The 222,187-nt window shown below is 46.8% G+C and overlaps 5 protein-coding genes, 3 long non-coding RNA genes and 1 pseudogene across 16 annotated transcripts; 5 read left to right on the plus strand and 4 right to left on the minus strand.

Moving 5' to 3' along the window:
- Positions 1-891: 891 nt before the first annotated feature.
- Positions 892-6,686, minus strand: LOC143834541 (uncharacterized). Its single transcript, XR_013229806.1, has 3 exons — positions 6,598-6,686; positions 5,493-5,834; positions 892-2,541 (listed from the first exon to the last, which is right to left on the minus strand). It is a non-coding gene; the product is annotated as an uncharacterized LOC143834541 (long non-coding RNA).
- A 29,757-nt stretch (positions 6,687-36,443) lies between these two features.
- LOC143831694 (serine/threonine-protein kinase pim-1-like) lies at positions 36,444-50,246 on the plus strand. Of its 2 annotated transcripts, none has more exons than XM_077324916.1 (6): positions 36,444-36,719; positions 41,684-41,784; positions 43,737-43,787; positions 43,878-44,244; positions 45,772-45,948; positions 47,984-50,246. In XM_077324916.1, exons 1-6 carry the CDS (start codon positions 36,635-36,637, stop codon positions 48,160-48,162), a joined length of 960 nt encoding a protein of 319 aa, XP_077181031.1. In that variant the 5' UTR covers positions 36,444-36,634; the 3' UTR covers positions 48,163-50,246. The 2 variants fall into 2 exon arrangements, with proteins under 2 accessions (XP_077181031.1, XP_077181033.1); XM_077324918.1 differs by lacking the exon at positions 36,444-36,719 and adding an exon at positions 41,190-41,521.
- A 106-nt stretch (positions 50,247-50,352) lies between these two features.
- Positions 50,353-61,903, plus strand: LOC143831693 (epidermal differentiation-specific protein pseudogene; annotated as a pseudogene). The gene is made up of 2 exons (XR_013228939.1): positions 50,353-51,361; positions 58,672-61,903. The product of XR_013228939.1 is annotated as an epidermal differentiation-specific protein pseudogene (transcript).
- Positions 61,904-78,378: 16,475 nt separating this feature from the next.
- On the plus strand, positions 78,379-106,800 carry QARS1 (glutaminyl-tRNA synthetase 1). The gene is made up of 24 exons (XM_077324919.1): positions 78,379-78,601; positions 81,286-81,433; positions 82,789-82,898; positions 84,302-84,377; positions 85,376-85,440; positions 86,404-86,457; positions 88,950-89,010; positions 91,005-91,076; positions 91,683-91,768; positions 92,483-92,569; positions 92,835-92,934; positions 93,568-93,646; positions 93,836-93,944; positions 94,701-94,831; positions 96,496-96,588; positions 96,951-97,088; positions 97,888-97,975; positions 98,615-98,761; positions 98,869-98,973; positions 100,940-101,032; positions 102,794-102,921; positions 104,488-104,554; positions 105,350-105,475; positions 106,587-106,800. Exons 1-24 carry the CDS (start codon positions 78,479-78,481, stop codon positions 106,635-106,637), a joined length of 2,337 nt encoding a protein of 778 aa, XP_077181034.1. The 5' UTR covers positions 78,379-78,478; the 3' UTR covers positions 106,638-106,800.
- LOC143831699 (uncharacterized) lies at positions 84,376-89,441 on the minus strand. Its single transcript, XR_013228941.1, has 3 exons — positions 89,067-89,441; positions 87,195-87,287; positions 84,376-85,392 (listed from the first exon to the last, which is right to left on the minus strand). It is a non-coding gene; the product is annotated as an uncharacterized LOC143831699 (long non-coding RNA).
- LOC143831697 (uncharacterized) lies at positions 106,642-112,642 on the minus strand. The gene is made up of 3 exons (XR_013228940.1): positions 112,177-112,642; positions 108,080-108,138; positions 106,642-106,776 (listed from the first exon to the last, which is right to left on the minus strand). It is a non-coding gene; the product is annotated as an uncharacterized LOC143831697 (long non-coding RNA).
- On the plus strand, positions 112,095-149,627 carry QRICH1 (glutamine rich 1). 6 transcript variants are annotated; one of them, XM_077324921.1, is made up of 10 exons: positions 112,095-112,259; positions 125,074-125,406; positions 130,862-131,890; positions 139,115-139,292; positions 139,995-140,149; positions 141,691-141,805; positions 142,999-143,107; positions 144,663-144,814; positions 146,491-146,581; positions 148,740-149,627. In XM_077324921.1, the coding sequence occupies exons 2-10, from the start codon at positions 125,095-125,097 to the stop codon at positions 148,930-148,932; spliced, it is 2,334 nt and encodes a 777-aa protein (XP_077181036.1). In that variant the 5' UTR covers positions 112,095-112,259; positions 125,074-125,094; the 3' UTR covers positions 148,933-149,627. The 6 variants fall into 6 exon arrangements, with proteins under 6 accessions (XP_077181036.1, XP_077181038.1, XP_077181035.1 ...); XM_077324923.1 differs by lacking the exon at positions 112,095-112,259 and adding an exon at positions 112,730-112,873; XM_077324920.1 differs by lacking the exon at positions 112,095-112,259 and adding an exon at positions 115,924-116,051.
- A 4,505-nt stretch (positions 149,628-154,132) lies between these two features.
- On the plus strand, positions 154,133-177,594 carry IMPDH2 (inosine monophosphate dehydrogenase 2). 2 transcript variants are annotated; one of them, XM_077324926.1, is made up of 15 exons: positions 154,133-154,493; positions 160,395-160,443; positions 160,913-161,014; positions 162,403-162,477; positions 163,050-163,256; positions 165,195-165,282; positions 166,030-166,229; positions 167,442-167,532; positions 168,604-168,699; positions 169,176-169,247; positions 171,983-172,126; positions 172,486-172,630; positions 173,164-173,307; positions 174,444-174,527; positions 177,258-177,594. In XM_077324926.1, the coding sequence occupies exons 1-15, from the start codon at positions 154,396-154,398 to the stop codon at positions 177,277-177,279; spliced, it is 1,617 nt and encodes a 538-aa protein (XP_077181041.1). In that variant the 5' UTR covers positions 154,133-154,395; the 3' UTR covers positions 177,280-177,594. The 2 variants fall into 2 exon arrangements, with proteins under 2 accessions (XP_077181041.1, XP_077181042.1); XM_077324927.1 differs by lacking the exon at positions 169,176-169,247 and having other exon boundaries at positions 154,138-154,493.
- A 3,317-nt stretch (positions 177,595-180,911) lies between these two features.
- On the minus strand, positions 180,912-188,973 carry NDUFAF3 (NADH:ubiquinone oxidoreductase complex assembly factor 3). The gene is made up of 5 exons (XM_077324928.1): positions 188,788-188,973; positions 185,266-185,458; positions 183,842-183,908; positions 181,859-181,959; positions 180,912-181,275 (listed from the first exon to the last, which is right to left on the minus strand). The coding sequence occupies exons 1-5, from the start codon at positions 188,865-188,867 to the stop codon at positions 181,180-181,182; spliced, it is 537 nt and encodes a 178-aa protein (XP_077181043.1). The 5' UTR covers positions 188,868-188,973; the 3' UTR covers positions 180,912-181,179.
- Positions 188,974-222,187: the final 33,214 nt, after the last annotated feature.

Below are 222,187 nucleotides of genomic sequence, written 5' to 3' on the forward strand. Positions count from 1 at the left end.
CCTGATTGGGCTGGATTTGAGTCCAGGCACTGTCTGGGGGCTGGACACGCTCCACCCCCCGGGCAGTTTCCCAAATATTAACAGGAACCATGGATAAGGATTGGATAGGATAACGGATAAAACTGAGCCTAGGGGAAGCCCACCAACAGTGTTGGGATCAGACATGGGCAGAGAGAGGCACATGCTGTGAAATAATAGTGTTTTTTTGAAGAAGAATTGGGTTTTATACCTTGCTTTTCACTTCCCAAAAGAGTCTAAAGGAGGTTTACAATTGCCTTCTGTTCCTCTCCCCCAAACAGATATCCTGTGAGGTAGGTGAGGCTGAGAGAGCCTTGACAGAGCCCTGACAGAAGTTCACACCACAGTAAAGCAGAGAATGGCAGTTTCATTACTTTCCATTGCTTTATTGTGATGGGTGCTAAGCTCTCACCAGAGCCAAAGGGACACTTTGATAATTCCATTCACACGCAGCCCGTTTCACTGTTAATAGCAAATCATTGACATCAAGGGGAATTTTTTGGAAGGAGAAGGCCTTGGGTTGGGCAGGCTGACAGGCTTGTTAGTGTCTTATATTTCTGGCCAATGCTAAGATAGCAGTGCTAAAGGAACGCAAGCCATTACTCTAGAGAAGAAACAATCTTGAGGTTTCTTTGTACTTGGTTTTCCTTATTAACTGGAATCTTGCATTGGTGTATGGTACAGACAATTTTGGCACAGCGAAAGAACTTTTTGTAACATCCCATCACAGTGGGAAAACGAAACAGGGGTTTTTAATTGTTTTATTGTATTTTAAACTGAATTTTAATATGTTATAAACTGCCCTGAGACAGAGATGGGCAGTCTGTAAATTTAATAAGTAAGAATTTATTCATTTTTAACAAATTTCTGGAGAAACAAAACGCTGCGGAATGGCCTTATACTATTTCCCAAAAAGTTTATGACATTCTGGAATACTATTGTTAGAATTGACGGTGGCAAAATGTTTGTTCTGCAGTTACCATAACTCATTGATTCATTAGAAATTCTTTCTCATGATACATGTCTTCATGATTATGGGTACAAGCAAGCAAAAATATATATTTACCCATCTTTGTACCCAATTAGGGCCCTCAAGGCAACAAATAGTTTTTAAAAGATAATTTAAAAAAACACATACATACGAAGCCAACAACTTAAAAGTTTTGGATTGTGATATTTGGTGGAGGATTAAATAAGCAGCATCAAAGATGATGATGATGAAGAATTGGTTCTTATATGCCACTTTTCTCTACCCGAAGGAGTCTCAAAGCGGCTTCCAATCGCCTTCCCTTTCCTCTCCCCACAACAGACACCTTGTGAGGGAGGTGAGGCTGAGAGAGCCCTGAGATTACTGAAGAAGAAGAAGAGTTGGTTCTTATATGCCGCTTTTCTCTAACCAAAGAAGGCTCAAAGCGGCTTACAGTCTCCTTCCCTTTCCTCTCCCCACAACAGACACCTTTTGAGGTGGGTGATGCTGAAAGAGCTCTGATATCACTGATAGGTCAGAACAGTTTTATCAGTGCTGTGGGCAGCCCAAGGTCACCCAGCTGGCTACATGAGGGGGAGCAGGGAATCGAACCCGGCATGCCAGATTAGAAGTCCGCACTCCTAAACACTACACTGAACTGGCTCACCAAACTGGATGTCACTCTTGGTTTAAAAATGAGAACCTTTACGCTTGGGAGCTGTTGTGCTATGCTGCTGCCTGGTTTTTCATTGCTTCCTAGTATGGAACAAGGCAAGCATTTAGCCTGCTCCCCCCTCACACACATACCCCATCCACCCCGGATGTGTGCTCCTGCATGGTTGCTGGGGTGGCAAGACTTCGCCACACTGCGGGACAGGATGGGCCTTTTGGGTTTCTGTAGTTTTAAGAATGTGGTGTTGTGTAACGACACAATACCGTGTTCTTATACAAAAATGCCCCAGGCAGCTCTGCCAGGCTGTGCAACATACCAAAGCTGCCTGCAGCGTTTCTCTTTTCCTTCTGGAATGCCATGCTCAGGGCGGGTGGAGAGGAGCCAGGACAGAACAGCCCAATTCTTCAGCAGATGCATGGCCCAGGCCCCAATGAGGCAAAGAAGGGGGTGCAGGTTTATCCGCCTTCTCTTGCACCAGGCCAACCAAGGGCTGAGTCATGCCCAGCCCAGGAAAACCCCAGACTGGTGCTGACAACATGCAGCAGTGAGAATTTGGCCCGATCCCTAACCGAGTGGGCCAAATCCCTCATGCAGTAGGGATGCATTTCTCAATATTAAAAGCAAGGTGTTTTCTTATATTAGCTACGGCTAGGTTCATAGTGAATGACTTAATTTCCGTGCAGGATGATTCCAAATGAAAATCTTCCGTATCCTGGGATTGCTTTTTGGAAGGATCTGGATTGGCCTCCTCGCTTTCCTTGATGAGAGTGGAGATACTTTTCTGGCTCTTCTAGAGCAATATTTGTAGTGTTTTTGCACAAACGACGCCAACTTTATTGAGTAGTGTTCCAAATAAGATCGCGGAAGGCATATTTTCTTCTCTCTGCTTTCATACAAAGTAATTACAATAATTAAGAAAGCAAAATTGTGTATGATCCCTTCACAGAGTAAGCAAATGGAGAAGGGAAAGCAAAAGAGAGTGGCTAAAGAAGAAAGGGGGAAGCCAAAGGGCAGGGCCAAACGGGAGAGGAAATATAAGCTGCCATTTTCTGCAAGGGAAGGGAACCGATCTTCGTAGCCTGGAGGTCAGATATGAGTCCGAGATATGTCCAGCCACACCCTGGAGATTGGCAGCCCCAGATGATGCCCAACTGCTTCAAGAGCGTTACAAAAAAATTCATGGAGGATTGTTCCGTCAATGGATTTTAGCCATGAACTTCCAGGTACCAAGGCAGTATACCTCTTTATTCCACATGGCTGGGACTGAATGACAGAACCACGTGGAGCTACCAACCTTCAGGTGGGGCCTGGAGGTCTCCCAGGATTACAACTTGTCTCCAGGCAACAGAGAGCAATTCCTTTTAAGAAGACGGCTGTTTTGGAGGAGGAGCTGTATGGCGTTATACCCCTGAGGCCCTTCCCCTCCTCAACCCCCCGTCCTTTGCAGGCTCCCCTCCCAAACCTCCAGGAACGTCCAGCTCCAAGTTGTCAACCCCGCAGCATCAAGGGCTTGCTTGTGAACACCCAGAGGGGGAAGGCTGGCAAACCAAACGCTGCATCTTTGCATGGATTTATCCAGCAAGGCCTTTCTTGCGTTCCGATCTCCTCCTCACACACACCGAAGGCCTGGCTGACCCTCGGCCCTCCCGAGCCCAGGCCCTCCCCATCTCAGTAGCAGGTGCCAGGGCCAGCTGTCCGTCCCGGGCCCATAGCAAGCTGGCCTGCGTGTGCTGCAGGGAGGAGTTCTTCCCCTATGCTCGGCCCAACCCGCAGCTGTCAGTTCCTATCTTTAGCCGGCCGGGTGTCCCCTTACAACCCCACACATATGTGCTTCTCCTGCATGCTGGCACCTGGCCTGCTGCTCCCTCCCCCTCGCTCTCCAGTTCCCCATCAGCACTGGAACAACCTGGCCTCGGAGCCACCGCGGTGCACCCACTTCCATCGGAAGCAGGACCCTTCTCCCGCACAAAGCTCACCGCCATCGGAGCCCTTTACGTGCCCTGCTGGGGAAGACTCCGAAACTGAGTGTCCTCTGGGGAAAGAGAGCTTCGCGGCCCTCTCGGATTGCTCAAAGCAACCCTTCTGGAACACCCTTGTGGCCCAGGCAGGGCATCTGCAACAGAGAGCTGCCAATCTCCAGGAAGTCAAGCAAACTACAAGGGAACACGGATCGTGCAGCGAGCCAACAAATATCCGCAAAAGTCCATGCGCGTTTGGCTTGCTAACTTAATAATAGAGACATAGTATATTTACCACAAGGCTCATAATAGATGTCACAGAGCATTTGCTGCCGTTTATGGTTTGCATTTATGCCTAATGGCTGTTTTTGACATTGTCCTTTTTGTTTCAGTTTATTCCTGAGAAACTGGTCATGTTTTCAGTATTTATGGTCAGCATTATGGTCAGGTATTTGTTTATATTTCTTTCGATACATACCGTTAAACCCGATTCAAGTCCCCACTTTCTCCAAACCCACCCTCCTCAGGCTCCACCCCCAAAACCTCCAGGTAGAGCCAACCCAGAGCTGGCAACCCTAATTGCAAGATGGCGAAGGAACAGTGGTGAGGATCACACCGTACCGATCCAGCTTCCATTTTAAGTACAGAATAGCCCTCCTGTTAGAGCTGCCAACATCCAGGTGGCACCTGAAGATCTCCTGCAATTATCTGCTTATTATCTGCTTATATTATCTGCTGATTTGTTGGCTGTTCCGGGCCCCCGGGATATCCACATGGCCTCAACCAGGGCCAGGGCCTTTTTGGCCCTGGCCCCAGCCGGGTGCAATGAGCTCCCGGAAGAGCTAAGGGCCCTGACGGCGCTATCTAGGTACCACAGGGCTTGCAAGATGAAGCTCTTCCGCCAAGCGTTTGGTTGAGGCTGGGGCAAGGATTGACCGGAATTCCGATCTACAGGACCCATCCTGTTCTGTGCATCCCATACTGAACGCGTAAGGGATCAGGACCAGTGCCCATTCTATTAAGATCTTGACTTGGTCCTCGGTTGGGACCAGCTGAGTTAGATTGGGAGAAACTGTTTTGTACCACCATCTTTATGACTGCTGATTTTACGATGAATGTATTATGTTTTAATGGGATTCTATGGGTTATACTAAGAGCCTCTTGTGGCGCAGAGTGGTAAGGCAGCAGACATGCAGTCTAAAGCTCTGACCATGAGGATGGGAGTTCAATCTCAGCAGCCGGCTCAAGGTTGACTCAGCCTTCCATCCTTCCGAGGTTGGTAAAATAAGCACCCAGCTTGCTGGGGGGTAAAACGGTAATGACTGGGGAAGGCACTGGCAAACCACCCCGTATTGAGTCTGCCATGAAAACGCTAGAGGGCATCACCCCAAAAGTCAGACATGACCCGGTGCTTGCACAGGGGATACCTTTACCTTTACCTTATGGGTTATACTGTTTTACTTTGTAAGCCGCCTCGAGGCAACTTTGTCAAGAGAGGCAGGATATAAATTCAAAAATAAATTGATCGGTAGACAATCAATCATGCGGAGAAAAGGGCTCCTTTGGAGGGTAGGCTGTATGCCATTATACCCCACTGAGGTCCCCCCCCAAATCCTGCTCTCTCTAGGATCCACCCCAAAATCTCCAGGTATTTCCCAGCCCAGAACTGGCAACCTTATCTCCCGTCTTTACGAGGCCAGCATCCATGGGGAGAAAAGCTGCCTGTGTATCTCCAGGCACAATGTTCCCGCATAACTAGTTCCTTGGTGCAAAAATAATGTGTAAGGTGTCCCTTCCTCAGGGCATGTGTCCGTGCCCCCAAGCAGCCTCCTATGATGTGTGCTTAGCTCTGAAACCCCAGAAGCACAAGATGTACCTGATGAAGCAAGTTCCCAAAGAGCTAGATGGCATCTTAGCCTAGGCAGGGCTGCAATCCACGGCTAAGCTCCGAGCTCTCCTCTTCTTCTCCATACAGCCTCTCTCCCGGATGCACTCCTGAAACTTCTGCCTGCCACTGCAGGTGCATTGGATGTCTCTACACCAGTTTGGTGCAGGGTTAAGAGCCTGGACTTCTAATCTGGCAAGCCGGTTTGATTCCCCACTCCTCCGCCACATGCAGCCAGCTGGGTGACCTTGGGCTCGCCACAACACTGATAAAGCTGTTCTGACCAAGCAGTAATATCAGGGCTCTCTAAGCCTCACCCACCTCACAGGGTGTCTGTTGTGGGGAAAGGAAAGGAAGACAACTGTAAACCGTTTTAGGTAGAGAAAAGCGGCATATAAGAACCAACTCTTCAGTAATCTCAGGCCTCTCTCAGCCTCACCTCCCTCACAGGGTGTCTGTTGTGGGGAGAGGAAAGGGAAGGTAAATGTAAGCTCCTTTGAGACTCCTTTGGGTAGAGAAAAGCGGCATATAAGAACCAACTCTTTTTCTTCAGTAATATCAGGGCTCTCTCAGCCTCTCCTACCTCACAGGGTGTCTGTTGTGGGGAGAGGAAAGGGAAGGTAAATGTAAGCTGCTTTGAGACTCCTTCAGGTACACAAAAGCGGCATATAAGAACAAACTTCTCCTCCTTTCCTTGCTTGCAGCTGTTTGATCCACCAAGAGGGCTGGGGGGCTGCCAGAACTGACTCTTAAGTACGGATGCCAGCCTCCAGGGGGTAGCTGCAGTCCCCCTGAAATTACACCTTATCTCCAGACTGCAGAGGTCAGTTCCCTTGGAGAAAATGCCTGTAATGGAGGGTGGACTCTAGGTCACTGTGCCCCATTGTGGTCCCCGTCCTCCCCAGGCTCCATCCCCAAATCTCCAGGAATGCCCAGTCTGGATCTGGCAACCCTATTCCCCCACGTCTGCTGGTCAGAGGGACCTGGCCACGCGCACAAACGCATTTGGGTGAGCAGGGCTGGGAGTGCAAGGGGCCCGTCTTCCCCCTCCCCGTCTCATGTTCTGTTTTTAGCCTCAGGGCACAGCCAGCCTCACCTCACCACCTTGTTCTCTCCATTTCCAGAGAGACTCCCAGCCCCCGGCCTGCCTCCTCCTGCGCCACATTCTTGAGATGCTCCTGACATCACAGAGCCTGGCTGGAATCCGGGGATTGTCCCATAGCGGGCCTCCCTCCCTCCGTCCCTCCCTCCCTCCGTCCCTCAGGGGCTCTTCTGGGGGAGGAGGATTGGTGGGCAAAGGTCCAGGGCTGCTGCAGCAGCCGCCGCAGCCCGCTTCTTAACTCTTTCCTGTGCTGAGACAGCCAGCGGCAGGCAGACAGAGGGGTCTTCTTAACCAAACAGGACCTCAACCCCATCAGATTTTTATTTTTTTGCTGTCAAATCATAGCTGACTTAGGGCAACACTGTGGGTAGGGAAGCCAGCTTCCAAGTGGTAGGTCTGGAGATCCCCCGGAATTGCAACTCACCTTCGAAATGCAGAGAACTGACACCTGGAGATGAGCTGTAACTCCAGGGAATCCCAAACATGGGTAGACTGGAGGAGATGGATACCTTAACAGGATATAACACAGGCTTGCAAGCTTGGACCCAAACCCAGAAAGATGGAGGCAGCCTGGAGGGAGGGCGTGGCCAGGGACCGATGCTGTGGAGAGGGGCTAGCTGGCTGTCACTGGCTATTGGCAGAGGTGGCATTCCCATGGGCCTCTGGGGGACCTGCAAGTGGCAGGTGGGTTTCATCTGGGCAGCTGTCCACATGTTGGAGAGGGTCTTAAAGCAGGTGGTCAAAAGGCGCCTAGGGTAGGCAGAGTGAGCGGATTGTTCCGAGCATTATTTTTAGACCGATTTTTTAAAAGGTCTGAGGAAATTTTTTCAGTCAGCGGCAATCTATAAGTTTTGTGAAGGAATCACAAGATCAAACCTTTTGTACTCAAATGGATTGTCATGTCATAGTCTTGTAGTGACAGATTGTTCTGAAAGACAATTGGGCCCGTCAAGAAAACATGGTTGATACCCATTGATTGTCCAGATCACATGTACAAATGTACGGCTAGAAGAGTGTAAACAAATCATATCCCTTCTTACCTCCCTCCCCTCCCCTCCCCCAATTCTGCCTTCTACAGGCTGCACTCCCAGATCTCCAAGAATTTCCCAAGCCCCAGCTGAGAACACTATGCAAGGAGTCACTTCTGGGATTGGCAGCTTGTTTTTCTTCTGCCTGCCCTTCCTCTAAGGAACTGTAGGGGGCATACATGGTTCTTGCCTCACCAGTTTACCCTCACAACAACCTTGTGAGGGAAGTAAATTAGGCTCACATAGATACTGACCAGGGTCACCAACAGTGCCTTATGAAGCAGAATAACATCCTTCTAAGTCCACTGGTGTCTACAGATGTATCTTGTTTAGGATTGTACTGCGAGTCAGAGATAATTCGAACCCTGGTCTCGCTTTCCAGGTATCAATTTAGTGCTAATTACACCAGACGGGTGCTCATCTTGACTATGCTCTCACAGTACAGTGGCCAGCCTCCAGACAAATTAGTTTAATGAGTTGTTTAGTGAGTTTATTTATTTATTATATTTATAGTTTATATTTATAGCATCCGGTGTACGCTGTTTTCAAAAGCGATTCTTCATCAGAACCTAATAATTTATCGTTGTCCGTGAGTTTATGAAGAATGAAAATTCTTCTATGGATGCTAAACTCATAAAACGAATTTGTATCTCTTGGGAAGTTAGGCCTATGAGAATCATTATTTCTGTTCACTCTCAAATGTCATATGTTTTTGGAAGATCAGTGACTGAGACTTTTTAAACTACGGAGCACTTGAAACTCTGCTGTTCATTTATTTGGAAATAAGATCATTAAATATTTGAAATAATAGCCAGCTATCTTTGCCTCTCATGGTTCGTAACAGTTTTCTACCAATACTGTGTGGCCCTTTCATTTCAAGCCTCCAGGCCAGTGGTTCTCAACCTGGGGGTCTGGACCCCTTATGACCATTTCCCAGGGCGAGGAGCTTGGCCGAGGGGTGCCATCCACACAACAGCCTTGCAAGGTAGATCAAGAGAGAGCATTCGTCTGTTTGGAGCAGTGGAAAAGAGCAAGATCGGCATGGTGGGACAAGAGGCAGAACTGAACTTAGAAACAATTTATATACAATCATGAATCTTCATACCATTGGTCAGTTTCGGTTTAATTTCTGTGAAAGGACACTTGCATAATTTTATGGCTGGGGGTCGCCACAACATGAGGAACTGTATTAAAGGGTCCCAGCATCAGGAAGGTTGAGAACCACTGTTCCAGACAATAGCTGGAGTTCTTCTGGGATTACAAATCATCTCCAGGCAATAGAGATTTGTTCACCTGGAGAAAGTGGCCACTTTGGAAGGCGGATTCTATGAGACTATACGTGATGGAAGTCCCTCCCTTCCCCAAACCCTAACCCCCTCAGCCTCCACCCCAAAAATCTCCAGATATTTCCCAACCAACCCAGAGCTGGCAACCCCATCTCACAACTCCTTGTGGATTGGACCCTGTGGGTTGGAACCGGGAAGGTGGGGAGGCCAATTAGAAATAATGCTGGTCAAAGTTCACATCCTGCTGATGTCAATGGCAAAATTCCTTATTGATTTTATTGGCTGCACCTACTCCTTGTTTGTTAGGTCAGAGAAGCCCTTCTCAGATAACCTTTTGATCTTGCCTAGGATCAGGCCCCAGTGCAAAACATCACCTCTCATTTCAGCCGTGCCGTAACTAAGCAAAGGGTGTTATTGTGTCCTGAACGGCAACCAGCCCTCTGCTGGGACGCAAAGCTCCTTCCCGTGTTACGGCAGAAGCGGGGACATGTAGTTGTTATTGTTTATAACCACTGTACCCCATCTGTTCCTCTTCCGAGCCCAGGAGAGCATACACAACGATGGGATGACCCCATTTCACACTCATAACTCGAGTGGCCCACTGCTTGGAGGGAAGAGATGTCCTGTCCTTTTAGCAGGGACTCTACGAGACCAGATTTGTCAGGTGATGCTGTTTGTCTCTGTGCCATATAAAGCTTCCAGTGCCCACACATTAATCCTGTATGAAAGGGACAGGACGTTTTCCTCCAGGCCGGTTGGCAACTCTGCAACAGCTGAGAGACCGTAACTGGCCCAAGGCCAGCCAATCTTACAAGAGGTGCGAATCCAGCTCTTCCTAGAACCCTACTCAGCTCCCCAAACTATAACACTAGGCATGCTTACTCCATAGTGGATCCTGAAGCTCAAAGGGACCGATTCCCTACGTGTCAGTGTGCGTGGGAGAGTAGCCCTCACTTTACAATCACATTTAGATTCACATTCAGACAAGTAGTGAACACCCACACACAGTGAGATGCGCATTGCCAGACGCTGTAATTATCACCCATTGAGTCCAACGGGCCACAGATTATGGCATGCCTGTATGCACATCTGTACATATACTGACCACTAGTTCCTACAGAAGCCTGCTACTGCATGCAGATCTCTTTGTTGGACTGAGCAGTAGAAATTCATCGGCTTCTAGCCCAGGGATCCCAACCATGGTGCATCCAACACAGTTGCTAATGGTTACCAAGTGTTTTTTACAAAGTGGGCGGGGCCAGGGGAGGTTTTTTTACCCAACACAGTTCTGATTGGCTACTGGTGATCAGGTGGGCTGTGATTATTTTTAAAAAACGGCTAAGCAAAAATATCACAAGATACTTTACAGCCAAGGAAAAAAACCTCATAAAGCCAACAGGTCTTGTTCTGAGGCAGGGCTCACCACAGCCTAGCCCAAGAATGTGTTTTGAATGCCAGACATTGGCCCTGAGATTTGTGAAGTATCTTGGATGGGTACGGAAAGCATTAACTTCACCTGTTGATGGCCATGATCTATCCACCCATAGAGGGAACTGAGGCAAGATTTTTCATTTACCTCCTTTCCCATCTTTTCTGGATTTCCTATGGGTCAATCACTGCCAATTGCATATTTTGGGGGGCCCTGGGCAGACATTTCCTGGGGCCCTCTCCCCTTCTCTGCCTCAACAAGCACTCATGTCCTTCTACCCACCTGCTTGTGTCACCTTGCTCTATTTCAGGGGTGGCCAAACTGTGAGTCTCCAGATATCCATGGACTACAATAATGAGCCCCTGCCCGCACATCCCCTGCAAGGGCTCATGGGAATTGCAGTCCATGGACATCTGGAGAACCACAATTATTTGCTCATGAGCTCTCCCGCCATCCATACTCACAGCTGCATCCAGATGATTCCCAAGTGGCTCCCGGAAGTGCCTGCAGCAGGGTGTGGAGGATTCACCACTAGCCAGTAAGCGGATAGGGGTGCCAATAGCAGTGGACCCTCCCAGAAACCCTGGGCCGTAGAAACTGCCTCACCTGAGGGTATGATGACGCTGGCCCTGGGGTCAAAGAAGAGAGAACAACTATTCTCTTCTCCTTCATAAGCAGAAAACCAAGACTGGTGTAGGCTGCCCACTTTTCTCTAGTAGGACCACCAACTATCTGCTGGCCGGGTTAGGACAGGCTTCAGGATGGTGCTTTGGAAATGAACCAAAGGCCTGAAGGGAGTCAGGTGAGGACTTGTCATCTCTGGCTCAAGAGACCTCTTACGTGCTGTACCTAGCCGCGACCTAGCCAGGGAAAGGCCGTCCCTGATTTAGAGGAGAAGGAATCTGCTTGTGAAACTCCTTCCCGGCATGAGCAGGCCGGCCCTTGCCAGTCCTCCCGGCTTCGGCAGCACGAGACCGTCGTTACTTGCCAGCTTTGTCCTCTGGTGCCTCAGAATTCAGGGGATTGTCTGTCGTGCTTGGAGAATTCCTGGCAGGGGAGGGGAAAAGGCCCTCTAGATTGGCTAAGGACTAGAAGGCAGCGCCTTCCTCTGCTTTGGATACAGGGGCCCTGCTGCATTCCCGGGCAAATGCCATTGTTTATCTCAGACCCAGATAAGGGCTGGGCAGCCTTGTGGAGTTGCATGTTGTTGTGCTATGCAAGTGACTCACGCAGCATTAAGTAAGCCCTGTGCCAGGCTGGAGCCCCCTCTCCATAAATAGTTGACCTTTCTGCCTCTCCGTCCCCAGCTTGGCCCAAACCCAGGAAGACACTGTGGAGTTGTACTCTTGTCAGTGCAGGACTTCATTTGTTGGGGACTTTGCTTCAAAATAGGTTTTCCATGTTGGTTCTGGAGTCTATAGACGCCCAGGGATCAGCTGTCCTGGGGGAAACAGCAACGTTGGAGGACAAACTCTAGGACAGGGGTGGCCAAATTGTGGCTCTCCAGTTATCAATGGACTACAATTATCATGAGCCAGTGCTGGCAGCGGCTCATGGTAATTGTAGTCCATGGACATCTGGAGAGCCAGCGTCTGACCACTCCTGCTCTATGACATTACATCCCACTCAGCTTCCATCCCCGTCATTATATCTTCAGGAATTTCCCAAGCCCATACTGGCAACCCACTTTATTAGTATGATAGCCAAACCTTTTGACCATTGTGCCCCCGTGTGAAGCAGCATTGCATTAGCATACTGAAGCAAATTCATACACCATGCCTTGGTGTAGCTTAGACTGTAAATTACTGAGAAAGAATGCAGGAAGAAGGGAAGAGCAGTTATCTGACAAGTGTGTGTGCACAGGAAAGCTTATCTATACCATAAATAAAGCCAGACAGGGATTGTGGGAGGAGTTGGGACTCATCACATACCTGATTGGGATCCTGGGGAGTCACTCTCCCCAGAGCACCAATAAGGTAGGAGATGCTCCACCGCTAACTGGCCCTCCACCCCCCTAACTGGCCCTCGGGAAAGGCACTCAACCTCAGAGGACCAATCAGGTAGGGGAGGCTGAGTCCTCGACTGCCTGCCCCTCCACTTTCCAACTGCACAAGAAGGTGGCAGTCAGGCAAGATGGCCCCCAGCCTGAGCAGCCCCACTGTGGCCTTGCCAGGCCTCTGCAGAGCTGCCCAGATAAGGGGGGGGAAGGCTAGAGCCCATTGTATTTTTTGTACCACAGGCTTTCCTGCTAGTACTTTGAATAAAACTTTATTGGTCTAAAAAGTGCTGCCAGACTCAAACTTCACTTGGCCTAGTACACAGAGAGTTGCCACCCAAATATGGGCTTTCTCAAATATGACCTCACCAAAGGCAATAAAAGACACCAAAGATTATTAGGAGGATGAATTTTTGCAGGGAACCTTATGCCAACCTTGGCAGTCCACTTGGGGAACCAGCTAAGCCTCACTGGGAAATCATGCATAGTAGCTACAGGATGAACATTTTCTAAAGGAGTTAGAAAACCTGAAGCAATGAATTGAAGGAGGGAAGGTGGCATGTTAGAGCCTGATCTTATCAGATCCGAGAAGCTAAGTCAGGCCAGCCCTGTTCAGTAATGGGATGGGAGACCACCAAGGAGCCCCCCTCTGCTTCTCACCTGCCTTGAAAGCTTCTGCTGGGGATGCCCTAACTCAGCTGATGACTTGAGGGCACTTGAAATATACAATGCGTCACCAAAGCTCCTGCCATAAAACATTTGACAAATCAAATGAAGGGGGAACCGGAGCAATGCTGTGGCCAAAAGACAATTCCAGGTTAAATTGGCAGTTTCCACCCATTTATGCCACCCGATACCGAGCCCCCTCATATCATTCCTTCAGGTCCCATGTCCCCAAGAATAGAGTTTCATGGAGACCATCGGACTGCCAGGGGAGAGGAAGGCAGGAAAGTTCCACTCCATCTGGAGTAAGCTTCTGATAAACTTCTAGAGCCTTTGTGTGCCAATAGAAGCACCTGACCACGAGCCCCTGGGATCTATTGCTAAGAAAGTTCTGGCAGATGTCCCAAGACCCTAAGCCACAGCAGACAAATTATGACCGGGCATTTCACAGTATCCAACATTAGGGTGATGGTAAAACACTGCAGGAATGTGTGGAAATCACAGCAAATGATCACAGCAAGTCATCAAACATACTGCCACAGAACTGGCCAGGTCGCGATGCTCTTGCCCCCATTCTCAGTCTAAACCAGACTTATCTAAAATTAATCATGATTGCTTAATAGCCATAGATTGCTCATGTGCCCGAAGAAATGCATACTGCAGAGAATACATGAAGGGTATCAGGACACTGGGAAATGTAAAAGGAAAGCCAGCCATGGTCTATATTTGCCTCAGATGAATTTGCATACTGGGAAGATTGTAAACAAAATGAGACATGCAAAAAATACCAGCCTATGAAATGAAAAGAGCCCGTGTGGATAAACTACAGCGACTCATTGTATAAAGTGGGTGTTGATATATTTATGCACCCAGGCAATGATGAGCGCTTAGATTGTTGTCCTCACCATCCTAGAATAGCCTTATTACAAATTTGGCTATGCAACATAATTACATACTTGAAGTCCATCTTTTCAAGGCATATCGAAACATTATTGTCTGATAATGGGCCTCAATTCACATTTTTTAAAAATCCCCTCAACTATTTGTTTATTTTTAAGCATATATTTAAGGTGGTTTAGCTTTTGTTTTTTAATAGATAACAGTGCTCTCTATCTATTGGTGGCACACCCTCGGGGAGAGCCAATCAGGAAGGGACTGAGCTGTCAACCTGAGTTTTATTATGTTTAGTAATAGTGATGATTTGTGAAGGGAACCATACCTGCACTCTGGGTTGGCTACCATTTTCCTTTTCTTCACCAAAGGGAGCCTGCAGTGGGATCCTGCAGAAAGAGGGCCAGAGCAGGCCTATGCCCCTCCATCGCTCCTACCCCAATGTCAGAAACAGGGCTGGAGTAGGCCTATGCCTCTCCGTCACCCCCAAAGCCAGTTCAGTGCCAGAAACAGGGCCAGAGCAGGCCTATGCTTCTCCATGCCTCCACGCTACTGAGCATTTTTGTGTGCAGCATATGCTTCCCTGCCTTCAGAAGCACTGCTGTCCTCTGGACCTCATCCAACAGCACAAATTGGTTCCTTACATTTTGGGGAAAATAAAGGGCATCGTGGCATCACCCTTAAGCTAAAACGTGGTCCCCTGACCCTGTCGACCGTCATGCAGAAACTGGAATGTCTCCGGCCAGATTCTTTCCCATTCGGACTACAGGGAAAGCAGCTGTCAGCACAGCCCAGCAGGGCCTGCTCTGGCTGTCGTGTAAACACTGGCCGACTCATCTTTTCCATCGAATGGCCTGCTACCTGCACACAACTGCACAGAGGCTATTTTTAGCCCGCTGTTCCAGGCAGTGAGATGCAAAGATCATCATCACTGCCATTCACCCCAGCTCACATCATCTTCGAGTGAATCTCAGGCTTGGCCTGCTTTTGGCCTCTTGGTCGTGTCATCCTTACATGGGTTGCTGCAACAGGAGGTGGCTTCGAAACCTAACCATGCCGGTTATCATTTCCACATGAACCGCAAGGCCTGGTGCTAGATCTGCCAAGCGATTCCCTTTGAGAGATAAGCGCTGGAATATGGAATATCAAAAGTGGGCATGATTCAGCAGCATAATAAGACTATCCTGTAGGGGGCATCAGAGGAGATATGTAGTTAGCATATTCAGATTAGAAACTTCCTGATATTTTCAAAGCATCTCCTTCCTGTGCTCTGATTGGATCGATTGGGTACTTCCTGCTCCTTTGAGTACATTGCTTGCTCCTTTGCGTGCTCTTTTTCCAGAAGGAGTGTTGGAATATGCTATATCTGTAGTGTGCATGACTGAATAGAGAATTAAGAATATCCTGCAGGGGGCATCAGAGGAGATGTGTATTCAGCATAATTAGATTAGGAACTTCCTGTTATTTTTGAATAATCTTCTCCTATATCCTATTTGGCTGAATTAGAGACTTCCTGCTCCTTTGAGCACACTTTCTCCCAGCGTGCCTCCACAACAGACTGATTGGATGAAGACAATGGATTAATGGATGAAGACAACAGTTAGTTAGAACTTGATCTCTCCTCTTTCCTTACAAAGTTTGTTTCTTTTTGGTTATCTCTTTGGTCATTCTTTGGTTTCTCTTTGGTTATCTCTTTGGTTATCATTTTTTGGTTATCCTTTTGTTTACAGTTTATTCTTTTTAAAAACATTTTATTATGCATATTCGTCTACAAATAACATCACAACAGAATAAAAAAGAACATGAACACACACAAAAATAACACAAACATCTCTTCACAACCTAAGATTTGACTTCTCACCTAGCTCACCCTTCTAGACAAATAAACCGTCTTCCTGTGCTAAAAAAAACTAATTAGAATTGTCTGCTGCCTCACTTTCTTTATGTTTTGTAAAATTCTGTTTATTCTTTTAATCTGCATATATATATAATATAATTTTCCACATAATAAAGTTACAGAAAGAAAAAGGAGATTACAAAAAATTAAGATAGTCATCCCAGTATTTTTGAAAGTCTCCAGATCGCATAAATCTTTCGCCTTTAAAGCCCCTTACGCTTTGCTCCTCTGTACATATTTAAACTCTGTCAACAAGAACTTTAGTCAGTTAAATTGTTAGGACTATTTCTCTCCTCTCTTACTCATCAAGTTCGTTTCTCTTCTCAATAAAACAATTTTCACCTTTTAAGCACCTTTGCATGTTTAAACTCTGCCAACAATAGGCACCAAATGTAAGACCCCAGTAACTTTGTTTATTATGGACACATCTGTTGGGAAATAGAAGGATCTGTTGTTCCATGTGCCTCCTTCTGCCCTTTTTCTAAGCACGGGTGACCCGGGATGTGGCTCTGAATCACAAGTACCACTCTCCTGTGAGGCCTCTCTGCCAGCAGCCACACCACAGCTGCCCTGTTGGGACCAAGCAAGGGGCAGCCCTCACCCCCTCATGAGGTGAATTAGAGCTGCCATCAGCAGAAGCCACTGGAAAGAAAATAACGAACCAGTAAAAATGGGGGAGGTGGGGAGGAACAAAGTACAAGCAGTTTATGTGATTTCTTAGATCCCTTCCAGGAAACCACCTGCCTGAGCCCCAGAACACGTGCATGAGGGGCTGCCATTATGGAGTTGGTTGGCCAAGCCCCAAACAGAGCAGGCAAAAGTGCCCACGGGAAATAGCTCTTCTGACCCCACCCCACTCTGCTAGGGGATAAAGAAATGGGTAGTTGGCTCCCTGTATGGGACCTGAGGCAACTGTCCCAATTGTACTAAAAACGCCACAGTTCCTCCTTCAAGGTAAAGTGTACTCTGGATTTTTCCCATCGACCAGATTACAGTCATACAATGCTACAAAGACATTTCCTGACCGTATTGTTGGCACTTGGTGGGATCGTTAAGATCGGCTTTGCAAGAGGTCAGCTGCTAGAACAGGCTTTCTCAACCAGGTTTTCGTGAATTTTGCGACAGCCTTGGAAGGGTTTCACCAACTGGGTGGGTGTTAATTAATGAAAGCTCTGGGCTAGTCCTGGGTGTTGGCCACATCAACATTTTCCCTGGAAGGGGAGTCCAGGTGTGGTGGACCCTTTGCTAATGGGATTTTGATCAAGGACAGGAAGAAGCTGCCAGAAGGATGACTTCACCAGGGAGAGACATTGAGGTGAGACAATACAGGGTCGTTGATAAGATCAGCCAGAGGTGCTATCAGATCCTTTGTTTTGCCAGGGCAGGGGGGGGGGGGGAGATCATACTGCTCAGCCCTTTTGTGCAGATGAATTGCAACACTCTTGTGACAGCCTGAAATCTCTTGGGTGAGATAGGCTTCACATAGAGCCAGTGTTGGGCTTCTTTCTGACCCGCAAAGCTTTCTGGGTAGGCTTCTCGTGGCCTGACCTGTCTTGTTTATAGTGAACCAGAAATAAAAGGGAGGATTGCCTCTGAGTTCCTCTTTGCACACCTGGGGTGTATCAATTGGGCCACTCATAGAATCATAGAATTGGAAGGGATCTCTTGGGTCATCAAGTCCAGCCCCCTGCACTATGCAGGACACTCTGAACCCTATCGCTCATGCACTGTAACCTGCCACCCCCTTGAATCTTCACAGAATTAGCATGCGAATACTCTCATTACTCTCAGATACTCTCAATTTAATATACCACGTAGGGCTGTTGCGAGTGTAATGGAGAACAGGCAAATGATGCAAGCCATTTTGGGTATAAATTATGACAAAACAGCTGGAATCCTGAATATGCTTACTAGGATAGGAGTCCCCAACATTTTCTAGCCTGTGAGCACTTTTGGAATTCTGGCACAGAGGGGTGGGCACAACCACAAAATGGCTGCCAGAGGAGGTGGAGCTAACCACAAAATGTAGGAGACTGCAGTTATGCATATAACTCTAATAATAACGCTTTGACATTTCAGGCTGATAGTCTGTTTAACAGGATGCCTTTTAAAATGAACATACTTTTTTCGAATACCTCCTTGTGTATACACCACTTATCAGAATCCCTGCTGGGCAAAAGCCCTATCCGTTTCTTTAATCATTCGCTGTGAGGAAAGTTGTTAGTGGGCAACCTGGAGCCCAGGGGCACGACCTGGAGAAGGTGATTTTCAAAACAGTGACAAGAATTGCTGCAATACCCATGAAGAGAAAGAGGGAGAGACCACAGCAGCGGCTGTCCCTTCCAGCCAAGCCCTGAAGCAAAATATTTCATTCTTTATTGTCTTGGCCCTTGCCCATGCACTCTACTTTTAATTTAGGGATATGTTGCAATCAGAATAAGTGGTGTCAATGTATTCACAAGACATAACTTGCATAATTTATTCTGGGTGTACAAGGAGAGCATACGAAGATCCCTGCTGGATCCGACCAGGTGCCCATCTAGTCCAGCATCCTGTCTCACCCAGTGGTAAACCACTGTGGAGGCCTACCAGTAGCACATAGAGGCCGAGGCCTTCCCTGAGGTTTGACTGTCTCTGACTGAGGTAGTTCCCTTTTAGTCACCAATGCCAAGGCTAATGGCCACAGACAGACCCATCCTCAATGAATCTATCCAATCCCTTTTTAAAGATGTCTGTGGCTGTAACTCATTTGAAATAGGGTGTTGGAGGAAAGATTTATGGCTACCGTGGACTGCCAAAAAGACACAGTGATCCATGCAACGGTCACTTCCAGGTTAGACTTCTGTAACTCGCTCTACATAGGGCCTACCCTTGGCTGCGATGATCCTCACTAGGACACCTTGAAGGGTCCGCATTCAGCCCATCGTGTGTCATCTCCATTGGTTACCAGTCTGCTTCCGGGTCAAGTTCAAGGTATTGGTTCTAACACTTAAGGATATGTGCAGCTTGGGCCCTACTTATCTGCAGGACAGCTTATCTGTTTATGCCCCGCACAGGGCACTCCACTCTGCGGATATGAATTTGCTGGTTGTCCCGGGCCCCTGGGATGTTCGCCTGGCGTCGACCAGGGACAGGGTGTTCTCAGCCCTGGCCCCAACCTGGTGGGAAAAGCTCCTGGAAGAGCTGTGGTAGTTGTCAGCTTTCCACAAGGCCTGCAAGACAGAGCTCTTCCGCCAGGCGTATGGTTGAGGCCAGAGTGGGTCCCAGAGTTACTATCAGGGGATCCCTTAGTGTTGGTTAGATTGCTCCAAGTGACCACAAGTTGGACAGGGAGTGGGAATTTAGAACTCTATTGTATCACCATCTTTTAACGTGTTACGGGGGGTTTTTTAGGGGTTATATTGTATGTTATCGTTTTATTGTAGACTGACACGAGACAAATTGAGAGCAGCAGACAAATAATAAAATAAAATAAAATAAAATAAAATAAAATAAAATAAAATAAAATAAAATAAAATAAAATAAAATAAAATAAAATAAAATAAAATAAAATAAAATAAAATAAAATAAAATAAAATAAAATAAAATAAAATAAAATAAAATAAAATAAAATAAAATAAATAGCTTGGTTCTGGATCAAACAGCTAAAATGACTGAACCGAGGCTTTTGTACTTTGGCCACTTTATGAGAGGCCACGACTCACTGGAAAATATAATGATGCTAGGAAAAATTGGAGGGAAAGATCCAAAGGAAGCCACGCCCCCCAGTCTGACTCTGTATTCTACAAAGGAAGCCACGCCCCCCAGTTTGACTCTTTATTCTGCAAAGGAAGCCATGGCCCTCAGCTTGCAAGATCTGAGCAAAGCTGTTTTGGAGGACATCAATTCATAAGGCCACCATCAGTTGGAACAACTTTATGATGCTACACACACACACACACACACACATGCCTGTGGTCATAACTATACCCTCTGGTAGTGAATTCTACATTTTAACCACTCTTACATTTACTTGCTATCCTGTTTTTAGAGGACGTGTCCTCTTTTTTTGGTATTAATCCTCTTTGAGACTTAAAAACAAATCTGATGAAAATGTCCACTTTGTGGGTTGGAAAATTAGGAATATTCCTAGTTAGTAGCAATGACCACCGTTCACGTAAATAGTAGGGTATTTAACATGAGGTTTCTCACAGTGATCACTGGTTTGAAGTAGACTGTTGGGAAATATACCCTCTTTTTTCACTTTTCAAAATATGCAAACCCAACCGCTCTCTGTGTAAAGAAGAATTCCCTTTTGTCCTTCGCTGCTTATCAGCTTGATGGAATGCCCTCCAGTTCTTTTGGGAGAGGGAGAAAGTGTCCTCTTTGTTTGCCAAGTCTATAAACCTCTATCCCGTTGCTCCTTGGTTGATGGATGTGCACCCTCAGAGTAGTCTCACTACTGACCAATTTTTTCAAAGTCTGCCAAATTCCAAAGAGGCCCCAATAACACAAGTGAGAGAGCAATGGAGGAGGCTCTGTTGTTCTCAACCATCCCATATTGGCACAATAAAACCAGAGTCCAGTGGCACCTTTAAGACCAACAAAGATTTATTCAAGGCATGAGCTTTCGAGTGCAAGCACTCTTCCTCAGACTAAGAACAGACCATCATAACAGTAGGAATATATAAGCCCATATGGGGGAGAGGGAGGTTAGTTCGAGTCAAAATGCATACATAAGGCAAGGGCATCTTTGTTTCTGCCGCAGGAAAAAGTGGAAAAACCTCTCACCTCCACCCCCACACGCCCCTGTCTTGTTAGAACATCCTAAACACCTCTCACACAATGTATTGTATCACCATTTCCACCCCTGCCCAGCGGTACGTTCATAAAGCAGTTTGCTGCTTCTTTCCACAAAACCAAATCTGACTACAGTGTTTGATCTGGGCTTGCAGAGTTTGATCTATTGCAAGATCAACCTTTGGACTTGCGCATCTCGCTGGGCATTTTAATGAGGCTTGGCCAAGTTCCAAGGCAGGGGGGGGAGGAAGCAAAGTCTGAAGGATGGCTCTGTGTGACTCAGCAAGAGCTCCCAACCATCCTAATTGTGGCAAGGTGTCCCCTACTGAGATGGAAGCCACAACCATTCCTTCTGTTTCTCCAGAAACATTCTTTCCAGCGCTGAATGCTTCTCAGCAGAAGTCTGCCTGGGACGAGGCTCTTTCTGAAAGGGCAGCCCTTGCAGGATTTGTGCTTCCGCAGGACAGCGGAACATCGGCCGGTCGAACTGGAAGAAATCTAACCCTCTGCATCGCACAGCTTCGGTAAAACCTCCAAAACCTCCTATCCACATACCTACAACTATGGATAATTGAAAAAGTAGAGTGGGGAAACAGTGCTGGGTGCGAGACAATGTGGGGGATGTGGGGGAGGAAGTGAGGAAATCATCCCTTCCTGTTCCCCCACTTTCCCCAACCCAACTTCAAGCATGTTCTTTTAGCAAGGAGAGCCAGCTTGGTGTAGTGGTTAGGAGTGCGGACTTCTAAACTGGCGAGCTGCGTTTGATTCCCTGCTCCTCCCCCAAATGCAGCCAGCTGGGTGACCTTGGGCTTGCCAGGGCACTGAGAAAGCTGTTCTGACCGAGCAGTAATCCCAGGGCTCCCTCAGCCTCACCCACCTCACAGGGTGTCTGTTGTGGGGAGAGGAAAGCAAAGGCAAATGTAAGCTGCTTTGAGACTATGTCAGGGAGAGAAAAGCGGCATATAAGAACCAACTCTTCTTCTTTAGTAATATCAGGGCTCTCTCAGCCTCACCTACCTCACAGGTGTCTGTTGTGGGGAGAGGAAAGGGAAGGAGACTGTAAGCCCAAATGAGTCTCAAAGCGGCTTACATTTGCCTTTCCTTTCCTCTCCCCACAACAGACACCCTGTGAGGGAGGTGAGGCTGAGAGAGCCCTGAGATTACTGAAGAAGAAGAGTTGGTTCTTATATGCCACTTTTCTCTACCCGAAGGAATCTAAAGTGGCTTACAATAGCCTTCCCTTTCCCAGCTGCTGCTTAAAGACTGCCAGTGAGGACAAGCTCACCACCTCCTTAGGCAGCCCATTCCACTGCTAAACAACTTGGACCATGAAAAAAAATTCTACATGTAGTTTAAAGTCATTACTGCAGGTCCTATCCTCTGCTGCCAACAGGAACTGTTCCCTGCCCTCCTCCATGTGACAACCTTTCAGGTATTTAAAGAGAACAATCATGTCCCCTCTTCACCTCCTCTTCTCTAGGCTGAACATTCCCAAGTCCCTCAGCCTCTCCTCACAGGGCTTGGTCCTCGGTCCCAGATCATTCTCTGAACCCTCTCAATTTTGTTCACATCCTTTTTGAAGTGAGGCCTCCAAAACCTCTCCAGATGCAGCCTGACCAATGAGGTATACAGCAGGACGATGACATCTTGCGATTTTGATGTGATGCCTCTGTTGATGCAGCCCATGTCTGCATTCACCTTCTTTACTGCTGCATCCCGCTGTCTGCTCATATTGTCATTTTACAGTAGTGCTTCAAATGTTAAGGTTGGCTGGTCCAAAAAGGAACATGGAAATTTGAGTAGAAGGAGGAAACATATTACTGTCTCCAGCGCCCGCTTGAGTTAGCCTGCGCTCTTTGTACGGTGATCTATCCAAGAAGTTATTGTTGGGAAAGGAAAATTTTAAATGCTGTGGCATTTTTATAGGCTGGTTCGTTATAGGGCAACCTTTCACGTGCAGAAGACTGTTGTCATTGGGAAACACAGTGGAAAGATTTAACAAGATAAGGACTGTGGCAACAACAAAATTGAAAAACTCCAAACACCAGCTGTGCAATCATAAGGACAGTTAAGGACAGTGACCCAGCTGCAATGAGAATGGTGTGGCTGTGCTTAGGAATGTCACAGAAAATGATCAAGGATAGAAGAAATCCATCTTGATGCTTCAGGCATTTCTTAAAAGATTCCTTTAGTGCTGTAGATTACCTCCTGCGACTCTGTTTGCTACGATCTATGCAAACAGCAGGTGAGGAGAATTCCGGGTGGGTGGCTGTGTTAGTCCGCAGCAGTAAAAGAAAACAGGAGCCCAGTGACACCTTAAAGCAGGGGTAGTCAAACTGCGGCCCTCCAGATGTCCATGGACTACAATTCCCAGGAGCCCCTGCCAGCAAATGCTGGCAGGGGCTCCTGGGAATTGTAGTCCATGGACATCTGGAGGGCCGCAGTTTGGCTACCCCTGCCTTAAAGACTAACAACATCGATTACAGAGTAAGCGTTTCACTGCAGCAGATGAAACGTGAGGCATTCAGCGGTTGGGCGGATGTGTGTGCACGTGCTGCAGACAACAGGAGGAGCTTGTTTTTGTTTAAAGGGCCCATTTCAAACAACAGTTAATCAAAAGTAAAAACAAGTCCACCCTAAGTGGATGAGGACCACCCCCGAAGCTTGACAGGCAAACTGACATAAAAGAGATCGAGAGCAAGGAAAGAAAAGAGATATGGCTGAATAATTAGTATCTGTGAGGAACGGGATATGCCAAGAAGCACCTATCGGGGATGAGAAATGCCAAGACCTGCCTAGTGTGGAACTTCTTGATGAAAGCTAATTCAGCAGTTACCCACTAGATTCTCCCTTTAGAGCTCTTTCATAGGTGAACAGATCAGCTACACACTCTGGAAGAGCTTTAATGTCAGATTTGTGTCAATTTATGAGATACAGCCAATTTATGAGTCAGTGTGGCGTGGTGGGTAGGATCGGGGAGACTCAGGTTCACATTCGTACTCTGCCACGGAAGCTAGCTGGATGACCCATGGCCTAACTTACCTCAGAGAGTGGTTGTGAGGATAAAATGGAGGAGACTAACGTAAGCCGCTTTGGGAAAGGCATGGTATAAATGGAGTAAATGGAGCTGCAAAGAAATGGGCCGTATAGAAATATAAATAAATATAATAATTATTATTATTAGTGATAGCAGCAATAATAATAATAATATCCTATGACTTCTTTTTTGTTTCCTTGACTTGTAAATACTTCAGTCGTCAGGGGTGTAGTATTTCTTACAAAGCAAGCAAAGCAAATTTGTACAGAGTGTGTTTTTGCTGCTTACATCTTCCTTTCACTGCATGTTATCAGCTTCCTCTGAAGGGCAGATGCGGCATCTTTGGTATAAGAAGGCTTATATTTGCCTTTAATTAAAGCCGCCATATACACAGCTGAGGTAATGCTATGTATTCCTTCAGTTTCATCGTTCAATTAACTCATTTCAAAAAGATCTCATTACATTTGCTGATTTAATCACCCTTCCCATTATTCTCTCTCCAATAAGGTCCTGAGGCAGCTTTCAATGCTACTTTTCCCATCCTCGGTTTTGTCCTCACAAAAGGTAGGTTAAACAGCAGAATGTATGACTAGACCAAGGTCACCGGCCAGCTTCCATGGAAGAATGGCAATTCAAACCTGGATCTCCCAAATACTCAGTTCTAACCACTGCATTGGCTGCCTGGGAACCAACCTGTTTGTCTAATATAAAGGGCATTTCCGCACATCAGTAAAAATAGCGTTATGCCAGCTGAATGGCAAAGTGCTAAACTTTTTCATGCTTCCCACCCTCTCCTCACTTTTTTTCTGTCTCGCCTTTGTCTGCTGCCTTTTTGTGTGTCTCACCCTCCACATCTGCTGCTAGAAATGGTAAAAGAGAGCAACATGCCTTATATGCGACTTGCTTCCGCCTATCAATCAATTCAGGCAACTATTCCCCTTTCTCCAACAGTTTAAAGGTCCTGCGATGCCCTTTTTTTTTTAATTCGTACTTCTCCGTTGAAACGTCTATGCATTGAATCATAGATGCATAGTGATTTTTGAATGCCAGCCATTATGGGATCACGAGTCCTTTAATACAGTGGTCCCCAACCTGCGGGCCGCGGCCCGGCGCCAGGCCGCAAAGGCCATGGCGCCGGGCCGCTGCTCCCTCTCCCTGCCCCCCCCCGCAGTAAAAAACTTCCCAGGCCGCAAGCTTGCGGCCCGGGAAGCTACTTACTGCCGGAGGGCGGGGAGAGGGAATCAGGGCCGGGCCGCGCCCGCGCGGCCCGATCCACTGGTGCGGCCCGATCCGCGGATGCGGCCGGGCGCGACCCGAAGCGTGGGCGTGGCCCGCGCAGGCGCGGGCCCTGCGGGCGCGGCCCAATGCCCTGCCGGTCCCCAGCCTAATAAAGGTTGGGGACCACTGCTTTAATACATCTAAAAATTAATCTCATTCCTGATATTTTTGGGGGGAGGAGAAAGCTTTCAAGAGGCATGCTTTGTGTTATAACTTTGAAAAAAATATTATTTTATTTTATTTCTGGCATCGCCTGCACATGTGTCTGCCTATTCATTGCTCCAGTAAGTTATCCGTTAAAAAAAAGAAATTCCCATCCCTGGGAACAAGGGAGAGGGAGATGGGTGCGAGGGATAAGGCAGGAGACTTTAGTGCTTTTGAGCCTCCATACCTTCCCTCTGCTGGTTGCCTGCTGGTTGTTCTCTGGTAGCTTGCACTAAATAGGTTGGATTATGCAATTCCCCAACTTGCGTTTTAAAATGGCAGATATAGCGAGCAGTTTGCTGTCTAGATGCTGGATGTTTGCAACATCATGCAGAGTGGCCAGAATATAACGCCTACATTAGGTAAGTATTTCACTATATTTATCACGTGCAGAAAAGCCCAAAGAGTAGAAGTGAATTGTTGATCGTTAAAGTTTATACTGGAATGAATTTTGCTAGTCTTTACATTGCTGGCGGACTCCAGTTTTATTTTGTAGGTGAAGAGGTAAACCTGTTTCTGGTGGAGGAATCACACGACTGATGGCTCCAAATAAAATTTCCCTTTGCAGAGAAACCAATATTCTAGTCTCGTTTTCTATCTGACATGCTAGTTTTCTATTATGCAAAGGAATTGTTATGCATGGAGAAGAATTCAGCTGGGTGAGCCCTCATAAAGTCGTGAGAACTGAGCCTAACACGGCTGTTTTTCTAAAGCAACATCTTTCAGGTGACCTTTTTTAGACCCACTCTAAAAGTCACCCATTTGAAAGGCAGGAGACATGAATTCTATTTCTGGCTTGCTACTGATAAGCTGCATGGCCTTGGAAAGGTCATTGTGAAAAACTATCAGAGGGCACATTAGGTTTGTGTGACTTTTTCTTACCCAAGTAGGTATTGTGTGATAAAGGCCTGGCATGGATTTAGGCTTTAGTGCTCAAGAACACGCATGCGTATGTTTTGTTTTACTTCATAAATCCCAGCCCAACCTAATTTGTTTTGATGCAGGAGTTTGACGCCAGCCAAGAAAGAAGCTCTGGAGGGAGATGAGGTGATCCATTCTTGGAGTCCATGATTCGTAATTTGTAATCTGGATTAATGTAATCTGAAACCTAGAGGAACTCTCACAGGGATTCCATACAATCACAAATGTGGATTAGAATCATTATCCCCTGTGGTTGCCACGAGGCCCGGGGAAAACATGTTTTCCCCTTAAGAGAAACCTCATGTGTGGAAATGAGATGCTGAAACATTTCCCGACATGGAGGTAGGTCCCATCAACTGGTAAATAACATCCCATGGAGTCTCTATTATAAGGACAGAACTTTTTTCTTTCTCCAGACATTTGGGAATCCTCCTATTTTATTACAGGCAGCCTGGGGACCTGGAAGTCTCTGCATTATAACCACCCTGTTTTCCTTTATTGCCTCAATCCATCTTGAGTTGGGTCACTTCTGACTTTGCCGAAAATAGGGTTAACTAATGGAGAAAATGTCCTGTCACTTAAGAGGCTTGCCAGCAGAAATAAACTGCTGAAGCTTTTCATGGCATGGAGGCATTAAAGGGATATGGCATTTTCCTTCCAGGACGTTTAATGGAAACCCCATAGGGTTGCCAGCTCTGGGTTGGGATATGTCCACAGACTTTGGAGGTAGACCCAGGCATGGGCAGGGTTTGGGGTGGGAAGGGACCTCTGTGGAGTATAATGCTTATGTAGTCCAACCTCTGAAGCAGCCATTTTTTTCAGGGGAACCTGGTGTGTTTCATTGGATCTCTGCGTCTTGTGGGACACATGGAATGGTAGCATGAAGCCAGCATACCCCTGAAGGGAGGAGGGAAACCCTTAAATCTCCCTGATCTCTTTGGCCTGGAGTTGAGCTATAATTCCAGGGGATCACCAGGTCCTCCTAGGGACTGGCATCCTTATAACCTCAGTAGGATTCTTTTCCCCCTCCCCCACATACACACACACACAGTCTCCAGTGACTCCTGTCACTAAACACTCTTCTTGAGCAATGATCCTCCACAGCCTCCCTTTCTGCAGGCCGCCATGCACAAATATACTCCTGTAGAGTCTGACACAATCACCAGATCTTCCCAGAAATATGAGGGAATTGTTGACTCTGCCGTGTCAGTGAACCCCTTTCACAAAGTTAATGTCACAGTCAACTGTCACATCCCTCTTTCGAAAAGGGCAGCGATAAATACACCGAATTGGAAGCTCACGAGCAGAGCGGCTTCAAGGCAGAATATATGACCTTCATCATTTTCGTGTCCTGCTCCATTCTTTCAGATACGAAGCATAACATCAAAGACCCACCGAACAGGGCACTCCCAAGCAGTTACACCCTTCTAAGTCCATGGAGCTCTGACCTGATACCTCAGGGCCAGTTATTCTCTCCCCAGTCTAACCTACCCCACAGTGTGGTTATTGTGAGGATGAAACAGAAGAAGGGCAATTTGGGCCCCCATTGGGAAGAAAAGTGGTTACAGCTACAAACACGTAAATAATAGGTTGGGTGCCCTGAACTAGAAAGCTCAAACTAGAAGAAGAAGAAGAGTTGGTTCTTATATGCCGCTTTTCTCTACCCCAAGGAGTCTCAAAGTGGCTTACAGTCGCCTTCTCTTTCCTCTCCCCACAACAGACACCCTGTGAGGTGGGTGAGGCTGAGAGAGCCCTGATATAAAGCAGAACAGCTTTATCAGTGCTGCGGTGAGCCTAAGGTCATCTAGCTGGCTACATGTGGGGAATCAAGATTAGAAGTCCACACTCCTAACCACTACACCAAACTAGCCCAAGCTCGTCAGATCTCAGAAACTAAGCAGGGTTGTTTCTGGTTAGAATTTGGATGGGAGGCCACCAAGGAAGTTCAGGGTTGCTACACAGAGGCAGGCAATGGCAAACCACCTCTGTCCACCTCTTGCCTTGAAAACCCTGTAAGGTTACCATCAGTTGGCTCCAACTTCAGGGCAATTTCTACCATCATCCCCAATCTGTACATCAGGCTACTGCTGGGGTAACCAAACTGTGGCTCTCCAGATGTCCATGGAGTTCAATTCCCATGAGCCCTTGCCAGCACATGCTGCTAGGGGCTTATGGGAATTGTAGTCCATGAACAGCTGCAGAGCCAGAGTTTGGCCACCCCTGTCGAGTGTTATCCCCATGTTGACTTGGAGAGGGAAGGGAGCTGAGAGATAGTGACTTACCTGAGGCTCCTTAGTGAGTTAATAGAACAGAGAGATTTAGGGATTTCTTCCAGATGACAGGTAATTTCCATGCCACTCTAAGAGTGAGTGTAGTGTAGAGGCTAGCATGTTGGACTAAGGTCAAGGAAGACCTGGGCTGAACCTGTACGGAGCTTTTATTCCAGTCCCAGGTCGATTCAGTCCCTGCCGTCTACACTGAATGCGATCTCCATTTTGATTTGGGGCGATTTACATTTTTCATCCACAACAAGCATGATTGATCCAGAGTGATCCTACCTTTCCACCATGATATCCTGGAGTGGATATAACCCTTGATATTTGAAAAATCAGCATGAGTAAAGGTGCAGCTCTCTGCTTTTCCTGAACTAACTTGCTGCCTCAAGCCTCCAAAGCTGTAGAAAAGCCCTGATTGGCCAGGGCGTCAGTTCACAGGCTTTCTCATTCCCATGTTTCAAGGCTTCCCTTAAAGGGGAAACCCTAACTTCTCTCAGCAGAAGCTCCAAAAGCCCTAATTTCTCTCGGCAGAGTTTTGCCTCTTGGATTTATTCCCCCTTCTCTGCTGTTTCCAGTCCCCCACCCCCTTCAAGAAAAGAAAGATGCTCCTGCTGTGCTTGGCTCCCTCCCCCTTCTGAGCTTCCCTAATCACGTGCAGAACACTTTTCTGTTTCAATGGGGGAGGGAATACAGGAAGACCCGAGTTCAAATCGATCTGAATTCAGCCTGATCCACAATGTTATAAACAAAGTAAGTGCAGAATCAGCCCTGGATTCCAATCTTCCTGCTCCCATTAAGATTATTAAGTGACGGTGCCATCTCTCTCACCCTATCTCACATGCTGTCAGCTCAAAAGGGGGGGCATCTTGGGAAAAATAAAATAAATTACCTTCACGATTCTGCCTACTGTAAGAATAATCAATCATATTAATATTAGAAGCCTCTAGCGCGCCTCCAGCTAAGGTTGGCGCCACGGACAAAACCTTGCGTAAACGTCACTGAAGAAAAAGCTGACCCTGATTTAAAAAAAACAAAAACAAGGCAGCGCACATAGCATCCGGAGCCAGTGGAAGGGCTGGCACAGGCTCAGAGTGGCTTATTAAAGTTAAAATGTGCTTCCACAAGCAAAGGGAATGGACAGGTTGCTCTGAGCCAAGAGCTTGTTCTTCCTGAAAGCCCTCTGCCGTTGCCATGTGATAAACAGTAGCTCGGGCCACTTCTGTGTCAAGGGGGCCTTTAGGTGCCGCACATATTACCTCAACGGGCTGATTCACCAGGCTAAAGATTAACTACGTGGCGTTATCTATTACGAAGACCAAATGTGGTGCTGGGGGAGAGCTTTATGGCTATTATGGATGGGCGCAAAGGCAAATCGGTGGGTTCTCGATCAAATCAAGTCTAAACTCTCCCTAGAAAACACGACTACTGTACTCCAGGTCAAATTACAAGGAGACAAGACTGACCGGAAAAAAAGAGAATAGTGCTAAGGAAAAACGGAGGGCAGAGAAGAGCCAACATGAGTCAATCAAGGAAGCCCTGGGCCTCAGTTTGCAAAACCTGAGCAAGGCTGTCAACGATAAGATGATTTTAAGACTGTTCATTCATAGGCTCACCAAGAGTTGGAAGCGACTTGATGGCACTTTACATACGAATTATGGAGAGAGGGATGTGGAATGGTATAATGGGGCCTGATCTCTTGTCCGATCTCAGGAGCTAAGCAGATGTATCCTTAATTGTGGGATGCTGAAAGTAATTACCTGGCAAGGCTTCTGTCATCAATCTCCTGTCTGCCCATCAATCTACAATTCTGACGTATTTATTTCCTTCACTATTTCCCCCCGTCCCCCAATTTAAACCCAAACAAATGGTAACCATATAAACTAAGCTCATTATTCCTGTTTGGTCCTCGAATCTGTTCAACATCTTCATTACGTTGCATGTGGATTTACTGCTTACCCTCTACCTATATGTAAAAGGTAAAGGTAAAGGTATCCCCTGTGCAAGCACCGAGTCATGTCTGACCCTTGGGGTGACGCCCTCTAGCGTTTTCATGGCAGACTCAATACGGGGTGGTTTGCCAGTGCCTTCCCCAGTCCTTACCAATTACCCCCCAGCAAGCTGGATACTCATTTTACCGACCTCGGAAGGAGGGAAGGCTGAGTCAACCTTGAGCCGGCTGCTGGGATTGAACTCCCAGCCTCATGGGCAAAGCTTTCAGACAACTGCCTTACCACTCTGCGCCACAAGAGGCTCTTCTACCTATATGTAGGGACTGGTAACTTCCATTTTGTTATATATGAAGAAGTACGCCTGCACACGAGAGCTCACGCCTTGAATAAAAACTCTGTTGTTCTCATTTATTCTCGTCATATGAACTGTGTTAAGATGAAGGGTGTGTTGAAGGTAACAAGGCAAATGGTTTGTCTGTCTTGTTACAAATGGTCTTAATGAAGGTTAGATGTAGATTAGCTGCCCCGAGCCGTCCTGCTGGGAGGGGCAGGGTACCAATCCCAATATAAATAGATAAATAAATGACAGAAGTTATGCAAAGGGTGTTTTCAGTCTATTTGCAATGTCAATGTGAAATGTGCCTTGAATAGAAGGCCTCACAAGAGATTCTGCTCCACTTCATTTTCTAATCATCTGGGATCTCGTGAAACCCTGAAGTTTCTTGACAAACCTGGAAGGGTTTCCGGAATGGGTGGGAGTTAATTTTTTAATATATTTTTAAATTTTGCTAAACATTTATTGGATGATATGACCATATATGGTCATGTCAACCCTCCCCCCTCCAATGGCCAATGGTGGGCCTGGAGGGGGTGGGACGGGGAGGGACCCCTGGTGGGCATGTACACAGCTCTGCTTCCCAACCATATTCTGTACAAGCATGCCACTTCTGGGGTTTCTTGAAGCCTGAAGAATGTTTCAGAGGGTTGTTAACAATGAGTGTTGGAGTAGCATAAGCTTTCATGTGCAACCTCAGATACCTAGAGAATTACACTAAATTGGCAGAGGTTTATATCCCAAAGTTGCAAAGGGCCAGGAGGTGAAAGTTAGAGGCCAGAAAGCCCAGTTTCCTTGGGTAAGGGATGGAACATTGCACTGCTGAGCTCAAACGAAAACAAGATCCTGCCAAGAGTGCAATCTACTCAGACTGGGCGTGGACCCCGGCCAACTATTGATGAATTCAAGATGGGATGATAAAGCTGAATTAGCTACATAAATCTGTAAGGAGGGCCAATTAGCTTTTGTAATGAGCTACATTCAGTCTAAATCTGATAGTACCAAATCTGCATACGACTCCCAGCTCAGCAACTTCTCCCTTTCAGACTTTTCCGCTGAAGCAGGGCAATCCTTAGCAGTGCAGCCCTAAAGGGAGATCCAGAGGGTTAGTCGTGCTGGTCTGAAGTGGCAGGACAAAGTTTGAGTCCAGGGGCACCAACCAACCATGTTTAAAACCAACAATGTTTTATTCAAGGTATGAGCTTTCATGTATCTGACAAAGTGTGCATGTATGCAAAAGATTATACCTTAAAGATAACTTTGTTGATCTTAAAGGTGCCCCTGGACTCAAACTTTCTTCGAACCCTAAAGGGAGTTGAAGGGTGTAACTCTGCTCAGGTCCTGATCTGGATAGCCTAGGCTTGCCCAGTCTTGGCAATTATTGGCAGGAAGTCTAGGGTTGCTATGCAGAGGCAGGCAAACCACCTCTGAAGATCTCTTGCCTTTAAAAGTATACAGTAGAGTAGAAGAAAAGCTGGGTTTTATATGCCCCCTTTTCTCAACCAGGAGACTCAAAGCGGCTTACAGTTGCCTCCCCTTCCTCTCCCCATAACAGATACCCTGTGAGGGAGGTGAGGCTGAGAGGGCCCTGATATTACTGAAGAAGACAAGTTGGTTCTTATATGCTGCTTTTCTCTCCCCAAAGGAGTTTCAAAGCGGCTTACGTTCGCCTTCCCTTTCCTCTCTCCACAACAGACACCCTGTGAGGGAGGTGAGGCTGAGAGAGCCCTGATATTCCTGCTCGGTCAGAACAGCTTTATCAGGACTGTGAGGAGCCCAAGGTCACCCACCTGGCTACATGTGGGGGAGCTGGGAATCAAACCCATCTCACCAGATTAGAAGCTGCAACTCTTAACCCTACACCAAGTATGATAAATAAATAAAGTATCATGCAAGTTGACTTACTACCTTTTCTTAAGCCAGCACTGTAGGCCTGTTACTGAACTTCTAGTGAGGTTGAAAGACTCCTGTAATGAGTTCATATTTAATGCCTGATCTTTAATATTCATAATAATCATTTTGAGAGTTTTGTGTTTAATATTTCATACAGGGTTGCCAAGAGCCGGGGATGGGGTGGGGGGATGTCCTGTCCCTTTGAGAGCAGTTTAATGCAAGAAATGCAACAAGCCTCTGTTGAAAAGACAGGACATATTTTCCCCCCAGGCTCTTGGCAAACCAGCTTGCATAGAGACTGTCCAATCTGGCCAACAGAAATTGCAGAAGGGTATTGCTGGCAGAGGAGAGCACAGATTATATTAACAGATGTGCCAGGGACTGAGTTAATGTTATTGGGTCCTGGGGTAGTTTCCCTTGGGTGAACGGCAGCACAGAGCTGATACCGTAGTTTGCGGCAAGATCTCGTCCCTGTCCTTGCATTTCCACAGGGTGGTCCATTGGGGCTAGCGAGCAGCTGTTTCTGTTTGGGGGACTCTCTGGAGAGTGAGGACTGGCTAACCATTCAAAGCTTGGGAGAAGAAAGGATCAGCTTCCAAAAGTGGCTGTAGATCCCTAATAATGGGCCCTTTTGCCTAGTGAATGAATCTTCTATGAATCTTGTAAGACAGTGGTCCCCAACCTTTTTATCACCGGGGACCGGTCAACACTTGACAATTTTACTGAGGCCCGGTGGGGTGGCTAGTCTTTTGCTGAGAGATGTCGCTGCCCCTGACTGAGCCTCTGCTCCACTTGCTTTCCCGCCGGTGCCCCTGACTTCCTGCCAGCAGCAGCTTCACAGTGCCACGCCGAGGGGGAGCCCCAGCCATGGTGGCCACTGGTTATCTGGTGGCAGAGTGGCAGGGCAGCCCCTGAGGCAGCAGCTGGGGAGGAGGATGAGGAGGATCCGTGGCCCGGTACCGACTGATCTACGGACCGGTACTGGTCCCTGGACTGGGGGTTGGGGACCGCTGTTGTAAGATATGCTAGCAAGATCATCTGCAATGGTGTTCAGGTTGTTATCCCTTCCAGCATAGCCCTTTCAGGAGCCAAGCTAGATGGCAGCTGTGCTAGCTAATAAAAGGCCAGAAAACAGAAATAGCCAGAAACCAGTGAGGCAGTTTTTCCGCCTTCCCAGACATTCACCTGGCCAGATTTCAGAGTTGCACGTCTTCTGCAGGGAAAGCTGGAAGGGAGTCAGACTCCAGGAGGAATTGCTGACTTGGAATTCATGCACAGATTTGATATTATCAGTCTTGGAGTGAAGAAGGATGACTAGCTCACTTCAAAAAGGCCCTCCTTGCTGCTTTGCGCATACTATTCAAATGCTCCCTGCTTTTGCAGATGCAGCAGCCGCTGGGAATGGTCCACACCCATGCCGAGTGGATCCTTGACTCATTTCAATGGGTCTTGGTTTCACCTGAGCTTGACAGTAGAAGAATTGGCTTTTGTACCCTGTGAGATTGGTAGGGCTGAGAGAGCTCTGACAGGACTGCTCTGTGAGAACAGCCCTAAAAAGTCCGTGACTAGCCCAAGGTCACCCACCTGGCTGCAGGCGGAGGAGCAGGGAATCAAGCCTGGCTTTCCAGATTGGAAGCTGCCACTCTTAACCACTACACCTTGTCCTGGGAAATCAGATGATACACATTCTGAGAAAGCAGGTTCCTGTGGCTGGCATCAACCTACATGACCTATTGATAGTCTGGGATGCCCAGAAGAGAACTGACCCTAAGTATTTCCCTGGCTTCACCTCTCCTGGCTCTTTGTAAATAACTCCCTTGCTGCCTTTCTGTTGCTTGTAGCTTTGGGCACAAACCTCTCTGCCAAAAGGTGCATGTTATGAAGTGAGCTCCAATTCACAAACCCTCATGCTGTAATAAACATTAGTGATTCAGGTCCTACCAGCTCCAGCTGTCAGTTCCAGCCCATGAAGACATCACGTTCCCATGACAACTGTAGACCAATCACAATCTGCTTGTAGGGTCGCAGATTGCAAATCCCTTAGAAGGAATTCTGCTTTAATTTTATTTGCTGCTGATGCATTTGGCTCACAGGGTATGTTGCCAAACGGCAATAACTTATGCCTGTGACATTTGGCAAGGGAGGAAGCATTGCACTGAGTTCATCACTCCCTAAAGGCCCTAAATCTGGAGAGGTTGTGAATGTTGTGAGTGCCCTGCATAGTGCAGGGGGTTGGACTAGATGACCCAGGAGATCCCTTCCACCTCTATGATTCTAGGTGTGGAAGTTCAAGTCTGTAGCTCTAAACCAGGGGTAGTCAAACTGCGGCCCTCCAGCATTCGCTGGCAGGGGCTCCTGGGAATTGTAGTCCATGGACATCTGGAGGGCGGCAGTTTGACTATCCCTGCTCTAAACTGTCCTGCTCCTTTGGATTGGACAACAAGCACTGATTACATTTGGAGCAGGCTGTGCTTAGGAAATTGCCACTAGAACACCTTTGGAAGACTCCCTGATACTGTAGACCAGGGGTAGTCAAACTACGGCCCTCCAGATGTCCATGGACTACAATTCCCAGAAGCCCCTGCCAGCGAATGCTGGGCTTCTGGGAATTGTAGTCCATGGACATCTGGAGGGCCGCAGTTTGACTACCCCTGCTGTAGACCCCTGCTGTGTGGCTCTAGGCAGGGGTGGCATCTCTTGGTGACGTCCTACTCAGTCACTCTTTTTGGAAAGGTACAGGGAAACTACTGTAATGAGCCTCTTGTGGCGCAGAGCGGTAAGGCAGCTGCCTGAAAGCTTTGCCCATGAGGTTGGGAGTTCAATCCCAGCAGCCGGCTCAAGGTTGACTCAGCCTTCCATCCTTCCGAGGTCGGTAAAATGAGTACCCAGCTTGCTGGGGGGTAAACGGTAATGACTGGGGAAGGCACTGGCAAACCACCCCGTATTGAGTCTGCCATGAAAACGCTAGAGGGCGTCACCCCAAGGGTCAGACATGACTCGGTGCTTGCACAGGGGATACCTTTACCTTTACCTTTACTTTACAGGGAAACTACATTGGTGGGGGTCCAAAGAGGGACTTGCAAATGCCATTCCTCCTCTCTTAACTAGCTCGCCTTTATTTCAGCACTCTTATAGAACAATCCTACATCAACGTACGCCATTGAAATTGGTTTAGGGTTTCAGCTTTCAGATAAGCAGGGGAAGGCAGGCCTCCGATTACAAGACAATGGTCGTTTCACTTTGGGGATCTCCTGGAATGACAAAAATCTCCAGATCAGAGTTGATTTCCTCTGGAGGGAATGGCTGCTCTCGAGGCTGGGACTGTCTGCATTATACTCCCTGGAGGCCCCTCCCCAGGTCCGGGAGATTCCTAGCTCACAGCTGGCAGCCTCTGGCACACATCTGCATCCTTCATTCACTAACCCTAACCCGGGAGCGCTAGTACTGCCTTCCCATTTTTGTAACCAAATGGTGTAGTGGTCAGGTGTGGCGGCCTCCAGTCTGGAGATCCGGGATTGATTCCCTGCTCCTCCACATGCAACCACGTGGGTGACCTTGGGCCACTCCCAGTCCTGTTAGAGCTGTTCTCACAGCAGTTCTTCCAGGGCTCTCTCAGCCCGACCTCTCTCACACGGTTGGGGGGGGGGGCGTGGAAGGAAGGAAATGGCGTTTGCAAGCCGCTTTCTGGTAGTGAAAAGCGGAGCATACAGAGCAACTCTTCTTCTGAAAGAGAGCCCTCACTTATGCCGTCCTGCGCCAGAGACCTAACTAATCCGGCGTTAAATGCTCTTTTCGCGCGCACCCTCGGGGGGCCCTTGGCTGCTCTTTTACGCTCATTTGGCCGCCACTTTCTCGAAGTAGCCACTCCTCCCTCTCCCCCACCCCCGGCCAGAGAGGTCGCGGAACCAGAGCAGCGAGCCGGGGCCGGTTTCGATTGCCAAAGGCCAGCCGGAGTCCGCGGGCCGGGCGCGAGGGCCGGGGCCGGCGAGGACGGGGCGGGCCTTGGCGGCGGGGGGCGTGGCCGTGCCAATCCCCCATCCCCCGCGAGGCTTTCTTTGGCTCCGGGTCGCCGCCTCGGGATCGCGAGTCCATTGCTTGGCCGCTTTTGATCCTCCGCCGCTTTCCCCCTCGCCGCCCGCCGCCCCGTCGGGGCCCTGAGCGGCCGCCGCGATGTCTTCGGTGCAGGTGCTTTACCCTCCCAAGATCCACCAAAGCGTGCTCGGCCCGAGCTTCCCCAAAGAGGAGCCGGCCCAGGGTAAGTGGCCGGGGGCTTCCGGGCAGTGCTTGCAAACCGGGAGGCTGGCCAGCGGGGCTGCGGGGAGGGGGCGCGCCGTCCTGGGCCGAGGGTGACCGCGGGAGGGGAAGAAATCCTTGCATGTAGCGCCAAAAGGGGATTTTCTCTTGGGACCCCCCCCCCCGGAGGACTCCCATAGGGGCGTTCTCTGGGGCTTTCCCCAGACCTGTTGCCCTCGGCCGGCCGCGTCCAGCGGCTCTCCTGCCCGGTCCCGCAGCTCGTGAGAACCCGCAAAAGGGCAGATCTCCACTTTGTGTCGGTTTAGCTGTCAGGGCTGTCTCCAGAGGCTCCTGGGACTTGTAGTTCTGCTGGCCGTTCTGGGGGTTCGGCGTGAAAGACAAAATCGCTTCCCCAGCCCTCTCGGTGAACTACAGCTCCCAAGGCTCCCCGGGGAGATGAAATAAAGACGTGGCGCGCTCAAATCTGACGCGGAGCTGCGATCCCGTTTCTGACGACCGTGCAGGAGAGGTCTAATGTTGCCACCGAAGGCCAAGGGAGACTGCGTGCTTGCTGCTTTTCAACGCCGGGGATCAGCAGAGCGAGCACCTGTTTGGGTTTCCATAACAGAGAATCTATTTTTGAAAGGAAGAAAAAAAAAATCACCAATTCCGCTAAAGACAAGGGTCAGCGCGCAAACTAAGGGCCTTTTGCCCCAAGTCTTGGAAAGGGTGTATTTTTACGTTTATAGAGTTGCCCAACAAACCGCCGCCTCTGCGATCCTTCCAACAAACTCCTTGTTGCGAAGTTTAAAGAGCTCCGGAGAGTCGCACCTCAGTGCTGACCTCTATGGGCAGCTATTGGCTCTGCAGGAGTTTCTGCCCACAAACCTCCCATTGGCAAGTTTCTCTCCCTCCTCGCCTGGGTTCGGTTCTGAACTGGGTTCAAGCAGGTGCAAAGCACTGAATAATTAACGACCCTCGGGACCCACTGAGCCGGATACAGATTTGGGGAGAGGGGGGGATAAGTCGCTTGTGTGCTCTCAGTACCTGGGCCTGAACCTGCTTTTTACTGGCAATAAGCAGCATTTGCCTGACAGCTGTAAAAATAAACCAGCCACTGGGATGGGCAGGCATTTTTCTCAATAACTGCCTGTGTCATACTTTGAGCCCCCACCCCTCTGGTCAGGGCTTGTCACTCAAGAAGAATGCTCTACATCAAAGTCTACTAACCATCTGTCACATGTTTTAGAATGTCCAAAGCCCCGTTCAAAAAGAAAACCCAGTGCAAGAATGACAACAATCCTGCAAGATGGGTATTATTTCTCCTCGCACTGTGGCTGACACCCCATTGAGGCCTGCCTGCACCCACCTATGCAATCCGTAGTAGGGATGAGCTTTGACTTGCTTGTTTGGTAGCTCATTCATTGAGGGTGCAGAGTCTGACCATAAGAGCACCTCTAGCCGCTTATTTTATAGGCTTGTAATTTTGTTATTTGACAGTCAAGTCACACCCTGGAGGGTTTCAAGGCAATCGATGTTCAGAGGTGGTTTACCATTGCCTACCTCGCAATCCTGGTGTTCCATGTGGTCCCCCATCAAAATACTGCCCAGGGATGACCCTGTTTAGCTTCCAAGACAATATCTGACAATATCAGCCTAGGCTGGGCCATCTAGGTAAAGGCATGCTGGTGATAGAGTGCCTAATTTACCTTATGTAAGTAATGCCCTTGATATTGACTTAGAAAGTTCACTGAGAATCCTGCCTATATTTTCTACTTAACTCCCCACAACTACAGCAACTCCTCCCCTTTTTACATAAACTGGCACCTTGAAGCATCGTAAAGCCTAACAATTTCATTCCAACCATCTTTTCAATTTTCAATATTTTATCTAAGAGACTTGGGGGGGAGAGAAATACCCAGCCTGGATGCAAAGCAGTACAGGGTGAAATCTAATAAGTAACCATTAAGAAAAGCACAAAGGCTGTTCATTTATTCTGGATTAAACCATGCTGCAAAGGCCTCCCCTATTGTAACCAAGTCTCAATCCAGGGGCACCTTTAAGACTAACAGAACTTTAATTCTGGGTAGACTTTGCTGGTCTTAAAGGTGGACTCAAACTCGGTTCTATTGCTTCAGACCTACCTGAGTCCCCCTCCCTCCCCCCCTTCCCCCTCAATGGTAGCTCCCGGCACAATAAACCTTCTCTCCCCCCCCCCCTTCATCTGAAGAAGTGAGCGCTGACTCAGGAAGCCAGTTCACAGCGTTTGTCCATCTCTCAAGCGCTCTCTTCCGCCCCTCAGCCCTTGACCCACTTCCGCGGTGACCCCTTTTGCTAAAATCCTCCCCGTGCTCAGAGGGCCCCCACCAACGCTTTGATCTTGCCCCTTTCCCGGCACCGCCGCGTCTCCCACCAAGAGCAAACCAACAAAGGGGGGAGGGAGGACAAGGGGGTGCGTCCGATGCGGGCTCCATTCCCCCCTCCCCGCCGCTCTGGCTGCACTTTAGCGGTGACGTGGGCGGCGAAGTGCCTCCGGAGGCATTTTATGGCCCGCGAGCATTGCTGGCATTCCAAGGGAGCTTTGCAAGAGCCGCCGTGTGCGGCAGGCGACTTATCGCTTTCGGGCTGCAGTGCGGGAAAGTGAAACCGGGCGGGCTTTTCGAGGGGGGGGGGAGGGCGGCGTGGCCATGCGGAGTCCCAGAGGGGGTCGCCTTCTGGGGCAGCATCGGTGGGTGTCGCGTTGCCTTTCGGCCTCCGCCGCCGCCGGGCTTCTGACGAGTCCTTGCCCTAACAACCACGCCGCGGCCCGGCTTGAAAGATTAGGGGGTTGTGGTTGCGGGTGGCTTGCCTCAAACCGGCCAGGCCGGTGCACGCCTGAAGTTGGCAAGAGCAGATTTGCCCAATGGCGCGCGCTCATCGAATGACAGCGTTGGAAGGTCCGGGACCTCCAGGGTCATCTAGTCCAGCCCACTACAGAATACAGGGGGTCATGTGAGTGGCGTTTCCAAACGCGCTCCTGCATGGCCGGGCTGAGCGGGACACTTATTTTATCTGCCCTTAAGCCACAGCCGTTTTATGGCAAGAGACCGTCGCCTGGGCTTCCTTGGTGGTCTCACACATCCCAATACTGACCAGAGCCTGGCTTTGCTTCCGAGGTCTGATGAGATCAGGCTTGACTGGAGCCAGGTCAGAGCGCAAAATGGATGCTAATGCAAGTATAGGCCTAGATTCAAATGGGTCGCCGTGTTGGTCTGAAGTAGCACAACAAAAGCAGAGTCCAGTGGCACCTTTAAGACCAACAAAGATTTATTCAAGGCGTGAGCTTCGAGTGCAAGTCTGACAAAGAGTGCCTGCACTCGAAAGCTCACGCCTTGAATAAATCTTTGTTAGTCTTAAAGGTGCCACTGGACTCTGCTTTTGTTGTACAAGTATAGGCAAGGATCCTAGAGAAGGGGCAGGCAGCTGAAGACGCAGGAGAGCTGCCACGCCCAGATGCATAGTTTGGCAATATTCGGAATTTGGAAGCGCTCCTCCTCCACTCTCCGTCGTTGGGTTCCAGGAGGCAGGAGTCTTCCCGCTCAGGTCGATTGCAACCCATTGATTCCAATGCGAAAACTACAGTATAAAAGCGTTATGTGAGTGGTTTTTCCATAACTACTCGCGCGTTACTTTATACAGCATAACTGAATGAATGAGCGGCCGCACTTAATAGCCTGGAGGAGGGGCCCAATCCCTCGCCGGAGCTTCTGAAGGGGCAGGTCCATCTTAAACGCAACCCTAGGTTGCAGGTCGGTCCATAGCAATATCCAGAGCCAAAAGCCGCCTAATACCTTTTAATTTATGACCTCTGGAAACGCAGATGCAGGTTGTCCTTGCACTGTAATGCGGGGAATTCATCGGGGGAAGCCAACTGAGTGCACAGCGGGATAACTGCTGCCGGGCTGCTCTTGACTGCTAATACGGGCCAGCTCGGGCAGGTGGTTATGCAATCCGGGGAGGGGCTGTGCCGCATCTCCTCCGTACACTCGTCTGCCTGAGTGTCAGGAACAAATGCATCGCCCATAAATCAATCCGCACCGAAGCTTGGCTCCGGCTTTCCAGCTGCCGGGGCCTGCAAGTCAGCATTCCCGCGGCAAAGGGCAGAGACCGAAGGCATTAATAGCTCAAGCAGCAGCAGCAGCAGCAGCAGCAAAAACCCACCCGAAGGAAAAGAAGCAGGCGACCCCAAAACGGCGCACAGACCAAGCAGGAGGAATTCACTCCTTCCGCCCATTTCTTTAATCTACCTTTAAAGGCTCCAGGTGATGCCGGGACGCACGTGGGTAAAGCGGGGCGGGGGAGTAAGGAGAAAGCTTCTCGCGCGCCTCCACTCGATTGGCTGCAGTTACCCGCCGCTCCACTCCTGATTCGTTAAGAACCGTCGCCTACCCGCCCTCTCCGGCCGCTCGTCCTTTCCTGCGAGCCTGGAGGACGGCTCGTTTGGTTTGGCCCCGCCCCGTCGCCGGGGGTGGGGTGGGGGTGGGAGCGAGCCCTTGCTTCTGCCTCTTATTGGCTGGGCCCTGCGCCTTCTTCCCGAGGCTCGCTCTCCGATTGGCCCGCGTCGGCGTGGAGTTGGAATTTTCGTAAAGCGGAGGAATTTCAAGACGCACGTGGTGGCGGCCGCCGCCGCCGCTGCTCAGTAGCCACAATTCCGAGCCCCGCGTTGCAAGTTCCCGCCCGGCTCCTGGGTCGCTCTCCCGAAAGCCATGCTTCTGGCTCAGGAGCCCGCTTGCCAGGGAGGCCCGCCGGCGCCCGGAGCGGCCGCGAAGGAGCCTTGCCACTTGGGTAGCTATGAAGTCGGCGCGGCTGCTTTCTGGGCGCCTTTGTGAAGGGAGCCCTGGGGATGGGGGAAGCCGCGGCTGGAGGGGCTGGGTTACGGCTCCGCACCTGGACGGCTTCCAGGGGAGTGACTCCGGCGCTGACCCTCCTCCGCTCTGTTTCTTGCAGGGAAGGCGACCTTGGAGTCCCGCTACCACCTGGGCGCTTTGATCGGGAGCGGCGGCTTCGGCACAGTGTACGCAGGGACCCGGCTCAGCGATTCCCTCTCGGTGAGCGTGGATACCGCCGAGGGTTTGTAACCCCACCGATAGTCCCCGCCCCGTACCGTTCACTGACTTTATTTTTCGTTGTTATTTATTGTTGTGTTACTTATTTGCCGCCTGCTCTGCAGAGACGCGGGAGAAAATTTCAATCCGAATTCTTACCCCTCCCTCCCCCTGCCCGCTGGCCGGTTGGATTTAAATCGGCTTTGGGCCATCGAATTCTCCTCTTCTGAGGAATGGGGTGTTTTCCTGCACTGTCCGCTTCCAGTGGGCCTAGTGGGATTTCCCGGTCACTTCCGTTTTTTTCCTTGCACGCTGAACAACAACCCGGTTAGATGTTTGATAAACATCTGCTGTATTAATGAGATCAGGCAGGTCGTGGAGCATGTCTCGTATTTTCCTGTTTGGGGGTATCGGTTTGTACAGCGACCTAGTTTGCTCCTTCTGAAAGAGCCTTTGCCGCTACTGGTTGCAAGGTGTTTAAAATATTCCTAAACAAATTCACCAGCAGACTTGTTCTCGTTTATATGGTTTTTTTTTTTTTTTTTTTTTTTTGCAACCGGTGCAAGTTGCATTTGTAAAAGAGCTGGTCATTTGCAGGTAGGGGCTCATTGTGCCCTCCAATGGAGAACTGCATCTGGTGGAATATAAAAATTGAGCTTTCAGAGATGGAAAGTTGGGTGCATTATGAAGCTCTTTTAGCAATATGATATGTAAATATTAAAACATTGTCATGAAGCAATATTACGCCAGTAAAACAACCAGGAAATACTCTTAAAGTTCCAAAGAATAGTCCAAATATGCAAATTGCAATGAGCAATTAAAAAAAATATGATCCAGGTATCCAAGGAGTAAAAATTGCATTTCACATAAATATGTGGTAACAATGTTAAAAGGTTGAGACCATTATTTTGCCATTTAACAAAACTATTATTGGCCACACAATTGGAAGTTGTACACAAGATAATGTATGTATATATTGCCTACATACCTGGCAGCAGCTCTCTTAGATCTCAGGCAGCAAGCTTTCTTGTAACCTGCTGCAGGCTTTAACTGGAGATGCCAAGGGTTGGGTTTGTGACCGGCTGCCCAGTAGGCAGATGCTCTTCTGTTATTGTCCCCATTATTGCAAGTACGTGGCCATTTTGGGGAATTGCATTCCTTATGCCTTGGATGTGTTAATTTTATTCTTCGAACATTTAATTGCAAATTGTATTCCATTAATCTCCTTTGAACTTATCACTGTTGTGGTATGTTTCAGCTCCTGAATGTTTTATTGACGCAATATTTGATAAGTTTATATTGCATCATTACAATATGTCTTAATATGGGCACCAAAATTATATGCCTGTTCCCCTCTTCACACAAAATGGCAACAATGTATATTGATAGTCTCACGCATGGCTGGAAAGCATGACCCCAAGGCTTGAAAAAGGGCTGGGTCAAGGTGAAAAAGGAAGGGAATCAGCTTTGTTTCGGCCCCCTAGTGGCCACTTTAGCCTTTAAGCCTGGTCAGCCTTCAAAGTTCTCCTATAAAGGAGACTTGAATTCCCACGTAAATTATGGTGAGCAGGAAATGTTCTTTTTTCCTTCTTATTATATAGCAGTATAACTTGAGCTTCTTGTGGCGCAGAGTGGCAAGGCAGCCATCTGAAAGCTTTGCCCATGAGGTTGGGAGTTCAATCCCAGCAGCCGGCTCAAGGTTGACTCAGCCTTCCATCCTTCCGAGATCAGTAAAATGAGTACCCAGCTTGCTTGATGGGGGGTAAAAGGGTAATGACTGGGGAAGGCACTGGCAAACCACCCCGTATTGAGTATGCCATGAAAACGCTAGAGGGCGTCACCCCAAGGGTCAGACATGACTCGGTGCTTGCACAGGGGATACCTTTACCTTATAAACTTGAACTTGGAGTCCAGTAGATCTAGCTTCTTAAATCCTTCTCTTCCCTCCCATTCAGGTAGCCATTAAGTACGTTGCCAAAGAACGAATCTTGCAGTTCCACCACATGGTAAGCATCCAAACCTTCTTTGCTGTTTCTGGCTCCTGGTTCCTTTTAATGCTGTAAGCAACGTGAATCTCACCTCTGATCCATTTCCAGAATGGCACGCTGGTCCCACTTGAAGTCCTGCTCCTGAAGAAGGTGTCTTCTACGGGTTGCCGAGGCATTATCCGCCTCTTGGACTGGTTCGAGGAACCCGACGCTTACTTCATCGTCATGGAGCGCCCCCTTGTGTATCAGGATCTCTTTGACGTCATCACGGACCGGGGCCCGCTTCCCGAAACCTTGGCTGCCAGTTATTTCAAGCAGGTGGTTGAAGCTGTGCAGCATTGCCACCTGTGCGGTGTGTTGCACCGGGACATCAAGGATGAGAACATCCTCGTGGACCTCCTGCATGGCGAACTGAAGCTCATAGACTTTGGCTCTGGCGCCTTGCTTCGGGACTCTCTGTATACAGACTTCGATGGTGAGTGAGCACCTTGCAAGCAGGCCAAGGTCCATAAATCTCTGCAAAAATGGCACCTCCCAAAGGTCAGCAGAGGTCTGGTGAATCATGACCCATCCCATGTCTTTTCAGCTCCTATCCTGTGTAAGCTTGGTCAGGAAAATAAAACCCTTTCTCTGTCCTAGACGGGGAATATCAAGTAATTCTCTTAATTTCTCAGTTGTGTTTATTGGCCTACAGAGTATTTTGATGTGGACTTCGTTTTCTGCAATATAAATCAAGATGGGGCAGCTGTGTTTGTCTGTCCGTAACAGGAGGGCGGAGTAAGAATCCAGATGCAGTTTAAAGAGTAACAACATTTGTGGCAGGGGTCAAGCTTTTGTGGTTCCCTGAACAAGCAGCTGGCTTTTGTGATACCTGTGAGAAGCTTTTAATTCTTTTCTGCAGTAGATCTGCTTCCCTGTCAAAGGTTGAAGCAGCTGTCCTCTGCTCTTCATCTCACCTAAGGCCCAGGACTGAGGAGACCTGTTATATCTGTGATGAAACTTAAATTGCTAGTTGATTAGGGAAGGTGTGTTTGGGCCTTGCTTGGGGGCACTTGCTTGATTGCTGTTAAAGTGGGTTAGCTATGCTTTAATGCGCTGTAGCCATCTATATTTACACACGTTCTTGGCCGCATGTTGAGGAGAAATTCCAGTTGGCACTAAGACCCGTTAACTGATCTGTTTGTACACAGAAGCAGGTGGTGGCACGAGTCACTTGACTAATGGGTAAAAAAGGGTGTGTTTTTTTTGTAGCTGTATCCTGAGAGACATGGGTCTAGTTGGCATCGCCACTGGTAATTCTGTGCCAGGCCTGTATCGTTCTAGATTGAAAGTGGGGGCTCAAATGACCAAATGCTCCCTTGCTTAAACAAAAAAATCCTGCAGATAGAAAGCTAGCAAGTCATGGAGAAAAGTGAAAGCCTTCTCCCTGGTAATGTTGGCTTTCTTTGTGCAAGGATAATTTTATGTTCCTTTCAAGGCATTCAACCATGGGGAGGGGGGGGTTGCACCCCGATTTTTACTACCTGAAGAAGCCTGAGAGAGCTCTGAGGGGGACTGTGACTGGATCAAGGTCACCCCACTGGCCATTTGTGGAGGAGTCCATGGGCACCCCACTGGCTGCTTCTCTAGCTTAGCGCCCGCTGCTCTGAACCACTTACACCAAGCTGGCTCCAGTCTGAAGTGGCGCGCAAGCACCAGGTTGTCACTAATGTAAGAATCAGGCCATAGATTTTGGTACAGAAGTGGAATACCTAAACTTTTGGGCGTTCTCTGTGCCCCAGTCCCACTGTTCTGCATTTATTTCTGCTGTCTGCAAAACTGATGAAATTGTTACATAACCAATCAGTGCAAGTAGCTATTGATTCTATTAAAAACTCTGGGTGATGAAAAGCAGGCAAAGGCTTTTGATGGACAGCCTGAAACTTCCGAGATTAACGTTGTTTTGGTTCTAAAGCAGGATAGAGTTAAACGTGGGCTCAGCTGCTGTTCTGTGTTCCAACAGGCACCCGCGTATACAGCCCTCCTGAGTGGATAAAATACCACCGGTACCATGGCCTGCCCGCCACTGTGTGGTCGCTGGGTGTGCTTCTCTACGATATGGTGTGTGGGGACATCCCTTTTGAACGAGATGAAGAGATCCTTCTTGGGAAACTCCACTACCATTGCAGGGTATCTGCAGGTAAGGGTGTGTACGCCCGAAGATCTGTGCCCAGTTCTCAGCCATTTTGAGTAGCATCAGGCACCTTAACATCTTAAGGTGCACTTGCCTCTTTCTAGGGTTTAAAAACAAAAGACAAAACTGGTATCCAGCGGCACAGGAGTTAGAGGTATAGAAGAACCATTGTCAGCCTCTGCTGCTGGCAGAATCATAAGCCTCAATGTTCTTGAAGGCATGAGCCACATAATCTGGCATCGACTCTTCGGTCTGAAGACCAGATTAAGACATGGGTAGACAATGGAGGAGGCAAGATGGTTTTAGTGAAATAAAATAATGTAAGCAACAGAGTCGTATCCTGGGTTGACTCGGTGGTGGGGCATCCTTGTGTCCATAATAGATATTTTGCATTCAGCGGGATTGATCCCTGGCTTCTCCAGTTTAAAAAGAATATAAGAGCATTTCTGGTAGACATTCCGGGAAATAATAAGACCTTGAGAGAGCCATTGTCAATCTGAGTAAATAAATAAGACAGTGGACATTGTTTTGCTGTAAGACAGGGGGATATGTAGGGGTGATGGGGGAAGTCTGGGGCTGTGCTGCCTCTGTGTTGCTTCGTATGTACCGTATTTGTCGGCGTATAAGACGACCCCCCAACATTTCCACTCAAAATATAGAGCTTGTTACATTACATTACAGTACTGTGGGCCACTATACGCCGGCAAATACTGTAACTCTACCCAGCTGGCTCTCCTCCTTGCTTTATGGCACTTTCTGCTGCTTCTGCTCTTACAATCACAGGCAGTTTAAAGCCCATCAATGAATATGGGATGGCTTTATTGTTGTCCTGAAATGATAATTTAATGATCATGTTGAACTTCTCATGAGTTGATCTCCCACCCCGCTTCTCATGTTGAACTTCTTCTGCCATTTCTGTTGCCCGGCATTCCACCCATTTTGGAAAAAGGTTTCCGAGCTCTTTGCACACGGCTGGTGTTTTCATTGCACATTATCCCCCAAATCCAGATTGTTCCATTTACTCTTAGTTCTTCCTTTCTATAGCCAGTTTCTGATCCATAGCAGGACTGGCTGTCTTTAGCCTCTTCTGCCTTTCTGTTTGTTTCCGTATAGATAATGAATCTGCCTTTAATCGTTGAGTTATTTATGCAAGGCTTTTGTTTTGTCCCCCCCTTATTTTGTCAGGCGCTCAGGGTGGTTTACGTGCCTCTCTTCCTCCGTTCTTTCCTCTCAGCAACCCTGTGAGGATGGGTGGGCAGGGAGGATGGCTTGTCCAAAGTCACCTGGTGACTTTTGTGGCTATGGGAGGATATGAACCTGGATCAACACTCAGTTGCTCCAATGGGCTTCTCCCAAATTACCTACAACAGCAGCTATGCCAGAGGTGGCCAAATGGTGGCTGTCCAGTTTCCGTGGACTACAATTACCATGAGCTCCTGCCCATTGGCCACATGGGCAGAGGCTCATGGTAACTGTAGTCCATGGACATGCTAACGAGTCTGGTGTTAGCTCAGTGCATGCTATTACTTGATGTATGCCCTCAGACCTTTTTAAAATATGATAATTTGTTAACGCCGGAGCATTATGATGGGGCCAAGGAAGCCTTAGCAGCCGCTTGCCTGCATGAAGTGTCTGCAACTAGACCAGGGGTAGTCAAACTGCGGCCCTCCAGATGTCCATGGACTACAATTCCCAGGAGCCCCCTGCCAGCGTTCGCTGGCAGGGGGCTCCTGGGAATTGTAGTCCATGGACATCTGGAGGGCTGCAGTTTGACTACCCCTGAACTAGACACGGGCCTCCACGTGGGTGGCCTACTTCACAAATGAATTCCGTAACCTGACCCGCTGCCAGGAACTCTTCTTGCATTACTGAGCTGAACCTCCGATCTAGCCTGGAAGAGCCTTACTTTGCTACAAACGCAGCCTGGGTCAGCTTGGTCAGCTAGGTGTAGCATAGGTTTACAGACTTGGTGAGGTGCTGCCTGTCACGTGCTCCGTTTGCTAGCAAAGTGTTTTACGAGTGGCCGTTTCATCCTTGACAGACTGCCGTCACTTGATCGAGTGGTGCCTCTCGCTCGTCCCTGAGAAGAGACCGTCCCTGGAGCAGATCCTGGCCCACCCCTGGCTCCACGCTGCCCTGGAGAACAGCGGGCGCAAAGTACAGCAGCAGCAGCCGCCTTCACCACCACCCACAGTCCCCAAAGCAGGCACTAGCCTGTGACTAGGGAGGCCTCCGGACAGCGTGGAGGGGGCCTGGCACAGACTGCGGACAAAAATTCCTCTCGGCCTCTCCTTCGCCAACCAGCGGACGGATTGTCGAACAGCTGCCTGGCTCCAAGGGAGGGAGCGGGGTGGGGGGTCGACTCATGAAAACCCAGGTCAATGGTGGCAATCCTGCACAGCCTCGCTTACTATGACAGTGGGGCTGTCTCATAGCCTTGCTGATAGTAATACAACAGACCAATGGTCACTGCTCTGTTTACACAAGGACTCTTGGCCTATCTCCTTCACTGGTGAGGCTCAGAAGGTTGGCACCAAACAAGCAGCGGCCAAAGGCGTTTCAGGACTGTCTGGTGTTTTTTGTTTGTGTGTGTTTTCCCCCCCCCTGCACTCTGGGAAGGATATCGGAGCGGAAGGAGCCTGAAACTTCTCCGAGAGAGCAGGACTGGATGAATGTTTCATTGTGTCATGGATATGGTGATATGTCCCCTGCAGGAATCAGCTTATATTTATTTAGCACAATGTTCCTTGGGGGGGAGCCCTGGCTGGTTCCTGCTGTGCTTATACTAGGCGTCATATGCCTGTCTCCTGAGACGTGGATGTTTGTGACCTCTGAGTCCCTTCCCATTGTTCCATTCCTGGCCAACCATTCCAAGCCTGAATCCAGCACCAAATCAAGAGGCTGGATTTCTCTCTCTCCCTGGTTTGTGTAGACTGAAGGAATTCTTTCTTTAAGGGGAATGGGGTTGCATTATATCAGAAACACAAATATTGGGGAGACTTAAAAATCCAGAGCCCTGTTTTACAGTAATGAGGACCTTGACTTGTATGGTGTGATCAGAGCGGAAGGTGTTCCTGTAAATCAGGGGTGGGCAAACTGGCCTCCAGATGCCCATGGACTACAATTCCCAGGAGCCCCTGCCAGCAAATGCTGGCAGGGGCTCATAGGAATTGTAGTCCATGGGCATCTGGAGGGCCACAGTTTGACTACCCATGCTTGTAAATCCTGGCTGAATTCTGCAGGTTTTTGAAGAGTGCTCCGCTCCAGTTTTGAGCTTTTGGCTCTTCTCTCAAGCTTCCTTCGTTGTTCCCGTCTCTTCATCCTGGAGAAGCTTGAAGCTTGTGCTCATCCAGGATGCGCTGAAACTCAAGAGGCTGCCCTTGGTCACCCAAGTGCTGGTTTGAAGATTTCAGTTTGAGCCTCACTACTGTAGTTTTCCCTCACTCTTCTCCTCCCCCCCTTAATAGATTGAGGGGGCTTCAGGAGCTGATGATCTAGACCAGGGATGGGCTAACTGTGGCCCACCAGATGTCCATTGACTACAAGTCCCGTGAGGCCCTGCCAGCACCTGCTGGCAGGGGCTCTCATGAGTCCATGGACATCTGGTGGGCCACAGATTGGCCACCCCTGATCTAGATGCTGAAGTTAGGGAACAAGTAGCCATAAGTTGATCAAAAATGGTTAGGGACTCTTTTAATGTTAATTTTGGGCCTTGAGGCATGGAGGGATAACATGCCTTGTAGACGCCATTTTTTGGCAGTGAAGACTGCAGATTTTCTTGTCGATGTTAGGATGACCACTGGGCCTCTTCTCGCTTGGATGGCGAGGGCAGCTCTTTGAAGAAGTCTCCATATCCCATCACTGTAGAATTCCTGTTTTGCTAATTCTGTGAGGGAAATGGAGCTTGACAGTTGGGATACTTAATTAGTTTGGGGGGTGGGGAAGAGAGCCTGGAGCCTAAATCCCATTTCACCACGGAGTTAACCTTCAAGTGCCTTAACGTGAGCTCTCTTTTAGGACATGTTTACACCAGCAGGGAACGGGGCAGGATGCTTGCCTGGAAAGGTTGCCGTCAGTCAGGATCCAGCCTTGTGAAGCCCCCGCAACAATATTCTGAGCCCGCCTTCTTTGGCGATGTCACTGAGTAGTGTATTTATATTGCAGTTCAGGATCTGATTTGTGGAATTTTTTTTTTTACTGTCGTGCACATTTGTGCATCCGTATAACCTCGCAATGCCGTGCCTCTTTAAGGCTCCAACAACAAACCCCTTTCTGGGATTAAAACATTTTTATAACAAAAAAAACCCGCCGCTGCCTCGTGTTTTTATGGTTCCTGTCTGCACTTGGGTGGGGCTGGGAGTAGCGTTGTGGGCTCCAAGTAAGGAAATATCTGATGGTATTGGCAGTGAAACCTGAGGGGGCTTTGAGAGGGGAGAAGGCTTCAATTGACTCCACCCTCCAAAGCAGCCATATTTGCCAGAGGAACTGATCTTGGGCACCTGGAGAATAATTATAATAGTGGGAGATTTCCAGCCGCCATCGGATGATTGGCAGCCCTAGGTGAGAGGTGTACATCATGGTATTCATAGAGCAACATGTTTGGCTTCTGCCTTCTCAGCATATACCACCAGCCTGGCTTGAGCAAAACAGAAGTGAGTTTGCATAAACATTGCAGGTGTTGAAGGTTTCCAACTCAAAGTCTAAAATGGCCTTGGGTTTGTTATGGATAATGTGACTTTCAGCTGAAATGATAAATAGTTTACAAGTGAACCCTTGCTGTATTCTAATCAATGCTAAGGTTGAAAAGATTTTCCCCAAGACAGGAGGGTTAAAAAAATCTGCGTCCTTCTAGGACATCAACAGCAATCCCACAGAGTCCAATGGGTTTGGGTGAGAAGGATGCTGTTCTGCTAAGGACAGCCGTGTGACTAGTTTATAAGGGCGTGAAGCTGAGTAAATTGGGAGTGTTGCAACAGTGTAGTACGGCTCTAGTGACTGGCTTCGTGCAACGTTTGGGACTGATCCAACCTGTTGAGTCTGTGGTTGCACAAAAGCTTGCATTCCAGGTGGGGTTCTCCTTAAAATATTGAAGCAACTTCTGGGAGAAGTGAGGAAGCAGTTCTGGCAGGTCAAGAATCTCGCCTACCCCTAGTGAGTGGCGGAAGTCGCAGCAGGACGTGGACCAGGGTGTGTGGGATGAATGTCATCCTTTCAGGTTGAGGGAGGTTCTGGCTCCTTAAAATGGGAGGGTGTGTACATGTGTATGAAATGTCATGTGGGGAGATGGAGTTTGTCATTCTCCATTCAGCTCCTGACAAGATCAAAGAAGGGGGTGTGTTTGTTAGCACTGGGAGTATAAACGCTGCTAATGCCAGAGTGCTCAGTGCAGAAACGAGAGGAGTTGATGCCAATCTTTTAGGTAAGCAGTGCTTGGGTGGGAAGAATGATAGTTTCTTCAAATCAAGAGGTCCTGTAGTTGTCTTGCGGTGGATTGTTATTCAGAATAGCAAACTGAACTTAAGTAGGTTGCTGCCCAAGTTTATTACTAGGATGCTTTTGAGTACATGATTATAGTCATTTTAATTCAGGCATTTTAGACGTTCAGTATTCTCCCCTTTTACAGATTGGGGGGTATGGATTTGAAAGGCTTTGGCTGGCATGCTTTCGATCCCTGTGCAGGTTTATAGTTCATATAGTTCAGATGCTTAATTTCTATACTCATTTTCCCTAAATGAAGAGTATGGTTCTTTTCCCAGGTGTGTTGCCAATAAAAGGGGGTGTGTATGTTACACCTGGTTACAAGTAGAAGAAGAAGAAGAAGAGTTGGTTCTTATATGCCGCTTTTCCCTACCCGAAGGAGGCTCAAAGCGGCTTACAGTCGCCTTCACATTCCTCTCCCCACAACAGACACCCTGTGGGGTAGGTGAGGCTGAGAGAGCCCTGATATCACTGCTCGGTCAGAACAATTTTATCAGTGCCGTGGCGAGCCCAAGGTCACCCAGCTGGATGCATGTGGGGGAGCGCAGAATCGAACCCGGCTCGCCAGATTAGAAGTCCGCACTCCTAACCACTACACCAAACTGGCTCTCAAGTAGGCGGTGGTGGGCTCTCCTTTGAAGGTTTTTAAGCAGAAGATAGATGGTTATCTGACTGCAATGCAGTTTCTGTGAATTTGGGCAGATCATGAGAGGGAGGGCGGGAAGGTATTAATCAGAGTCTTTCTTACATGCCCTTTCTTAATTCTAATTGCTGTTTTGAGATTAGGAGGGAATTTTCTTCCAAGCCAGATTGGCCAGGGATACTAGAGGTTTTTTTGTCTTCCTCTATGCAGTCACTATTTATTTTTTATTTATCATATGGCATATGTGTAGTATAGCCAGAAGATCCTAGGACTAACTTGCAGTAGGTGGTTTGCCGCTACATTTGTTGAATCACGTTAGGCAGGGTTGATCTTGTTTAGCTTCCTGATTTGATGAGATTGGGCCACCCAAGTCTGTCTTCTAAGTATTGCAGTATTGCAGTGCACAGATTTCTTTTTAGATGGGTTATGCTACTTTTTTTGGGGGTATAGCACAGGGGCATGGTATTCGCGGGGGGGGGGGAATGAGATGGCAAAAGAAAATGGTGTGAGTGGTACAGCCTAACAAAGTTTATTTCAGCTTTCTTGAGTGAGAGTTTACATCTTCAGATCTACATTTCCAGATCAGTCTTAAAAAACCACTTCTTCTAGCCAGGCAGGGTCATGAAACAGAAGTCTGTAGAGAGATGGATCTGTTGGGTCAGCAACACCCTTGAATCCATCCTGGGTCCTATTAACTGTAGGTGCCTTAAAGTCAGTGGAAATGGGAAAAGAGTTGGTCAGTTTACCTCCCCTTCAAATAATTTTGATGAAAGGCAGGATTACAGGGATTGGAAGGTTGGGAGGTTCAAAGGGAGCAGTGTGGGGGTGTAGACAAGCTCACTGCAAGTCTCTTGTCAAACGCAAATTCCCTATAGGGCACCTTGCCTCACACAAGTTGGCTTGGCTAACTTCACATGTAAACAAACTGCATGATTTGCTTGACTTGATGAACCTTGAGGGTAACCAGGGCCCATGAGAATGTTGTTCTCTGATATGTCCTTGCCCAGGTGGCAAACTGGGTTGGGAAAGTCCTGAAGATCTGAAGGTGGTGGCTGGGAGGGCGGGTTTGAGAAGAGAGGGGTCTATGTAGGGAAGTGATGTCATCGAGTCTGCCTCGGAAGTTTCCATTTCCTCTGGAGACCTGGCCTCTGTCACCTGGAGATAGTTGTCATTCCAGGAAATTGGCAGTTACTGCAGCAACACTGGCAAGGAAGAATGGAAGAGACTCGTTGTAGTCTTCCTTTCTGTTACTTTTTCCAGTAACCTGGCCTGATGTTCCTTCTGTCTCAAAAACTTAACAGTGCAGAGCTTGTACACGTGACCCTAAGTAACTGAATCGATCACTTGATGAGCTGTCTGAAATTCAGCATCCATCACCACATTAGCTTGCCATCTTGAGGCAAAAACCAACCCTGATGACCTTGCATGACTCAGGGTCAGTTCACAGCATGAAACTGCTATGTCTGTTGAGAACTCAGATACCGTGAATTATCTGCAGAGCGGGATGTGGTTCTGTGTCAGTGCTCTCAAATGTGCCCATTCTGCAATCCATCCCACAATCACTGAATCACTGGGAAAGTATTGGTGCACTGAACACCCGTTAAGGTGTGTGATCTGAGCAGGTGTGTTGACAGGAGCATGACCATTAATCACTTGCAGAGCATGAGGCTGCATGCTCATAGGTCATGTGAATTAGCCACAATTTGCATGATCTCTTAACAACAAAAGACTTTGTCTCACAAACCTAAACAATACATAAAGGCAGGACAAAATCAGGACAACCCTGCTGGCAAATCTATATATAACTTTCTATAAACAATGTCCAAATAAGCTAAAAAAAAGATAGCACTTCCTATCTCTATGCCATGTTGATAGAGTTCTACTTTAAAAGAAAACACCTTAATTTTAAGTTTTCCTCTTTTTTCTGTTTTTTTATTAAAATATTTTAAAGCTATTGCACAACAAAAGTTCTAATCCTCAAATACACCAAGTCTCTGCCATTTCAGGGTGGTGAGGAAAGGTCGTTTGAACAAATGTAGTGAGTCTTCTATGTTTCTGTGAGTTGGGAGAAGAGATGATTGTGTTAATGTTATGCTGTGTTCTTAAGACACAACAACCTGTCGTCAGCCACCTCCTGATCATACCCCACAGATCCACAGCCTGAATGTATGATTCAGCTTTGTGGTTTACTCAGAAAAGAGATTCAAGGCTCTTGAAAGAGACTTGAAGCCCTTGCCCCACTTTGGGTGGGTTTTAAGCTAAGGTTATTCAGGTGTATTTGACTCTTCGGGCCACCCTAGCTTAGCTGAGACTGCAAACCTGTGGTGCAACAGCAGAAATGTATATTTCAGCCTAAGTTAGTGTTGCCTCACAAGGGAAATGGCTTTGCGTCCCTCATGAGGATGAGATTCCCCGTTTTCCTCTACAGATACTAGGTTATGGGATTGCTATATGGGTACAGCTTAGCTTGTAGTAAAACCTATCAAAGGCTTGTCTAACTTGGTATTCTTTCAAATGGTGATAAGTTGAATATTCTAAGAAACACCAAAGCAAGGTAGAGAGAGTCTGCTCAGCTTCTGCTGAGGTTGGTGGGCTAACGTAATAGAAGAAGAGTTGGTTCTTATATGCCACTTTTCTCTACCTAGAGAAGTTTCAAAGCGGCTTACAGTCGCCTTCCCTTTCCTCTCCCCACAGCAGACACCCTGTGAGGGAGGTGAGGCTGAGAGAGCCCTGAGATTACTGAAGAAGAGTTGGTTCTTATATGCCACTTTTCTCTACTCAAAGGAGTCTCAAAGCGGCTTACAGTCACCTTTGCTTTCCTCTCCCCACAACAGACACCCTGTGAGGGATATGAGGCTGAGAGAGCCCTGATATTCCTGCTCAGTCAGAACACCTTTCTCAGTGCTGTGGCAAGCCCAAGGTCACCCAGCTGCATGTGTGGGAGCGCAGAATCAAATCCAGCTCACCAAATTAGAAGTCTGCACTCCTAATCACTACACCAAGCTGGCTTCTGTGCACTCTCATATTATGCCTGCACAAAGCCAAATGGGGACATTCTAATCTAAAGCTTACCCTATGGATTTAGCACTCTTACTCCCCTTGAGCGGAGATTTCCAATTACCTGAACATTACTAAAAAGACAGCACGATCACCTTCGTTGACAGTAGTTGCTCCATTGGCAGCAACTCAAGCCCATACCCTGAAGTCTTCTGTTATAGCTATATTACTCTCAAGAAATCACCTGTGTTCACTACAGAATTGTTTAGTCATTTAGCCTTGAAGGGTGGGGTAGGGGTGGCTGATTTATACCAATCTTCACGGATCATTGCCTCTTTAAACTTATATCCCATTTTTCCAGTCATCTTTTCCCAGCTGAAGTCTCTTTTTACACTTGATTATCATTGTTGCTGAATTCCTGGCCATGTAAAATTAAAGACTATAACTTGGCAGCCACTAGACATTCAGGAATCCTACTAAACTCCATTTGAAATTCAGGAATCCTACTTGTCCTGTGATGCTATGTGTTTAGAATTCAAGTCATTCCCTGTTAACTGACATCAGGTGAGATGCCTGCATTTAGGCTGGGAGTGGTGAATAGAATAAGATTAGAAGTAGGTTGCACTTCAAAATGACATAACCTGAGATCCGCTACTATGAAGACCAAGATCTGTGGCAAAGTCAGAGCATGAAACATTGTGGTTGAATTTATAGGCCAATCTCGGTCAAATCAAGAACCACATTCAGGAAATACCAGTGAATGTTCTGCTTCATTGTAGTGCTTGTATTTTCTTTCTTTTTTCCCCCACCTGCTCCTCTGATGTTTGTTATTGTCATTATTGTTAAGCTATTTTTACTTTGGGTCTAGATCAGTGGTTCTCAGCCTTCCTAAAGACGTTACCCTTTTATATAGTTCCTCATGTTGTGGTGACCCCCAACGATAAAATTATGCAAGTGTTCTTTCACAGAAATTAAACCGAAATTGACCAATGGCGTGAAGATCCATTGTTCATAGAATCAGAGAATAATAGAGTTGAAAAGGGACCTCATGGGTCATCTAGTCCAACCCCCTGCACTATGCAGGATACTCACAACCCTATTGCTCGTCCACTGTGAGCCAGTTTGGTGTAGTGGTTAGCAGTGTGGACTTCTAATCTGGCATCTGGGTGACCTTGGGCTCGCCACGGCACTGATAAAACTGTTCTGACTGAGCAGTGATCTCAGGGCTCTCTCAGCCTCACCTACCTCACAGGTTGTCTGGGGTGAGGAAAGGGAAGGTGACTGTAAGCCAATTTGAGCCTCCTTTGGGTAGAGAAAAGCACCATAAAAGAACCAACTCTTCTTCATTGTAACCTGCCACCCCCTTGAGCCTTCATGATTGTATATAAATTGGTTTTTTTCCCGGGGTTTCTCAGTTCAGCTCTGCTTCTTGTCCCACCACGCCAATCTCACTCTTCTCTGCTGCTCCAAACAGATGAACACTCTATCTCGATCTACCCCGCAAAGCTGCTATGTGGATGGCATCCTCCCCCTTGCTGGCCAAGCTGCTTGCCCTGCCATGACCCTTGTGAAAGGGTCATTTGACCCCCAAAGGGTTCCCAACCCCCATATTGAGACCCACTGGTCTAGATAGACCAAGCTAGCCTGGCCTTGTCAGATCTCAGAAGCTAATTAGGGTCAACCCTGTTTAGTACTTGGATGGGAGACTACAAAAGAAGTCCAGCTTGCTATGCACAGGGAAGGAGATGGCAAGCTACTTCTGTTTACCTCTTCTGTTGGAAACTCCAGGAGGGGGTCACCATACTCTGCTTTTTTCCCCCAGTAGGGACTCAAGCCACCTTACATTTCCCCCTCCTCCACTGTATTCTCATCATTTGTTGTTGTTATGTGTGAAGTCGTGTCCGACCCATCGCGACCCCATGGACAATGATCCTCCAGGCCTTCCTGTCCTCTACCATTCCCCGGAGTCCATTTAAGTTTGCACCGACTGCTTCATTGACTCCATCCATCCACCTCGTTCTCTGTCGCCCCCTTCTTCTTTTGCCCTCGATCACTCCCAGCATTAGGCTCTTCTCCAGGGAGTCCTTCCTTCTCATGAGGTGGCCAAAGTATTTGAGTTTCATCTTCAGGATCTGGCCTTCTAAAGAGCAGTCAGGGTTGATCTCCTCTAGGACCGACTGGTTTGTTCGCCTTGCAGTCCAAGGGACTCGCAAGAGTCTTCTCCAGCACCAGAGTTCAAAAGCCTCAATTCTTTGATGCTCTGCCTTCCTTATGGTCCAACTTTCGCAGCCATACATTGCAACTGGGAAGACCATAGCCTTGACTAAATGCACTTTTGTTGGCAGGGTGATGTCTCTGCTTTTTAGGATGCTGTCTAGATTTGCCATAGCTTTCCTCCCCAGGAGCAAGCGTCTTTGCTGCAGTCCCCATCTGCAGTGATCTTGGAGCCCAGGAAAATAAAATCTGTCACTATCTCCATTTCTTCCCCATTTCTCATCATAGCCCCGTGAAGAAAGTTAGGCTAAGCATGGGGGGGAGGTCTGGCCTAGTAGCCTCCAGCCAGCTTCTGCAGCAGAATGGAGATTCACACCTGTGTCTCCCACAGTCTAGCTTGGCACCCTAGCCATGGCACCAACCACGCTGCATCATCAGACCATCAAGTGCAAAGGGCGTTACAAAGTTAAATTTACCATAAAAGAAAATTACAGAGGCTGCCCTATGAAATGTGCTACTGCAACCTAAAACAAAGGGCAGGTGGGGAAGGTGATACATGAGGAACGTGGGCAAGTGTTGCTTCACATCCTCAGGTGTCATTTCAGTTGTGGGTGAGGTGCACAGACGGCTAAAGCAGCTGGCTTTGTAGAAAAGGTCAAATTTGAAGAGGTGCCTGAAAAGGTAAGAATAGTTAGAATAGAACTAATATAGTTGAGAGCCAGTAGAGTGTGGTGTTTAAATGTAAAAGGGTGCCATATAGAAGATGGAGCTGAGTTGTTTTCTCTTGCCCCAAAAGGATTGGACCAGATCCAATGGGATGAAATTAATTCAAAAGAAATCCCATCTAAACATCCAGAAGAAGGTCCTGACAGAGCAGTTTCTCCATGGAACAGGCTTTCTCGGGACGTGGTGGGTTCTCCATCTTTGGACATTTTTAAACAGGCTGGATAACCATCTGACGAAGAGGCTGATCCTGTTAAGGCTAAAGTGGATGGCTGGTTACAATGATAGGGCTGTGAGTGTCCTGCATAGTGCAGTGGGTTGGACTAGATGACCCAGGAGATCCCTTCCTACTCTGTTATTCTATGATTCCATGAAATGCAGCAGACTCTAATCTGGAGAACCAGCTTTGATTCCCCAGACCTTCACATGCACCTAGCTGGATGACCTGGGGCTAGTCACAGTTCTCTTAGAGCTGTTCTTTCAAAGCCATTTTCCTAGATCTCTCTCAGCCTCAACAACCTCACAGGGTGTCTGTTGTGGGGAGAGGAAGGGAAAGGTGTAGTGCAAAGCAGGATATTAAGAAGCAGCAAAAAACCAGGTTGACTCTGTCCTTCTTTCTAGTTACTTAGGTAATCAAAAATAAACTTTTGATCTCTTTTGTTTTGCCTTTCAAGCTCCAGTGGAGAAATGGTTTCCAAAGAGCCCAGCATGAATAAAATAGTTGTGTATGACCAGCCCAATTTCCAGGGGCTCAGCAAAGAGTTCTTGAGTGACGTCCCCGACCTGCATCAGCTGGATTTTGGTGACTGCATCTCTTCCCTCAAGGTCATTGGCCAGCCCTGGGTCGCTTACAAAGGCCCCAAGTTCGAGGGTGACGGTTTTGCATTTGAGGAAGGTGATTACGAAGAGGTCGACAAGGACAACCACTTCTCGTCCCTCCGACTGGTCCATTTTGATCTCTCGGATCCTCAGATCACTTTATACGAACTCCCCAACTATGAGGGCCAGAGCAAGGTCGTGACGGAAGAAACCAACCTTGCCTATGGCTACTTTAATGATTGTGTCTCCTCCCATGTTGTACAGAAGGGCGTCTGGCTCTTGTACAAGAACCCAAACCGAGGTGGGTGGTATCACGTCGCCTGGCCCGGAGAGCGCATTTATGACTATAAGACAGAACTGAATTTCGATGACAGCGTGTCCCACTTGCAACCCTTGAAGCCTGGCCGTCCCATCATCACCGCAAAACTGTTGTGGGACCAGAAAAAAGTGGAGGATGAGCGAGACGTCCTGATAGATGAGATTGTGGGAACCAACTGCACCAAATATGACCAAGCATTCACCACCAACACAAGTCGGGAATATACTGCCACGGTCCACCAGAGCTTCCACTTCAACAACACCACGAGTCTAAAACTTGGCTTCAGCTTCCAAGTCACTGTGGGGGCTTCCAATGTCTTGGTGGTGGAGAAAGGGAAACAGGAGTCCACCACTACCAACGAAAAGGTAGACGTCCTGCTGCCCGCCAAAATCCCTCCCTGCACTGAGCTTTCCATTCACGTGGTCAAGAAAGAGACAACGACCTCAGTCCCAGTGGAGCTCACAATCGTTCAGAACGGCAAAGAGAAGAAAGAGTCTGCAGAGTACAAATGTGTGTCAGGTCGCACCATCAGCACCCGATATGTCATGAAGCCCATCTCCACGGAAGAGGAGACTTCCCAAGCCAAGCCTTCACCTGTGACTGAGGGAAAGCAGTTTCATGCCAAGCGCTCCCACAAACCTATTGAAGTGCTTTTCCGTGCTAAGCCTGACCTGACGCCACCAGGAGACAGCTCACAAGCCACACCTGAATAACTTGGTTTTGGCATAGGAAGCCTCAGGAGGATGGCCACAGCGAGAAGGACAATGGGAAAGTATACCCAATTGTCCTTGACCATGGTGATGGTTTGTACATTGGGTGTGTGTGTAGAGATTAGAGTTAATGTTGACTAATATTAATTATTAGTTGATAATAGTGAAAATGGAGGTTTCCATGTGAAAAATGGATGGCTTTTATCACTGATATGCCATTCCCACTAGATCAACGGTAACTAGAATGGGGTTTCTGAAATCTTACCGTATTCTGCTTTTCTACCTTACGTTTACCTAGCAAGAGGTAGCCATTGAGTGATCCAACTTGGCGGAGGATTGTCAGCTGTCTTTTAAATACTGAGCTTTATTATAGCCTTAGCTTGTTTTAGAACTCCTGTTATGTTTTTTGTCATCTAACACAGGGGTAGTCAACCTGTGGTCCTCCAGATGTTCATGGACTACAATTCCCGTGAACCCCTGCCAGCAAAAGCGTTTGCTGGCAGTGGTTCATGGGAATTGTAGTTCATGAACATCTGGAGGACCACAGGTTGACTACCCCTGATCTAACAGTCTTAACTGCATCCTTGGCTGATGTTCTGGTTCTGATATGTTTAAAGGAATTGTTTTGGTTTTAATATTTTAAATATTAAATATATTAAATATTTATTTTAAAATGTAAAAAACTTAATTTAAATTTTAAAAAAATTAAAAATATGTTAAATAAAATAATTAATATTTTAAACAGACACACCTTCTACAGGAGCTTGGTAACTGCAAATTTAACTTTTAAACATCCTGAAGATATTTGATGTTCTCCTTTCAATTTGACGGTTCCTCTCATTTTCGGAAGGTCTTTCTGCTGAAATCATATGTGGCCATATTGTACTTAGAGCACTTGCAACTTTCCACAGACATAAATGTAGATCTTTAATGGTGCTCTGGTTAGTGTTCCTGGCTGGCTGAATATCGTATACATTTTATACCATGTCCTGAGCACCAATCAAGTAGTCTCCCTCTAGTTCCATGACTGAAAAATGTGATCCTGTGCATCATGTTTACCTCACTCTAAGCCAGTGATGTCCCAAGTGTAGTGGTTAAAAGCAGTGGCTTCTAATTTGGTGAGCTAGGTTTAATTCCCTGCTCCTCCACCTGCAGTCAGCTGGGTGACCTTGGGCTTGTCACAGCCCTGATAGTGTTGCTCTGACTGAACAGTCCTGTCAGAGCTCTCTCAGCCTCACCTACCTCTCAGGGTATCTCTTGTAGAGGAGAGTAAGAGAAGGTGATTGTAAGCTGGTTTGGGACTCCTTTGAGCAGTGAAAAGCAGGATATGAGAATCAATTCTTCAACTAGAGTTTTTTTTTTCTTTGTCATGACCAGAATATGCCTTTTTTGTGTCAGATGTTAGTTTATGTCACCCATTATTAAAATATTATTGTTTTTCTCATCAGCCTCAGAGTTTTGGACAGGTAAGCAATAATATATCCCCAGGTTAAGCTGCCTTTTGGGACTGGTGTCTCAAACCATAGCAACTGGGGGGCAGGGACTGGAATATAATCTTGTATTTCTAGCCTATTCCAGTAGTGCAGCCTGAATGAACATTATTTCTGCTAAAGAGACATGGTTCATCTGCCAAGTTGCTGTCCACCAGAAGTAGACAGTAGGAGTAATTCAATTGCCCCCTGCCAACCTTACCTCTCGCAAAATAAAATTCCAATGATGCGTGGATGAATGCCATTGTACACAAGACAGAAGATATAGACAGCCCGGTTGGATAGAGATAAATTTCAAAAAACAAAACAAAAAACCTTCTTTACAATTCAGGAACTTGTGAAACAGCTAACGGCTTAATACTGAGTCAGACCAATGGTACATCCAGGTTGGTATTGTTTACTCTGATTGGCAGCAGCTCTCCAGGGCCCATGACAGGGATGGTCGAACTGTGGCTCTCCCATGCCAGCAGTTTGGCCACCCAGGCCTTATGGGAAAAGATGCCAGGAGTCGTCTTTTGCTTGCTGGTTTCAGCTGTTGTTCTTCATTAAAGATGTTGCCTTGATCTTACTTGCGGGGTATTATTTTTTTTTAACTTGCATTCTGAACACACGAAAAAGACACAGTGCTATATTTGCAGAGGTGAAACAGCAGCAGTTCTGTACTGGATTCCTAGTTGCCAATACAGCACAAACATGCAACAAGCTCCCACTGAGATTTCTCCTGTAGTATTACTAACTCCCCCTCACTCCCAAGTACTCTGGAATTGATTGTGCAAATTTCCCATTCATCTGATCTTATTTATGCAGCTTAGTCAACTGGAAGGCTGCTACAAGAAGGAAATGGGCTTACAGCATAATAGGAAAGGATTGCTGAAATGGGGAATGTCTGTCATTTGTTGTCTGAAGAGTTGCTAGCCCTCATGATTGCACAAAGGAACTCAAGCCCATATTCCAATGAGTAATTAAATGTGTCAAGATGGAAAAGACAATTACTTCCTGTGAAAAGTTAGTCAATCTTTACGAAAAGCTATAGCAGCACAAGAGCTTTTCCGCATGCTCAACTTACTCCTGATTTTCTTGACAGTTGATCCACGAGCATTGGAATTTGTTTGGGCGCAGTTGTTCCACATGTCTGCCCTCTTTCATTCCTACAGTTGTGGAATCTGTTTATTTTCTTCTGAGTATGCCTTAACAGGGAGAGTGCTGACATGCTTGATGTCACAACACTCCCCTTTTTATTTTTGATGCACACTTTATCAATATAACAGCAGCATTGTCTTTACAAAGAACAAAAATATCAATTAACAATATACCGTTATAACATTATGTCAAGCAGGTTCTCTGAATTCTCAGCTTCTATTTACATAAAAGTAAATCTATTTTCCATTGTGAAGATATAAAGAACAATTCATATCTCTGCTAGAGATTTACTTTTTAAAAATTAAAGCTGGAAATTTAGAGAACCTGCTTGACCTAGTTATAACAGTGTATTGATATTTTAGGGCTTTAAAAAAAAATCAAAAGCAACCACCCACCTTCAGGGTGAGGAGAGAGAATGAGTTGGTCATGACAACAGCTCAACCATCAAGAAGTAGACTGGTGGTGGGTGTGACAAAGAAGACCCATAGAAACACTGCCCACAAGGAAAAAGGTGACACAAAATTTTTTCCCCCAGGAAATCAGTGGGATGAAATGGTCTAAAAGGCAAAGGTAAAGGTATCCCCTGTGCAAGCACCGAGTCATGTCTGACCCTTGGGGTGACGCCTTCTAGTGTTTTCATGGCAGACTCAATACAGGGTGGTTTGCCAATCCCTTCCCCAGTCATTACCGTTTTACCCCCCAGCAAGCTGGGTACTCATAAACCTGGGAGGAAAAGAGAAAGTTAAAACTTAGAAGGCTCAAAATGCCTGTGGAAATCATGGAATAAATCAAAGCAGTATGGGGCCAGAACCAAAGAGATTTTAAAAATATGGAAAAGTCCAGTGTCAGCAGTCATGCAAACAAATTTAAAATATACAATATAATATAATGGGTTCCAGTTCTGCCTATTTTTATGGTTCTTATCTTGGACAAATAATGGTTTCCCTTTTCTTATTTTTAGTAGTATGAAGAGGAATTACTGTGCCTTTTAAAAAACTTGAGTGTAAGTTGATGTATTTCAGCTTCCTCTGAAACTTTAGAAGTAACAACTGATGGGGCACAGGTAAAATGTACTTTGTCTCTAAAGGACAAAAGAATTCTTCATCAGTGAAATGACGTAAGGATTTTAAGAAACTGTGATTTTTAAAGAATTCTAGAACCGCTGCCTTGCTTGTTGCTACAGCTTGTTGCTACAGCAATAACCATAATCAATTACTCTGGGACAGAAATGAAGGACCCGATGTACTCTTTAGCAATTCCTTAAGCACAAGCTCTGGATGTATTCTCAAGAGACAAAACAGACAGGCTTAAGTCAGCGACTTCAGTTCCTTCTGCAGTCAACACCCAGCATTTCCAGACTTTCAATGTCAGCTGAATGTTTTTCTCGCCCCATGTTGAAATGGCTTCCTCACTTTTCTTCTCTGGGCTCTGCCCACATGAATGCAGTCCCTTTTCTTTCTCCTCTCAGCCCTGATTTCTACTGCCAGCCTTTTAAATTTTGTTTGAATTCAAGCCACTTCTTCTTCTCCTCTTAATATTCCTAAGACTATTGATGTGGCTGGGCGGAGGCAGAAATTCAATGAGTGTAATGCATTATGATAAAAGCTGTTTTGGTCGGATGCCTGTAATGGTTGCATTAAAGGAACTGTCAGGGTGGGAAAGATGGACACTGTGATATTCCCTTCTGCTTGCTGGTTCACATGGCAGAGACTGTTCTATTGTCACATATGCAATAGGTACATCTCATCCTCCTTCTTTACTTTTGGTGTTCACTCAGCACAATTCAAACATTACAAAGGTATTATTAGCACTTATTTCATTGTTAAAGTTCACCGTTCTTGCTAGCCAACAGCATAGTTTTTCAACTTAGCAGACAGCTTGACCACCTACTGTTATCTTGCATACCTTTATGTCAGGGGTAGTCAAACTGCGGCCCTCCAGATGTCCATGGGCTACAATTCTCATGAGCCCCTGCCAGCGAATGCTGGCAGGAGCTCATGGGAATTGTAGTCCATGGACATCTGGAGGGCCACAGTTTGACTACCTCTACTTTATGTGGTGTGCTAATGAATTAGGGAAGGACACCTAAAGCGGAACCAACCTTGTGTTCTTGATGGTCCACAACTTCATCGGAAATCTGTTCTGGGACTGCGTCATCAGGTATTGAAACAAGTTCTTCAGGGACAGGAGAACAATCTTTTTTCAGAGGCCTCCTATTCCTGCAATATATACTTCCACCTGGTGTTTCCACTGTGCAAGAACATGGTTCAGCTGTTGTCTCCATGACTAGTGCTGCTACTCATTCTCACAGCCTACTTTTCATAGTAGTTATTTTGTCAACGCTGGAGATTATATAACTTCTGACAATTATCGTTATGAACAATGACTCACAAAAGCTCATACCCTGTTGCAAATATTGTTAGTCTTTAAGATATTATCGGACTCTCATTATATTCTTCTGCTACCGATAAACATGGCTACCCATCCTGATCAATCAACTATAAGATAGTCATGGTCTAGGAGCTGAAAAATATCAGCTGCCAGCTTGCACCAAGGTAAATCTTGGGATCTTGTATGAGATCATTGACTCTGCAGTTTCCAGGTTGCATGGCAAGAGGTTGCTTTTGCTAAAAGAGGCATGTTCCTAAGTCATCTTTGGATGTGTCTGCCTGCTTTTTCTGCTGTTCTCTTGGAGCAAAGTGTCAGGATACAGGAGCTGAAGTTCACCAAGGCTTTCTGCTGCTCAGGTCCCCATTGCCAGAAAGCACCATTTCTTGAGAGGTTGTGCAGGGATGCAGTTAGGTTTGGTTCTATATTGTGCCAGGAACTGTATAGGCCCCAAGAGTCTCTGAAGGACTTTCTTGTCCTTGTCTGAGAGCATCTGCAGCCTTCATTTTGTCTTCATCAGGCCTGAGACCATACTTGGTAAAAACATGGCCTTATGTCCCTGACACTTTCCACCAAGAACTGGACCTTGTCCTTATTATACTTTACACTTGTAGCAGTTACAGGAGGAGACTGAGTAAGATGAAGTTCTGAGACAATTAGTCTCTAAGATGAAAGCATTATTATGTTCAGGTTTTATGTTGTATTGAAGCACCTCAGAGTTCCCAGTAATTGCCTGCCACATTTCTAAAACAGCCCCTCCCCTAGCCTACATTCGTCCTTGAATTTCCATCCATCCACATTCATGAGATTGGGTGGCACAACTTTAGGGAGAATAGTTGATAGCATGACTCTTGTGTTTCACTCTCAGGTCTTCAGCCACCTTTGTAATAATATTGGATGTACTTATAAGGTAAACTTAGTTCCTATTTTTCTATATGTTCAGCTGGACAGATCTAACATATGAAGGCAAAGCATGTTTTATTTAAAGAAAACAGGAACGTATTGAATAAACTTTACGTGTGTAATGTTTTTGCTTATAAGGGTACAGTGATTCTCCACTGTGACTAAGCAGTTATAATCTTTCTTCCATGAGACTGAATACTTTGCAACTGAGCCCACCTGCAGCAAATAAACCAAGGAGAGATTCTTGCTTGCTTAACTCCAGAAGTTTACCTTAGGTAAGGAGGTTTACTAGACCTGGTTTACAAAAACACAGGTTCCCTCAAAGAATCATATTTCCCCTTTTACCTCACAGTCCCTGACTCTCAGAAACTGCCCAGGTGGATTTCCCACCCCTGGATTTTTCCAGGGTGCTTTTTTCCCTCACTGAAAATAAGTCCCCCCCCCCCCAAACCTTCCCACCCAACCTTTTAAAAAAAGCCAAATAAAAAGCCTGGCTAATTTGACACCCTTAACCAAACTCTGGGGCAGGGGTAGTCAAACTGCGGCCCTCCCGATGTCCATGGACTACAATTCCCAAGAGCCCCCTGCCAGCGAATGCGTTCCATAGACTCTGATTGGCTGACAATTACTTGGATTTGCTTGAGCCTCTAATCACAAGGATTGGTTCACTGCCCTGGAGGAAAGGCAGGACTGTTGAGGATGATCACCCTTTGTCACGCTCCGTCATTTTGTAACATTATTGTGTCCTTCCTTGTTCACTGCTGCAATTATCATGTCATGATGCGGACACCTGTGATGTCCCCAAAAGCATTTGTGATTCTTTTGCTGAAATACTTCACTGGCTGACCAGATGCCAAGAGGAAGTCTATGGAAATGATATCTCCTCCTGGGGTGTTAAAGGTGCACACTTCTGCTGATTATCTATCCAGTTTTACATGCCAGCTTTTTTCACTGAGGATGGTAAACCACTTCTTCCCTGCCAAACTCCTCCTGACATCCTCAACAATGAGGATAGAGAAATGTTGTCTTTATCACATGGACCCAGGCAGATTCATAATGATACACTTTTGTGTGTGTACAATCATTGGATGATGTCCTTTTGGGATGATGCCCTGAGCTTCCATTTTCGAATTGTGGCCTTTAATTTTTCCAGTACTGAGTACTTCTTACACCCATGGACAACTGGGTGAATTGCTGCATTCAAGTAAGTAGGCTGCATGCCAGGGAATTGACTTGGTCCTTCCGACACACCTGTGTAATGTTTGACAACTGCATCTCTCTCTGTGCAGGTAATGTGTGAAGTACTGTATGGACTTGCTCAAGTAAACTGAGAGTAGTCCATGCATTGAAGATCATTGTTTTCAATTCTATGGAAGGTCAATTCAGCATCTTTAGAGTCTTTTATGCAATGTGCCCCAATTTTTTCTTTCTATTCAATGTGGGCATCTCCAAAAGCATTCAGCGTAACTTTCAAACTAGCAAATAGAACTAAGGAACCTGGACTCTACCTCATGAAAGTAGACCAAAATACACAGATATCTGAGGGAGAAAAGATAGTTTCCATGGTAATATACACAGTAAATACAACAGAGACACTTTATGGCAATTAAACCGTTTGGAATCAGGAGACAGGCCAGAATTAGGTTAATTTGTAGAACAATGCAAAACTGAAATGTAGGTTTGGATTTATTTTTAACCCAAATGGCTTCCCTGACAATCATAGTGACACATAAGCTGTATGTGAAGAACATCAGCACAGTGTGTTGAATATAGCTGGCTGACACAATTGCTCCTTAAACACTATCAGGTATGCTATTTGTATTGACCAATTACATTTAGTGCAGTGTTGAGACTTTATCACGTAGTAAAGCCTGTCACCAGAGAATGGAAACTGGTTATTCAGATGGTGTCAGGTTGATTCTGAGGAGAAACTAGGTCACAATGAGCAACAAACAGAACAACTTTCTAAGCACCAAGTTGAAAACACCTAACTAGCTGCACAGCTGTGAATGCTGCCCCATCTATTATTAGATGAGTAACTTTATATTACAAAACTAGTCATAAATGAGATGAGAAGGGCAGTAGAAGTACAACATATACAAATCTGGGGAATGAATGTCAAAGTTAGTGGCGTTGTTTTTCTGAATGACCTGAGTTGGCAGTCCTTCCTACAAAACCCACTAATAACTATTTTTACACCACTGAAATGGAGGATGGAGTGGCCATTTTCTCTAAACTTACACTGATGAGCATCACAGATTATAGTGACCAGAGGTCTAAAATTAGATCTCAGTAATGGTTACTTGGACACACTTGCTGCATAAATTAAACATGTAGGAACATTCCGTAAAGTCAGAAACTTTACACACAGCCTTATCTTTTAATCCGAGGCTGCCTATTTGTCTGCATCTTGTCTTGAACTAGAATTATTGAAAGCTAGGCTTCACCGTCTGATTCTTGTAAAACTACACTTTGCTCATAAGGTGTTTTTTTCTTTCTTATTTCAGTCTTTTTATTCAAATCCTTACAGTGACTTAGATGAAGGTGCAGGCAGCTCATTGACGAATTCAAAAACACAGTGGAAGATGGTTTCAAAATTCAAAAGAATCTGAAGGAATTAAAGCTGGACCCAAAAAAACTCTTAAAGTAATAAAAGGACGGATTTAAGGACCTACACGGAAACAGGATTAGGGACATGGGTGTAGGCAGTATTACTGTTGAGGAAGATTTAGATCAGTGGTTCTCAACCTGGGGGTCGGGACCCCTTTGGGGGTCAAACGACCCTTTCACAGGGATCGCGGCAGGGCCCTTCTCTCCAAGGGGGTCCCAAAGTGGCCAACATCACTTCTCTTCCATTTCATCTACACAACAGCCTTGTGGGGTAGATCGAGATAGAGCGTTCGTCTGTCTGGAGCAGCGGAAAAGAGCGAGATCGGCATGGTGGGACAAGAAGTAAAACTGAGCTGAGAAACCCCGGAACAAAACCAATGTATATACAATTATGAACAATGGAGCTTCATGCTGTTGGTCAGTTTCGGTTTAATTTCTAGGAAAGAACACTTGCCTAATTTTATGGTTGGGGGTCACCACAATAGGAAGAACTTGTATTAAATCTCCACCCACCACCTGAAGGTTGGCAACTGTAGTAGCACTAGGAAGGTTGAGAGCCACTGATTTAGGGGATGTATTGGACAACAAAGTGTACTTGAATAGAAACCCTTTACTGTGCCAAAAAGACCCATAACATTTTAAGTATTATGACTGTGTGCTGTTGCAGTTGAAAGTGTGCATGGATATGTTTAGAGATGATTAGCTCCTTTTAAAAATACTTCAGGGCAACCAGAGTCCTGACAGCCTATTGGCAAAGCCACTACGGAGTCTATTGGGTTGGAGGCAGAGACAGAACATAACCTAATAGGTTATGGATCCTTTGTTGTATTGTACAGCAAGACTTTATTGGCTTTTGAGGTCCTATAGTGGTCACTTGGCAGAGTGCAGATTAGAGCTTGTGAGGTTAAGTGCTCAGAGCTGTCTAGGATCTGGGAAACCTAGATTCACTCTTGTTACCCAATCACCCTCCCTGAGCCTAACCTATCTCAGAGGGTTGTTGTAATGACAACATGGGGAAGGGGCAGACACGTAGAATGTCCAGACCACTCGGGAGGAAAGGTGAAATGAAAGTATGCCAAATAGATCCTTTATAGCAGGGGTAGTCAAGCTGTGGTCCTCCAGATGTCCATGGATTACAATTCCCATGAGCCCCTGCCAGCGTTTGCTGGCAGGGGCTCATGGGAATTGTAGTCCATGGACATCTGGAGGACCACAGGTTGACTACCCCTGCTTTATAGTACAAAACAAGGAAGCCCAGGGTAGGCCGAACTCATCAGAGCTTGGAAGCTAAGTGGAATCAGCCCTGGTCAGTATTGAGATGGGAGATCAGCAAAGAATACCAGGGTCACTACGGCAGTTGCCAACCTTCAGGCGGTGGCTGGAGATCTCCCACTCTTATAACTGTCCTCCAGGGCAGGCAACAGAGATCGGCTCATCTGGAGAAAATGGCCACTTTGGAAGGTGGACTCTCTGGCATTGTACCCCATTGAAATCTCTCCCCTCTCCAAACCTCACGCTCTTCAGGCTTCTCCCCCAAAGCCTCCAGGTATTGCTCAACCCAGAACGGGCCACCCCATGCTTCATGGAAAGTTTCATGTGCTCAAAAATGATCACAGAGCCGTCAAACTGGGGGAAAGGGTCCCGTGTTCGCTCGTGCAAAAGAAGTGCCGATCAGCTCTTGATCTCCAGCGGGTTCATTCACTAAGCTGGGGGCAGGGAGGGGGAGGGGGAGGGGAGCGTTGCTTTTAGGGCTTGTTGATCTTGCTGATGGAATTCTGCCACTTTCTGCCCTTTGGAACGCATCAGGTCCCTGCTTCGTGATTCACGGTGTTGTCAGTCATTGATGCAAGAGACTAGAAATATTTGCAACCTTTTACCTAGTTCGGTGTTCCACTGATGAGGGGAAAGACAGCCCTGCCTGTCGGTGCTGTTAGGGACTCTCTGGCTGCTACAAACATTTGCCCTGACAAAGGGAATGTTTACAGGTGTGAGACCTCTGATAGCCTCTGTCTGATCCCTTGCTTGAAAGGACTTCTGAAATAATGTCAATGGAAAAACCGAATCTGGGTGTCCGAGGGAATAATTACATGAATCACGTGCTCCTCCTGTAACTCGTACGAATCAAGAAGACATTATGGGAAGGGGAGATGTGAGCATGTGGATTCTTGATACAGGGAATATTCTCTTGGGCTAGCCCCCTCTTCTGTGTATTGTTTCCGGTCATAGTATGTCTGTGGGGGAAACCAGCTAGTCATTGCCAAGTTACATTTACCTCCTCGTTGGAACATAAAGCAAGTCACCCTGCTTACAATGCAAGCTTTGTAGGTGAAAGGTCCGGGGTTCAGTTCCTGATGCTGGGAAAAGCCTCTGACTGAGATGCTGGAAAGCCTATTGCAAGTCTGGATAAATTACTGGATTAGATAGCAGGACGATATAAGGTAGCTCCTTAAAACCTCTGTCAATACTTGTGGGATCTTTTGACTGCCACCCTATTAAGCACTTAGTTTGGAGTAAGCCTCAGGGATTCTGAGTAAACACATAGAGGATTATGTGTCCCTAATTTCCTGCTCCTTAAATTCTTTCAGCTTGACATAGTCTTTAGGTGAACGGCCACAGCTCAATAGAACATGGTGCTGAGGAAGCAGCACTTGGAAAACCTGGACTAAGTCCAGAGGAATTCATTATATCTTACATTACATCTTATCTTACACCATAATAAGAGTGCCATCCAAGGAAGAGTTGCTCCAACATAAGCCCATTGGGATTTAGATTCTCTTTTGTACTGGACAGACAATGGGTCTGCTTTAGCATAAGACAGGTCTTAGAATTGTACGATGAGGTTTCCAACTGCCTGGAGAAACAAAATGCCTTGTCACTTGCATCAGGGACGTCAGGCTTCTCTATAGGGTGGGAGATCTCCTGGCATCCCAGCTATTTGCTGCTGGCACCTCAGGAGCTGGATGGAGGCAACAGAGAGGGTTGGAGCATGTGCTACAATCACTTCCCATAAAAAATGGAAGCAACACAGCAGAAAATCTACCAAGAACATTTTTGTCAATGCTAGATTGTCTAATGGGTTGGCATGAAACCAGCACTCCAAGTTCCACCCCCAATTTTTCACAGGTTTTGCCAGCTGCAGCTTGGCCACCCTGCAAGCTTCAAGGGGATATTATTGACCAGGTGGTTATTTTCTTCCATGCCTTGAAAATCATCCGTTTCTTATTTCCATACATGAAACCTTCCTTTACTAAGGGGGTGGGACATTTCTCCCCAAGTCAGCTAGCAACCCTATAGGAAGATATAAAGTCTGCAAATTGCTTGGTACCAAGACTGAGATAAGAAGGCTTCTCAAAGCATATGGGCAATAACAATAAGAATTTGTACCATTAATGTATGATTTGTTTTTAAACAAGGGGGCCTATACCACAAACTGGAACATACCCCTCCCCCTAAATGAGCATTCTGTTGCTAGGATGTGTGTGGAGAGATCAAGTCATATCACTTTATATAGAGTAAGGGCATATAATAGACTGCTGGCTGCATCTTTTAAGGCAGGGGTAGTCAACCTGTGGTCTTCCAGATGTTAATGGACTATAATTCCCATGAGCCCATGGGGCTTATGGGAATTGTAGTCCATGAACATCTGGAGGACCACAGGTTGACTACCCCTATTTTAAGGGTCTTGCGCCAAAAAGAAGGCTTCCCAACTCCTTCTACCTGAACTGGTTTAGCTCAAGATGCCAGGGACTGAACCACATGTTCTGCCACTGAACTGTACCTCTCATTATAGTGAGAGGTTATCTGTTCTGGGAGGACAGCAGAGACCGAATCTAGCCTCTCTTCCCTTCCTGAACAATTGATCACCACCATCACTGGATTTCTGCCCTATCTGTGCCTGGTCATGTTACTCGATCCATGAGAAGAACCTCTAATGTGCAGTTTGTACAGCTCTTATTTGCATGCTTATTTTCTTGCTCCATTACAGATAAGAAAATTCTTCTAGTATTTGTAATATCTCATTGTGTTAGATCCTTTGCTGAGTATTCCAACTGGATGTGGTTCTATAGCCTGTTTAATAGTGCTGTCCTAAATAATTACACCCTTCTCAACTCAATGAGCTTAGAAGGCTACAACTCAGATTAAGAAGGAGCTGTTAAGTACCTTAAATCTGAGTGATGATCCCATTTGAAGGATAGTTGTTATAGAGCCAAAAGGCATTTTTAATTTGGCATTAATGATCCTCCTTAAAATCTTGTTAGGTCGGCTAACTCCTTCTTGGAGACTCCCGTCACTTACTGACAGGAGACCCAGGAAATACCAGGAAATTTGGGAGTAGAGCCTGGGAAAGACCAGGTTTGGGGAATGTAGGATGTAAACCATAAAATGTACCTTCCAAAGCAGCCATTTTCTACGGGAGAACTGATTTTGGTCATTGAGAGCTCAATTGTAAAAGTGAGAGATCTCCAGGGCCTAGATGGATGGTGGCAAACCTACAGGTGACTTTATTTACTTGACTGCCTTGAAAAGCTTTTGCTCTATTTCCAAACATTAAGATTCCTTAAAGGGACAGGCTGTTTTTCATCATCCTACTGACAATTCTTTCCTAAACTGCCATACAACTGGAGTCAACAGGCATCAACTCTGCTTAGGAGTGCACTGAAAATTCTGCCTACTGTTTTGTGATCTTTAAAATGTAGTTGGTCCTAACAAAAAGTAGGAAGCCTCTTTAGTTTTCTCTTCTTCATGCTATTGTGCTGCTAAGTGAATCTTCCTTTGCATGATGTTTCATCAATGGGTTCTAATTGTTAGGGGAAATTTGCCTAATGGCTGGTCATCTCTTTTGAAGACTTTTAAAGGAACAGTGTTGCCATCAGTATGGAGAAAAGAATGTCCTGCCCTTTGAATACAGCCTTAATATGTGGAAATGGGCAGTTGAAGCTTTTAATGGCATGGAGGGAAATCACATTGTTGGTAAACAATAGCCTCTATTCCCACCTCTCTCCAGGTTGTTGGCAAACCATATAACTGTAATCCTAAACAGAGTGACACACTTTAAACCCATGGAAATCAATGGCTTTAGAAAGATATAATTCTGCTTAGAGTTGCGCCAGAACAGATGAAAGAATGTGAAGATGCCTCCTGTGTGAGACAAATGAAGGCCCCACCATTACCTTTGATACATCCGTTGGCAAGGAATTTTGTAAGGTAAAGGTATCCCCTGTGCAAGCACCAAGTCATGTCTGACCCCTGGGGTGATGCCCTCTAGCATTTTCTTGGCAGACAGGGTGGACTGCCTTCACCAGTCATTACTGTTTTACCCCTAGCAAGCTGGGTCCTCATTTTACCGACCTCGGAAGGATGGAAGGCTGAGTCAACCTTGAGCCGGCAGCTGGGATCAAACTCCCAGCCTCATGGGCAGAGCTTTAGACAGCATGTTGGCTGCCTTACCACCCTGCAACACAAGAAGCTCTCAGGGCACATGGTAGTAACTCGAGTCCAGAGAGGTAAATACTCTCATTTCAACTTAAATGCAGGGGAAGCATGATGGCGTGGCACAGGTCTGCTCCAACCCTGTTTTTAGCATTGGAAGGGGGAAGGTGATAGAGCGGCAAAGGCCCTGTTTCTGCAGGCTCCCTTTGGTGAAGAAGAACAAACTGGTCACAAGTCCAGAGTGCAGGTATGGTTCATAAATCTTCTGAAAATATTTCTGTGCTGTCACTTCCGGTGCTCTGAGAGTGGCCTGGTGATGTCACATCCGGTGGGTGATGTCACTTTTGGTGACATGTGACTTCCAGGGGTGTGGCAGTGAGATGTGGCCAGCTGACATCACTTCTGGGGTTTCTTGAAGCTTGAAGAATGTTTCAGGGGTACCTCAGTGGTAAAAAGGTGGGGCCAGTGGCCAAGTGTACCTGACAGAATTCTCTTAACCCTTACCCTCCCAGATCCTCTTCCATGCTGAATTACACTATCCTGTTTATCTACATGAAACTGTGTTATCAACAAAAATGGCCAATAAGACTCTAGCCACCTGCCCAGTCAAACTACCTCTGACTGGGGAGCCTGCATGGAGTGATGCTTGTGAGGCAGGCTGTGGTTGTAGGGAGCCATATTTGTCTAAATAAAAAAAACCGCAAAATTTAAAAAGTATTTTTTATAAAGACCAACTACGACACAAATCAGTACACAAGTTTTTCAGTTCTCTACAACTCTTCTTCAGCCTGGATTTTTTAAAAAAGGGGACTGGGACCATTATCTTAATACCTTGTATTGTAAGCATCACGTATAAATTGCTAAGCAAGTATGCAGATTTAAAAGCCAGCTTGGTGTAGGGGTTAGCAGGGCAGACTTCTAATATGGGAGGCCGGATTTGTTTCCCCACTCCCCCACATGAAACCAGCTGGGTGACCTTGGGCTCACCATAGCACTGTTGAAGCTGTTTTGACTGAGCAGTAATAGCACAGCTCTCACAGGGTGTCTGTTATGGGGAGAGGAAAGGGAAGGTGAATGTAAGCTGCTTTGAGACTCCTTCAGGTAGAGAAAAGTGGCATATAAGAACCAACTCTTCTTCAGTAATATCAGGGCTCTCTCAGCCTCACCCACCTCACGGGTATCTGTTGTTGGGCGAGGAAAGGGAAGGTGAATGTAAGCCGTAGGGAAAAGCAGCATATAAGAACCAACTCTTCTTCTAAAATGGTAAGCATCTGAGGTTGTATTCCTGGCCTCCTGAGAAGAAACAAAATAATGGAAGCATCCCATTAAAGATACAAAATCTAGCAGCTGATCACATGTCTAACACCAGATGGAACTCATGGACTCTGTCACAATTACATTAGTAATCTGACTCAAAAGTAAGTCTCAATATCACCTTTTAGGTTTTTTTTAAAATCAGGCTTTTAAATATATTTCATTAGTGTTTGCCTTATGAGATATAAAGGAGGCACTTTATAAACCTCTCTACAGCTAACAATAAATTATGTCAGGTCATGCACCCCAATGAGTATCAATTATCCCCTTCAAAAGCCAAACATCATCATCAGCCAAATGCACTCCAAAATTAGTTTTGACTTGGGATAGCCAAGTTATATATATATATATATATATATTCATAACAGGTGAAATGTCTCATCATCTTGTATGGCCTGACATCTTCACATAAATTATAGGCAGTATATATGAATAAAAAATACAAGGTTTTGCATCTTCAGTTCAGTGTTGGACCAGGTCAAATTAAACAACCTCCTCCCATGGCAGGAATGCCATCCCAGAAAATATATCAGACCATTGATGGAGTGGTTGGACCAGTCACACTCAGCCTTGTTGTTGTTAGGTGCGAAGTTGTGTCCAACCCAATGCGACCCCATGGACCAATGATCCTCCAGCCCTTCCTGTCCTCTACCATTACCCGGAGTCCATTTAAGCTCGCACCGATTGCTTCAGTGACTCCATCCAGCCACCTCATTCTCTGTCGTCTTCCGACCTGAGGGGCTCATCTTCCGGTGTCATATTGTTTTGCCTTTTGAAACTGTCCATAGAGTTTTCATGGCAGATATTGTGGTATCTTTGTGGCACAGTGGTTTGCCATTTCCTTCATGTCAGGCTGACTAGCAACAATACTTCTGGATTAATAGAAAGCCTTTATTGCATAGCAGTTCAGACACCCAGACTTCAAAAGTCGAATCTGATCAATACTTGAAATGCATCCCCTTTTACAGGTTCAATCTCCCGCCCAAAACCAGACAAATTCCCAGAGGCCGGGAGCCCCCTCCTGCAGGTGCCTTCCTGGGCCTCCCGCCAAAGTTGATAACAGGCCTGTCTTCAGCCTTGAGTGTTTCACAGCTACCATTTTCAGAGATAACACAGTCTGGCATAATTGTTACAGTTACTACTACACAGGCATTTCAGGGTTACACAGCAAGAAAAACATGAACACATAGATACAAGATGGAACTACTCAGGTCAAGCTTAATCATGGCAGTAATCATGTGATTCTGACACTCCAGTGGATCACCTTTTGTCAAAGCTCTCAGCTATGACCTGTCCGTCTTGGGTGGCCCTGCACGGCATAGCTTCACTGAGCTACGCAAGCCCCTTCGCCACGACAAGGCAGCGATCTTTGAAGGGGCACTCTCAGCCTAACCTGCCTCAAATGGAGGATAAAATGGAAGACAGAAGAACAAGGTAAATGCCACTTTGGGTCCCTCTTGAGGAGGAAGATAGGAGAAGTGAATTGGCAAAAGGTAAAGCACATTGGGGGAGTGCATTTTAGGCTCTCCCTCTGTCTCTCTGGGATTCTGACGTAAGGTAGCCTCTGGGACTCCACTTGATCTGTATTTGTATATTTTGTAAATAAAGGAAATATTACCATGACCTCATTAGCTCCCAGCCCTTTCTCCTCCAAAGGAAGTAAAACGCATTAAAGTTGATCCTGGAATACACAAGGGACATTTTCACGTGGGTTATGTTGCCTTTATTGAAAGCTGCAGGAAAGATTTTATTTTTGCCTCCTGCTTTCCCACAGCATTGGGGAAGCATTTATGCACCTCATGTTTACATGACTTTTCTGTGGTCTTTCCTAAATCTCGTTGGCAGACAATTTTGGGAAAGATCACAGCAAAGCCTAGGTGCCTGCTATGTGGGTGGGAAAGTTCAGATTTCTCCATTCCTCCTAGAGATGCCAGCCTCCAGGTGGGATCTGGGGATTCCCCAGAATGGCATTTCATCTCCAGACTACAGATTATTTCCCGCTGGAGAAAACGAATGCTTTGGACGGCGGTCTCTATGACATTGTACCCCACTGAGGTCCTTGTCCTCCCCTCTCTAAATCCCTACACTTGCAGGAGTTTCCCAACCTTGATCTGGCAACCCTACCTCCAGCCCATCAGTGGTTAGCAGTAGGCTTCAAACAGATAACAGGAAGTTCTTCACTCAAAGAGTAACGAATAGGGTTGGCACCTGTGGGTTGGGAAATACATGGAGACTTTGGGGATGGAGCCGGGAGTGGATGGGATTTGAGGTGGGATCTCAGTGGAATTTAACTCTATGGAGTCCATTCTGCAATACAGCCATTTTCTCCAGGGGAACTGTTCTCTGTTCCCTACAGATGAGCTATAATTCCAGGGGATCCCCAGGTCCTCACCTCGGGAGTGTCATCCTTAGCAAGGAACACCTGGAATTCACTGCCACAGGAAGTAGTGGTGGCTACAAGCATAGACAGCATCAAGAAGGGGATTGCATAAACATATGGTGCAGAGATCCATCAGTGGCTATGAGCCACAACATATGGATGGAAGGTTCTTTCGGGGCAGCGATCCTCTTTATTCTTGGTGCCTGGGGGACAACAATGGGAGGGCCTCTGGAGTTCTGACCCTGCTGATGGCATCTGGGTTTTGGCCACTGTCACAGTGGCACTGTGACATAGAGTGCTGGATTGGATGGGCCATCGGCCTGATTCAACATGGCTTCTCTTATGTTCTTATGCCACACTCAGACCCAGCGAGCATCCGCCTCCCACCCCCAACTACACTGCAGAGACACACACCTGCCGCATCACGCAGTTTCACAGGGACGCACCACTTTCCAGGCTACAAAGGTGTACAAAAAAATAATCCCTCCTCAAAAAAACCCAGATACGAAAGGCTGCCCTATAAAGATGAAAGAAACAACAACAACAACAACAACAAAACAAACACGTGCAAGGTCTAAATAATTTTTAAATACATACCGATAATTGGTTCTGGAAATAAATGGACATATATAAGAAGACAAGTGGCCAGTATTATATTTAAAAATCATATAGACCTTACACGGGATTTTTTTGCTTTCGCCTACTACTTAGGCTGCCAGCGAAGCTTCAAGGGAAGACGCAAAAATCCCACCCCTCCCTATAGAAACCAAATGAATAAAATAAATACATGTGCGTCGCGCCGCCTCAAAAAGGCGTGTCTTTGCACCGGTTTCTCACATTGGACATGTAAGGAACTAGGTGCCTCTTATTGGTCGCTATTCCTCAACGTGTCAGCACTCCGCATCCCGATTGGACGCGCGGGACAGTGGTGAGGCCAATCGCCCTACCGCGGGCGGAAGTAGAGGCCCTCGCAACAGCATGGCGGCGGACGGCGTGGACGCCTTAAGCCTCTTCGTCCGCATCGGTCTGAGTGAGAGCAAGGCGCGCGAGACCCTTCGGAACGAGGCGCTCACCGCGCTACTTCGCGAGGCTGTCGTGCAGGTCACCCCCCTCCTTTTCTTCTCTCCCCCGCTGCGTCTCCCGTGCCTTTGAGACGAGCCATATGACAGGCAGGAAGCCAACCGATGTAGCCTTCCCCCCTCGCTGCAGGAGTTGGGTTTCTGCAGGTCATTATTCCGTGAGGCTCTGCAAAAAAAAAAAAAAGGTCATTCTGGCACATAGCATCCTCTTGGATAGTTTTCTGTCAAATTTCACCCAGCAGTTCCGCTCTTCTTATTTTAAAAATTGAAATATTTCGTTTCCCCCGTGTAGTTAATTGCAGAGCACCGCAAGTTTATAGGAATGTATGGGTTTGCCCTGCTGTTTTGAAGAGGATAGATCACTTTAGTTCTTGTTAGCCATCTCCTGTGGTGATCTCCTAACTTTGAATGGATGATGGCGTTTAAACTGGGTGAAACCGAAAGGGAAAGAGATCTTGGGAGGGTTGTAGCAGATAGCTTGAATGAACATTTTGACCTGGTGTGTGGCAGTGATAAAAAGGCAAGCTGAAAATAAGATAGCCAATAATAGAATGTCCTCATATATCTATAGATTCAAGTGGGTAGCTGTGTTGGTCTGAAGTAGCACAACAAAATTAGAGTCCAGTGGTTCCTTTAAGACCAGCAAAGATCTTGAATAAATCCTTGAATAAATCTTTGTTGGTCTTAAAGGTGCCACTGGACTCTGATTTCATTGTCCTCATATATCTAAATAGCATTGCTGCATTTAGAAGGCTGCATCTTAAAAGTGAAACCAAGATGACGGTTTGGAGCAGGGGTAGTCAAACTGCGGCCATCGAGATGTCCATGGACTACAATTCCCAGGAGTTGTAGTCTGGGAAATGTAGTCCATGGACATCTGGAGGGCCGCAGTTTGACTACCCCTGGTTTGGAGCATCTTCCCTATGAGGAAAAGCTAAAGAGACAGGGATTTTTCAGTTTAGAACAGGGACATGATAGAACAAGGATGGCCAAACAGTGGCTTTCCAGATGTCCATAGACTACAATTACCATGAGACTCTGGAAGAGCCACTGTTTGGTCACTCCAGTGATAGAGGCTTATTAAATTATGCAGCGGTTAGAGAAACTGGAGAGAGAAAGCTTTTTCTCCCTCTCCATTAATGCTAAAATTCAGGGGCAGCTGATGACATTGATGGAATTAGGTTCAGGATAGTCAAAAGAAAATATTTTTTTAGTCAATGAGAAATAAATTATGGAACTCATTCCCAATGGATGTTCTGATGGCCACTGGCATTTTAATAGGTTCTGGGAGGAAAATTCTATTGATGGCCTCTTTAAGACCTACATTACTTAATTCCGGGTATAAGCTTTCATCTGCATATGGACTTTTTCAGATGCCCAGACCAGAATTAAAATTTCTTGGTCTTTAAGGTGCCGCTGGACCCAAACTTCTTTCTGTTGCTAGACCAACATGGCTACCCACCTGAATTTAACTCTGGTTATGAAAGGGATCCTCCACATCTAAACTCAGTCAATCTATGAATGCCAGCGGTAGGAAGTGATGGGGGTTTCTATGCATCCTGTTTTGGGGTCCGCTAGTGCAGTGGTCCCCAACCTTTTTATCACCGGGGACCACTCAACGCCGGGGACCACTCAATGCCTTTTACTGAGGCCCAATGGGGGGGGGTAGTTTACTCCTCTACTCTCAACCACTGCCCTATCGCTCTCTGATCACTATGGTAATGTTTAAACATCCCTTCAAAATAAGATACAGACACGCCACAACAATGAACATAAGGAACATTTTATTTTCATGGAAATTTTAACTCATGACAATGACAGATCAATGGGAACCCTGAGCTTGTTTCTGTGCAACGAGATAGTCCCATCTGGAAGTGACGGGAGACAATGACACCCGAAGTGTGTTGTAAAGGGGCGGAGGGGATGAAGTAAAGGGCCGGGAGGGGGGGAGAAGGTGTCCTTCGGGGCCCACCTCCAATTAGTCGCACCACATGTGGTCCGCGGCCCACAAGTTGGGGATCGCTACGCTAGTGGATGGCCACAGTGTGAAATAGATCGATGGACTAAGTGAGCCAATGGTCTAATCCAGTAGGATACCAGCTGAATTTTCACAACAAGGGACGAAGATAGACAAATCCAGTTCCACCTACTTGACAGTTCATTTGGGTTGTGAATGGGAGCTAAAACACAAGTGACCGTGCAAACCTTGTTTCATACTCAGTCAGGTCACTAGTCTGTCAAGTTCTCTAATGTCCACTCTGACTGGCAGCAGCTCTTGGTCTCAAGCAGAGGTCATTCATATGATCTGCTTCCTGATCCTTTAACCGGAGATTGAACCCAGAATCGTCTGAATGCAAAGCAAATCCTTCATGGCTGAGCCTGTGAAGGTTCAAGGGGGTGATTCTGTGAAGGGGGTGGCAGGTTACAGTGGATGAGTGTCCTGCATAGTGCAGGGGGTTGGACTAGATGGCTCAGGAGGTCCCTTCCAACCCTATGATTCTGTGATTCTATAAGCCACAGCACCACGCTATGAAATGATCTAAGAAATGTTCTCTCTGCCCTCTCCCATGTTAAGATCTGCAAAGGCATGTTCTTTCTCAAGCCGATGTGCAGAACACGTGCATCGTAGGAGAATCAGATAAAATTGGGTGTGACTTCAGATCAAGCTTTTAACATTCCCACTCCGTCCTCTCCCCAATTCTTTAGGCTCAAGGAATTCTCGGCCCGTCGCTTGACAAGACAGTTGGCACTCTGTTATATAATGTGGCTTCTCGGCTCAAGGACCCCAAACATCTCAGCTTCCTGGTGGGGTACATCGCTAACAAGAAGATTGTTACCGATCTGCAGCTCAACGGTATGGCGCGTGGTGGGGAGGAACGCTGGCTACAGCAAAAATGGTCTCCTCTTTATCATCTTTGCAATGGCAGGTCTGCCTTGGCCTACATCCTTAAGCCTCATGATGAATGCACAGTCAGTCACTGGTTTCCTTGAGGCCTGGAAACAACGTGATTCTCTGGATATGATCCACTGTCTGATGGGTATTTCCCTTCTGTTAAGGTTTCGTACCTGGCTGGCCCAGTTGTTGTGAGATCCCCATGCAGGCTTGCAAATGGGACACAACGCCTCTTCTAAGTTTGGGCCCTGCCACTTGGAGCTCCGAAGGATAGAGGGAGACCCCACTAACTAGGCAGAAGCAGCAGTGCAGTAGTAGAAAATCCCATCTAACATTATTATTTATTTTATGGTACATGTGCTATGTAGCCAGGAGATGATTGTCTGGCTGCCAGGCAGGAGATGTTCAGAGGTGGCTTGTCATGACCTGACTCCAGGTCACAACTCTGGTATTCCTGGGTGGCCTCCTATATAAGTACTGACCAGGGCTGACCCTTATTAGCTTCTGAGATTGAAGGAGATCAGGCTAGCTTGACTATCCAGGTCAGGATGAGTCTAGTTCAGTTCAGTTTTGGGCACCCCAGTTGAAGAGGGATGTAGACAAACGAGGGCGTGTCCAGAGGAGGGCAACAAAGATGGTGAGGGGTTTGGAGACCAAGACGTATGAAGAAAGGTTGGGGGGACGTGGTCTGTTTAGCCTAGAGAGGAGATGACTGAGAGGGGATCTGATAACCATCTTCAAGTATTTAAAAGGGTGCTATATAGAACAGGGGAACTCAACCTGTGGTCCTCCAGATGTCCATGAACAACAATTCCCATGTAGCGTTTGCTGGCAGGGACTCATTGGAGTTGTAGTCCATGGACATCTGGAGGACCACAGTTTGACTACCCCTGATATAGAGGATGGAGCAGAGTTGTTCTCGCTTGCCCCGGAGGGATGGACCAGAACCAATGGAATGAAATTAATGTAAAAGAAATTCCGTCTAAACGTCGGGAAGAAATTCCTGACAGAGCGGTTTCACAGTGGAACAGACTTCCTCGAGAGGTGGTGGGTTCTCCATCTTTGGACATTTTTAAACAGAGGGGCTGACAGAGAGGCTGATTCTGTGAAGGCTCAAGGTGGTGGCAGGTTACAGTGGATGAGTGACAGGGTTGTGAGTGTCCTGCATAGTACAGGTCCCTTCCAACTCTATGATTCTATGATCCTAGTTAGAGATGAGATAACTGAATGCTGAGCGTAAAGGAAACATTGGCCATGTGCTTTGCCACGCCCTGCTGTCCCTCTTCCCTTCTGATCAGTCTGTCTTGTTCCTGCAGCTGCTCTGGAGTATGTTAAAAGCCACCCAGGAGCTTCCATCGTTGCAGCAGACTTTGACAGAGAGTGTGGCATTGGTGTGACGGTGACCCCTGAGCAGATCGAAGAGGCTGTGAGTACGAATGCTGTGAAAAAGCTCCCCTCACGTTCTTGAAGCAGGACAGGAGGTCTCTGCTGAACCACTCGTGCCTGGAGACAGATCAAGGTGGGCAGGCGTGTTCGTCTGCCTGCAGGAAAAGAGCAAGCGTCCAGGAGCACCTTAAAGATTTGTGGTGGGGCAGGACCTTTTGTGAGTCACTGCTCACTCCTTCAGATATCTGAAAGCTCCATCCTTGCCACAGATTTTGATGGACTTTAAGGTTCCTGGATGCTTGCTCTTTTCTACTAGTTGTGCCTGCACACAACCCCTGCTGTGTGACTTCTTTGTGAAGGCAGAGACAACGCTTACCGTGAGGGGCATCAGTCTTTTGGCTTAAACTCAGAAAGGTATTGGGAGGATATCACAATTCGGGCCTTCTCGGTGAAAATATTTGCCCAGCCTTTTGACATGGATGCCTTTTGAAAGCAGTCGTCGATTGGGAGGCCCAGACTCCTGCAGGACAAAATCGAGCTCTTCACGGAAAGCCTTCCTTGTTGAATTCCTGCACACCGTTTGCATGCTGCTGTCATTGCTTGGTGTCTCGGCCAACGATTCCTCCGTGTTGGCACAGAATTGCCCCTCAAGGCATCAGGGGAGAGTGTGACCTTGTAGTATCACTCCCTACACAGTCCCCAGTGTTCCCCATCTATGCATGCTGCGTTATTTTAAAGCTGAATGAGTTTTTAAACTCTAGGTCAGGGGTAATTAAACTGCGGCCCTCCAGATGTCCATGGACTACAATTTCCATGAGCCCCTGCCAGCAAACCAACAAGACCTAGAGCAGGGGTAGTCAAACTGTGACCCTCCAGATGTCCATGGACTATAATTCTCATGAGCCCCTGCCAGCGAATGCTGGCAGGGGCTCATGGGAATGGTAGTCCATGGACATCTGGAGGGCCGCAGGTTGACTACCCCTGCTCTAGGTCTTGTTGGTTTGGCACAAAGAAACTGTACTGTTGATTTCCCAATGTTACAGATAAGCCAAAAACAAAATCAAAAGGCCAAAACAATGAGTCTCTTATCCACTGTTATTTTATATATAATAATCATTCAACATCTTGGCGATCAGAACGGGCTCCCCGGTACATTTCTCCCGTTTTCTGATTCTTCCCCAATGATTGCCACCCCAAAATCTACAAATAGTTTCATAATAATTAACAAGATATCATAATGTGTACAAAGGTAATACAAACCAAACCAGATCCATTTGCCAACATACCTACGTTCCATTTAAAAGTTATAAATCAAATAAGGTGTATCTCTTGGCTGTAAGCTCTGTTGTCTTGAGGCAATTTTACTCCTTGCCCGGCAGTTCCTTTGCATGTCCCTGCTGCTTTTTTTAAAACTCAGAATGTTTCCTGCTTCTCTCCTTCTAGGTGGAAATGGCCATCAACAAACACAAAGCTCAGCTGCTTTCGGAGCGCTACCGCTTTAGCACGGGGCTTTTGATGGGTGAGTCTCATACCCTGAGGAAGTCATAAGGGCAGGGAGCTAGGCAGGGTGGTTTCTAGTGGAATCTCTCTCTGTTGCTGCGTTCCAGTGGCAACTTCCCCTTGTGCCGCTTTCTCCTGCCATAGCAACCAAAGCAGCATTCTCCCTTCCTCCTTTTTATCCTCACAACAACACTGTGAGGTAGGTTAGGCTGAAAGGAGGAGGGAGTGACCGGCCCAAGAGGAGAAGAAGAGAAGAAGAAGAAGAGTTGGTTCTTATATGCTGCTTTTCCCTACCCAAAGGAGGCTCAAAGCGGCTTACAGTCGCCTTCCCATTCCTCTCCCCACAACAGACACCCTGTGGGGTGGGTGGGGCTGAGAGAGCCCTGATATCACTGCTCGGTCAGAACAGCTTTATCAGTGCTTTGGTGAGCCCAAGGTAACCCAGATGGCTGCATGTGGGGGAGCGCAGAATCGAACCCGGCATGCCAGATTAGAAGTCCGCACTCCTAACCACTACACCAAACAAGAGCAGGGAACTGAATCCACATCTTCCTGATCTCTGACACGGTGTCCTTCCAGGGCTTTCATCCTGCACAGCTCTTCCTTGCGGAGTCAAAATCCCCTCCAAGGGTATCTTCCATGCGCTTTCTGGACTTGCCACCTTATGGCAATGATCATGGATGCCTCCTGCAGGCTCATATGCAGCACAGCTGCTGTTGCTGCTGCATGAACCGGTGCCTAGCCAGTTCAGGAGCCAAATGCCTGGCTGAGGTCAAACTGGGCATTTTCAGTTCCCTTCTTCGGCCTCCCTCCACCTCCTCCAGTCTTTTCCCGTGTTGGTCATACTTCAGGATCATGTGCACCCCCCTACGGAAAGAAAGGACACCTGTGGCCTAGATAGGCAGATGGGGTGGCCTTGGGAGCTCAGTGCTTCATGCCTCCTCCATCCCTTTCCAAGGATTAGTCAGACACATCTGATGAAGGCGGTACAAGCAGCTCTGCTGTGCTTTCTTGCAGGGGAGGCCCGGAGCAGGCTGAAATGGGCAGATGGCAAAATCATTAAAAATGAAGTGGACCTGCAGGTATGCTGGAGGCTTGAAGATCTGGGCAGGGAGGCTGGCTGCCGTTTGGCTGGACTGAATGGACAAGGGTTGCGTTTCAAAGATGGGGATGCAGAATCATAAAGTTGGAGGGACCTCCAGGGTCATCTAGTCCAACCCCCTGTTCAGTACCCACAGGGCAGCATAAAATCTGCATTTCAGTATTTTCCCCCCATCCCAAGTAACCCCTTGACCCACATTTATTGTCTCCACTTTTTCCTCCCCAAAGGAGACTCAAGAGGACTTGTATTGTTCTCTTCTGCTTTAGCCTCATAGCAATGCTGCGATATAGGCCAAGCTCAGCAAGCTTCCTTGGTAGAGTGAAGATTCGAACCTGGGGCTCCCAGATTCTTGTCTTACACTCAAACCACTTCAGCACACTGGTGAAACTGATTAGCAGATACTTGTACGGCATATATTTTCCCTGCCTTTGCCATTAATGGGGAGGGACAAGGACACTGGAGATAGCAGTAAAACCTGCTAAGACCATGGGGCTCCTGCAGTCTCCATCAATAATGGGCCCGTGTCCTTTCAAGCCTGCTTTTGAAAGCCTTAAAGGCTAGAAAGTTTACACCGAGTGTTAAATACTTGCATAGTGCAGATCCTAAACACAGAAAGCCCTGCTTGTGTTAGACCTGTAGGAGGTATGGCATCCTCTGATGCAGGGCTCACTGAAGAATGACAGAAGATATATCAAGCTGCCTGATATGGAGCCAGCTCACTGGCCCATTAGCCGCCACGGTGGCCCTTAATGGGGGCAGAAAGGAGGGCTACACATTTTGTGACATAAACAAACTTCAAATTAGCAGCAGTTTTTAAAGAGCATCTGTCTTTCCTTGCTACTGCAGGCTGGGGGCAGGGGGCTGAGGCTAAGAGAGGGTGGCTTGACTGAGACCACTTGGGAAGTTTTGTTCACTTGTGTGAGCTCCTTAACATCTCCTGCAGGTGCTCCACTTATTGGGTCCGAAGACAGAAGCAGACCTGGAGAAGAAACCCAAGGTAAGCCTATGCTGCCACCTCTATAGCCTTTCTTGGATATTGTAACCCAGCATGCAAAACGATCCGGGAGGGAAAGGGCTCTCTCACTTGAGTACATGGCAGGTGGCCTCATCCTCTCATGGGTTAGATGCTGAGCCTGTTTGGCCATTGCTTGCCTTTCTGTTTCATCTTATAGAGGGCCTCTCCTCTTCTTTCCTGGTCTTGGCGTTGAAGCAAGTGAACCTTTTTCTGGCATGTTCATAATAAGTTTAAATGTATCTACATGAATATGCCATGTAAGATGTGCTTCTGTTTTTTTGTAAGTAAAATTTCTTTCTCTTGTTACCATTGGAATCAGGTCATCTTTGTCATTTATTTAAATAGCATTTCCCCCTTAACTGGGAAACATGGAGAATTGGGGATATTGTGTAAAGTTTCTGTGCTTTCAAGGCAAACCATTTTTTTAAAAAGTATTTAACACAATAGCCTTTTCTTCCCTAGAAGTGTGTTGGTACACAGCATGGCTCATGTTCCTTTTTGACTAGGGGTTAGCTAGGCACAGATTTTGTATGTGTGTACGGGGGTGGGGGGGAGGGAACTATTTCTACCCTGTCTTTCTCCCAGAGGGCTTCAAGGTGGATCACAAAGCCCATATATACAGTAATAATGTAAATGCACCGGCCATAAAGATGGCTGCAGACAACATAATGAAAACAGATCCTGTGGCAGATGTTTAGACACTCATAAAAAACACTTGCCCAAATAACTGCACATTCCAGACGATTCTGAAGGTCCACCATGTGGGAGCTCTCCTGTCCAGCAAGCAAGCTGTCCCACCGAGCAGGAGCCACCTGTAAAAAAATTCTGGAGTGCTTAAGAGCCATTTGCTGCCTGCCTGCCTGTGGGGCAGGATCTGTAGTAGATCTTGTTCAGCTGAGCAAGGTGGACATAACAGGAGCAGCCTCACTTGAAATTTGTCTGCAAATGGATTAGGATTCTCCATAGCCCTTGATGCTATCTCCTTTCCTACCACCAACCAGAGTAAAGCCACCTCCTTGGTTTGGGAGCTGAAAGAAACACATCCTCCACTCTGAGATGCTTAGCAACTCAGTGTCATGCAAGCCATTAGAGTGTTCGAAACTTGGGAAAGCAAGATTTATAATGTGACCTGAGGCCTTGGCTTTCTAGGGCAAAGGCTAACCTCTGCCTCAAATGGTTGTGGCCTAGTGATTCCCTCCACCTCACTCCCTCGTCTTATTCCTTCACTTTTCTTTGTTACTTATTAATGGGATTTCTTTTTTTAAAAAATGATTAGCAGAATTCTGATATGTTTACAGAAACAATTGCCCCCAAGGTAAGAAAGAATCACTTCGAAATACTAAAAACATCCAAGTTGATACCTTAAGCCATATGTTCCAGCAAAGAAAGAAGTTCAATTTTCACTATTATTCAGGATCTTGTTGCTCACTTCCTCCCGCAAATCTAATCCAATTAGTTTTTTTCCTCCCTTTCCTCTGATATGCAGCTTCGGAGCTTCATATTGGTTGTCCCCAGGCTGGCCAGTAGGGGTCAGTAAATAGAGCTTAGACTCAGGACAACATGGCGGCATTTCTGAAGCGATGGGGAGAATCCAGAGTCTTCGGCAGCACCCTGTTATTTGGACGGGAGGAGGGGAATTGAGTTGCCTGTGCTGGGGGAGGCCTGCATTGAAACCCAGTGATCATTAAGGCCAATGAGTTCTCCCACAGGGAAGTGCTATGGTGGCTACCTCCAGTCAGAACACAGTGTAGCACTGAAGAAGGGCCAAGGCCTAGCGAAAAAGTCACGAGGAAGGCTGTGAGATGTAGGTCTCCTATCCGGATGGCAACTAGGGTTGCCAGCTCTGGGTTGGGAAATTTCTGAAGGCGTTGGGTGTGGAGTGTGGGGACAGCAGGGTTGGGAGAGATCTCTGTGGGGTATAATGCCACTGAATCTACCTCCCAAAGCAGCCCTTTTCCTCTAAGGGAGCTGATTTCTACCCTGGAGACCTGTTGTAATTCTGGGAGATCTCCAGCCATCAACTGGAGCCTGGCAACCCCAATGGCAGCTGGCTGTGGAGTCAAGTTTTAAAATTGGTGGGTCATGCTCTCTCAACCAGAATGGCAACTGTCACCTTGTTTAGCCTGAATTTCTTTCTTTGTTTTGAACACTGGAGCTTTACTCATCCTGCTAACCCATCAGGTATCGTCTGCTCTGACTGGCAGCAGCTATCCGGGGTCCCAGGCCAGGCTCTTCCCTCTTACTTGCAACCTGATCTTTTTAAACGAAAGATGCCAGGGGTCGAACCTGAGATCTTCAACAAACCAGGAAGACGTTCTAAGAGTCAAGCCATGGCTCCTTTTCCCACCATGTATCTCTATGCAGTCAGTTTCTTTCTGTCAGGCTGTCGTGGAAGCCCACAGGGCCTGTTCGTCCTGGAAGTCCTGAGACCAGGCCAACTTAAAGGCAATCTCTGTTGCTTGTCATTTTGCCAGGCCCTGAAGCCCCGTGCTGCTGAGCCAGAGAAGAAAGGGAAGGCTGCTGTGGTGGAAAATGGTAAGGCCTGGCTGAACATGCTCTACATTATGCCCTGTAGCCATTCTGCAACCTACCTGGTCTCCTTCTGCTGCCTCCCGGCGCCCTGCCCCCTTTCCTCAGCCTCCTGTCCACTGTGACAGAGGACACCCAGGGCTGGCAGGGAGGGGGAGTAGGACTTTGGCAGCAATCTGTCATCCCCCGATCTTTCGGAGCAGGCACACGTGATGTGTCCGCTGCTCTGGAAAATTCCTCTCCCCTACCTGGTCTTTTTCCAGAGCTCAGTCCAACTGAGGACAGGGTGCCCCCTAGTGCTCTCAGGGGGAATAGATTACATTGTGCAATGAAGCTGCAGGTGGCTTTTAGCTTGGGTGCGCACTGCTGGGAATGTGGGCAGGGACTGTTTATTACTTTATAGGCCACCTTTTGCACTGGGACTCAAGGCGGATTGCACAGAGCAAGCCAACAGGATCAGCACACGGGACATTCATTTAACAGAGCAAATAGGCTTCAGGCTGCAGAACCGACAAGGAGTCTATAAACAGCGCAAGTAGTAACATGGCGCATTAAGTGATGCAGAATTCCATAGTGGGTTGCTGGTTCCAGCAAGCAATACACTGTAGGGTAGACCATGCTCCCTAGCCATTTTTCTAAGTAAAGTTGTGAATCATTTAGTGCAGTGCAACCTTATTCCCCGCCCAGAATAACCCTCCTGAATAATTCAGTTTTGATGAGTTTGTGGGAAGGCAGAAGAGTGGATGCTTTCCTTACCTCTTTGGGCAAACCAGTGGAGAAAGCACGTGTACCTGTTGCTCTTCCGTGTCTGCAGGCAGAAGGCTGTGCTCTAGTGAGGGAAGCTGTGGAAGTTGTCTTTATGAGAGCCAGCATGGTGTAATGATTAAAGAGCAGCAGACTCAGATCTGGAGAGCTGGGTTTGATTCTTCCACTCCTCCACAGGCAGCCAGCTGGATGACCTTGGTCCAGGCACAGTTCTCTCTGAGCTGCTCTCGCAGAGCAGTCCTGTCAGAGCTCTCTCAGCCCCACCCACCTCACAGAGTGTCTGTTGTGGGGAGAGGAAGGGAAGGCGAATGTAAGCTGCTTGGAGATTCCTTCGGGTTGTGAAACTTGGGATATAAAAATAATCAGTTCTTTGTTTTCTTTTTCTTTTTAAAGAAGTGTTCTCCACATTTATGAGCTCTCCTAATTATGGCCCCGCCATCATGCAGTTCCAGCATGGTTAATAATTACAGATTAACAAAGGCATCAAGATGTGTCCCTGCTCCCTGCTTCATACAATTTAGGTTTTGACAGTGGGAGGGGAAGGAAACAAGGGGAAGGCAGGAAAGGCAGAGGCAAAAGAGTCTGATCCTTTGGTCAGGAGCCAAAGTCATGCATGGGAGAGAAAGGAAGGGCTCACCCCTTCCCTTATAATACTAGAAGTTGGGATCACTCAGGAAAGTTGATGGGCAACAGATGTGAGATGGGAAGAAGAAGAGCTGGTACAGCAGGAGTTATTTCTTCACTCGAAGAGTGATTACTTGGTGCAAGTCACCAGTTTAGCTGGCTTTAAGAGGAGATCAGCACACTCATGGAAGAGGGGTCTGTCAGTTGGTACTAGCGATGAGGACTAAATGGAACCTCTCCATCCAGAGGCAGTCACTCTGAATACCAGTGCTGGCGTGGGGAAAGGACAGTGTGGGGAAAGACAGTGTGGGGTGTCGTGGTTAGAGTGTTGGACTAGTATCTAGGAGACCTACGTTTGAATCCCCGCTCTGCCATGGAAACTTGCCGGGTGATTTTGGGCCAGTCTCTTTGTCTGCCTAGCTTACTTTCCAGGGTTGTTGTGAAGATAAAATTGAGACAGGAAGAAAATTCAAACCACTTTGGGCCCATATGAGGGAGAAAACTGGGCTGTAAATGACGAAAATGCATAAACAAAGACGCTCTGGCAGATGTGACCCTTGAAACTCTTGACTGCAGCCCAGGTTGAGTCTTACCTTAACATTTCTCTGCAGATGAGGTTTACCAGGAGACAAAATCTCTCATGGAGCAGCTGCGGGGCGAAGCACTCAAATTCCATAAGCCAGGTAAGCTGTTCCTGCACTCAGCAGTGGCCGGGTGCCCAAGGGGACTTGGACTCCATTCCTCTATGGAGTTACTAGCATGTTCATTGAGTGTTCCAGGAGTCATGGAAACTTTAGGTACTGCCTGATGGAGATGAAGGGCACCCAAAGGAACTTGCTGCAGCTGTGCCTTGCAGCTGGTTGCATGAAATGTCATGATGAAAATGCATTGGAAGGTTTTGGAGACACTTGTTCCCCTTTTGGCTGATTCTTGCATTTGGCCCTAGGCGGCTGGCTGGCTGTCACCCGGCCGCTGAGCTTTGCGGGTGGTGGCTACTCCTGTGTATCTCATGGAGTTATGCATCTCATGGCTTTCTCCAGGGGGTGTGCATGGGGAGATGTCCAGAGCTAGTGCCTTGCTTGTGTATTCCTGACAACCCTTGCACTGAGAAATCAGACGACCCACTGTAAAAAACGGTCCATTTGGACACAGTTATCCCAGTTGACATTCGGGCTTTGTGCTTTACAAAGCGTATTTGGGGCAGCTTCCGAATAGATCCAGCTCAGCTTTTTAATGTGGAAATCTCACGGGTGCTAAACTGTGCACTGACGCCTTCCTTCCCTCATCAGGCGAGAACTACAAGACGGAAGGCTACGTTGTCACGGCCAACACCATGAACCTGCTGAAGCGGCATCTGGAGATCACAGGCGGACAGGTGGGAGCTCTGAGGGGGTAGGGGCGTCTTCCTTGATTTTGGTTTGTCGAGAACCAGCTTGGTGTAGTGGTTAAGAGTGGTGGCCTCTAATCTGGAGAAACAGGTTTCATTCCCTACTCTTCCTCATACAGCCAGCTGGGTGACCTTGGGCCAGTCACAGTTCTCTTTGGGCTGTTCTCACAGAGCAGTTCTCTCAGAGCTCTCTCAGCCCACCTGCCTTACAAGGGTGTCTGTTGTGCGGAGAGGAAGAAAGGGGGCCGTAAGCTGCTTTGAAGCATCTTCATCTTTTTAATGTTCATTCTTTAATGTTAATTTCCAACAGGTTTTAATGGGGTTATACTAGTTTTTATGGTTATATGGTGAACCACCCTGAGTCTAAAGGGAATGCAGCGCTATATAAATACAGAATTAAATAAATAAATATGAATAAATAAAAATCAGGATACAGAAAAGCAGCTCCTCTTTCTTTCCTCTTCACTGAGAGAGATTTGGCAACTTCCTCAGAAGAAGCAGTGGAACGGGCTGCCTAAGAAGGGTGGTGAGCTCCTCCTAACTGGCAACCTTCAAGCAGTGGCTGGACAGCTACTCAAAATGGATACTTTAGGCTGATCCTGCATTGAGCAAGCGGTTGGATTAGATGGCCTGTCTGGCCCCTTCCAACTCTATGGTTCTGTGACGCTCTGATTAACATGGCTGAACTGTGTTCCATGCTAGGTACGCACACGCTTCCCACCGGAACCCAATGGCATCCTGCACATCGGCCATGCAAAGGCCATCAACTTCAACTTCGGTTTCGCCAAGGTGAGACGTGGGGTCTGTTCCCATCCCCCTGCCCCTTCTGCTGTGCATTCACGTTCTTGCTGGATGTGCCGGTGATTTTCTTTCTTTCCATTGTATCTGAGGAAGTGAGCCCTGACTACTGAAATCCAGTGTCCTTGTATCCCCCTACCAATATGCAGGCCCTATGTGTTCAATCTTCTTCCTTCTCGTTGGGAAGATCGCCGGAAGTTTCTCACTGAGTTGGCAGGCGGGATAACTGTGCTGCTTAATCCCCTTTCCCCCAAAGGCCAACGGTGGGATCTGCTTCCTGCGTTACGATGACACGAACCCTGAAAAGGAAGAGGAGAAGTACTTCACAGCCATCCGGGACATAGTGGAGTGGCTAGGTACGCACACTGAGCGGTAGCTGGAGATGCGGGTGGGGAGAAAGGTCGTGTTGCCAGCTGGGCCTTTGTGTGGGAGAGGTGCGTTGTGTTTTCTGGCTGCTGCAGAGTGTGGAAGGTGAGGCCAAGATGAGACCCTGCCATACACAGTAATGGCACATGTATGCTATAAATGCCTCACTGGTAAAGTAAAGGTAAAAGTATCCCCTGTGCAAGCACAGAGTCATGTCTGACCCTTGGGGTGACGCCCTCCAGCGTTTTCAAGGCAGACTCAATACGGGGTGGTTTGCCAGTGCCTTCCCCGGTCATTACCGTTTACCCCCCAGCAAGCTGGGTACTCATTTTACCAACCACGGAAGGATGGAAGGCTGAGTCAATCTTGAGCTGGCTGTTGGGATTGAACTCCCAGCCTCATGGGCAGAGCTTCAGACTACATGTCTGCTGCCTTACCAGTCTGCACCACAAGAGGCTCATCCCCTCACTGGTGGCAGGAGCAAAAACTTATTCAAGGGAGTTCGAAGCAGGTTTGAAGGAGCTGCTGCCCTAGTTGTCGCCTTGGATACTGCCGATGGGCTGGACCAAAGTTGTAAGTGATGGAGGGTGCCTCCCCTCACGCTTTGGCATTGTTTCCCTCAGGATACACCCCCCACGCAGTGACACATGCCTCTGACTACTTCGACCAGTTGTACGCCTGGGCTGTGGAACTCATCCAGAGGTGAGGAGTTCGGCTGGAGAAGTGAGACTATTCCCTGTCCTTTTTCATTTTGTCTCCTAGGATGAACTTGGGTGGTGCTTGGGGGTGGGGTTAGAGACGCCTCTATTCCTAGCAAAGTGCGTGTGTCCCCCCAACGTTTAGCGGCATGCCCTTCTGATTTTGTGACTGGCAGCTCTTTTCTCTCCCCAGGGGCGAGGCTTACGTGTGCCATCAGAAGGTGGAAGAAATCAAAGGGCACAACCCACCCCCTTCTCCTTGGCGGGACAGGCCCGTGGAGGAGTCCCTTCTGCTCTTTGAGGTATGGCCCTCGGAAGGAGTGGGAACTAGGAGCTTATTGGGATTCAGATCCAAAGTTCCGGGGTTTGTTTGTTTATTATTCAGTTTATATCCTGCCTCTCCCAACAAGTGTCGACTTGAAGCGGCTAACAATAAAACAGCATTCAAATGCAATACGATAGTTAAAACGTTCCCAACCTGCAGTTAAAACAACTGGCACATCAAACCTCATCCAGATGGCAGTGTAGTCAAAAAAGAACCCCATAACTCCACTGTTTGCAACTATCCAGTTATGGTCTTCCATAACCCGACATATGTTAGGGTAGGTTGGTGCCTGGTAGTCAGCGCTGTGCATCTCCATGTGCCTATCAGTGTCTTTGGCCACTTAGCTTTTCTCCTATCAAAACATCACGTTTCAAGCTGCTGTGGGACCATTTACAGTAATAAATGGAGGGCCCAAAAACTGTGCAGGGGTTGGCTTCTGGCCATCTGATTATGACTACCTTGCATATTCCCCTCCCCCTTTTCCTTTCAGGGTGAGTATCTCCAAAGCACCCCATTCTTTGCAGAAACAAAACCTTTAAAAACAGGACTGAACGGTGCAGAATGAGCAAACCATAATTAATTCTGATTGCTGAACTTCCATCGGCTGCTGGGCAAAACATTCTGCAGCCAGTTCTGCAGGGGACGACACAGTTGCAAAAACGGCCAATGTCCCCCTCCGCCTGCCGTTCGTTTCCCCTTCAGCGAACTCCGCGTCTCTCTTCTGCCCCTGCAGGATATGCGCAAAGGGAAATTTGCAGAGGGTGAGGCCACGCTGCGCATGAAGCTGGTGATGGAGGACGGAAAGATGGACCCTGTCGCTTACCGCATCAAGTACACCCCCCACCACCGCAGTGGAGATAAGTGGTATGTGCCGAGCGGGGCTGTCTGGGGCCATTCCAAGCAGTCCGTCAGGACCTTTGATTGGCACAGACCATTCCAAGCATGTGGGAGGGGTCTGGGCTTGGCCAATGGGCAGCTGCCCTTCCCAAACAAAGAGCTGCCCCACTAGACCCAAAAGGCAGTCAAGGATTTCCAGCCCTGTCCTGTGCCTTGTGTTTGTTGGGTATATCTGATCTAGTGCTCAATTCCAATCTCTTGTGTATGTGCCACAAACTTACCCTGGCCGGGAGAGTGTGATTTCCCACCAACTGTTTTTTTTTAATGTATTTATTAGTTCAGTAGTTCAGCAGTGGAATAGGCTGCCTAAGGAGGTGGTGAGCTCCCCCTCACTGGCAGTCTTCAGCCAAAGGTTGGATACGCACTTTTCTTGGATGCTTTGAGCTGATCCTGTGTTGAGCAGGGGGTTGGACTAGATGGCCTGTATGGCCCCTTCCAACTCTATGATTCTATGATTATTACATTTTTATACCGCCCTCCCTTGCAGCTCAGGGTGGTTTACAACATAGGCCAATCTACAGTAAGGTACAACACACTCCAGAAGTTGGATGTTGTAGATTGCAACAACGTTTAAAAACATTTAACCATTAACCATTTGAACCTTTAACCTAAAATAACAGGTGTTCAGACTGGGGATCGCTCCGTGATGTTTCCAGTCGGAATGTCTGATAGGGGGTGGGGTGGGTTCTGGTGGGCCTAGTAGACGTTATCAGTTCATTGCCCCCGCCAAAAGTTTGTCGGAAGAGCTCCGTTTTGCAGGCCCTGCCGTTGCTTAATTTGTGGGGGAGAGTGCCTCTGGACAGCCAGTGTGGTTGGTGACGAGGACTAAAGAGGCCCAGGTCACCATCCTTCAGCTTAGTTTGCCACACAGGGCTGGGTGGAGGAAGGGCAAAGTTGTGTGGAAGATCAGGCTAAAGGGAGAAGTTGTGGCAGGGTGCTTGTGGCACCATAAGAAGCCTTTCCACTCCTAGAGTCAAAAGTCTTTGTGTCTAAGAAGGGGTACACTGGAGTAGAACTGCAAGTGTGTATGGAAGTTCAAGGCCCTGAACTGGATAGCCCGGGCTAACTGGATTTTGTCAAATCCCAGAAGCTAAGCAAGGTCAGCCCTGGTTAGTAGAAGAAGAGGAACTTTTTCTACCTGAAGGAGTCTCAAAGTGGCACACAATCGCCTTCCCTCCCCATCCCCCCAGTAGACACTCTGTGGGGTAGGTGAGGCTGAGAGAGCTCGGATAGAACTGTGACTGGCTCAAAGTCACCCAGCTGGTGGCGTGTGGAGGAGGAGCGGGGAATCAAACCTGGCTCTCAAAATTAGAGGCCGCCAGTCCTAACCACTACACCAAGCGGGTTCTTGGGTGGGAGAGCAACAGAAGTCGAGGGTCTTGCTGCACACAGGAGGGCTAATGGCAAACCACCTGCATTCCTTACTCTTACCTTGAAAACTCTAAGGGGTCCCCATAAATCAGCTGCAACTTAACAGCAAAACAAAACTTTAAAAGGTGGAGCCAGGGATTAGGATGGCTGAAAAAAGGACTGCAGGGAAATGGGGGCAGAAGTGACACTGATGCTAGTCCGGGGGATCTGAGTCCTCAACTGATTCTAGTCCAGAGGATCTGAGTTCTCTTGTTTTGCAGGTGCATCTACCCCACCTACGACTACACGCACTGCCTCTGTGACTCCCTGGAGAACATCACTCACTCGCTATGCACCAAAGAGTTCCAGGCCAGGTGAGGCGAAAGCTTCTGGCTTGCCTGGGGGGGACTTTAGGATGCTTTAGGATGCTTTGGGCTGATCCTGCGTTGAGCAGAGGGTTGGACTAGATGGCCTGTATGGCCCCTTCCAACTCTATGATTCTATGACTTGCCCCAGCCCCCTCCCTCCCATGCGGGGAAGGAGCTGGCTGTCTCTGTTCTTTATTAATTTCACTCTTTTCTCCCATCGGCCCAAATCCCAACCTTTGTTTTCTTTGAGAAGCTAAGGCCCATAAGCTAAATGGACTGTGCAAATTGCACATCAGGCGGGGACCAGAATCGCCAGCTCCTCCGCTGTTGTGTGCTGTGGCCAACAATGCTGTCGTCTCTCCCGACAGGCGCTCCTCATATTACTGGCTGTGCAATGCCCTGGATGTCTACTGCCCCGTGCAGTGGGAGTACGGGCGTCTGAATCTCCTGTACACGGTGGTCTCCAAAAGGAAGATCATTCGCCTGGTTGAAGCAGGCGCTGTCAGGTGAGGGAAGCTTCTAGGCTGTGACCGCAGGATCCCCAACGTCTTTTGAGAATATGTATTTTTTAAACTTTGGTTTGGATTGAGGCTATTAGACCATGAAGGCTGACAATTATTATGACATACTAGGAGCCAAGCCTGTTGCATTCAGGAATACAACAGGAGCTAGGTTGGGGGGGTGGGATGGAAGAATTCTGTGGATGGCCTCTCCCTCCCCCAGGACCTGGAAAGGTTGCAGGCAGCTGTTAGAGAACTCACCGGCAGGGGCAGCTCTCATGCAGCAGGGATCTGCAGCCTCTGAGCCTCAGAGGGAAGTGGAAGGAGGAGGGGTGGTCATGGGTGGGGGACGGAAGGCGATTGGATGGCTGCTGGACTGACAGGGAAGCCGGTTGGAGGAGGAGGCACTCAGGGGCAGGACAACCACCCTGAGTGGGTGTTAAGCACTGAGTGGCACTTAAGCCATGAGACACACTCCTCCTCCAAGGCCTTACCAGAATTATTAAACGGAACAGATAGAAAATACTTCATTTGATAAGAGGGTCACTGGGGAAGAACATAATGAAAACAAGGATAATGCCTAGGAACTCCTTTGGACAGAAATGAAGAATTTGGTGACTTGAATAAGGATGCTGCCATTGTCAGTTTCATTTCTGCCGCTGTCCTGTGAGGGGCAGGCTGGGCTCTGTGTGTGTGGGAGAGACAGAGAGACTATAGGGATTTCAAGTGGGGAGTGGGGAAGACCTGGAAACCAAGCATGGCTCCTCAGGGCACAGTGTGCTCATCACCAATGCTGCTTTTCCAGGGACTGGGATGATCCGCGGCTCTTTACGCTGACAGCTCTCCGCCGCCGAGGCTTCCCGGCAGAGGCCATCAACAACTTCTGTGCTAAGGTGAGGACCCCTCTTGGGGTTTGGGGTGGCTCAGTTGTATGCCTGAACCCAGTGCACTAGTCAGAGTCAGGCCTGGTTTCATACTTTTTGTGGATCATAGAGCTTCAGCACTGCTATTTCCAGGTTGGGAGGTGGTGGGCTAAGTCAGAAGCAAGGCAGATCATAAGCTGTGTTTGCTGGGTGTGGGAAGGGCATCCTTACCACCACTTTAGAACCACTGGACTTGGGGGAAGGGATGTGGCTTAGTGGTAGAGCCTCTGCTTTGTATACAGAAGGTTCCCGGTTCAATTCCCGGCATCCCCAGTTTAAAAGCGCATGCAATAGGCAACGTGAAAGGCCTCTGCAGAGCTGCTCCTCATCTCAGTGGGCCAAAAGCCTGAGTCAGCGTAAGGCAAACTTCAGCATGTCCCAAGAGACCAGGGAGAACCCTGTGGTTGCCTAGCAATGGCCCATTCCTTTTCCATTCCTGTAGAAAAACCTAGCATGTCCACAGACAGGGAAAGGCAGTGAATTGAGGCCTCTGAATAATCTGACTGAAGCCTGGGGTGCCAGCCTCAGTTTGCCCCCTGAGTACTGGCGCCCTCCTCCGAGTGAGAGGAAATGTGGCACTGCCCTGTGGCTTGGCGAACTCCCCAACAGGTAGGCGTGACGGTTGCCCAGTGCACCATGGAGCCCCACCTGCTGGAAGCCTGCGTGCGGGAGGTGCTGAACGAGCGTGCCCCTCGAGCCATGGCTGTCCTGGAGCCCCTCCGCCTGACCATCACCAATTTCCCTGCCCCACACCAAGTAAGTGCGATCCCTGGGGGAGAGGCAGAGGGGGTAGATCCCCACCCGGAGCCCTCCGGTGGAACCTGGGGGAAGTACATGGCTTGACGCTCTTGCCTTCCTTCCAGAACTTGGACGTCCTGGTCCCCAATTTCCCTGCAGATGAGGCCAAAGGTTTCCACAGGGTCCCTTTCCAGCCCACCGTCTACATCGAGCAAAGTGACTTCCGGGAGGTGAGCCCGTGCGGAAGAATCCGTGCTGCCCAAGGAGAGCTGATGGGGTTGGGGAAGAGCAGGGGGATCAGGGTTCTCCGTCAGCCATTGTTTGCTCTGTCTTGTTTGTTGTTATCGCTAGCCTGTTTAGTTCGAAGGTGTCATGGTTGAGGAGAACTGGTCTCCGATCCCCACTCAGCCATAAAGCTGATAGGATTCCTTTGGGCTGGCCTGTCTCTTCCCAACCCAGCTTACCCTGGTGTTGTGAGGATGCAGTGGAAAACAGGAGAACCTGAGGTGTCAGGGCAATGGATGGCTGAGCTCCTACGTGTCTTTCCCCCTGATCAGTGGAGGCTTCTAATGCAGGGGGATGAACCGGAAGGCTTAGGGCAGGGGTAGTCAAACTGCGGCCCTCCAGATGTCCATGGACTACAATTCCCAGAAGCCCCTGCCAGCAAATGCTGGCAGGGGCTTCTGGGAATTGTAGTCCATGGACATCTGGAGGGCCGCAGTTTGACTACCCCTGGCTTAGGGTTTCCTAACCATGGTACTATATGGTTCTGTGAGAGCCCCTTAATGGTACTGCAGCATGTTTGTTTTTTTTCCCAAAATGGTGCGTGGGGAGAGTCCTCCCGTCTTGTGCCTGCCGTTTCCAGTTCCAAGCAAAGAGGAAAGAAAACGTATATTTAAATTAGAAAAAAAAATGCTACCCTTATTTGGGCAGGTCAACCTGCCCCCTCACAAGGTGGCCAGTGATGGGCCTGGAGGGGACGGGAAGGGGAGAGGTCCTAGCCATTTGAACCTTTGCTGGCTGAGGCTCCCCTCACTTCCTGGGGGTGTGGCCGGGAGACGTAGCCAGCTGCCATCCCTTCCTGGTACCCCAAAGCCTGAAAAATATTGCAGCAGTACCTCCACTGTGAAAAGGTCGGAAAAGGCTGGCCTGGTTTACTAAAGAAGAGAGAGACCTTTTCCCAGTCAAACTGAGATCCGTCTGGGTGGGTGACCATTAATCAGGGAGCAACGCTGGCCAAAGACGCAGGATGGGACGTCTCATCACCTTTCCTCCCACCCCACTGTGGCCTCCCAATCTCTGTGTCTGCCGCTCCATGTGGCTCTTGCAATCAAGGGAATAAACTTGCCCAGAATCCATGAAGATTGCTGGGGGGGGGGAGGGAACAAGGGGGAAAAGTCATGATCCTTGCATCTATACCGAGAGCCCAGTAGCACAATAAAGATTAACAAAATTTGTGACACCGTAGGAGCATTCATGTGTCATTGCTGGATCCGGTCGGGTATCCTTCCCTTGTAGCCTCACTTAATTCCTTTTTTGGTAAAGTTTTGAATTGTGCACAGCCCTTATGTTGTCGGCCATGTCTGCACTGAAGGTTCTTCCCTCATGAGGAGTAGACTTGACTCATGTCACTCATCATATACTCGAATTTGCCATCGGGACATCCTGTAGCGTAGAAGCGGCTGTGCCTAAGATGCTGGACAATGAACAGCTCCCGATGGCGTGGCTCAACATTTTCTTGAAGAGATGGGTCTTTTAAACACCCCCACTTTGCCTGAAAGAGTCCCAAAGCGGCTTACAAGCCCCTCCTCTCCCCACAACAGACACCTTGTGAGGTAGGGCTGAGAGAGCTCTGAGAGAACTGCTCTGTGAGAAAACTCTGATTAGCCCAGGATCATTCACCTGGCTGCCTGTGGAGGAGGCGTGGGGACTCAAACCCCCACACCACGCTGTGAGAAGATTTCCCGAGCTGGGGATGCCTCATGAGGACTTTCCCCTGCCTCAGAAACCTGCATTTGGGGACATAACGCTGCAGAACTGGCAAAGGGGAAGCGAACAAGCCTGGCTCCCAAACGGCTGGCAACTGAATGAACAACCACTTTTATGTTTGCACGATGGCAAAGTTTTGCTCCCTTTTAAAGCCCATTGTTTCCCTCCTTTGGCCCTCCCTTCACATTAGTATCTCTCCCGTGTTAGGTGCCAGACAAAGGCTACAAGCGCCTGGCGCCCGGCCAGCCAGTGGGGCTCAGGCACACCGGCTATGTCATCGCTGTCCAAAACATCATTAAGGTGAGTGTCGTCGTGGCACGTCCTCCCGGCTTCTCTGCTGTCTTGTGATCCCCGCCAGACAGTCTGGCAGGCTTCCGAGTTGGGATGTACAGTCCCCCTCCCTCCCCCACCTTTTGGCATTTTTCAGTTTGGGTCTTTTGGACTAAAAAAAAAATCGATTCCTGGAGAAAGCTGGATCTCAGAATCAGTAGAGTATTCGAACCTGGGATTTTTCGGAAACCTTGAACTTTTCAGCTGGGCTCTTTCGGATCAACCCTGCAAAGAGAGCTCTTTCTCCGAATTCTGTACCCATAAAGTATATGTGTGCAGGGGGGAGCATTTTTATTGGGGGGAGGTTTCTCAAATTAACAAGGAATCCAGTCTTATTCCTTGACTGTCCTTGACAGATTTCAGAAACTGGGATTATCTTGCTTGCAAATGCCACCCCCTTGCCTCCAATAAGGGAGGCATGCTAGAGTTTAGGGAAGAGGAGGGGTATTAGTGGCTAAAATGCTGGATTCGGACCTCGGAGGCCCAGGTTCAAATCCCCACTCAGCGGTATCGTGACCGTGGTACCAGTCTCCCTCTCTCAGCCTTACCTCTCACAGAGTTGTAGTGAGGAAACTGCTGGGGAATAGGTTCACTGCCTTGAGCTCCTTGGGAAGGAAGGATAAGCTTGTGATCATATCTCAAGATTTCCAGACACCAAACTGGAACTGGGCATGGGAGAGTCCGTCACGGATCGGAGCCACCTGATAATCAAATACACCTGGAAGCATCTCTATGAAGCAGTGTTGACTGATCTCACCAGCAAGCAGCCTTCGACGAGTTCAGCCTCCAGCACAAATTCCGGTCTTTCGATACAGGCTGGTGCTCGCTGATCAATAAGAGTACATAATGACATAACCTCAAAAATCAGAATTGGCAGGAGGCCAGGCATCACATTTAATTCCCTGCAAAAGAGGCATATGGCAGGGACTGTTTTCTGGCCTGATTCGGTTTAATAGCTTCCCCCCGCCCCCAACCGTGGCATCCATCCTCCTTTCTTTCTGCAGTATGAGCTGTGTTTCGGAAGCCAAATACCCTAGCATAGAACAACATTGTGTGTATGAAAAAGTAGTGTCACGTAGACTGGCCTGAGATGCCTACGGTCTGAACGCTGAGAGTGTCTGAAACTATGTGTACAATTTGAAAAGGCCCAAGGAGCCATTTTGGGAGTCCCAGGCTGAATATTACTCTTGATGACAGGATAATCAGCCTCTTAGACAAGGACACAGTTATATTTACCGAGGAGGCAGTGGTGCCCAAAATGGCACCTGGAAAAATCAAATCCCAGCAACTCAACTAAAAGCTGCAAAATCTGGATAGGCCATCCTCTATATCAGGGGTTGTCAAGCGAAGGCTGGCAGGGGCTCATGGGAATTGTAGTCCATGAACATCTGGAGGACCACAGGTTGACTATCCCTGCTCTATATCATCCTCAGCCTTTCTTCATAGGGTTTGGCCCCCAGGTCATCCTCGTCACTCTCCCTTGCACCCTATTTTGAACTGAGGCCTCCAGAAATGCACCCAGCACTCCAGGTGTGCTCTGTCCTATGCAGACCCACCTTGAACAGGAAGTCCTCTTCCTCTCGTTAATAAATCAGAACCTGGCCTTACAGTGAGGAGTGTGCAGAGGGGGAGACCTCCTCCCTCCCACTCTAGATGCCCAAATCATGGTAGAAATGTGATGGCAGACAGAGAAGAAGGGTCCTTGGAGCTGACCGCCCCTTTTGTGCCTAGGACTCCAGCGGATGCGTACGGGAGCTAGAAGTGACCTGCACGAAGTCGGAGGCGGCGGAGAAGCCCAAAGCCTTCATCCATTGGGTGTCGGACCCTATGGTGTGCGAGGTTCGACAATATGAGCGGCTGTGAGTATTAGGGTGGGCGCGGCTGTTCTGAATGTACCAGTGGGATGGAGCAGGGGCTCGAGGACAGCATGGCAAGCTGGACCATATGCAGCCCTGTGGCTTGCTCAGTTCTTATCCTGTCTTCTGCTTGGCATGGAGGGTGCAACTGAATCCTTGCCTGTTCCTTCCAGACATTACCTTACTTTGGTATTGCAATGTGTGTGTGCTTGACAGTAGCTGGAGGAGATCTGTAGGAACAACACAGGAGCGCACAAAGACAATACGTGACAGGAAAGAATCGATAACCCGTTTGAGGCCACTGGTGCACTGTCGGCGGAAGAACCTCAGTTTGGCTGCCTTAGCAAGGAAGAATTAAAATGCAGCCAATTGAACTTAGTTCCATTTCAGAGCTGGAAATTCCTTATATTCTTTATATCGATTGGCCTTACTTTTGAAAAAAACCTCTGGTGAAAAGAGGGAGCGTTGGAGCCTTGTCCGGTATTGCTTGGTGGATAGACTTGTGCAGTCTTGCTTCTTGGAAGCGTTTTTCTCTGGATAATTTCTTCTGGATTTTCATTACATATCAAGGTTTAAACAGGAGATAAACAAGACCCATTACTTACACTTTGTTGCATAAACAGATATTGGCCATGCACGGATCCTCGGTTCTTTTCTGTTACATGGTAGCTGGAGTAGAACCGGTCTCCCATGCTGTCTTGAGCATATCGTGGTACACCATGGGAAGGCCACACCTGCGGCAATATCTGGTGGCCTGAGCAGAGTAGGTCAGAAAAGCTGCCCTATCACTGACTTTGATGCCGTGTTTACCTTTCGGCCTGAAGCCAGCTGTCCCCGTTCGGTCTTCCCCAAAAAAGGAAAGCACAGCAGTTTTCTCTCTTGCAAAAAATTGTTTTTATTTGCTTGACAAGAATACAGTGAGCGTGCTAAAGATCTGGTGGAATGGGAATGCCTGTGCTCCTCTTGTTCCAAACAGTAAATTGACTTGGGTGTCATTTAGCGACATCACAACACATCTTTATCCATTGTTCCTCTTAATATTTGTGAAACATCCCTGGCGGGTGGAGAGTAACCTGGCTGTCCGAGTTGGAATAGGGCCAAAGATGGCTGCACTCTGACTGGCCCTGCACCTACAGCTCCCACCCTCCCTCCCTGGATGCTAGCCACTTTGCTCTCAGACGCTGCAGGAGCCAGCATGTGTGAGAGAGAGACAGAGACACAGAGAGCCCTGCCAAACCGCAAACCAGCCCTGATTATCTGCTAAGGCTCCTGCTGCAAGGGGGAGAGAGAGAGCTGCCCAAAGGAGCCCTCATTCCCTGCTACAAACAGCCCTGATTACCTCCTATGGCTCCTGCTGTGATGGAGAGGGGGAGAGAGAGATCTGCGCTTGCCAGTGTCCCCTGGGTCCTAGTGCCCATTTCAGGCTCAGCTACTTCCATAGACGGTGGGGAAGATCCTGAGTCCAGCCATACTTGGGGCACGAACAGTCTACCTAGCAGAAATGTCTCATCATTTGTTTCCGCAGGCCCAACCAGATCCTAAACCTGAACACTACAATTTGATTTGCAGGTTCCTGCACAAGAATCCAGAAGACTCCACAGAGGTGCCAGGGGGCTTCCTGAGCGATGTCAATCCTGTGAGTGTTGGACCCGGATTAGTGTTCCCTGCGGAATAGAGAGTGGGGAGGGGGACTAGAGTGCATGGTATAGTGAGTCATTCATTCATTCGCATTAATATACTGCCCTCCCCGAAGGCTCAGGGCGGTTCACATAGAACTGAGAACCATACAAGAAACCATACATATAAATAACTACAATAATTAATATTACTAACTGATATTACTAACAGGGTAACAGTACAACATTAAACAATAATAATACAAACAAGTCCAGAAGCAGAATGCCTTGATGGATTTCCGGGGAGTGGGGGGGGGCAGGGGCCCTCCAGATGTGTCTCTTCCCAGAACAGGAGGCAGGGCTCTTTGTTGGATGCCTCATGGTTTACCAGTACTTGATTTGGATGCACTCTGAGGAGAGCATAATCAGAACGAGGATTCTAGTATATTGGGAGAGTGTAGCTTTACAGGAGCAGTCTGTGTAGAGGGTTACTTGGAATTATGGGTGTGCTGCAGGTGCAGGGGAGTCTGTGATGCAGAGTCAGGTGGGTCTGAAACAGCAGAGCTCAATTGGTGTCAAGCAGCATCTTTAAGACCAACAAAGCTTAATCCTAGGTCTAATCAGGAAGTGTGTGTTCCCACAAGCTTACGCCTTGAATAAAACATTGTTGGTCTTAAAGGTGCTGCTGGACTCAAAGTTCGTACTGCTGTTCTGTACGGGTGGAGAAGAGTTTTCAGTTGGATCTGGGACAAGGAAGGCTCTAGGGACATACCATGTTTTCTTTTTTTTTTTTTCCCTTTCCCTTTCCCTTCCAGAACTCCCTCTCCGTGATTGAAGAAGCCCTGGTGGACAAGTCTGTACGCGAGGCGAAGCCCTTTGAAAAATTCCAGTTTGAACGGCTTGGCTATTTCTCAGTGGATCCTGATAGCACCCATACAAAGGTCAGCCGTACAAAGATGCTAGAGCCTAGAAGAGATCCCCCCCCATGTTTTTGAGGGCAGATTAGGGCGAGAGTGGCCAAATGGCTATCCAAATGTCCATGGACTACAATTCCCATGAGCCCCAGAGGCTCGTGGGAATTGTAGTCTCCATGGACATCTGGAGAGCTACCGTTTGGCCACCCCTGGATTAGAGGGATGGATCATCGCACAAGTCCCCATCATAGTGCCCATGGGCACCATGATGCCCTCCAAGGTCTTTCTTGATGCTTGTGCCCCACAGGGCATCTGGTTGGCCACTGGAGTGACTGCTGGGTGTACAGATTTTTTAAAAGTTGCTTCAGTGACAGCTGACATTACAGCCCGACGATCTTCACTGCAATACTGTGTTTGTATATGCAGGAAATAATGTCAAACGATGCATTCATTTTAAAAGGTGCCCTGTTAAATAGAGTTTCTACCTGAAATGCAGGAGAACTATTATTAGTACTACTAGCAAGCCCATTGCAACCAGGAATGCAATGGGCACTAGGACCCGCACTAGGACCCAGGGGACACCAGCAGGTGCAGATCTCTCTTGCAGCAGGAGCCATAGGAGGTAATTAGGGGTCCTTCTAACAGGGAAGGAAGGGTCCTTTGCAGTTTGTCTCTCTCTCCCTCCCTAACAGCAGGAGCCATAGCAAGTAATCAGGGGTCATTTGTGGTTTGGCAGGGCTCTCTGTGTCTGTGTGTTTCTCTCAGGCATCTGAGAGCAAAGTGGTTAGCATCCAGGGAAGGAGGGCAAGAGCTGGAGAGGGAAGGCCAATCAAGGTGCGGTCAGCGATTGTCCCTATTCCATCTCGGACAGCCAGGACACTCTCCACCCCCAGGACTGTTTCACAAATATTAACAGGAACAATGGATAAGGATGCATAACTCCAAACCCTGATATGCTGCGGTGGGCTCTGCCTCCAGTGGCGGCCGTTTTGTGGTTGCCCCCACCGCTCTGTGTCAGAATGTCAAATGAGCCCACAGGTTCAAAAAATTACCTCTACATCACCACCTTAAATCAGGGTGAGAGACTGGCTAGCCAAAAGTGCCCCCCCCCCGCAACTACTTTCCTCTTTCCGCACAGCTTGTGTTCAACCGCACGGTGACCCTGAAGGAGGATCCTGGCAAGGTCTGATGAAGCATCCCTGATGGATCCAAGCATCACACGAGGCTGCTCCGGGAGTTGCGGGGAGGAAGGGGACATCTGCCATCGGCTCAGCACTCCGCTCCGGTGCCACAGTTGCCTTAATGCACACGAGGGATCTAGACCTTTCCTGTCAATAAAGAGGAACCCTTCATGTTTTGCGTGTTGTTGACAACGGGAGCTTTGGATATGATGCCCTTTCACTTACACTCTTGTGTGAGAGCAGAGTTGTTGCGGATTTGGTACCCCACTTTCTACTACCTGAGAGAGTCTCAAAGCAGCTGAACAACCACCTTCCCTTCCTCTCCCCAGACCCAGTGAGGGAGGTGGGCTGAAGAGAACTGGGACTGGCCCAAGATCACCCAGCTGGCTGCCTGGGGGAAGAGCGGGGAATCAAACTCAGTTCTCTAGTTTAGAGGCTGCTGTTCTTAATAGCTACACCAAGCCGTAGTTGGCTGACAAGGGCAGTGTCCATCATTTTTTGGGCAAATGCAAAAATGGTAAGCTAGAACAGGCGTAGTCAACCTGTGGTCCTCCAGATGTCAGTGGACTACAATTCCCATGAGCCCCTGCCAGCATTTGCTGGCAGGGGCTCATGGGAATTGTAGTCCATGGACATCTGGAGGACCACAGGTTGACTACCCCTGATCTAGAACCTTACTCAGAACCGTACCATGTAGTCACTCTTCAATTTGGAAATAGCAGCTTCAAGGCATCTGCTTCTCCACGTATCCCTTGCCTTTCATCATATGTAAAATGTATTGCACCTCACAGTGTACCGATTTCTATTGAAACTGCTCCGGAAAGGAAACAGTAGACAAGAAAGAAATTTTCAAGCTGGTGATGGCAAAACATTACTCAAACAATAGAACCAAGTTCCTAGGTATAAAACCTCGTTTTTGCATTTTACGTCATCTGTGAATTTATTTCTTAATTGGTTTTTTTCATTGTTTTCTTTTTCAAGAATACTAAAGTCTTCAACACACTACCTTATGTTTTATACCTTACGTTTTGAGCCATATAACTTGGGTCTATTAATATCAAAGGTCCATGAAGGTAACTATATTATAAATACAAGGTAGCTTCTTTCTACCAGTTGCCCCCTGCTTACACTCTTCTCCCTCTCATCTCTCCTCCTCTCTTGTGGGCCTGGGTTGACAAGCTTGCCTCAGTCTGCTGGAGAAAGAAAGAACAAGGGCTCAAAGGCCGGTTGGAGAACTAGGGCCCATATTCATCACAACCCACCAGATGGTCCTTTCCCTCCCCTGGCCACTCCCTGAAAGAGGAAAACATGATCCGTATGACTGCCATTCCCCAAGACATTCAATCCTGTTGGGTGGCTTACCATGCCACCCCTCCCTTCCTCACAAGGCCTCCTTGGCTAAGCAGCAGAATGGGGATCAGGAGGGAAGGAGTTGGGAAATTTTGCTCACCTCATTAACACATCACGATTCCCTTGAGGGCTAGCAGGTGCCCCTTCGCATACTCTCCCCTGCAAGGAAAGAAGACGGTAAGCAGGGACGGCTCCTGCCCTTCCCTCCACCGGCATCCTCCAAGCTCCTCCACTGCCTTTGGTTGGCCAACATCTACTGGCAGCTGGCAGCCCGCCTCCCCTGGCTTGAAGCCGTGCCTGCCACTAGGTCCCCTATATCCCTCAACCCAACACACGCCTGTGCTCCATGCTTGCCAACAATGGAGCACTCACAAACACACACACCAAACCCTTCTCCTACTGCTCATCCCCCAGGCACGGGTACCAACCAGGGAAATGTGGTTTGGCTGGTCATTGTCATTGACCTGCTAAACGAACCACAAACCAAACAGTCCGTGGGGAGGAGAAGTAAGGGCTTTCAAAGGAGTCCGAGTTGCATGGCAGCTCCAAAAATGACTTTCTGCAAAGAAGCAGCAGCACTGGTTGGGCTCACAGGTTGGATTACTGACCCTCAAGGAAGCAATACGAAAAGGGAGGGAATGGACACCCAAGGAGGGATTCCTAACTATGGATGGGCTTAAGAATCGCTGCTGAGAATCATCCCGAAACAAGATGGCAAACATACCCTATTGTTTAAGCGCAGAGATAGACTAAGTCCACCACTTTCACCCCTGACTTCCTGACTCAATGCTCAAAACATTTAAGTTCAAGAAAGAAAACACGTGATTGAACTTGTGAGAGGGAATAGGAAGGACTGGCAAATTTTTAAGTAAGAAGGAGAGAATATACCTTGGCTAATGTAATCAGCAGCCCCCAGATGGAAAGAAGATGCAGAAGCAGAGGACGATCCCACCATCCTATAGATCCCCCCACCATCCCCTTTGCCACTGTATCCCCCTTCCCTGCTGCTTCCTCTTTCTGGTTTGTGGGCCGCCCAAATCTCGTTTGCTTTATTATAAACATTTGGAGTCGCCTTTCCGCTTTGTGGAACTGAAGGTGGCTTACATGATTAGCAGAACTTGATCAAAACATAGTTGAAACAATAAGGATTAAACCGACAAAAGTCACAGATGAGAAGTCAGGGGCCTGTGGGGCCTCGCCCCTTCTCTTTTCCTTCTTCTCACTTGCTGCCAACAAGCCTTCCCTTGTCCCTCTGTCTTCAGCTCCCCCCCCTTTCCTACCCACCCGTCGTGGTCTCCCTCAACAGCCTGGCTCCGTTGTGGGATGGCCGCCATCTCCTTAGGGCAATCCTGGTCCTTGCTGGCTACTGCCCTTATCCCCCCCCCAGGCTTGAGGCTCCAGAGCCAGCCCGGCCCACTCTGGCTCAGAAGCTGCCCCTGGGCCTCTGATGGGCACGGCCTCCTTCCTCAGGGGATCGGCAACTGGGCAGGGGCCTTTCTGGGCTGTTGGGCCCCCCAGTCTCCTCCTGCTCCCTCCCAGTTTGGCTTCCCAGGCATCCAGGCTTGGACTGTTTGGCTGGACCAGTGTGGTTGCCGAGGGAGCCCAAACGCCATGGAATCCGGAGGGCCTCCTTCAAACAACAGATGTGGCTTCTGCTCTTGCAGGGAGTTTGGATCCCAGGACTTATGGCTTCCCTCGGCTTTTTACCCTGCCAACGTGGGTCTCCTCCGGGTTTGGACAGAGATCCCCCAGTCTGGCCCTGCCTCCATGTTGCTGCCCACTTAAGACACAGATCTAGGTCTGATCCCAGTAGGGATGCCAGTCTCCAGGTGGGGCCTGGGGATCTCCGGGAATCTCAGCTCATCTTTAGTCCAAACTGAGGCTTTGGACCAGGGGTGTAGACTTTTCCAGCTGCAGCTGGGCCAGAGGCCTAGTGGCATCATAGAGAGTAGTCCAGGGGGGATTTAGGGAGGGAGCATGGACAGAGTTCAGAGTACTAGCAGCTATCATCTCATTTGAGTCTCCCACCCTGTGAGTACAAGCACATTTTGAGGGAATTCAGAAAGTCAGGACTCCAAATGAAACCCATAGTTACACCACTTAGGATTTGATATACTTTGTATTCTGAACACACGGGTTTAAAAGTCTACCTTAAAAGCAGACATTCAGAACAAATTATTAAAACCACAAATCAGTTTATGGGAAATGACTGCATTCCTGTGCATAGTTAATTTCTGCTTTCAAGGTTCAGCTTGTAAAACACATTGGGCTTCAACAAATGATCTTCAGATAGTTGAAATATAACTTCGGCTTTAATTAACAATACAAATTATTTGTTTACATTTTCAAAATTACAATACAATCAAATATTCTCCTAATCCCATATTAGCCCTTCTCCGGCTCCCAGAAGCATCCTCTCCTGCCATGTCCCACCTACCCGTCCCAGTTTCCCTCCACAGATTGCCCTCTCTATGCACAGCCCACTTGTCCAGATGTGTACTGTCCTTAAATGACACTGCATGTGCTGGTTCTAATTGAAGTTCTTGGAACAAACTCATTAGCTATAACACTAAGATCAATTTCCTGAGAGATCTGCTTATGCCCATGAAGAAGAGCCGTGTGACTGAGCCTTGTTTGTGTCATGCTTGACCTTAGAAAGGTCTTTATTCCATGAAGGCATGAAAATAAAGACATGCATTTTACCTTGTGTAGTTAGTCCTAGAGCACTAGAAAGTGGTATGGACAGAACATGGGGTTGGCTGGAGTCAGTACCGTGTCAGAATGTCTCTGAGTGACAGATCATAGTGTAAGAGGATCTTAAATCCACTGGGCAAGAGAAAGAATAAGAATAATCAAAGTCACAATAAACTACTCAGCAGTGCCCTGTTGTAAACCGGTTCTGGGAAAAGCTGATGCCAGGAGTTGCACACCTGCATCTGGCTGGTGGGGTTGGTACTGGTGGTGCTGGGTCTGGTCTCCTTGTCTCTTCCTGTGCACTTAACAAATTAGACCCTTCTCTTTGCATTTAACAAATTACACAGCCGATAGCCCCACTTCAAAGAAGAAGATGCTGTAAAGATGTCTCCTCCATGCTTGAGATAAGATGGATGACAGGGTCTCTGTTAATTACTCTCAGCATCCTACAATTACGAATTCATCTGCTCATTAAGCTCCAATCTGGACATACTTATTTTCATCACTATGTCTCTAAACTTAGCTAAACTTATCAGAATAGGCCTTACCGTACCTGCTTCTTCCTGCACCTCAGAAGGTAATTTTCCTACTTCCCCTGTGAATTTGTTAAGGTAATAAAATTTGATGCAATTGATGGTAAACTAGATCCTTCAATGTGAATTTGTCCAGGGTCCAATTTGTTAATGGCAACAGGAAACAGTGGGTTCAGAGGAACCTCCAGAGATCTTTTGAATACATTGCCTGCCCCTTATGGGTTGTCAATCGTCAGGATGCTGAAAGCTTGTGAGAAGAGCAGACCTTGTTAAACATAGGAACGGGCCCAATATGAGCTTCTCCAAATTTGCCCAATACCCTTTTTGAAAGGAACAGCACGAGGAAATCACCTTTATTAACCTGTTACAGGCCAAAATGTTTCTGGAACACCCTAGAATGGGCATTAAACAAATAACAGTACCACACACACAAAAAAAAAACAGGTGAATGAGTTACAGACACCTGAGAACAATATTTTCGAAATGAAGAAATGTAACTCTCACACTTTTATTAACCCATTTTGGGCTAAAATGCCTCCAGAACACCCCAAAACGGGCATTAAACATTGTTTTTGAGTGTCTGTAATGCATCCCAGGTTTTTTTTTTGCGGTGCTCTGGTTTGTTTAATGCCCGTTTCGGCCCCTTCCAAGCCTTTCCAGCTTTTACCCTGCCCCTCCAATTTGCACCATTATTTTTGTTATCCCTGCTGCAGCATTTGGGGCGCCCCTCTGCCCTATCCGCCCGCCCTCTAGCACCCAGGCCAAGCCGCACCACTTGCGCTGCCTGGTTGCTAAGTGACTCCCACCACCCCCTTACCCCGGAACGGGCCGCGCGCGATGCCACTGGCTGGAGTAGCCAAACACGCGCCACCGCCGGTCACATGCCGCTCCCTCTGGCACGCGCGAACGGCTGCCTGCAATCGGCTGCTTGGCCCACCTAAAGGACGCCCGTGCACGCCCCGTCGCTCACCTTTGCCCTCGGCCGCGGCGTGGCTCCGTCGTGGCGCCTCCATCTTCGCCCTGCGGGCGTCGACCACCGCGCCCCACCTCCCAGTAAGGCGACAGTTTGGGGGCTTGGAGGGAGGGGGGGTCACTGCACCTTTAAAGTCCTGCACATTTTCCACTGTGTACAAACACCAAGGTCTGGAGGCAAAGTTAGTTACTCCAGGCTCTTGTTAAGGTGGGCTGGACAGGGTTGCGGGGAGAAGCAGGGCAGGTGTGCTGTGTGCCCTACGGGCCCGCCTCTCCCGGTGGCAAAGATCGCCAGCCCGAGGCCGGAGCACCCCGGGGCGCGGCCGATGACTCGCTTTCGGGGAGGAAACAAGCAGAGAGGTGGGCGCTGGAGTCGGCTTGAGCCCAAGTGCCACCGGCTGATGGCCCGTGCCACCTTAAGGAGCCGTTGTTGGTGCCGTGCAGGGGGAGGTTGTCAGCAAGCACATGGAGATATTAAAGCAGCCTGCGCTTTTCCGCCAGCGGTAGTTAGGCTGGCCTCTGGGGAGGGGAGAGGGGGTGTGTGTCTGTTTGGGGACCGCTTTCGAGGGAAGGGAGTAAGGAAAAGGCACCTGCCGGAAGATGCAGGGCTCTCCGGTATCCCTGAGGTCATACCCCAGCCAAGGGGCCTGTCTCCTAAGGGCTAAGGCCAAGAATGGTCTTTCCCAGCTCCACAGGTGAGAACGGTAGCCCAAATGCCAAGCTAGCTCTGATAAGAGCAGGAGGACCAAATAACAGGCCTGGGTCTATTCCTGTTTAGTGGGTAGTTGTTAGTAGTATTTGCTGCAAGGCTCCATTGCTTGGAGGTGCAGTTGCAGTCTGTAGGCCTTATGCCTGTATCTGTCAGACCAGCACAAAGGCCGGGAGCTCAGATCTGGAAGGTGGTCCTCCAGCTTACCAATTTGCCAAGAAGCATCTCCTGGCCTAGCTGCTTTAATGATCTTTTCCTACATTTAGTTGCTGCCAGGCATTGGGTGGCAAGGCCTAGTCAGATCCCTGGTTTTGGTTATCTGTACTGACTTAAGGTTTGTTTGGGTAGTCAATGAAACAAACCAGGTGGATCATGGCTTGTTTTATGAATTGTGTGATATTCTTCCAGGAAACCAAGTCCCTCCCCCCCAGTTGTATGTTTAGGGAGAAAGTGTTTCTAATAGTGACAGTGGCATACCTGTGGGCAGTTTTGGGGGGAACATACTTGGTATGTATTTCTGTGTAGTATAAAATGAATTAAAGCATTCAGTATCAAAAAGTATTGGTGCTTTTCCATAAGAGTATCTTCTTAGTCTGCTGAATCCCACACTCAATCCCATGTTTTTTTTAGATAAAACAAAGAGGATTAGCAGTCAATAGCAGGTATTTTACATCCAGAAAGGCTAACCCCCCTCCCCCCCAGCAGTTTCTGCTGCTCAGATTACCTCTGTGAGACCATTTGAGAGTTACTTTGGGGTAAGTTTATTATCTACAGTGCTTTGTTCTCCTGTTGTCAGAAATAACTGTTCTCTCTGCAAGACAAAAGGGAGAGAAATACTGTTAGAATAAAAGAATGCTTTTCAATTTCCCCTTTGTGCTGTGAAATTTAATTGTAGATAAATTTTTATGTACCAGTTTGCATACCTTTTTGCCTCTTCTAATCCATTTGCATTGAGTTTCTCTTATGTTCTTTAATATAAATAATATAAATTACTTTTAACAAATCTTTATGTCAGTCACTTGACCATAACGCAAATAAACAGATTACCTGAACACAATTAAGGAAACTGCTTGTACTGTTAAGAAATATTCCTTTTAAATTTCTTCATGGAATTTTACTTAAAGCCTAGGAAAGCTTGTTTCCCCTACAATGGGCAGTAAGATGGAGCTTTGTGTTTCATAACTGTTAACTTGCTTTGACACTTAAGTACTACTGAAGAGTCCTAATTCTGCAGTGGTGTTGGCAGCTGTTACCTTCAAACATTGTGTGAAGTATCTAGCAGCTTTGAAAGCCTTGTGTGATGCCTAGGAGAATCAGTATTCCTGTTCTAAGCTTCATCATATATGTGGCTGTCCCAAGAGAATATATGAGGGCATTACCCCACCAAGGCATATTTCTGCAGCTTCTGAATGCACCTTCTTCCATGACTATGGCTGCACAGCTTTTAATTCCTGTTAGCAGTGTTGTTCATCTTTGAACTTCTGCAGTGGCTCCCTCTTGTCTTTGTTTCCTTGAAATGTTTTCTATTACTGTTACCATAACTCTTCACGTATAAGGTTTCATATTGGGAAATTGCTCATTGTGAGCCACTAACCTCCAATTAGATCCTTCTCTGTTTAGGTGGAGGATGGGCTTCTAAAATTGCACTTTCCTACACTCTAAGCCTGAAATGCATCTGAACAGAAACTGGAGATTGCTTTGTGCAACACTTGCACTGCAAATCTTAATGGTGCATGCAGTCTGCTACTCATAGAGACGGTGTGTGGGTGTTAAGCTTCTCTTATGTTACAGTATTCTAGATCTGCGCTAAATGTGATGCATAACAGTGGTAGATCTATTCAGGAAAGGAGATGTAAAAATTGTGTATCACACCATGTGACATTGGGAAACCATCACTGTTGGTGGATCCCCTAATACATACGATTAGGTAGCTATTGTATTATCTCCGATCTAGGATTAAGAATCTGAGTTGTTCGTTACAGTACAATAATGTTTTGTGCTACCAAAGATTGATACTCTCCAAGAAATAAAGACCACCTTGGACAGACTGTATTATAATTCTGTTCTTTGCCCTGTAGAACTGGTCAGTGAAGAAGATGGGAGACCCTTTTTCTCCTATGAAACTCCATAATGTCCTTGGCTACACATAGTCGATTTCAGATTAACTTCTGTAAATATGATGCAATCCTACTAAAGAGAGACGATTATCATCTGCTTTAGGATGCTTTGGGCTGATCCTGCATTGAGCAGGGGGTTGGACTAGATGGCCTGTATGGCCCCTTCCAACTCTATGATTCTATGATCATAATATCAGATGATAATGTGCATTGGCAATAAAACACATTTATCAGTCAGCCTACCGTGTTCTGAGATGTTTTGAAGTGACCAATCTTGTTTGTTTTAATTAGAGCTGAGATATACAAAGCAATCCCAACCATTTTAGTGAGTTTAGTCTGGCGTAACTCTGCATGGGACTGCGACGGTTGACCTCGGATTAAACCCATTTTAAAAATCCTGTGGTAACTTTTCTGGTACCTAGAGAATCAGAGCGCACTTTGTCCTGTTTTGGAATGCCTGAATCACAGAGCTGTGTTTTCTGCCTCCCTCTGAGATTTTAGGTGGCTTCAAGAAGCTGCACAAAATTCATTTCATGAGAGATATTAATAGGATATTTGATGCCACTCTTCTTTCTGGCCCCCATAGTATCAGTATAAGTCGGAGGTTATAACTCCATACTCTAGGGAGGAGTGGTTCAGGTGCAGGAGAGTCCCCTATCTCGAATTTGGGAAGGAGACAATGCTTGAGCCCAGGAGGACGTGATGTCAAGTGTCGGGCAGTCGGTGACAGGCGTGCAGAGATAGCTGCCGCCTTCCCCCCTGAGGATGGAGAGTCCAACAGCTGGAGCCGCCTCTCCTTTCTCCCTCACAGCCGCTCCTTCGCCGCCGGTCCCCCCTCCCCTCTTCGGGCGCGGGTCCGCTTTAAGGCGCGGGGCGTGGCCGGCGGCGCGGCTCTCGCGCGGCTTAGAGGAGGTGCTGTCGCGAGCCCGGGCTCGGGCACTGATTGGTCGCGACGGGTTGAATGTAAGATGGCGCCCAGGGAGCTGTGAGGGGAAAAAAGACGCGGGGCCTGAGGTGGCGACGGCGCGAGGCGGCAGACGGGCCGGGGTGAGGCGGCGCCGAGCTAATCCGCGGACGCTTAAAGCGGCGTTTGTAGACAACCGGGGGGGGGGCTGCGACACCCCAGAGGGAGGAGCGGTTTCAGACGGGGGTGGGGGAAGAGAGAGGAGAAGCAGCGGAGGGGGAGGGGTAGCGGGGCGGAGGCGCGCTCCCGCCAGCCCGGCCGCTGCTCTTGTCGGGAGGGGGTGCGCGCGTGCGCGCGATGGGCAATTGCTGAAACGAGACTCCCGCCGCCCCCCTCCTCCTAATTCGGCGTGCACGCCTGCGGCCTGCGCCGTTCGCTGTGCTCGGCCCCGCCTTGCCCACCCCGAGGATTCTAGGCGGGGCGCGTTCCCGCCGCCTTTGCCGCGCGAGGAGACCTAGAAGCGGTGCGAGCCCGCGCCTCGTTCTAACATCGTCGCCAGCGCGCGTGCGCGTTCGCTGGAAGGCGCCGACTCGAGAGCAGCCTCAGCAGCAGCAGCAGCCGGCGAGGTTCCAGGATGAGGCCAGCGGGCCCTGATGCTGCAGAGTCCCCAGGGAGGCGGGGTGAGCTGCGCCGGCTGCGGCCACTCTCCGCGCTCCTCGGCCGTTCAGGGTAGCTCTGGGCGAGAAGGATGTTCGTCCCCACCTTGGCCAGGAGGCTGTAATACCGAAGACTAGGCGGGGCCTTCGCTTTGCGGGCTTTCCTTGTTCTAGGAGCCAATAGTGTTCATTATTTGTCAAGTGGCTTTAATTAGCCAGACGTTCTGCGTTGAATTAGCTGTATTGTGCTGAAATAGGCCAGGTAGGCTGTGTGGATTATTTCTCACGAATAAATAACTTTTTTTTTTTGTTATTCGCCTGTAATCCAGTTTGCATTTTGCCCATCCTCCCCTTTTTAGGGAAGACGTTATGTTAGTTACCTTCTAACAGCTGTATGAGGGGTTTTCATCATGTCATAGAACTGGATGTCATGACATGCTAAAGCCTTTGCCAGAGGTTCAGGTCTGTGGGCCGATCTGCTGAGCGCCTCCTTTGAGCTTTTCTGTATGTTTTCTATGGGCCCCTTCTAAGCCATTAGTCCCTTGGGAGAAGTGGGCATATTTGTAAGGGGTTATACACTACTGCCGGGAAACATTGTGCCTGTTTCATCAGGCTTGTGGGGCAGGAAGACCCTTTTTTAGATAGAAATGTTGTCTGCCTTGGACGGGTCACTAGCACAATTGTATTAGTAGATGACAGCAGAGCCCATGCTCTGTCAGTTTTAGATTGCTACCTTGTTCTAAGTTCCACAGGCACTAGCACTTGTGAACTCTTTTTAAAAAACTGAAATGTAGCTCATAAAAAGTTCAATTTCAGCACAGTTATATAGGGGAAGTTTTTTTGTAGTGAATATTTCATAGAACTTTCAAAGGGATGTGGCTGCATTAAACATGTGTATATAAACGTGTGTGTGTATAAAATAGTTGGTGGGAAGCTTTCTTCTGTTTTCTTCAGACTATAAATCTGAGAATTCAAGACATAATGAGAAATATGAGTACAATTCTGAATGGAGATTCTAGATTGTCCACAGGCTACAAAATTTTAATGTTTAACTTCTCTGAAATGTTTGCTAATCAGTTTATTCTGGTTTTTTTCTAATTTATTTGCAGATAAGGGGAAGAAATTACTTTAGCAAGGAAAATGTTCACAATTTTATTGGATGTAAAGTCTTGGAAAGCATATGATGCTATGGTATAAGTGTATGCATGTTAATATAGCTGCTTGCATTGATATATTGAATGATTATGGGCATCAGTAACAAAAGAAATATTCACACTTAACTTTTGTTGGATATTGTCTGTAGCAGTAAACAATTAATGGATGTTATCCTTGCTATGACACTAGACTTTAGAATACCCCCTCCACTGGTGGTGGTCAAAAATAAAATAGGAAGAGATTGCTCCTATTATAGGAGATACAGAAGTAGTAAAATAACCTTTTCATGGGTTGTTTTGGGACTATATAAACCTCTGAAGAACTGCCACTGTTTTAAGATTCTGAACTTAAGAAATGTGCATATGGTTACATCAGTCGTTTCTCCCTTAACCAGTATAAGTATTTGGTGAACAGGTAAATGTGTTGTCTGATTTTCCCTTTTCTGGTGAAGCAATGATAGCAGCAAAGGCACATTGTGGGATGAAAGAGCCAGCTCCTTTTTCAGTAACAGATCATTTAGCATTGCATAGAGAGGGGTGAGGAAGTTAAAGTGAACATCAGCACTCAAGCAGTAATTTAAAAAGGGAACATCAGAGCGGTTTGCAAGTCGCATAATATAATATTGTCAGTTGAGACAAGCAGAATGGCAGTGACAAACAAGGGAAGCAATTTAGAAATCGCCCCCTCAATTCTAGTACTTTTCAGAGATTATAGTCCTCATCACTTCTCCCCACTTAATTGATGCTCAACAGGTCTCAGTAGTCTGAGCCCCCCTCCCCTAGTATTTTATGTTCTCATCAGTCCATTTATGTTCTTTTTGGTTTGCAAAGTCATATTTTTCTGTACCTCTGGGAATTCCCTATGTAAGGATTCCTTGTCTGAATGGTCCGGTTTTTCTGCTTCTTTGACTGACACAAAGAACAGCTACTTTGTTATTCGAATTAGTAACAGCATCACAGATATAGGGGCATGATGTAGCACCCTGCAGTGAAAAGTTCTAAACTATTGCTTGAAGGGTATTCCTATAGACGAGTGTCAAGATTCCAGTGGAAGGAGATGGCAACTCTTTAGGTAATTTCTGTCAGTCAAGACTAAAGTATTGGTCTGTCTGATATGTGATCCTTCAGAATCAATACAAGTAGTTGCTAGCTGATTTATATTGATTTGGAGGTGCAGATAGCAGGTGTGTGGACTAGATTCAGTCTTACTTCCCTAAAGCATCTGTCTGGATGCTCATCCATCACCCCCAGTTTTTTTTTTGTGTCAACCCTGCCCTGTAAAAACATGAGACCAACCAGCAAAGCAGTCCATATTTATTTATCACATTGAAAGTAGGTGGACTAATTCTTTTATAGAACTAGAATAGTGGCTGGCAATTGAGATATTGCTGTGGGCATGCCTGTATTTTTATTAATGATCCTAAAGTGTGATCAAACAGTGTGCGTTTTGTTTGTATATAAATCTGTATATTTCAATTTTGCCATATCAGTTCTACTTGCCTGCAGATTACAATTTATGCTTGTTTGTTAATTTAGCATAGTTGCTAAAAAGCACTGGATGAAAGGCCAAGAATCCCTACCTCTAAATAGCACTTCTTACTACTTCTAATTCAACAATTATTTTAAGTCCACTAGTTTGGTGTAAATTTTTGATCTTCTATTGGACCATAAGGAGAGTTGAGAGAAATGTTTTAATATATAACTATTTTCATACAAGGTACCTACCATGATGAGATAATCCACATTTCTCCAGCCATCTTTGATACTCACAGAGATTAAAAATATCTGGAACCATACTCGTAATGGTCTCAGTGATCATTGAACTTCCCATATTTAGTAATACTCTATCAGATTGAGTTAAATTTTTTAGCAGCCTCTGTTGATTTTTGAGCTTTCCATTTCTTATCATAGCACCATATTTTATGGAATGACTAAGCAAATTGTAATTCAAATATTGGTTTGTAGAAGTTGTTTCTTTGACAATGATTGGTTGCTTTTGTTTTGTTTGTTTTTTTAAGCGAGTGCCAAATGCATCTCTTTAGCTTTTGGTGTGTCAAAGATGTTAGATTTAATCTCCACTGCTCTTGGGAAATTGTGTTTACTGGGTCAGTAGCAAAGGGATATAGCATCATTTTTTCTGCTGTGCACAGTGAGCTAGCCAGAACATTTCTGCCAACTGGAAACTTCATTGGAAAAGTAATAATCCTTTTTTTGTGTTGAACATTTCAGTTTGAAAACTCAAACTAATGAAAGAAGAGAGCTTTAACTTTATTTTTTTTTCTTAAATATATCAAGTTTTACTTTTTAACTATTAATATTCATTTTCTCACTTAGACCCACTTTCCATATTTCTTTGTCTCATACACCGGTCTTTGAGTAAGCAACTGTAAATGATTGTATACAATGACATTTTGTGTTTTGAAGATATAGCCTGGCATAATTCCCTCGTCCTTGGGGTCCATATGCATCTGGCAGCATACAGGCATTGCCTGTCTGCAACAATTCCCATAGCCTTTGGGCTTCATATGCATGAAATGTAATTGCATAATTCTGCTGGAGTGTTTTGTGTTGTGGGGGGGGGGAGCTGTGACTCAGTGATACACCATCTGCTTTTCATGCAGAACATTCCAAGGTCAGTCCTTGGCATCTCTACATTGAAAGGACCATGCAGGTATTAGGTAATGTGAAAGACCTCTGCCTGAGACTCTTGTGAACTGTTACCAGTCTGAATAGATAGTACTGACCTTGATGGACCAATGGTTTGATTCGCTGTAAGCCAGCTTTATATGCTCATTTGTGCATTATATAGAGCAGTGCCATTTTTATTTAGGGGGGGAAATGTTCATCTACTGCCTTTCCCCTATCTTGAGTGAAAGGTGGTTAATGATAACTTTAAAATAATAGCCAATACATATGTATTAAAGCAAACAAAACACCGTATCCATTGATACCAGATCTCAGCTCAGACCAGTCTTATATTGTATCATAAACACCTGCAAAGTGGAATCGTCCTAATCTTCTTGGTGGCAGATGCCACAAGGTGAGTGGAAAAGATGAGGGCTGTGGTGTGGAAATGGGGAATGTATCTTCCTGGGTGGAAAGATGGTAAAGAGAAACAGATCTGAGGCGTATTAACTGGCATATAGGTTTGAATGAAGAGAGCCAGTCCTTCAACTGCTGCTATCTCCTGCCTGATTCCGTACCACCCTTGGTAACTTCTGACTTTTCTGCTTGTCTGCTTTGAATAGATCTCATAGTTACATGCCATGCTGGCATTTACTGCTGCATATAACTATAGGATCCATTGTAATAATGGGGGCACAGTGACCATGAATCCAAAGTATCAAAAGGGACTAATACAAGTTGGATAAAACAAAAAGTCATGAGCAGAACAAGCAGCTGCCAGTAGCCTGACACTACCTGGTTCCTCCAAACAACCTTTCTGAATAGAAAGACAAGACCAACCAACCAATTGAGTACTTTTGCAACAGGAAAACTTTCATATTAAATTGCTCTCCTGGGATACTGCAGGATGATTTTAAAAAATTAACAACATCTCCTTCACTGAACATATTGCTACGTTTGAAATTATCTCAGTCCAGGACATTTTATCCCAGGAGGAACTGGTAATTAAGAGTTTTGCTTGATATTGATTTAAAGTGACTCCTAGCGCCAAAGGTGGCTGATCCAAAAGTTGACTGTGTATTTTTGTGTTTACTAAGTTATGAGTCCCTCACCAATTTTTATTTTCCTTTGCCGGTACGCTGGTTCTTAAATTCAAGTCAGGGTGGTTTTTGATTATTCATCTTTATCTCTCCTCCAGGATGTAAGCAATTACAGATTAAAGAATAATGGTTCAAAGTTGAAGTGTACCTAAGTAATGTAATTCTTTTGTACCCAGAAGCCTCTGTTATCATAACCATGGAGGTGGAAATTGCAGAAATTTCTGGGAGTAGTCCAGCAGTAATCACAAGGTGGCAGCAAACCCATTGTTCCAGGTGATTTACAAATGGGACCCAAAAACCCTGCTTGACGTAGTAAAGAAAAAAGAAATGACATTGGGCCTAAGATATTGTTAATTGATTTCCATAGTTCCTGGAATTTCTAACCTTTCACAGCATTCGAACATTGTGGCCAATTGCAATTAAGTTCTGAGTGGACGCAAACACAGTTTCTTTGGTGGGTTCATTAAATCATGGACTGTATTTGGTTGTGACACAGTCTACTGATGTAACAGAATTGATTCTTGCTATATATTCCCTGTCATGTAAGTAATTCATAGTCTGATGAAGAGTGCTTGCACTTGAAAGCTCACACCCTGAATAAATCTTTGTTGGTCTTAAAGGTGCTACTGGACTCTGATTTTATTGAGTTTCTTTGGTGCAAAGATTCTTCGTCTGGTCAAGCTCTGGTTCACTATAATGGCTGAAATCGGATGGCTTGATCAGATGGGAAAGAATCCATGTACAAAGAGTGAGGCGTATGCACAAACAGCAACTGGATGTGTTCATGTCCAGTAGGAATTCAGTTGCAGCTTTGTTGAAATGTCTGAATTCAGCCTCAATAGCAAAACATAGGCACTGTGGGGTATTCAGATGCCATAACCTGCAGTTGGAGAATGTTCCTCCTAAGTCTTGCCTTCCACTTGCATTCTCTGGAGTTCAAGTCTAACATCAACTTTATGTGACATTCAAAGGAGAGGCAATTCAACATATTGCAGTTTATTTCTTTCCCATTTATTTTATTTTTAATTCAGTTATACCCAGCCCTGGTCCCAAGTGAGGACCAAAAGCAGTTTACATCATTCTCCTCAATTTTATCCTGATAAGAACAGCCCTATGAGTTACGTTATACTGAGAAAATAAGATTGGCTGGGGAGCTTCCATGTCTTGAGTGGAAGTTTGAACCCGGGTCTCCCAAATACTAATTGAGGACTCTTAACAACACACCGCATCACCACAGGCTTCTCAATTCAGATTAAATTGTTGTAGTTAGATTGAGGACTTCCTGGTCTAGCTTTGATGCTGCACGCGAGGAAAGAGAACATGTAGGCGCAAGGATCTCCAGCTCATTGTTATAATGAACAAAATGTGACTGCTTCGAGATGACTGTGTGCAGCCTTGTTTTGTAGAATAAATGCATTGTGAACAAATAAATGTCAGGCTCCGGTGCTGTGCATTTTCACAGCATATATTACTGTACAGGAGTTAACTTTTGTCGTATCTCAATATATTTCTTCTTGTATGGGTGGTAGTATTTTTGTTTCTGTAATGCCGTATATGTGTGCTTAATTTTTTGCGCATGAATTCTTTAGTAATTAGGTTGCCAGGATTTCGTGTCTTGGAAAATTATGCTTGCTCTTTTTACTTGCAAGCTTGTGTTCACTAAACACAGAAAAGCTAAAGTTTGCATAAATGATGTGAATTAATTAGTGGGAGCAAATTACCTGATATACTTAAGGTTATGAATAATTTTGAATACTTATCCATCTGCTATCTAAAACAAAATAAAGTCCTGAGAAGTCTCTTAATCTGGGATGTATTCAGTGTTTTACTCCTCATTTTTAAATACAGGAACATTCTGTGTTCAGATTAAACAGTTTTAGCCTATGTAATTTCATATTTACCGTATTTGCCGGTGTATAAGACTACCCCCCAACATTTCCACTCAAAATATAGAGTTTGTTACATTATATTACAGTACTGTGGGCCACTATGGGCAGCTATGTCTATCCCAACTGAAGTGCACCCGGCGTATAGGACGACCCCCCCACTTGGAGGCATGTTTTTCAGGGGGGGAAAGTAGTCTTATACGCCAGCAAATACTGTATGTGTGTGGTTTCATTCAGAACCAGTAGGTGGCAAGGGATTATGAAAGTATTAAACTCCACTGCCTTTGGTGTATGAACATATATTGTGCATTGTCCGTTCTGTATTGTGATGTCTCTTTTGGGGGGGAGGGGGCTAATATTGCAATCTCCATTTCATGTCATGAATTTTAAGCACTGAGAATGAGGCAGCCATTGAAAATTCCATGAGCTCAGCAGTCAACACAATTTTGCAAGCTTGCCTGTCTGCTCAGTACTGTATGCCATAAGGGGGTAAAAGGATTGGGGCTGGCAAGGTACCTGCAAAAGAGAATGTATTCTTCCTTGGTGAAAATGGAAGTAGTGATCTTCAGGGCACTGAACTCGTGCTCTGTGTCCTCAGCCTATTTACTTTCTAATTTCTGTTGTTGTCCTCAGTGAGGCAATTATCCAGAAGGTCCTCAAAACAGTCCCTCTATTGAAGCAGTAATTTCTTCCTAACTGCTAGGTTGGCTTCTTTGAATCAGAAGTACTGTTTTAGAAAGCTCAATATTGGTTTTTAGAATTGAGAATTACTGTAGTGTGGCAAGTCTTGGTCTGAAAGGATCATGGCTTCCTCCCCCCCTCCTCTTTGTAGAACTAGTCCTCAGGCTCGTGTATCCCCTTCCATTTAGGCAGCCCCAAAATTGCGAGCCAGGAAACCTTCAGTAAATCTCAGTTTGTTACAACATTTCCATCAGAATTAATAAAGTGCAGCTTCTTAAAGTATTTGGTTGGGTACTGGTGCAGATCACTGTATGCTAGGAAAAGAGAGCATGTGAACCCAAGGACTTCAATTCTTGTTGCAAATTGCGATATGCAGCCACAGTCTCTTCAAATATACTATATAGTAGACATTTTGGGGTGTTCTTTTATACATAGGAGAGATGAATGTCATTCCATTTGACTGCAGAATTACTTTAGAATGATTTGTTGGGAAAGATTGTATAATATCTCATCTTGAGACTTTCTGGGCTGATGCTGCTTCTCTGTAGGATTCCATATATCAGATGATAAAGTTGCATATTTGATCACTTGATTTGACTTGTAAGTGGAGCTTGAGTTGTGGTTCAGTCTGGAAGATGATGCAAATGACAATGCTGTGTAGTTTAGGGAAGTTTACTAGATAGCAGGTTAACTTGGGAGTATAGAGCAGTGGCATAAGACAAGCTGAAGAACTGTACAGCTAGATTTTTAAAGGTGTATGCTGTGTTAAAATCCCTCTGTAAGCAAGTCAACAAAATTTGAGTCCAATGGCTTCTTTAAGACCAATTATTTAAGGTGTGAGCTTTCATGTGCATGCACACTTCCTCACACAAATCGGCATGCAGACGAAAGCTCCTGACTTGAATAAATCTTTGTTGGTCATAAAGGTGCCACTGGACTCAAATTTTGTTCTGCTACTTCAGACCAACATGACTATTGACTTGAATCTATCTGTAAGCAAGTGGCTATCTTTGTAGTGATATCTACCAGAGGGGCTAATAAAATAATGTTTTTCTCCTCTAAGGAATCCTGAGGACCTTGCAATATGAATAATTCCTTGGAGAACACCATCTCCTTTGAAGAATACATCCGTGTGAAAGCACGATCAATCCCCCAGCATAGGATGAAGGAGTTCCTGGATTCCCTTGCTTCGAAGGGTCCTGAAGCCCTACAGGAGTTTCAGCAGACAGCTGCTACCACCACGATGGTCTACCAGCAGGGTGGCAACTGTATATATACAGATAGCACAGAGGTGGCTGGATCTTTGCTTGAACTTGCTTGTCCTGTTACAACAAGTGTCCAGCAGCAAACCCAACAAGAACAGCAAATACAGGTGCAGCAACCTCAGCAGGTTCAGGTAATAATGCTTTATGATGATTTTTTAAAATATCCATATGCATTAATGGACAGAAATTTGAACTCTGGGTGGTTTTCAGTCAGAACTTGAAACATCCATTGCATAGTCATCCACCAAAATTGTATGATGTTAATGTTTATGGATTACCTGCTAGACAATTGAAAAACAGGTGACGTTGATCTTCCTGGAGCTAGGCCTTATGAGTTTGCTCAGTGCCTGGTTGAGTCCACCTGGGAGTCCTTTGTACATTGGTATGGATTCTGTGGCAGAAGAAAGGTGCTTTTTACTAGTAAAAAGAGTTTAATTAATTTACAAATATCATGATCACATAAGCAAAGCTCTCTATCTTTCTATTTCATTCAGTACAAATAAGAAATTGTTCAGAGCAGTTATTTCAGTCTCCCCACTACTGAGATCGCTCCTACAGTGTATAAGCATTTGTATTAACTAAAACAGTGGTCCTCAACCTCCGGTCCAGGGATCAGTCGGTACCGGGCCGCAGGTCTTCCTCATCCTCCGGCCACTGCCAAGGGGGCTGCCCTGCCACTCTGCCGCCGGCTCACCTTTGGTGCTCTCTAGCGACTGCCATGGCTGGGGCTCCCCCTCTGTGTGGCACTGCACAGCTACTGCTGGCAGCACCCCCCAGCAGGCGGCGGGAAGTTAGCGGTACCAGTGGGAAAGCAAGTGGAGCAGGGGCTTAATCGGCGGTGACGTCCCTCGGCAGAAGACTACCCCCCTCCCCCGGGCCTCAGTAAAATTGTCAACCGTTGACCGGTCCCCGGTGATAAAAAGGTTGGGGACCACTGAATGAAAAGATTTCTGACTGTCTATAACAAATGGGATAGACTGCATCTCTTTCTCATACCTCACAGAGCCCTATTTAACAAATCATTCCATATACAAAAGTGTGCAAGTGGATCCCAGCGAAGAGCAGCATACAGTGCCCCTCACTGAAAGGAGTATCAGAAGAATGACAATGCAATCTGAAAACCACCTTCCCCAAATATTCAGTATTTAAACCAGGCATATTTTCCTTTTGTGGAATTCGGAGTTTATTCATACTTCTTCTCTAACCATCTTTTAAAAAATGCTATCATTGTCTTTATGACAATAATGCCTGTTTTCTTAGTTATAAATATAATTTAGTGTAGATTCTCAAATTTGTGTCTAAGTGTTCATCATGTTTTATGTTCCAGTCCTAAAGAATATTGTCATGCACTTAATTGTGTCACAGGACGACCTAGGCATTTGTTTCATTGCCAATGTGTGCCAGCCATAAAAAAGGCAGGTTTCTTCTCATGGCTTGAAGACTTTCCAAAACATAACTGTATGAGTTACAGACATATAATAGTATAATATATACTATATAAAATATATTAAAACTGTATACTGTGTCCTACCTTGCCAAGCTCACCTTTCACTTTCATGGTGTGCAAGCAGATTGCCCTGCAAGCCAATTTATCACAATACTAAAACAGCTATACAGGCCCCAGCCATATGTGTATGTGGAGTAGCTACAAAGGTACCAGGAACATTGCTAGAGTTGGCACTTGAACTCCTGTTACCATCTGGCAGCTTTCCATAGGCCAGATTTTATTAGCTAGACCAGTTATTAATAAGGACCTTCAGTGGGTGTCCTTAGTGACTGGTTTATTGCAAAGGAAGTCAGGAACAGATTAGAAAGGGAAATTGCTGAGTTTCAAATTATTATAACACTCAAAACAATTGAATCCCTAGGACTTAACAGGGATATTGGTTTCTTATCTCACTACATACCTTATCTCACTACATACCTCATTTAGTCCTTATGGATTGAGGGCAAACTGGTTGTGACATCTGTCATCTCATTAATTGCCAGGGTTGATGCAGCAGATCTGGCTGGCTAGGTCCCTCACTGCCCCACGTGCATCCCTTCCAAAGCTGCACACTTGGTGGAAGAGGATGACCATCCCAGATAAGAATCTACCATTCTTTGGTCATTCATTCATTATACCTGTATGCTCACCAGTCCCTTCGAAGGGCCATGCAACCTCTTTGTTTTATTTTATTTGGAATAATAGATAGATAATGGTAGATTATGATGTAATTAATAGTAGACTGTAATGTTACTTGGAATGATAGATTGGAATATATTTCTCTGGTATGGGGCAGGGGAGATAACTACTCCAGCCAGTTGCCCCAGTTCAAAGATGGTGATGCTGTAAGGTTGTCTCCTTGCTTGAGAGGAGAAAGATGTAGTGTAATAGCAGGGTCTCAGTTAATTAGTCTCAACATTTTACAACCAGCCTAATGTAAATTCTATTGTATCTGCAATATGTTGCTTTTAGTAACTGGAGAGAGAGAGACTCCTGTCCCAGCAGAAGGAATTAGGCATAATAAAAATTGTAATGCTGAATTCTAAATACTTAATTTTCTCAAGCCCTGTGGACTTTAAACTAGCCTTTATTTACCAAGTGAGCTTCTCCTAGGGAAGAATTATTTAATTTATTTAATTTTATTACTTTGAAGCAAATGCACATTTTGTGGCTATATTGTTTCGAAGCAAGCAGGATAAAGGTGACCTGTTTCATAGCCCAAGGAAACTTGTATGTATATTTGAAAATACATAGCCTGCCTTTCTATTGTAAATAATACTTGGATAGATTATATATCAAACAAAATTGTAAACCCCCATTTTAAAAGCAAACTCAGGCTTATGTAAGAGCATGCAGCAGCCTAAAGCAGCGACATCCAGCCAGTAAAAAAATTAATCTGATATAAAGCTGAAAGCCAAGAAAAGAAGTCAAGAAGAATTACAGTGACAAAAATAATCAATAAAACCATTCATAACGATTTAAACATCCAGAATAAATGTTAAAAGTGTTCCAGAATTAAAACAGATCTGAAGTTCAGAGTGAAGGAGTGACAAGCATCTTTGAGTCATAGATCCATAGTCTGGAAGCCACTCCTGAGAAAGTCCTGTTCTGTGTTCCATAAACCTCCCTTTTTAGCAAATGGATCAGGTTACTGGGCTGTTGCAGAGATGCCATTTCCACATCTCAAACTTGTACATGCACTTTGAATAAGCCAGCCATAAATCAGTTTTTTAAAAATAAAATTGAATTTGATTAAAATGCTTGGTTGTTTCCAAGCTGTGCCGAGAGAATGTTTTCATTTAACCTGCTTCAAAGAGCTTTATTTGCTTTAGAAAAATACTGTTCAGCAGACTTGGGTGCCCTTGACATTTTATTTAAGTGCGACAGTGCCTAAGCATAAATGTTTATTTGCAAGTCCGCACTGAAGAGTTTTTCTGAAATTGTGCCTTCCCTAGAGGTTGCTGTAACTTTTGAGCAAACATTTGTAATAGTGAACTTAGTATATGAGATATGCAGTATTATTAGAGAATGTCAGTTTATCTGCTGCATTGTCATTAAAAATACTGTTAACCCCTTGTATAGGTGCAAAATGATGAGAACTTGGAAGAAACCAAGTTCTGAAGGAGCAGACCAGCTCTTTGTATCAACTCTTTCATCATTGTTCAACTTGAAGGTATCTCAAAGGTCACTGGTCAGTCTCTTTCCCTGGAGACACAGGATTTTCACACGCAAATGTAATCCATATTTCTCTTCTGATTCAGGGAGAAAAGCTGTGGGGGTTGTGATTTTTTGAAAAATCGAGATGTTATCCACATACTTTGTATTTCATCTTGCTTAGTCTTCACATGTCTTTGAAGATTTTCAGGATTTGAAAAGTACTAATGGTTTTTGGGACACTTTCTTGTGAGGAATGCTTTCTTGTGAGGAATGCATGTTGACAGCCATGTTGGACTAAGAAATACAAATCAAAAGATTATAGTAAGGTAGAAACATCTTTTTGATTTAAACATGATATGAGGAACTTGTGATGAATAAGAAGGGTACTTCATTTGTTTGGTATGGAGGTATAGTGGACTCTAAACAAGTCATGATTTTTAAAAATTCCTTGTTAGTACAGTGAGCGTTACCAGGTGCAAAGAAAAAGAATCTACTCTTGATTTCCCTTTGGCAGTGCAGGAATAGAACAGCAGTTAAAGTTTCTCAGTTAGTGCAGTAGGGATAAAAGTTAACCCAAACATTGCCAATCTTATATTGCTGTGTGAGAAAACTGTAAGTATAGTGAGGAATACATGGAGTGAAGTGTAAAAAATTTGGAACCAAATCTAATCAGTATTTCTTAATTCTCCAGATCAGTTGGATTCCCACTATCTTCTTTCTCTCACCACTGAGGGCTTTCCGTTAATCCCTAGAGTAATGAGAAGGATATTTCCCTTCTTTTTCAATAGATAATTACCAAAGCAGAGAACTTAAAAAAAAACCCTATATAATATTTGCTGGTAGTCCTGTGTTGGCAGTTGGCACTTGAATTAGAATAAACCAGTTTCACCACCTCTGCCTCCTCACTTTTACTTGTATGTAAATTTGCACAGGAAGTTCGCTGGTCAAAAGCACCAAGGCAATTGAACAATACAGAGCTTTGTCCAGAGCACAGGAAGCAGGCTTTCTTAATGCAAAGTACAATAAATCATTGGCACCTAAGAAAACACAGCACTGAGAAATTGTTTGCATTGGAAAACTCACCTATGCAGTTTCTGTAGACGACCTACTAGCATCTATTTCGTTCACATGCATACCTTTTGTTTCTTATGTAGTCACTTAACGTCGTCGACTTGTAACTGAATATGTGGACTCTCTTGAAAAGCCGTTGTGTTTATGGTGTTGATGACGATCCATTAGGGTTTTGTTTTGTTTTTTGCTCATTCATACCTGCAAGTGTCCTTGATGTTTTGGTAACAAAATTTATGTGAGCCAGCCCTAAATCATCGCTCCCCGTACTTAATAATAGCAAAGGGGGTTGATCTGTCAACTTTTCTGTTTCGTCCTGCATTCCATTTATGGCTACAAAGTACAACTTGTTCAGGCATCTGCATTATTGATGTTTGTATAGATTATTGCTGTGTTAATTTCATTGGTTTCCATATCAGCTATACTTGATAGCTTTGTTACCATTTCTAAGCATTTTAAAAACATAGGCACCACATAGGAAATCATTCAGGAATAAGTCAGAAGCTACTGCATTTCGTTAACTTTATAACTGACATCTATGTGGTGCTTTCTCTAAAACCTTTTGTCCTGTCATATGTTTACATGAGGTGGTACAGAGTCTCTTCACTTTAACCCAATTAAGATATTGGCTATAATTTGTCAGTTTCTTGGGACAGATGCGGTAAGTGTTGCCCTCTCCCCATACACGAATCTTTGGTAAAGAAGTCTGTAGCAAATCAGTATTGCTTCTGTGTCCCTACAGTTGATTGCTTGGCCCAGAGCACATGTTTCTCTGGGAGGTTCTCACATATATTAATTCCTTGGCCTAATCAGTGGCATTGGTGCAGAAGTGTTTACATTCAGGGAGACTAATTCTTGAGCCCTTTTTCTTGCAGGTGCAAGTTCAGGTGCAGCAGTCCCCTCAGCAAGTCTCCACCCAACAGCTTTCTCCCCAGCTCACTGTTCACCAAGCTTCGGAGCAGCCCATACAGGTCCAGGTGCAGATCCAAGGCCAGGCGCAGCAGCAGGCTCCCCAGACAATACAGGGTCAAGCGCTTCAGAGCCCCAGCCCTTCTCAACTGCAGGCGGCTCAGATCCAGGTGCAGCACGTGCAGACTGCCCAGCAAATCCAGGGTGCAGAAATACAAGAGGAACACATACAGCACCAGCAGATCCAGGCACAGCTTGTAGCAGGGCAGGCGATTGCTGGAGGCCAGCAGATCCAGATCCAGACAGTCGGGGCGCTTTCCCCTCCGCCGTCTCAGCAGGGCTCACCACGGGAAGGCGAGCGAAGGATCAGCACCGCCAGCGTCCTCCAGCCAGTGAAGAAGCGCAAAGTGGATATGCCTATTACTGTCTCGTACGCTATTTCAGGGCAGCCAGTCGCCACAGTCCTGGCTATCCCCCAGGGCCAGCAACAGAGTTACGTATCCTTAAGGCCGGACTTGTTAACGGTGGATAGCGCCCACCTGTACAGTGCCACTGGGACCATAACAAGCCCTACCGGAGAGACTTGGACCATCCCTGTTTACTCTGCACAACCCCGTGGCGACCTACAGCAACAGAACATAACCCATATTGCCATCCCCCAAGAGGCCTACAACGCCGTCCATGTCAGTGGCTCCCCAACGGCTCTGGCCACCGTGAAGCTGGAAGACGACAAGGATAAGATGGTGGGAGGCACATCAGTAGTGAAAAACTCTCATGAGGAAGTGGTGCAAACCCTTGCTAATTCCCTTTTCCCAGCACAGTTTATGAACGGCAACATCCATATCCCGGTGGCAGTGCAAGCTGTAGCAGGGACATACCAGAACACAGCTCAGACGGTGCATATATGGGACCCGCAACAGCAGCCACAGCAGCAACCCACATCACAAGAGCAGGGACAGCAGCAACAGCAACAACAGCTGCAAGTCGCGTGCGCTGTAAGTAAAGCTCTCTTAATGAACAGAGTTTCTGTGCTGTGGAGAATTTGGGGTGGGGGGGATGACCATAACTATCTGTGTGCAGAAGGTACTATTATAACTCTTGGCCAAAGTGCTCTTGCACAAAATTACTCAATTTGTCTATTCAGATTGCAGATAGATATATATATATGTGTATATATATTTGTATTTTGAATGGACAGGGGACAGCATAGCCTTCTGTAGAAACTGACCTGCATATTAAATGTAGCATAAGTTGTGAGAACTAGAATGCCTTTTGTGTTTCAGAAAATTTTAAACTGAGGGAAATTCCCTGAGAATCCTAATTTAAATGGATTAAGAAGAAGAAGAAGAGTTGGTTCTTATATGCCGCTTTTCCCTACCCGAAGGAGGCTCAAAGCGGCTTACAGTCGCCTTCCCATTCCTCTCCCCACCACAGACACCCTGTGGGGTGGGTGAGGCTGAGAGAGCCCTGATATCACTGCCTGGTCAGAACAGTTTTATCAGTGCTGTGGCGAGCCCAAGATCACCCAGCTGGTTGCATGTGGGGGAGCACAGAATCGAACCTGGCATGCCAGATTAGAAGTCCGCACTCCTAACCATTACACCAAACTGACTCTCTTTAAACTTTGTACACAGTTACAGAAGATAAATAGTCCTTTCTGGGATGTTACTGTCAGAAAAACAAGAATTGGTATAAATTTCTTGTTCCAGTCTTCAATTTCCAAGTCATGAATAAATAAAAATTGGGAAATTGACTACTGTCTGAGATCGCACATGGGAACATATTTCTGCTGGTTTCACTCTTCCCGATACAGCATCTTTGTCTAATTCCAAGGATGTTTTGGTTGTCAGGTGCAGTTTTTCAGGAGGGCTGCAAAAGAGGTCTGGTTTATAAATGTATTTTGTTCATAATAATTGGATTCAGCTCATAAGTGTTTTTTCCAGTGATTTTAAGCACAGCATTTAATATATGAAACGTAGTTGGGTCTCTTTGGCAAATCAGTTGTATTGTGGCAAACCTTTGAAAGCTGGAAAGCAAAAATTAATCCATATATGATTTTCTGATAGAGAATGTATAGCTTTGTCTTGGGCAAGTACATCGTTAGACCTCCTTCTTCTCCCCTCTAGTAGTGGGGGTTGGGAGTGGGTTTTCTGCCATGTTGGGTCTTTTTTGATGTCTTTTAATGGGTGTTTTAATGGGGGTTTTATAAGACACTGTAACCCACGACGAGCCATCCAGGGAGTGGCGGGGAAAAAATCTAACAGTAATAACAATAATAGTAATCTCTTAAAGCAGGGGTAGTCAAACTGCGGCCCTCCAGATGTCCATGGACTACAATTCCCATGAGCCCATGCTGGCAGGGCTCATGGACTACAATTCCCATGACTACAATTCCCAGGTGTCTATGGACTACAATTCCCATGAGCAAATGCTGGCAGGGGTTCATGGGAATTGTAGTCCATGGACATCTGGAGGGCCGCAGTTTGACTACCCCTGTCTTAAACGGTCCGTTCCCAGAGCCTTTGAGTTTTATCAACCAGGGGGATTGGAGGAGGATGCCAAAGCTTAAATATTTTCTTGTTTTAAGGTTACTGGAGCCCATATTTTTCACCTTTGCTTTTAGCAAAACTACTTCCTGCATGCCATCTGCCCTTCCAAGAGCATTTGTATTAGAAAACTGATGTTATACACCAAAATGTATATGCAATTATATAGAGAGTCTGCTCTTCCTGGGAGTATGCCAGGAACAGTTGTGGATAGGATTCTCAGTAGACCTGCTTAGGATTGTTCTCTAAAACAGAGCAGCTATTTCTAGAGGCTGACGGGAATAAATATGAAAAGGAAAATAAAGTAGGAAAATATGCCAAACTAGCAGTTCCCACTGTAATGTCTCTTCTCAAATGATGCAATACCAAATCTGTACGAAAAGAGTACAGCCATGCAAGCCTTTCGGAATTTAATATATTTGCACGTATTCTAATCTCTCTTACGGCAGCATATTCTGTTGGAACTAACTCCGTTGTGGAATTCTGAGGGATTGTATGCCTTGAGAATCATAGTGAGGTAATTGGAGGATGCTAGCCAGCAGACACTGTTCTGCCAAATGAAATAGTAGTGGATATCCTCAAGGAACACGGCCTGTCTATAGAGGTGCCACGGTTCCTTGCCTATAGTTCTTGGTTAAGTTCTTAAGTCAATAGTTTGGCAACTATGAGCCAGCCCCATCTAGCCTTACATTACATGCAAAGCCCTGACAATTTGAATTCCTGTGGAATGAAGGCATCAGCACATTCCAGCCTTTTTTGTGTTGTTTTTAATGCTGCTATTGTTTTATTTTTATGTTGCCACATGTGGAAACATTTCTTTCCCCCCGCCCCAGACTTTTGATATTTGGGGTTGCAGAACTGAATCTCCATTGAACTTTAATTACTCTTTCCTGCTTTCTCTGTGGTCTTTCCAGATAAAAGGGGGTTGAAGATACTTTCTTCAGTCCTTGGGTTCTGCTCCTTAAACTTCTGCAAAATTTAATGGATCACTTTTCAGAGCCAAACCTCTATATTAACATGAAATGAATCCTGTTTAAGCCTGTTTTTTCCTTTTTTAAACTCTACAACCGCGGTCCACAACCCCCGGTCTGTGGCCTGGTGCCGGGCCGCTAGAGCCTTGGCAGTGGGTCGCGGCTCCCTCTCCCCACCCCCCCAAAGCGGCCAATTAGCTTGCAGCCCGGCGAGCTTCTTGCTGCATGAGGGGGGGGAGAGGGAAGTGTGGCCGCTGGCACGCCGGCGGCCCAAATGCACATGCACGGCAGTTTCGCGCATGTGTGCATGCACAGAGCCTGCTTGTGCCCCCCCGTCAAGAGTGCAAGTGCGCATGCGCGGGCCCCAGGTCACTCTCTCCCCCCACCCCTTGGCAGCAGTCTGCAACCGGAAAAAGGTTGCAGACCACTGCTCTATAAGGTACGCAATTTTGAGATGCTGCTGCTGTCAGATTCAATGCATACAGAAGATACTGTAAATCACTGAAAGAAGCTCTATAAGGAAAAATGTTCATTCTGATGGCCAAGCAGTCTCAGACCCAACACCAAAGGTTTTCAGTTGCCTGATGTTTTAGTAGAGCATTTTCAGGGGTTTCTTGGAGCATACAGATTTCATTAAACTTCTTGGTTTAGGTAAATTTTTCCTACCCTGGCTGGATAACACTACAGAATGGAGGCATTCTGGTAAGTATTCGTAAAAGGACAAAACACTGACTCTGCACATTTATACAAGACTGTATAAGGGCCATTATTTCCTTCTGCAGTTACAAACTTGTGTCAGCTGAATTACCACTTTGAATTACTTTTTGCTGCAAGTCTCACAGTGTTCCACTTCAGACCTGGCATTACCTCTGCAGGCTGAACCATACATTTAATTAGCTTTCTCCAAGTGCAACCATACTCACGGGAAATAAATATCTATCAGCATATTGCTGTCCCCCTTTAATTTACTATTTAGAATGCCCCTGAATACTCTGAACTCTCTCTCAGAGAGAGTGCCAATGCAGTACAGTAGTTAAGAGTGGTAGATTTTATTCTGGAGAACTGGATTTAATTCCCTACTCCTCCACATGAAGCCAGCTGGGTGACCTCAGCCAGTCTGTTTCACTCAGGACTCTCTCAGCCCCACCTGCCTCACAAGGTGCCTCTTGTAGAGAGAGGAAGGGTAGGAGATTGCAAGCTGCTTAACTCCTTCAAGTAGTGAAAAGCAGGGAATAAAAACCAGCTCTTCTTCTTACTTTGTCCCTATTCCCGAAATTACAGCTGGTCCAAAACGCAGTGTCCTCAGTAGAACACCCTGTGCTCTGGCAGCTGTATTGGCTTTCAGTGGAGTACTGGAATTAGGTTCAAGGTGTTTTGCAGTTTGGTCCTGGCATATCTGAAGGGCCACCGTTCTGAATACTCCTCCCAAAGAGCATTATGCTCCACTGGTTCTAACAAGTTAGTGATCCCTGGCCTCATCTGCTCAAGTTAGCTCATCTGGCCTCGAAAAGGCCCTGGCCCCACTTGGTCTAATGAGTTTCCAGAGGAGACACTGGACCACTTGGAGGTCACTGAATTCTGCCAGGCATTTGTTTGAGCCTAGGTTATGAAGACCACCAGAAGCCTTCCCTCCCTTGGAACATCCCGGAATACCCAGATGGATTGAACCTGGGAATGGAAGGATGTTGACTGCTGTCTTGTGAAACGTTTCAAGTAATTTGAATTAAGTTTATTGTTTGTTGGTTTAAAATTGTTTTGCAGCACCCTGAGACGGTTGTGCCACGCAGGGCGGTTCTGTAAATGCAATATATCAAATCAATCGGATGCAGTAAACCAAAATCAGATTATGTAAACCACGAGGCAATTGGGACCTAGCAGCATTGCAGGGTCCAATTTTATAGAGGCCAGGTGAACCTGAGGGAAAACCTCCTCTGTGCAGTCGGCTGGTCCAGGTCCTGCCCCTTGCTGAGCCTGATTGGCCACCAGGGAAGGCAGCCGGGCTTGGGGCGGTGCATACAGGCACTGAAGCCTCCACACCCATTCGAGTATTAAATGACTGGCAACTTCATCACCACTTCCTCACATTAAATCCCCCCCCCACACACACACGACTGCAAACAGGGCCTAGTTGCTCATGGGGCCACTAGCACTGAGACAGACCATTGTCTCATTTTGCTCAGTATAGTCTTCTGTGACTGGCAGTTGGTCTTCAGCAACTCAAGGAGAGCAGTTTATTTACCCAATACCAGCTATCTGAGGCCTTTTAACTGGGGATGTCATGGATTGAAGCTGAGATATCCTGTATACAGAACACATTTTCCCACCAATCCAGAGCTGCTTATTTTCTACAGTTTCCTCATCAGGGTGACCTGCCTGAGTTAACAAAAAGGGCACCTTGTGATCAGGTGCTTTCTTAACTGTAGGGTGCCTTGTTTTACAGCTCACCTCCCTTCCCCTGCTACTGCCTCCTTCTGCTGAAAAGGCAAACTTAGTGTATGACATGAAAGTAGCACATCTCAATCATAGGAGGGTGCTTCATCGCCCCCAAAAGTGGAGGGGTAGGAATGAGCAGCTATACCAGTATGCCAGAGGCTCTTACTTAGAGTAGCTTCATTATCATGCTAGATGTTAAAACTCAAAGCACTTTCTGAGCTTGGTGAGTTTTTCGTATACTACTTTCATCCATAGTCATCCTTGAAGATATCCAAGTTCTCATATTTTCTGAAATGTATACATTTCCATACTAGGAGCCTCTTGTGGCGCAGAGTGGTAAGGCAGCAGAAATGCTGTCTGAAGCGATGTCCATGAGGTTGGGAGTTCGATCCCAGCAGCCGGCTCAAGGTTGACTCAGCCTTCCACCCTTCTGAGGTCGGTAAAATGAGTACCCAGCTTGCTGGGGGGTAAAACGGTAATGACTAGGGAAGGGAATGGCAAACCACCCTGTATTGAGTCTGCCATGAAAACGCTGGAGGGCGTCACCCCAAGTGTCAGACATGACTTGGTGCTTTACCTTACAAAATTCCTTGCCAAGGGAATACCTTTACCTTTACACATTTCCATATTGGTACATTGGTTCTTCGAGCATGGGATATCAGCTGAATGAGGCAATCTATATTTAAAACTGTTAAGCTAGCTTTATTCACTGGTTTGATGTGTTTGGTAAGGCTTATCTGCCGGTATATGGGATAGAAAGATAAATTGGTTATTTTAGCGTCCTTCCTTTGGATATTATGTGTGATAACTTGATTTACTACCTGGTTTGGTATTGAAAGTCAGATTGTTATGATTGTCATGGCCCCTTCACAGCATGCTACACATAGGCACAAAGATTTATTGTACGGGTGCTGTTTGTTGGAAAGTTGCCCTGGAGATGCTGGCTAACTGAAGGCACAATGACCTTAAGAACATGCATTTTCTAAGCAATTGTTATCTAAAGCTGTAGTCCGGTTTCTCCCAGCTGAGGGCAATCTTTTCATCCATGCTATTTCAAAATATTTCGCAGGGATACAGATTGTAGTCTTTGGTGTTTTTGTTGTTGCAGCAGCAGACTAAGCCAGCCTTTCTCAAGCCTTTTACCGTTGAGAAATCCCTGTAACATTCTTCAGGCTTCGAGAAACCCTGAAAGAGATGTCAGCAGGCCATACCTTACCTTCTTGCCACACCCCTGGAAGTCACATGTCACCAGAAGTGACATCACCCAGACATTCCCACTGGAGGTGACACCACCAGGCTGCTCCCAGGCACAGGAAGTGTCAGCACAGAAATAGTTTCAAACGATTTGTGAACAGAACCATACCTGTACTCTGGGCTAGCTACCAGTTTGCTTTCCTTCACCAAAGGGAGCCTGCAGAAACAGGACCGGGGCAGGCCTATGCCACTACCCCTCGCCCACAGTACTTAAACCTCTGGACTCCTGTTGCTACCATGTGCATCAAGCCTCAGCCAGCAAGGATTTGTATGGCCAGGGCCCATCCCTCCCCTCCAGGCCCATCATTGGCCATTGGGGGTGGGGTTTGACATGACCCATGTATGGTCATATCACTGTTAAAATTTTTAATTAAAAATTGACTCCCACCCAATCGGCAAAACCCTTCTGGGGCTGTCATGAAATCCCGGTGTTTCACAATACGCTGGTTGAGGAAGCATGGAGTAATCTTTTGGCCAGAGTAGATTTATGTTATAACTTTGGTTTTGAATCTGAGTATATCCTCTGTCATCTTGCAAAAATGTGGTTACTTTCTCACATCTAGTTAGTCATGTGGGGGTGTGGAAGATCCACTTGTGGAAAGGGAGAAATCACATTTAATTTCTGTGTTTCATTTACGTAGCTTTAGCAAATACCTTTTGTGTTTTGAGAAATTGCATTGTGTGCCTCTTTAGCGCACACATTGTTGGTGCATAAGTGATTTTCATATCTAGGCTGATACCTTTTCATTTCAGCTTCAGCAGACTTGTTCACCATGAATGCGAGAGATGCTGCACAAGCTAGTAGTAATTTCCATTCACAATGTGGCAAATCCACATTGGCAGCTAATGAGCCTTAGAACTGGTGTGCAGACAGAGCAAGCCTTTATCAACTGTTCAACAATGTCGAATGGTACCCTTCTTCTTGGAGGATGGTATTATTAAGACGACAAATGACACAAGGTATTTAAACACTTCTGCTAGCTCTTATATAATTAGAAGTGGTTTTCTTCAACAGGCTCAAACTGTTCAGGTTGCTGAAGTTGAGCAGCAACCCCAGCCTCAGCCTTCACCCGAACTCCTGCTTCCACAATCTCTCAAGCCAGAGGAGGGACTGGAAGTGTGGAAGAGCTGGGCACAGACTAAAAATGCAGAACTGGAGAAAGAGTCGCAGAACAGGCTTGCACCCATTGGCAGTAAGTATTCCACACAGCAGCACCCTTCTCTGTGTTTTGAACCAAAGGACCTTTGTTTTGCGGCTTTGGGATTTCTTGGACTACTGAATCCTGAGGACTCGGAATAGCTTTTGGGCTTTCTTTAGTGTGGAAAATGCCTATAAGATGGTAAAATTGTGTTGCCTTATGTTTACTTGGAGCCTCTTGTGGCGCAGAGTGGTAAGGCAGCAGAAATGCTGTCTGAAGCTGTTTGTCCATGAGGCTGGGAGTTCAATCCCAGCAGCCGGCTCAAGGTTGACTCAGCCTTCCATCCTCCTGAGGTTGGTAAAATGAGTACCCAGCTTGCTGGGGGGTAAACGGTAATGACTGGGGAAGGCACTGGCAAACCACCCCATATTGAATCTGCCATGAAAACGCTAGAGGGCGTCATCCCAAGGGTCAGATATGACATGCTTGCACAGGGGATACCTTTACCTTTTTATGTTTACATGCAAAACCTGCATTAGTGCCCAGTTTTCTGCTCTTGGGTTGTTGTTTTTTAATCCTTTGCAGAGTGGGATAGTTTTAAGAGTGAATTATTTCTGGAAAGAATCCCGTTTGAGAGTGGCCAGGCAGGCTCAATGGGACGGGTGGCAGAAGAGGAAAAGAATGACTCATTAAGGCCGAGAAAAACAGACCTGCTGAAAAATGTCAACTAGTGTTCTTTTGTGCTGTGGTTTGCAGGGCGCCAGCTGTTGAGATTTCAAGAGGATCTTATATCTTCAGCTGTAGCTGAACTGAATTACGGGCTGTGCTTAATGACCCGCGAAGCTCGCAACAGCGAAGGCGAGCCGTATGATCCGGACGTTCTTTACTATATCTTCCTGTGCATTCAAAAGGTATGGAAGCTTTTACTGCAGACTATCGAGCGGGCTAGAAGGTAGCAACAGACATTGTCACCTGAAAGATTCTTACACGTCTGGCACCAGAGGTTCTTTGGTGTGAAGCTGTGGTGGTTTGTTTTTTCAAGACAGTATAGCAACATAGAAAACAGAGCTAGAAGGAGTACCTTCAAGTGTAAACTAGTCCCGACCTGTTGTGCAGTGCAGGTGATTCACAGCTACCCCACACACCCTCTCAGTGACCCCTGCTCTATGCTTAGAGTAGGACAGAAACCCTTCAGGATCCCCGGCCTGGGGGACAATTCTTTCTTGACACCAAAGTGGCAATCGGTGTTACCGTGGCCATATAACCAAGGGCCACAAGAGCCAAGCACTGGCTCATCCCTACCTGCTCTTACTCTCACGGTCTACTAAATTCATAATGCTTCATCAAATCAGCAGTGCTGTCATATGGGTGTCGGGCCCCTGATTAAAAACCTCCAAAGGAGAGCCCAGCACCTTCCAAGGACCCCTGTTTCATAGAAGAAGTGCTTTAATTGTCAGGAAATTCTTCTTAATGTTTGCTGGGGGGAAAAGGTGGTTCTGGTATTATTTCCCCTAACCTGGATACTCCAACCTAGCTTAGCCTGACCTTGTCAGAACTGGGAAGCTAAGCAGTGTCTGCCCTGGTTAGTATATGGAAAGGAGGCTGCCAAAGAGTACCATGCTCATGACATAGAGGCAGGCAAGGACAAACCTCCTCTGAATGTCTCTTGCCTTGGAAATCCCATGGGTCTCTGTAAGTCAGCCATGACTTATGGATTCTCTGGCAGAGAATTGTAATCTGAGCCTCCTGTGTGAATTGCCTTTGTTTTTCAATTTGGAGTACAAATGATACCAGAGTGAGAAAGTGCCTTGAGAAGAGTTTCTCTCATCTTACTGTGTTTCTGTTTCCATTATTAGAGTCCCTATAGGGTTAAGCCTCTTGTGGCGCAGAGCGGTAAGGCAGCAGATGTGCAGTCTGAAGCTCTGCCCATGAGGATGGGAGTTCAATCCCAGCAGCCGGCTCAAGGTTGACTCAGCCTTCCATCCTTCTGAAGTCGGTAAATTGAGTACCCAGCTTGCTTGCTGGGGGGTAAAACGGCAATGACTGGGGAAGGCACTGGCAAACCACCCCGTATTGAGTCTGCCATGAAAATGCTAGAGGGCGTCACCCCAAGGTTCAGACATGACTCGGTGCTTGCACAGGGGATACCTTTACTTTTACCTTTACCTTTAGGGTTAACCCTATAACAGGGGTGCTGACATCTCAGTGGTTTTTTTTTGAGGGACCTGCACTCCTGATCAAACCAGATTTTAGAATGGCCATATGCGTCCTTGCTTGATGCTGATCTTATGCCTCTTAGAGTCTGTTGGAATCTCTCTACAAGGGTATCAAAGGCATATACAGACATAGAGTTTTCATTGCTTAATAGGAACTCCTCCATCCTGTTAATGAAGGACTGAGAGCCGAAAAGATTGCCGATAAATTTATCGGTCTGTGTTTCTCTTTCTTGCAGTATCTATTTGAAAATGGGCGAGTGGATGACATTTTCTCTGATCTGTATTACATACGCTTCACTGAGTGGTTACATGAAGTTCTCAAGGATGTGCAGCCCCGACTTACTCCTCTTGGTAAGAGTCTTAACAGACAGGCTTTGGTGCTCGCAGCTTAAACCTGGTTGTAGTTAGAAAGTCCCCCAGAAAGCGTTTACTGAAAAATGCTCTTTAATTGGGCAAGTATACTTTAAAAGCAGATACGGAGTTCTGAATCAAATTATGGATGCTCTAGGTTGATCCTGCATTGAGCAGGAGGTTGGACTAGATGGCCTATATGGCCCCTTCCAACGCTTATGATTCTAAATCTGCAAACTCTTGATTGCTCCTCCTTTTCTGCAAAGGGTACAAATCTCAAAAGCTACAGCTGAGCTATTCATATTGCCCCTTTTTAGTTACACTGATTTATAACGTGACGTATAGGCTTGTGTTATTTGGTGTGGATAGAGTTGGCTATAGGTACGTACAAATTGTGCACCCCATTCAGTCAAACCAATCTTGAGTGACAGCTGTCCACATAGCAGAGCTGTATTCTTCCTCTCACTGGTGATAACTCATATTCTTAACCATGAGAATAATGCTAGCAGTATTGTTATAAGGGATAATGGAAAGCGGGGGTCATCAACCCCCGGTCCGCAGCCTGGTGCCAGGCCGCTGGCAGCCGCACCTGCCTCCCCCTCCCACACACAGCGAGAAGGAAGGGAAGAGGCAGGCGTGGCCCCTAGCAAGCCGGCGCTGCAAATGTGCATGCGCCCCCTGGTGGCGAAAACATGCATGCGTGGCAACTGCGTGTGTGTGTTTGCATGCAGCTGCCGGGCCGTTGGCTCTCCCCTCACCCCCGGAGGCAGTCCCTGACCTCAGAAAGGTTGGGGACCGCTAATGTAAAGCATTTGAAAGCAATTACGTACTAAAATTTTGGGAGAAATATCAATGGCTGGCTTGATTTGATGCCGTTGGGCAAAATTTGAGATTTAAGTGTTCTAGCGTCTTGAATTATGGATTATCATTGAGCAGACTGCTGTGCAACTGGAAGATGATTCAGTATAGGGGTGAGTGCTTTGGCCACCTTGGTGATCACCAGCTGGCACCACCGCCGCTGCGCCGCTGGCCTGCTATGCACTGCTTTGGTGATTGCCGAGATGGCTGAACCACACCAAAGCGCTCTACCCTAATTTAGTCTGCTTTCCTGTCTTCTACAGAATCTTGGGTTGTTGGTTGGAAATGTTTCTTGGCTTTCATATTTTGTTAGCACTGTCTTCTGGTCTTCACAGGCTACGTTCTTCCCAGTCATGTGACAGAAGAGATGTTGTGGGAGTGCAAGCAGCTGGGAGCTCATTCCCCTGCAACCTTGCTGACTACTCTGATGTTCTTTAACACAAAGTATGTACTACTGGGGAAATTTCCTTGCTGGAACTTCTGCAATTACTTGAAATGAAGCGGCTAGTGAACTCTTGTGTGTCTGCACGCACGTCAACTGAAATGTCCTTGCTGAACTAGGCTAAAGCACAAGTAGTGTTGTGTTGCGTAGTTGCTGTGGAAGCTATGACCCTGAAATCTCCCAGATTTGGTCATTTTGCTTACTCTCAGCATTAATCCTCAAACTGCAGTTTGGGCATAATACTGATACCGTAGTTGCAGGTACTTCTAAGGTAATCTGTGTGAAGCTGTTTGAACTCTTTTAAAGTACCATAGAAGTATTAATCATTACTGACTTAATTTTTTTACATTTATACTCCAGCTTTCTCCCTAATGGGGCCCAAAGCAGCATACATTGTTTTCCTCTCCTCCATTTTATCTTCATAACCTAAAGCAGGGGTTGTCAAACTGCGGCCCTCCAGATGTCCATGGACTACAATTCCCAGAAGCCCCTGCCAGCATTTGCTGGCAGGGGCTCCTGGGAGTTGTAGTCCATGGACATCTGGAGGGCCGCAGTTTGACTACCCCTGACCTAAAGGATAAATTAGATTGAGTGTGACTGGTCTCAGTGGCATGGTGGGGATTTGACCCTTCATCTTCCAGATCCTAGTCCAACACTATTAACACTGTTAGTTAGTCCAGCATTCTGTTCCTAGAACTGATTTCTCTCAATGGCTCTGGAAGCTCATGTGTAGTGTGTGATGGTGACCCTCCCTCGCTCAGAATGTCTGGTGCTTGGGTACACTTCCTCAGAACATGGAGGTCCCATTTAACTATTGAGGCAACTAGCAGATGTATCTGTCCATTAATTGGTCTGATTACCTTTCCATTCACATTGTACCCATCTAAGCAGAACTGTTGCTTATGAAACCTTTGGCTGAATAAACTACGTCATCAGTAAAGTGCCGTGGCCATCTTTAAACAGCCCGTGGCGCCACGGGCGCCACGGACTGTATAATTCGTTAAGCCCCCTAGAGGTGGGCTTTGTCCGTGATGAGGAAGGGTCCGGGTTGGACCCTTCCTCACAACAGACAATCGGAGGGACCAATCGGCAGGCGCGAAGCACCTGCCGATTGGTCCCTCCGATTCCCAGGCTGAGCAACTGCGAGCCGCGCGCAGCGCGGCTCGCAGTTGCTCCCGGTCTGACGCTGCGGGAGGCGCGAAGCGCCTCGCGCAGCGTCAGACCGCTGCCCGAGGGAACCCCCAGCAGTCGCGCGAAGCGCGGCTGCTGGGGATTCCCTCCTTGCCGGTCTGACACTGCGGGAGGCGCGAAGCGCCTCGCGCAGCGTCAGACCGCCGCACAAGGCAACCCCCCTTTCAAAACCCCTTTTTATAAAGGGGCTTTGAAACTAGTCTATTGAATAAATAGCTTGCTAAAATAAGCACTATCAAAACTTGGATGGTGATGAGTTTAACTCGGGTTATTTCCCTGCATTGGAAAAAGTCCATAAAGTTTAATATGCCTCTTTAACTGTCAGGTGTGTATGTGTGTGTCTTTTTTTCTCCGCTTGCTGCTCAGATACTTCTTGTTGAAAACAGTAGACCAGCATATGAAGCTGGCCTTCTCAAAGGTCTTGAGGCAGACTAAGAAGAATCCTTCCAACCCCAAGGATAAGAGTACAAGTATCCGGTATCTGAAGGCTCTTGGCATACACCAGGCAGGACAGAAAGGTAGAAACTAAAATGAAAAGAGTCATCTTGCATGAAATGGCAACTCATGTTGGTTTGTTTTTGTTGGCTTTTAAAACACTGCTCAGGGTTAAAAAATGGCTTTCGTTATAAAACACAGAGCCAGATAGGCCTCGGTGAGCATGGGAAGGGCTTATACTTTGAACCCAGTTGCAAAGAGCTTTTGGCAAAACAGATGGGCATGGAGCTAGTAACATGTGGAGCTGCTGGCACAATTTCAGGAGTTTCTGATGATCCCAACTGAAAGCCCTTTTTGGTTTTGAATTGCTTTCTTGGAGTACCATCTTTCTTATGAACATGGTCAGTTTTCAAGTACCTGTTTTATTAATAGTGCTGCCCCCTCCCCTCCATTTTCTGATGACATAAATACTTTGACACAGACTTCATTGTGTTCGTTTCAGGTATTTGTTTAGATATCATTAGGAGTATTTGGTCATTTTAATTAAAATGTTGACATATTTATGAAATGAGGAAATTGCATGTAAATTAAATGTATTTGACAACATCCAGTCTTGTGCTTCTGATCCTGATAACTAAATTTCTGTAAGTCACAGGACTTATGTGGACTAGCAGTCATGTGGGTTGAGGGGCTGCACTGGCTTTCTTACTGCCTTTTCCACAGCAGACAAAAGATATAGACAGGATGATGCTTCCCTTCCCCACTCCAGCCTCCATCAGCCCTGTGTGTGGCTTTATGATCCCTGGTTCTGGGAGTTGGAGTAGAACTCCACAAATGCTGACATTGTTTCACAGTCCTTAAATTCAAGTCCTGCGAGGGGCACAGCTGCTGAATTACTTTCCTGTCTATTTAGAAGCATTTTTGGCCTCTCCATACTTATGGATTCAGGCAAAGATAGTAAAACCTTATCCTCCTGGATTTGTTTTAGAGCCTCTTGTGGCGCAGAGTGGTAAGGCAGCCGTCTGAAAGCTTTGCCCATGGGGCTGGGAGTTCAATCCCAGCAGCCGGCTCAAGGTCGACTCAGCCTTCCATCCTTCCGAGGTCGGTAAAATGAGTACCCAGCTTGCTGGGGGGTAAACGGTAATGACTGGGGAAGGCACTGGCAAACCACCCCGTATTGAGTCTGCCATGAAAACGCTGGAGAGCGTCACCCCAAGGGTCAGACATGACTCGGTGCTTGCACAGGGGATACCTTTACCTTTATACTTATCGATTCAGGCAAAGATAGTAAAACGTTATCCTCCTGGATTTGTTTGGATTTTTACTAGCTAGGCTGAGAACTGAGTGGAAGACTGAGAAGGTTTGCTTTGGCTGTAAATGAACCAAACCAAAGAGCACTGGTTGCAAAGGAAGTTTTCTCCTTTAAGTTAATGCAGCAGATGTTCATGTGCAGCAAGAAACCCATGGATGTCTGTATTGATTTACTTCATTTAGTCTCCCTTTCTTGCTGAGACTCTAGGCTGATTAGAATTAGAAGAGAATGAAAAAAGAGCATTATAACAAAGCAGACAGTGGATTACAAAGCTTGAGAATAGTGAATTTTTTAAAAAGTATAGTACATCAGTAAATGCAATAATAGATAACTGCATTTTCCACATATTTGTTCACTACTTTCTCTTTTTGCGGTTTCTGCTTATGTCCTGCTGTAATGGTTATACCGTAACCAACTCTTATGTTCGCTGTTGGGATTGATTTACAGTTACAGATGACATGTATGCAGAGCAGACTGAGAACCCAGAGAATCCTTTAAGGTGTCCTATAAAACTATATGATTTCTACCTCTTCAAATGGTAAGTACTCCTGTCACTGCTGGCCAAAACCACAGAAATCTAGCTGGCTGTGTGTTCTAGTTTATGCACACTTGTGTGATTTAGCTAACCAAGTATCTTACGTTCAGCTATCCATCTATTGTCCCTTGGGCCCCTACGTTTGTGTGGAGAGAACAAATGCTGCAGTCCTAAGGATGCTTTCTTGAGAATGAGCTCCATGAATAACCTGAGGCTTGCTTATGTTTAGGATTGTTCACCTAATAGGAAATAGTCATGACACACTTTCTGCTCCGCTCACGCAAGCCACAGTATCAGCAATTACTCTGCTTTCATCAAAATAACTACGTAGCAATGTTCTTTCCCTTCAGATTTAACAATTCATTTTGAGGCCACTTTCATCTTGCAAGTGTACTGTGACACGTCTGATAAAGACATGACAGTGATGCACTTCATCTATTTGTACAAGAACCCTCTTTCTTTCTGTTTTTTTTTTTTCCCTGACACTCTCTAGAAGTGCCACTTCATATCTTACATCTTTACAAAGTGTCACAGTGTGGGAAACGAGGTCAAATACAGGAGCTTGGGTAATCTGGGAAGTAAAATGATGTGATGGCTGCAAAAAGCGTGGGTGCAGTGATAAAAATGGTTGCTTGCTGGCACGCTTTATAGTAGCCACTTGAGAGGCTAGTACCTAGTCACTGTTTGGATTGTGTATGTAGACAGAAAGTGAACATACAGAATGAAATGGCTGTTGGAGACAGGGGTGGCCAAACATCTCAACTCACATGCTGTTTGCTGGCAGCAGTCAGTTTGTCTGTTGGTCGCTGTTGGTCACCTGTTCAAGACCAGGCTACTTACAGCCATCTTGATCTTTGAAGCTGTGAGTTAGCTTCTAATCCCCTCCCCCCCCCCAAAAAAAATCCACAACGTTCATAGTTTAAAAGCAAATGAAACCTACAGGAGGGAAAAGCAAATTCCCCATCTTTGTATTAATGTTAAAACACTTTCCGAGTTTCATATTCTCTAGTTCTTTGTGGTTGGGTGTATATAATTTGAATCCTTTAGGTTCAAAGAGGCTTTTGCATAAGCATTAACGTTTGAGGCGCTTTGAAAATGTGTAGGCAACATCTGCAGGGAGCTTCTTTGTTCAGATGCTTGAGCTTCTGTGCACTGCATGGCTTCTTCCTCTAATCTGGAACATCCCACTGCAACTTTGTTCCATTACAGTGTCAGAAATTTGAACATGCGTGTGGCGCATTTGAATACTTATAATGTTTGCGATAGACATTATGTAAAGAGTAATTTCAATATAGAGCTAGTTTTCTAGGAGGAACTTGTATGAAAGTTTTGGTGCAGGTGACATACAAGTCTGGTATTACTACCTCATGACTTGGCTGGAACGCTTCCTTTTTCCCATCAGAGGACTGTGAAGCAGACACATGGTAAAAGTCCACCTGTTTGTATGCACATATAGAAGAGTGATTTAAAAAAAAAATAAAACTAATTTTCTGGTTTCTCTTTGGTTCTCAAAGTCCTGTGAAATCTGAGTTGCTGGCAATGTATTACATGCTAAACCTGGGGTTTTGCATTTCCTCTGCATCCACACTTTACCATTTCAGATGTATTAACTATATATCACTTAGGCTGAGATAAAAGAGGAGGAAGAAAAAGTACAGGATAGAGGAAAATTGTAGGAAGACAGAGTAGTGTAAGCACTGGAGCTTGTGTCCTGAAAAGCTCTGTCTGATCTCTTAATCTAAAAAAAATGCTGCTTTAAAAGTGATAGTTATTAAATTTTTAAGGTGGCAGTTATTACCTTTTAAAGTCATTCATGACTGTCTTACCTGTATGACCACCTCTCCTAATATCATCCCTCATGGCATCTTTATCCTTTCATGTAGGTAGGTAAGTGACCATTTACTGCCCTGGCTGGTGCAATTTCTATAGCTGCCTGTGTTGTGAAATGGCCTGTTAGGAGACAGTATGAGGGGCTTCTGTGTTATTTAAAAGAAAACGTAATGCAGAATTTTTCTTAAGAACTTGGGCAGCCAATGGCTAATTTAATTGGTGGTTCTGTTGTATTTATTGGAATTTTTAATGTTTTGGGGGAAGATAAAGGAATAGAAAAAGAGCAGTTATCAGCATAACTACTTACTTCTTTTTTGCTTCCCCCCTGCAGCCCCCAGAGTGTGAAAGGCCGAAATGACACATTCTATTTGACTCCTGAACCAGTGGTGGCTCCCAACAGCCCTATCTGGTATTCCATCCAGCCAATCAGCAGAGAGCAAATGGAGCAGATGCTCACCCGGATTCTGGTGATACGAGAGATCCAGGAAGCTATTGCTGTGGCAAATGTCAGCACCATGCACTAAGCATCCTTGCCAGCTCGGAAGGAGGGTGGGAGTGGGTGGGTGGGGCGATGAGGCCAGGATAAACTGTTCAGCCTTTTACACTAAAGGAGATGCCTAAGTTTTTTTTTTTTAATTGGTGTAGTTATGAAGCCCTTTTAGGCTTCTTCTGTTTAAACAGAGAACCCTCCCCATCGTGTATCTGACCCAACTGCATCAGCCTTCTGGATGAACTGAGGCTGCATTCTTTCTCTGGGAGACGTGAGGTGCTGTAGGTTGACTTTGGGAATCTTTTGAAGTGGGGAGGGGGGATTTAATTGAGAGACTTGGCCTGACTGGGCTGTAATATCGCGGAGCTCATGCACCTTGGAAGGAGCAGGAAACAGTGGATATCTGCCTGACTGACAGAGGGGCAGGTTTCTTGTGCTCAAGACATTGACGCGTCCTGGAGGGGAGAGGAGAGTGAACTGCAATTATGATTTATAAGAAGAAGAAGAATCAGTTTCTATTAAGACCTTAAGTGACATTTTTAGATGTTAAGTACAAACTACCATACTTTTTTGGCCTGATGTTGAGGCCTTAAAACTTTGAGGCTTCTGTGCCTGATGGAATTCTTGTAACATACACTTGTGTATCATATAAAGATACCACCCTGTTTCTCTTATGTATTCTTACGCTAGTTGTTTATTAAGAATGACGAGCACGTCTTTTCAACATACTATTGGATGTGTCTTTATTGGGGGGGTGGGACTGAGTGAGATGGAAGAACTGTTCATGAAATATTAACATTATTATAGAGGTGTTGCAGTGATTACTGAAGCTCATTGGCCACATTCCACTAATAATTCTCTGAAGCAAGACCTTTGAATGAGCGACCCATGGACAAAAACATGCTCTTTTTATTTCCATGGGGCTCATACAGAAAATTGTTGGAATGTGTCCATTTATCTGTTTGGGACGCTCATTGTAACGGGATACACTTTCCATTATTATTTTGGAATAAATTAGGAAAGAATGGGGCTAACAAGTACTGCAGAAAGGGAAAACTTAATTTTCCTTAGGTACCTAGCCTCTTGAAAACTCTGGTGCCATGCTACTCGGTAGCAGCAGAACAAAATTCAAAACCCAATAAGGAGACCCACAAAACTTTTCCAGGATAGCAGCTTTTGCAAGTCAATGTGCACTTCATTTTATTTGTTCCAGTGGCGATGTAAAAGCTAGCTGGCCCATTCCTGCCCTCACCAGCCAAGGTCTGGAACGATACATGACTTTGATAATCTGATTTTAATCTCAGATTGTCAGAAAGAGTTGGAGAGGTGCACATCACATCAAGTTCACTTACAGACCGCTTATTTGGGCCACCCAATGACCTAACGTTCTCCATCTGTATAGAGCTAGTAGGGATGGAGCCTGTTCCTTTCACTGATATACAAACAGAGCCGTGGATCCTATCTTCATTTGTCACTTATTGCCTCCTGTCCTAAGCACCTAACTTTTGATAACAGTCCAGAAATAGTTTCAGAATCATGTGTCTCAAACTGAATCATCATGCTTTTGGAACTGGTATAGTCATCTCAGTATAAATCGTCCTAAATTAAATAGTTTTTTTTCTGTAGTATGTATATGAAGGCTGCATTTAAAGTTAGGTTGCAGTAGAGGTCAGCCGCGTATCTTAGACCAGCGGTGGTCAAACTGCAGCTCTCCAAATGCCCATGTACTACAATTACCATGATCCCCAGCCAGCACCATGCTGGCAAGGGCTCATGGCAATTGTAGTCTGGACATCTGGAGAGCCACAGTTTGGCCACCCCTGTTTTAGGCATTTCTAACCAGCCAACTACCTGCTGTACTTGGGAAGTGGAGCTTCACATGAGCAAAGAATACCAATAAATAAAAACTCTCTTCCTAACTTGCCAAATATGTCAAACAGTGGAACAGACTTCTGAGACAGTAAAAGAATACTGATGGCATTTGGTTTCCTGCCTCAGATAAGATGAGAATATATTTTCTTCTTGGAACTATATTGCCTTGTGGGGGGGGGAGGATAGTTGAATAGCTGATAATTACCCTTATGCTGCTGCGATGTACTTTTTACCCATTTGAACAGTGGCACCTTTGAAGGGCTTTGGACGAGGCTTCTGGTGGGCCACAGTGGGAGAGGCAGTCCAGCAGGAATGTGGGTCCAAGGTTTGTAATAACCAGTATTCAGTTGAGTGGTTGAAATATTGGTGTGTATCATACATGCTCCACCTTGTTCCTGATAGTAATTGGGTTGCACCTTTAGCATCAGACACCTGTAGAGTATATTACAGTAGTGCAGCCTTTCTCAACTTTTTTTTTACAGTTGACAAGCCCCTGAAACATTCTTTCAGCTTTGAAAAACCCCAGAAGTGGTGTGATAATGCAAATAGGGTTGGGGAGCAGAGCTGTGTATATGACCACCTGAGACCCCTCCCCTTCCCACCCACTCCCAGGCCCATCATTGGCCATTTTGGGAAGGGGGGGGGCAGGTCAACATGACCATATATGGTTAGTTGATAAATATTTTAACAAATTTTTAAAAATGTATCAAAAATTAATTAACTCCTACCCACTCAGGAAACACTCCAGGACCATCAAGATACCCCAGGGTTTCATGAAAGCATGGTTGAGAAAGCCTGCAGTAGTGTATCCTTGTGGTTAATGTGGTGTGGATTCTGGCAATGAGATTGTCTAAGTAAGAGTAAGGGAGCCACCTTCTGGGCTAAATGAGGATGGAAAAGCTTTCTCCCCCCCCCCCCAGCTGTGCTAATTTGTTTCTCTAGTAATAATGCTGAGCCCTAGTCCCCAGACTTTTAGAGCCTGCAGGCAGCTTTGGAGTTCTGTGACAAGAGTGGTTGGCGCTGCCACAAAATGGCTGCTGCAGGAGGTGGAGTCAGCTACAAAATGGCTGTTGCATCTTTCAGTCACCCAGTAAATTGATCCTTGCGCTGTGGTGGCTGTTGAGGGCATCCAGTGAAGCTGATGAGCTGTAGATTCAGCAAAAGGAAATACTTCTTTACAGTGGTTATACTGTGGAATTCACTGACAGAGAATATTTTGTTGTTGTTATGTGCGAAGTCGTGTCCGACCCATCGCGACCCCATGGACAATTATCCTCCAGGCCTTCCTGTCCTCTACCATTCCCCGGAGTCCATTTAAGTTTGCAGACAGAGAATATATTGATGACTAATAAACTGCTTTAAAGAGGATTAGATGGACCTAACCTCCATAAATCTTACCAGTGGCTTCTAGCCATGGCGACTAAAGGGAACCTCTAGGTTCAGAGACAGTCTCTGAATCTTCATGTCAGGAGGCAACATCAAGGGAAGGCCTTGGCCTCTGTCCTGTTGACCTGCCAGAGGAACTGGTTAGGCACTCTTGTGAGTCAGGGTGCTGGATTAGATGGACCATTGCTAGGATCCAGTTGGCTGTAATTCTATGCTGCCTCCAAATCAATATTTTAAAAAATCTGCACAGCCAATCACATCACCAGTGGCCAATCCAGCATCACTGGACAAAAGACCTATGTGGTCCTGCCTACTTTCTAAAAACACTTGATGGACTCCATATCAGGGACTCTTAGTCTAGTATGAACAGCAGGTTTGCCAGTGTGGCTATATAATATTGATTAATAGCAACCAATGAAAGTAGATTCAAGTGGGTAGCCGTGTTGGTCTGAAGTAGCACAATAAAATCAGAGTCCAGTAGCACCTTTAAGACCAACAAAGATTTATTCAAGGCGTGAGCTTTCGAGTGCAAGCACTCTTCCTCAGACTATGAACTTCCTTCATGACAGTGGGAATATGTACCAAAAATTAATTCTGTTAAATTTGTGAACTCTGTCACACATCCAAATACAGGCATATGATAATTCTTTGCCAAAATAGTCAATCAGTCCCCTGGAATTCAGTTGTAGTTCACAAAAACAGGAGAAATAAAACTATATGTCAGTGATCAATGGCCTGCTGGTCCCATCTGTCTCCGTACAAGTGTGAAACATTTCTGTAAGGAAATTGCTGGCCGTCATCACAGGAAATATTTAGCATGGAATCTTTTCTTACTGCCTTTATAGGTATGTCTTCTACCACAACTGAATACTGCTGAATTTTATACTTGAGTGTTACCCAGTCCTTTCCCCACAAATGATACCATCTTTCACAGGGTCTTCCTACCTTAACAATGCCCCAGAAACGTCTTTGTATAAAGTTGTCACTGCACAGAATGGACATGGGTCTTTTATTTATTTATTTATATACCGCCCTTCCCAAAGAGGGCGGTTTACATAAAACGTCTAAACAATACGTGAAACTTTCTCCTGCAAGTATTCAAAACAAGAGATGCAAACGGGTCATTATTTTTTTGTCCTCGGTGATAACACACCATCAAAATTCCGGGGGTGGGGGAGAATATCCATGTGCTACTGAAGACTCATCATTAAATCAACATATCTAGTTGTTTCTGAATTCTGTGGCATGAGGTTAGGTGCGTTCCTGGCCCCAAGCCAGGTTTTTCAGCTGCATGCTGAAGAGATTAGTTCCTCCCAACATCTGTGTCAAGCCATCTCCAGTCTTTCTCGAAATCTAACTTTTCAGTCAAGCCCTTTTGTAAAGCCCCTTCTGTTCCTATCAGCCGGGCTTTCGTTATATTGGAACTGCCTTTCACAACCTTTTAACAAGAAACCCCTGAAATATTCAGGCCTGAAGATACCCCAGAAATTGTGCGATGGTGCAGAATGTGGTTGGGAAGCACAGCTTTGTACACGCCCACCCAGGACCCCTCCCCTCCAAGCCCATTATTGGCCATTTGGAGAGGGGGGGGAAATGAGTCAACATGACCATATATGGTCATATCACTCCATAAATGTTTAACAAATCTTAAAAAATAATACTAAAAGTAATGAACTCCCACCCATTCTGGAAACCCAACGCCCTCAAGAATCCCGGGTTGAGAGCCCGAATTGGGAGGGGGAGGGGGAGGCTAGACTGGGACACGTGCGCACGCTCCTACGTTCCACGCCAAGAATCCAGACTATAGAGATGGCAAAGATGGTAGAGCGGCTCGATTCTGCAGCCCCAGGGAATCATGGCGAATGGCGGACTTCCCGTTTTCACACCGGAAGTCCATCCTATGCGCTGCAGAGGACTTCCCCCCCCGCCCCCACTTTTCCTAAAGGCTGACGGTCGACAGGAGGGGGGAGGGCGCTCTCTGCATAAAGCCAGGAGGCGGGGCTTGGTCTGCCTCTTGCTCTTGCCGCGCTGCCGCCGGACTCCTCTGAAGGTGCCCGCCCGGCGCGCTTCCTTTCCCCTCTCGCGCTCTTTCTCCCGCGCGGGCCGCCCGGATAAGATCGGCCAGTGCGCTCTGCGCGCGCGCGAAAGAGAGCGGGAGGGAGCTCGGGAGCCTCGCGCGCACTCCTCCTCCTCCTTCTCCTCCGGGGGGTTGGACGGTTCTCGGGCGCTTCGCCCCGCCATGGCCGATTACCTGATCAGCGGCGGCACTGGGTACGTGCCAGACGACGGGCTGACGGCGCAGCAGATGCTCAACTGCGGAGACGGACTCACGTACAAGTAAGGAGACGGGCCAGGGGAGCTCTGGCGGCGCCGGCGTGGCTCCGCCTCCCCCTCCACGCGGTGCCGGCTCTGGAGGGCAGCGTGGTGCAGTTCTTACCCCCGGAGGCTTCTAGTCCGGAGAGCCGGGGTTGACCCTCCTCCGCACGCAGCCGGCTGGGTGACCTTGGGCCGGACATAGTTCTGTTAGAGCTGTTCCCACAGAGCAGTTCTATCAGAGCTCTCTCAGCCTCACTTCCCTCCCAGGGTGTCTGTTGTGGGGAGAGGAAAGGGAAGGCAGTTGTAAGCCGTTTGGAGACTCCTTGGGGCAGTAAAATGCGGGTTATAAAACTAACTCCCCTTCTTTTTGTTGTATATGCGGCTTAAGTAGAAAAACCTACCGTAAGAGTGGCTTTTATTCTCGAGGAGTACCCGTGTGATAGCAGAGCGTTTTGTTTTATTGCCCTCAGCCTGAGGCGTCAAGTTTAGGGTTGATTCCTAACACCTGCAGTAGTAGGAAAATTAAGGTGAAATGGGTTGAACCAACACAGGCTGAATTTGAGAGTTTCTGCTACCTCCTTTTGGCAAGTGTAAATCCAGCTAATGCCTTTACCACAGTTAAGGAAAATGCCCTCTATTTTGTGCAGTATCCTCACCCTAAATCTTCAGAGGTTGATGGCCTTGTAAAACAGACATAACTTAAGGTGTAGGAAGGGCTTACCTTTGCAAATGCACACCTGTTCCACTATGGATGGTGTAGTTTGCGCCGCCCCCCGTCCCCCTCAACACTTTTGCAAAACTCTGTAGAGTAGCTCTTTTCCCAGACTGGAGTACGGATTTCTCTAGTTTCCTGAACTGAAACGATCAAGTCCCAGAAGATCAAAAGAAAAATAAATGTAGGCTCTTGGACTATTGTATCTTGGTACTGCATAGGTTAGATATCCTCCTCATAAAATCATAGAATTGGAATGCACCTCCAGTGTCATCTAGTCCAGGGGTAGTCAACCTGTGGCCTGGCAGGGGCTCATGGGAATTGTAGTCCATGGACATCTGGAGGGCCACAGGTTGACTACCCCTGAACCCCCTGCAGAATGCAGGAAACTCATCCAGATTATTCACTCGATCAGAATCCTTTCTGCTATTCAGACCTTTGACTTTTCTCATTGTATAGTCACCCGTCCTGTCTTGGGTATCTGCAGTAATGCGGGCTCCCAAGAATCCACAACTTACCTGGCAGGGCATTTTAGAGTCTTAGTTTTAAATGTTGATGTGGCGAAACCACCTTATTTCATTTAAATCCCTTTCATGTTGGCCAGATTATCTCTGTCAGTGTTGATGAATTGTAGACCAAGGGCTCGTTTTGACATAATCTTTCTGACCACACTGATCTGTGTGTGAAGGCCAGACCCGGTGACTCCAAAGCCACTTGCCACTCCATGTGGCCAGTCAGAGCATGTTCAAACATAGTTCTTCTTGCAAAAGGGCATGTAGTCTTACGCAAGAACCTGTGATCAGTAGAGCATAATCTCCTCTGTGCTCTGAACAGCTGTGGTTCTTGCGATTCTTATTAGAATCATATGTCTTGTTTTTGGATAGAAGTAGTTGGCTACCTCTGCCTTATTTCTGTCACCCTGCCACTGTGTCTGCAGATGGAGATTCATGTGATCCCAAATGATCTCAAGAGAAGGGAGGAGCGTTGTGCAATGCATTTGTATATACTTCATAAGCTCCTCCCCCCGGCAGGCATGTTCTCAATGTGCAGTGTGAGCCGTTCTCTGGAAATAGTTCTGACAGCAGACTTATTCTTTACCAACACCCACCCCCTCCTGAGAGGAAAGCTGCTTATAAATAAACCATTTCTGTTGGGAAAACTTTGCCACTGAGAAACACATAGCTTAAGAGAGGCCGTTGTCTTCAAATAACCTATAAACAGATAGAAAAGTGGCATGGGGTATTGTTTACAATGGTAACTACTCCTGACAGCATTGTACCACCTCTTGAATTGTGCCCACAGGGATAATTTTGGAGGCTGAGTTCAAACATCTAGTCAAGAGGCTTGAGATGTGCAGGAGCCCTGCTATTTGCCATGATTCGCACCGTCATTTCTTTTCATGCACAGAGTGATGAAAAAATCCTAATTTATAAGTAATTCTGGGCAGCTGCGATATAGAACACAGACACAGATAAGACCATCATTGGCTACTAGCCATGGTGACCAAAGGAAGACTCCGTATTTAGCAGCAGTAAAACCCAGAATATCCATGCTGGGACACAACACCAAGAAAGAGCATTGTGCTCTGGGCCCTGTTGACCTCGCAGGGAAATGGTTGGCTGCATTATGAAACAGGATCCTGAACTAGGTGAACCACTGGTCTGTTCCAGTAGGGCTCATCTTACTTCTTACAGTAGTTTTTTTTTTTGGGGGGGGGGTGTTTTGTGCTTAGCAGTTTCCAATGTCATCTAACTGGCCAAGGCTGGAAAAAGAATGGAGTCTTCCTCTGTTCAAACAAGTGCTTTAATATATACTCTTAAGTTTGTGAGAGGAATGCATTGGACTGAATCACAAGAAGTTGCTTAATTTTTAACCGGTGCTGCTGGGATAACTCCAAGAGCCCCCTTGTTCAGCATTCTGTTTTCAACACGATTCAACTTTGCTTGAAGCCCCGCTCCATCCCAGGGTCTGATTTTCATGGCTCCTCTCTCTGTTCAGCTAACATGGATAATATCTGCAGAGTGAGGAATAATTGACTGAGAAGGGAAGGTTGTGTCTGGTTATCCTGGCCAGTATCCAAGCTAAGGACAGGGTTTTGGTTAAACATCAACAAATACTTCCTGAGGAACAATTTCACTACTGCCCTTCTTTGGACGCGTTCCAAAAACATAAAAGCTGGATGGTTGTATGGAAGAGATGGTTTAAAGATTGGGAGGCATTCAGTGTTCAAGCTATAAAAACCAGAGGTACCGCTTGCTAAAATACACATGCGCTTGTACATGAAGTTGCCTTTTACGGAGTCACGCCATGGGTCTGTGATTTGTGTCCATTTAGTTGAACCAAACAAGAGTCACAGGGTTTTCGCCCATATGTTATTTTATTGTGCCGTTTATGACCGTCAATGTAAATTTTCCATGGAGGGTTTTTTCGCGGAGAACACTAATATCCTTGATTTAATTAATCTCCATAGTCTTCTCATTGATATGGTGTCTGGGAGACTTAAGAATACAGCTAGTTGCCTACAGAGTATTCAGTTTATCCATCAGAGGTGCTGTTAAAGTTACAATTGGAATTTTATCTGTTTTATGTACTACTTCCAATTGGTTTTCTTTTGTTTAAAGGTCTTATGTGCAGGGATTTAGTTCTTAGCATACTTCTACAAAGCCTGCCTATAAGTACTGTGACTTTCCGGACCAGAGATTCCCTCAGCCTTGTTCCCCAAGAGGCTGTGCTATTAACAGGCCTGCTTCCTCTTTCACTTAGTGGCCACCTCGCTTTAGCATTCAGGGAACATTCAGGGAATGTTCAGCCTGGAGAAAAGGAGGTTGAGAGGGGACATGATAGCCCTCTTTAAGTATTTGAAAGGGTGTCACTTGGAGGAGGGCAGGATGCTGTTTCCGTTGGCTGCAGAGGAAAGGACACGCAGTAATGGGTTTAAACTACAAGTACAACGATATAGGCTAGATATCAGGAAAAAAATGTTCACAGTCAGAGTAGTTCAGCAGTGGAATAGGCTGCCTAAGGAGGTGGTGAGCTCCCCCTCACTGGCAGTCTTCAAGCAAAGGTTGGATACACACTTTTCTTGGATGCTTTAGGATGCTTAGGGCTGATCCAGCGTAGAGCAGGGGGTTGGACTAGATGGCCTGTATGGCCCCTTCCAACTCTATGATTCCAGAAGGTCTACAAGCCTACTTGCTGCTGCTGTTCTTCAGCACAGGAATTCAGAGGGTTGCAGCCTCTGAACATGGGAATGCTGCTCAGTTGCTACACCTAAAAGTCATTGATGGTCATCTCCTCTGTGAATTTGTCTGATGCTTTTTTAAATAAACCAAACTTGGGCCTAAACCAGGGGCATTCGCTGGCAGGGGCTCCTGGGAATTGTAGTCCACGGACATCTGGAGGGCCGCAGTTTGACTTCCCCTGGCCTAAACTAATCTTCCATGTCATAGAAGTGCCAGGGATTGAGCCCCAGGAACATTTTGTGACAAGTAGGTGCTCTAACACTAGGCTCTGAACTCTGTCCTAAAAGGAACTCAAAAAGTCCAGGCATTGGCAAGGTGAGCAAGCAGAAAGCAAATAGTGCAAGCACCCAACCCCCTACAGCCACAGTCATTCTACAGTCATCCCAGGTGTGTTTTCTCGTGGCATTTATTCAGTGGTGAGGAATGGTTCTCTGCAGAAGCTCTCTGGATTCAGTGGATGGTGCGTTCTGAAGTTAGGTACTTCGTGGGCACGCAAGAACCCGGTTTGGGTCTCTGCCATGGACTGACAGAGTTTAATCCTCCCCTCGCTGTGCTGTTTTTCCAGGCTAAAAAGGCTCCCGCGGGGTTCTATTTAGTCCGTTGGGGTGATCCATGTACTGGTGAGCTACAGGTTGTGTTGCCACAATGAGTGACTCATGTCCCTTGGGCTATTTCAGGTTGAGAAGATATTGTAGGGGCAGGGGACTGTAAGCTCCCTTTCTGTACATGCCATGGTCCTGATCCAATTTGGGCCTGCGCACCCAGAAAAAGTATGGAAATTCAGAGCATATGCCTCCACCAAACCCCAGAGCAAACTTCAAGGGAAGTGTAATCTCTTGCTGGGGTTTGGATCAGGTGCACTGTAAAGTTTTATAATGTTTGGATTCTGGGGTGTGCTTGTGGAGCCTTAATATTTAGTGTACTTTCACTCTTCTGTTGCTTTTTTATTTATTTTCTTTGGCAGTACTGTCTTGGTATAGCAAGTCCTATGTATTTTGTAGGCGAAACGGATAAGTTATGGCTATGTTCGTAGTGCTAAGGGCTAAATGGAGGCCATTTGGAAGAGAGCAAAGCAGATACAAGTCAGTAATTAGCTTAACCCAGACGATTTGACTTGGAATTATCTCTGCCCTTCCATAGAGACAGTAGCCCTGGGGTAGCTTAGGCAGAGAACAAGTGGCAAGCTCCCATGGCAGAGTCGGGTTTGGAACCCGAGTGTCCTGATTGCACAGCTGGCAGACAGAGATAGTCAAAATATCATTCCAAAGTCCAGCTATCCGTTAAAGCACACAGCTTCAAGTCCAAAGGGAAATCCAAAAACAGAGTTCTAGAGCACAGGTCAGGGTTAGCGACAAGAGAATCAATCAGGCATGCAAGCCACAAGGTCAGTAAACATCAGACACATTGCTTCCTCACAGCCACCCCCTTGTTGGCTGCATCAAGCTCAACACCTGCTTGCTGCCTCAGCCCTGCTCCTGCAAACACTCATCCTCACTGCTGATGTGGCGCCTGTGCTGTGCTGCCAAACTGGTATTGCACCTTCTGTCTCACAGTTCCCTCCGATTCTTCCTTCTACACTGCTCCTGCAGCTCTGGGGACAGGGGAGGTGAACTGGCCAGTTGATGACTCCCTGTTGCCAACTCAGGACCATCGTATTGGTTTTGGGTCCATGTTTGGCTCTTCAGAGTCTGCCTCCTCCTGCAGTGTCCCTGTTACTGGCTGTGGTTTGGGGTCAGGTCTGCTGGCTGCCTCTCCTTCAGATGAGTCATCTGCATCACTTGCTGGAGCTGGCAGATCCATGATGCTGGGTCTCTTAGTCTAACCCCATAATACTGTGCTGAATGTCAGGCTCACCAGGGAATATTATAGATTATCTTGCAAGGTTGCTGTAAGGATGCAATACTTTTAGTTCGCAAAACTTGATATTTAAATATGCAGTGACATATTCTGTCTTTCTCCTTTGTTCAGTGACTTCCTTATACTTCCTGGCTACATAGACTTCACTGCAGACCAAGTGGTGAGTAGGAGGCTAATTTTTATTATATGTAAAAAAAAAAAAAAAAAAAGACACATTTCCTTCTCTGCAAAACATCAGATTGTGATGTTTTATGTCTGGGGTTTTATTTAGACTGATGATGTAACCCGCCATGAGCCACTGGGAATGGCAGGCAATAAATCTAATAATAATAATAATAATAATAATAATAATAATAATAATAATAATAATAATAAACAACGTTCCTTTCTGTTTACTCATCTTCAGAGGAGTCCCTGAACAGCTTTGATTGCTTTTTATATTTCCAGCTCCCTTCTGTGCAGCCTGAGTAGTCTGTGTCCTGGAATCCTAAGAATCTCTGCTTTCGTATTGAACAACAAAAAATCTAAATCCCGTGGCTGTTAAGATCATGGGAATGTGATGGGGGCAAATACTTGGAAATAAACGCAGTGAAATGCTTCTGTAGCCCGACCTCTGTGTTTGTTTTCAGGACCTGACTTCTGCCCTGACCAAGAAGATAACTTTGAAGACTCCGTTGGTATCCTCTCCCATGGACACCGTGACAGAGGCCGGCATGGCCATCGCGATGGCGGTAAGTAACCAAGCACAGAAGTGAGGGCGTATATTGGGGACGGGTTTTTTTTAATGGGAATAGATTTGTAATCGTTTTACATTTTAACAGTCATATAGCAAAACTCTTATGCTGTTCTTCTGTATGCATAAGGCTGGACACAGATGGCTGTCTCATTATCCTTTTCTCTGCTAATACAGATCTTCTTTCCTGCTGGCCTCACAGGCGATCTGTATTAATGTAATTATGGTTTGTTGAAACCTAGGGAAGATTCTGTGCTAGTGGGTAGGACTGGATGGCTTGTCTTTCAGGGTTCTTGCTTGAAGGAATAAGCCTATTCCTATTCCTATTTACAGCTCTTTGGATCTCCTCACAATGCACCCTCCCTTGTCACACTTCCCACTCAGTGTGTGCTGGTGTCCCTTCTGTCAGCCCTCCTTTTGCTCCCTGTTCTTGTCACTTATCCTTCTGCACAGCTCCCTAGGCCTCCTATGGACATCCCCAGACTGCCTCACTCTGTTCATTTATCCTGCCTTTCCTCTGAAGGCCTCAGGTCCTAATGAGTGGTTTTATCCCCAGGACCACCCTGTGAACCACCTCAGCCTAGCCTGACCAGCCACCTTCTCCTCCTCTCTGCAATACCTTAACGGTGCTTGTCCATTCCTGAGCTTCCTGTCCAGTCGTGTCTTGTTGGACTGTTGTGAATTTTGAGCCCTCTGGGTTCTTTCGCATTTAGGAACTTCTGTCCTGTCTGAGGGGGGGAACCCTTAAGGCAATCAAAAATTTAAAAATCCCTGGTAGAAAAAAAGAATCTTTCCACAGTAGTTGAGAATGCTCAGAAAGATCATTTAGAACAGAGGTGGGCAAACTGCGACCCTCCAGATGTCCATGGACTACAATGCTCATGGGAATTGTAGTCCATGGACATCTGGAGGGCCAAAGTTTGCCCACCTTTGATTTAGAACGAGAGGTTTTTCTCATGTGATGAAGCATCTTTCTGTACTCTGCAGACTTGTGTTTAAAAATGTGTTTTCCCCCCTCTAATTTCTCCATTAACTGCATATGTGAGGGACTCCAGTGGGAACAAAGAACGGCTAAAAGCTGAGCCTTTGCCTATTCTTCAGAGGTATTTTTCTATGCTGCGTTCCTATGTTCTGTAAAGCGTTTAGTGCTGTTAGCTAATAGAGAAATGTTAGCTGGAGTAGCTGTTGCCTCTTCCAACTCTGCTTTTGTTTCGTACCTGGCCAGTCAACAAATCTTTTCAGTTCTACCCTATCCATCCTTAGCTGTCTTTCCTTAAAGTGGTACCATTTTGTACAAAAAACTGTTCTCTCTGTTCATTGGCTTATGGCAGAAAAGAAACGATGCTCTCGTTTAGCGGTTTACATTTCCCTCCTGTGTATTCTTAGCTCACAGGTGGGATTGGATTCATCCATCATAATTGCACCCCAGAATTCCAGGCCAACGAAGTACGGAAAGTTAAGGTAAAGGTCAACATTTTGAGGAATGTTTAAGCAAGCATTATTGGGGAGAAGGGTCATGGTGGCCAAGTCATAAGTGTAAACAATGGCTTGGATTCAGCGGAGCACAAGGGGGAACATAAATAGTGCTGGCACAGTTCCTCTTGCACAACACCTAACACGTTCCTCTGAATGTGCTCAGAAATCGGAGCTGCAAGATCTTTCAGCCATGCAAGGAAGGCTAGAATAACCACTTGGCCCAAGTGGTTACCATGATCATTTTCTTGTCCTTTTGCTTGTGCAAGAGCTGTCCATCCCCTGGTAGACTCCCAGACAAGGCAGGAATGTGATGCATTACACACACACACATCCTGAGAAGTAAATAAAGTGCCCAGCAACCGTTCATGCACTCCTCACTGTGGCACGGTGAGATTCCCATCTTGCCATGTCCTACCTCTGAAAATGCCAGCCACGCTTCCTGGCAAAACAGGGACTAAAACCCGGAATACCCACAACAGTCAGTTGTCTCCAGCCATGAAAGCCTTGGACAGTCCATTCAGCCTTTTTCCCCTTCTTTTTTTTCCGGTTTGCTCCAGAAATACGAGCAAGGATTCATCACAGACCCAGTAGTGCTGAGCCCCAAGGACAGAGTCCGAGACGTTTTCGAAGCGAAAGCCAGGCACGGGTTCTGCGGCATCCCCATCACGGACAATGGGAAGATGGGCAGCCGGCTGGTGGGGATCATCTCCTCCCGCGACATTGACTTCTTGAAGGAGGAAGAGCACGACTTGCCTCTCAGCGAGGTCAGTGGAGGTCCTGACTTTAGGGATGGGGACGGTGGGGAAAATCCAGAGCTTGGGCTGTGGGACAGTTGGGAAGAATGTTTTTGCAGTATGGGGTTTTGGGGGGCAGGGGGGCTGGCGGTTGTCTGAAGGGATGAGCACACAGCATCTTGCAGTCCTGGGAGCTTTCTTCTCTTAGTCTCTCCTTGGCTTTCTCCTCTTAATGCAGTCGGAGAAGATTGACTCCCAAAAGCTGGTTGGGGTTGGCCTTTGATGTTGCCTCCGTATCTGGGCATCAGGTTTCATCACTGCAGCATTTTGCCGTGCCTTCGTGCCAGCGCTGCTCTCCTGAGCTATCTTTAGGCTGGGCTGACAAAACCTGGCCAAGTGTGGCCTTCTATCATCTTTTTCCCATCTATCATCTGTGAGAGACACGCTTGCAAAAGGGCTTCAGTGAGATTAAACAAGCCTGGATTCTCTGCTTCAGAGCTTAACACTTCGTTGTCCTCATCTGAATTTATGAAACTTTTTAACGTTACTATCCCCAGGTTGCTCCTTCTGTTGCCTGGGGAAGTCCATGGGGCTGCTCTAAAAAGCAGTTCAAAGATTGCACTTCCCCTACGATTCTAAAGGCAAGTTTAAGCCAAGGAAATAATCCTTATGCCTTCCCTGCATGTTAACCCAGGCTTTCTCAACCAGGGTTTCGTGAAACCCTGGGGTTTCTTGGCAGCCCTGGAAGGGTTTTCCTGAATGGGTGGGAGTTAATTAATTTTGTACCTATTTTTCAATTTCTTAAACATTTATCGGGTGGTATCACCATATATGGTCATGTTGGCCACCCCCTCCCAAATGGCCAATGATGGGCCTGGAGGGATGGGAAGGGGAGGGGCCCCGGGTGGGCGTGTCCACAGCTGTGCTTCCCAACCATATTCTGCATAATCGTCACTTCTGGGGTTCCTCAAAGCCTGAAGAATGTTTCAGGTGTCTCTCAACAGTAAAAAAAAGTTGAGAAAGATTCTGTTAACTTGGTGCATAACATCAAGCAGCTGAATAGCTTGTCCAGGGGCTTCTAGAGATGGAATGCTCCTCTGTACAAGCCAAGTTCCTGCATTTATAGGGGGAGAAAAGAGTACATCAAACAGCCTTATAAGCTAGATGACCCATTGATCTGTCAGGTAAGTATTTGTTCTGAGAAGCAGCATCTCTCCAGGGTCTCAGGTAGAAGGTTTCCCCCCATCACCTAGTACTTGACCCTTTCAAGTAATGGCTGGGGATTGAACGTGGCACCTTCTGTATACCAGGCAGGTGAACTGCCAGTGAACCATGACTTGTTCACATTTGTCAGGGAGAACCATTTAGGCCTAGCTTTTCTCCCTGATATGCTAGTTTTCTGTGTGCAGTACTCCATCATGGGAGCTCCCCACATGAAGGCTGTTTATTCAGGTTGCCCTGACTGTGATACTGTTGCCCTGACTGTGCTCTCTCCCCATGGGATTTTGGATTCTGATAGCTCTTCTGATTGAAACACAAGCCTTTCCCTTGCAGTAAATACAATATAGTGGTGCTGGCTAAGAGTATCTTGCAGCTCTTTTTTGCCATCAGATGCACCTGGCATTTCTGTTTCTCAGGAATCCCCACTGTGGATCCAGCCAAGTGTTTGTTTTTTTTTAGAAAGTGGGTGGGGCTTTTGTCCAACAGGGCTTCAGATTGGCCATTGGGAATTTGATGGACTGTAGATTCTTTAAAAGCATTGCCACCAAGCACAACAATTCCAACTATGCAGCTGAAGGTACACTGTGGCTATATGCCCACTACGCTGTGTCATAATTCTAAAAATGCTCAGAAACGTAAAAAAAAAAAAAGGTTGGGAACTCTTGCTCTATCTTTCCGCCATTGCGACTTTATTTGGCCAAGTGGAAACAATGCCATAGTACTGAGGCTTTTCTTTCTTCTTCCTAGATCATGACCAAGCGAGAAGACCTTGTTGTAGCGCCCGCAGGAGTTACGTTAAAAGAAGCCAACGAAATTCTGCAGAGGAGTAAAAAAGGTATTTGTTTAGGGCCTTTTCTTCCCCTCCTCAATGGAAGCCTGAAAGTGGCACATTGTAAATAAACACATGGAGAAAAGAAACTGCAGAAGAGATCTGAAAGGCTAATCTGGGATCCCCTGGGGCAGCCCACTGAGGCAACAGGCTGCAAGCCAGGAGCCTTTTGACTCTTGCCAAAAGACTCATGCTTTTGGCTACACCCAGGCTTTTAAAATACCTGTGAGAAGTGGGAAACAAAGGCTCACTTCAGGTCTTAAACAGCTGGAAGCCTCTATGCTGCCAATGTCTCTCCAGTGTGTAGGCGGGAATAGCTGTGTGGTATTCCAGCTTGGCACACTGTGTGTCTTTCTGTGCCTTTGTGCAGCATGTAGGCGTGGAGTTTCTCTCTTGATGTGACAGTTGCATTGGCATGTTTCCCTCCCTCCTTGGGGCATGGATTCCAATAACTTGTGAAGCACTGTTGTGTCAGCAAGTTCCGGTTTTGTTAGTTTGAAGCTTTAAAAAAGAATCATGGAAATGGTTATGCGCACAAATGATTGTTCCTCTAGGGCAGAAGAAATCTGAATGTCGTTGTGGTCCCATGTTCTGAACTTGAGGCCCGGGCTCCGACCCTTGCCTAGCCACGGCCTTGCGTTTAGTCAAGTCACCGTTTGCTTCCGTCTCGGTCCCCGTATTTGTAAAGCGGGGGATGAAAATAAAAAACGGGGCCTCGACTGTAACTCTCGGCATGCCTCTGTTGACTTCTAGGCAAGTTGCCCATCGTTAACGAGCAGGGTGAGTTGGTGGCCATAATCGCCCGCACGGATCTGAAGAAAAACCGGGACTATCCCCTGGCATCGAAAGATGCCAAGAAACAGCTGCTGTGTGGGGCTGCCATCGGGACCCACGAAGATGATAAATACCGTCTCGACCTCCTTGTGCAAGCCGGAGTGGATGTTGTCGTGCTGGTGGGTATCAGGGACAAGCTTGCGATGGAGCATTTGTAGCTATTTTGGCAGCTGTACAATTGGACTGTTTGGAATTTCCTTGTTGCCCTGTAGAATGGTTGAATGCCATTGATTTTTCTTGGAAAGTCTGCTTTGCTTCCCTGTGACTTTTATGATAGCAAGGTACTTGGGTTGGTTGGCAATGTAGAAATGCTTTAAATATCGCAAAGCCCATCTTTCTGGTGCAGGGGTAGTCAAACTGCTTCCCTCCAGATGTCCATGGACTACAATTCCAATGAGTCCCTGCCAGCAGGTTCACGGGAATTGTAGTCCATGGACATCTGGAGGGACGCAGTTTGACTACCCCTGTTCTGGCGTCTTTCCACATTTCCTCTCAGTCAGTGACAGTAGAAAGGAAGCAGGAAAACGACCGTCACTGTTTCTCTTTTGCCAATTCTGCTAGACTGTGGTTGTGATCGGAAGAGAGAGGTTTCTTCTCATTCCTTCTTCCTCGCCTTAGAATGAATATTTTGTGGGCCAATTGCCCTCTGACTTAACGCCTCATCAGCTGCAAACATATTTCCTTGAAACTACATCTGAAACAGAGCAGGCTAGCAAACTGAAGTAGGAAAAAAGACAGCTCTTGAAAGTAGATTTCGGGGTATTTCTCTATCCATCTTCATGTACCCCTTTTTGTAAGGCAAACTCAAGTATAGCTCCCTAACGTAAATAGCAGATTCAATTATAGAGCATGTTTTATGTAGTTTAAAAAGGTAAAGGTATCCCCTGTGCAAGCACCGGGTCATGTCTGACCCTTGGGGTGACGCCCTCTAGTGTTTTCATGGCAGACTCAATACAGCGTGGTTTGCCAGTGCCTTCCCCAGTCATTACCGTTTACCCCCCAGCAAGCTGGGTACTCATTTTACCGACCTCGGAAGGATGGAAGGCTGAGTCAACCTTGAGCCGGCTGCTGGGATTGAACTCCCAGCCTCATAGACAGACAGCTTCAGACAGCATTTCTGGCGCCTTACCACCCTGCGCCACAAGAGGCTCTCTATGTAGCTTAATTCAAATTAATTGTTATTAATTGATACTGACATAAAAGTTCATGAAGTGTTTGAAGTTGGATGTGCTGTCTCTTGAACAAAGATATTTAACTGATCTTTTGCCCTAGTGGAAGAAGGGGGGGATGCCCAGTAGCATGGATTTGGACTCTTTTCATTGTTCTTACAGGATTCCTCCCAAGGGAACTCCATTTTCCAGATCAACATGATCAAATATATCAAAGAGAAATACACCGACCTGCAGGTCATTGGAGGCAACGGTAAGGATTGTTGATTGCTAATCTAACTATTTAAATGGGATTCTTCCTTGGGTTGTAGAGAAATTTGATACACTTTTATTGGGGCGTTTTATTCACTACCTCTTGAGACTGGCGTTTTGTCGTAGCTGGAGAAGCCACACAAACAATGTATTGTGAACTCCTCTAGAGGCTACAACAGGGGTAGTCAACCTGTGGTCCTCCAGATGCCAGCATTTGCTGGCAGGGGCTCATGGGAATTGTAGTCCATGGACATCTGGAGGACCACAGGTTGACTACCCCTGGGCTACAAGAAGCTCAGTTTGATAGGGAGACCTTGGACATCATGTTGTCAGCGCTGGGGATAGTCTATCCTAAATACCTTCTGTAAAGCACAGTATTCCATTGAGTATTGAAAGGCTATAAGGACTAAGGGAGAAAACCTTATTAGGGGGTCAGTTCTGGAGAAGCAGTTACCATCCCCAGGAAATAAATTCTGATTATTAAGATGGGTTGTTTCTTTTTAAATTGAAAATATCCATTACCTGTTTTTTGGTTTTATTTATTCATTCATTCATTCAATTTATATTCCACCCCTCACTGTGACGTCTCGGGTTTGAATCCCAGGGCCTGAAGAGATTCTAAAATAACCATTGGTGCACACACACCTACCCTTGAGCCAGACTAGTGTGCACAGACAGAAAACGGAAGTCCATGTGGCATTTTTACCAGAGATACCTTTCTGTGTCAAAGGATGTCACATAGGCCAAACATGCGTCGTAAGACATGTCATCTCATTAATTAACGCAATATCTGGTAGATTTATGAAGTGTCCCCCCCCCCCCCCCAAATAATAAGGATGAAGCTGATCTAGCGTCAGTCAACCAACGAGAGTTCTAGAACTAAAATGGGAACTGGAGTTTCCAGCTGGAACTGCGGCCTCTCGCTCTGCTGTCTGACAACATCAAAACCTATTCGCAGTTATCCCCATCCTTCGAAAGGGAAAAAGCCTGCAGTCACAGTACTGGGGTGGTGCCAGAATGAAGGGGGGGGGCCAGCCTCCCGCCCCCTGTTAAAATATTTCTTCCTTCCTAGTGGTGACAGCGGCTCAGGCGAAGAACTTGATAGATGCCGGGGTGGATGCCTTGAGAGTTGGCATGGGCAGCGGGTCCATCTGCATCACGCAAGAAGGTAAAGGAAAGCACCGCGTGTCATTCACGGCCCGTTCTACTAAACCTGACCTTTACCCTGAAAAGGGTTCTGGTCCCGCTTGTGTAGTGGGAAGGTGGGGCTAGATCCCAGTCTGCCGAGGCGCTGGGAATGGGCAGTCACACATTTTTTTTGTTGTGCCGATTATATAATGGGCGGAGAGCTGCAGCCCTTGAGTGACCAGGGCAGCGGTGGCATTAGGTTCCAAGCAGGTGCTGGCTTGATTACGTATCGAGTCAACATTGGAACAGGGAGAGAGAAAGAGACATTGGGTTTGCCATCCCAGCGTCACTTGAACTTGGAGAGGAGGGTCCTCCGGCGCGTCCCCTTTTGCAGTGAGTGGATTGCAACCCAGCTGCACGGTGCCAAGCTGTGTGCTGGCATTGCATCACTGCCTGGGGTGTCCTTCTGGGTCTTGGCTCTCTTACCTCTAAACTGTATGTTTTTGTCTTGTTTAGCTGCTCCAAAGATCCCTCCAGACTTAAAGTCCCACAGCCCCAAATGCCCTTCCACAGTCACTGGCACCTATAGTAAGTCATTGCCCCACCCACCCACTCCCCCGTTCCCCTCCCTTTAATTCTGTCTTTGAGCAAGGCTCTGATTGGCTGCCCATTGCCACTCCCCCTCCTCTGCGCTTGTTTGGAGAGTAATCTAGTTGTTTAGACGCACTTGGGGTTTTGTGGCTTTGGATACTGGTTGTTAAAAACAGAGAAGCTTTCTGATTCTGTGTCTTCCCTAAAGCAGGGTTCTAATTTTGTCCTTTTTGGTACCAGTTGAAGCTTTTTTTTTCTTCCTTCCTTAAACCTGAATTTTTTTTTTTAAAGCTTACTTTGTCAATTTGCTTTCCCATAATTACATTTGTGAACTGGAATCACTTTATGCCAGAAGAAGTTGGCAAGTGCTGGCAGGAGCTCATGGGAATTGTAGTCCATGGGCATCTGGAGGGCCACAGTTTGACTACCCCTGCTGTGAACAAACGGGGAGCCAGTTTGGCCACCCCTGTTGAACTGCTTGTAAGAAGCGCAGAGAGAGTCATCCCCTTACATTAAATATTGTGAATTCTCAAGGGATATAGAATGGATGAACTGGAGTGATAAGATCCAGCTAGGATTGATTCATCAAAGTTCCAGATTCATCTGAAACCTATTGCTTAATGATTCAGGCAGGGCCTTATCTGAAACCAATTAAAATATTTATGATAAGTTTGTAACAAGCCTGAGACCTAGTTACCTTTCAATTCTGGCCTAGCAAAAGCTCTGTGAAAACTAAGAGTTCATATAGTCATCTTGAGGGCCCAGGGCCGTTTGGGCATTTGCACACTAGGCAAGCAACCCTAAAAGGCCCAGACAAGGCCCTGGGCCATCAGTCTCATGGCTTAATCCCTAAATATGTGTAGGGCAAGACGCTCGTGAGCAGAGTGTATGTTTTAAGGGGTATGTGTGTCTGTGGGAGGGGTGCCCTGATAAAGAATTTTGGGAAGCTGTGTTTGGGGGAGGAGGTTCTTCCTGAGACCCTGGAGAACCATAGCCGTTCGGGTATAGTTAGGGAGAAAGCAGTTCTTATTGTGGCCAGTGGCTCAGGATGGTCCCCAGCAGTTGCGTGATGCCCCAAGGACCCAGCCGATCTCTCGTGCCTCCATAGTCTTGAATATTTATTAAGATTCCATTCCATGAATGTGTTCCCAGGCGTCAATCTTAAAGGTGGCGATCAAGCTTTGAAATGACAAAAAGTTGGCCCAGGAAAAGACTGGATTTACCTGTTTTGTATCTTTGGAAATCAAAAGCAGTGCTCTACTGAATTCAAACCCTGCCTTGGAAGCCAAATCTTCCTTGTGCGAGGCTCAATGTCGGGAACTTGGGATAGTACGACTCTCTCTTTCCCTCCTGGAATCAGCAGCCTAATTCATAAGGGCCGGTCTCCACAGAATAGTTCTACAGAGTAGCAGGGGGTTGGACTAGATGGCCTGTATGGCCCCTTCCAACTCTATGATTCTATGCTTCAAAGTCTGGTGACCCACGTAACTGATTCCAAGTCCAGGAGCTCTCTGTGGTGTGTGGATGTGGCTTAGGGCTGATATCATGGGAAATTGGCACCATTCAGCAGCCTTGATGCTGCCTCTGGGAACGGGAGACAATCTCTTTAGCACTCACCTGTTTTTTCACCTTCTCGCTGGAGGCTTCATCCAGTTCAGTGCAGTTGAATTTCCCTGCAACAGAAGCCTTGCTTTTCCTAGAATAAGCCCAACACTTCTACCCCATAAGCTGCTAATGCTGAGCCCTAGAAATGGGAAGGAGGGTGAAACTGCAGCTGAGCTGGTACGAAAATGGTATACTGTGTCCCTGTTTCCTAATGAAGCGTTGAGTTAGCTTTGGGCAGCTCGGACAGCGAATCTGAAACCCGCATTCAACAGGAAGCTTGCGTTCTCTGAATGACTAATCTTGCATGGTCACAGACTCCTCTGGAATACTGTACTAACCGTGATGGAGCAAAGGCCTTAATTCCGAAGTGGGGGGAGAGTCTCTCGTTTGAGGGGATCAGTTGCAGCGTTTGTGCATGACCTTGGCTGTGTACAGTGTGCCTCACTTCAAGCCTGTAGATCAAATTAGTATATGAGCGGAAACCACGAGCAAACCCAGGACAAATTATCGGCACAAAACAGTCCTTATTGACACATGACCATGTACTTGAAGGACCCTTTGTTTTGAAGTTCCCCACCTCCTATGTCTGGTTCCTGTCCTATCTCAAACTGGAAACGGGATGCCGTGGGGATGGGGGGGGGGGAGGCTGCCTTACATTTTGGTCATCTTGTGTGTCAGGAGGTTTGCTGGCGTGATGAGAACATCCAATCGAGTTTTCGGGTCCTCGTGCCAGGCAAAAACATTTTGTTACGCTCTTGAGTTTCTCTACAGAGGGTTGTGACTGGCCAGATGCTGCATGCAGACTGGTTCGATAGCCCCTAAGATCGAACAGCAAGTAGCTTGCATGGATGTTATCTGTCATGTGGGCTATTGCCCTCTGAGCCATGCGAGAAGCCGCCTGGAGTCCTTGGAGCAGCTCATATGCCTGCCAGATGCATTGTGGAATTACAAGCTTGAGAATCCCCTTCTGGTGGGCTTCTTCTGCTTAAGAGAACAGCCCCCCAAAAAGGCCTTGCGCTCTTTGGTTTCGTGGTCTACAGTGGGGAAGGGATTTTATTTTGGACCAGCGAGCCAAACACTGAGTGCCCTTTATTTCTTTTCCTCTGTCTTGTCTCTGTGGTGTTTAGTCCTGGCGTGTGGGAGGCCTCAGGCCACAGCAGTGTACAAAGTGTCGGAGTACGCCCGGAGGTTTGGCGTGCCGGTGATTGCAGATGGCGGCATCCAGAACGTCGGCCACATTGCCAAGGCCCTGGCGCTCGGGGCTTCCACAGGTGAGACGCTAATGTCAAATCACTTGAGCTTTGCTCTCAGGCGCATGACAATCCCTGCAGAGGACTTAAACAGGGAGGGGTTCTGCTGTTTATGGCACTGTGCCCTTTTTTATGCCAGGGCACATACTGTCCTGCAGGGGGCAGTGGTTCACTAGGGAGGCTGTAGCAAGCCTCTCTAGTGAGGCTAACCACGACACCAAGCTGGTTCTCGAGGACACAGGACAAGTTGGCTGGATGCAATATCAGCCACTGCATCTCCAGGTCCTTGGTCTGGCTTTGGATATCTGCCCAAACTCGACCTGTGTTTTTTTTTTTTCTGACCCACCACACCTCACCTTGCTTTCTTCGTTTGGCTGCAGTGATGATGGGGTCCCTTCTGGCTGCCACCACTGAGGCTCCGGGGGAGTATTTCTTCTCTGACGGGATCCGACTGAAAAAGTACCGGGGCATGGGGTCGCTTGATGCCATGGACAAGAACCTGGGCAGTCAGAACAGATACTTCAGGTGAGAAGGGTTCAGCGTTGCATAACAGCCCCTGGAGAACGTCAAGCTGGATTTGTACAAAAAAGAGAAATGCGCGGAGATTGAGGAATAGGCTGGCAACCCTGATAGGCCGAAGCCACTAGAGCTTTTGTTAAAGCATTCTTCTAAATGGAGGAAGAAATGAAAAAAATACCCTTGTATTTGGCCAGGTATCTGAGGGTTAGTTAGCCCCAATGGCTAGCCTGATCTCATCAGATCTCAGAAGCTAAGCAGGGGCGGCCTTGGGGGGGTACTTGGATAAGGGAACCGAGGAAGTCCAGGCCATAACGCAGAGGTAGGCAATGGCAAACCACCTTCTAAATCGGCTCGGACGTGACAGCACTTTCTGTCGTCCCCATGACGGCCTTGCTTGGGAGGAAGGAAGATCTTAACCCCCATTTTTAATCTGTGGATTTGCTCAGTAATGTTTTGAGAACAGCTGTCAGGCAGAGTGAGCCAGAGTGAGAGTTCTGCAGATTCTCACACGGCTTTGTTTTCTCTTGCGATTTCTCTAGTGAGACGGATAAAATTAAAGTGGCACAGGGGGTTTCCGGTGCCGTCCAGGACAAGGGCTCCATCCACAAGTTCGTGCCGTACCTGATTGCTGGCATCCAGCACGCCTGCCAAGATATCGGTGCCAAGAGCGTCACCCAAGTTAGGTGAGAGCGCTGAACGGGGGGTCTGTTCTCGTCTCTTTCTCCCCTTTCACTGTCTAGGTGACCCTGAGGTGTAACCCGGGAGAATGTTGTAGTGCTTAGAGCCAGGGTCCCCCTACAATTCCCATGAACATCTGGAGGACCACAGGTTGACTACCCCTGCCCTATATGGTCCCTACGGGCACCATAGTGCCTACCAATGCTTTTTTCTGGTACTTGTTTAAGTGTATTTAGAAAGTGGGTGGGGACAGGGTGGGCTTTTCCGCTGTAAAGCTTCTGATTCAGCTTTGGAGCGGTGGTTGGCTCTGCAGATTTTAAAGACTTGCTTTGGCTGCAGCTGCCACAACAGCACAAGGACCTTCACAGTGAGAGCAAAGGTAAGAAGCAGCAGCCCTTTTGTGGCTGGCTCCACCACCTGCAGCAGCCGTTTTGTGGCTGTGCCCTCCACATGGTATCAGAATTCCAAAGCTGACCACAGACTCAGAAAGCGTGGAGCTTGGAAACTCAGTGTGGATTAGCCATGCAAGCATAATGGCATTTGTAAATGTACTGGGTGAGCCCCTGCTGCTGGTACTAGACCCAAGGAGTTTGTTGGGGTACTCCAAATTGCCAAGTTATCACCAGAGGAAGGCAGAATACCATAAGTCTGGGAGCTGTATTTATGCCCCCTTTTGCTCATGAAAGGAGAAGAGTTGGTTCTTATATGGCGCTTTTCTCTACCCGAAGGAGTCTCAAAGCGGTTTACAGTCGCCTTCCCTTTCCTCTCCCCACAACAGACACCCTGTGAGGGAGGTGGGGCTGAGAGAGCCCTGATATTCCTGCTCAGTCAGAACAGCTTTATCAGTGCTGTGGCCAGCCCAAAGTCACCCAGCTGGCTGCATGTGGGGGGGGGGAGCGGGGAATCAAACTCAGTTGGCCAGATCCACTCGCCCTATCTGCCACATGGCTGGACTGTGTGTGGCAAACTCACAGCATGTTCCTGAAGGATCTGAAACAGGCTTCCATCTGCACCAGTTGGGGAATCCTAGTAGCCCCCTACCTGCCTGTCTGTCTGTCCATCCATGTAGCCATCCAAATGTGCAACTCTTTGCGGTAAATAAGGGTCATTATCTCAGTCCTTTCTGGTCTTTCGCCACCAGGGCCATGATGTATTCAGGAGAGCTGAAATTCGAGAAGAGGACGACGTCTGCCCAGATGGAAGGAGGGGTTCACGGTCTGCACTCGTAAGTTCTGTGTGCAGCATTTGCCACTGCTGCGTAGCACCTCCCAGCAGGCAGCAACCCTCGACACGTTGCTGCTGTCATTTCACTGGCGTGCCGGTGTGTTGTGACACAGAACCGCAAAACCAGAAAGGGACACCAACACCCAACTGAACCAGAAAAGTTAGGAACCCAAAGCTTTTTTCTGACACACCTGGGAATGCACCGGTGATTGAGAGCTGGGCAGAAGCAGAGAGCGGTGGCCTTTGGAAGTACATATTTTAGAGGGTGGCCTCCAAATCAGGTATTTTTATATTAGAAAGTTTAGCTGGAGCAACACCAAACAGATTTTTCTTTGCCCTTTGATTTTATGCAGGAGTGCATTTCTCTTAATAATTTGACCATTGAAGAAGACCCCTCGGGGTCGAAATGCGTTTGGTCCATTCCATGCTGGTGACGTTTTTAAATTACGATTGTGTTTTTAAAACGCTGAACTAGTGCATTTTATGTAGTAAACTAGTATCAAAGCCCATTTTTAAAAGGGCCTTTGAAAGGGGTGGCAGGCAGGAGGGCATGAGAGGGTGGCCGCAAAGTAGGCTAAAAGGAGTGGAAAGCCCCTTCCCCCCGCTGGTGGTGACAGGACTTTGCGGCTTGCAGGGAGGCTTCAACCCCCCCCCCCCCCACACACACACACACACAAGCAGGAGCGCACCTGCAAGGCCGCAAAGCCCTGTCGCTGCCTCTCACCTTATGGGTGACAATGAAGGCTGCAGCCACAAGGCTTCTAGCAGGCAAGGAGGGAGGGTGGGAGCTGGAGGGGGAGGTCCAATCAGGGTGGACCTGGACAGACAGGGCCCTGGACAGTCTCCTCCCAGGAGGCTGTTTCCCAAATATATAAGGGAGCGAAGCGAAATAGTGTTCAGGATATTTGAAATTTTTAAAAATTATTGAGGCACAGAACTGGCCAATCTGAGCAAGGCACACAGGCTCATCTCCGGTGTCCTGGAAGGCACTGTAGAGCAGCTTCAGATGGTCACGTCAATCGATCAATCTATCAAACCTTTATTGGCATTACAGATAATAAACAGAATAAAAGAACAGGTTCATCGTAGAACAAGGCATATGGTTGATCAGGGATTCTGAAAAGCTTTTCATAAAAAGCAAGCTCCTGCTGCAGAAATGAGGGGCGGTACGGGAATACAGTGCTGCGTAGTAGTCAGTAGGTGGCGTCTACATGTTATTTTTGCATATTCCTGTATTTGTTTTCAGGGAGGCCAGCTGTTCATAGTAAGTCAGTAGGCCTCGGCCATTAGCCCGGTGGAATAGCTCTGTCTTACAGGCCCCGTGAAACTTTTTTAGGGTCCTACAGCGCCCTGATCTCACTTGGGAGGGCATTCCACCAGGGCAGCCTCAGGGCTTAGAAAGCCCTGGCTTTGGTTGAGGCCAATTAGATTTCTCTGGGGCCAGGGATCTTGAGCAGGTTTTGTGTGCTCAATCTCAAACTTCTCTGAGGAACATCAGTGGGTGGAGTTTTTTCAGTGTTTTGTTCTGGTGCCTTTGAATTGTTCTGAGTGTTTTCCAAGGCTTGGCTCGCTCCTTATCACTCAGCACTGCTTGGGGGTCAGGAGAATGGGGGTCAGGGTTTGATTTCAGTGGGATGAAGCTACAGTCGAGCCTGCCGTCACAAAAACCTGGAAGACTTTTGTCCGCAGCCATTCAAGTCTTGCAAGTCACACGCACTTGAACTCTGTGGGATCGCTTCTGAACAAGTAGGCACACGAGTGAGGTATACTGCCGAATGACCTTTGGCCTTTCCGTAAAGGAACCAGCTGCTTGCAGGCTTCCCAGCTTTGAAATGGGTGCCAAGGCCATGCCACGGTTGGGGTGGGAATGATGAAGGCCTTCCCGCTCTGACACTTCTGGTTACTCTCAAAATATTTATTATTTATTAAATTTTTATACCGCCACTTCCAGACCAGCTGGCTCGTGGTGGTTTACAGCAGAACGATAACATCATTAACCCCATAAGACGGCAAGCAACGCCCTCTTGCTCAACAGTACAACATACTAGAATCACAGAATCATAGAGTTGGAAGGGGCCATACAGGCCATCTAGTCCAACGCCCTGCTCTATGCAGGATCAGCCCTAAGCATCCTAAAGCATCCAAGAAAAGTGTGTATCCAACCTTTGCTTGAAGACTGCCAGTGTGGGGGAGCTCACCACCTCCTTAGGCAGCCTATTCCACTGCTGAACTACTCTGACTTTTTTCCTGATATCTAGCCTATATCGTTGTACTTGTAATTTAAACCCATTACTGTGTGTCCTCTCCTCTGCAGCCAACAGAAACAGCATCCTGCCCTCCTCCAAATGGCAACCTTTCAAATACTTAAAGAGGGCTATCATGTCCCCTCTCAACCTCCTTTTCTCCAGGCTGAACATTCCCAAGTCCCTCAACCTATCTTCATAGGGCTTGGTCTATGAATGGGTTAAGCCTTTCCCACTGAAATGGGTTAAGCCTTTCCCACTGAATGTGCAACGCCCACCCACCCTCCCACTTTCCATATTTCATGTGGGGGGGTCTGAGGGTTGATGTACCATCCTGTTGAAGGCGACTGGTTTTGCCCTGTTTTTCTGCTGAGGGGGGGCGGGTGTAAGGTGCCTTGAGCTCGGAGTTACACTTTTACTACTCCTTGCCTCCTGAATTAACTCTTCGCTGAACAGAGAGTGACTTCTCTTTCCTTTCCTTTGTCTAGGTATGAGAAACGCCTTTTCTGATGAAGGCCCCCTTCGCCTTTCCACAGCCTCCTCGCCCTGTGGCTGCCTGTTGCTGCCCTTCTCATGGACTGTTCCCTTCATTGGAAGGGCCATTTTTGCTAGAGGGGCGGGGGCCGCCCTTTGCTCCCCGCCCCCTTGCTGGTTCATCAGCTGTTTCGACCAAGGCTGAAGAGAATGCATCGGCCTATTCCAGAGGAAGCGCTGTCACTTGAACAAGCCTCTTGAGAGGGGCCCTGTATGGGCGCTGATGTGTGTTTTTGCAATAAAACACAGGAGAAGGGAGTGTTTTCCGTCCCTTCTTCCTGATGAAATGCACAGGGATTTGGTCTGTCTTTGCCCATAGCAGCTTTCAAGGGATGACCAGATTAGAGGAGGTATTCTCCAACTGCATGTTGAAAAGCGTCTTTCTGAGTGCATACCACTGCCCACCTGTCCTTGCGTAATATGTAGGTTTGCCCCTTCATGTACTCGTACACTCCCCCCAATAGTTTGTAAACAGTGACCTTCCAACCCGACCCAGTGCCACAGATAGCTCTTCTGTAGGGCCTAGTTCAGGGGTAGTCAAACTGGGGCCCTCCAGATGTCCATGGACTACAATTCCCAGGAGCCCCTGCCAGCAAACGCTGGCAGGGGCTCCTGGGAATTGTAGTCCATGAACATCTGGAGGGCCGCAGTTTGACTACCTTGCCCTAGTTATATGAAGAACAGTATCCGTTCAGCCTGAAATGTGGAACCAGGGTAGGCATGTATAGAAATGTGAGCCTATATCTGCCAGAGAAAAATGGTAATGTCAAGCTTGAAGGAATTTAACTAAAACCCTCTTTTTTTAATCCTTATCCGTCTGCGGTCCTCTTCTTTTCAGCCCCGCCCCACCCAGGCTCTGGCATTGTTACGTTGCTGGCATCTGTGATGTGGCACTCCTGACCTCAGCTCTCGGGAGAAAAGAAAAGTCACCAGTCTTAAATAAGGGACTTGAACCCCAAGCTCTAAAAACGCTAGTTAACTCTGAACAGCGGTAAAAATAAGAGCTACTCCAAAGTCACTTTTCTCTCTCGCAGGATGGTCAAAAGTGAAAGAGCAGTAGGCCTCCATCCCACTTGATGTCTTCAAAAATAAATTTAGCTCGCACACGGAACAGCTGCCAGCTCTAGAGATAGATGCACCATGTACGGAACGTTTTCTTAGTTTAGCAAACGAGTCACCTTTCCTGTTCCCGCTTTATCATGGTGACTCCTAAGCATACCCATAAAGCAAATTCAAGAGAAGCTGAGTGTGCAGAAGGGCTTGCTTGAAGGCTCCAGGAAAGCTGTTAAAAACACACACCATATACCCAGATAGGTACAGATCCACCATTAAAGAAACAAGTGTTTGAAAAAGTGGGTGGAGAGGACTTCCAGGACCTTTCTGCTGGGATTGGTTGTCTTCAGTCCCTTTCTGCTCCAGCTAGTCAGAGGAGGCTGTGAGAAGGCACCTTTAAAAAAAAATGCCGTAAAATCTAGGCTTTATCTTGGCGAAAATAGAATATGAAATACGAACGCACTGCACAGATGTTTCAAAAAGAAAGGATCCTGCTATAATCCTGGAAATTTGAATTGCGGAGACTCCGGTATTTGTTGTGTTAAAGTTCCCCCAGCACAAGCAAACTCTTGGCTACCATGTTTTTACTATGGGAAATACTAGAAGCCAATTGGACATACAAAGCTGCCTTATACTGAATCAGAACATTGGTCCAATGTTGTTCTGTATCTTCTACTCATACTGGCAACAGCTCTCCATGGTCTCAGACATTCTTTAACTGGGGATGCCAGGGATTGAACCTGAAACCTTCTGCATGCCAAGCAGGTGTTCTCCCGCTGGGCTACGACCCCCCTAAATCAAGCCAATGTAATAACTTAGGGCTATGGATGGTTAGAAGGGGCTATGGTGAATATGTGTGAACATTCTTTTGGCCTTCTTGGCATCTAATTTTCCACCTAGTTTAAAGGATTGCCTGAAAGAAAAGGTTTTTCCACCTAGTTTAAAGGGGATTGGCTGAAATGAAAGGTTTGTACATCTTTTACAAACTTAAGATGTATATCCTATGAATCCTCTCGAAACATACAGCCCTTGTTATTTCTGGCAGGAGAAGCCTTGATCTTAAAGCAGTTAATTTAGAACATACCTCCTCAAGGCTCAGATTACATTTCCTTTGGTGAAAGCAAGCAAGTTTAATTTCACTCATCCCTTTTAAGTGTCACCTGTTCTTTGGTAGTCCTAAGGCGAGAATTGTGTCGATAATATAGCATATATTTAAGGCATTCTTCAGGTTTCCTGAATTGCAGGTGCCAGCTGCAATCTGATGAAGCACGTAGGAGCTTGAGGGTGGGGTAGACTGGAGAGGAGCAGCTCTTGGGCAGGTGGAAGTAAGAAGGAGCCCCTAATAAAGCAGGTGATGTGAAAGGCCTATGCCAGAGACCTTGGAGAGTTGCTGTCAATCAGAACAGACAATACTGACTGCTCCATGATAGCGTGAAGTAGGGTGCAGCTTCTCCTTTTGATGGGACTCGCAGCTTTTGAGCTGGTGTTCTAGACGCATGCAGCTTGCTTGAAAAGTGACTGGAGGACAAGAGGTTTGCTGATGATTCAGTTAACCAAGCCCCGATTTTAAATTGAACTAATTGTGTAACTAATTGTGGTGCAGAGTGGCAAGCGGCAGAAATGCTGTCTGAAGCTGTCTGCCCATGGGGTTGGGAGTTTGATCCCAGCAGCCGGCTCTAGATTGACTCAGCCTTCCATCCTTCCGAGATCGGTAAAATGAGTACCCCAGCTTGCTGGGGGGTAAACGGTCATGACTGGGGAAGGCACTTGCAAACCACCCCGTATTGAGTCGCCAAGAAAACGCTAGAGGGCGTCACCCCAAGGGTCAGACATGACTCGGTGCTTGCACATGGGATACCTTTACCTTTAATTGTGTAATTAGATGATGGGCAGAAAAAGAATTGGTTCTTATATGCCGCTTTTCTCTACCCAAAGGAGGCTCAAAGCAGCTTACAGTCGCCTTCCCTTTCCTCTCCCCACAACAGACACCCTGTGAGGGAGGTGAGGCTGAGAGAGCCCTGATATTTTTGCTCAATCAGACAGCTCTGAGAGAACTGTGACTGGCCCAATGGCACCCAGCTGGCTGCATGTGGAGGAGGAGTGGGGAATCAAACCCAGTTCACCAGATTAGGGGCCGCTGCCCTTAACCACTGCATCATGCTGGCTCTCAACTGATGTCTCCAGGGCTTGGGTTACAGAGGCGCAAGGGGGGGGGGATGTTATTTCCACCAATGCCCTAAATCTCCTCCTGAAATGCTGCTCCAAGAAAAGCAGGGGGAGGGGAGAGAGAGAAAAACACCCACCCCCTTTCTTTGCACCTGCAGGGATTCTAGGTGGCATCCAAGCCAAGTGCTTCATAAAGCAAACAGTTCTTGGGTGATCCGTTTCAGAACTAAGCAGCCCGATGCAAGATGCCTGTTCTTTCTCAGCAAAGTGTTCAAGCTCTAGGAAAAGGTAACACGAGTGGGGTGATAATTGCCTCCTGCTCCTTTCGTACTAACAAGCCCCCCATACACACACACACACACACACACACAGACACCAAGAAGGCTTAGTTATGTGGCCTCAAGTTTATTCTGCATCTGCTTCACTCCAGCCTGTGCACTTTATGCACCAATATACTAACGTCACGCACTTCACTGAAGGCTAGAAAAATGCACGGCACAGTTCTCTCACTTGACAGCCTCCAGCAAGAGGGGGCCCCAGCCAGGTAGTTAAGATTGCAGCAGAAAACCAGAAGGAGCGGGGGACCCCCTTTCCTCTGTCGTTCCAGCGTCTTTTCCTCCCCACGGTCTTACCCCACAGTCTCAGCGAACTGCTGCATCACCATGCTGCCCCAGTATCCGGAGGTGGGATGAGGCCAGCAGCTGCCACCCGCCGCTCACTTGTCAAGAAGTTGAAGGTTGCGCAGGCATTGGGCTGAGAAATCAAGCAGGCAAAGGAATGAGGCGTGTCGGGAAACTGGAGGCAAAGCAAGCTCCAGAGAGTAAGCACCTCTGAGCAAGAGAAACGGAAGGGCTCAAATGTGCAAACCCTGAAGAATGCCCTCATTTCTCCCCACCTTTCCGTTTCCCAAAGAAGGTGGAGCAAGAGGTTTACTGATGCAGCTTGAGAAGATGATTATCCCTGTTGCCAGGGCACCGATATACACTTAGAAAGGAGATGGGGCTACAGTCCTCTCCCCCCTGCATGCACCCCAACAATGAGGGCTAGAAACCTGGGCATGCAACCAATGACTGGTCCCCACAGGTTGTGTATATACAGCATCTCCAGTCTTTGTCAAATGTCTCTGAACTGGTGGTGAGCTCCCCCTCACTGGCAGTCTTCAAGCAAAGGTTGGATACACACTTTTCTTGGAAGCTTTAGGATGCTTAGGGCTGATCCTGCGTTGAGCAGGGGGTTGGACTAGATGGCCTGTATGGCCCCTTCCAACTCTATGATTCTATGAACTCATTCCTACAGCAGAGGGCCACCCCACGCCAGAGCCCTCCGCATCCCTTACCGTGTCTTGTACTTCTACAGCAAGCCCGCACTGCCGCATTAACTTCAAGACAGCCGGATCCACCCTTTCCAGCTTGCTTCCGGTCCCCAGCACAACAATTTCTGTGGGCAGACAACGGAGGAAGGTAATCAGACGGCATCACTCCAGCTTAAGCACCACAGTCACCGTGCTGTCTGCCACGCGAGCCGTAGATCTGTGGTGCAGCCTCATCTTGGTTGCCCTCCTCTGGACATTTTCTGGTTCAGCGATGGGCTTTTTTGAGATGCCAGTCTGGTCCCTGCATCTCAAAAAAGCCCATCGCTGAACCAGAAAATGTCCAGAGGAGGGCAACCAAGATGATAAGTGTGTTTCCTCCCTATGAGGAAAGGCTGGAGAGTCTGGGATTTTTCAGTTTAGAAAAGATGCCCGGGGGGGGGGGGGGGGGGGACGGAATGGACAAGAGAGATTAATCCCAACAAATGTTCCATAAGACCTTTTTTAAAGGTAACAGCATCACTAAGCTGGGTACATGGTGGCTGCAGATAAACGTGTTAGTTGGTTAATATGTTTTTTATACTCAGTTGCAAGGTTGGAATTCAGGATCAAATAAACTTTAAAGTTTGCAAAAAAAGCAAAAAGCAGCTAAGTTACCGGAGATCACTGAAAGCCAGAAGGGTGGGGTGGGGTGGGGTGTCCAGGGAACTGGGCTTCAGCACTTGTGCCCGTGACGTTTTCCATGAAAAGCACACACATACAGCACCCTGTTTATGCCCCCTTCCCCCACAGCCTGTATACTCTTCTCCAAGTAAGGATGGGCCGCTCTCAAAAGGGGGACTTCATACAGGTATGATCTTTTGCTCAAGGAAGAACCACAAATGTACCTTGAACGTCCAAATTTTCCACTAAGTAACTCAATTCAATGAAATTATATTAGCCTATCACTGCTTCTCCATTTGTCTGCATTTGGGGGACCCCCCAAGGCAGAACTGCATCGTGCGGCAGAAGTCTGACTAGTTTTGATACCAGTAAATGTAGAGTTTGATGGTAAAGGTAAAGGTATCCCCTGTGCAAGCACCGAGTCATGTCTGACCTTTGGGGTGATGCCCTCCAGCGTTTTCATGGCAGACTCAATAAAAGTGGACAAAATACTGGAAGATCCATCACGGGTTCTCCCTTGCACTTTTCACTCCATTTTTGTTCAAAGCAGCTGCACGTGTGCATGCTCATGTCCGGAAGGCTCCTGGGAATTGTAGTCCATGGACATCTGGAGGGCCGCAGTTTGACTACCCCTGCTCTAGGAAAAGGTAACATGAGTGGGGTGATAATTGCTTCCTGCTCCTTTCATACTAACTCTCCTGCCATCTTCCCCATCTACTCTCCTGCCATCTTCCCCATCAAATCCAATGTCATGGTTTCACATACGTATTCTAGCTCTAAGGGACTGACAGTGCAATCTTAACTACACTTTCCTGAAAAGGAGCCCCATTTAATATACTTAAGAAGGATTCTGAATAAACCTGCTTAGGATCACTTAGATCGGGAATGGGGCATGGAGGAAGGGATAAAATGCCATCTCTTCCAGCACTGCTTTCCCAGGATAATTCAGGTTCTCCCAGAAGCTGCTTTTATCTAAAAAGTCCCACAGGCCTGGAAGGGCAGAATTGTTGTAGCTGTTAAGATTTTAATGTAATGCAGACTATATTTTTGTACTTTTTCTAGTTTTTGTCTTGTGTCATGTGGTTGATGTAACCTTCCCTGAGTCTGTAGAGAAAGGCCGGGTAGCAAAGATAAGAAAGAAATAAACTCTTCTACCTTCTCACTGAAGGAAACGTGTTCAACAGCACTAATTTTTAGGCACTATCTAGATCGAGGCCTTGCGTTAGTCCAGGTAAGATACTGGCTGGCAAACCTCATGCATTCCTAGCCTTGCAGCAGAGGCAGCTGCATGCCACTCCCATGAGCCCACCATCATGCGAGGAAGCCATACAGGATCAGCACACATACCTATCCTGGGTTCCAGCAGGCGGAATAGCGTGAGACTCTCAGCTGTGATGTCCTTGTGCGTGCCAACCTGGGATAAACAGAGGAGAGTGGCCAGGGGAATCCCATGAAACCAAAACTGAAAGGAGGGTCATGAAAAGCCCAGTGATTCATCTAGTTGGCCTCCAGCAAGATGTCCGGCTCCTTAATAAAGCACCCCCAGCCCAGCAACTACTTGTCTAGCCATTCCCAAACGACTGCAGGTAACAGTCCTACGGCAGCACAGAGCTTGAGAGCCCGGTTTTAAGACTCCAATTTATGCCACTATGAAATAAAACATATACCTTTAAAAAGCAGGCAACTCATCTGGTTTCATATTGTGTTCTCGTGGTTTTAATTGCATGTGTTAATTCCTTCAGTAAGCTGTCATAAACACTTTTTGGGGGCAGAAAAGCGGGGTATGTGTTCCCAAAACAAAGAAATAAAAATGCTAAAGCACTATTATGCAATTTATAGGCAGCCATTTTCTCAGCACAGCTAATAAACATATAGGAGCCAGTTTGGTGTAGTAGTTAGGAGCGTGGACTTCTAATCTGGCATGTCGGGTTCGATTCTGCGCTCCCCCACATGCAGCCAGCTGGGTGACCTTGGGCTCGCCACCGCACTGATAAAGCTGTTCTGACCGAGCAGGAATATCAGGGCTCTCTCAGCCTCACCTCCCTCACTGGGTTTCTGTTGTGGGGAGAGGAAAGGGAAGGCCATTGTAAGCCACTTTGAGACTCCTTTGGATAGAGAAAATCAGCATATAAAAACCAACTCTCCTTCTCCTCCTCCTCCTCCTCATCATCATCATCATTTAAAGCTGCACAGTGGCTCTGTTTTTGTCACCCCCGGCACCAGTCTGCCTCAAACCAATTCTTTCTCAAGAAAATAGGCTGTAGGTACTCCATGCCTGTTCCCATCTCCCTTCCATATCTGACAAGGCCTTCCTTCTTCCCCTCAGCCTTCGCCACCTGTATAGCAAACTGTGACTTGGGATGGGGAGAGGAGGGTAGTTAGCAAAGTGTCTGCCATTTCTCCTGTCTAGACCAGGGCACAAGACAGGGCTGGTTGGCACATGCAGGAGAAAGGGAGAAGTTGGGGCTCTCTGCTGCTTCAGACTACAGGTGACAGATTTGGGCTTTGAATGTTGCCACTCATTCAGAACCCAATTTAAACTCAAAAGCAGCACGACTGAGATAAAAGCACCGCACCCCCACCCCATACTGTTTTTCTCCTTTCAGGGAGTTCTTAACATGGGGAAGCGTTCCTCAGTGTGATCATGCACCTGCGGGATGAAGTGGCACAGTCCACCCTAAACATTCTGCCACTTCAGGGGCAAACCAAGCTTTGACCACAGGGTCCCCAGGTGCAAGACCCCTCGAAGGCTGAAACTCGTATGTACTCACGTTCCACTGGAGGATGGCTCGTGGCAAGACAGCACAAGGCCCGATCACCCTGTTGCCATTGATGGTGAAGCTCCGGTTAGTGTAACCTTCAATAAACATGATGTCCTCGGATTCTTTTTCCAAGCGACTGATGGTCGTCTTCTGGTATAGCTCATCGTCAGAAGGCGTGAGGCGGTGGCCTCGCTGAGGCTGCCTGTCATCAAGAGAGAATATCACAGGCTAGATTTATGTTACGTCAGACACATAGAATCATAGAATAGAATAATAGAGTTGGAAGGGACCTCATGGGTCATCTAGCCCAACCCCCTGCACCATGCAGGACACTCACATCCCAATCGCTCATCTACTGTAACCTGCCACCACTTTGCTTTCACAGAATCAGCCTCTCCGTCAGATGGCTCTGTTTAAAAATTTCCAAAGATGGAGAACCCACCACCTCCCGAGGAAGCCTGTTCCACTGAGGAACCGCTCTAACTGTTAGGAACTTCTTCCGGATGTTTTGATGGAATTTCTTTTGAATTAATTTCATCCCATTTGTTCTGGTCTGTCCCTCTCAGGCAAGAGAGAACAATTCTCCTCCATCCTCTATATGGCACCCTTTTAAATACTTGAAGATGGTTATCAGATCCCCTCTCAGTTGTCTCTTCTCTAGGCTAAACAGAACAAGCTCCCCCAACCTTTCTTCATACCTCTTGGTCTCCAAACCCCTCACCATCTTTGTTGCCCTCCTCTGGACACATCCTACTTTGTCAACATCCCTCTTCAATTGGGGTGACCAAAACTGAACACACTACTCCAAGTGAGGCCAAACCAGAGCAGAGTAAAGTGGTACCATCACCACCCATGATCTGGACACGATACTCCGTTTGATACAGCCCAAAATCCCATTTGCCTTTTTAGCCACTGAGTCACATTGCTGACTCATGTTCAATGTATACATACACACATACACATACAAACACACACACACAGCCATTTTCAGGAATACTGTGTTTGGAAGGATGAAGTAATTGAAAATCACAATAAAAAGATTCCCACCTTCATGTGTAAAGCACCTACAGAAAAAGAATAGGGGCTGGGGCAGAGTGTGGTAATACCTCAGCCTTTAACTGTCAGGAATACAAGAAGGTGATGTTAAATATGAGGGCCCAACTGTACAGTACATAGATCCTTGTCTCCTGTTGATTAGAGGTGCTTGAAAGCTCTGTTTTTGGAACTTTATTCCCAGGCAGGTGGGAATACAGAAATACTAAACGTTATTGGTATGAGTCCTGAAAGTCTCACTGCGAACGATGTTTTCTGACCTAAAATCCCAGCTTCCTCACGTAAGATGGCTGGAAATTGGTGATACCTTTTCAGAGCCACAGTCCTGTTACTTCACAGATTCAGACCCAGCACAATTTCATGGGCCAAGTTTATTCCCAGGCAGGTGGGGAAAGGAGACTTATGCCTTCCCCTCGTACCTTTTTTCTGACCAGAAATGGTCCTGGAGCCATTTGCTGCTTGAGGTAATTCAAATGTAACCACGCAGTGCATATCAGTTGCCAAACTGGACAAATAACTGCTCCCTAAGCAAGTCTTTTCAAATAATGAAAATAGCAAGGATTGATCCTCCTTTGCCTACAGCCATGGTTCAAATCCAAACCCGACCCTCACAAGCTTGAGAAATGTGTTTCAAGCATGGAACATGCCTGAGTGAATACAGGATGGCGGAAACACAAGGCTTATGTAGTGTACAGTTAGACTCTGAGTGGAACTGAAAATGCCCATTTCGCTCTGTATGATTATGAACACTGTAGAAATTGCGTACTTAACACAGAAATACTAAACGTTATTGGTATGAGTCCTGAAAGTCTCACTGCGAACGATGTTTTCTGACCTAAAATCCCAGCTTCCTCATGCAAGATGGGTGGAAATTGGTGATACCTTTTCAGAGCCACGGTCCTGTTACTTCACAAATTCAGACCCAGCACAATTTCATGGGCCAAGTCATGGCTGAACACTACCCCAGTATTAACATCCTCTCACTTGAAAACCCAAGATTCTCTGGTGGCCACTCCTTGCCTCAAGCTGTTCTCACAGAGCAGTCCTGTCAGAGCTCTCTCAGCCCCACCTACCTCGCAAGGGTGTCTGTTGTGGAGAGAGGAAGAGAAGATGATTGTAAGCTGCTTTGAGACTCCTTCGGGCAGTGAAAAGCAGGGTATAAAAACCAACTCTTCTTCTTAATCTGACCAGGGTTCGGCTTACAGTCAGTGCCCCAGACGGGCCTTAAAGATGTGAACAGAGTAGGAGGGAGAAGAAGGTTCCTTCCAGCAATCTGCCTAACTGAAAATCAACACATAAAGATACACACATGCACCCAACTCCATCAGCAGCCATCTTTTCTGCTGGCAAGAGAAGGACATTGGCTTGCTTTCACTGGTTTGTATTTGTTAGACACCTTAGGTTTTTATTTCAAAATAGAAGTGCAAGATTTGGAAAGTACCGTCAAGTTGTAGCTGACTTATGTTGATCTCAGAGGGTTTTTAAGACAAGTGGTTAAGCTGAGGGGTTGGACACTGCCTTCCTCTGCAAAGTTTCCTTCCAAGATCTGACCCAACTTCGCTCCTGAGATCTGACAAGATTGGACTATCCTACACCGTTCCACATCTTATTATCATAAATAAATGGCAATAAATTGAGAGACTGCCTCCAAACATGTGCAGGGTGCATTCTGCACCAAATAACTGGACAAAAGCAACTCAATATTTGAGAGCCAGCTTGGCATAGTAGTTAAAAATGGTGGCCTCGAATCTGGGCAATGGGGTTTGATTCCCCTCTCATTCTCAACTTGCATCCAATTGGGTGACCTTGGGCCAGCCAGTTTCTCTCCTGAGTTCTCTCAGCCTCACCTACCTCACAGGATGTTTGTTGTGGAGAGAAGAGAAAGTGATGGGAAGTCGCTTTGAGACACCTTCAGGTAATAAACGAGGTACACAAAACCAGCTCTTCTTCTTCTATGTTTGACATGGTTCCATGATTAAATACTTTCCCTTCCTCTCCCAACAACAGGCATCCTGTGAGGTAGTTTGAGGCCGAGAGCTCTGCAAGAACAGTTCTGGGAGAACTGTGACTAGCCCAAGGTCATGTGGACGAATGGGGAATCAAACCCAGCGCTCCAGATTAGAGGCCACTGCACTTCACCACCACACCACGCCGGCTCTCAAATGCAATGAATGCAATTAAGCCGTAATCAAGGGATGAGTCTGGGCAACTGAACTCCTTCCTGATATGAAGCTATTAAAAGGGACAGAAGCCCCGACCGCGAGGTGGAGATGAAGGGGTGTGCCAGCGTGTAAATCTCCCAGAGCCCTATGGAAGGGCGGTATAAACATCTAAATAAACAAACAGATCTACTGTGATCTCCCTCCACGGCGGGAAGAGAAGCACTTTTTAAAAAAAGACCCTAAGCCTCTTTCCCTTTTCCCACCACGTAGTCCCCGTCGGACCTTGAAGGCTGACCCTTTCAGGCTTTGTACCTACCCACTGGAGTAAAGGGGCTTCGTTGCAGCCGCGAATCTCCCACCCAGAAGGGGACTAAGCAATCTCAGCGAACCAGCCATGGGGGCGGAGAGCAAAGCGATGAGATCCCCCAGCAGCTGCACCCGCGAAGCCCCCGCAAAGTAGGTCCCTTCCCCAGCCACCTTTCCGGTTTCTTCCAAGGGCTACCACTAGATGGAGGCAAAATAACCTCCGTGCATGCAAAAGACTGCAACTCCCAGGATCCTTTGCTTCCCATGAGAAGGCGGGTTCAGGAAGACGATTGGCTAGCTGGCTTCTCAAGCACTGGAAAGGGCGGCTATTTAAATTGCCTTTGGGATGCCCGTGCAAAGCATGGGCAGGATTGCAAGAAAGCAGAGGCTTGCTGAATGGCGAGAGGCATAGGGGAGCCTGGAGGTCGTCTGTGTGCCTGAAAAAGTGGGAAGGGGCTACTCAGAACGGCTGATCCCATTGTGCAGCTTGCAGGAGGAGGGCAAGGGGTGGTGTGAGAGCTGTGTTTAAATACGTAAAGGGTAAACCTGTTGAAGAAGGGGCCATCTTGTTTACTGCAGCTTTAGAAACAAGGACTAGGAGGGATGGGTTCAACGTAAAAATTAGGAAGCATTTTCTGACGGTGAGGGCTGTTTGTAGATGGAATGCGCTGCCTCAGAGGGTGGTGGACTGTCCTTCGTTGGAAGTTTTTAGGAGATTGGATAAGGATACGATTTTTAAGTCCCCTAGAAAGGGGGCTGGCCGCGATGGCCCTTTGTGGTTTCCTCCAGCTCTGTGGGAGTTTCCAGTGGGGGAAAGGGGACCATGCACTGTATACTCATGAGTAGGGATGCCAGCTTCCTGATGAGTATCTCCTGGCTTTACAGCTCATCTCCAGGTGACAAGAGATCAGTTTCCCTGGAGAGAATGGCTGCTTTGAAGGGTGGACTCCATAGCGTTATGCTCCACTGAGGTCCCTCCCTGCTACACATCCCACCCATTCCTGGCTGCACCCTCGAAGTCTCTAGGTATTTCCCAACCCAGAACAGGCAGCCCCTATGCACAAGGCTGCACGAAAAAAGTGGACGATTCCAAAATTGTAACAAAGGAGAGACAGAATCTGTCCAGTGTACAAGGCTGCCAGGTCACCCCAATTGCTCTGTTTTAAGGTGTATTTCAGGTAGCACAAACAAAGCTGGGGCAAGGACTTTACTTGTGACTTTGGGGAACTGCTGTCTGGCAAATTGAATAATACTGGACTTCAATGGAGTAATGATCTTCCATCTAAATATGTTTCGTCCAATTAATTGCTGACGGCTCTCACGGCCAGAGTCAACTGGCTGTTGTGGGTTTTCTGGCCTATGTGGTCCTAGTCTGGTAGTTTTAGCCCTGATGTTTTGCCAGTAACTGTGGCTTGCATCTTCAGACGTAGGACACGGGAATCTCTCCGTACCAAAGCGTCCTGCAGCGGTTCACACACGACAGCTGCCACTATTGATTTCCTCTGCTAGTCGTCCAGTCTTGAGTTAAATGGCCACTTCGCCCTAACAGGAAGCAGCAAGTGAGCTGATATTCTCAACCGTTGTGGCTTTCTCCTCCTTCTGTTAGTCCAGTTTACACTGCCTCCAATAAGTTTCCTGTTTTTTAATCGTAGCATGTGGCTCAGTTCCACCATGCAGGCAAGCGCGTGGGTGGCTGCTTGAATCTGTGCTGTACTGGGTGTGCTAAACCAGGCTTTGACTGAGCAGCTCCGCATATGGTTGCCCTGTAAGTCTCACAAAGGAGGCTATTTTTGCCATATTGTCTCAGCTCTCCTCGAGAGGTGGTTTCACTGGAAATTGCTGCAACCACAAACAGTCTCATCTCACTAATGTGTTGCAAAGTTGTATGGTGGCTTCCACATGTCTGTACTTCTTCATCTGAAGTCAAACCGCCCTGAGCTTCTGGGGAGGGTGGTATATAAATATAATAATAAATTAATTAATAAACAGGGAGGAAGTATGCTCAAAGGGGCAAGAAGTCTGCAATACAGCCAATCAGGACACAGAGGAGATAATCTGAAAAATATCAGGAAGTTCCTGACCTAAATATGCTAACTGCACATCTCCTCCAATGCCCCCTATAGGACATTCCTCGTATTCTGTTCCACCGTGCACACTACAGATCTTGCATATTCCAACAAACACCAGTGTTATGTTAATGTTTCCCACAGCAAATGTGTAAAATTTGACAAATTTATTTACCTTCTTTAATACACAATGGACAGTGCTCAGGGAGATGGAGTATCCTGGGGGGTATTTATTCCTGGGTATGTAGAAACATTTATCTCCTTTTCAGAATTTAGTGCTTGCAGCCAAAACACCCATAGATGGTGCTGTAAACACCATTACTGGTCTTGGGAAGAAGGAATGACCTGAGGTATAAATTGTTTTGGTGGTAGCTCAAGGAAAAAAGTATTTGGAAGGTAACTTTCAGTCCTCCAGCAACAGTAGAATGGCTTGGCATTCTGGATCTTGAGACACAAAGAATGGAGTCAGATTTGTCCTCATAAGAGGTGCTGAGCTTCACGTCCAGCATCCTGTCTCATATAGAGACCAATCAGTCCCACTGGAGCAGACTTTCTCAACCAGGGTTTGTGAATGGGGTTTCTTGACTGCCCTGGTTTCCTGAATAGGTGGGAGTTAATTCATTTCTAAGAGCCTCTTGTGGCGCAGAGTGGTAAGGCAGCCGTCTGAAAGCTTTGCCCATGAGGCTGGGAGTTCGATCCCAGCAGCCGGCTCAAGGTTGACTCAGCCTTCCATCCTTCCGAGGTTGGTAAAATGAGTACCCAGCTTGCTGGGGGGTAAACGGTAATGACTGGGGAAGGCACTGGCAAACCACCCCGTATTGAGTCTGCCATGAAAACGCTAGAGGGCATCACCCCAAGGGTCAGACATGACTCGGTGCTTGCACAGGAGATACCTTTACCTTAATTCATTTGTAAACATCTGGAAGAAGTTCCTGACAGTTAGAGCGGTTCCTCAGGGGAACAGGCTTCCTCGGGAGGTGGTGGGTTCTCCATCTTTGGAAATTTTAAAACTTAAGCCGGATAGCTATTTGACAGAGAGGCTGATTCTGTGAAGGTTCAAGGGGGTGGCAGGTTACAGTGGGTGAGCGATAGGGTTGTGTGTGTCCTGCATAGTGCAGGGGGTTGGACTAGATGACCCAAGAGGTCCCTTCCAACTCTATGATTCTATATAACCATATATGGTCATGTTAACCCACCTTCCCTCCCAAATGACCAATAGGCCTGGAGGGGATGAGAAGGGGCATGTACATTGGGCATGTACACAGTTATGCTTCCCAACTAAATTCTACATGATCATGACACTTCAGGGGTTTCTTGAAGCCCTTGAAGAATGTTTCAGGGGTTTCTCAGGTGTAAAAAAGGTGAGAAAGGCTGCATTGGAGGAATAACAAACAGGACCAGGAGGGCAAGACCTTGCACCAGATGTTGTCTCCTAGCACTGCTATTCAGAGATTAATAACTGTCTAGATGAGGAGTTCCATGTACTTTGACTAGAAATCATTGATAGATTTCTCCTCCATATCTGTTATCTCCCCCTCCCCCCAGTTATCCATACTAATGGCTGGTTTCTGTTTCTGATACGTTCAAATAATTTATTTTCCTAATTGTTTTTCCAAAGGTTTTCAGCATTATTCCTCATAAACTTACTTTTTGTTTCCCTTGTGTTAACTTGCCTTTGTTTGGCCATAGCTGGTGCTTCTTCTCTTCCTTTGAGCAAGACAGCTAAAGAACAAAAATACACAAAAACCCAATGTACAAACGGAACAGTTTCTATCACTTAACCTGAACCCATTAAAAGTAATTGGCAAATGTTTTCCCCCCTGAAAGTTAAGCTCTCTTTATGAAATTATTGTACAACAGTGTGCCTGTGTGTTTTAAGGAAATTTTTTAAAAAGTTAGAAGAGCTTTGATCTTTTAGCTAATTCATATGCTTAGTGTAAAAAAGAGAGCCATTTTGTTTGAAAATTGTTAAGGAGGTGGTTCTGTGTTCATGATGACCTTTGGCTTTACATTCAAAAGGTTCCAAGCTGATTCCTCATCTTCAGTTTTAAGAAGCTAATACTCTCTTGGTGACTCGGAGAATAAGCAGAGATCGGCAACACGGTCATTTCAGATCTTGCCTCAGCCAGAAGTTCACAAAATCAGGCAAGTTAGAGCTTCAGCTCTCTCCATCTGCAAATGTAGGCTAATACTTGCCTACCTCATAGGACTGTAGCAGAAATACAAGAAGATAATGTGTATGAAGTACTTTGAACATAGAAAGTGCTATATCAATGTTGCGGTTACATTTGAAAAATACTGGCTCACAGGGCCAGGCTAAACGATATGTGAAGGAAAATCTTTTTTTTTTTACTTCAAACGAATTTTAATTGGGAGTTCAGTGTACGGGGGGTGGTTAACCCTTTCTGCATACTTTTTTTTGGTGATGCCATTTCACATATACACCCCTCTGAGCTGCTATAAAATTTGCTGAGTTCTTAAGGAAGATGGAATAGGTTTTAAAATAAACAGAGAAATATTGGGCCTGTGAAGAAAGGGAATACAAGGCATCATACAGATGACCTGGCTGCTTGTGCTGGCTGCCCCCCCCCCTTTTTTCCCCCTGGGTCCCAGAATGTTTATCTCTTGAAATCTTTATTAGATGCGTTTATTATTTTTATTATTTCCACAGCCAATCATTTGGGTTCTTTTAAACGTGCTTTTAACAAGAGTGGTTTTGTGATTGGCAAATGGGACAACCAGGTAGTGCACTACACAACTGGCTTTTCTTAAGAAACAGGAAGAAATGGCCGCTTCTGTATTTGGAAGTTTGTACACCTTCCCCGGAAAGGGAGAGGTGCTGATCTACACCCGGCTCACCATTTTAGACCTACAGCTTAAAAAAGCCATCTGCTTCCATCTTGGCTCTGGGGAAAGTGATAATAGGGAGGGAGGGGTTGTTTTAGAGACAACATGGATAGCTTTTGTGGTTGGGATTTGAACTCTAAATTGTCTACCCTTAGTATTCATGACCACATCGTATGAGATGATGATTTATTCGGCAAGACAGAGAGAGATTTGGAGCTTGTGTGCGTGTTTCTGTGAGTGTGAAGAGGGAAAAGGCTGAAGACAGCATCCAACGAGGAGCGATGAGTTCTTGGGGAGTGTTTGGCCTTGTCTCAGCCAAAGCCCAGGGTTAGGTTTCAGGCTCTTTCCCCCCTGCTGATACCAGGCACCTTCCCTCATACCCTCCGACACCTGTCCCCCCACCTAAACATGAGCCAGAATGTCTGGAAAACACCGGTCCTTCGGGACATTGGGGTATTTCCATACACACCACCTGTGTGTTAATTGGAAACAGGGTGAGACGCTGACAGACCCCACCCTGTCTAGTGACAGATGGGCAGCCTCACCTTTGCGAAGCCACAAACTTAAGTCTTTGTTAGTGTCCAGGCGAAACAGGTAATGCAGATATGCATATATCTTTAGCCGTTATCCTCAAATGTACATGTAATACCAAATGTATCGAACAATTAAGCTTTCTCCCTAATCCTCTGTTGGCAGCAAAGGATAGGACCCAAAGTAATGGGTTTAAACTACGTGTGAAACGGTACTGGCTAGATGTCGGGGGGGGGGGATTTCACAGTCATAGCAGTTCAGCAGTGAAATGGGCTGCCTAAGGAGGTGGTGAGTTCCCCCTCACTGGCAGCCTTCAAGCAGTGGCTGAAAAGATTCTTGTCAGGAATCATAGAGTTGGAAGGGGCCATACAGGCCATCTAGTCCAACCCCCTGCTCTACACTGGATCAGCCCAAAGCATCCAAGACAAGTGTGTATCCAACCTTTGCTTGAAGACTGCCAGTGAGGGGGAGCTCACCACCTCCTTAGGCAGCCTATTCCACTGCTGAACTACTCTGACTGTGAAAATTTTTTTCCTGATATCTAGCCTATATCGTTTTACTTGTAGTTTAAACCCATTACTGCGTGTCCTTTCCTCTGCAGCCAACGGAAACAGCATCCTGCCCTCCTCCAAGTGACAACCTTTCAAATACTTAAAGAAGGCTATCATGTCCCCTCTCAACCTCCTTTTCTCCAGGCTGAACATTCCCAAGTCCCTCAACCTATCTTCATAGGGATGCTTTAGGCTGATTCTGCACTGAGCAGGAGGTTGGCCTAGCCCTAGATGGCCATGGTGGTTCCTTCCAGCTCTAGGATTCTAAGATCTGAGTGAGTGGCCCAAGATCACGCCTCACAAGATGGAGAGTATAACTGGCCTATGATATTGACCCTTGCACCACAACATCTCTCTGTGTACTGGTTTTATGTGAGGCAGGGGAAATGGGGATAATAGACCTGGAAAAAGTACAGAAGAAGGCAACTAAGATGACTATGGGGCTGTCGGCCTTGTTTTTCCATACTGGACCAAGATGATAGATGAAGATGGTTTCTTCACTACATTACACTAAATGCTCACATCCTCTCTGTGCGCCATGTATTGCTGCAATGGCATATGTTGTCCCAATGACTGATGGGGGTCAGTAAATCTGGGGACACCAACACCATTTTAAGTTCAGTTATCTATTAAGATTATTTGTATGGCACTTTCTACAGCTCAAAACAGCTCCGGCAAGCCCAAATCAAGGATCTGGAAGGCAGGAGTATAAATCTCCAGGCTGCCATGCTGTTCACCAGCATCAAAACAATTATTTTAAAAATTAGCCACAACTAGTAAAAAAAAGAACAGTAAGCAGTGTGAATTAGATCTGCCAAATGCTTCCCAAAATAAATACGTTTTACACCCCCCTTTTGAATGAGGGAAGAGCAACCCTCTTGCTGGCACTTGTACTAAAGCAGGGGTAGTCAAACTGCGGCCCTCCAGATGTCCATGGACTACAATTCCCAGGAGCCCCTGCCAGCAAATGCTGGCAGGGGCTCCTGGGAATTGTAGTCCATGGACATCTGGAGGGCCGCAGTTTGACTACCCCTGTACTAAAGCCTTGGGTCCATAAGCGTAAAAGACTGGCTTTTTTGTGGTTGTAATTTTGTGAGCAGGGTCTTCCACAGAGCACACAAAGGGTTCCAGAGAGAACTCGTATCCGGTGAGGGAAGGTATATAGGTCTTGGGACTGTTTATGCCTACTTCTCTACTCTCATTTGGCCTTGAGCCACACACACCTACAGGTTGCATATATTATTTTGTGTAGTTGAACTACAGCTTGTGGTTAGCTGTTGAAGTACAATGGGGAAACTGCCTGTATTGCATCAGTGCAAGACAGCGTGTGTACATTTCTTGTTTTGCACTTGCAGAAGGAGAAAGGATTGTTCTGTCAGCCCTCCGAGAGTCAAATGTCCATGATCATGGCTTTGGGCCCTCAAATCCTACAGGATCACCCTTTTCCTGTGCTCTACCACAGCCTTTTCCCATCTTTTGATGTGGAGGAGCCCCTGAAAAAGAATTTCAGACTGTGAGGATCCCCGGACGTTCTGTCAACTAGTCACGCCCCCATAAGTGACATCACTACCCGCACCCATAGCCCTCCTTTTTCTTCTCCCCGTCTCCCCATCTTTAATACTAGGACTATGGCTGTTCTGCCTCATGTTGGATGGAAAGAAGAGTAGGAGCTGAGAAGACAACCCAAAGCCCACCATACCACACCACTCCTATGGACCCCCTGCAAAGCTCCTGTGGACCTACAGGGTTTCACAGATCCCTGGGTGGGAATCTCTGCTCTACAGTAACAGCTTTGCTCATCTGAGCAGGGCATTATGGAGTGCCAGCCTGTAAATATACAAGATCAACATACACATGCTAGCACATATGGATTCTCTGTTGTGGCCCCCACCTAGTGGCCCGAGGAAGTCAAGGGGCTCCTAAACTTCTGGCATTCTGCAAATTATATATAACAGAACTGTTCAGAAGGCAGTTTTATGAAGTGGAGTTGGCAACTCTGGGTGGGAAGATTTCTGGACATTTGAGGGTGGAGGGTGGGCAGATTATAATGCCAGAGAGTCCACCCTGCAAGGCAGCCATTTTCTCCAGGGGACATGATCCCTGTGGTCTGGAGATCTGGGAAATATCCAGGCCTCACCTGGAAGTTGGTAACTTTAGCAGTAAGAGCTATTGCTCATGATCCAGGGAGGTGCTTTAATATAGGGAATGGACTTTTTTGGGAGGTGGCCAAAATCATTTGAAAGAAATGCCAACAATATGACAGTACTGAGATACAAGAATCAATTATCAACTTTTAACATGAATAAAAACCAACAGAGTGGTACAAACAACAACAAAACCCCGTTTTAAAAAACAAATATCAGTTTGGCCCCATAAAATCTTTGCTTGTTTTACCTGCCTCTGAAGCAGACAAAGGAGCTTTGGAGCTGTTTACCTTCTACTAGCTGACTGATTCCTTAAAACACAGAGGCGGTTTGAAAGGCATTCTGGTAAGAATCAGGGCACAGTCCCTTGCAGAGGGCTATGTAAAGGTACAACTTGAGAAGCAAACTACCGCTACAGACCTCGACACAACTTTCACAGGCTTGCGGCAGGGACCCTCAAGTGAGGGAGGTGGCCAGCACACCTGCATGCTGGATCAGAGCCACCGGCTGAAACTCGAACCCGCTAAGCTGCTCCAAGAGGGTCTTGGGTTCCCTCAGCCTCTGCATTAATGGGGAGGGGGCACACAGAGCCCTTCTGTTCCCCCCACTTGGCATCGTTTGAAGCCATCTGGGGTGGACTGTGCGCCTGAAGCCGGTTTGGCGCCTCTCGTCACCGCCTTGTCTCTTTCACATGTACACCTCTGCGGATGAAACCCACCAGGCACACACACCTAAAACCGAGAGCTGCAATTAAACAAAGCTCCCCTCCTCCCTGCTATTTGTGGGGGCATTTATTGTGTGATATTCATCTGGGGGGGATGGAGATTTGTTTTATGTTGGGGATTTGTTTACCAGTGAGGGAGGCAGCACAGAGTAAGGTTTACGTCGCCCGCTATGATTCTTTGCAGCTGTGATGCCTGAAACAAGGGGCATCCATTTGTACGGGGGCTTGCGGGAAAAGGGGGCCATTGTTTGAGATGCGGATCAGATAGCAATGCAAATGCAATCGGGGTAGGGAGCTGGAAAAGTAGGATCTGGGCCAAAGCTGAGGCAGCCAGAAGGCACAATGACCTAATACTGGGCAGAGGCCGTTGTCTTAGTTGAGCCTAAAGCAGAAAGCCTGAATTGATCTCGATTTTGTTCTCAAACCGTTGGCACCAGGTCAGATGGGGATGGCCTCCTTGCACTGGAGTCAATAGTCGAAAAATGTTAACACAGCATTAGAATCATAGAGTTGGAAGGGGCCATACAGGCCATCTAGTCCAACCCCCTGCTCAATGCAGGATCAGCCCAAAACCCAACCTGTGGGCCGTGGACCACATGTGGTCCTTCGACTAATTGGAGGTGGGCCACAAAGGACGCCTTCTCCCCCCCCCCCCCGGCCCTTTACAACACACTTCAGGTGTCATTGTCTCCCATCACTCCCAGATGGGACTATCTCCTTGCAGAGAAACAAGCTCAGGGTTCCCATTGATTTGTCATTGTCATGAGTTAAAATTTTCATGAAAATAAAATGTTCCTTATTTTCATTGTTGTGGCAATTATTTTGAAGGGATGTTAAAACATTACCATAGCGATCAGAGAGCGTTAGGGCGGTGGTTGAGAGTAGAGGAGTAAACTACCCCCCCCCACCGGGCCTCAGTAAAAGACATTGAGTGGACCCCGGTGATAAAAAGGTTGGAGACCACTGTCCTAAAGCATCCAAGAAAAGTGTGTATCCAACCTTTGTTTGAAGACTGCCAGCGAGGGGGAGCTCACCACCTCCTTAGGCAGCCTATTCCACTGCTGAACTACTCTGACTGTGAAAAATGTTTTCCTGATATCTAGCCTATATCGTTGTACTTGAAGTTTAAACCCATTACTGCGTATCCTCTCCTCTGCAGCCAACGGAAACAGCATCCTGCCATCCTCCAAGTGACAACCTTACAAATACTTAAAGAGGGCTATCATGTCCCCTCTCAACCTCCTTTTCTTTTAAGATTAATCATAGAGCTGGAGAGAATACAAAAAGGGAGAAGGTCTATGTGTGAGTAAGGGCTACTTTATTATACAGAACTTATTTCCAGAATATAGGATTTCTGCCTGAGGACCCTTAGGGGGGTATGGATGACTTCCCTTTGCTTGCTTGCATCAATATAACTAATTTAGGCACAAAATCTTATGGGCGGAGCAAGACATGTTGGTGTGTAGGAAATGAGGTCAGCATCAAATCTACTTTATATCCCTGCATTTCTGTTACATTTTTATCCCGCCCTTCCTCCGTGTTTAGGTATGTAATAGTTTCCATGCTTTCATTTTATGATCACAACAACCCTGTAAGGTAGGTTAGCCTGTGTATGTTTGAGTGTGACAAGCTCAAGGTCACCCAGCAAGCTTCTATAGCAAATACAGGATTTGAACCTGGCTCTCCTAGATCCTAGTCCTACACTCCACAGTGCCACTTGCAGACTCCCCCATTAAGAAGGAATCTTGTCATGTGTGTTTAGAAACACAAGTTATTATCTCTGAAAGCACAAGAGTACTGCCCTGGCAGAACCCCAGAGGACAAACAGCACAGTTTTGTATCAGCAGCAGAACCAAAAATACCACCCCAAATCCAGCTACACAAAACATACACCGCAAATGCATACTGAAGAGCCATCAAGTCACAATCTGCTTACAGTAACCCCAGCAAAGAGCTATTGCAAGTGGAAACAGAGTGGCTTGCCATTGACGTCCACTGCAGAGCCTGCCATGGTGGTCTCCCAACCAAGTAGTGTCCCCGCTTAGCTTTCCAGATCTGATGTAATTGGGCTATACCATCTCACCGTCCCTCCTCACGGAGTACCCCCTAAATCAGAGCCTTTGCAACACAGCCTTCTCCCATGAGGCCTTACTAGAAATAAACTAAAAGTAACCGCTGACAACACCCCCATAGAATAATAGAGTTGGAAACGACCCCCAGGGTCATCTAGTCCAACCCCCTGCAGAATGCAGGAAACACATCTCCTTTGGTTGTTCATCAAACAAGGTAGATTCCTTCAGGAAGAACCCATCCACTGATTGCAAGCAGACTGGCAAAGGTGGAGGTGATTTTTGGATCCCAACTGTTTAGAGCAGTGGTGGTGAACCTATTACCCACATGCCAGAGGTGGCACTCAGAGCCCTCTCTGTGGGCATGAGCACGTCGCCCCAGCACAGGGTCCGCTGAGTCAGCCTGCACGAGGTCAGGCTAGAGGACAGGGAGGACTCCTCCCATGTGTTCCCTGGCCCAGGAAGTGATTGGCTGGCTCAGGTCACTCAACTGGGCTGGCTTACAAGCATTGGCAGGAGCGGGAATGCTGCGCTGAATGGAGTCCGGGGAGAGCAGAGCTGGGCCAGACTCTGCCAGAGATGCCACACACTGCTGCCCGCCTGGCCTTGCCATCTCCCCTCAACAGAGCAAAGGTGAAGAAGGAAGAGAAAGGTGCAGGGGGGGGAAGGGACAAAACCTAAAAATAAATAGCCCAACAACAAAGGACTCAGTTATTGTGTTTTTCTTTTTAGGCAAAAGATGTTAATGTGTGAGTTGTTTCTTCTAAACTAAAACCTCAGTATTCAGGTTAATTTGCCGTGTTGGCACTTTGCGATAAATAAGTGGGTTTTGGGTTGCAGTTTGGGCACTCGGTCTCTAAAAGGTTTACCATTGCTGGTTTGGGGTCTTGAAGGTCAGAACATGAACTAGAGAAATACACCAGAAAGCCATATCTTTGGGAAAGCACTGGACTTATATGCTGTGGTAAATTCCAGTTACAACTCCAGCAATTGCATTCTGAACCTGCTAAGTTTCTGTGCTGTCATCAAGGGCAGACCTTTTACAGTCTAGACCAGTGGTCCCTAACCTTTTTATCACCAGAGACCGGTCAATGCTTGACAGTTTTACTGAAGCTCAGGGGAGGTAGTCTTTTGCTGAGGGGCATCGCTGCGGCCTGAGCCCCTGATCCGCTTGCTTTCCTGCCGGAGCCCCTGACTTTCTGCCGCCCACTGGGGGGCGCTGCTCCAGCCATGGCGGCCGCCAGAGAACACCAAAGGTGAGCTGGTGGCAGAGTGGCAGGGCAGCCCCCGAGGCAGCAGCCGGGGAGGAGGACGAGGAGGAGCCGTGGCCCGGTCCCGGTATCCGGACCGGGGGTTGGGGACCACTGATCTAGACATTATAAAAGCATTATAAAGGCTTGTGCATGAGTGATCAGGCCAGCTTTCCACCGCTAGAGAACCACCAGCTGATAAAAACTATTCCTTGCAACTTCTGTCACCTCTCTATCCAAGGAGAGTCAAATATCCAGGAGCGCACGGAACCTTCCAGGGGGAGAAAAACCACATTCAGAAAAGGATGAGCACCTTTTCCTGCATCAGCTCCATTCCCAACCTTCAGCGCTTCCTTCTTGTCTGGGTTGTTTCCATATATCCAACGTACTCACCTTCATCCAGTCCTTCACTGCTTCAAAACAGCCATTTGCTATTTTCATCACCTTCGTCAGCTCTAATGGAGAGGGGGGAGAGAGAGAGCTAGAGCCCTGATTGTCAGCCGCATACTGGTGGTAGTTTGCCCAAATCACAGAATCACGGAGTTGGAAGGGGCCATACAGGCCGTCTAAATCTAACCCCTTGCTTAATGCAGAATCAGCCTAAAGCACTTATGACGAACGTTTCCCCAGCTGTTGAATGAAATCTCCCATTGCATACACTTGTTAAACTACACTGGGGACAAGGTGGATCTTTGAGATACCCAGTAAACCACAGATAATTGAGCAGAATGGAAATCCCCCAGCAACCCCTTCCAGAACCTGCCCTCCAAGTCAATTCCTGCCAGGCAATCCAGAATTGAGCCTATCAGAGACGTTCAGGATAACCAACAGAGAGAGAGAGAGAGAGAGAGAGAGAGAGAGAGAGACATCAGACCAATGTAAATAATCTATCAGGGCAACCAAGGTGGGTTATGTACCATGATTGGGCCAGACTGCAGACAGAAAGGGATAAATGGTTTCATCCAAGAAGACCTGGAGTTGCTTTGTCACCGCCATTTTCCAGAACTTTCCCCAAGAACGGCAATTTTGAAATTGGTTGTGACCAAATCCATGACGTCTGAGGATGGCATTTCAACAGAAGTCTGGCAAACACCCATTTTAAAGCCTCCTAGTAGGTTTTTACAAGCCCTGGCAGAGATTATGGAGACAAGGAGCAGGTTTTTCACCCTCAGATGCTGTCTACCAGCTTCAGGTTCCACCCTGGTGAATCATATCTTTGTTGCTGGCTCAACTGATAAATATCTGGGGGAGTCTCCCGTTTTCCCCTCCTCTTGCCCATAATAGTCAGTGACTGACTAGGCTTTAACGCTGCAGGCACAAGACCAGCGAGCAGCTGCTGCAGCTTCCTTTGCCTAGCCCGCTGCCCTCACTAAGCCTCTAGCTCTTTTCATCTACTTCCACAAAAAGATTCTTACGTATTCCACACAGAACGTTATTCCATATGTAGTTTAATAGCTAGATCCAAGTCCAGTGGTACCTTTAGAGACCAACCAGATGTTCTGGGCACAAGGTTTTGAGAGCCAATACTGCGTTCCTCAGACAAGTCTCTTGTATCTGACCAGGGCGGTCTTCACAGCATTATGGGCCCTCGAGCAAACCAGTGTGCTAGGGCCCCTATGACAACCACTCCCAGGAATAAAAAGCAAATGGTCGATAATATTAAACATATATTTATTTTATTGGCACTTCAACAAGCCTGGTGTTAAAACATTAAAAACATGCTGTACAGCAGCAACAAATCAACATGATAAAACATTTGAACAATAAAACACAATAATATTCAGTAAGCCAAGTGTCCATTTGTGACACAATAACATTGCAGCAAACATTATTTTATAGTTTAGTATAGTCTAGACTGCTGCATAGTATTTATTTATGGCAAGTCACTTAACATACACAGATTAGCAGGGGGCCCCTATGCTCATGGGGCCTTTGGGCAAGAGCCCATGCGTTAAGTCAGCCGTGTATTTGACTGACGGAGCTTGGACTCTCCACAGCTTGCACTCCAAAAATCTTGTTGGTCTCTAATGGGCTCCCAGACTCCAATCTCAGTTCAACAAAATTTGAGTCCACTGGCACCTTTCAGACCCTCAAAGATTTATTCAAGGCATGAGCTTCCATGTGCAGGCACCCTTCCTCAGACAATGGACCAGGGATCTTAAAGAGTAGATATAACGAGAAAGTAAATTAGTAGCAAAGGAGTAAATCCCTCTTCCATTGTCTGAGGAGGTGTCCCTGCACACAAAGGCTCACACCTTGAATAAATCTTTGTGGGTCTTTGTGAGGCCATCGGCCTCGAATTTTGTTGCGCTACACTTCAGACCCACACGGCTCCCCACTGGAATCCAATCTTAGTGCTTCGCGTACTGCTCTGGAGACTAGAGTTTAACAACAAGAGTTATTAAACAATAAAACAACAGTTTAATAACAAGTTTTGCAAGCCTGCCTTTCGAGATCCACCTTGCGCGCCTATTCGGCTTGTTCTTACGGATTGGCCGTATTGAAACCTTTTCACCCACTGTCGAAGAAGGCGCTCCAGGCAGGTGGCGCCGGGGGTCCTGCCCACCCTCCCCTTCAGCCAGGCTCCTGAAACGCCGCCCAGCTTCGCCCTCCCCAAATCTGGCCCTAAGCACACCACGGAGCACCTGGCCCCGCCGCCGCCCAGCGCCCTCCACCGGGCAGCCAAAGTCCCAGCCAGGCCTCGGGGGGTTGGCAACGTGACGTTTCCCGGGCGGGCCTGACGCCTCGACGCCGAGTAATAGCAAAAGCGAAACTGGCGGGGAGGCGGCCAGGCGCAGCTGCCGCGGCGGAGAAAAGGAGAAGTTTGGGGTGGAAAGACGACGACGAGGAGGAGGAGGAGGAGGGGGGATTCCAGCCTGCCACGGGCCCTGATTGGCCGAGCGCGCCTCCCCCTCGGGGGAAGGAAGGGGGGAATGCGCGGTCCTTCTCCGCATAAAGCGGCACGAGGGCCGGGGGCGCAGCTTGGGGCAAGGCTGGGCGGTGGCAGGGAGCGCGCCCACGCGCCCAGCCTCGTGCCCCTGCCTCAGCCTCCCCGTCGGGCGAGCAAGCGGCGGGAGCAGCCTGGAGACTTCTCGCCTCTGCCCCGCGCGGCGCTCAGTTGGGCGCGTGGCCGCCCCCTTCCCGGGACTGGCGGCAGGAGTGGGACACGCGGCTGGCTTAGCTTTAGCCGCCGGGGGATGCGTGGCCGGGGCCGCCCCGTGGAGGAGCTGCAGTCTATCAGAGCAGCCGCGTGCAAGCTGGGCAGGAGTAGAGCGGGGCTGGGGGGGGGGGGGAGCGTTGCAAAGGCGTGGTGGCCGAGAGCGCTTTTGGAGGGAAGCGATGCAATCGCCGGACGGCAGGAGAAGCCGAGTGGTATGTACTCCTCCTCTTTGCCTAAAGGGCTTCCTCTGCTTCCACCCCGTCTCCCGTGCTTTGGAGGCTGGCAGGCAAAAATGCAACAGGTGCAGCTTCTTCTCTAACCGGGCATGTCCTCAGCCGATGGGGAGTGTCCCCCAGGGCGTTGGTATGCGCTGAAAGCAAACCTGGAGGTCGGTGCAGCCGCCCTCCCGATGCCTTTCGCTTCTCCGTACCAGAAGATGCTTCCTTTTTCATCCCTGCGTGAGGTTAGGAGAGGGAGGAAGGGAGAAACTCGGGGGTAGTCAAACGGCGGCCCTCCAGATGTCCATGGACTACAATTCCCATGAGCCCCTGCCAGCTTTTGCTGGCAGGGGCTCATGGGAATTGTGGTCCATGGACATCTGGAGGGCCGCCGTTTGACTACCCCTGCTCCCGAGGCTCAGCGCCGATCGTGCCCTCGAGGAGAGGGTCTGTAAAATGGGTATAGCGACAGCAGACCTTTTGGAGAGAAGATTAATACGGTAAGGAAATACTTTTACTTTCCCTCCCTCTGGGTGTGGGATGGTTAGCAGGGCATGTGGGCGTCTACTGTGGGGTTTCTGCAACAGTTCAAGCCAGCAAGCCCTTTCGGAGAGCCCCCCCCCCACTCTTCTGCGCAGCCCCACCTGCACTCTGCTGCTCATTCAGAAAGGGAAATGTCCCTTTTTGGTGGATGGAGGTTTTGTTTATAAAAGCCAGATAGCAAGGAAGTCAGATCAGCCGCCTGCTTTCACTTCTGTCCTCTTCGATGTTCTCTTCAAAGACAAGCTTGAGCGGTTTAGCTTTATTAAGCCTACAAAATGTGAAGTCACTTTTCTAGAACTTTGAACACATTGGGTCTAACATTGAAGTAGTTGTGGATCGAATGGGATGTGTGTGTGGGAATACAAGGACTGTGGTTGTTTGCCATGTTTCTCTCCCTCCGGCAGGCCTTTCCGATCCTGGGAACATTTATTCTTGTTGGACAGCTGTAGCCATCCACCGGCCTCAGTGAGGTCTACATATATCTGTGTGTCTGGTGACCATTTAAGACCCATAGCAAAGCCATCAAGAAGGGGCGATCACTTAACGTTGTTGCAAGCCGCAGTCCATGGGCTGAATTGTGACTCCTTGAATTAGAATTCACAGCCATAGTGGTGAGATTCAGGCATGTCAGAATTGCACAGATGCATCAAAATGAGAGCGGAGCTGTGGGGTTGTGAGCAGCGGCCACAGATGGGACCCACTGGTCACAATCCAGAGGCTGCTTGTGTCTATCTCACAATGCAGTTCAGAGATCTGGCATGTGGGCTTTTAAAAAGAGGAAATAGATACACTTCCCCTCTCTGTCTCTCTCCTTCCCTCTATTTCTCTAGTTTTAAAAATCCATGCAAAATCCTCCAAACGGCCCTTTGATCTTGTGGGAATGTATCAAGATTGTGTAGGAGTCCTTTCCGAAATGGAAATTCTGCGTAGGGTGAGTAGTTCTGGATGGGTGAGAGCTTGGACTAAGTCCAGTGTTCTTTGACTCTGCTTCTAATTATCACCCAAGCCTGTGCACACTTCCTGGGAATTGTGTCATGGGGCTCAGTGGTGTTTGCTCCCAAATAAGTGTGCATAAGCTTGCAGCCTCTGCACCTGACAGAAGCCGCAGCTCTTGCCCAGTAGGAAGCAGGAAGAAACTCTGCGGTGTAGGCTGTGCCTCTTAGAAAGGGTGGGGTGTGACTGATAACACCTCTCCTAGAACCGTGCAGGCACCAGCCCATCAATCGCACATGCTTATGGTGCAGAGCATGGAAATTGGCTGGGCATTAGAGGGCAACTGCTGTACAGGGGACTGGCAGGCACCTTTCCGTGAGCATCCTTGATGTGCCACAGTGATGAGAGCTGCCTACTTCAGAGTTTGCCACGCAGGAGGAGCACATGGCAGGGCCACAACCTGGGCAGAATAAAATCGGAGTCCAGTAGCACCTTTAAGACCAAGCACTCGAAAGCTCACGGCTTGAATAAATCTTTGTTGGTCTTAAAGGTGCTACTGGACTCTGATTTTATTGTGCTACAGGCCAACAGGGCTACCCATTTGAATCTTAACCTGGGCGGAGTGAAAGATGCAACAAGGGGATCAGTGGATGGGACTAAACTCCCCAGAAAAGAGTTGATATTCTGATCTCCCCTTCCTCCCCATAAGTGGCACATATAACATTAGTCCACCAGGTTGTGTGTGGCTACAGGCCGCATGTTGCATGCCACAGGGGCATGCCATCCTCTCCAATGCCCACCGTCTCCCCCCCCCTATCAAAATAACAAACAAGATCTATGGAACAGTCTCTGCTAAGTCATTCCTTATTTATTTATTTATACTTGAATTTATATCCCGCCTGTCACGACTTTTGTCACCTCGAGGCAGCTAACAATTAAAACCATAAACAATTATCCCATAAAACCCCCATTAAAACAATAACAATCCATATAGTGACCCAGAAAATGGCGGAAGCAAACTACCCCAATACAATCTGCTAAGTCCTGAAGGGGGTCTGCCAGTATCTGTTCAGGATCCAAATATTGCTTGTAAATCTTTCCCTGGTAATGAAAATACTGTTTTTGTCCTTATAAGTTTAAATTATGAGCCTGGCAAGTTTCTGGGTCTTGGCCTATTACAGGGACTTTTCCTGGGACCTGAGCAGAAAGAGAGTGGATGGGGACACTTGCCATTACTGTGTTGCCTTTAAAAAAAGATTATGCGATAATTGTTTGCTGCCCTCTTATTAACATGAACGAAACTCCTCCAAGGCCTGTAAGATCATCCGTATTGCATTGTGTCAGGGGCAATGGAACCTCGCACATGATTTGAGCAGGAATGGAATGTACATGAATGTTCTAGATTCTTTGGGAACAACACTGCAACAGCACCTTTAAGACCAACAAAGATTCATTCTAGGCGTGAGCTTTCGAGTGCATGCACTCTTCCTCAGACTTCTTAGTGCATTCCCTCGAAAGCTCACGCCTCCAATAAATCTTTGGGCTGATCCTTGAGTTGAGCAGGGGGTTGGACTAGATGGCCTGTATGGCCCCTTCCAACTCTATGATTTGTTGGTCTTAAAGGTGCTATTGGACTCTATTTTTGTTGTGCTAATTCAGACCAACAGGGCGACCCACTTGGGCTATCCTGCTGCAATGTTTGTCCTTCAGCTTCTGTGCATGAAGAAGAAAGTGCCCATTGGCCAGGCCTTAAGGAAAAGAGTTGATCCGTGAGGATTGGCTAAGAGATCCTAGATCAGGGGTAGTCAAACTGCGGCCCTCCAGATGTCCATGGACTACAATTCCCAGGAGCCCCCTGCCAGCAAATACTGGCAGGGGGCTCCTGGGAATTATAGTCCATGGACATCTGGAGGGCCGCAGTTTGACTATCCCTGTCCTAGATGATAGAGAGTTGAAGGGTGAGAACACAGCTGAAGGAAAGGTGCAGAGTAGGCAACTTGAAGCTGAAATACTGGTAGGCTGAAGGAGGAAGAGGAGTCTTGACAAGGGCAGAAGAGACAAAGAATTAAGAGAAGGAACACCCAGCGAGCAAAAAAAGGAAGTGGGCAGGGAGGGCCCCAGACTGGGGCATGGGATCACTTGGTATAAAGCCTCAACCCTGCTAGGGTGGGGGACTTCTGACAGTTTTGACTTCTATTGTTTCTAGAGCAATGTGACTCAATCCCAACGGTGGACTGAAGAAATGGTTGGTACGTTCTCAATAGGCCAGTTTCATCCCATCCTTCTTAGGTCACGGTTTCGAGGAGTCATCACCGTTGGGAGATGGATAAATGTTACTAATTTAGTTATGTTTATTAAAATATTTATACCGCTCATTTCCCCTTGGCTCAAGGTGGCATGCAGTAATAATTAAAAGTTAAAGGGTGTTAGCTCATGGAACGGGGAAAAACAATTTCCTTCTGACCAATGGGTATTTAAATGATTTTTTTTGGCTTGGCCCTTGGCCCCATGCCCATTCAGACCTATTTATTCTATCTGGAAGGAGTGAGGATGGATGGTGAGTCAGAACTGTTTCTATGTATGGATGTTATCAACATTTGTTTTGTACCTCAGGAACGGGTGGCGGCCATGTTTGCCTCTTACTCTTAATGTGTGTGTGGGGGGGGGGGCAAGAAGCACTACAGGTAACAATTCGGAAGGGGGGATTCTGTTAATTTTCCACCTGAGCCCCCTCTCTGAATTTTGTATGTGTGCTTTCCCCCAGCAGTGTAACAAAAGACATTAAGGTTTATCTTAAATTAACCAGTCGATAATTAAGAAACGATCACTCTCTTTTCTAAATGGTGGGGGCTCTTTTAAAAATGTGCACAGGTGATAACAGCAAAAAAAGTGTAGGGTGCAGAAGACTTGAAACAACTCGGGGAGGGCAACTCTTGGGGAGGGATATCATCTGACAAAAGTTGGTACTCATTTTATTTTATTTATTTAGTCATCTAATTCAGTGGTCCCCAACCTTTTTATCACCTGGGACCACTCAATGCTTGACAATTTTACTGAGGCCTGGTGGGGTTGGGGGTAGTTTACTCCTCTACTCACAACCACTGCCCTAACGCTCTCTGATTGCTATGCTAATGTTTAAACATCCCTTCAAAATAAGATACAGACATGCCACAACAATGAACATAAGGAACATTTTATTTTCATGGACATTTTAACTCATGACAATGACAAATCAATGGGAACCCTGAGCTTGTTTCTCTGCAACGAGACAGTCCCATCTGAGAGTGACGGGAGACAATGACACCCAAAGTGTGTTGTAAAGGGCCGGGGGGATGAAGCAAAGGGCCGGGGGGGGGGGAGAAGGCATCCTTCGGGGCCCACCTCCAATTAGTCGAAGGACCACATGTGGTCCGAGGCCCACAGGTTGGGGATCACTAATCTAATTTATATACCGCCCCTTACTATTACGTCTTGGGGCGGTGTACATAGAACCAGTGAAGTTGGAAACATACGGTACATCGAAATTGTTCTAACAGTATAAAAAACAGATCAAACCAACCACTTTTGTATGGGCAGCTGCATCCATAGGTAAGACCACCTTGGTCTCTTGTTTTGTACTGTGTGGGAAAACATATTGTGGGAGTTGATTTGAATGGCTGGTTTTGTCTTGCTGTTTTATACATTCCTAGTGTATGGGTGCATCTTTTTAAATGTAACCTGCCCTTCTCTTTCAAGGACAGATTAGGGTTTTTTTTTTTTAATCCACCTTAAAAAAATGGCTTTTGAACAAGATCCTCGCCTCACCCCCTGGCCCCCCATGAGACTCACCCTACGTTATTCTTTCCTCCCCTGTTCTCTGGTTAATACAATGCACACATCTGCTCTGCAAAGGAAAGGGTTACAAGGAAGTCTAATAGCAATAAAAGATTTGAAATTTGACCCTGTCTGATCCACCTCTTGGTTGGCTGAAGTTTCAGCCCTGCTGCACCCCGTGGGCATAATAGCTGTGAGGAATTGGGTGGCAACAAGCAGCAGGAAGATTAAGGGTACAGAAGAGAGCCACCTACTTCTGTGTCTCCTGGGAGCTTCCAGGAAATGAGGGGGAGGGGGGGAGTCGTCTGTGACTGGTGGCAGGAGAGAAAACGGTTCAGCATTTGTTGGACAGGGTTGCCACAACCTGTTGCCATATGCTGCATTGAAACATTCCCCACTTCTGTAATTCAAAGAGGGAAACCTATAATGATTGGAAAGTAGGTTGGGATCACAAATGGTTGTCTTCCACCAGTCTCTATGGCCTTTGGAAGCCTTCAAAGCAGTGTAGATTCAGAGGCTTCCTTCATGCCCTTCCAGATGGACGGTTCTTAATTCATGAGGAGGCTGCTGGTCCTTTTCAGCTGAAGCAGACTTGCGAACTAAGTGTGATGCACAAGCTAGTAACTGGAGTGTCAAACCACATGGCCAGCTCTACAGTGAGCAAAAGTGTGGTTGTGTCTTTTAAAGAGTGGCAGCCTTCCCCAGCCTTGTTGACCTATTCGAAGCCCTGCCTCAGCAGCTAATAAATACTCTTTCCCTGAGTATCTTTAAAGGCAGTGCAGGTTGGGAAGATGTATTGGGCATGTTCAGTTTTCCAGACTGTTTTTTGATACTCGAGGAGGCATTGGCTGCTCCAGCTCTTGGGTACAAGTGGGAGATCATGATGAGGGGAAGATGGTTAGCTGGTTGGGGGGACAAGTGGACATCAAGAGATAATGGTGGCGGGTGGGTGGGGAGCCCTAGTTGAACCACAAAGACCAAAGTACCCGGACATTTATTGAAATAATTTTTATCCTGGTTTTCTGACTACCAGCATTATCATCATTTATTATTTACCATTTACCATTTACTATTTACTATTTATTAGATTTTTATACCGCCCTCCTATATGGCTCGCAGCGGTTCACATAAAACATAGAGGTAATACATAGAACAGTCTAAACAAATAACACAGTCATAAATAACGTATCAACAATCTAACAGTGGCTTCAAATAGAAGCCCCCAGGGAGGTCAGGCTGCTTCCGGTCATGGAGGGGGTGCCTGAGGGGGGAACCAGCAGATGCTGTTGGGTCGGTTGGAATAGTAAAGCAACAAATAACCTAAAGCACATTCCAAAGCTATAGCGCACAATGCCAACAGAAACAAAGGGCACCAAACAAAGTGGTGGTTTGACAGGAGGTTCAAGAAGGTTACCCAGGGCTATACTCCACCTGTCACAATTTGCTCTTGCCCAGGAGCTGTGCTATGCCTGACCCTCCGGGCAGAATAAACACAGCATCCAGGTGAGTGGCTGATACATATGCCTACCTGAGCATCGTTTTAAAAATGCCCTCAATCTCACCAGCTTCTTGTCCAAATAAGTACATTTTGGCAGTACATTTTGGCAGTACATTTTGGCAGTACATTTTGGCAGTACATTTTGGCAGTACATTTTGGGTGGCAATTCAGCAACTCAAACCCCTTGTCGCTTCTAGGGGAAATTGTGCCTCCTGCTGGGGGAGGCGTTCTTTGCAGAGAAGGAATCTGCAGAAGGATTTAATAATTGAGTCTGGCTTTCTCTTTTTACAGGGCCTGAGCATCCTGGTTCCACTCTTGCTGTGCAAAAGATCGGTCGGTCCGTTGGTGGGATTGTCCTCCCAGGCTCACACTGGCAAGTCCCTTGCTGTCCTGAGACTCGGCCTTCTGCAGTTAAGGCTCCGTCCCCACCCTGGCTGCTGACCGGCTCCCTTGATGGCGAGATAGCGGGCAACGGAATCCCAAAAGCAGCTGTTTTTGTCTTAGCATTCCAGCTGCCCTTGGATTTCGTCTCCTGCTCTCCTGCGCTGCTCTCCTGGTGGTTGCTTGCTGCTTTTTTTCTGGCTTAGAGAGGAATAAACTCGCCACAAAGAAATATCAAGTGCCAAAATTATTATGCAATTGGAAAAGGTATACAAACATTTTGATTAACAATCTGCATTCTTTACATAGACTCAAAGATAATGTACAATACGAATGATCAACCAAAGTAACTCCCACTCCGTGAATTATCACGGAAACTCCCAACAGGACCCAGGAGCTCAGCCAGTTTCACAAATGGCTTCTGCAGGGGAGCAAACAGCTGAATAAGGCTTTTTTATTGATACGAAAGAGCCTCTTGTGGCGCAGAGTGGTAAGGCAGCAGACATGCAGTCTCAAAGCTTTGCCCATGAAGCTGGGAGTTTGATCCCAGCAGCCGGCTCAAGGTTGACTCAGCCTTCCATCCTTCCGAGGTCGGTAAAATGAGTACCCAGCTTGCTGGGGGGTAAACGGTAATGACTGGGAAAGGCACTGGCAAACCACCCCGTATTGAGTCTGCCATGAAAACACTAGAGGGCGTCACCCCAAGGGTCAGACATGACTGTGCTTGCACAGGGGATACCTTTAACTTTATTGATACGAAGTTGATTACGATTTATTTAGAAGAAGGGGAATGAGGGGAGGGCAGGGGGAAAAGTGAATGCTTTGCTGGTTGTCAGAGCCACAAACTGGTATTTAAAAAGCTTTCCTATCCAGCCAAAATTAAAGGACAAAGGGGATCCTACATGGGCAACCAATAAGGACAGCAAAACATGTCTCTCTGGCTTAAGGGACAGGAAGGGAGTTGGGGAGCTTGGGGGAATGGATTTTGGTAGGAAGTATCAATGTGATAGTCCGAAGTATGGAGTATGAGACCTAGAGACTTGTTCTTTTAAAAACCAAGATCCTTGATATTCTTCATATGCTATCCAATTGTGTGCTAGACTGGTGTACTGCAAATGGGGGAAGGGATTTCCTAAACCTGAAAGCTGTTGTGGCTGAGCCACTGTGGTGTAGAGAGTGTCAGACGAGGATGTAGGAGACCCAGGTGAGAATCTCTACTCTGCCACAGAAGCTTGCTAGATGACCTTGGACCAGTCACATGTTCTCAGCCTAACCTATTTCACAGGGCTACTGTGAGGAAAAAAACGGAGAAAAGAATAGTGTAAATATTCTGACAGAGAGGCTGAAGGTTCAAGGGAGTGGCAGGTTACGGTGGATTAGTGATATGGTTGTGAGTGTCCTGCACAGTGCAGGGGGTTGGACTAGATGACCTAGGAGGTCCCTTCCAACTCTATGATTCTATTTTAGGTTCCCTTTGTGGAGAAAAAGGGTATAATTGAAGTAAATAAATAAACATAATGGTCAGGTAGCAAACAAAAATATTCTAGTTATCAGCCAGGTATTAATCTAAGGAATGTCCTAAAAATGAGGCCCCTCTGCTGTTTTGTTTAATTTGTTGTAAATATCCCACTTCACTCCCCAATGGAGACCCAAAACTATTTACATAATTCTCCCTGTTTTCATTTTTTAATCTTCACGTCAGCCCTGTGAGATGGATTAGGCTGAAAGAAAATGACTGGCCCATGGTCACCCACCAAGCCTCCGTGCAGAGTAGGGGTTTGCCCCTGGGTCTCCCAGATCCTAGTATGACATACTAACCACAACCCCAAACTGGCTGTTCATGTAATCTTCTTTGTGTAATGTATGGTCAGTGGGTGGACTTAACTGCTGAAGGGTGTTGAAATGACCTCCAACGTAGATGGGGCTTTCAGAACGTTGGTCAAACTTGTAGCGGTTATGCTTATCAGTCCTTGTTCTCTGAAACAGCAAAGAATGAACAAGGATGTTACTTTTCTTCACTGTTCCATTCCGTATTAGGTATGTCTGTCATGTCCTTACTATGAATTTACTCTTGGTAGCTGTTTTGGAGACAGTGCTGGCCTACATAGATCTTTGGCCTGATCCAAGAAGGCTGTTACCAGATTTCTACAAAATTTATCCATAAAGAGGAGTACACTCCTAATATTTGGTTCTCAGAGAGAATGCATAAAACAGGATATACTAGAGCAGGGGTAGTCAACCTGTGGTCCTCCAGATGTCCATGTACCACAATTCCCATGAGCCCCTGCCAGCGTTTGCTGGCAGGGGCTCATGGGAATTGTAGTCCATGAACATCTAGAGGACCACAGGTTGACTACCCCTGTACTAGAGGGAACAGCCCATGGATGAAACCACTGGCAATGTTAGCTAGCTGTTCAGTGGCATGCCTTCTCAGGGTTTCGTCATGTTCCTCCTGCTCTCTAAAGATAGAGGCTTGTTTCCTGAGGAGAAACCACCAGAGCTGGGTCTGCCTGCATCCTTTCAGCAGCGGCTGGCCACAAAGCGGATAAGGCCATCTTGCAAGCTGGGCAGGAAGAGTCCAATCACGTAAGGCGTGCGTGAGCTTCCTCCTTTTCAGGGTGCAGGGGTATGGTAGAGATTGGTGTTCGGCTTGAGCGGACTGAGTGTTAGGAAGGAGTTTTGCCCGCAAGACATGGCCATGTGTCCGTAAGATTAACAGGAGGAGGGGGACTTAAAAGGAAGAAAAACTTGCTGCTTGCCCTCTCACTACAGGAACACTATCTCGCATAGATTCAGGTGGGTAGCCACATTGGACTGAAACAATCAGAGGAAGTTTGAGTCCAGGACTCAAACTTTAGGACTGCTTAATCTGATGAATTGTGCATGCACATGACAGCTTTAACCCGAATTAAACTTTGTTCGACTCAAGTTTTGTTCGAATTAAACTTTGTTCGACTGATATCAGGGCTCTCTCAGCCTCACCCACCTCACAGGGTGTCTGTTGTGGGGAGAGGAAAGGGAAGGCGACTGTAAGCCGCTTTGAGAGTCCTTCGGGTAGAGAAAAGCGGCATATAAGAACCAACTCTCCTCCTCCTCCATATAGACGCCACCTTGTGTCCATAGACAGAAGTTCAGGGATTTTGTGTGACCTTGATCTCTTTCTATTTTGCTGAGTGACTTGCAAGCTTTTCCAGGGCTTTTCCTATCCTCGCTCAGCTTGCCTGTATCTGTAATGACCAATAGGGAAGTTTATTGCTGCCTCCCGTAAGAAGTCCCTTCCAGTCAAGGGTTGAAAATGACTGGAATGTGTGTCAGGGCCTTCTGACTAGTAGCCTTACAGAATCACCTGCTTTTTGTGAAAGGACCTTGCAGTCCATATAAATACTTAAGATTGCGTTTAAAGTTTAGCAGATGTGGTTCTAGGTATATTGTGTTTAGGGAGCGCCTTCCTGTCAGACCATGAGCTCTTCTGACCAGGGATGACATTATAGGTTGTCAGCTTCCCTTTTCCAGCCTATTTGGTTTCTCATGCTGACTCTAAGGGCGTACAGAAGATTTAAAGAACTGCCTTTTGGTTGCTGACCATTAGTATATTTCACCCAATGCCACAGTATTCAGGCTGGGGTCTTTCCCAGTCTTCTGCGACCGCTGCATAAACTGATGATGACTTCATAGTGCAACGGGCTCGACTAGATCAGGGGTAGTCAACCTGTGGTCCTCCAGATGTTCATGAACTACAATTCCCATGAGCCCCTGCCAGCAAACGCTGGCAGGGGCTCATGGGAATTGTAGTTCATGAACATCTGGAGGACCACAGGTTGACTACCCCTGGACGAGATGATCCATGAGGTCCCTTCCAACTCTATGATTCTATGACCCTGAGCCTCATGAGTGCAAAAGTGTTTGCTCTTTCCCATTAGTTAGGCTCACATACTTGAGGATGCCAAGTTGCAGAAGACCCCTGTGCCAGTAAATGGAAGCCTGCCCATCGTTCTAGAACTGTCCTAGATTTGGCACGTTTCACCATGAATTCCTTGTGGGATGACACTTCTGATCTCAAAAGCAAGGCAGGCCGGCATGAGAAGTTAAGTATGTGTGGGTGCACCTAGGCCTCCGAACATTTATCTTGCATGCCTGGGGAAGACTTAACAAAAATAAAAAGAAATTGCTTTGGAATGACACGATCACTCCCGCTGAGCGAGCAGCCGGACGGCCACGGGGATGTCGTGTCTGTCCCAAGCTCTTTCGTGGATCCTGAGGTGGGCCCATGAAATGCAGCTTCTGTGCAGTTCTTGGGTGACGTGAAGAGCTGGTTGCTAACTTTACCTTATTCTCTCATTTTGTGTCCTGCTGTACTACAGATTAATTCTGTTATGAAACCCTTTGGGAAGCCATAACAAAGCGTCAAGGGTTCATGGGAAATGAAGTAGAGGCGGTCTGGCCAAATTTCATCCACACTAGGCTTGCCCTCAGTAAGTTTGAGGGTCTTTTCATAGCATTGTTCTGTCATAAACGTTACCTCTGTGTAACATGAAATATATATGTGGGAGAAATAAACACTTGGGGCGGGAAGAAAATTACAAATTACGTGGCTTAGCATGCTAGTACAATAAAGACCTTAAGTTAAAATAGTCATCAATAAAACACAAGTGCAATAACTCTATCTGGTTTTTTTCTTTCCCCCCCACCCTCTGGTTGGTTTGTAGGCAGAAATTGCAGTTGGTTTTGTGACTAGCATTATTGTTTTCTGAGGAAAAATGTGTATTTAACAAGTTCAAATATTTTCTATAGAGATGGGAGTACAAGCAGAGCACCACAGCCAAAGCCTGCCCAAGCAGCTGATACTCAGACATCCTACCTGTGAAGGTGGCAGCCCCCTTAAACCATCATGGCTGATAGGTCCGTCAGTGGCCGTCCTCTTCACCTTTGTCCTAGAGAGCCATGGTCAATCGAGAACAGATAGCACTGGGTTAGAGGAACCAACAGCCTGATTTGGGATGAGACAGCGTCAAACTTTTTTGGGCCTCTTGTTGTGACAGAGCTTTGTTTTTGCTCCTGGTAGAATCTAGCAGTTTGGGGGGGATTCAGTGGGGCCTAGCACATTATCCTCACATCAGCCAAGAAAAGGGTCACAGTGGGGGAGTTGGTTGGCAAAGGTGCCTTGTCAAAGGTTGGGTAGAAGGTGGAGGGACTGCTCTTGTGGAATCCTCAAAGTTAGTGCTTAGCATCCTAACTACCCCGCTGCTCAGCAAATTTTTAAGTGCTTCCCCAACTTAGGGGCTGTTTCACCAGAGGAAGGCTCCTTATGCTGAAGGCAGGTTTCATACTTTGCTGAGAGGTATTCTAGAGTACAGGCCCGGGTCTTTACATCTCAGAGGCAACAGATGTTTTTATTTAAAACGTATCACAAGATTGGATTTTTAAAATAGAAATACTCTGGCTTTCTAGTGTCCTGGAAAGGTAGGATTAGGAACACATGACCTTGCCTAATCGGACCTTGGTCCCTCAAGGTCAGTATTGCTCTTGCAGACTGGCAGGCCCTACTTTGTCCTTTCGACTGGCGATTGAACCTAGGATCTTATGCATGCCACACATATGCTTGCCACTGAGCCACATCCCCTTGAAGCAGCTTTCCCAGCCATCCTTCCATCCCAGCTTGCATGTGAACAGTTCTTTTCCGTGTGAGTGCCGAAGCTCCATAGGGATCCTCTCTTGCCGCTGCTGACAGTCAGTAGTTGGTCTGGTGTGAGCAGGAATTCTCAGATCACCTCTTGGCTGTGGGTGGTGCGGAAGGCTGCTCTTTGGCCCTGGGCCCCTTTCCGCTAACGGAAGTCAACAGCAAGTCGAGATGAGAATGGGGAGCAGACGGAAGATGCTGTTTGTGTGTACTCCTATGCAAAAATAAAACAACTCAAATTCTGCCGAAAAGCCGAACGCTTTACTTTGTTTACACTATGCAAATGAGGCACAAGTCACCCGACTGGAAATAATGTTTTCTGCTTCCGTTGAGTATGAAGAGGAGAAACCAGACACTAAAACTGCTGAAAGGCCTGCAAGCCTCTGGCTTTGGACTACCCCATGACCGAGAAGCTTCTGTTTTCAAGATTATCCACTTTTATTTCATTTATTTATTCTGAGAGTTCTATACCACTTCCTTGTGATTGGACGCCTTGGGGTGGTTTACAACATGGCATTGAACAGTATAACAATATAAAAGCCAGAGACATACAGTTACTATACTACAGTTATTCTCTCAATATGCTGGATTCTGTTGCTTCTGCATACTTGTAGGCAACTGTGAAATGCACACAACAACGGGGTTCCATGTCTCTCTTATCCATGACACAAAAGCCTGCCCATGCGGCTTGCTTAGAAACCCTTATGAGGAGCTGCCAGAAACTGACATTTTATGGGTTGAACCATATTAAAGTAGGGAGTAGAGTCTGGAGGACCATGATCCAAACTTGCTTCTGGACTTTTCTTCCTTGTCCCAGCAGTTTCTGACATTTCCCGGGATCCATTCACTCAATTATGTTCAATTCCAAGACAGGCAAGGGACTGTAATTTCTTCTCTTGCAGCATGAATAGTACAAGAGGTTTTTTTTTCTGGCGGGGGGGGGGGGTGAGTAATGTTTTCCTTGTTAGTTGCGCATATCAGTAATGTACTCATATGTGAGCCCACATAAGTGGAAGTGAGATGCTAAGCCTCTTTGCATACCCAGGGAATTGCTAATTGCCGCTGTGGGATGGTAGGTGAATTTCTTTCAGGCCACACTGGATTCTGGAGATTTTTGGTAGAGGGATCAGTTGGGCATGAAATTGGGGTCGCTGTGGGTGAGCAGGTAGCTGTGAGTTCCTGCATTGTTCAAGGGGTTGGACTGGATGACCCTGAAGGTACCTTCCAACTATATATTTCTAAGGTATATCTGTGATTATTTGTGAACATTCATTTTGCATGCAAGATAAGGAAAAGATGATTCCAGACCCACAGAAACTTCCCACCCCAGTGAAAAATAACAGAAAAACAGGAAGATATCTGTTTTGATCAAACTAGTTTTCTTAATCTAATCTTCTTTTCCCAGTGTGGCTGATATACTATGATTGAGAAAAAAGATTTTTCGTTAATCAGCCTGTGGACTGTCATGTGCCACATCATCCCTGTCACATCTGCAGCAAGCATCTGCTTGAAAATATTCTGCACAGCAGATACCACATGCACACATACTATTCAACTATGTAGAATCATAGAGTGGGAAGGGGATACACAGGCCATCTAGTCCAACCCCCTGCTCAACGCAGGATCAGCCTAAAGCATCCAGGATAAGTATCAGCCCAGCTACTGCTTGAAGATCACCAGTAAGGGGGAGCTCACCACTTTTTAGGCAGTTGGATCTATTGCTGAACTACTAGGACAGTGAAATTCTCACTCCCCCATACCTAACTGCTGTCATTCTACATGTAGTTTAAACCCATTACTGCAGGTCCTCTCCTCTCCTGCCAAAAAGAACTAATACTTGCCCTCCTCCAAGTGACAAACTTTCAGATACTTAAAGACAGCAATTGTGTTCCCCTCTCAACCACCTCTTCTCCAGGCTGAACATTTGCAAGTCCCTCAACCTTTCCTCATAGGTCTTGGTCCCCAGGCTCCAGATCATCCTTGTCAGTCTCCTCTGCACCCTCTCAGTTTTGTCAATATCCTTTTTGATAGGAGGCCTCCAGAACTGTACACACTACTCCACGTGATGTCTGACCAATGTGGTATACAGTGGGAATGTGACATCTTGTGATTTTGATGCGATGCCTCTATTGATACAGCCTAAGACTGCATTTGCCTTCTTTACTGCTGCATCACACTGCCTGCTCGTATTTAGCTTACAGCCCACAAGTACCCCAAGATCTCTTTCATACACACTGCTCAGAAGTGTATCTCCCATCCAGTATGCGTGCTTCTCACTTGTGTGACCCAGATGTAGATACAGAGTTCAACAAGATCTGGGCAAATTTGATATTTTATACTTCTATGCTTGACCCCCATACTGTATGATGCCATTCTGAAAAGATTAACTGTGAGTCAGTGTTGCCAAAAAGAACAAATTGAAATTAAAACATATCTCTGAACTAAAGCAACATACAAACCACTAACTCACAGTGACTGAATGCTTTTTCTTGTGTTCACACATTCAGTGCTCAGCCTTCTGACTTTAAGGGGAAATTTAAGTTTGTTATTCCAGATTCAATGTGAATACCTTGATTTTCTAGTCAATAATCACTCAATATGCTAGTAAAAAAAATGTTTTTCTTTATTATTATTAATATTATTATTATTACTTAGATTTATTTCCCGTCACTCCCCATAGACTTGTGGCGGGTCACAGTAGTCTTGTCCCCACTAAAATACCCCTTAAAAGACTTTAAAACAATCCCAACATGGCCGAAGCTATTAACAAAGTGTAGGCAGAAAGGGCACCCTTCCTGAATCCTGGTCAGAAAAGTTTGCATGTCATGTAGTGCTGAGAGCATGTACAAAGTACATGTAAGGGGGAAAAAATCTGCCCTGCTGAATTGTTTCTTGAATGTCATTATTCTTACAAATGACAAAGTAAAATTCTGAAGGTTAAAGACCCATTGCCAAGACATAATAGTAGGATGAGACATAATAGTAAGGCGGTCTGGAGGGAAAGCCCCCTGTGTTTTTCTTGCCTGCTGCAAAAAAAAAAAAAAAAAACTTACCTCCATACTTCATCTAAATAAGCTTTGTCCTTCTGAGAATCTACAGCGAAACCCTCACTGAGTTTGCCCACCCTGACTCCATTATAATCCCTTGTTTGCCCACCCTGACTCCATTATATCTTGATTTATGTTCCCCTGAATTCCAGGAAAAGTTGTTTTCTTCAGAAGGAGAGACTGGCTTTAGATAAGTGCAGAACTGCTCTGCAGCTCATGGTTCTTGGCTTGTGGCAGTAATTATTCCACCAAGTTGACCCAGCTCTGTGTGGTGCTCCAATACAGTAAAAGAGACTTTCTTTATTGTAAAGGTTTGTTGTCACTTGGAGGGTAGGGAGCAGTTCCTGTTGACAGCACAGAATGAGCCCTGCAGTAATGAGTTTAAGCTACGTAGTTCAGCAGTGGAATCAGCTGTCTATGGAGTTGGTGAGCTCCCCCTCAATGGCACTCTCCAAGCAGCAGCTGGTCAACTTCTTATCCTGGATGCTTTGGGCTGATCCTGCACTGAGCAGGGGGTCGGACTAGATGGCCTGTATGGCCCCTTCTAACTATGTGATTCTATCAAATCAAAAACTTATATACTGAAAAAGGTGAGCTGATACTGTGCAGCTTCCACTGAAAATTCTGTCAGAGGGTCTGTGACTTAGGGCTGAATACCAACATGTTTCTTAGTTGTTAATTGATGAAAATAATCATTAGTTTCGTGCACAGCTTTCCCATGACCCTGAGCCAGATGTAACACAGGCCAGGCCACCTGTTCTTACAACCGCACACTGGATGCAGCAACAACATCAGTGTTGTGTTGCTGCTGTGTCAGAACACCTTTCACTATGGTGGTTCTTCACGGCTAGTTGTTTCTTTTTCAGTTACAACCCTCGGACCACCAAATAGAAACTGTCGCTTTCTTGTGGGTAGACTTAAAGGAGTTTAGCAGGAAACAACGTGGATGATTTGTTAAGAGATAAGGAAGTGACTGACTACTGGGCTAGGCGGTTAGATGGCAAGCCAAGACAAAACACTTGTGGTGAATCAGGTAGTGGGACATCTGGATGCCTCTAGGAAGCTATTAGCACTAAGAATCTCAGTCTTTCCAGAAAGAGCTTGTTACCAAACCTCTGGCATTAGACATCATAAGCACCAAACTTGCTCTGTGATCAAGAGTTTACAGAAAACACCGTCCTTATAAAATATGGCTACAGAAAAGATTTGATGGTTTGCATGTTTGTTTGCATTTCTCTTGACCCAAGCAATAGGCCTTATCCAGGGACAGTTCATTTTGGAGTTATTTCAAACTCTTTGTTTGTTTGTGCATCCTGTGTTGTAAAAGAAAATGTAAACAAACAACAACATTTTTGGTGGGGTCCTTGAATTCATCGTACTGACCTTAGGATAGTTAAGGCTACAATCCTGTGCATGCTTTCAGTGAGTTTCAGGTGGGAAGCCATGTTGGTCTGAAGCAGCAGAACAAAGTTTTGAGTCCAGTGGCATCTTTCAAACAAAGTTTTCTTCAAGGTGCTAGATCCATGGGCCAAGGAACACAGAGGCAATGGAATCTTTCAGCTCTTTATTAGTGATCAGTTCATAACATAAGAGTACTGAAACTGCGCTGAGAAACCCCTGAACAACCCTCCCCCCTCCATATAGACACATGAAACAATAGACCGACCTGCAGTTGAGGGTGATTGGTTACATAACAGTGTGAGTGGATAGGATCCTTGGTGGATCCTGCCATGAGTGGTCCAATCTGGCTGCGGCTGCCAGATGAATCTACTGGCTCCCGTGGAGAAGACAATTGGAAGCTCTGAATTTAGATCCAGCCTCGGACCTCAAGCTCAGTCCTCGGCAGGCCTGCATACACATCACAAGGTATAAGCTTTTGTGTGCATGCATATGATATCTGAAGAAGTGTTCATGTACACAAAAGCTTATACCGAGATGGACGGTTCAAGAAGGGTGGT

The sequence above is a fragment of the Paroedura picta genome, chromosome 3 (assembly GCF_049243985.1).
Source record: "Paroedura picta isolate Pp20150507F chromosome 3, Ppicta_v3.0, whole genome shotgun sequence".
Lineage (NCBI taxonomy): Eukaryota > Metazoa > Chordata > Lepidosauria > Squamata > Gekkonidae > Paroedura > Paroedura picta.

Coding starts and splice junctions, on each gene's coding strand:
- LOC143831694 (XM_077324916.1), top strand. CDS start 36,635: ATGTCTTCGGTGCAGGTGCTTTACCCTCCCAAGATCCACCAAAGCGTG. Junction 43,788..43,877: donor TCTTGCAGTTCCACCACATG/GTAAGCATCCAA, acceptor ATCCATTTCCAG/AATGGCACGCTGGTCCCACT. Junction 44,245..45,771: donor TCTGTATACAGACTTCGATG/GTGAGTGAGCAC, acceptor GTGTTCCAACAG/GCACCCGCGTATACAGCCCT.
- QRICH1 (XM_077324921.1), top strand. CDS start 125,095: ATGAATAATTCCTTGGAGAACACCATCTCCTTTGAAGAATACATCCGT. Junction 139,293..139,994: donor CAGGCTTGCACCCATTGGCA/GTAAGTATTCCA, acceptor TGTGGTTTGCAG/GGCGCCAGCTGTTGAGATTT. Junction 144,815..146,490: donor ACACCAGGCAGGACAGAAAG/GTAGAAACTAAA, acceptor ATTGATTTACAG/TTACAGATGACATGTATGCA.
- IMPDH2 (XM_077324926.1), top strand. CDS start 154,396: ATGGCCGATTACCTGATCAGCGGCGGCACTGGGTACGTGCCAGACGAC. Junction 160,444..160,912: donor ACTTCACTGCAGACCAAGTG/GTGAGTAGGAGG, acceptor GTTTGTTTTCAG/GACCTGACTTCTGCCCTGAC. Junction 169,248..171,982: donor CACAGTCACTGGCACCTATA/GTAAGTCATTGC, acceptor TGTGGTGTTTAG/TCCTGGCGTGTGGGAGGCCT.
- NDUFAF3 (XM_077324928.1), bottom strand. CDS start 188,867: ATGGCTGGTTCGCTGAGATTGCTTAGTCCCCTTCTGGGTGGGAGATTC. Junction 183,909..185,265: donor GAGCCATCCTCCAGTGGAAC/GTGAGTACATAC, acceptor TGTTTATCCCAG/GTTGGCACGCACAAGGACAT. Junction 181,960..183,841: donor CCTGCTGGAACCCAGGATAG/GTATGTGTGCTG, acceptor GTCTGCCCACAG/AAATTGTTGTGCTGGGGACC.
- QARS1 (XM_077324919.1), top strand. CDS start 78,479: ATGGCGGCGGACGGCGTGGACGCCTTAAGCCTCTTCGTCCGCATCGGT. Junction 78,602..81,285: donor TTCGCGAGGCTGTCGTGCAG/GTCACCCCCCTC, acceptor CCAATTCTTTAG/GCTCAAGGAATTCTCGGCCC. Junction 89,011..91,004: donor GGCTGCTGTGGTGGAAAATG/GTAAGGCCTGGC, acceptor ATTTCTCTGCAG/ATGAGGTTTACCAGGAGACA.